At 37.5% G+C, this 259,257-nt stretch overlaps 2 protein-coding genes across 2 annotated transcripts; one reads left to right on the top strand and one right to left on the bottom strand.

Moving 5' to 3' along the window:
* Positions 1–8,207: 8,207 nt before the first annotated feature.
* Positions 8,208–40,599, bottom strand: LOC587329 (solute carrier family 28 member 3). The gene is made up of 13 exons (XM_030987735.1): positions 40,166–40,599; positions 20,856–20,969; positions 20,118–20,231; positions 18,158–18,283; positions 16,752–17,035; positions 15,669–15,810; positions 14,234–14,425; positions 13,656–13,817; positions 12,883–13,139; positions 11,548–11,716; positions 10,270–10,446; positions 8,981–9,161; positions 8,208–8,308 (listed from the first exon to the last, which is right to left on the bottom strand). The coding sequence occupies exons 1-13, from the start codon at positions 40,205–40,207 to the stop codon at positions 8,232–8,234; spliced, it is 2,037 nt and encodes a 678-aa protein (XP_030843595.1). The 5' UTR covers positions 40,208–40,599; the 3' UTR covers positions 8,208–8,231.
* Positions 40,600–67,040: 26,441 nt separating this feature from the next.
* Positions 67,041–239,733, top strand: LOC100889066. Its single transcript, XM_030988179.1, has 106 exons — positions 67,041–67,209; positions 68,374–68,644; positions 72,865–73,131; positions 74,886–75,158; positions 76,965–77,216; positions 78,476–78,736; positions 80,940–81,044; positions 81,937–82,104; positions 84,200–84,412; positions 86,848–87,111; positions 88,240–88,488; positions 89,970–90,221; positions 92,305–92,607; positions 96,694–96,936; positions 99,517–99,786; positions 101,048–101,290; positions 102,140–102,439; positions 108,472–108,705; positions 109,677–109,973; positions 112,151–112,408; positions 112,768–113,061; positions 114,459–114,683; positions 116,366–116,653; positions 117,376–117,621; positions 119,600–119,896; positions 121,116–121,367; positions 122,874–123,125; positions 124,592–124,843; positions 126,116–126,409; positions 127,398–127,664; positions 128,263–128,535; positions 129,235–129,519; positions 130,266–130,547; positions 131,520–131,759; positions 134,948–135,217; positions 136,404–136,661; positions 138,553–138,643; positions 140,014–140,195; positions 141,701–141,964; positions 143,500–143,751; positions 146,604–146,849; positions 148,691–148,942; positions 156,746–157,000; positions 158,395–158,673; positions 159,482–159,721; positions 161,066–161,359; positions 161,807–162,067; positions 162,462–162,752; positions 163,221–163,445; positions 164,069–164,398; positions 166,228–166,476; positions 167,439–167,732; positions 168,461–168,736; positions 170,595–170,888; positions 172,281–172,538; positions 172,991–173,272; positions 174,416–174,529; positions 175,513–175,602; positions 177,435–177,710; positions 178,970–179,224; positions 179,787–180,059; positions 180,680–180,934; positions 183,490–183,759; positions 184,375–184,656; positions 185,804–186,079; positions 186,553–186,828; positions 187,264–187,542; positions 189,118–189,363; positions 190,001–190,276; positions 190,899–191,177; positions 194,181–194,459; positions 195,982–196,230; positions 197,559–197,643; positions 198,302–198,510; positions 199,739–200,008; positions 200,819–201,088; positions 201,689–201,967; positions 203,410–203,721; positions 205,587–205,674; positions 207,809–207,999; positions 208,621–208,905; positions 212,472–212,556; positions 213,876–214,039; positions 214,921–215,184; positions 217,083–217,373; positions 218,471–218,767; positions 219,333–219,473; positions 219,964–220,113; positions 221,162–221,446; positions 223,251–223,390; positions 224,076–224,208; positions 224,967–225,115; positions 226,062–226,227; positions 226,609–226,752; positions 227,855–228,077; positions 228,991–229,061; positions 229,869–229,962; positions 232,301–232,561; positions 233,242–233,323; positions 234,174–234,264; positions 235,145–235,212; positions 235,886–236,020; positions 237,059–237,181; positions 237,446–237,603; positions 238,557–238,701; positions 239,384–239,733. Exons 2-106 carry the CDS (start codon positions 68,515–68,517, stop codon positions 239,435–239,437), a joined length of 23,850 nt encoding a protein of 7,949 aa, XP_030844039.1. The 5' UTR covers positions 67,041–67,209; positions 68,374–68,514; the 3' UTR covers positions 239,438–239,733.
* The last annotated feature ends 19,524 nt before the right edge of the window (positions 239,734–259,257 follow it).

Here is a 259,257-nt window from a genome sequence, read left to right as displayed (position 1 = left end):
AAATCCTGCCATCAAGATGATGTCACTGCAGGGGCGTACGTAGGGGGGGGGGGGGTGTTTTGGGGGTTAAACCCCAGTGGCGGATCCAGGGGGCGGGGGCCCGCCCCCCCCCCCCCATGAGAAAAAAAAATCATGTAAAATCACGTGATTTTTACCTTTTTTTGGGGGGGGGGGTTGGGCCCCCCCCCCTGGCGCTCAAGGGGGGGTGCAAATTGAAAAATTTCGAGGACCAAAAAAAAAAAAATGTGCTCATTATACATTATAATGAAAAAGGAAGACTGTCGGGTTGGATAATATGAAGTTGTTGATTCTTTTGGAATGTCGACGTGATGGCATGAGGAAGTTCGTTAGAATTTAATCGAAACATAAAACAGCCTAAAAAGAAATTATACAGGTCATGAACTTTGAATATAATCAAAGCCAAGGTAACATTTGAATGCAGGAAGATTTGAGACACAGTAGCTATAGGTTGTTTGTCGATGTTACTGGTCATAGATACCTTTTTTTTGGGGGGGGGGGGGGTGGGCCCCCCCCCCCTGGCGCTCAAGGGGGGGGTGCAAATTGAAAAATTTTCGAGGACCAAAAAAAAAAAAATGTGCTCATTATACATTATAAATGAAAAAGGAAGACTGTCGGGTTGGATAATTATGAAGTTGTTGATTCTTTTGGAATGTCGACGTGATGGCATGAGGAAGTTCGTTAGAATTTAATCGAAACATAAAACAGCCTAAAAAGAAATTATACAGGTCATGAACTTTGAATATAATCAAAGCCAAGGTAACATTTGAATGCAGGAAGATTTGAGACACAGTAGCTATAGGTTGTTTGTCGATGTTACTGGTCATAGATATAGCAGTGGCGGATCCAGGGGGGGCCGAAACGGCCGCGGCTCCCCTATTGGCGGCGCAAAAAAAAGGAAGAAAAAAAAGAGGAAGAAAAGAAGAGAAAAAAAGAAAGGAGAAGAGGAGAAAAAAAGGAGAAGAGAAAAGAAAGGAGAAGAGAAAGGAAAAAAGAAGAGAAAAGAAAATAGAAGAGAAAAGATAAATAAAAAGCCCCCTCCCTCCAACTCCGGGGTCGGAGGGACCGAATTTGTGTTACCTAAATTTCCGATAAAGAGTTTCACGAAACAAAGTCCGGCCCGCAATACACAAAAATCCGCCCGTACTGACTTTACACACGGAGAGACAGAGGGGTGCTTTCAAAGAGAGGGAACATACATGTGCGTACCCTAGATAACACTGAGAGGGTGAGGGGGGTGGGGAAAAGAAAAGTCGGTGAGAAAGGGGTAAAGGCAAGGAAATGGCGCTAAGTGACAGTAACGACAAATATGGGAAAACTGTAATCGGGAGATTAGGGGACATTCCAGAAGGCTCATTGGCAAATGTTATTGAATAGAGGGGGGCCGGGCCGGCCGCATAAAATCTCGAGCCGCGGATTCAAAGTTAAACGTTAAGAACAGCCCCTGCGGTCATCAGTGGGGTGGGGGGGGGGGGCGGGGGCGGGAACTCGATTCAGACAAGGATTAAGAGTCGAGAATGGTACAAAGAATCGTCTCCTTTTCCATATAATTTAATTAAACGTCAAAGCTTTAGCGCTACGCGCTGGAGGGGGGGGGGGACGGGAACTTAATTTAGACAAGGATTAAGAGTCGAGAATGGTACAAAGAATCGTCTCCTTTTCCTTATAATTAATTAAACGTCAAAGCTTCAGCGCTACGCGTGGGAGGGGGGGGGGGGACGGGAACTTAATTCAGACAAGGATTAAGAGTCGATGACGGTACAACGAATCATCTTCTTTCTCTAATATTTCATTAAACTATGAAAGGCCAAAGCTTCCGTGCTTCGCGCGGGAGGGGGGGGGGGGGTGGGGGTGAATTCAGTCAAGTAATAAGAGTCGAGAATGGGTGCAACAAATCTTCTTTCTATAATAATTAAAGAAAGGGCAAAGCTTCCGCGCTTTGCGCGGGCAGGAGGAAACTGAATTCACCCAAGGATTAAGAGTCGAGAATGGTACAACGAATCGTCTTCTTTTTCTAATAATTTAATGAAACGTCTAAGATTCCGCGCTTCGCGCGGGAGGGGGGGGGGAGGGGAACTGAATTCAGACAAGGATTAAGAGTCGAGAATGGAACAACGAATCATCTCCTTTCTCTAATAATTTCATTAAACTATGAAAGGCCAAAGCTTCCGTGCTTCGCGCGGGAGGGGGGGGGGGGGGGAATGAATTCAGTCAAGTAATAAGAGTCGAGAATGGTGCAACAAATCGTCTTCTTTCTCTAATAATTTAATGAAACGTTAAGCTTTTGCGCTTTGCGCGGGAGGGCGTAAACTGAATTCAGAAAAGGATTAAGAGTCGAGAATGGAACAACGAATCATCTTTTTCTGTAATAATTTCATTTAACTATAAAATGTCAAAGCTTCCGCGCTTTGCGCGGGAGGGGGGAAACTGAATTCAGAGAAGGATTAAGAGTCGAGAATGGTACAACAAATCGTCTTCTTTCTCTAATAATTAATGAAAGGTCAAAGCTTCCGCGCTTCGCGCGTCATGGGGGGGGGGGGGGGGGAGGGGGGGGGGGGGTTAGCGAGCTACCCGCATATGATTTTTTGATATCTTTTCTCGTTTATTTTGGTTATAAATAACACTTTCACAAAATACATATTTTGCTCAAATTGTTGCTCGCTCGCTTCGCTCACTAGCCGAATTGTGAAACCAGAAAGTTACTTTTTTGGATAAGAGGCTATAGCCCCCCCCCCCCGATGAAAATGTCAAACATTGTAATGGTATGGTGCTCCTAATATGACCTTGAAAAAAACGGTCGGCGCAATTTTCAAACTTCCGGCCCCCCCCCCCCCCCCCCCCCCCCCCCCCCCTTCCCTTCCCCCCCCCCCCCCCCCCCCCCCCCCCCCCCATTGGAAAATCCTGGATCCGCGCCTGGATATAGTATAATTCAACCATTACTATACTTACAGTATTTGTGAATAAGCAACATGTTAACACTCCCAGCATCCAAAAGACCCGGAAGTCTCCATCAGTGCGAACAGCCATGGTGTTTTTGTATCCGCCCAAGTTACGACGACAATCCGAACGAGCTAACGTACAAAACGCCGTTCTCCACCACGCAAGAACGACCCTAAACAGCGCGTGGTTATCCCGTTATGGAAATGTATCAAAATCGGTGGATTTGTTCCCAAAACTTCCTTCTATGAATCGTGTTAAAATTGCCCTGAAGGACAGGAGAATCGAGTCCATTTGAAGAATAAACCATCAACAAGGGGAGAAGAAAGTACCCCTAATCGTGGAGTAGAGTAGAGTACCGGTGGTGATTTTCTTCCGTGGCGTCACAAAGTTTTCAAGAATGTGTGAAAGCAAAATAGATCCAGGTGTTGGCACGCCAGCCTTGGAGAATGGTACTGCAGTATATGCCAGCGGTCTTGCGAAAGGAACTCAAAATGATTATGCAGTAGGCCTATACCAGTCGGTATCATGTCATAATTAATACCTGTATCGAATACATGGTGCCTATCCAAGCATAGGAGGTACTATTATGTTCCGTTTGTATAAGCTTATCATTTGGACGTGAACATTTTTGTCTGGGATTTGGATGAATTGGTGGAAAGAATTGGGCAATTCCATTTCCGAATGATAGAGAGAGGGAAGAAGTTGAAAAGAAAGAAGAGAAAAATAGATATAGAATAGAAAGAGAAAATAGGTGATAGTTAAAGAGACGGGGGAAGAGGGAGAGAGAGAGAGAGAGAGAGAGAGGGGGGGGGGGGGGGTATGTTGACAGTCTTGGAGAAGAGCATTTATAGCCATGGTAAAGCATAGACGGTGAATGAGAAACAATGAGACATCGAATAAGATTTGGGGGATAATTTAAGTGTGTATAGAAAGAGAGGGGATATAGAGGAATCACAGAAGGGACAGAATAGAATGGATGAAATCGAGAGCGACAGAGGGAGGAAGAAAGATAGAGGGGTAGATAGAGAGAGAAAGATAGACGGGGTAGATAGAGAGAGAGAGAGAGAGAGAGAGAGAGAGAGAGAGAGAGAGAGAGAGAGAAAGAGAGAGGGAAGACAAGAACCATGAAAACTTAATAAGTTCAGAGTAATTGAGGAATACTGATTTAATCGAAGGAATAAACATGTGCAGGATACTGAGAAACACTTAAGATCATGAATGAAAGAAAGAGAGCAAGAAGAAATAGAGAAACGAACAGCATGAGAAAAGAAAGGGAGACAAGGGGATATAAAATATGGAAATATAATAAAGAAAAGAAGCGAAAGGAGAGAAAAGATCGAATTATTAAAAATGGAGAAAATAAAACTAGAGAGAATGGGATACATAGAGAGGAGGAGAATGAAGAGAGAGAGAGAGAGAGAGAGAGAGGGGGAGAGAGAGAGAGAGAAAGAGAGAGAGAGAGAAGAAAGACAGAGAAATAAGAATTAGAACTGTAGGGAATGAGGAGATACAGGTGTTTTTTAATCACCAGTTTTCATTACAGTTACGTGAGGGATAGTCCTACTATGGGTACCTGCTGATCCCCACTACTTTCTAATCCTGGGTAATACTCCTCACCGTTGAAAGTTTTCAAACTATAGGAAGCGAGATGTACCTGCGCCTATTTACATTACCGGGACTGTGGCTAAACTTTCAGGTCCAAGTCGCAGGTCTCTCGTCTAGTGATTATACGATTGCGTTTCCTTGTTTCTTTACGGATTTCACGCTAGGTAGACGTTTTTTCTAAACCGCAAATCCTTTTAATTTTTATCCATTCTGCATGACTGCCTCGGCATACCCCTCTCATTCATATTCATAATGATAATTTCGCGATGATTCTCTCTCTCTCTGTCTCTCTATCCCTCTCTCTGTGTCTCTCTTTGTCTCTCTCTGTTCCTTTCTCTTCCTCCCTCTTTCTTTCTTTGTTCTCTCTCTTTCACCACTCCTGTGCTACTAGGGACTTTTAGATTCGCACGAACACAATGGAGATTGCTACGGTCGACGTCCTTTTAATGCACTGCCTTCAATGGACGTCACACGTATCAGCCCACGCAAATCTAAAAGTCCCTATTACCATCATTCTCCCTCACATCCACTCCTACTTTACATGATTTCTAATCGTTTGGGAAGCTAAGAACTTCGTAGTAAGACTGCTCAAAGAAGTCCCTGATTAAAAAGGAAATGGCCCATACTTCATATCGGTGATGTCATGCACTTTGGTAACTGTTGGGCCTCATGGACCTACTGAAAGTACCATGGTCCCATCCCCTCCATTTATTTCCCAATATCCCGTGACAACTGAAACAGATACCAGACCGACACCAGGGCCTCGTTGCACAAAACTTACTATTGATGGTAACTTTGCCCTCAATGGTAACTACGGGAAACCTTGATTTCGGTTGGATGTTGAGCCCTGTTGCCATGATAGTTGCCATTGATGGCAAAGTCACCATCAATGGTAAGTTTTGTGCAACGGGGCCCAGACCAAGCACAACATTACATTACCATGAATTGCTAAGAATCGGTCGGTTCGAAATCAGTTAGAGGTCGGGTGACGCCCTCTTCAAAATATTGGTTAAGCATTTGCCCAGCAAGAGGTTCATTATCCACCTCACCAAATTTGGGCATTTAATTTTTACCCAATCTGAGTAATATATTGTCCAATTAGGGACATGATATAGAATAACTACTTTAAAACGGGCCAAATATCAACCAAGTTGGGTGGACACGTAATTACCTTCATGGCACATTTTTTAAACCCAATAATTTTTCGAGTGAGGCATTACTGGTTTCACAAAATTGTACCCTGCAGGGCTCCAATTTAATCCATCTAAACACTCACTCTCACCCACAACTTGTCACTGCAATTAAGACTTTGGTCGTAGTATAAGTATATAAGTATAACTTTATTAACAATTGAAATTGATATATTCTTTGCATTCATAGCTCTTTTGCCTGTTTCATGTTGGACAAATATAATCATTTATATATTGTGGACATTCATTGCGATATGAAAAGAAATATACACGTATTTAAACAAAAATGGAATATGAGAACAACAAAATGAAAGAGAAAGAAATGAGGTGTAGAACCTCTCTAAAAGCTTTTTTTTTCATGACCACACGACCCCTTGAAATATAATCATGAAATGGTCACACTTCAATGGACATATCGTTGAACAATAAAGGAATATGCAGGATATAAGTGCACCAAAAACCAATACAAAATGATGCAGTTGGCAGTTGTTTGCATGGCGTTTTGCATAAAACACATCGCGTTGCATAACTGATGAAAGAAACTATAGAGAAGTAATAGACATAATGACATTTTTCCCAATTTAACCACTTGACAATGACTGTAATTCTATATTCCCTGTAGTAGCATGGGAGAGTAAAAGACTGTTGATTCTTACACCCTCAAACAAGTTGGGTAAAATCTTACCAAATATTGTGGGGAAAATAAAGTTTTGATAGATGGTATTCTATTATGCACGCTAGTCGGATAAAAAGTGTACCTCATGGTATGTTCCATTTTACCTATCAAAACAAACGTGCGTGTTTTCTTTTCATCAAACATATTGTATACAATCTTCGTCCAACTGGATTTGTTGGGGAAAAACCGTTATGGTAACGCTTTAACCATGCCTTTTTGCAAATGAAACATCTTAAAATAGCATGCGTATACGTATCAATCTGTCTGTACAGTCTGGGCAGTGTCGTGCTGGTTGGATCTCCAAATGTTTGGGAATACATACATCTCAGTTTTATTTATACATCATTTTACAGTGACAGTGTTTGACTTGCAAAAGTTGTTGCAATATAAGGAAAGTCTCTGTGGTATATGGTGTATTGTTGCAGCGCAACACGAAGAAAATTATCTAAACATGGCTGAATACAATGGTAGGCCTAACTAATGTTCAGACAATTGTGCATTTCGCGGGGAACATGTACATGTAACCATCGAAGGAGACATAGTCCCATAGACATTGTGATATGTGACATGTAATGGAATTGAAGTCCACTTTTATCGAGATTAGGATTCTAAAATAATTAATGTGAAGAACATAACAATATGACAAGTTAAACGTTGCATTTGCGAGACTATTTTGAGGGTAAAAGAACACAGAAAAATTTACCTTTTAGGTAAATATTAGGCAGTAGAATCATCTGGATAGATACTGGTAGTATTATACAACAATATACAACTTCAAATAATAAGACCGCATATTATAATTTCTCGAGATTTCCTTAAGGGATAACAAGCTTGATAAAAATTTAATCATTTCCTCTTGATTTACATTTTCTCATGTCCTACAGTAAAAACACACTTTTAATAAAGAAATTTCCGTCTCTTATTTACATATAAAACTTTCTATCAAGAACATGTTCTGTCAACTGCAAGTGTGATGAATTCTATACATAATAATTCTAGATTTAATCTAAGTAATGGTTTGGAGGAGTTTATTTGTCATATTTAGAGTAGATTCCAGTGTATGTATACATAACTCTGTAAACCCCTTGAAATATATGATATAAATTCATCCTAATGCAGCCCACATTAATAATGATGATAATAGTCGGTTCGTACGTATATGGCGCTCCACGAATATTACCCTGGCTTTAGCATGGCTTCCATTATGGCGCTTTAATATGTCAAGGAATTAATTCCTTCCAGAAACCTCACTTGGTTGGAGTGTGGCAAATGTAGATCAATGTCTTGCCAAAGGACATTACAGCCACGGCGGGACTCGAACGACGGCCCATGCGATCCACAGTCCGGCGTTGTACCCAATATACCACGTCATCTCCAGCTCAAGCATCAACTAGTCTTTACTGGCTCCCTTTTCACCAGAAATATTATATTCTTAGATGCGCAGGTCATGGATTCGGTCACCTGCACCGCATGTCTGCCCTTAAGCAAGACATTTTTGTAAATCTACATTGCTTTTGTCCAGGTGTTGAATGGGTCAGTATCCGGCAGAATGCGAACGTTAATGTGGTTAGATTGGCATATGAGCGCCTATAAAATCGCACCTGGCTGGAATGCTCCCCAGGAAGAGAAGCATGTGCAATATTTATGAACGAAATAGTATACGTTGGATCAAATGACCGTGATAAAAAAAAAATCATTGTAAGGCGTTTTAAAGAAACGCAGTTTTTAGCGCTATACAAACCGGACTATTATTACTGTTGCTAGTATTAGAATTTCAACAATTATCTACAGCCTTATTAGGATTAATACACTGTCGTCATTGGAGGGATGCTTGTTGTGGAGTTGTTAAAGGGAATGTCTTCTGGTACATAGAGGATACCTAGAGAGAAATATACAATGAATTATAAATTAGGTATATTAAATACTTATTGATTAATATTTAATTTCACCACTGTGAATTCTTTCTAAAAAAAGATAGATAAATAAATAAATAAATAAATAAATGGTAAATGAATACAATATATATATATATATATATATATATATATATATATATATATATATATGTATGTGTGTGTGTGTGTACGTTTGTGTATGAGTATTATATTTATCAAAATAATGAAAAAATAATTAGTACCAGAAGGACGTTCAGGCGTACCGGTCTTTATAATCTTGTAAAACAATTTATAAAGAGTATCCTTTTTTAGTAATGCAGGGGGGTGTTTCCAAAGATCCTCAGTTGAACTTAACTCTAAGTTGGACTTAACAATTATGGAAAGCCGTTGGCATCAATGAAAATATTTTATAAAAATTATTTTAAAAGGCAATAAAATTTTGATTCAAATCATTCATATTTTCTACTATCAAGGAGATTTCATGTTCTTGATTTGGAATTTATAAAAAGTCTAAAATACTTGAATTTTCGCTTTTGAAATTATTTTATTTTAAGGCTACAAAATCATGGCTCTCCATAATTTGTAAGTCCAACTTAGAGTTAAGTTCGACTTAGGATCTCTGTGAAACACCCCCAGTGATTTAAAGCATACATTACCTGCGATGCATGCAGTCATGAAGCAAGCGACCGTCCCAGCGATTAGGGCTCGAATTGCCACTGCTGCTAAGTCACCTTTCCTGGAGGGCGCCATAGGTCCTAAAGCACCTAGTACAATGCCTACAGAACCTATGTTGGCAAAGCCACAGAGGGCGTAGGTAGCAATAACTTCCGATCGAACCTGTAAAAAAGATCCGGGGGTTGAAATGTTAATTATTGTCAATTGTCGCCTTTAAATATTGATTATGGCTAACGTCACAATTGCTCATGGCTACCGGTGAAGAGAGCAACACCAGCAAAACCAGTAGTGTCACCCCTAGACCTACAGACCTTTCTGACTTTTCTGAAGGTTTTTCAGGAGATTGAGGGTCCAAGAGACCGCCAGTAACAGCAATGTATTGTTCTCATATCTTTCTCAAAGCTTGTCCGAGTTCTCATAATATCGAAGTTGTCGGTCTTGTTGGTTCTCGGTCCAGCAAACGAACAAAGCACCAGGATCCCAGTTTACCCAGACGTTTGGTTTTGAGAAGATTGTTTTTGTTTTGTTTGAGAGACCCATCTTGAAATGCTCGTTCAAATATGACTCAGAAAAACAACGGCGTTTTTTTGTTTGGTGATGACATGAATTGTAATATAGGCTTTACATTTCTTTAACTTATCTCGTAACACAAAGCTCCCTGAATATGCACAAGTTTTTTTGTTGCACGCAGTTGCCATGGTCATTAATTTCACACATGACACAAAAAGGGGCGTTTTTTTTTTCTTCATTGTAGCGGCTTACCGCACCATATGTGAACAAGCCGTACTGATGTATAAAGGACTAACAAAGAAACAATGGTCTGTTTTGCCATTCAGCAATCTCAAAAGTGTAACTACAAGTCTTTTTAGATGTCATTTATAGTTGTATGGGGAAATAATCACGAAAACATGAAGACAAAAATAGACTTCCAAAAAAAATAAAAAATTCAAGGACAAAGTCAACAACACTTTGTATTTCATAGGTCAAAAAGCGTAAATTATTGACGCTTTTTGTAATAATGCTCGCACATTCAAGTGGGTGGCATGATGAACAAGGCTAAAATTGAGTAAGGTGTATTTTTCGAAAGTCTTGCGATAGTAGTAATTGAACTTTAAAGAGTTTATCAAAGGCAGTGGGGTTTGGTACTGAGGACATTTTAGAGGGGATGGATGTGTGTTCTTGTTTTATTTCGTTTATATCATTGAATACCGTTTCTATATCCCATACATTTTGGTTCTTGATGTCTCAGAAACATGATGAATGCACTTACCGAGAGCGTAGGTCCTGCGCCAGTAGTCCTGTTCTCAATATACTTCCCAAGGACCTCATAGGCGTAGAATTCATTGACGAATGTTTTCAATCCGATGAGTTCAGCTACAACCCTGCAGTCTGCCCACTCCACGCCCATGATGAAGGCAATGGGTACAAACACGTATGAGCATATAAACTGGAAATAGGAAAATGTAAAAATAACATGGTGTTAATAATAATAATATCAGGCATTTATATAGCGCCGTCTATCTAGAAATTCTATCCCGAGGCGCATTTATTATTACCCGGGCCGGCTTTAACCTAGCTACCATTACAGCGCTCCTGCATTTCAAGGAATTAATTCTTGCCAGGTACCCATTTACTTCACCTGGGTTGAGTGTGACAAATGTAGATCAATGTCTTGCCGAATGACATTAGTGCCGGGGCGGGACTCGAACCGCGGACCTTGTGATCGACAGTCCGGCGACGTATCCACTCGACCATGACACCTCTACGTTACAAACAATGCATGCCGCAAAAATTAAACAAGTAGTCCAATATATATATATAAATGAAGATGTCGTGTGTCTTTAAAATCCCAGTTCTGTTCTGGTGAGATCGACAGCAGACCAATAGAAGTTTATGATTTGATTTGATTTGGTTTGATTTGATTTATTGGTTCTGCATCTTTCTTTTTTCATCATTCATTTTCATGAACATAATATAGTTTGATACAATATTTCACATGTATATTATTTTATACAGATAACATACGAAATTAAACAAATATATTGAATGCATAATTAACACTAGAAACATGATATACACCGAATGGCCCAAAGGCAGTCAGTTGGGAGTTTGTTGGTAAATGTGATTGGTTTGGCGGTGTGACGGTGAGTAATCAAACTTTATGGGCCCCCCCTTCAGTAGCTCGAGATTGCCAAATATCCCGCTATTTGAACTATACCGATCACAAATTATCCAGTTAATTTGCGTCTTCTTCAGCCCGAAGTTGCAATTAGCGAGATATTTGGTCGAGATAATCATCTCAAGATATCTTGGTCTAGTTTGCAAAGTATCCCGCTAATTGTCCGGTGCGTCCTCACCAGCCAGAAGACTCGCACTACGCGCGAACGCTGAGCAAAATATCTGGAGCTAATTTCTCGAGCTCGAGTTTCAAGTTTCGAGGTCAAGTCTCGAGCTGATGAAAACGCGATTTGTAACTTCGAGATTATTTCCCAAATCAGAAATAGCGGGCTATTTGGCAGGTGTGACCGTAATCGAACTTCATTGTTACCTCGAAAGTGAGTTGTGGGTAACCGACGAGTCCTCCGAAGTATCCAAGCAAAGCGTTCACGAGGGCCAGGAGAGAAAGAAAAGCTATGAGGTTTGCAGCGACGTTCAGGACCAGTGGAATGGCTTGCGATGCTCCGTTAGCAGCTGCTTCAATGACGTTTAGCTCCTCCCTAAAACAATGAAGGTATTAAGTTTTTATCTTTAAACATCCTTAAAAAGGGGGTTCGACTTCTGAAAAGGGCGAAAATGTAGAAGAATATCACTATAGTACTGCCACAGTTGGATGCTTTCTTTTAAAATGTCTTCATAGTCCAACTAAAATGCGTTAAACAGTTTTAAAGGAATCTAACAAAAAAAAAATTAAAAAATTATATGATTTTAATGACGCAATAACTATACGGATGGGCACTTCAAATCGGCTGCATCTGTAATGACCCTGTGAGGTAGTGCAAAACAACTCTCCCATTTGTTTTATCATACAAAATGACTAAAATGTAAATTTGTCTCAATTTATAACTCAGGAAGGCATTTCCTATTTAGCGGACCTATATTATGCTATTCATAATATATTTTGAGTAGTGCTCTAATGGAAAAGGCATTTAGGAAATAATAAACAAATGTAATGATACTTTTTTACAAAACGAGCAGGGGATTTGTCCGTGGCAACTTTACAATCCACTGACAAAACTGGCAATTTATGATTGTCATAGATGTAGTGATCTCATATGCCAAACATTCATAACTCTCTTATTCTACACTCCTGACGACCGATAGTCAACCTGTTCGAAACGTCGAGCCACTCATCCTCTCCAATAGCTATAGTTCTCCTTTGAACTATAAGCTAAGAAAGATAACAAACAGTCCTTTTAAGGACTACACACCCACAAGAAAGATTACCGAGTCAGAGTCCTTTTCAGGACTCATCAACCCTCTCTCTCTCTCATGGTGCACCCGCAAGCCTACTGTATCTCTTATTCTTGGAGTCCAATTTATTTCAAGCTTTCACTATTCTGTTTCTTTTATTTTTCTGCTTTCATACAAATGAACCTAGTACATAGGTTTGATTGTCCTTTAAAGCTTTAGACCAAATTTAGTTTCATGTGCGTATAGTCCCACGAACCCATATATATATTTGCAGTGCTGTTCAGTCAACTTGAGTCATCTTTAGAAAAAGAAAAAAGGGAATGATTCCAAAATACTATACTAAGATGCAATACTCAATTATTCTTGCAATAGTAGGACTGGAGGCAATAAAATTATTATTGTTTTACAAACATTTAATCCTGATATCCAGCTCAAGGCCATCCAATATTAAATCATTATAATTCCTCCCTACCCTTTAGCCAACACCATGTCCTCCTCGGTAAGGTGCTTCGATTTCTCGGTCTCGGGGTAGAAGAGCTTCGACATCGCCAGAGCTGCAGGGGCAGACATCACCGAGGCGGTTATGAGATGGGTCGCATCGATACCGTAGAGAATGTATGCTCCAAGAGTGCTTCCTGCGACGGTCGCGAAGCCACCCGTCATGACGGCGTGGATCTCAGAGCGCGTCATGTCCTTCAGGTACGGCTTGATCAATAAAGGCGCCTCAGTCTATAGAGAAAATGTATTATTTTTGTTAACTGAAATGATGACTCATGGATTTAGGTGGTTAAAATCTCCCAAAATAGTTTACAAATAATACACAGCAGTGAGGGCATTATTATCAATTACCCACACAAGGTAGCTTCGGAACAGTCTAACACGCCCGAGGCGATAGCCGAGGGTGTTTGGACTGTTTCGAAGGAACCGAGTGTCGGTAATTTTACTAATGCCCGAACAAAATGATGCTTACTATTTGTTTTATAAGATGATGTTTTATTTGTTTTATAAAATGATGTGTTATAACTGTTATAACATGATTTTACTAATGACTGGTCATTAATAAAATTACTAATGCCCTCACTGCAGTGTATTATTTGAATATTCATTAGAAAGAAAGTTTCTCTGAGATTAACTTTTGAATGGAATGATCATTGAGTAGTCATATCTTTGAAAACACTAGTTCCCTCCCGGTATAAAATATCATTTCTTTTCCGTGATGATGATGATGATGGTGATTCTCGTTACCATGCCAACGAAGATGTTGCCTGCAGCATTGAGGGATTCCGAAGCCGATGTCCTCATAGTACGTTGCATCAACCAGGCTACTTTCTGGATGACAGTCTGCATCACTCCCCAGTAGTAAAGCACCGAGATGACAGCGCTAAAATAGATGATGATGGGAAGGACCTGAATAACATTTTAAAGTGGAAGAGAAGAGATATCACAACGGCTACATAATTATGAGGGGGAAAGAAAATCGTCTTCAGATATTGATACCGTCACAGATTATCCTAACACAAAGATTGAATTTAATGCAAGGTTCTGGAATCATCAAAATGATAAGAAATTTGGCCCAGTCTTGGTAAAGTTACAAGCACTGTACACAGAAAGATGTATATGGGACTACGCACACGTGCGTTATATCTATCAGGTCCAAATAAATATACTAATTTACCAAATATATCAATATGTAGGCGGCTTCTCGGCAAAAATTTGTACCATCACATATTAGTCAAAACATATTCTTTCACATGATTGGTAATAAGAGCATAAAATGAGAGGCGTTTCCAAAACTGGTCTTTAAATTTAATAAAAGCACTTACCGCAAATGCAAAGTAATGTTCCTGGTAATTTTCACCGAATAGGAAGATGGCGCCGGCGGCAGAGAAATTGAGGAACGCGTAAACTACATCACTGAGCCACTCGAATAGAACAAAGCCTGGATATGTCCTGAGGATAAATAACCCCAACAACATCTGCAAGGCAAGTCCCCAAATGACCGGCCTCCACTTGACCTAGAATGTTTGAGGAGAATAATAGCTATATTTCTATGTTACACCAGGCGCAGATCCACAAAAAGATGGTAACCACAAAGTTACTCTGTTTTGGGGGCTCAAGGGGGAGAGGTGTTGATTAACACCCCTCCCCCCCCCAGAATACATGTTTGGGAATAACACAAGACTGCGTTGCTTTTTAACACACCCAACTCATTATATCACATAATTTACCAAGGAATTCAGGAAATCTAAACCAAGGTTGTGTCGATACATGGACGTATCAAAACAAGTGCAATTTGACTTTTATTATTCTATATTCCCATGATTAAAAATGTATTAATGCTACTGTTAGTATTAGATAGAGTGTTGGGTGCAGGGATGAATTTTAGAATCTGGTTAGTGTACGATATTGACTTCAGGGGGGTGTTTCACAAAGATCCTAAGTTGTACTTATCTCTAAGTTGGACTTAAAACTTATGGAAAGCCATGAGCATCCTTGGAAATATTTTATAAAAGTTAGTTTAAAAGGCATAAAATGTTGATTCAAATCATTTATATTTTTTTATTATCATAGGAAATTTCATGTTCTTAATGTGGAATTTATGATAACTCTAAAATAGTTGAATTTGTTCTTTTGAATATATTTCAAAATAAGGCTACAAATGGCTCTCCATAATATTGAAGTCCAACTTAGAGTTAATGTCGACTTCGAATCTTTGTGAAAAGTCTAAAATGCTTGAATTTGTGCTTTTGAATATATTTCAAAATAAGGCTACAAATGGCTCTCTATTATATTGAAGTCCAACTTAGAGTTAAGTTCGCCTTCGAATCTTTGTGAAACACCCTCCCCCCCCCCCCTTCCCCCCCCCCCTCCCCACCCCCGAGCTATTATCGCCGGATAATGTGTCGTACAACCAACGGAACTGCGTTGTGAGGGAAACTGGCAGAATCGTACAGTTTACAATGAGGCCGCCATCCTTGTCAAGCTTTGCTTATGATTGCGGTCTTCTGCACTTTTCCAACAGAACAGTTCGGATAATACTTTGAATTTATGATTATATGTTATGAAAATATTAAGTTTCATTATTATATGTACATATATTACGTAAACAAAAAATGTTGGTATGAAGAAATTATTGTTTTTTTTTATGTTGTATTATACCTTACATTTGTATGTTCTTTGTTATTCAGTTATATTTTATATGGAAACAAATGCAGAAATCAAATCAAATCAAAAAACAAAAAAAAATCCCACACTGACCTGGGCTGGATATTTAGAAAAGACGTAACTGAAGAGTAAGAAGAAGACCAATCCTGCCAGAGAAATGAGGTTTTCAGGAGTGTCTCGGGTAAGGAAGTAGAGAGCAACGCCTATACCGGCAATTACAGCCAGGATGCACGGCCTAGTGACAGATAAAATATAATCGTTGTAAACTAAACCTTTATCATGTGCAGTAGCGGTTCTAGAGCTGTTTTGGTGGGGTTCAAGTTGCCCAATGATAATAATGATTATTATAATGATAATACCATTAATATTACTAATTATGATGATAATGATAATAAAAATATATGATAACAATAATGATAATAATATAACAATTATAATAAAAGTAATAATAATAATAATAACAAAGATAATAACACTAAATTCGATAACAATATCAATTATAACGATCATAGTAATAATAATATAATAATAATAATAACAATAATAATGATACTAACAACAATGGGGCTAATAACAATAATAACATGATGATTATAATAACAACAACAGTTGTTAACTAATAATACTAATTATTTCACTTCAAGCACCCCCCCCCCCCTTAATAACACCACAGACTCACATGAAGAAAATGGATGTATGAAGCCCAAGCATAACCGCCCCATGTCCCCGTAAAACTATTCTGCCAGAATTACTCCTCATTTTTTGTCATATTCATTACCCATTGCACCGTTTAAGATACCATACTTGTATAAGATTGTGAATGTTATATACACTGTTTTCGTTTGTCTGTTACGCTCTCTCGGAAATATGAACAATATTTTCTCTTTTGGAGTTATGAATCCCTTGGTATAAAAAGTTAGTATGCTTGGAATTAACCTTGGAAATTTCGAATGTAAGGAAAAACGGACATTCCAAAATACGAGTGCCCAACCCCGCCCCTCGTTTTAATATCCCTTATTCGATACTGTGCATTAAATGATCAGGCGACAATTGCGCTGGTGTTTATTTTGTCAAAGATCCTGGGGAAGGTTAGGGAGTGGGCGTAGTACATGGTACGGGGTTGAAAGCTCAAGTCGAGTAGGATAAGAAACTGACGCAAAGAACCGCATCACATACCATTTGATGTAAACCCAGGACTTGTCGATCTTCTCTCCAATCGGGATCATGATCTTTTTATAGATCTTCTCTCCTTGAGTATCTCTGATCAGGATGTAGCCGTAGACAAAGACGACGAGGCCCGTGATGATAAGAATGACGAACGCCTCGTCGAAGTCGTAGATGCAGGCGTATATGAGGAAGGCCGCGTATCCCATTAGGAGGATGATCAGCACCATGTACCTGATCATCGTTTTGTTCTCGCTGAGTGTCTTGGTGATACTGTCTGTGTATACGTAGATACCCTTTTATTGGACGGGGGTTGAAAAGAAAAATGAAAATACTTCAACTAAGGTAATACAAAGTTTTGGTTTGGGGTCACGAATTTGGTTCAAATGAACATATTGGAAGCATATGCGATTGTACAATGTTCAATGACCGAGTCTAAAGTGATGAAATTATAAATAATAAACTATTTATGTTATATAGCGCCCTCTCAAGACTGATATTACTTTAGCTTTCAAACCGGCAATGTTTCTTGACTACCGTACAATCGACCAATTTGCTATTCCCGTTTGGAAATTGTATATTAAAACTGTATATTCTGAGATTTTCATGGTCGCAGCTACCATGGAATGCCTTAGGAGCTATTTATAATATTTTAAATGTACCAGGAGCACCGGTAAATTTTTGATTATTCAATATCTCGAAAGCAGAAGTGTTTTAGGGGCTACATTTTTTAGTGCTTATAATACATCCAAATGTATCAACATTTTAAAGAATTACTATCCATCCGATTTTCCCAAAACTTTGCATTACCTTTAATCTATAAACTGAAGCAGAAAGAAACAAATCAAAATCACTAAGGCTTTTGTCAATTCTAGCCTCGTATAACTACTTTAGAAATGCGCTACTATTATAATTTGTACATGATTTTTCTTTGTTGGATATTCAACAGTGAACATGATATTGAAACTGGCCTTGACAGTCTGAGCGATGGCGTTTTTTAAAACTTGAAAAACGATATTTCAATAACATTGCTAATTTTGGGTTGCTCCACCCATGAATCATAATGTGATTTTATCTGGCTGTGTTTTATTCATCACACAATCAGAAAAGTAAATCCTTAAAAGTCCACATTGAAGAACGGTTAGTATTTTTTTCAAGGGTTGAATTCAACACAGGACTATTATTAGGTCGAAATTCAAGACTAGGGTAATTTGTGAAGAAATCCAGAGGGTATAAAAACAATATAAGTAATGATGATGAAAATAATTACAATAATAATGGTTATGATAATAATAACAATAATAATGGTTATGATAATAATGGTCCTTTTTTCTCAGATAAGCCTCATCAGGTGTAACATTCTTCTCGCGGACCCTGCAATCATATATTACTGCCAAATCTGGTTGCTTGCTACAAACCTTCCACAATCTGGCCTGTAAATCATCATCATCATCATCATCATCATCATCGTCATTGTCCGGGTCGATCACCGTGGCATCGCCATTGCTCTTTTTAGGCGGGTCTATAATCTTTGCATAGGTATCCTGTAAAAGAGTATTAAAATTAAAGTATAAATCCTTTTAGAATTGAACTCAGTCTGTTGGAAAGCCTGGGTCCTGCCGGGGTGGGGGAGGGGGGGGGGGGGTAAAGCATCATTAGTCAATCTTATATTAATTAACATGTACCCTGAAAATACCCTCGTAATACCCTTTGGTGAGGCATAACTCCTCATTACAAAGTCCCTTCGTTGCTTACTTGCAAGTTGCAAGCATACACATGCTTTCTTAGGAGTCAAGTAAAACAAAAACAAAAAAAGGAAATCAGATCAAATCATAGTCTTGAGATGCCACTTATAACGGTCACGCCTTATCCAGTCTAATCTCTTTCATAATGTGTTTGTATTGTAGATTGACAAAGTAAAGGTGAGGGACCTGAACAGTTAATGACTCTTTATCAGCTTGGAGTATGTGATCTTTGGTCTCGAGCTTTACTTTATTTCAAAACCAATTGAACAATTGTATTTACTCTATCGAGAAGTCCATTGTTATGTGAGGTTTACAGTAGTCAAACCTAAGTGGTCATTTGCTATTGTTGTTACTTGAATTCATCTATTGGACATACATCTCAAGAAAACTAATTAATGGGGTAAGCAAAATTTTGAATCACCATGATCACGTGATGATTTTATTTTCACATTACCTGAAACGATTCGATTCAAAGGTCAAACGAAAGTTTTTTTTAATTTCCTACAACATCCCAATACAGCAGAAAACATCTGAATAACGAGACTACACGGGCGAATCGATATGATCATGATGATGAACATATACCTATGATCAAGAAAATTGGATTTGTGCGAGACAACTGTTTGTTCGCGATAACAATGAAGGGTAAACTATGTTTAATTTGTCCTATTTATGAGGGCGGAACTGAGGGACAAGGTCCTACTCAGAGGTGATTACGAGACCTGTCTTTTAAGAGAAAACCACTCTCAAAAGATAAATCTACCCACAACTTCCACAATAATTTTAAGCGGATTCAACTCCAAAAAACAAGTAATTCCCTAAAGGCCTCCTTTAATATCTGACACAGTTGTTCTGACCACGGATGACCATCGGCCATGCCTCCTCTCTGAATCAAGTATATTCAAGTTTATTTTGGACTGGATTCAAGTAGAGGACAAATGATCCCGATATGACTCCTGAAAAGATTGATTTCCTTTCTTCCTCCTGAAGAGGGTATGACCAGGGGGGTGTTTTACAAAAAAGATCCTTAGTTGAACTTAACTCTAAATTGGACTTAAAAATTACGGAGAGCCATTTGTAGCCTTAAAATAGAATATATTTTTTTTTTAAATCAGGTATTTTAGACTTTTCTTAAATTACACATCAAGAACATGAAATCTCTTTGATAATAGAAAATATGAATGATTTGAATTAACATGTTATGCCTTTTAAAATAACTATCATTTTCAAAGATGCTAACGGCTTTCCATAATTCTAAAGTCCAACTTGGAGATAAGTTCAACTTACGATCTTTGTGAAACACCCCCTTCGACCATGATTTCCCGAGTCTATCCACGCCGGGACAATGGCATGTTTCTCGATACAAGTTCTTGCTACGAATGTTGTTATACTTGTGGAATGACCCTAACCCTAAAATAAAAAAAAACAATCGCAACCCTAACCGTTAACTCAACCCTATATCTTTCACGAAATAAAGCCAGGAGAAAACGTTGCAATGGCAAATATCGGAAGATCAAGTAGCCCATACAAGCATGATATATAGAAAGTCGATTACATTATCGATGCCTCACACCGGAAATGACATGATTATTATATTCTCAGTTACTGTTACATTTTTTTATATGGAACTTACATCATCCATGGTTTTTGCTGTTCCATTCTTTTTAGTCGAGTCCTCATCCAAATCTGTCTCTATGTCGTTTACAAAAGCTGCATTTTCGTAGCTACTCGTCCCTGTGTCATGCTTCTGTAAATATATAATGGGAGAATAATTGTACGTGAAATAATTGTGTGCGTGTGTGTGTGTGTGTTTGTATGTAAATTAAAGATCGAGAGAGAGAGAGAGAGAGAGAGAGACTGTGTGTGCGATAAATAGAAACTCGAAAGAAGAAGCAGAAAGAAAGGAATGGGAGAAAAAGGAGCAAGTGACGATGGATGACAAAGAGAAGATAGAAATAAACATAATTCCAATCACCCAACAACAAGACATGCCGTATATATATATATATATATACGTGTATATATATATATATATATATAAATATATATATATATATATATATATATATATATATATAAGTCAAACCTGTCTATAGCGACCACCCAAGGGAAACACAAAAAGTGATCGCTGTAGACAGGTGGTCTTTGTAGACAAGTTCCTTTAGTACATGTCTCAATAGGAAACCATTTTCAAGGGAAAAACAAATGTGGTCTTTGTAGACAGGTGGTCACTAAAGTAGGTTTGACTGTATACATATATATATATATATATATATATATATATATAAACATTCATGCAGCATATACAAAAATGTAACAAGGCTAACAATAACAGTTACGGTTTCCCTTGTTAATCTTTTCAGAAACTTACTTCATCTATTGTTTTTGCAATTCCATTCTTCTTTATATTCGAGTCCTCATTCAACTTTGTGTCGATTTCTGTTGAAACGTCATTTTCGTCTGTACTCGTTCCTGTGTCATGCTTCTGTAAATATCCATGAGGAAAAAAAAAATCATTATATATATATATATATATATTGTCCCAGTATGTATGTATATATATGTTTGATCTATTTAACTTACGCAGCCATTATTCACTCATTTCCTTTCGCTATGTATTTTTTTCCAAGAGATTTGCCCAAGCTTGATTTATACATAATCTTGAGATCAAGTGGGAAACAAAATTCAACCAGCAGTAAACATAGTAAAGAGTTTGTACCTTCATAAACTGGGTTCCAACAGTTTGGAATATTTTGAATGACTTAACACTTTTCATTATCAAAATATTTCATAATGGGTCACTTTGCAAATGTGATAATTGGTTTCACATTTTCAAGGGGAAATGTAAGAATGAATGTGAACCCCGTGAAGGGTGATGCTAGTCACTCAAGAAGTTACACCATTCTAAATGGGGCTTTGTAGGTCCAAACCTACGGGCAGTTTGATTGCTGAAAATTTTCTTTCGAGGCATAACAAAAATGTAGAAACTCGTTCTTTCAAATTTTCAAATTTGCTATCGAGGGTAAAATCTGGTTGTTAACCCTTCTGTCAATTTGCCAGCAGTACGATTTTTCACCATGCAAAACAGAGGTAGAAAAATATTCAAAAGCAGCTGTTATATAAGACGAGGAATGATTGAAATATAGGACACCGGTCTCTTGGCACATTGTTATTATATTTATGTGAACAAATATTACTGTAAAAACTGCTAAAATAAATGAATGAAATAACTGATGTATATCATACACTTTTGATACGTAATGATTTAAGAAATTATGATTCCAAGCGTTTAGTCTCTTGAATAAGATCCACTCAAAATGCGTTAAAAGGCAAATTGGTTTGCGAATCAAATATGAAAGAGTGTTCAAGTAGTGTCTAAAAGTATTTATTTTCCGAAGCAGGAACTATTGGGCAGTCAATTCACAGGCGAAGCTTTTGATTTTATGCTCTATTCGGCATCAATGTTAGGCGTAGACGCTCCTGCCTGAGTTTGGAGTGTGCGTGTGCGTGTCTCGGGCGGGTGTGTATGTCATGTGGGGTGTGTGCGTGTGTATGTGTGTGTGTATTTCCCGTATGCCTTCTACGTTTATACGGGCCAGTCACACAATCAAACTTTATCATCTTGTATTTGTTTATACTAGAATATATATTTGAACAGGCAGGTTGTTATCAAAAATAAAATAAAGTCTCTTTTTAGAGCACTTTGTACCCATACAATCATTTCATTTCATAATCACGTACTACATGGACTAAGGACACTAAAAAAAGTTAGATTAAAAAAGTTTACTTTATATGATATGCGTTCCTAACAGAACGAACATTGGCCTTGTTCAGCAATCAAATAAAAATGTCAGATAGATTTTGCCAATTAAACAACAAATCTATCAATGCAAATTAGGCTTTGACTTTAATAGAAAATATCAATGTAGGTTATTAATTGTTATGTTTTTCAATATTTTTGTCTTCTCCTCGTCGTCTTACTTCCTCTTTTGGTAAATAAAAGCAATCCAAATTCATGGGTATAGCTTTTACCGTAGGCTCATCCACATTTTATTCGCCTTGTAGTACACTCTTCTTTTATATTTTTGATTTTATTGCAATTATTTTGGCCTTGTGTTCACATTGTTTTGAAATGGAAAATAAATAAATTGAATAGAATAAATTTATTTAAATATTCCAATGATTACTGCATGCAAACAAATATATGTGAAGTGCTCACCTTCTATTCAAGTCTCTGACAATAACATTTCTGTTTGGACTGTTTATTTTGTGAAATCAATTACAAATTTGAACTATGAAATATGAAACAATAAACTGAACATTAAACTAATTCGTCTAATAACATTGTTTTATCTCAAGAGGAATCAGGCTGTTTCATCTAACACAATAATTATATCCTACTTGTTATAGACTTCTAGGAACTACACTGTAAACGAGATATAGGCGTAAACATTCATGTTTAGACAAGTTTAAACATGACTTATGGCGCATTAAGTAATACCATTAACCTGATTATGTGGTTTGTATATTGTTCATATAACTGTGTGATGTTTTTTATATTTGTCATAATGAGTCAAATATATAGGCCTAGATGCAGCCTCGGCTCAATTGTTACGGCCATTTTAAGGTAATACAGCATTATTATAAATTCATAATGCAGGACTCGGCCTGTTCATGTTTTGCAGCGGGATGTGAAACATTTTCTCTCCGGGACTACTGTAAGTTAATATTGGTTTGTTGTTAAAATTTTCTTCATGAATTGTGCCACTGCCACAACGTCTTTCATTGCATAAAACTACTTTAATCATACAACAAAATACTTAAGTGCCTTATATAGAATGATCGTAAATTGATATTGTTTCGTTAAAATTAATTTATGTACATCGTAAAGTTGTTTTCGATGGTGGTTGTGTAACCACTTCAACTATATTACATGCAACCATTAAAAGAGAAATCTAATCTGCTAACAAGTCAATTGAAAACAGAAAATAAGTTTTAAAAAACGTTTTCGAAGTAAGAGTTAATCGGATAAAAGAAAAGAAATTGTGTTCATTGACTATATTAGCTGTTATCCATGAAACATGAAATTGGCTACACTTTCTTTTTCTTTTTTTTTTGTGTGGCAAAAATGATCTTCTCATACGATATTGACGGAGGGAGGTGTGCAAAGACATGTGTCATGATATAAATATTAGAAAATGGAAAGCTTTAATTTTTACACTAAAATCAAATGAGCTGCATGCCTGTATACAAATGTTGCATTTCTAGTTTGATAGATCACGGCTTGTAAACTTTCTTATTACTTTTCAGATTTCCTTAAGCATTCGCTGATCCGTTTATCACGGTTTATTTTTATTTGTTGCTTTGTTAGTTTAACGCGATCGCAAAGATTACAAAAAAATAACATGATGCATCTTTATAGCTTTATGTGTCATCTATTAAAATGTGCAAAAATGACAATAACAATAAAGATTATAATATTTATTACAACGATAATAATGATAATGATTATAGTAACAACATTAATGATAATGATAATAATAATAGTAGTAGTTGTAGCGCACATGGATGTCAACCTGACACTCTTGGCGTTCCACAGTATACGCCAGCTTTGGGATGACTGTTAAAATGGCGCTCTAGCATTTCAAGGAATAAATTTCCCGCCAAGTACCCATCCACCTCACTTGGGTCGAGGCGTGGCAAATTAATGTAAATTAATGTCTCGCCAAAGGACATCAGTGGCGTGGCGGGACTCGAACCGCGCACCACATCATCAGGTGACGTATCAACCAATCCACATCACCTAATCATCAACTATTTACATTTGATATTCATTCTTTACATTATAGACATTTCGTCCTTTACATTTGATTCAAATCTCTCAATATGTGATATAAACATGATGCATACTAAATATCACCTTTCCTGAAATCGATAATACAAAAAAACTCAACATTTGAGAATGCTCTGTACGTGTCATTTCACCTTAGCAAATATTGAAATATTCTATTCACCTTATTTGCCCCATTCCTCACAAAAAGGACAGAATAAAAGACGGGTTGAATCCCAAATACAATGTGTTTGCATTATAAATGAAGAATTGTGTATATACTTTCCTTACATGTAGGCCTATGTGATTCATCTTAAAGAGAATAAAATAGGATAACTACAAATATGTTCTTTTGTTTTGTTTGGAGACTGATTGATTCCAAAAAGCAATGCGTTTGCATTATAAATGAAGAATAGTCTAAGAGTTGTTCACTTACTTTCATTACATGTAGTCCTATAGTATAAGTGGCGTTTGACAGTGTTTTTCCTTTTTAGGAGGGGGGGGGGCACGACGTGTGTACTGTGCAAAGGAGGTTTTGGACTGGGAGCCCAGTGGGTATTAAGTACCATTGAATTCTGACTGTGTCCCCTGTTCGCACTCCTCCTCCCCTCCACCCCCACGTACTCGAAAATTTAAAAAATACGTTTCACTGTGAAAGAAAGGCCAAAGTAATTCACTCTCAGACGCTTTGCATTGTAGTTTGGTTGTTTTATTTTGAAGGCTACAAAACAGCCCCGCCCACACTATATAAAAAAGGCTTGACTTCAAGGTACGCCCTTGTACATGCATGCAATACAGTCTTTGTGGTCATGTAACTCAATTGCCCACTATGCACGTGCACCACTTGTGATTTCTCTGCAGTAATGTCTTCTCCAGTAATGTGAAAGCTGTCACCTCCTGCCACCGAACCCAAGCCCAGGTCATTGTCCAGCGTGCACTCAAGCCATTGCAAGATAGGCATGAGTGCACACTAAACAATAGCCTGCACCAAACCCAGGTCCAGCCACAGGAGGCAACAAATCTCACAATACTACAATTTCCCCCCAATTAATGACATTACCTGGTAATACATTAATTTAGCAATAAAATCAAAATTGCAAAACACACTAAAAAATACATTAAAGACATTTTCTCTGTTCCCCCCTTATGGAGGCAACAATCTCACATTACTACACATGCATAATGTTAAAATAAAATTACGTCTATATACCAGCAACCTAGCAACAACCTTACAAGATCATATTGTGATAAAATACAAACATACATGCATAATGTTAAAATACAAGTTGGTCTATATACCAGCAACCTAGCATCAATCTGAAAGTATTTTATGATAAAATAAGTTCTCGATTACTAATATATCTCTCCTACATAACACCAGTATATACATTAAAGACATTTTCTCTGTTCCCCCCTTATGGGGTTAACTTCGTCTTTCTGCTACCTTAACACAGAACGAGGAAGACGTGCTGGGTTACTATGAAACCCCTTATTCGTTCTGGTAGAACGCCGACGTCCATCGTATTCATCTTGGGGTCGTATTACTGGCTGGTCATCTGGGTTGGTTGAGCCCCATACAAAGATGAAAGGGAGTTCTTCCTCACTGTCACAATGTTCAGCTAGGACCGTTACAGGGTCTTGCAAGTCTTCATGCCGATGTAAGGAGTCCTCGACCTCCACAGGCAATCCATCGTCCCTGGGGTCCTGGATGAGAAGCTTACGGTGCACTTTCGACAGGCGACCACCCAACAATGGACGGATTTCATATACATCCTCTGACTGATTTACATGGGTAACTACATAGGGTTTGTTATGAAATTTATCTGCCAGTTTATGCCTACCAGTGAAGGCACATCTCTTAAGGAGGACTCTAGTCCCTATCGTGAAGGGGCAACTCTTGGGCAGGGCATCATTCTTCCCAGTCAGATGAGTTGCCGAGATATTTTCCTTTGCAAATTTGTGTGCAAAACCAAGTGACTTGGCTTGCTCCTCTACGAAATTTTCATCCCAGTCACCTTCGATGTTTCCCAGTAGTTGATCTAGAGGTGTATATGGCTCTCTGCCATACAGAAGACGGAAGGGCGAAATACGTGTCACCTTGTGCGGAGTACAGTTGTACAGGAACACCAGGTGACCGATAACATCGGGCCACTTTAGTCGTTCAGACAAAGGAAGTGATCGGATCATAGCACAGAGAGTCCGATTAAATCTTTCTGTTTGACCATTCCCCTCAGGATGATATGGGGTCGTTCTAGATTTGGTGATTCCGTACAACTGACATAGTTCGCGAATAAGACCACTCTCAAAGTTTCTCCCTTGGTCAGAATGGATCCTCAGGGGAACACCGTAGTGTGCAAACCAGTGTGTTCGAAGAGCTTTTGCTACTGTAGTTGCTGTCTGATCCTTACATGGGATGGCCTGTGCATACTTTGTAAAGGCATCTGTGACTACTAGCACATCTTCATATCCATTCTTTCCCTTGTCGAGTTTCAAGAAGTCGATGGCCACTAGCTCCATGGGTTTGAAGGCGATGAGATGACGTCTTGGAGTGCGAACTACAGGAGTTGGCGCTTTTGATTTGACACATATGAAGCACTTTCGTAAATGTTCCTTCACATCCCGATATAGCCCCGGCCAGAAGCATCGTCGGCGCAACACTCCAATAGTTCTATCTACCCCCTGGTGACCCCATTCGTCATGTGCCATCTCCAGCATTCTTCGTCTCAACCTTCTTGGAGTGAGAAGTTGCTTGGTTGGTGCCTCGCTGACATTAGGAGATTGACGATAGAGTATCCCATTCTCCTCTACTATGTTGGAATATTCCTTAAACCAGGATTTAACTCCGGAATTCTCTGTCCTAAGAGGATCTCCAGGCTTCCATCCTGATTGCCAATGCTCGCAAAGAACAGATAATGTGTCATCTTCTTGTTGCATAGTTGCTAACTGCTGCGGTGAGTAAGAGGGGTAAACACATGGGACTGGTTTGGGTAGTAGTTCTTGTTCCTCGTCATTGCTGCCCACAACCTTTTCAGGGAGAATGGTGCTGGCAGTTACCTCGCCTATTACCGCCTTCACCTCTTCCTCATTCTTTCCAGGATAACGACTCAGCGCATCTGCGCAACGGTTAAGCCTCCCTGGTCTGTACTTGATCTCGAGGTTGAAAGGAGCGAGCTGTGCAGCCCATCTCTGCTCTGCAGCTCCAAGTTGTGCCGTCTGTAGGTGAACAAGGGGATTGTTATCAGTTAGAACAATGCATCTAGAACCCATCAGATAACCTTTGAATTTTTCTGCTACTGCCCACTTGAGGGCCAAAAGTTCAATTTTGAAGCTAGAAAAATCTGGATATCTCGCTTCTGCTCCCCGTAGACTGCGACTGGCAAATGCTATTGGATGGAGTTGACCATCCTCTCCTGCCTGTGATAGGCATGCTCCGAGGCCCTTCAAAGAAGCATCTACCTCTAAAGTGAATTCCTCACCAAATCGTGGATAGGCAAGAACAGGTGTAGTAGTTAGGCTGTTCTTCAACACTTGAAATGATTCATCAGCCTCTTCTGTCCATTTGAACTTGGTATCGTCTTGACATGTATTTCTTGGATGTCTCTTCCCCGCTTTTGAGGATGTCTTTCCTCCAATGAGAGAGTGAAGGGGGGCAGCGATTTTAGCAAAATAGGGAACGAACCTCCTATAGTACGACGCAAGTCCTAAGAAAGATTGGAGTTCGGATGACGTCTTGGGAGTCGGCCAATTCGCAACACGTTCCACCTTCCTTGTGTCCACCATTACTCCCTTGTCACTGACGATGTGTCCCAGGTGTGTCAACTCTTTCCGAAGGAACTGACACTTTTCTCCTCTCAATTTAAGGCCATACTTAATGAGTCTGTCGAACACTTCCTCCAATCTAACCAAATGATCCTCAAATGTTTTGGAGAAGACTAGGATGTCGTCAAGGTACAAAATAAGCTGTCTGAAGTTCATGTCTCCAAATATCAGTTCCATGATGCGCTGGAAGGTGCAAGGGCTGTTGCAGAGGCCTTGGGGCATCCTTTCAAAGTCGAATAACCCCCAGGGTACACGAAATGCAGTCAGGGGAACTGAATCAGGATGCATGGCTACTTGGTAGTATCCATGAGTCAGATCAAGTGATGTGAAGTATCTAGCACCTTCCATTACTTCCAAAGACTCATCTATCCGAGGCAGAGGAAATGAATCCTTTATGGTAATGGCATTTAGCTGACGATAATCTATGCAGAGACGGATTGCTCCCGACTTCTTCCTCACTAACACCACAGGACTGGCATAAGGGCTCAATGAACGCTTGATAATCTTCCTATCTAACATGTCTTGCAATAGTTTTCGAACTTCTTCGGCTTCACCAGGAGAAATCCTCCTATAGGGCATGCGTATTGATTTCTCTGAATTCACTCTGATCTCATGAGGGATAAGATCACAATATCCAAGATCGAATTCTCCATCTGAAAACGCATCAATATGGCTAGACAGGAGTGTTGCAATTCGGCTTGCATCCTCGTAAGGCATTCCATCTAAACTAATACCTAGTGGCAGGCGTGCTACACTTCCATCCTTGAATCTAAATCCATTTGTTTCTCGGGGCTGGGTAGTCGATGTCTGCGCCTGCTTCCCATCTTCCTGCTCGACTAAGTCGCTAGCCTCGCCACCTGTTGAAACTAATATCTCATGCACATCCACTTCAATAGAACTCTCCACTAACTTCACACTTACTTCATTGCGTGGTTCCATCATAGTTGCAGATGCCAAGTTCGAATGAGGGGGGATGGCTACTTCAACCTCTCCGGTATTAGCAACAAGAATATCAACTACGCACTCCCCAGAGACGCAACCTTCAATCACTTGAAGGAAAGGAATCGATGTTGAACAGTCACCTTGTTCCACAAGCCACACTCCTGACTCGTCTTCTGTGATCTCGAGCTGGGAGCGATCCAGATGACACTGCACATGTCGCACTGTCCTTGGTGCGATTACCTCTTGTTGTGACCCGGTCGCAACGTTCTGTGCCCTCTTCTGTTTCATCCCACTTGTCAGATCTAGGCAAGCCTTAGCTAACTCAAGGTCACTGATCTCCTCCCCTAGAAGTGGTCTTAGACCATTGCTGCCAATCAGTATTGGAAAGTCTTGTCGTTTACCGTCAGTTGACATCTTCTGCCCAACCAGAAATCCTACCATGGCTTCATGATCACCAATGCACACTCGGGCACGTACATACCCTTCAACCGGCACTTCAGTCCCTGAAATTCCTGTAATTTTGACTAAGAATTCTAGCTGCTCAGGACACCCAAGTAAAGCTGTGAACTGAGAATGAAACAAATCTGATGGGATGATCGAGACTTCTGACCCGGTGTCCAAAATGCATCCAATCTGAACACCAGCAACGTCAGCCATTACTGTGGGGCTAGGTGACACCAAAATGTCCTTAATGTTCAACTTGGTGCTCTTCTCCCTAGTGTCTTTATCCATCCCTCTTCCAGAGCTTTCAGTCTCTGCGTTTGCACACATGAACTGGTCACTTGCTATGGGCCGTTGGTTTCTCAACTCCACTGTTTCACCCTCAACAATGGAGCTAGCTAGTTTCCCGAAGTTTTGGTGAGTGGTCCAGTAGCAGTTTGTTGACAGTCCTTCATATAATGTCCCATTTTATGGCACTTGTAACATTCTACATCTTCAATTGCTTTCCTCCTGCCAGTTGTCAATCGGCGCACTGTCTTACTGAGTGATGTCATGTCAGTCTTCAGTTTCTCGACTTCGGACAAAAGGGTCCTCTGTTGTTCCAATAACTCCTTGAGGACGTTTTGTTCGGGCTTTGCTGTAGCTAATGCTGTCTGGGCAAACTCTGTCTCTACCTCTCTAACTTTAGGTTTAAGGTGGGATATTGGTGCTTCTTGGAACAACCGCAGAGCCTCACTTCGCACTACATTGAAGCCAGACTTCCCATGGTCAAGCTGGATACGTCGAAGTTCACGCCGTACCGAGGCATCCCGTGCTCCATTTACAAATTGGTCACACAACGCATGATCCTTCAATTGTGTAAGGGCAGCTTGATCTTCCTTTCCCGCAGATTTCATCATCCTGCAATAGGTTCGTAGAAGTGCTCTACTAAAATCACAAAGTGATTCTCCCTCTTGTTGCTGGCGATTGTGGAATTTGCTGCTGAGAGTTTGGGTTGTCTCTTGATATCCGAAGCATAGTTTAAGGGTGCTGACAACCTCATCAAAATCATGCCGTTTGTCATCCTGTAGGCACATTACCTCCTCCCGTGCTGCACCTGCTAGATGATCAAGGAGTAATCTGGCCTTCTCTGTACTAGACAGATTGAATTGAGCTGTGAGTTCATCAAATTCCTCAAACCATTCTGGAAGTGAAAGATCATTCCCACTTTCAGGAAGCCCCTTAAACTTGGAGAGGTGGCTCTGCGAAATTCCTTGCAGTCCCATTGATCGCCGGAAGAACTGAGTCATCATGTCCGCATCCAGTGCTTGTCCTGAAGGGGTAGTCATGGTGCAAGGAGGGCACTAATACAAAAATATGTGCACAATTAAATATAACAATACAGATTAACATGAAGTTTTAAATGAAAATTTCAAAAAAACACAAATTGCACATGAGTTCTGTCAATTCGTTAATACTGTTTTTTTGTTTTCCTGCGGGCCGAGGCTGTCTCTTCAGTCTGCAAACTTCCAGCTGACGATTCCACTGTCGCTCCTGATCCTTGCTCGTCGTGGTGTCGCTCAGGTCGTCCGATAAACTTCAAAAGCGCCTATCCCACTTCTGACACCAGTGAAAGAAAGGCCAAAGTAATTCACTCTCAGACGCTTTGCATTGTAGTTTGGTTGTTTTATTTTGAAGGCTACAAAACAGCCCCGCCCACACTATATAAAAAAGGCTTGACTTCAAGGTACGCCCTTGTACATGCATGCAATACAGTCTTTGTGGTCATGTAACTCAATTGCCCACTATGCACGTGCACCACTTGTGATTTCTCTGCAGTAATGTCTTCTCCAGTAATGTGAAAGCTGTCACCTCCTGCCACCGAACCCAAGCCCAGGTCATTGTCCAGCGTGCACTCAAGCCATTGCAAGATAGGCATGAGTGCACACTAAACAATAGCCTGCACCAAACCCAGGTCCAGCCACAGGAGGCAACAAATCTCACAATACTACAACTGCAATAGAGCAGGAATAATCATTTACCTACCAAATTGATTGGAAGTTCAAAAAGAAAATTGTTTGAATTCTGACTATTCTAGTCTCAATTGTTGAAACTTGTTTCATACTTTTCTTTGTGCAAACCTTAAAAGGACTTTCTTTTGTCAAACTAGAAATATGACAACAAATATTTCGTGAAAAGTGGTCTCAGTGATTGTGGGACATGTTTTTTTTTAAAACAGTTTTTGCTAATTTACCACATGTCGATTATTTTCTTCTTCCTGTATACTACAGACCACCGATGACGTATGTTCGTACCTTGCGCTTGTCTTGTGCCGAGAGGACAGTGCAAGTAAAAGGGCTCTACAAGAACTATGTGTGCAACTAAAAACAAGCTAAAGCTAAAATTTTGCACCTTCTGCTTCAAGGGTTCCTGGAGATAAAAATCGATTGCGGCATGTGGTAAGGAGTTCCACAACCGGGTACCATTTTACACTCTTATTTATGAGGATGTAGTCACTCATCTGAATTACTTCATTGTTATATATTTTTTTCTTATTGATATTAAAGGTAAAGACCAGTATTGGAACCGCCCCAATTTCAAAAAATGAAATAGAAGCTCTTTATTACCAATCATGTGAAAGAATATGTTTTGACTAATACATGATGATAAATTTTTTGCCGGGAAACCGCCTACTAATTGATATATTTGGTAAATTAGTTTATCTATTGGTCTGTGAGAGATAAACGCACGTGTCGCGCACGTGTCGCGCACGTGTGCGTAGTCCCATATAAATCTTTCTGTGTACAGTGCTTGTAACTTTACGAAGACTGGGCCAAATTTCTTATCATTTTGATGATTCCAGAACCTTGCAGTACACACCAATACTTATATGCTAGATGATCAACCTTTTCTGATCGATTCCACAACGTTTCTTTCACAATGCAATTGCATGACCATAACTGGTCTTTATCTTTAAGTACGTTGAGTAAAGGGAAATGATTGACATCCTGAAAACAAACAAACCGTGACAGGTTTTGCGTAGTACTGGTCGTTTTCCAATCATTTGGGTCAAAGATACTCGTGACAAGACGTGACAAAGAATGGTATCCCATCCATTTCTATTTTCAGAGGGGACCATTATCAATACTCTGCTTTTACTCTCATATTTTATAAAAAAAAAAAAATTCTGAGCTGAATTTTATTGAAATACACCAGAAAAAAAGTTACATGAAATTCACCATTGTATGAGCATTATTAGTAAAAACAGATTATGCGTAGCTCGAGGGGAACACACGTTAAATATTGAATTTGATTTAACCCCTAGGCTAACATATTTTGTCTCTTGGGATACTTGGTACATGAAGAGATTATAAAAAGGAAAAGTATCACGAACATTCTTGTTGAAAAAATAGGGATTTTTGTTTAGACTTGCGTTTAATTTTTGAGTCGCGTTGTTAACAAATGTTTATGAAGTGTTTACATATGTACATTTATTACTTGGCATATTTTTCTTTTTACTTAGGAAGGGGATGTCAGCTCAAGCTGTGTTTAGTAAAACCCCTTTTTCCCATTAATGATTTTTGTATGTGACCATACACGTTAAAATTTCATATATTTGCGATGATGTATATGGGAAAAGGTATTCAGGAGGTCCTAGCACACTGTGTCTTTACAGGCTTATATTGTTCTGGGAAGCTTGACATTATGGTGATTTACCCCTACGTTGAAAATGGAGAATTTGTATGGGTACGTTTGAAAGGGGGCTTCTTTGAGGGATATTGAAAACTGTCTACAGTCATGGGCGTTCATTGGTACGAAGGGGTACTTACCAGGAGCTAATCAGATTAAAACTAACTTAACCCCAAAACAAGCAATACTCTTCATAGGATTCACCTTTATCATGTTCATGTCAATAGAATTGTTTTATATCTTATTAAGATAACGAGAATAACACGGATGTGGCATCAATTAAAAGAAAATAAACTGTAACAACTTATAGTAGCCCAAATGTTTACATGGATAATCTTAATCGAGATGCAAATTAATCGTAATAGTTTGGAGGTTTCGTGGTAGAGTGGTTATTTCTCTTGAATCTAAATCCGAGGGTTGATGATTGAGGGCACTAACGTCCTTCAGCAAAACACTAATCCACATATGCTACTATCCACTTAGGTGTAAAAAATTCAACTATTCAAAAAAAAAATCTGATAGAAATAGCGAGTTTATCCCTTTTTTAAGACGTCAAAAATAATTTAACTAAGATTATCGGGAAAAAAGGTATAGACCAGTTCTGGTCATGCGATTGCATTGTGAAAGAAACGGTGTGGAACCGATCTGAAAAGGTTGATCATCTAGCATATAAGTAATGGTGTGTACTGCAAGGTTCTGGAATCATCAAAATTATAAAAAATTTGACCCAGTCTTAGTAAAGTTACAAGCACTGTACACAAACAGATGTATATGGGACTACGCGATATGTATTAAGTCCGGATAGAAATAATATTTTACCAAATATATCACTTAGTAGGCGGTTTCTCGGCAAAATTTGTATCATCACGTATTAGATAAAACATATTCTTTCACATGATCGGTAATAAGAGCTTTCATTTCATTTTTGAGAGGGGGACGTTTCCAAAACTGGTCTATACCTTTTAGGAGTGAATATCACATTTGTCATGTCTGTGGTACATGCGTGTCTCGGTTCTTGAGGGACAAATCGAGACCTTACATGTATCATTAACAATTATTTTTCTCACTAAGAATACAGTTCCCCTTTAAAATGAAGCTTATAATACGTTTTAAAATGACATTATATTTGGTCCATTCATCTAGACCTTACTGAGGGGTAGCGTTGTCCCCTGCATCAAATTCCTCTGTTTCCGCCGTCATAATATAATTCTATCAACTTTATCAGCTGTATGACTTCGAAAGATTATCAACCAACAATAGCAAATCAAAGATAACATGATTAATCGTTTACTAGGTCATATTTCCTGTAACTAAATCTTATCAGATATCGAATACGAAGGAATATGGATATTAGAATTATATCTTTTCAAATAAGTAAATACTAGGAACAATCAATATGTTAATACTAGTACTAGCTTATCAAACAATTGAATATGAATGAACTTTGACTCTTCTTTGTAACCATTGTTTAAACTTAGCGATTCAAAATTAATGTTGTAAACAAAATTGTATCGGTATGCATATTTTATTTTGGCTTCAGTCAAATACACCTTTTAGATATACCCTTTATCGAAATGTGTGCGAGGAAGCCTCGTGTAAAATTATAATAAGACCATCTAATTTCGGAGAGAGTCGCGTTGTACTACTAGTGCTATTACTACTACTATTATTACTACTACTACTACTACTACTACTACTACTACTACTACTATTACTACTACTACTACTACTACTACTACTACTACTACTATTTCTACTACTTCTACTACTACTTCTACTACTACTTGTACTATAACTACTACCATGACTACTATGAATAATAATAATAATTATCATTATTATTATTATAATGATGATGAAATATTGGGTTCTTGTATAGCGCTCACATCTGTCATACTTGACACTCCTGGCGCTCCATTACTGCTGCTGCTGCTGCTGCTGCTGCTACTACTACTACTACTACTACTACTAGTAATACTTATAATAATGATAATTCCCAGTTCTTGTACAGCGAGTATGAAATATTTATTAACGTCACTATGCGCTTCCCGTATAGGGCTTTGGCTATTATCCCAGCACAGCCTAGCTGCCCTAATGAAGGTGTTGCAGCTTCATTGGTTGAGTTTCTACTGTCACCCATTAACCTCACCTGGGTCGAGCGAGGCAAATGTAAACTAAGTGGATGTTAGTGCTGTGGTAGGTATTTGAATCTCGTACCTTATTGATTCACAGTCTTGGAATTTATCCACAAGTCCAATGACTCTGCACGGTGTTGAAGGTCATACTATTTCGTGAAATAAACACCTCCTTTTTATTTGCCATAACTCTCTATTCCTTGTATGACTATGTAAATAATGGAACAAGTTTACATTTGCGTCTATTTGTCAAACGGTGACTGTTCAAAACCTGAAAAAATTGGAATGGTACATGACGCAAAGTATACATCTACTGGGTCGGAGATATAAGTGATATACATGTTCACGGTGACCAAATGGTACAAATGGTAGTAATAGTCCACAGAAAACCAACGCCCCCTCTCTCCCCTTTTCTTTTCTTCTCTGCAAGTCACTCTCCTGCTTTTGTTTGTTTGTTGTTATTGTTTATCTAAGTTGAGGGCTTGGGGCACGTCAAGCTACTTTGCTTAATATGTAGCCCTCCTGCATCTAATGTATGTTAATTAGGCATTTAATATATTTGTTTAATTTCGTATATTATCTGTATAAAATGATGTACACTTGAAATATTGTTTCAAACCATAGGCCTATTATGTTCATGAAAATGCATGATGAAAAAGAAAGAAAAAAAGACGCAGAAACCAATAATTCAAATCAAATCAAATCAAATTTAAAAAAAGCAATATTTAGTATTGGTATTAAGACAAACAATTCTACTAATCGGTCAAGATAGGATAAAATAGGGCCTTTTAGATTCTGCACGACGAGAACGCGGACTGCCCTTTTAAGGCAATGGGACGTCACTGCCAGTGCCTTGAAAGGACGTCACATTGCCTTAAAAGGGCAGTACACCTTCTCGTCGTGCAGAATCTAAAAGTCCCTATTGTTTAAAGGAGACGAATCAATGTCAAGTCGACGATGAAAACTACGCGTTTTGCTTATTTTTGACAACCACATTTCGTTCGGTGTAGCCCAAATGTTTACATGGCGTTCTCGTCGTGCAGAATCTAAAAGGCCCTATTTTATCCTATCTTGACCGATTAGTAGAATTGTTTGTCTTAATACCAATACTAAATATTGCTTTTTTTAAATTTGATTTTTTTCCCTTTTTTCCCGATAATCTTAGTTAAATTATTTTTGACGTCTTAAAAAAGGGATAAACTCGCTATTTCTATCAGAATTTTTTTTTGAATAGTTGAATTTTTTACACCTAAGTGGATAGTAGCATATGTGGATTAGTGTTTTGCTGAAGGACGTTAGTGCCCTCAATCATCAACCCTCGGATTTAGATTCAAGAGAAATAACCACTCTACCACGAAACCTCCAAACTATTACGATTAATTTGCATCTCGATTAAGATTGTCCATGTAAACATTTGGGCTACACCGAACGAAATGTGGTTGTCAAAAATAAGCAAAACGCGTAGTTTTCATCGTCGACTTGACATTGATTCGTCTCCTTTAAACAATAGGGACTTTTAGATTCTGCACGACGAGAAGGTGTACCGCGGACTGCCCTTTTAAGGCAATGGGACGTCACTGCCAGTGCCTTGAAAGGACGTCACATTGCCTTAAAAGGGCAGTACACCTTCTCGTCGTGCAGAATCTAAAAGTCCCTATTGTTTAAAGGAGACGAATCAATGTCAAGTCGACGATGAAAACTACGCGTTTTGCTTATTTTTGACAACCACATTTCGTTCGGTGTTTGTTTCGTCTATCTTGACGACTTAACCTAATTAATGTATTTCCATTAATAATCATTCACGTATCAGGGGACTTCCATATTGTCCATTCAGTAGCATAATTTAGGTTATTTCCGACATAGCAGTAGCAGTAGTTATAAACTTAGGTATTTTTCAACAGTATTTTCACCTACTTCCGCAAATAACACCTTTATTACTGATATCCTTCTGGCAGGCTCAAAAATGTGAGGAACGCACGTAATTTTAGTCCCCTATTTATTATGATTCATCTTATCGTCACCCCACCCCCTTGAATTTAATATCAACAGTTACAACAATTATTATCTGATATTCCGACATTGAGCAGGCAACAATTGCTCTTGGCTTTACTACGTTAAAGTATTTGTGTTAGGGCTGCTTCAAGCTTTTAGATTATGTTAAGGGTTAGGTTTAGGTATAGTTATGGGTCTGGGGTCGAAGTTGATAATCTTGTTAGGATTCAGACTTCAGAGGCAAATTACTGCGGAGCAAAAATTGTCTCAGGGGCAAGTGTCGTACAACCCAATCATGCCACTATAGTTCTGTCTCCCACACGTCTCGAACCCACACATGAAGACACACTCCGTTCACACTCTTCCCTCTCTGGCACAAAACCTCAAAATTAGGTTTGATTTATAAACAGTTTTTACCAAAAGAAAAAAAAACACTTGTACACCGACATAACAACTTATACAGAGTGCTACATAATTATGTTTTAACTTTGTATTATGTAGTATCGTTCTTTAATTTGAGTTTTGTACTTCCTTTTGTTTCGGTTTTGATTGATTTTTTTTATAATTGTTTTTTTTTGTTGTTGCTTAGTTAGGTTTTGAAATTCGTACGATAGGGTACACGATCTAAGGTAACTTAGACCATAACTTAGATAGAAAATGCATTCAAAAATTGTCGTTGGTTGTACTATATCCTCTCGTTATAAAGGTTCATATAAATTAATATTCATATTAGTATATCTCAATGGTTGAACTTATTGCTTTACGATGATTTTTTTGTCTGTGTTTACATGTCATTTCGTGTTAAAATATTTTCGTTGTATTTTCCTCGGTGTATTCATCTGTTCCACCCATCTTCACTCCAACTTTACAGGAAGTTGGAGAAATTACAACGTGGTAGACTTAAGAGTATCGTGAAAAAGAAGGTAAATTTATATCAGAAGTAATAAGAAATATGAAAGACGAACCCGAAGAATGGATGAATTTAAACGCCTCTCTAAGCTACATTGTCAGCAATCGCAAGGTACTCATTAACACGTGAATGGAGAGTGGTAATTTGGTATTGACAAGGACACTAGTGCCTCCCGGGGTTCGAACCTACGACCTTCGCATCTAGAGACAAGTGCTTGGTCCACTCGACTACGACACCTTATACAAAAGAATTTGTAAAGGAAGTTAATACATTGAGAGCTAGAATGCGATTGTTGCAGGTATCAATCACCCTTGCAGGAGCCTTACATCCATATCCCACCATCGCATCAGGTATGTTGTATTTCATTTACCTATTTGATCGTGACGCTCAGACGTAACCAAATAATTATTCCCTTAAATCCTTTTAAACCGCTTCTAGTGTGCACAGTGTATCCGCATTTTAATTGAAAGAATCATCAGTGACAAATGACAGTTTTTGTTATAAGCTAATGAAATCCTTGCTTCTGATTGGTAATCAGCAGATTTGTCACTGATTTTTTTCATTTGTCATTGAAAAAGGGCTTCGTGAAACACCATCCAGGTATGTTGTATTTCAGTTACCTATTTAAACGTGATGGTCAGAAGTAACCAAATAATTATGCTTTAAATCATTTTAAACCGCTTCTAGTGTGCACATTATATCCGCATTCTAAATAAAAGAATCATCTGCATTACGATCATGATCAAACCTGCTTTAGTGACCACCTGTCGACAAAGACCGCCTGTCTACAAAAGCACATCTGTTGTTTCCCTTGAAAATGTTTTCTCATTGAATCATGTACTAAAGGAACCTGTCTACAAAGACCCCCTGTCTACAAAGGCCATTTGGAAAACATTGTTACATATACAATAATACACGCTCTTTACATACATCCTTAATTTGGCAGGTTTCAACGAGGAATTGTGTGGATAGGAGCATACCCGTGATCATAATGAGAACTAAAATCGGGCCGGTTTTTGATAGAGACTCATCGATGGGGCGCAGCCCCTGTGGTATAGAGCAATGGTCTCGAAACTGAGAGGTCCAGGGTTCAAAGCCATCCTTCCTTTGATGTATATAGCATTAATAATAAATTTCCAAGTCCTCTCGATGGAACTGAAAGTCGTTTACACCTTAACTACACACATACATTATTATGCTTTTTTACCGGTCGGACAAAGATATAGATTTACAATCAAAATGGCATAAGGGTTTGGCCATAAATATAGAATGGTTGTCCCCTAGACATTCATTATCATATTTTCTTTTATGTTTTTATCAATAGCACACACAAAATTGATTCAGAGGGGTCGAAAAATTGTATCACATATTACTAGAGAAGATCAGTTTTAAACGTGCAGTAATGTAGTTTTCAGGATGGTTTAGATGTTTTCAATAATATTTCGATATATAATTTGTCAAATTTGTACAAGGTTGATTTACGACACGGATCTACCTAAATATCGAGCCGACCTTGCATGGGGAAAACTACTCAGATTCCCTATGACCAGTCTACTGTAAATGCTGAATAAGATTATCTTTAAAAAAAAATTAAAATAGAGAAATTAACAGATGATGACAAACATGTGTCAAAATTTGTTCCCATTTGCTCAATTTTGCGTTTGAAGACAGACATTCATTCATTCGTTCATTTTTGCATTTTCTTATATAAATGTACACGATTCTTTGTCATGATGTAATGTGTTCCCTAATATTTTGAAGCGCCTTGAGCATTTAATTAAACAGGATAATGGCGCTATATAAATCTTAAGTATTATTAAAATAGGGCAATACACGGAAAAGGGTCATTCGTGTCAGAAATGTCGTTTTAATGACATAATGGCTTTTGTTATTACTATCACTATATTGAATCGAATTCTACTTAATTTGCAGATGTAACATACCTCTAATGGGATTTCATAGTCGTTGCCTTTGTTCTTCGCCATCGTGTCCCGGAGTTGCAGCTAGACCTAAGAGAAGTCTTGGGCTGCACCGTTGATTTAATAGCACTACAATTCTCAAAGTAAGTCCAAGACGTTGTTCGGGTTTTTTAACCCTTTCATGTAGATCCGTAATGTCCACCCCAAAAGTATTTTATTTTGCTGGTTACAGATTTATTGGAACCCTTTCAGAAACTTGAAGAGAATGCTGTCCGGCTGTGTTCTTGTTGTTATGCAATTTTCAGCCATTACCGCGGGAAATTGAGTGCCTTCCCTATAAGCTGAACAACTATCTTGATTACAACTACCGAGCTTAATAAACAGAGGTGATGTCTGTTTGGGGTTCGTAATCCTCTTTAAATATTAGATAAAACTGCAGTTCGTATTAAGTGCATATATTCCCTATGCACTGTGCTCTTTGCTGTTTGCGTTCTGTATTGTAAACGCCTGTGAGAAACGCATAAGTACAGAATAAAGCAAACAAAAAAGGTGGGCGTCTTGCATATAGTCCAAAGTACAAGCCCCCTCTTGTCCTTACCTTCAAGACTGGATAAAAAGATAAGCTTTCTAATAGCAGCACCAATCATTTTGGGCAACATTAGTGGCTTCGTAAAGTTGTCAATCTCCAGTCTTGATGAGCTCCACGAAACCCTTTTAACACCTAGAGGATGTTTCACAAAGATCCTAAGTTGAACTTATCTTTCAGTTGGACTTAACAATTATGAAAAGCCGTTAGCATCTTTGAAAATAATTTGTAAAAGATATTTTAAAGGCATACAATGTATGTTGATTTAAATCATTCATAATGTTCTATTATCATGGGAGATATCATGTTCCTGATTTGGAATTTATGAAAAGTCTAAAAATGTTGCTTTTGAATATATTTTATTTTAAGGCTACAAATGGCTCTCCTTAATTTTAAAGTCTAACTAAGAGTTAAGATCGACTTAAAATCTTTGTGAAACACCCACTACTATTGCAAATCGAAACATTAATACAATTTTGAACTGCTGTTTGATCTATTCCAATTGATATACAGTTTGGCACCGGGAAAATAGTTGTGTGGCATAAACAGAGATAAAAAATGATATCCGCCAATGGTGCCCTCACTTTGACCTCTTCTTAAAAACTAGGATTACAATCACTATGGAAACAGCTGCATATGGGCTAAGACATAATTCAATTAATGGAAATTGGTTTTTACCTTTATAGTCGTGCTTCATCCTGATGAATGGGATGTGATTTGGTGCGTCTAATCTATGATTTTTTTAAAAATGAATTACAAGTTTTAAGTGCATGAGACACGCAATTATTATTTCTTCTAGTAAACATATTTGGGCGGCTAATATTTCAACCCATCTTAGACATAAAATCTCTAATATTATGTTATGGAAATGCGTCAGAGAGTTAAAGAACGTTGTAATTATAGAACATAGGATTATGCAATCAATGAACATTCGACTGCATTGGGGGAATATACGTGCTGTTTGAGAACAATGTCTAATTTCAAGCTATAGAGGGAGGTCTCTTCAAGCTTATGTTTAAGACGACCCCTTTTCTATATATATATATATATATACCATATATCCTTATCATACATCCAAAGTTATACACATTTAAATGTCCATAATTATGTTGTATATGGAAAAAACTAAACGTCAAATCAGATCAAAACAATTTATAATCTTGTAATCGGACTGTCAATCAGATAGTTGCGGTTCGAGTCCCGGCCGTGACACAAACGTCGTTTTGGCAAGATCATTACATTGCTAAGCTTCATCGAGGAGATATTGGGTACCTGTGAGGATTTCCGAAGGCCGATGTGACTACTTTTGCCATTGCTCTATAAGCATCCATGTCATAAATCTCTTGATACAAATACAATCTAAGTAGTGGAGATGGTGCACACGTGTGTGTCTGCACAGTCTGCTTGATATCCAGTCACCAGGGGGGGGGGGGGGGGGTGATGAGTGTACAGTGCATTGAAGTATTCACTGCTCTATACATGTATTAGTTTTTATTAAAAGCAGTATTATGATTACTATTATTTTCCGAGGATTTCAGGAACAGCGATGCAAAGCCTAATCATAGTTGTGCTGAGAAAACACCCCCAATGGCTCATTTAATACTGAAATATATTCCAAATTACACTATTTAGGTTTTAGAATGAACGTCTCATTCACGTTTGCGTTCCCCTAAAATTGGTCAAAAGGCCGATTAGAGCTGAATATTCCCCATCAAACCTTTTGTTTGTTTGTTTTTCTTTGCTTTATTTTGTTTCATTTTTTGGTGGGGTGGGCTTCAAAACGTTGTGGAAATATACGCCCTCTGCACTCTCCATAAAAACGCTCACGTATCTGATCTCTTTCTAACTATGCAGCGAGTCGCTGGTTCAACAAAAAAAACAGACTGTGCTCAATAAAACAAATGGATAAACATTTACGACTTAGTTGCATAGCGTCACCCGACCAAATAGTTACTATGATCGTAATATCAAAATATTTAATCGTAACATATTAGTTTAATCTTTCTGACAGGTGTCCCGTTTATTTAAACATGTGCCTCTTTTCCTTTCCAAATAAAGCCACTTCGCCCTTCTCATAAAAGCGTTCTTTTACTTCTAATAAATGCACCTATTAAAATCTGACCAGTGCCCCTTTTCATTTACAAGTGCATATGTTCCTTTTTTATAAGTGCCCTTTTTTCATTTTTACAAGTGCCCATTTTAAGCTCTGATGATTTACATTTTAACAATGATACTTGCCCCTTTTCCTTTCTTATGAGGGACCCAACCCCTTTTTTTCTTCTTATAAATGCCCCCTTTCCCCTCTTATAAATGCCCATATCAAAATGGATAACCCTTTTCCGTCGACCAATGCCTATTTCCCATTCTTATTTTGCTTTTTTCATCCCTGGCGAGTGCCTCTTTTAAGGTGGAAGAAGTGCCCCTTTTTCACCTCTGATAATTACCCTTTGTACTTCGACACGGGACTAAGAGCATTTTCCCCTCAAGCTCGCTCGCTCGCATTTATAGATGATATAATTATGTTAATTGTCAAAGGTCTTTTCAGTATTCCGTTATGAAAATGTGATTATCACCCCATCATGATTGGGTTTTTACATCTTTGTATATAAGATGTGATTTGTCGCACTGCGACCTCAAACACTTTAACATTTTTCGTCGCTAGCTCGCAAACGCATATTCAGACCGTCAAACCAAATTGCAAAGTATAATGCTTAAAATAAACGGGACACTTAACAGAAGGGTAAAGTGAAAAATGATTATGAGAAGGGAAGGGGCACTTATAAGGAGTAAAAAGAGCACTTATACGAAGAAGAAAAACGGGGCACGTGTCAGAATAAAGGGGCAGTTATTAGAGGTGAAAAGGGGTACTCATCAGAAATGAAAAGATCACATTTCAGAAAGAGAAGGGGCACTTGTTACAGTAAAACGAGCATCTATCGAATTTGAATAGGGGCAATTATCATAAGGAAAAGAGGCACTTATTAGAAAGGAAAGCGGGCACATAAAAGGTCCGCCCATCTGAGTTAAAAGCGGGTAGTTATTAAAAAGGAAGGGACACTTTTTACTAAGTAAAAGGGGCACTTGTCAAAGTAAAAAGGGGCACCTCTCAGATTTGAAAAGCGCAATCATTAGAGGCGCTGGGGGCACTTATCGAAAGTGAAAAGGGGAACTTCTCGTACCTTAAAAAGGGGTTTTTACTAGAGATTAAAAAGGGCACTTATGAGAATGAGGAGGCGCGATAGCTCAGTCGGTAGAGCAGTAGTCTCGTTATCCGGTGACCCGGGTTCGAAACCAAGTCGATGCGCTAGTGCCCCTTGGTAAGGCATTAATCCTCATTACCAGGTTCCTCGGAAAGGACCTTAAGCCGTCGGTCTCCTGGTAGCTTACTTCAAGCATTTATTGATTTCTTAGCTGTCAGGTAAAATAACCATCACTATCACTATCACTAACTATAATGGGAATGGACACTTATGGCAAAGGAAAAAAGGAACTTCTCGAAGGAAAAAGGGCACGCGTAAAAAGAATTAGCTCTTATCAGAGTCGAAAAGGGGAAAGGGCATTTTACCAAAATACTAGGGGCACTTGTCAAAGTATTAGAGACACTTCTACTATGTAAAATGGGGCACTTCTTAAACATTAAAAAGTGGCACTTTTTCCTATGTAGAAAGGGGTACTTGGAAAAGTGGGGGTGGGGCATTGTGCCGGTCCCTGCCCCCCCCCCCCCCCCGGAGCGCCGTCTCTGATCTCAAGAGATCAGAAGAAGTGATGGAGTCGCTGGTAGAAGTAGGGTCCGAAGCAAGGCCCGAAACCGGGCCTGAAACTGGGCTTTCTTCAAGAAGGTCATTGAAGATTGCACTATCTATTTGGTCACCCATCTTGAAAAAAACAGAAAATGGCTCAAGAACCCCCGCTCCTTTTGAGTCGTACCAGGGTCGGAATTACTCGTATGAAGATCGTGCAACTCGTATTAACTCGATCTTAATCTTTAAGCACTCAGGATCATTCGAACAATACTCGGCACTTCCCGTGGTTTGCTTGTTGTTATTCGTGCTGTGCTTGTTGCAAATTCGAAAATTTGCCACCCCCCCCCCCCGAGTTGCCGCGAGTTGGAGCTCGCGGAACTAATTGCAGCAATTACTCATACTTCCAACTCGCCTATGTGTGAACGTAGTGTAATTGGCTTGCACTCAATAGCTTATAATCATGTGTTCGATCTTGTTATTGAAAACCAAGTCAGACAAAAACCTTGGAACCGGTGGGGTCTACTGGATGCAATCAAAACATTTCTTGATATCAATTGAACTTCTTCCAGGAAGCCTTACATTAGAAGCTTTTCTTTATCCAAAGAGCATCGTAGAGACGAATAAGAATAATAATACAACGTCGTCATAAAGCGTGAGACCGTTCACTTCTATATCTTCTCGCCTAATAATCTGAACAAAAGAATCAACCGAGGGGAATAAACCGTTAAACGAATTTATCATGAGTCCTGGAAAAAAATGAATTACTACTGCTTGTGAAGCAGCAATGGCGAATGATTGTCGCTAAAATTCAGAATTGAAATATATTTATTCAGGATAACAAGAATCAGATATACATTGTAGATACAAAATCTATTTTACATCATTGCTCGGATTGCTTTCCCTTAAAATTATCATGAGATATCAAGTTACAAAGAACTATGATTGACAAACATGATAGTAGTCTTGTTCAGATGGAGAACAGTTACCCTAGGTTAAAGCCTTTTAAGGTCGCGTTGAGAGCTAGTCTAGGTAAATATGGCGGCGTATATGACCGGCCGCGCATATTTTTTTTTAATCAACTGTTTGGCCGCTTTTGCGAAACAAATTCCTAGAAGTGCTCTGGTAAAAGAGTCTATGTCATCAACGCACACCGCTTACAATCACCAGCAGCATGTGCAAGCACGTACACATAGGGAAGGAATGATAATAATTAAGGGAAAAGATAGAAATACATTAGGAGAGTGGAGAGGATATGGAGAAGGAAAAACAAGGAAATACATAAAGAAAGAGAAGAGGAAAGATCAAAGGAAAAACAAAGAAATACATGACGAAAGAGAAGAGGATTGAAGAAATAAGACATATTTACGAAAGATAAGAGGATAGATTGAAGAAGAAACAAAGACATAACGAAAGAGAAGAGGGTAGATTGAAGGGGCGGAGGTGACGGAAGTGACTACCCCCTATTATAGGGCTCTATGCTACCCCCCCCCCAACAGGTCTGTTATATATAGCACAAAATTATATTCTTTAGCAATATACTTTTTTCACACTTTACTTTTACTTTGCCGGTATCTAGTGTGCAGTCCGAAGGGTTGTTCATATTTATTAGGTAAATTTTAGTAAGTAGGCAGGAATGGACTTTTTAAAAGAGCAAGCTGAATATTCAATTAAGTACCACAGATCTATTTCTATAACTCTTAATATTGTAAACGTACAGTGTAAACTGTGCTTACGTGATAACAACAGAATACCTATTTCTACAATATTTACTCGTATATTTTGAAGGATATTATGCGAAGGAGCGTAGCCACAGTGCGAGAAGTTTTTTTTTGCATTTTTATTAGTCTAAACGCTGCACTCTTGGGCCCTCCAGAGCCTCAAAGTGTGTTGCAGTCTTTAGTCAGTATTTGCTATACATTTTCGGTGTGCACTTTTTCAAATTTTCCGGGGGGGGGGGGGGCGATCCCCGTACAAAAATTGAGGGGGACGTGCCCCCCCCCCCGGGATCGCCGCCCCTGACTCGCACATTTCGCCTTCAATTGCAGAACGCTCTAGCTATGTCCAAGGGAAATCCTCGGAAGGTGGGGCATCTCGCCAAAGACATGAGAAAATGTATGTGTCGTGTGAAAAGCCAGGGAAGGACACAGACACAAAACCTCCATGGGTGCGTTGTGACGTGTGTGGACGTTGGCTCCACGTACTTTGTGTTTTGCTCAAAAAAGTATACACAAAAAAGGACTATGTGTGCCCTTTTTTTGAAGCGATCTATCAGTAAACCTCAATTTTAGGCCATAGTCCATGGGCCAGTACCCAAACTTTCACATATCGGTCCCTTTCTGGTGGGAGTGTCGTGGTCGAGTGGTGGGAGTGTCGTGGTCGAGTGGTTTAAGGCGCTTGACTGGAGATGCGAAGGTCGAGGGTTCGAGTCCCGACACGGCACTAATATCCTTTGGCAAGATATTAACCTGCACCTGCTACTCTCCACCCAGGTGTTAAATGGGTACCCGGTAGGATGCGACCGTCATTGTTGGTCAAACAGTTTTGAGCGTTAATTTACGCCTGGCTGGAATACTCCTCAGGGAGTGGATATTGTGCACACATTGTGTGCGGGCAAGTATTGAATCCAATGACCGGGGTAATAATATACCTGTAAAGCGCTTAGAGACGTCATTGATGTATTAAGCGCTATATAAAAGCGGAGTTATTATTATTATTATTTCTGGATTGCCCCCTCCCCCCCGTCCCCCAAAGACAAAATATTTTCAAATTGTTGCATGTGTGCACAATATATTATATTGATGTGTCAACCTAATACGAAAGTGGTGTTTTCATAATGATTATTGACCTCCTTTAAATTTATATTTACATGGAAGACATTAGAAGACAACTGTTACAGTCCAACTAAAAGTGTAGGGCATGCTTGAAAGCATCTTCTAATCTGTCCTGACTAAAATTGCAACGTTGTTAAATTTCTGAATTCTTTGTTGAAAAACGTGCTTGCTGGCAATAGTGTATACATGTTGATGTTTTATACATTTAAAATGTCTAGTCCGGGTAATAATAGCACGTAATGATTTTATTATTTGACACGTACTTCACATTATCCTATCGATAAGCGTAACAATTTGCTTTAATATCATATAACAAATATAACAAATGACGAGTATGGTTTTCCTGAAAATTGCATTACAATGTTTATTCATCGTTATGGAAAATGTTGTATAATAAAACAGTGGACAAATAATTGTTTCCAGACCAATGATTTAAGTAAGAAGACCTTACATTTAATTTTGAAGCTGTTGCCATTTGTATATACATGAACTTGAAATAATAAGTGAGCTTAAATTTGAATGGTGTAGGTTTGTTTTAGACTAAATAGCCTTTACACTGTTTCATTAATGAGATATATCTTCAATCAAATCAGACTGAGTGATGTTATCCAACAACTTACCAGTATTACATTTCCATTTCCCTAAATAAACCATTACATAGAATGATATTATTAAATGCGGTGCCTGACTGGATGGGGATCGCACTCTGTTTAAAGACCGGTAGTGGTGAAATTGAGGTTTAAGGATTTTGGGTGCAAAATAACCATTCATTATTGTTTAATTATTGCCTTCAGAGGTTTAGATGGAAATACTTCAACTTAAATCCGCATAAATATATGCCCGAATGTACAAAGTTGAAGTGCATTCGCGATATCTATCCAGGCCGGATCGATAATGATAATTTACCAAATATATGAACTAGTAGGCGGTTTCCCGGCAAAATTGGTATCATCACATAATTAGTCAAAACATAATAAGGGCTTCAATTTCATTTGTTGAGAAGGGGTGTTTCCAAAAATGATCTATACCTTTAATGGTGTAGGCCTTCGTACTGAATACACAGTTCGGAGAACAACCTGGGGGGGGGGGGGGTCTGCACATGATTTGCATTTTAAGTGAGGAAAGACAAGAAAATAACAACCATCACACCACGGTATCAATAGGCGATTAAACTTTCCAAACTTCATAACTTGTAGGCCCGGATTAAAGTTTTAATTGCACGACGCACGTCTGTGACGAAAGGAATGATGCATATTCAGATATCCACTAAACCTGGTGCCAATTTATGCTACCTAATCGGTGTAAATATTTTTTTGGTGGAAAGATACTAACCATTGTATAATTTAACGTTGGAAATTCGGAATTGAATTGGGGCGAAATCAGTTTTATAAAAAGACGGTAAGACAATTAATAACAAGCACAATTCAAAACCAATCTAAGACATATTCATAGTGAAAGACGTTCGCCTCAAGTTATGTATGTTGTTGTTGTTGTTCTTTTAGTGTTATTGCTGTTTCATTCACCTTTTTGTCTTTAACTTGTTTCAAAATACATCTGAATAATTGTATGCTCTACATCCAAGGGGGACGATTTCTTTTCATGACCGGGAGGGGGGGGGGGGGGGGTGCGACGGACCAGTGGCGTAATGAGCAAAAACGTGGGGGGGGGGGGGCAGAAGAAAATAATCGGCATCACCACCACTCTTATATGTGACATGCATGCGCCGCAGAACGTTTTTCAAAGTGTGGGGGGGGGGGGGCTAAAGTATTAATGATAAGGTAGAGCGTAGCGAGCGAAGCGAGTGGAGCGAAAATTTGCTTGTGGTCCAGGGGTTAAAGCCCCAGCGGCGGTCAAGGGGTGAACCCCCGGAAGCTCAGGGATTTTAGGCATATAATTACTAACAGATGAGCATATTTTGATACCTTTATTTAAGACACTTGCAGGTCACTAATTAGCATGGGGTCAGGGGCAAACCCCCTTAAAGCTCAGGGGTTTTAGGCATTAAATTACGGTCAAATGAGCGTTCAGGGGACCGCCTTATGGCCCTTGATGTGGTACAAGGGCAGAGCCCCTGGAATCTCGAAGGTTTTAGGTATTTAATTACCGTCAGATGAGAATCCAGTGGCCTGCCTGACGGGCCCCTTGTAGGACCCAAGGGGCGGAGCCCCCGCAAGCTCAGGGATTTTTAGGTATTTAATTACGGTCAGATGAGCATATTTTGATACCTCATATTTTGTGACACTGGCAGGTTTTCTTTAACATACTTTTTTCAAATAAGTGAAGGGGCCGGGGGGGGGGGGGGCTCGAGCCCCCGGATCTGCGGCCTTGACATGTAGGCTTCTCAATACGCATATTTTTAGGCTGACTGTAAATTTCCATAAACGCGTAAAAAAGTGAGAAAAACGTTTGATTATTATTATTATTATTATTATTATTATTATTTTTTTATTTTTTTTATTATTTATTTATTTATTTATTTTATTTATTTTTTTTTTGGGGGGGGGGGTGGGGGGAGGGCAACTGCCCACAAGCCCCCGCCGGTACCCCAGTGCGAGGGACGAGAGAGCAAAGTGAACGAGAGGGGCGAAGGTGACGGCACTGACTACCCCCTCACAGGTTTTTGAAGTTTTGTTGTTCTCTAACTTCTTTTCTCTTTCCTTTCTTTCCTTTCCTTTCCTTTTTTTTCTTCCCTTTCCCTCTCATTTTCCCATGCCCCTTTTCTCATTTTTCCCGACAGCAGTACAATTTTACCGACAATTTCCTGACAGTAGGGAGGGTGTCGCACCCTACACCCCCTTTAGTGACGCTCCTGGTTTGTATCCCATTATTCTTTTAAAAGAAATGCAATTCATCATGCTCTCGCACCTCTCTCTATCGTTGTTTAATTCTCTTTCATTTTTTTCTTCATTTTTCCTTTAACTCACGAAAAATTCTCTCTTCGCCCCCTTTTACCATTTTTTTCCTTCACGCCCGGCAAGAGGAACCCTATATCATACACACTGGGTAAACTTAAAAACATTGATGTATGACATCTTGTCTATTGTCATGATCATAGGATCTAATTTTTTCTTTTTCCTATTTTTTTAATTAAAACAAAGTATTTTAATGTTCCCTCGTATTGATTAGGTTCATTTATTTTCATTATTTTTAATTAAAAATATGTATTCTAATGTTACTTCTTTTCCGGGAGTTTTGGTAGACAATAACAAAACCAAAAATTGACGTTAATTCGTCGTTGAGACGAATTAAGTGATCCGTTATGTATCTCTTTGACAATTAAATGTGATTGGTTTATTAAAAAAAGAGTCTGCATTAAAGCCCGTCTGCACTAGTTTGGCCAGGGGGGGGGGGGGATTTTATATCCCTGCAAGGTCCCTGACAGGTGATTATCTCATCAAATCAGCTCTCAATTAACATAAGAAAAGGGGGATCATGGGGTACCAACAGGCAACAATTAGGCATTGTTTGCTATATAGAGGGCGCAAGTAGATATAAGTAGTGCAGTAGGGCTTTCAAGGAATTTTTTTTCTGAGATGGTTCATGCTGGGACATGGCTTCGAGGCGCGAGTCCAAAGTCCGCACTGCAACGCTTCAGTGCAGCAAAGCTTTTCTGAGACGGTCCATGCAGAGACATGGCTGCGATTTCAAGATATATAAGTGGTATAAGTTTCATGTCAAAATTATATTCAATAACAAAGCTATCAAAGCTCTACATTTTCAAGGTCATTTTCACTTTTAACAATATTGGACATGTGATAACGTATTGAAGATGACGTTACATCGAGTTTACGTCCACATACCGAATGCAGGGCAACCCATGCCCTAACAAACGGTCTTCATAAGAAATCTATACGACATTATGTTTGTACGATATTATAGTCCAAAGACATGCACGAAAAACAACAAAATGGCATCTGGCAGGTGACATTACCATTTCTCGGAAAAATCTCGACGTTATGTTCAGGACATTGACTTGACACATCATGTTATGAAATTTCATTGATTTAGCTCTTTCCACTATCGAGATCTTTGCCGATCAAATTTACGAGAGAGAATAAAAAGAAATGAATAATATTAATAGATAAGATAGAAGAAACTTCAGTGACGAAATTAAGAGGTGATCCGTTGGATCGCTATGCGAAAGATCACCTATAACAATAAATAGTGATAAGATTAATGGTGATGATGATAATAGTAATAATATAGGATTTCCCGGCCAAATTCGCGAGTTTGTCATTCAAATTAATTTGTCTTGCGTTCAAATTCGACGGTTTTAATGCTGTCAGGTATATCTCGGATTATACAAATACAAAAACGGGAAAATTGAATGATAATTGACATGACAAAGCAGATCTGCTTAAATGCAAAGTGAATAAATTCGTATGACAACCTCGCGAATTCCGCCGGGAAATCCTATAATGATAATAATGACCATAATAATGATATCAATAATAACAATACAAATAATATCAATAATACTAACATTAACAATACCACTACTACTACTATTAATACCACTATTATTACTATTATTATTACTACAACTACTACTACTACTACTACTACTACTACTACTACTAGTACTATTACTACTACTACTAGTTCTACTACTACTACTTCTACTACTACTACTACTACTACTACTACTACTACTACTACTACTTACACGACCACCACCACCACTACTACCACTAGTAACACCACCACCATCACTACTACTGCTACTACTACTAATACTACTTCTATATGATAATAATAATAATAATGCTGATGATGATTATGATGATAACTAGAGATGAACAAATACAACTATATGTATGAAATAAGTCGCGTTGAATGTGCGTACAGTGCTGTTAAATTATCAAAATAGTATGAAAACTATCATGTACATTTAAACGCGCCTGTGCTAATAAGCGAGTTCGTAATTAGGATTTGCGCATGTGCAGATAAGGTCATTCGTTCCCAAACTGTAAAACCATTGAGACGAATACTCGTATCGTGCTCATGAAAGTTTTGTAATTTGAATTTATTTATGTACCAACAGTTCATTTATCTGATACACAGGTGGAAGTATTCTTCTCAAGAGGGCAAACAAAAGGTATTTATGAAGCACCTCCATCACTTCGACTTCGACGTATCCATAGTGTAAAAGATCTGTGGATATTTGGGGGTCATGCGTTCAGAAGCTATTTACGAACTGGCATATTATACGACGTATACTACTGTATACATTTGTACCCGCTGCGCTCTACGGGGCAATTTGAGAATTCAATACTATGATAAACCCAACATTACAGAGAGAAGTCAGAATCATGAGGTTACGATTTTTCTTTTCCATGAAGAAATAAGTAAAATCATTATTGTTATATGATGTTCTTTTATGAACAAATTGGCAACCTGGTCATGAGTTTATGTTGATATTCACTCACTATCAATGATAAAATGTCTTTGAATTTGGATTTTCTTTCGTTTATACCATATTAATATTCAAATAGGCCTACAGGTAATGATAGCACGTATTAGAAATCAGAACTAGGCAATTTAGCATTGCTAATATTAGTTAAATAGGCTCAAGTCGCAAAAGCAAAAGTAAACACAGGAAACTACACAAGATTGAATCGACAAAATGAAAGTAGATCTACTGGTAAGCAATTTGGGAAGAATGAGTTCCGAGGGGATAAACCTGAAATATCTTGTGGCAGTTAATTCCATATGTAAGGTCCAGTATGTGCAAATGCTCGATAGCCCACGAGTTCTTTAAATATATAGGAAAAAACAGCAATTTAGAATTTGAGCAATCATACGGTAAAAAGATTGTCCGATATCTAGAATAAAAGTAACCAAATGATTCTAAAACCAGACTTTGTGATTTCAATGTGTTAAGAAATATAAATACAGTTGGGTGGAATTCAAGCTTTTATGCAAGCAATCCATCTAATTATTCCCCATCCTTTGCATTCCACATCATTCTGCAATGTTTGTAAATACTATTTTATATTTTGCAGCCCCCCTCTCTCTCTCTCTCTCTCTCTCTCATTCTCTCTCTCTCTCTTCCGTACACTCTAGCTCTCCCTCTGTCTTTCCCATCTCTCTTTCTCTCTCTCCCTCTCTCTCTTGCTCCCTTCCCTCTTTTTTTTCCTCCCCTAGTTGCCCTATCTTACACCACTCTTTGCCCTATCTCTCCTACCTTATTCGTTTTCTCTCTCTATCTCTCTTCCTCTATCTCCCTCAGTGTCTTCCCCCTCTCTCATTCTCTCTCTCTCTCTCTCTCTCTCTCTCCCTTTCTCTCTCTCTCTCTCTCTCTCTTTTACGCACATTGTTCTCTCCTATCTCTCTCTCTCTCTCCGCTCACATGCCTATGAATTATAGATCTGTTGATGAACCCCCATTCACTTTGCGGTCATGGTAACAATGCTTTCTGTGGATGAGAAACAGCATAGCAAACTCTTTTTCTTTGAATAACCGTGAAAGACTTGATGCAACCAAAAATATGCAAAGAATGTAGAAAATATGCCTTCCGGCTTTTACCCCTTTGTGTATGAATAATTATAGGCCTAATGGATAGCTAGCCATTCAAAATCGTCGATAGTCTGCATTGAATAGATTCGGATGTCCAATTTACGAATTCCATCAAATCCTTATAATCATGTACCAAATTAAAAGAATCTGTTTGAAAAATGATATGCTTTATACCAACACATACAATAGGAAGTTGTTAATTTTGACATGACGAATCATTTCAACAGGCCCAGCTTTTCAGATTGATTCCAAGTAACATTTATGTTCTTCCTGTATTTTCTCGCTATTTTCACATATTTCATCACACGCAGTCCTCCCATGCCGATATCATTGACATTCTTGTCTCATCCCTAATTTGAATCGTGGGATTTGTTTATAAAAATGTAACTTTGACTGCGTTCTTATCTACGTTTATCAATGCCATGCATTTATTCATTCATTCATACTTTCCATGTGGTCATCTTTTTAGTTCTTAAAGAAAAAAAAGTAATACCACGCAGAAATAAAAGATACCATGCAGAAAGTCCTGATTTGTTTGGATAATTTTGGTCAGCGCACCGCGACCGACTGTTTAGAACTTTAGAGAAAGCTCAGGTAGGCAAAAAGTGCAACCGCCAGACTAATTGAACGCGTTATTTGCCCTGTTCATTTTGCATTCACATTTTGCACGAATTTACACTGCGCTTGAAAGAGTTTTCCATTCGCCGACTCAGACCAAGAAGTTACCTTCTTGCTCAGACCAACGTTAGCCAAATTATGTATACAGGTATAATGGGCTTTCCCAGTTAACGCAATGGATTACTCAGAGGGTTGGTTGGGCAGAATGTAATTCCTCGACCGCCATAGTCAAATAAAAAAAAAACATATTACTATTATTGTTACTTGTTTTTTGTTTGTTGCTGTTTCTGCAATCGGGTTGAGAAAATACCCTGAAATACACAAAATCTTGTGCTTTCCAATACAAGTGCGTCACTCTACGCTTTACCTTGTTTGTCCCAACACACACTCGCACACACACGCACACCGCACACGTGCGCCCCATCCCACACACCAATAGGCCATTCTCGTAATGTAACCAAATGTAATGCATAAGTGTTTGTGAAGTGCCTCAATACAAATTATTTCGTTCACCTGTTAGGAATAATAGTATTTCAATAGTCAGAATGAAACTGCATATTGCTAGGTAGGTCAAGCCATCATGTTTGTCCAACCTACCAACAACTTATGTATGCAGTTCGGATTCTGTCTATTGAAATAATATTATTCTTATCAGGTGAATGAAATAATTTGTGTTGAGGCACTTCACAAAGACTTATGCATTACATTTGGTTACATTACGAACATGGCCTATTAGATTAGAACGGGACTGGATTAAAGATCTCTATCTTGCTACTTCATAATCTTTCAATCTTCTCTTTAACTGATATCCTTGTATTGTGAATGCAGTGAGAGTCGGACTTTCATTTCCACAAAGCCATATTGGTTATTCGTAAAATATGATCAACTAATACCAATTTTTAAATAATGGTGACTTCAAATACTTGTGTAAATCACATCTTACCCTAAAAGTATAGTTAACAGGCAACCATCAAAGGTAGTCTTAAGTCTTAACCCTTTGCTTACGGGAACTTGGTGGTCCCTGTGTTAAGCCTATGGGACTTATACAATTCAGTAGTCAACGGGTTAAGTGTTTTTATTTTGGGATGGGGCCAGAACGATTCTTACTTATTTCATAATAAGGCAGCCATATCATCAGGGCGTTTTAATGTTGACTCATAGTCAAATACGTACGCCACCAAATGAATGATCCTTTTCAGTTGTCTGTCATCCTCGCTTTATCGGACACCCATTCTTTCAAACCCATCAAGCTAAAGCTCACAAATCAGAGGTCACACCCATCATTCACGTCATTTAGGGCACGTTTATGCTCAGTTTTGAAGGCAGAATGAGCGATTTGAAACGCTCATCGTAAACGCTCATCGTAATCGCAGTTCCACAGTGTACTGTTTATGCTCACTTATGTGGCTCCTCCAGGCAATTCTGGCTGGGTGGCCAGCCTTGCAGCTGGATTCGCAAACCTGCACTGCGCATGCAACGTAGACCCACTAGAGGTCAGTGCGTTGACCCCATTTAAACGCGTTTACAAATGATTGTGCGTTTATGCTTCCCCAGAATCGCCGATTGTAAACGCACCTTTTTGTGAGTTTACAATCGGCGATTATGATCGCCGTTTTTCGATGATTTTACAAAAACGAGAAAGGACGCAACCGTGTTTTGAACTAAACGCGTAACAGATGCCTCATTCTGGCCAGAAAAAGCTGAGCATAAACGTACCCTTTATTTACACAGATATTCATTTTATCTTGCACTAGTTCGTAAATAAGGCGTTGGTGTGACCTGTGTGGTTGTGTCTCTAAAATGCGAACCATATGACTCCCTTATGAATCATCGAACAAACAACACAGGGCTATGATTGATTGTATAATACCGTTTTCCTAAAAAAAATGGAAGAAAGGCATTTTTCGTCTCAGTTAGCCGATTATCATCAAAAAGAATTTTCGATCTTCGTTCGTGCGTGACAGTGCGTATGAACGTTGAAAATTGAATACATGGCATGCAATAGCACCTTGATATCAAGATAGTTGGTATTGGTCCCACAGTATGTTCCATAAGCTCATAGTTTTTTGAAATTGAGTTTACAGAAACAGTGTGAAATATAATTAACATGATCGAAGTTTTGGTATTTGTTAATGAATGCTCTGGAAACATGGTTGAAGAAAACTTGAAACTTGAAACCTGAAGAAAAGGCATCGCCCAAAATAAGATATTCCCTAAATAAGCCTACACAAGTATGTCGATATGTATGTTTGTGCCTGTGTGTGTGCGCGCGCGTGTGTGATGGGGGTTGGGGGATGTCAGTGCATGGACCACGGATCTATCTTCACTCGTTTGATCCCCCTTTCGAATATATGCCCTTTTATTTCCATTGCCTGCTTTTATAGCCAGGTTTTCATAGATATTCCGAGGCTTCTGAGCATATAGGCATTAACAAAATGTATTTATACAGGGTTTTTTTTCTTCTCGAGGACGTGCCTTTTATTAGACCACTTTGTATCCAACAGTCGAGAGCAAGGTGTGACTCTGCAAATATACTTCGCATGGATTCCCACTTTGACCTTTGGTCATCCGGGAATGACAAAAAACATGCCCTGTGTCTTTATTTTAAAAATTTATTCCACGGTAGCAGCAAAGAAATCGCCCAATGGTTCAAAGGAAAGTTGGCAAACAACACGGGAGCAAAAGGACTAGCCAAAGTTTACATTCGATGGGAGAACGATGTGAAATGGGTATTAACTTTAATAAAATTGTATATTATAATCTTATTCACAGACAGAAAGGTGAAATTTACGCTTAGGTTGAGACTAGTAAACTGTTATTAATGGTATGTCCTATTGTACGGAGCAGAAACATGGACAATAAGCAAGGCCATGGAAATAGAATAACATCTTTTGAAATGTGGATTTACAGAAGAATTATGAAAATATCCTGGAAACGAATGAAAACCAACAAAGAGATATTGCACATGGCAAGGCGTAAATAACCTGCACTAGTAGTTAGTTAAGGAGAGAAAATCAAATACTTTGGTCATGTTATACATACTATGTCCATTTTGCAGCCAACATCACATTCTGTAGAACTTTGCAGGAATTATCAATATGTCATGTATGTCCTATCTGTGAAATTAAAACGTTAGCAGTGTCCTAATATTCGAATTATGCAAGGAAACCCCTTTACTTGCTAGAATTCACTGTCAGACACTATTGAGTGACTGACTGGCTGTTTTCTTCTTCGGTAATAACATACATAAGATGTCAAAAAGCTGTAAAGGGGTACATGAGCATTTGTCTGAATCAATAATCCACTTCTTGTAATGGCCAAAATTAAACTGATTGAATCTTTGTGCAGCACAAAACGTACGACCTTTCGGTACAATGGTCTGAAAATCAGCATATTACTTACTGACTTCGTAGCACTTAAGTCGATTCGACAAATAATAGTCGTTATGTTCCCACTTAAAGACGTTTTAAAGCTCCCCCCTTTTTTAGGGAAGTTCTAAATTAGTATTATCTTTTAAATGCCGGAATTTGGAATTTAACCTTTTCATTTTTGTTGGCCTACAAATGGGACAAAGTTCCTTTAATAGGCCCTAAAGCCTCTTAAAGGATGTATTGGATAGAGGAGCAAGTGGAGGAAACTAGACCAAGAGGGAGACCCGTAATCATCTGGGAAGAGAATATCAAGAACTGGAGTGGACTAAAACTGTAAGAGTGCACCAGAATGGCAGAAGATAAAGTGAACCGGAGAGATGTTGCAATCAACCTCCGAACCGGGAGAAGGTACTTAGAAAGATAGAAATAGATTCTAACCTTAAATTATGGCGTTATAGAGGACGGAATGTATTCGAACTAATTGGGTTAAGAACTAGTCACAAGTCCGGAGCTCTATGTGAGTATAAATTAAGATTTTGTATTCATGTGATACAGGAAGAAAATAGATTGTTTTTAATGTGAAATACCAAGGAAATGGACACAACCGCATTTATGGTAAGTAATACATTGGCACCTACACTTTGTCTTTAAGATTTATTTAATCACAGTCGATAGGTTTATATTAATTCTGAATGTGTGTGAACAATAAACAACATGATTATAAAATAAACGTATTTTTCTGTATTTAAAAAAATTAAAACAACCTCAATAATAAAAACAAAGACAAAGATACTTTTATCCAACTATTTTATCAGGGGAAGTAAACACAAAATGTCCCCCCCCCACTCTCTCCCCCTCTCTCTCTCTCTCTCTCTCTCTCGTTATTATTCTCCTTTTCACGGATCCCAATTTTCTCTATTCTATTTTCACCATGTTTATTAATTCGATCTTTTTTGTTTCAGTTCGCTTTGTTTATTGATTATAGTTTATACCCCATTTTCTCCCATTCTTTTCTCATTCTGTTTGTTTCTCCTCTTGCTCCCTTTCTTCGTTCTAAATCTTAAGTGTTTCTGATTATCGTGTACACGTTTATTTCTCCAATTATATCAGTATTCCTCGATTACTCTGGAGTTCCCATTTCATGCTTATTGTTTTCCCTCTCTAAGTTTTCCTGTCTCTCTCTCTTTCACTTCCTCTCTCTCTCTCTCTCTCTGTCTCCCACTCTGTCTTTCTCTTTCTTTCTCTCTCCCTCTCTCGCTCTCAATTTCTCCCTTTCTCTTCTTTCTATTCTGCCATTCCCCTTTATCCCTGCTATTTCTATCACACACTTAAATTATCCCCCAAATCTTACTCGACGAAATTTGTTTTGTATCTTAGGCTAAAATATTCCTTGTTTCTTAAACTTGTATAGTTATATTCATAATTTTGTATTTTATATGCTCTTAGGTTATGCTTAAGGTTCAAATATGTTAATGTTGTTTAAATATACCCCATGCAGGTACATTACCACCTCTCTCTCTCTCTCTCTCTCTCTCTCTCTCTCTCCCTCCCCTCTATTTCCTCTTTCTATTTTCTCTCTATTTCCCTCTTTCTGTTATTTCCAGCTCCTTCCCTCTACCTATCATTCGCAAATGGAATTGCCCAATTCTTTCCACCGATTCATCCAAATCCCACAAGTTTGCTGGCACACAAAAAGGTTCACGTCCAAATGAAAAGCATATACAAACGGAATATAATAGCACCTCCTATGCTTGGATGGGCACCATGAATTCGATACAGGTATGAATTATGACATGATACCGACTGGTATACTGCATTATAATTTTGCGTTCATTTCGCAAGACCGCTGGCATATACTGCAGTACCATTCTCCAAGGCTGGCGTGCCAACACCTTGGATCTATTTTGCTTTCAAACGTTCTTGCCAACTTTGTGACGCCACGGAATAAAATCACCACCAAAATTCTGCTCCTCGTTTAGGGGTACTTTCTACACAACTTGCTGATGGTTTATTCTTAAACTGGACTCGATTATTTGGTCCTTAAGAACGCTGTTTATGACAGTTTATATAAGGAAGTTTGGAAACAAACCACTGATTTTGGATACATTTTCGTAACGGGATAACCACGCCCTGTTTAGGGTCGTTCTAGCGTGGTGGGGGAACGGCGGCTTGTACGTCAGCTCGTTCGGATTGGCGTTGTAACTTGGGCGGCTACAAAACACCATGGCTGTTCACACTGATGGAAACTTTCGAGTCTTTTGGATGCTGGGAGTGTTAACATGCTGCTTATTCACAAATACCGTAAGTATAGTAATGGTTAAAGAAATATTAAAATTTATGACCCATGTCAGTAACATTGACATCGACGTATAACCTATGGCTACTTTATCTAAAATCTTGATGCATTTAAATCTTACCTTTGATTATAATGCATCTGTAACACAAATTTTACATGATTATCTATTGTAAAGTTGCGATTAATTGAAGGAGATTCGATTGTAGGGATATAGAAGTCTTAATCGTGAATTTAATGTTCATCACGGTGGTGTTATAATCGTGTACGGAAATGTAAGACAAATAAGTCAATTACATCATATTGAAGCCTTTAATTTGTATCTGATATCATACCGGATAATTTCGATTGTCTAATGTTGTATAACACAGAATGAGGGGGGGGGGGTTGTTGGTGCAATGTAGTGCTAAGGAGGTCTCGTGGTATAGCGATTCATTCATTTGACTCTCAATCCAATGGTTGAGGGTTCGAATCCCAGGTGGGTACTCACGTCTTTTGGCAGGACATTAATCCATATTTGCCACTGTCCACCCGGGTGTTGAATGTGTACCTGGCAGGATTTATTCCTTTAAAAAGGCGATGGGCACTGATTACGGATGAATTTCCCCCCGGTCCCCAACAGAAAAGAAAAAAAAAATCTGTGCGCCTATGCCTTGAGCCATTATGCATGGCCGTACAGAGGATTTTTGGGGGACCGGGGTAAAATGCAATGAATTATTGATAATTGATTGCATTTTCTTTGTTTTTTTGTATTTGTGGGAACTGCTCCCTACCCTAGCCCCCGTTGCGTACAGTCATGGTTCAGTGACAAAGCAATGGCCTCGTAACTGTGAGGCCCCAGGATCAAAACTGTGTCGATGTGCTATATTAATGCCCTTCTGTGGGGCATTAATCCTCATTACTGTCATTTATGACTTAAAGGCGTATAGGTCTCCTAGTTGATAAGCATATTAGCATACACATGCTTTAGCAGTCACGCAAAGCAAACACTGGCAAATTATTATTCAATAAAATCTGAGAATGTATACTATTATCTAGATCTATTAGGAATAAATCATTGTCAAAATAATTCCATAAATTGGGGTTAAAAAAAATTAAATCCAACTTTATTAGCCACAGTGTACTAAGTATATTGATAATGTGATACAATCTTCATCATCGCTATCACCATCATCATGATCATCAATTTATAATGCAACATCAATTCATCCCATATATATATATATATATGATTCTACTCTCCTTCACAGATGTTTATAGTCTTCCAGTTATTCAGATTAAATAACAGACCACCTAAATCGTCCTCAGTGACGAATTAAATTTCTCGTTTATTTTGTATATTTGATAAGTTTTTATTAATCCAATAAAATGTTTACATTCAACATAAACATAATACAAATAAACAGACATTTATATCCACGTAACAACAATAAATCAAAGAAGAAATCAAATGAATCTATAGTATAAAGAATAAAAAACATCAACGATCGTCAAAATCCCCCCTCCCTAGAACAAAAAAGGATATCCGTCAGCGTTCTATCATCTGCTAAAATGCTTTAATAGGATTATTCTCTAAAATTCCGGAAATTAAGCGCCATTTTTCATTGTGCCTATCTATTTTAATAAACCTTTTTACCGTATGAAAATATTTAACATAATGTACAAAATGATGAACGTTGGGCATGTTTTCTGTTTTCACCTAAAGATATAGTGCTTTCCTAACAAAAACAGGAAATTAACGGTGGAAACGTTTCTTACTTTGACAAGCTGGGTCAGTCCAAACAGGATATTTTTAGTTGACAAAATCGAGGGGAGAGAAATTTCCAAAAAAAAGCTCTGCTTAGGCGTAACCAAAACTGTTTTATAACTCTGCATGAAACAAGAAGATGTTCAAGATTTTCATCATCATTATTATAAAAGTAGCAAGCTGCATTTTCAATTCTCTTAATATGAACCAACCAGACTTTAGTTGGTATTAGATTATGGATGATTTTCAACTGAAACATTGGTAATTTTGTATCTTTCGTGAGCATAAATGGCAATTTAAAAAGCTCAACAGCGGTGGAATCATGAAGTCTGTACAGATCATTGAGGCAGGCGAAAGTAGACGAAATAGATGGATTGTTAATTTGCATACACATAGAATACATTTGTCCTTTGGACACATCAACAGAAGTTATAACAATACCATATATAGTTTTAGTTGTAATGGGGCTTAAAGAAAGCATAACAGTGTCAGTGTGGAAGTTTTGTTGAAGAAAAAAATGTTTCCATGTAGAGGGAGTTTCTTGTAACAGTCTAACAAAGTAAAATATTATTCAAACGAAACAACCCTTTCTTTTGCATCTTTCCAAATCATAGGTCGCCCGTATTTATCTAAAATGTAGGCCTACGCGATTTCCACAATTCCTTTCTCCAAAATACTGGACTTGAAAATAGTTTTACCATCAAGAAGTATAGACTTATTGTTCCAAATTATTTAGATTTTAGATTGATACATCTTTGTCGACAAAATCATTCCACACCTGTATGATTTCCTTGTACCACTCACTTATATCCATCTTCAAATATTTAACATCATAGTTACAGTGAGATAGTTATCCTGGGGGTAGTTGTCCTAGAGGATGGTTGTCGTCAGGGGTAGTTTTCCGGGGATAGTTGTTCGGGGGGGGGGGGGTAGTTGTCTGGGGAGAAGTTGTCCGGGGGTAGTTGTCCCGGGGGTATTCGTCCTAGAGGGTGGTTGCCCAGGAGGTAGTTGTCCTAGGGGGTAGTTTTCCTAGTGGGTAGTTGACAGGGGGTGGTTATCCAGGGGTGGATGTCCAGGGGATAGGTGTCCTAGAACCTATATTTAAACCCAACATTTTGTTAATTCAATAATGGGATTAATGAGATTGTTTCAACATTATATTAACAAATCTTTAAAGTCGATATTTCTAAATCTGATATTGCCAATTTGCCTACAATTATGAGTAACAATAGTAAACAAATGGGACATTATGAATAATTCTGAAATATACTTTGTGTTGCTGAGATTTCCACAAAAAAAAAAAATCGCTTTTTTTGGGGCTGTTGCTTTAAGAAAAATAAATCACATAAAAGGCAATTAGATCAAATAAAACTACTCACTATTAAGAAGATAACATTTATATTCTTTCCTGAATGCAAGAACAGTGGATATTTCTTTGAATACATTTGGGAACTCATTCCAAAGCTGTGGGCATTTAAAACTTACTGTGGTTCTTGAAAAGTTAAAATTTATAAAGAGGTACATACATTTTATTGGAATTTCTTGTTTTACACTTATTGATGTTGCTATTATATTCAAAATAGTCATGAAAGTTATTGGTTAATATTTGTTTAGAATAAGAAAACATAAACGATGCTAGTTGTAATTTATTTATATCAAACATATTCAATATGAGGTGGACTGAGCATCTTGGAGACATGTTGTAGACATTTAATTAATGATCATTCCCTGGTCAAGCTATCTTTGAATTTAAATCATTGTAGGGTAGGTCGAGGTTACTGGAAATTCAATAATTCATTGTTAAGGGATGATAGTTATGTGGAAAAAATTAAAGATGTCATTCAACAAACGATTGAGACATATTCAGTTCCATATAATAACAATTCAAGTAGAATTGAGGTAGAAGGACAAGATACACAATATGAATTTACTGTAAATGATCAGTTATTTTTGGATACGTTGTTGACCATAATCAGAGGTGAAACAATTTTATACGCAGCCAGAAAGAAAAAAAGATTCGTAAATTTAAAATATGATTTAGAGAAAGAAATTATAGATTTGGAGAAAGCATTGATATAAAAAACGGACCAAAATAGAGCTTTAGTTGTATTAAATGAAAAAAAAAAGGTCAGATAAAATCGTTAAGAAAAGAAAAAAATGGAAGGAATAAAGATGAGGTCTAAAATTATATGGATGGAATATGGCGAGAAACTATCGAAGTATTTTTTGAATTTAGAAAAAGATATGCTGTGAATAAACGTATATGCAAATTGGTCAGTACTGAAAACAAGGAGATAACATCGTAGGTTGATATTATATCAGAAATGGTATTATTCTACTCTAAATTGTATGCAAATAATCATGTTGTTGATTTAGACTTAAATACAATATTAAACAATCCAGATATAATTAAATTAACCACTTCAATGTCACAGAAGCTCGAAGGAGAACTCTCCATTGATGAAGTTCATCAAGCACTTATAAATAGAAGAAAAAAAAAATCACCCGGTCTAGATGGATACACCGTCGAATTTTAAAAAGAAATTTGGAAAGAATTACACATATTTTTAGTGAGATATTGAACTCTGCATATTCATCCGGAATGTCCTATACACACAAGTTAGGAGTCATCTCTTTAAATTGCTCATTTTTTGTATAAAATGTTATTTAATATATTCCTTCTACTAATACTAACCCTCTGACATGCAAAAAAATCCTGAAAAATTCTCAAACCACGAATATATCTATGATTTTCTTTGAAGACGTCGATGTACGACACCCTCTAACAGTGATTAACAGTAATTCTCCCAACCCTTTTTGAATTTTCACAACCGTTTTTACATGAAAAAAATACATAAAACAGGCTACAAAAAATCTGTCAACACTTAACTGTCTGGAATGGAATGTAGAGCCATTTTATTGCTTTGTGACGATTTACATTCACCTAAAATGTAATTCAATTGTAATAATATAGTTGGGAGAATTAAGGAATCGATCAGATCAGTTTTGCCCAATTTGTACCATGAATAATGGTCCGTTTTCACTCAAATTTTCAGATTATCTTTAATTGTACATCTAGCATTGAAGTCACCACCTTGTCATCTGAACAATGTTACCATGTCCCTTTAATTCCCAAAGGAAAAAGAGATAGACATTATTTGAAAAATTGGAAACCCATATCTTTATTGAACGTGCTGTATAAATTAGGTTCCGCTTGTATAGCAAACATATTAAAGAACGTACTTCCTTTTCTTATATGATAATTAGAAAGGCTTTATGTCAGGGCGCTTCATCGGAGAGAAAACCCGTTTGTTATATGATTGTTATTGTATACTGATATAAATGACATTCCTGGTTTATTATGGTTTATTGCTGCTTTTTCTGACTTGTTTTTCAATACAGGTCGATCAAACGATCTTATTTACTGGGTGTAAGCCACAAATATGTCTAAATAATTGAAATTTCTCCCAGGAAGCATTATATATATATATAAAAGTTATTGTCCTTTGGCGGACTAATGAATGTTAATAAGTCAAAATAAATCAGGAGAGCTTGGGTATTTGTTTCTAGTCCATCGTGACTGTGCCATGGACGGTGGACCAGTGATGGCCTGGTGGTAGAGTCGCTGCCCGGCAAGCAGTAGATGCTGATTCCAAGATTTTTTCTGACTTGTTTTTCAATACAGATCGATCAATCGATCTTATTTACTGGGTGTAAGCCACAATTATGTCTAAATAATTGAAATTTCTCCCAGGAAGCATTACATATATAAAAGCAAAATGGTGTTCTTTTGAATAAAAATCTAAATTGGGTATTTGATGATTATTTCAGATATTTAGGTATAGACTTTTGTACGGATTTGCCCAAATTGGTAAATCACAATTATAATGAAAAAAAGAAAGAAAAAAAGAAAGAAAGTCAAATGACATCGTGGTTAAGGCGATACTTAACTGTTTTTGGAAGAATCACTGTCGTCAAATCATTGTTGGTATCCAAGTTAAACTACCTTATTTGTCCCTAGCTCCCTAATCCTGGTGAAAATCTTTTGAAAGATATAAATGCTCACTTTTATAGATTTATATGGGGGGGGGGGGAGAGAAACCTGATAAAATAAGTAGAAATCAAATGTCACAAAGTTATTCAGACGGAGGGGTTAAAGGTAAAGACCAGTTATGGTCAAGCGATTGCATTGTGAAAGAAACGTTGTGGAATCGATCAGAAAAGGTTGATCATCTAGCATCTAGCATCTGCAAGGTTCTGGAATAATCAAAATGATAAGAAATTTGGCCCATTCTTTGTAAAGTTACAAGCACTATACACAGAAAGATGTATATGGGACTACCTTATATCTCTCACAAACCATGAGAGAAACAAATGTACCAAATATATGAATTAGTAGGCGTTTCCGGGCAAATTTGTTATCATCATGTATTAGTCAAAACAAGTTCTTTCACATGATTGGTAATGAGAGCTTCCATTTCATTTTTTGAAATTGGGGCGTTTCCAATACTGGTCTTTACCTTTAAAATGATAGATATATACACACATTGCCATTCATTAAAATGTCCTACTACTACTATACTACTATATAGCTACTACTACTACTACTACTACTAGGCCTACTACTACCGTACTATACTACTACTACTATACTATAGGCCTACTACTACTATACTATACTACTACTACTATAGGCCTACTACTACTATACTACTACTATTTCTACTACTGTAGTAGGCCTACACGTATTTAATACATACTACTATATACTACTATACTTATGACAATAATATCAATAATGATAATTTCATCACAGAGAGTGGGAGAGGGTGGGAGAGGGCAGTTGGAGAGGGTGGGAGTGGGAGAGAGTGGGAGTGGGAGTGGAAGAGAGGTTATTTCTAATTCTTTCTTTAATCTTTGATTTGATTTTGTTTGCCAATTAATCACAATTGACTATTCTATGAATTATTCATATATATATATATATATATATATATATATATATATATATATATATATATATACTAGTACTAGTACTAATTAAGCTGTGACGTTTGGACCAGGGAGCTTCGAGATCCACCTCCCTAGGCCCTGAGCCAGCTGAGTGGACACAAACCTAACAAAGTCAAACAAATTTTGCGGTGCTGCCATCGCGTTGTGACACCGGGTGTGACTAGTGGAGTACGCTGAGCTGCGCAAATTATATGGTAGATTGTGCATTTAAAAGAGCATCTAGCTTTGTGAGTCGATTCATCATTGAGACCAATCTCTGGTGCACGAAATTCTTCCAAAATCCCAGGTGTAAAAGCTAACGTAAAGACAAGGGGGTAAAGAAGTACTCATCTCTCTTGGAAAGTTAGGTAAGAAACGAATTTTACTCGACGAGCACCTAGCTTCTCCCTCCCGCTAGTATCGCGGTGGGGGATGAGGCGAGAGGCGAGAGTTTTCGTATTCCGTAACCAGTAGACCTATATACCACACATAGCTGCGCTGCATGCATGTATTTCTATCCTGGCTGTGTATTAAAGTTAAAACCTGTTCTACACCACTGTACTAAACTCAACTGATTTCACTGAACTTCGGTACTTTAGTGACAATTGATGACACCTAAATAGCAGTAAAATACAATTTTTCAAAGGATAATTCAAAAATTAAAATCATGAGTCGAGCTACTGACACTGTCAAATTTACTTACAGCCACATTGGCATCATTGTGTGTATTTGTGTGTTATTTGTGTGTTGAATATTCATGTGTGCACTTGCTGCCTATTATACTAGCACATAGTGCAGCGCTAGAGGTCAATACGCATTAGCACTGATTCTCTATGCTCTGCTGGAGAGGTCTATATACCTGTCTTTGAGTGAGTGTTGGCTTGTTGGGAGAATTTCAGGAATGTTGTTAAATGCCATTTTTTTTTTTAGGGTCATGAGGTCAAAGGTCAAAGGTCACAGGGCTCATTATGTATGCAAAAATAGCTTGTGATCACATTATCATTTAGAACCAATGGATGGATGACCATCAAACTCAAGATATGTATGTTTCTTGCAGAGCCAATGAACTGAGTAGATGTTGGGGTCATGAGGTCAAAAATCAAAGGGTCATACATGTATATCAGAAATAGCTTGTAATCACAATATTCTGAGAACCTGTCAATGGATTACAATCGAACTTGAATTTGAAAAATTGCTTCTGTTTTTGTTTATAAAATTGCTCTATGACGGAGGCATCATTTTGACTGCGCTTAGTCAAAGTTCCCTCTAGTTTACGTACTGAAACGACTCGGACCTATATATGGCACTAGTATTGTTATGATGTATAGTGCACTTTCGCAGGGGGCATGCATGCTTAGGTCTTTTCGACATATGCATTAGCGTCCACTCTTACATGTATGTCTAGCGTCTATAGAGTTGGTATGAAGAAACCAATAATACAAGTGAGAAATATGAAGAATGTCAGGTGGGGGTACGAACCTGCACTAAGGCCATATATAATACATGTACATGTATTTCATATATATTTCCAGAATGGACAAGGAGTCTCGAACCTCCAGATCGACAGCACCACTTCCTTCGGTTTTGAGATCTCATGGACGGTGGTTGGAACCTGGGACTACTACATCATTACTGCCTCTCTAGAATCTGGTGAGGAAGCCCCTGGATATCCTATGAACACCACCTCAATGTCTGCACAACTGATCCATCTGTACCCTGATACAGCTTACGAAATTGTGGTACTACCTAAACTGAACGATGGAGGAGAAGGCTCACCGGATGCTACAACGGGCACAACTGATGGTAATAACTGTCATAAGAATTTCACTTACACCACGGATACACACTAACTTATTGGGGAAAGGGGTCCGGATTTAACTTTTTTAGAGTCTGTATATGCATGCTACCTTTGTAAGAGTTTTTAAAATTGGGAGTTTTTAAATGGTTGACTTTTTGTTGTACTGAGCGAGGTGGGAAGAATCGCTGGCAATTCGCTCGAAGATGTCGTTGACGAAGCTGTTAATTTTAGGCGCCCGGGGGTAGAATTTGGGCAGCCGGTGTTCCAGGTGCCTGTTAGTATTGAAACCTGCTTATAAATGTGCATTGTTATTGGAGATAACCTTTGACCCCTATATACATGTAGCTTTACGTGTGGAATTGGCTCCTATGGGTCTGGTGTTTATTGGCCCAGATTCGTCCGGGGTATATCATACAGGAGGAGAGGGAAATAATTTTTAGAATTTCATTTTCAACTTTTTTAATAGCAACTCCAAATTTGTAGTAGAGTAATAGTTGAAAAGTCTCCAAATCAGGTCAACTAGCAAATGTAAGTAAATTAAAATTTACTTCAATTGATGTTAGTGTTTATTTTGAAGTAGTCCAGTAATCGATTTGTAACACACTCCCACATAGGTTTGTCCCAAGAGTTTGAATATATATTCTCTAAATTCAGCCTGGAGTTCTTCTACTTTTAGTGAACCAATCATGCAAAATATAATGTGTCATGAGACATAGAATGATAACCTGCCAAACTTTATGTGGGATATTTAAGTTAATTTGAATTTAATTGAAATTCATGGATATTTCCTTCTTATTATTATGGAACATGGTTTGATGAAGAGGTCAGTATGTACAATAAAATGATAGATCAAACAATGAGGGAAGCCAAAAACCTAGAAAGCAAGCCTTGTGTTTGGAATGTCCATTTAATACAAGTAAAATACATCATTAATAATTTTTTCAATATGTTTCTTGTACCTTAATAATAATAAGGGATAGAATGTTGAAAAGAAAATGGAGAATGACGGTTGAACAAAAATTAAAGCATGTAAAATTGAAACATTGAAGGAGTATGGACTTATGGGCTCTCAGGTTCTTAGATGCACTGTGGTAAAATCTGAGTCATAATATTTTGAAGCATTTTCCCCCCCAAAATTGTACTAAAATTTCCTGAATAATTTTGGTTGAGAATGAATATTAACCTGCAATTTACCTGTTCCTGAATTTCAAACCTGTACAATCAACATGCATATCTGTGGATGTTACACGTGAACCACCCGAACAGAGTATAGAGATATTAAAAGGGGAACAGGTGATTTTAGACTAGGGGGGGCGTTTCACAAAGCCTTTTTTCAGTGACAAATAACAAAAATCAGTGACAAATCTGCTGATAATCAATGAGAAACAAGGATTTCAGTTGCTTATAACACAAGTTGTCATTTGTCACTGATGACAAGTTTTGTGAAATGACCCTAGGGCTGCTTAAAGGCCAGACCGCAGGGCATGGCAATCAGGACGGGTCGTTTCATGAAACCAACTCCATAACAGTCAAATCTATGTCCACGACCTATGGAGATGCCCGCCACCCCCCCCCCCACTCCGGGAATAGAGGGACAGCATGCGTGTTCCCAAAATCTCTGGCTCGTAACAAATGAAAAAAAGAAAGGGGGGGGGGAGGCAGTGGCGGATTTCTATACTATCGGCTAAAAAGATATACCGGTAGTTTTTGTCACAATCAATTAGATTTTATCCTGAATTATCAAAAGAGATTATAAGGCTTAATTCATTCAAACTGTTTGTAAAAGTAAAGACAAGTTGAGCAACAGCGTCACAATTTCATTGATCTTGTAATTATGACGGTTTTGAGAAACAATTTTAGACCAGGGGGATGTTTCACAAAGACTAAGAACAACTTTAAGTTGGACTTAACTATGGCAAGCCATTCATGCCACTGGTTGCTCTCACTGTTGGTCTCTCAATTATGATCTTTAGATGCTATTTTTTCCTTCCATAATGATCTATAAAAAAAATGTAAATTCTGTAGATTTGTGACCACGATTTAAACGTCCCTTCAGAGACCAATGCCAGTAAATGGTAAGAGCAAACAACGGCATGAACTGCCTGCCATAGTAAAGGTCAATTTAAAGTCAATCTTAGTCTTTGTGAAACACCCCCCTGACCTGCTTAAAGTCTGGTAATCTAGAACACCATGGAGGCTCTGTTTTTGTATGCCTCCGTTACGAAATAGCCGGAGGCATTATGTTTTCAGGTTGTCCGTCTGTACGTCTGTATGTCCCCTTTTTGTGATCGTGTTATCTCAAGAAGCGATTGATGGATTCCTGCCAAACTTAAGTCGTGTATGTATCTTGCAGAGCTAATGAATTAATTAGATTCTGGGATCCCAAGGTCAAAGGTCAAAAGTCACAGTGCTCATTATGTATGCAAAAATTGCTTGTGATCGCGTTATCTCAATTAGAACCGATTGATGGATTCCTGTCAAACTTAGGTCATGTATGAATGTTGCAGAGCCAATGAATTGATTAGATTTTGGGGTCACAAGGTCAAAGGTCACAGGGCTCATTATTTTGCATAATAGCTCATGATCACATCATTAGAACCGATGGACAGATTACCATCAAACGCAGGTCATGTATGTATCTTGCTGAGCCAATGAACTGATTAAATTTTGGGGTTATGAGGTCAAAGGTAATGGGGCTTATTTATATATGCAAAAATAGCTTGCGATCGCATTAATATTAGAGCCGAGTAACGGATTACTATCAAACTCAAGACATGTAAGTATCTTGCAAAGCCAATGAACTGATTTTAGATTTTAGGGTCATAAGGTCAAAGATAAAAGAGTCATACATGTATATAAAAAATAGACTGTAATCACGATATTCCGAAAACCTGTTCATGGATTACAATTAACCTTGAATTTGAAAAATTGCTTCTGTTGTGGTTTGTGAAAATCGCTGTATGGCGGAGGCATCATTTTGGACTGCACGCAGTCAAAGTTCCATCTAATTTCATTTCATTTCTTAAAAACGGTATTTGACTCCCCCTTGATAATTCTTCACTATTGGCAGGGCTTTACACAAATTCTTTTTAGGAGGGGGTCTGGATTCTGGTGAAATGTGAGGAAGTTGGAGTTGCACGCAGGGCAGAGGCATGGTTGGTGACTGTGAGCAGTCAAATAGCTCTCATTAGGGACTTTTAGATTTGCACGTCAAAAAAGTGGACGTGTGACGCCCACTATGTCGACGCAGAAATCTATAAGTCCCTATTTTTTTTATCTTTAGATCCGATCCAGAATGCTCTGGATGACAAATTAAACATCTGCAGAAAGTGGAAACATTGCTAAAAAACATCTCTATGAGTCCATTTCTGTTGGAGTACTTTGTGCCGTTCATGAATAGAAAATAGAAAATAATCATTGTAAATGTAGTCTCTAAGTTGGCAATGCAGTGTAAACATTTGTAATTGGACTTTTTTCATGTATAAATTGGCAATTTGCTGTTGATGTTTTAGTAATTGTGGTTCATACTGCTTCATTTCATATACGTTTTAAAGGGATAGTTGAGTTCTGTTGCAGAGGGCGCTACCCAAAATAATTTTTTTGTGAGATAATGAAAAACTGAGTTTCAAATTTGAAAGAACATACAATATAAATGACAAAATCATCGTTGTTTGATCAAAATCGGTTCAGAAACGGCTAAAATATCCATAAATATAACCATTTCTAATATTTGTGTCCCACCACAAACATTAGATAATTTGAACCAGCCGTTGAAAAAATGAAATAGCGCATTATACGTTTTATTCCAGCCCATGTCGGTGTTGCTTTTTCTTGTTGGTTATAATACGCACAACCAGCCGGTCCATGTATTGCTATTGTTACCGGTAATTAATTAATCAATTAACGGTCTCCGTTTTTATAAAAGTAGAGCTAAATTGGTATGATCGTATTGGCTAAATTTCACACATTTTGGGGTCTGAAATTGCCTTCATAGAAATGTTAGGTCCTAAAAGGGCACTAGAAATGTCATAAACAAGAATAAAAGCAATAACAATGTACTTTGAAGTTTGAAGGCATTTGCGGTCTGAAACAAGAACTCAATTATCCCTTTCAGTTTTTTAACTATGAAAGGGTGGAATATACAAATAATTGATGCCAATTTGACGCTGAAGAACTGATTTATTTAGTCCTTTACCATGTTTCTACTTACTTTTTCTTCCCAAAGTCTCCCGCATAGAGGTGACGGTAAGGAGCGAAACCTTTATCAGTGTTGCTTACACCTTGCCCGAGGACGAGCCATCTTCCAATCAGCAAATAAGACTTGGTCATTTCGGGAGTACATTGCAGACTTCTGGTAATCAGCCAGTAAATAATATGGGGAGCATCATCTTCAATTCATTTCCCGCTGTCTCACCGGGAGATCTACTGTACGCATCAAATGCTCCATCGAGTGACCTAACCAACTACTTGAATGAGATCCACTTCAGATATCGTAAGTATTTCTTCCAGGAAACTGGGAATGAGATAATCGCAAAGACTTTCGAAAAATGAAGCCAAGGCATTCCAGTAGCCTTGTACATCACCGGTTGTAGTGTGTGTACATTACAGAGATGTATTATATAATCCTAACATGATACAGCATAAGGTGCTGAAATTAGCCTTTCATTAGTTTTCAATAGTCTTTGCGATGTTGAATGATAGTTAAAGATAAACTTTAGTACTGGTAATGCGATTGCATTGTGAAAGAAAAGGTGTGGAAAGGATCAGAAACAGTTCATCATGTAGCATGTAAGTATTGGTGTGCACTGCAAGGTTCTGGAGTCATCAAAATCATAATAAATTTGACCGAGTCTTGGTAAAGTAACAAGCACTCACATAGAAAGCTATATATGGGACAACACACATGGTGTCGGGGCTAGTACTACCTTGATTTCCTTGTCTTTCTATGCTCATTACTTAGCCAGTATACATTTTCTTCCAAAATTTTTCGGCACATGTCATTTATTTGTAATCTTGAACATTCAGTGTAAGTTTCGTTTGATTCTGTGAAAATTTTTTTTTTTTTTTTACCAGTACTGGAGTTTATCTTTAAAATATACAGATAATGAACCGCAAAAGACATTTCAAATAGCTTTGTGCATTGTGAAAACCAAGTGTTTTACCATGAAGTTGCAGATTTTGATCATCACATATTTGTATTCATGTGACTATAATTTTTACTCCTAAAGGCTAGTTCAGATATGGCATTGTAAACTGCTGCTGTTGCCAAAAAAATACAAAAAACACTTTTTTATTACACATGTAAATGAAGGCAAAATGAGATCTGTGTTGCGAAATACAGAAATATGAAGTGTATTTCACTTCGTGTCATGTAGAAAAAAGTTACAGGTTTTCTGCTTCATATCTAAATGAGCCTTATTGGGTAAATACAGCTTTAGACAAATTTTAGATTTGTACTTATAGATTTCACCCTATCAGAAGTTTGATGGCAAGATATAATGCTAAAAATTACAATTTTGGCAAATATACCCCTATTTTGCATTTTTCAGTTCCCACATATAATATGACTCTTTGTTGCATTAAAACATGTCTTTTAATTTTCTCCGTATTTATACCTGCTTATCGAGTATACAAGTACCCCGTTTTCACAAACTTTGTTCTAGCATACAATGTGAAAATGTGAACCTCTTTAATCAAACTTACTCTTTAAAAAAACATACCCTTTATTTCAAATCCAATCCGTCATACTTTTTTTCAAATCTGCAAACGTTGAAATGTTCTTCAGCATTCCTGAACATTCTTTTTTGGAGGCAAAATGTGTCGACCGCACTTTCATGCCACACGTGTGTGTAGTGACATGTACATATTTGGGCTATGTCTACCTTGCATACAACTTTTAGCAAGACTGCGCTAATTTTTTATCATTTTTATAATTCCAAAACCTCACAGTATACACCAGGGTGGTGTTTCTCAAAGCCTTTTCTCAATGACAAATGACAAAAATCAGTGACAGATCTGCTGACAACCAATCAGAAGCAAGGATTTCAGTAGCTTATAACAAAAACTGTCATTTGTCACTGATGAAAAGTTTTGTGAAACACCCCCCTGTACTATGTTTTACAAAACTATCCTGCATATACAAATTAAGTCAATATGAAGTGATACCAGTGGGTGATTGTCTATAATAAAGTTTTGCTTTTGACAGCTGTGTTGATGATGAATATCTCTTTATTCCTTCCATCGTAGCTCCAAATCCCCCCCAGAATGTCATGGTAAATCCATCGCCAGGCAATGCTTTTGCAGTGACCTTCGACCTTCCAGCAACTGGTGGCAACTATGATGGATTTAAGATCCGTGTCAACGACGAAGTGCGGGAGACTCTGATGGGCAGTGCCACGACTTCAGTGATCATCGACGGTTTGGCCCCAAATACGCCGTATACGTTCGATGTGACGTCTTTTGTGGGTATCGGCGGGGATGAAGCAGAAAGCGAAATCTTCAGTGACACCCGAATTCTAGGTATGAGGTTGGGTTTTTTCACATGATTTTATTTTTCAAGTAAACTGTATGTATGGGCATGAAAAGACAGGTTCTTGAGGTCAGATGTTTTAAGTAAGGTTACAGGAACATTGATAAATGTGCACATGAGGCATATCATAGATGCAGTGGCATTCGATCATCTTGTTTCACTTGTTTCATGTTTTCCATACTATATCTACTTTTTCTTATGTAATCTTCTGATCTGTTTCTTTTACAATTGTATGTAGGCCTATGTTGTTAACTCATATCCTGCCATGAGACTGCTAGCGCGCTATTGTTATAGTGCTCTGTGCACGCGAGCGCGCTATTGATTGATTCCTTCGTTCATGCTAGCGAGCTACAGTTTGTCTGCTTTGTGCACGCTAGCGCGCATATGTAATAACAGTTATTGTTCATGCCCATTGCACTGTGCTGAGTGCTTTTGCAGCGCTATTGAAAGTACCATCGCGTGCATCAGATTATCGGCTTTGGATTACGCGTCTTTGTATACAACAGTCAGATTGGAAACATATGGAAATATCATTTTTCCTAATAAGAGATAAAACATTGGTTATTTGGTCTTGTTTAAAGTTTAGGTATTTGTTTTGGGGTCAAATAGTTGAATTGTAGTTAAAAAGGGAAATAAAACAATAAATATAATAAAATAAATAAGTTAAAAAAATCAATGAAATACATGAGAAATTATCAAAACAATAGATAACATAAAGAATACCCTGGCTCTTCCATTTTGTTGTTATTGTATTATTATTATTATACGGGGGGGGGGGGGGGGGGTCAAATTGACCCCCCCCCCCCCCCCCCCGGTAAAAGCCTGGTCTGAAATAGCCCGGTTAAAATAGGGTTACAGGTAAGCATCCCTTGGGATGGATATGCGTATATTAGAAATGTTTCTATTATTATTGTTGATTTTTTTAAAAACCTAATTAATATTATTACTATTATTTTTGTTATTATAATTAGTAGTAGTAGCAGTAGTAGTAGAACTAGTAGTAGAAGTTGAGTTGATTTTATTGACTTTTTCGACCCCCTTTTGGGTATGAGAGTTCCATCAAATACATAAACATATTGAGGTATACGTGTAATGTAAAATGAGAATGAATAATTTGTTCATAAACTATAGTATACAAAAATTATAAAAATAAGAAAGTGATAAAAAACCGTACATGTAAAATATATTCCAAATCAAGCAGTGAAGGTGGCTTAAGCTACTCTATCACTACTTGATATTACTTCCTTTAAAATACATACATGTACATATCTATGTTTGAGTTCTGAGCTCTTTAGTTTAATAATGAGATAAAATGCGGGACAATTATATGGATTAGGTAGCAGTAGTAGTATTTCTACTATTACTCCCCAAGCCTGGAATAATTTTTTTTTCATGGGGGCTCTTTCCCTCAAAATTGCCCCGTGAGCCTTCTCACAGGGACTCTTATAGTAATGCTCTTTTTTAATACAAATTTCCATTGAATTGGTACCCATGATACTCCTAAATTATCAGCTTTTTCATCAGCATTTATTTAAGTCAGCATTTTCCCTCTTACAACTTTACAAGTTACATGGGGTCCGTTACTGACTTTCATCCCGTGATGACATTCTCTCCATTTCTTCCTGTTCTGCATGTTTCGGTCATTGCAATCGCCTCTAGCTCCAGCAGATATGCCGCGGAAGCGTTGACCCCGGTACTACTGGCGCGGTATAGCCGCTGCTGACGGTCGCACTGCACTGCAATGTTTGTATCGGTAAACATTTTTATTGTTGTTTTTATTTGTGTTACTTCCGCAGTGAACTTTAACCTCATCCTGAGAGAGGAGACAGTCCTTGGTCTATCTTGGGGCCAACCTGTAGGCACGGACTATGACAGTCTTCGGCTGGAAGCATCTTTTGGACTGAACAGCAGAAACGTGGACCTGCCAGCTGAATCTCTAGCTTTCAACTTGACCCAACTTACTCCCGGAACCGAGCACACTGTGTCTCTTTACAAGAAGATGGGCGAAGACAGAGGGGATCTCATCACACAGAATACATTTCAGACATGTAAGTTTAAAACTGAAAGGAAAATCTGACCCTTGTATAGGACTCCACGCTACCTTTTTGTGAAGGTGGTCTGGATTGACCTTTAAAGTCTGTATGTATGAGCCCTATTTTAACATGAAAACGTTGGGGAGTCCGGACTTGTATTTTGGGCGCCCGTGAGAATCCGCTCTTTCTGAATCTGATTTAACTCTTTATATGCCATATACAAATAGTCTCCCTCTGCCATATTGCATTATCATAGGATAGATATAACAAAGCATTCAAGATTATTAACTGCTTTCAGTGCAAGATTAATCTATATTGGTGTTAAAAAAGATGTCTTGGAGCAAAACAAGACTGGAAATGGGTAAATTTCCAAAGCCATTGTGTTGCGCAAAGCAATCCTTCAGTCAATTTGCACAAGTGGCAAAACCAGAGTGTCGGCTCAGTCAATAGAGCGTCCGCCTCACAACCGGGAGGTCATGGGTTCGAATCCCGGCCACGTCATACCAAAAGACGTTAAAAGATGGGAGTTGGTGCTACCTTGTTTGGCGTTCAACAATAAAGGGATAGAGCAACGTCGATCTTGCGCTGCTCAGTGGCTGCCGGGCTCACGATCAATTGGGCAAAAAGAATTTTTCTTTCGGTTTAATAAAATTTGGAGTGGACTATTGGGCTATTATTATTATTGTTATTATTATTATTATTATTATTATTATTAGTTCCTGGATTACAGTAGTAAGACACCATAAATGTTATTAGAAATAAATGGTTTTTCCCGACTCAAATCACATTATGTATGTGCAAGAGTAAGCAATATTTGAAAGCTCCTACAGATACGAAGGTGGGATGGGCCCACAGCTCATATCTAGGATCATAATTAGAATTTTTCATCCCGGTCATTTTTTTATGGTTATGTATATTGACCATACCGTAAAATGGGTATATTTTTGCATCGTACAGTATCCAAGCAACTCTGCGCATACCATACCCATTGTTTTCTAATGTGGCCAGGCATACTGCTGGACAGTGTGAAAAAATACAAGGCACGACATCGCAAATCCCCTTTATTTTATAAAACAAAGTAAATAACGGCTATCCAATAAAAGCATAGGAGGGTGTAATTTACATTATTTGGACTGCAAGAGAGTTTATATTTCCCTTATGCTCATAAACCCTTGGGGAAAATATAATTCCTTTCCATGGTCTAAAGAATGTGATGTTACACAACCTGCCAGTCAATATTTGCGTAATACATTTATTCTCCTATTTCTTTCCAGTGCCTGCCACCCTGGATGCAAGCACCATCACCTTCTCTGTGAAGGAGAATGGTGACCTGGTATCGAACTGGAGAGTTCCACTAGGAGTGGTGGATTATTATGAGGTTACTGTCACCCCAGGGGACCTGGTCTTGAACATCACAGCGAACACGTACACATTCACTACTTCTCTGGTCCCGTCGACCACTTACACGTTCAGCATCAAAACTTTTACGGGTGGCTTTGAGTCGACAGGCACAGCTACGGAAAACAGACTTACAGGTAACTTGCAAAGATTGGTTTCTACTGGGCATTGATTGACATAGTGCCCAAGGCATTCATATTGTGAACCCTATCAATGGTGATCTAACAATTTGCTTCACGTTTTATTTATCAAAAGCACAGGATGAGGGTTAGGGTTGCAATTTGGTATCAGGGGGGAGTAGGGGCTTCTAAAAATATTAAAGTGTTCCAATCCCTAAAACATAATGTCTCTATACTATATTTAAAGTTGCTTGTAAGTGTCGGCTTGCATGGTGATGTTGATATACAGTAGGTTTGCGGGTGCACCATGTGAGAGAGAGAGAGAGGGTTGAGGAGTCCTGAAAAGGACTCTGACTCAGTAATCTTTCTTGGGGGTGTGGTAGTCCTGAGAAGGACTGTTTGTTATCTTTCTTAGCATATAGTTCTAAGGAAAACTATAGCGCTTGGAGAGGATGAGTGGCTCGACGTTTCGAACAGGTTGACTATCCGTCGTCAGGACTCAGAACTACCACACCCCCAAGAAAGATTACCGAGTCAAAGTCGTTTTCAGGACTCCTCAACCCTCTCTCTCTCTCTCTCTCTCTCACATGGTGCACCCGCAAACCTACTGTATATATTTAAAGTGTTTAAAGGACTTTACATATTACTTCTGTATAGAGACATTGCAAGTTCAAACACAGTCAGTAAACATAAACACATGTTGTGAGTAGACCCGCACATGCTCCCTTAGAACAGGACCTACACGGAAACTAAGCCTAGTTCCTTGTGTGCAATTTTTCATCAGCTGTTAACCCATAGAATGTCAGGTAAAGTTTTCAATGTTTATTTTTATACATTCTAGCTGTACACAAATTACCAATGCTAACTAATTTCTGCAAAAGTTGACTTACAATATGTATTTTAGTTTTGTATATGTTTATGTCTCTCTATATTTTTAACTTGTTTGTAAATTGAACATTTTCAGCCTGCGAGCTGCTTGTTTGATGTGATTTTTCAATAAACCAAACCAATTCAATTCAAAATTTAGGTGACTGTTACACTTTAACTGTTAAACTGAACAGTATTTTAGCCAAATAAAGAAAAGATGAATCTTAAAAGAATTATTGACATATTGTACAGGGTGTGAGATGCCGTCTTTCTTATGATATCAATCATCATTGTTAAATTCTTTTAATTTTTACCATGATACAAACCTGTCAGTAAAATCATTCCAACAATGATAAAGGCTCGGTCACCATTTCAAACTGCTACGAACGCCATACGATTGATTTTCAGACAATGGAAATTTGGGAAGACAATGGAAAAACGGAGATTCGTACACACCTTTGTGACCGTACCATAAGGCTATATGTCACAATGAGCTAATATCAGGGGGGTGTTTCACAAAACTTGTCATCAGTGACAAATGGCAGTAGATGTTATAAGCTACTGAAATCCTTGCTTCTGATTGGTTATCAGCAGATTTGTCACTGATATTTGTCATTTGTCATTGAAAAAAGGCTTTGTGAAGCGGTTCCCAGGATTCTTTTGTTGTAACCACTTGCCATTTCCTCTGTTTTCTAGCCATTCTCTCACTATTTTCTCAGCCTTTTTTTTTTACTACTATGGCATTCAAATTCAAATTTATTCAACACTCTTCATAATAACATTTAAAACATACAAATACAGAATGAAGGTATTAAAAAAAAAAAAGTGATAACAAATACGATGGCAATTTATAAGAGCATTTGGGATAGGCAGAAAGGAGGGATTCCTTATATAAAAGCCTACCCCTAAAAACACACATACAGGAAAACAAGAACAAAAGAACAGAACAAAAAACAAAGAACATACTTAAACTTACTATCATGCACGATCAGAGTAAAAAAAAGTGTCAAAATTTGCCCATGCTATTAATACTGATTATTATACTTATTTAACAGATATTGTTTATATTTAATTTTAAAAAGATTGACAGTTTTTAATTTCCTGAGGTATACTATTCCATATTAATGGTCCTTTAAAAAATAATGAATAAATAATAATGAAATTCTGTTTTGTTGCTTAGATTCCTCTGCTTTATCGCTGGTTTGTAGCAAATTGAAGGGTGGGTTTATAAGATATCTAAGTTATTAAATAGAAACAGCAACAAAACAGCTAATTCTGTGTTTTCTAGTATTTGTTTCCCTGTGTGTACATGTATACATATTCATATCTTGATTATTTCTAAATGAACTTGCAGGCCCTGCAGCCCCAGGAGGCATCGAGATTACTGCTTACTCAACTGGAGCCGATATCGATTGGACAGATGTTCCCGATGCAGAAATGTATCGTGTTATTCTCAAAAGTAAATTGAAAGCAGTATTTAACAATGCTACAATATTCTAGCATTTTTCAATCATGGGGAATCATATCAACTCAAATTTTCTAGTCCCAGTCCTACAAAAAGTCTATCATTTGATGATGATAATAATAATGACGATGATGATGATGATGATGATATTGATGATAATGATGGTGATGATGATAATAATATTAATGATAGTGATAATAATATTAATGATAGTAATAATAATAATTTTAAAAATGAAGATGATGATAATACAATGAACACCGATATTACTCTTTTCAACAAGGCTATCACATGGTGCTACTGAATGCCTTAATTTGTGAATAACAGTAAATAACAATGATAATGATATTAATAATGAGAGTGATGGTAATGATGATGATGATGATGGACTCTCGTTTTTTTTCTTGCCGTTTTGTGGTGCCCAAAATCATCTTATAACAATAATTACAATAATAAAGAAACTGATAATGATAATAATAATAATAATAACAGTAATATTAATGATAACTAAATGATAAAAATAACATTAGTAATAATAATATGAATATATTTGTAATAGTGGTAATTGTTATAATAATGAGGAATATATTCATAATTAAGAATAAGGATTAGAAATATAATAATATAATGACAATAATTATGATAAAAATAATCCTTGTAATATAATAAAAAAAAATAATAATAAGGGAGAGTTCTCCACCAATAGGATGGAGAATTTATGCTGCTAATGGGTTTTCTTCATAATGTAATAGTTGTAATAACAAAAATAATAATAGCAATATTAATGATTGTACCAACATATATGATGGAAAATACAGCAAAAGCCTATTTAGAAAGGAAGTTCTATAAATTGTTCCCATACTTCTGTCTTCTCTGTACCAACCAGATTCAAGCGGTAGCACTTTGTCTGATGATATGTACGATGGACCTCCATTTGAGCCACAGGACTTGGAAGAAGCAACTGCCTACTCAGTTTCCATCACGTCGATAGACACAAATGGAATTGCTGGAGAACAGCTCACTGGCAGGACCAGCACCATGCCCTTCACGACAAGTAAAGTTTCCTTCACAGGGGTGTTTCACAAAAATCCTAAGTCAAACTTAACTCTAATTTGGACTTAAACATTATGGAGAGCCATTTCTAGACTTTGAATAAAATATATTCAAAAGCAAAAATTCAAGTATTTAAACTTTTCATAAAGTCCACATCCAGAACCTGAAATCTCTTTGATAATAGAAAATTTGAATGATTTGAATCAACACTTTATCCCTTCTAAAATAACTTTTGCAAAATATTTTCAAAGATGCTAACGGCTTTCCCTAATTGCTAAGTCTAACTAGAGATAAGTTCAACTTAGACTCTTTGTGAAACACCCCCCCTGTAGTAACAAAAAATTTATAATAATTGACCCCTTCTGTGATAACAAGATTACATATTTCATGTATATACATATGTATATAGGAAATAAAAGTCATAGTCTGCCTCTGAATAAACCTGGAAAATAGAACAAGTTGAAATAATTGAATAATTCTGTAAAACTTCAAAAACTTGGAATTTTCACCCGTAGGGCTTCAAAATATTATCCAGCTTTTGACTGGCAGGGGGTGTAATATATAACATTCTTAGAACCGTTGAAAGGAGTTATATTTTCCCAAAGCGCACAGCGCTAAGGGAAAAATATGGTCACGAGGGTTTAAAATTTAGGGGGGGGGGGTCAATTTTTTTTGCACGAAATTATTTTCATTTTTACTTGAGAAAACGAAACAAATTTAGAAAAAAAAAGTGAAAGAAAAAAAAAAAATTAAATAATAATTTGACAAAAAAATTTTTGGACAAAATAATACCAAGGAAAAAAACAATTTGAAAAAAATACTGAAAAAAAAAAATTGACCCCTGGTATTGGTGTAATTTGTGTAATTAGTGACACACAGTCCTCAAGAGGGCGACATGCATTGATAAAAAAATGTTCATTTCACCAGCTGGTTAATATAACAATTTTACGATCCTCGCAATCGATATCACGTGACGAGCTCTGGACCGATCACATCTAGGTATCCGTCTAAGCTATCTAATATTTTGAAATACATAATGCCATGAGAGGGTCTGGATAAATTTTATGCTTGCAGCCCTCATTTAGTATTCAAAAATAGCTTGTGATCACATTATCATGAGACCCACTAGACAGATTACAATCAAACTCAAGGCATGTATATGTATCTTGCAGAGCCAATGAACTGATTAGATTTTAGGGTCATGAGGTCAAGGGTCATGGGGCTCATTATGTATGCCTATAAATAGCTTGTGAACGCATTACCATTAGAACAGACAGATGGATTACTAGCAAACTATCCATCTAGTTCTGTGTGATATCGGATGTTGAATAACAGTCAAGGATCATAGTGTAGTCTCTAGTTCATCGAGGAGCTACGGTTTCAACCATGATGTGAAAAATATGCAGGGGGGTGTTTCACAAAGATCTAAAGTTGAACTTATCTCTAAGTTGGACTTAAAAATTATGGAAAGTCATTAGCATCATTGAAAATATTTTGTTAAAGTTATTTCAAAAGGCATTACATGTTTATTCAAATGAGTCATATTTTCTATTATCAAGGAGATTTCATGTTCTTGATGTGGAATTTATGAAAAGTCTAAAGTACTTAAATTTTTGCTTTTGGAAATATTTTATATTTAGGCTAGAAATGGCTCTCCATAATTTTTAAGTCCAACTTAGAGTTAAGTTCGAATTAGGATCCTTGTGAAACACTCCCCAGCTCCTCTTTGTTTTCAGTACTGCATCCCGCATGTAGATTCTTACAGGGGATATTTTGACAAGATATGCCTGTCACAATGTATAGTTATTTGTTAGAAAATTTACCAGTCTAACTAGTGAACGTGTCTTACTGCATGTATCCATTACAAACTTTATGCCCATTTGTTGCATCCTAGCATTGTACATGCAAACTCAAGCAATGCTCAGTCAATAGCCTTTTGTTCATAGTCTCAAACACTAGAATTATATTCTACAATCGGACTAATGTTTTTGTGTATCTCAATCCATACAAGAAGTTAAAAAACTATACACTAGTCTTATTGTTGTGGATAAATCTGCATGGCAAGTTGTAATTCTTTCTTTTTGTCTCTCCCACAGTCACACGCTTTGCAGAGGTGACTTCCAGGACGGGGGACAGTATAACCCTAGGCAGCTTGACTGCGGGTGATGAGGCATCAGCAGAAGGTGGTGGTTCAGTCTTGGCTGATGTGTTGGGGAACGCAGTTATATTCGGATTATCACCGGCCAGGTGCTATAGAATTGAAGTCGCCAGAAGTTTAGCTTTAATTGATTTTTTTGAAGAATGCACCCGTAAGTATGAATTGTCTGTTTCTTTGTTTTACCCGATTGCTAAGAAAGTATTTGTATGCTTGTTCATGTTAATAAGTAACCAGGGGTTAGTTTCTCAAACCGTTGCAAGTCTAAGATAATGGACATCCCAAAGAAGTGTACGTTATTTCTACAAAACGTGTTCTGATGGGATGTCCAAGAAGTTAGACTTAGTTTATAGACGGCTCTGTCCTCTCTGACGGACTTGGTAATGAGGATCAATGTACCTTTACCAAAGAACATTGACCTATTTTTTTAACCTGGGACCTTCCAGTTACGAGACCACTGCTCTACCATGGAGCCGTCATGCTTCCTTCAATTCCTAAGATCTAGACCATCTTGATGATCCTGTTCAACAACCGTTCAGCCAGATTTTTACTTGTAGTGCCTGCTCTCATTGTGCATGTTCCCTTACAGTACCGCCCATGGTAAAATTATCTAGCGGACAAAGTTGTTTCATTGAAAATGATGTGTGTTAGTTGTATAACGCCATCTGTGGCGTCACTGCACATAATGAGCATGCACAAAGAGAGACCTGGATAATACAGCCTTAAAGGTAATACAAAGTTTTGTGAAATTTTGAAAATTGGCTGGAAAAAGATTCTTTACAATTTTGGAATATTTGTATGCCCCTGTGGATGTATTATAAGCACTAAAAAATTTAGCCCCTAAAACACTTCTGCCTCTGTGAAAAATTTAATATCAAAATTTACCGGTGCTCCTGGTAAATTTCGATAATTTTCAAATAGCGCCTACGGCCATACAATGGTAGCTGCGACCATGAAAATCTCAGAATATGTAGTTGGGCTATATAATTTTCGATCGGGAATAGCCAATTGGTCAATTTTAGTCAAGAAACATTGTTTCACAGTGAAATTAATATCTTGACCTTGGGAGGGAGTTATACAACATCAAGAGTTTATTATTTACAATTTTTCTCACTTTAGACTTGATTTCAACCGTGACAACGATCACTGAATATTGTAGGATCGCATATGCTTTCAATATGTTTATTTGAACCAAATTCATGACCCCATACCAAAACTTTGTAATACCTTTAATATAACTTTTGTAAAAGTGAGTCTCGAGTGCAAACAAAAAAAGAAATGAAGATAAACATTCTAAGGAAGGCTTTCTGTGAATTGTTTTGTCTCATGTATTACATGTATAATGATCTAGGATATCAGCATACATTGACGGATTTGTGTTATGTATTTTCGTCTCGCCCTCGAGCAAAAAGCGAGACTAGGCGCTGCTTTTCTGATGACGGCGGTGGCGGCGGCGGTGGAGACGGCGTAAACATCAAAAACTTAACCTGAGGTTAAGTTTTTGAAATTTTAGTATAATTTTGAAAGTATAAGTTTTTCTTCCATGAAACTTGGACCAAAGGGTTATCAAGTATTCTCAATCGTGTGAGTAGATTTTCAGGTCACAAAGTCAAGGTCAAAGGTCATTTCAGGTCAACAGCCTTGGACTATGTTGTGGCATCATCATCGAAAACTTAACCTCAGGTTCAGTTTTTGAATTTTTAATATAATTTTGAAAGTATAAGTTTTTATTCAATGAAACTTAGACTAAAGAGTTATCAAATATCCCCAATCATTTGAGCAGAATTTCAGGTAACTAAGTTAAGGTCAAAGGTCATTTTAGGTCAACAAACTTTGTCTATGTTGTGGCATCAACATCAAAACTTTACAAAAGGTTACGATTTAGAATTCTTATCATACTTTTGAAAGAATACATTCCTATTCCATGAAACTTGAACATAGGGGTTATCAAGGTATCATCAATCATGTGATTTAGTCTTTTAGGTGACAAAGTCAAGGTCAAATGTAATTTAAGTTCTGCAAACTTAGACTTTGTTGTAGTATCAACATCAAGATTTTGAATTTTTAGCATAATTTCAAAAGCGTGTGTTCAAATTCCATGAAACTTGAAGACAAGGGTCATCAAGTATCACAAATCATATGACGCAAATTCCAGATCACAAAGTCCAGGTCAAAGGTCATTTTAGGTCAGTAGACTTGGATTATGTTTTCACAACTTAATATGAGAATTAATAAATCAATATTGTTATTTGTTCATATTCCATTAAAGTTATCAACCTTGGTACAAATTATAGTACATAATTGTTCTGATGATTCTTAGCCAATATTCACTTCAAAATGCTGATTATATTCCGAGGTTTTCATTTTCATTTTCATTTTTTTTTTTTTTTTTGGTGGGGGGGGGGGGGGAGGGCCTGCTAATGGGCCACCTTTTCTATAAATAATGTTCCAACCTCAATTTTTCATCACATCGAATTGCGTAATGCAAGCGAGACGGCCGAGAGCGTTTACCTTGTTTTGTGTATGTATGCAATTTTTGATAACCGTCATGTCAGTTAAACCCTAATCCAAATCTGTATTCCTTTCCAGTGCCTGATCCACCTTCTGTGACCGTACAGAGAGGGAGCCCTACTGATTCACTGCTGTTGTTGAACATCACCGCACCAAGCAGTAGCAGTGAATTGGTGACATACGCTGTAACCGGTGGGGGATCAGATGTGCCTCAGACAGTCACAGACATTTCATCTTCGATCTCTTTCTCTGGCTTGGAACCGTACACAAACTACACCTTCACAGTGGTGTCTGTGTTCATGAATCTGGAAAGTTCAGAGGTCACCGAATCAGAAAGCACAGGTACAATTGAGGGGATAATGAATGAGACCTGACTCGTTTATTGAGAATATCATTTAAGTTTGCCCCTAATTTTCTAGAAATTGTCATCTATTTCTTGTCATAGAGTGGTGAAGTGTGACGTCATCAAAAATGTTTTTTTAGAATTTCTAAATTTTTTCTTCATTTTCCGAAAGAGCATAACAAATAATGTCCAACTGTCGAATGTAAAACTCAGTGTTATTTTGCTCTGGTTCAAAACATTACGAACCAGAGCAAAATAACACTGAGTTCATATAGGAAATCTATTATTCAGATGGTCATATCTCAGCCAATACTTAACATATTCAATTGTTATTTTGTGTTGTTTTGCTCTGGTTCAAAACATTATGAACCATAGCAAAATAACACCGAGTTCCTATAGGAAATCTATTATTCAGATGGTCATATCTCAGCCAATACTTAACATATTCAATTGGTTTTCTACATTTGGACATTATTTTTGATGCTCTTTCAGGTAATGTAGAAATAAATGAGAAATTCTAAAAATAGATTTTTATGATGTCACAGCTTCGGTACTCTATATCATCATTAGTTTGAAATTGACGGAGCTTTAACATTACAGGTAGTCAGCTGCAAACTCAAAATTTTCATTCATTTATTACATGTGCATAGCTTATGAACTTTTTCATTTTGATGATGTCAACTGAAGAATATGCGAAAAGAGAGAAATAAAGAGAAAATATCCTAAAACACTGCATGAAAGGACTGTCCGTCGCTTATGCCCAGAACATATCTGTTTTTGACATGCTTTCCTCTCCTTGATTCCCATTCACCAGGGGGGTGTTTCACAAAGAACCTAAGTTGAAATTATCTCTAAGTTGGACTTAACAATTATGGAAAGCCGTTAGCATTATTGAAAATATTTTGTAAACATTATTTTAAAAGGCATAAAATGTTGATTCAAATCATTCATATTTTCTGTTATCTGTGGAGATTTCATGTTCTTGATGTGGAATTTATGAAAAGTCTAAAACACTTGAATTTTGCTTTTGAATGTATTTCATTATAAGGCTACAAATAGCTCTCCATATTGTTTAAGTCCAACATAGAGTTAAGTTTGACTTAGAATCTTTGTGAAACACCCCCCAGCTCTTAGTAGTCCTTCGAACTTTGAGGCTACATTGACCACCTATACTGAAATCACTTTGGAGTGGACAGCTGTTCCTAATGCTGCAATCTACATTCTAAGACGAACCCCAGGAGATGATCAAGTTATGACTAATCAGCCCAGCCATACCTTCACCGGCTTACGGTCAAGCAGAGTCTACAGCTTTTCTATCATTAGCTCCCGCGCCGGGGACTTTGACAGTGAAGAAGTGACTATCGATGCTTCCGCAGGCAAGTACATGCAGCAAACCGAAGTGCTTGGCCGATTTTGGGGGCTTTCCTTGCAGTCAACAATTATCTATTGATACCTGAACTGGCTGTTGTTCACAATTGCACAATACATATACCCCCCCCCCCCACCCCTTTAAAAAAAATGCTCTTTTGGATTTAGGGAGGAGGTCACAACCAACCCATGCCCCCTTAAAATCCAAGTGGCATCCTTTTAAAAAACAAAACTGATGTGTTAAAGATACAAGAAGAATGTCACCCTTTTTTCTTTTTACTGTGTATCTAAATGAGGCTTAACGTGTCTGAGAATAACTACCGTATACCAATACACCACTCAAGTTGTGAAGTAAAAGACCACACTGCCCTAATTCTACATGGCTTGTTACCTATGTGTACTTCACTCATAGCAGTTCATTGTCTCATTTTAAAGATGTGTTACGATTTTCTTTTTTGATTCAAATTATGAGGAATTACACTTGACACATGAGCAGAATAAGCAAAAAATCACAACAAATATTTGAAGCTCATTTCAATGAAGTACATTCTGGCATTCATGAATAAGATTATAAGAACAGTTGTGGTGTTTAGTAATTTAAGGTATCTTCGCGAAACATAGGGCAAGAAAAGACCCATTGGATCGCTTAGGTTGAAATAGTGATGTTGGTGAATAAACCAGTTTGTAGAAACAATCTGCTCATGAGCATTTGGTTATTTGTACCAAAATGTAAAACCCAACGAGATATATACTGGATACATGCTCATGAAAGTGTTGTAATCATTATTAATTGATGTACTGGTGGTACATTCTATTAAACACAGGTGGAAGTATTACTACATCCATCACTTTGGCAATGATTATTCTAAAATTCACAAAGTGGGAATACTCCATCTGTAAAAAATCTGCCGATATTTGAAGTCATTTGTACTATGTGCTAACTATGAACTGGTCTATTAAGCGTTCTTATCTTACCTATTTGAATGAAAGTAGAGGTAGTATGTTGGCAATCAAGGTAGTCCATGCATTTACAAGCTACATATCCTAAGTGCTTTTACTTCAAAATGTAGATACCATTATATTTTTTCAACAAAAAATAATGATATGATGATAATGATAATGATGATGATAATAATTATAATTATAATAATAATGATAATGATGATAATGATTATCATAACAATAATAATAATAATAATAATAATAATAATAATGATAAATAGTATATAATAATAATAATAAGTAGAAAGCAATGGAGAAGAAGAACACCAACACCAACACAAACACAACAATACTATACTACGGTACTACTAATAATAATATCAATAATGAATAATAGATGATAATAATGAGAAGAAGAAGAACACCAACAACAACACAACAACAATAATAATAATAATAATAATGAAAATACTAATAATCGTTTCCACACATTTTCTTTCACAATTGCCATTGCATGACCTTAACTTCACTTTATCTTTAAACACAGAGGAGATTCCTGCAGGGCTACTCGTGGTTACAGATGTGACCTCTGAAGGGGCCCGCATCCAATGGGGAACATATGACGGTGTTACCTTCTATTCAATAACCTTCGATCCTGTTGACGCAGTTATACCTAATAATGGCGCTCTTGTGCCTGACATTAACATTGAAATCCACACACCCGGCAATATCATTAATGTGACTCTGGGGGATTTACTCAATAGCGTTGATGTATTAGCCTTCACACAACTCAGAAGTGGTATGTACAATTTTATGATAATAATTTTTATTACTGGACAAACTACCTGGTATATAGAATTGTAGTCAAACACATCTAGCAGCACTTAAAGAGAAGATTGAGTTTTGGGAAGAGGTGAACAATATTTTGTGAGCATTATGGAAGCATGGAAGAACATCAGATTAAAAATGTTCCTTGAAAAGTATGGCTCTTCAAATGCCTTAATATTCTAAATATGGCATGTAAAAGCATAAAAATCGAGACAGATTTTTACGCCACATGACTGTGTAGTCCCATATACATCTTTCTGTGTACAGTGTTTGAAACTTTACCAAGACTGGGCCAATTATATTTCTTATCATTTTGATGATTCCAGGACCTTGCAGTACACACCAATACTTATATGCTAGATAATCAACCTTTTCTGATTAATTTCACACTGCAATCGCATGACCAGAACTCAACCGAGAAAGTGTAAATAAGAGAAACAGGCCGGCACACATAACTCGGTAGGCTGAAGTCTTAAACTCAAATGCCTGCAGTGGTCACTCATATGGTCAAGACACATTCCAGTAGGGATGAGTCATAATTGTGGTATTTTTCCTATTTGCCATAAAAAGGCATACAGTGGACTTTCTTTATAAGAGAGTGCAAATAAATATATATATACAAGGAATTTGTATTACCTAACTATTTTATCTCGTACTGAATATGCAGTAGTGAATATACGGGATATTACAATAATGATAACTGTTTTGTATAAAGCTTCTTAGGTTGATGCTATACTATGTTATCCATGATGTTAGCTACCTTCTGCTCTTTTTTTTATTTTCTTGTGTCTTCTGTCTCTTAACCCTAATGAGGCCGGGGTATTTGAGATCTTTTTAGTACCGGGGGGGGGGGGGGGGGGGCATTATGGCCCCAGCCTCCTAAGATCTCGGCCGTCAAACAGCCGTTCATCGCGAAAATTTGCACTCATGTCAAGTGAAGTGTATAAAATACTATGGTAAATCTAATTTTTTATGGTAATTTATGCATACAAGGTCATAAAATTCAAATTTATACCCATAAATCATATGCACCGGTATATATATATTCATTAGACCATTTGGAATAATAGATACGACAACAAAATTTGAAAGAGCCAGGTTGTTTCTTACCGGTATGTTATCCCTTGTTTTGATAATTTTTTGTAGATTTCATTGTTTTTAAACTAATGTATTTTATTATTTTTATTGTTTTATTTCATTTCGAACTACAATTCAACTATTTTGACTCCAAAACAAACACCTAAACTTTTTACAAGACCCAATAACCGATGTTTTATCTCTTTTTTCGGAAAAATGATATTTCCATATGTTTTGTACGCAAATCACGAAAATGAGCGATTTTCAGGCTATTACGCAAATACAAAAGGTCACAGGACTTTGTTAATGTGAGTTCGATTTTCAAAAAAGTTGTTTTAAAAGATGCGCAAGACAAGAAAGAAAAAAATCTGTGAGCGGCGGGGTGCCATCCGTATGCGTTCCCAAACAATCAGAAAAAAACCTCATTAGGGTTAATGTTACATCTAGTATACTTCGTAAGACCTCATTTCTGTCACCTCAAATCCTTCCTTCTTCCTCAGAGGACGCAGGCCAAGTAGCACTGGTCGTATCACTGTGTTGTACAACTTGACCTTTAGTTTCACAGGCATTTGTTTGCCCCTGATGACTCTAGAGATCTCCCTCCACTTGCTTCGAGCAGATTCAACTCTAACCACTTAAACATACGTATTGCGTGCGTTGAAGGGCTGCATGATCGAGCAGCGAAATTGTATTCGCTTTTTTGTACAGATTTACCGCGTATTGCCAGTTGCCTATTCAGGGTAAAAATTCCTAATTCTCATTTTCAAATGTTGGCAGGTATGCTTATATTGTCAGAAAATTGTTTGAATTCAATGTTACAAAATTTTTGCACTCGGCTACTGTTTTTCCTTTCCCTCTTTGTGGCATATTTGTGTACAAGTACAAACGAAAACCCTAAACAAACCAAAAAAGAATGGTGCTTCCTATGTGAACAGACCTTACATATAATTGTTGCTGTTAATCATTGTTTCATTCAGGGCCTGGATCGCCAATAGGTCCGTTAAACATCTCCGGCTCCGTCCTCACGGCCAACATTACATGGATATCCCCAGCAAGCCCTCATGATGGCTTCGAGGTATACATTACAAATTTGGATTTGCCTAGCGGGGAGCGCATTCTCAAAGAGACATTGTCCAACAACCCTGGGTTCTACATTGTGACAGGTCTTATTCCAGGAACAACCTTCGAAATCGAGGTTGGGACATACCTTGATCCTGTGGGAATGTTCCCATTGCAGAGGAGTGAACAGAGTATAAATCTGCGTAATAATATCACGACAGGTAAGGCCTTACCATTCATCTCTTTTCCATTTTTATGTTTGTGCTGTGTCATCCAGTTTGTCCCATTCAATTCACTCCACACATATATGAGATGCCAACTTTGGAAAAATGTAATCAGAAGGATAATCCAAGTGAGCGTAGTGAACGAGCTCGCGAGAACAGGTGGGGTCCAGGGGTCCGCTGTAGGGGCCGTGGTGGGATCAAGGAGCAAAGCCCTGCAGGAGACCAGGGGGCAGCACCCTCTGAAGTCCAGGGTTTCTGCAATTTCATATTAGCTAATTCTACTGATACTTTTCATACCCTTTTAAAATTAAAATAGTAAAAAGAAAGAAACACATGTAGACAGATTTTACCCACCTCTCTGACTGCTATTTATGTTTGCTTCTCCTTTAAAAGCAGACATGTCCAGAGCATTGTATGTTGCTTGCTTTGCTCTTCTCACCATGTCTTTGCAGTAGTTTGGTAACAAGGAGCACTTTGGGACAATTTCTCAATCAAGATGCTCAGGTTGGGTCGAAAGTCTGTCTCGTTTTTACGGACCAGACTGAAAGCCCTGAAAGACCAGACATGAAGCATTTGAGTGAGGGATTACTAAGATCCCCTTCATCACTTTACTCAAAGTAGGAAACCTCTTGCCTCAACTAGCATCTGCAATCTGTGATATTGTGTTCCACTGCTTATCCATGCTAACTGTATCAGTTACAAGTGTATAGACATGGAGCTGTCAGCCTGATACAGTGCAAATTCACTGTACAGCTGATCAACATCACAATCTCCCAACAGACGGAAATTTGTCAAGAAAAAAAGGTCAAAATCTAGTACCTCAGCATGCTTTGCTAATGCATCCTCCAAAGGCCATGTTTTCAAGATGTAATCACAAGCGTTCACATGGAAAGTGCGAACTGCACTGTAGAAACTTTGAATGTTGGATTCACTCAGAGAAAATGTAGACTGCTCTAGAGACTTCTCTGGTGCCTCAAATAGAGCTCAGAATCCTTGCCTATCATGAGTGCTTCATCATACTTCTGAAGTTCTGGGGGGCGTTTCACAAAACCTGTCATCAGTGATAAATAACAGTTTTTGTTATAAGCTACTGAAATCCTTGCTTCTGATTGGTTGTCAGCAGATTTGTCACTGATTTTTGTCATTTGTCATTGAAAAAAGGCTTTGTGAAACGGGCACCTGATGATGTTCTCTTTCTTTGTATTGTATAAGAGCTACTGACGAAACTGATGCTGGTTTTACAAACTTGAGATAGATCTTTTTCAGTTGTCTATTGAGTTCTCTGTTAAGAAGATGGATGCAAGTTTCTTTCCTTTGAAGCAAAAGGTTTCTCTTCTCAAACAACCTTTTTGCATAGCGTAGAAAGAAACTAAGAGTTTTGCATTTACCATCTGTACTAGAGTTAGGATTAGATACCTTCCGCTTGACACAAGCACTTGAAGGTTCCCACTTTTAGGTTGACACTTATGATAATAATCATAATAATACATTTTATATAGCACATTTCAGAACTGTCAAAACTCTCAATGCGCTTTACATCCAAAATAATACCTTATTCTACACTTTAAAAATACAAAAAATATCAATACCTTATTCTACACTTAAGATACAAAACAATATTAAACAACAAAAATAGTTATATGAAATTAATCTACAAAACGTGATCTAATTGAATGCATCATTGAAAAGATATGTTTTTAGTTGTTTCTTGAAGAGTTCAGGGTTATTCTGAGAACGAAGAGCACTTGGTAGAGAGTTCCAAAGGGTTGGGCTGCTATAAGCAAAGGACCTTTCACCGTACGTCTTTGTTATCTGTCGTGGTACTTGCAGAAGTTGTTAGGTGGAGTACCTTAGTGATCTTAAAGGGTTATATGAGGATACCAGTTCAGAAGTGAGGTGAGGAGCGAGACCGTGGACGCCATTGAAGGTGAGAAGTAGGACTTTGAAGTTGATTCGGGGTTTAATGGGCAGCCAGTGAAGTTCTTTGAGGATGGGCGTGGTGTTGTTGCGCTTCTTGGATCTGGAAACAAGTCTTGCTGCTGAATTCTGAATTCTTCGGAGTTTACTTACATCTTTATCTGGGACTCCATGCAGGAGGCTGTTACAGTTATCGAGAATGGAAGACACAAAAGCATGTACGAGGATCTCGTTCACGTTCTTGTTCAAGTAGGGCCGAATCTTCCCAATACGTCTTTGTGCTAGTGAAGCCTTGCGACAAACCATGTTGATGTGCCCATGCATGTTCACATTCTTGTCGAAGATGACACCCAAATCATGAACAGAGGGTGAAGGCAGGATCTGGGGGGTGTTTCACAAAGACCTAAATTTGACCTTATCTTTAAGTTGGACTTAACAATTATAGAAAGCCATTAGCATCCTTGAAAATATTTTGTAAAATTTATTTTAAAAGGCATAAAATGTTCATTCATATTTTCTATTATCATGGGAGATTTCATGTTCTTGATGTGGAATTAAAAAAAAGTCTAAAATACTTAAATTTTTGCTTTTGAATATATTTCACTATAAAGCTACAGATGGCTTTCCATAATATTTAAGTCCAAAATAGAGTTAAGTTCGACTAGAATCTTTGTGAAAGACCCCCCTGGCCAATGAGTGACGTCAAACGGAGAAATTCCCGAGATGGTCTGAAGAGAGAGAAGAGACATGAAGTACTTGATGATGAGCTGTTTCAAATCCTGTAGCAAAAGCTGAACTTATCTTGAATTCTCCTTTGCCTGATGTAGTTGCAGTTCGCCCAGCAGAAAGGAGCTGCTTTCGTTTAACTTGAAATTCATTGAATCAATTCAAACCAAACTTGGCTCAAGTATCATGTATGAGTATGCAAGGATGAAGTGATTTTGGGTGTAAGAGGTCAAAAGTGAAAGATTACAGGGTCATGAAAGTGTTAATAAAACATCTTATTCAACAGATAACTAATACCAAAAATTGAACCTATGTTGACCAAACTGGGCTCAAGTATGTACGAGCATGAACAGATTAAATGAAAAGTTTGAGTTCGTAAAGTCAGCTGTTAAATGTCACAGGATCATTTATCACTGAACATACACTTGCATACAGGGGGAGACAAGCTAGAGATGCAGTTGCATTCATCTTATTACAAAATCAATGACTATTTCAAGCTATTTTTGCTTTGAACTCAACAACCTGTAATCGCTATTCATCACTGTAGGGAGACAAGTGATCAGATTTAGGTAGTATCAGGTCAAAGGTCATAGGTCATACAGAACAATTGACATGCAAGTATAGGTTTTTTGTTCTCATGATATTTCAAGAATAATTCAAGCTATGAATTTAACTAAATTTAGTGGAGGTATATTGGAGACAAAGTCGCACATGTCTTGCATTTTTTTGTTATGAAAATGCGGTGATGTGAAATCGAGGTGCCATGGTATAGTTGTTCATTCACTTGACTAGCAGTCCAAGGGTTGTGAGTTTGAACCAGGGGCCCATTTCATTAAACTGGCCATCTATAACTACTGCCAAATTTCTATGACAAATTTGCTTTCAGCCAATCAGATGCCATGATTTCGGTAGCTTAATATAACAGTAGCTTGTAACTTATTGATTTCAAGTTGTATGAAACAGGGCCCCGGACACTTACGTCTTTTTGACAAGAATTAACCCACATTAGCCACTCCCCACCCAGGTGTTACATGTATTAAATGGGTACCTGATAGAATTTAATCCTTGAAATGCACTGTGCACCTATTACGGCTGCTAGAGCTAAATTAAGCCAGGTTAAGATTATCCAAACTCTTTTAGAAGTGCAAAGGGATATCTTCATTTTTTATATTTTAACGTATTATGTACTATACAGGAACCTTTTATTATTATGATTATTATCATTATTATATGTATTATTATTAATATGCATACTATTATTATAATCATTATTAATATTATTTCAACTTTTTTTATTACTTTAATTATTATGATTAATACTATTACAATTATAACCATTATAATTATTATGAATGTTAAAAAAACAAAAACAAACATTATTATTGTTATTATCATTAATATTATTATTATTATATGTTCCATTACTTGACATTTGATCAGATGCCCCTGAACGTGAGGAGATTCTTCTTGTTGACTGCGGTACAGACTACATCCAGGTGGCGTGGGGAGTGTCATCCTATACCTATGATCATTCGATCGAACCTACTCATGAGGGAACAGAAATGGACCTAGACATGGTCAATGGTCTTGTTACCTATCGTGGTTTGCAGCCAGGCACTCAGTACACTATCTTCATTACGAACAGCTCCGTGGGTGTGTCTTTGAATGTGTCCTCATTCACGGGTATGTGTTCTGCATTCTAGTTCTGTGAAGGTTGTGGTTCTAAAGTACTCATGGGCAGAATTCCTTCTGTTTCCCTACCCCATTTTCACTTTATTTTCTTGTATTTTGGGAGAATTTATTTCTTTTCCCCAACACAGGGATAATCTTTTTTTTCTCGAACCCCTTCTCATTTCTACATTACTTTTACATTGTGCATATGCACCTGCTTTGGCATGTAGGCTTACATGACTGGTATGTTGTTCCAACCAGGGCTTGTAGTCAATTCAGTACTTCAATTAAGTCAGTATTATACTTAGCATTTTACGTAGCTAAGTAATTAGTCTTAACTCTTATTCAGATCATATCTAAGCAGTTTACTTTAGCAAGCCGACTGTAAGGTAAAATATCTACGTCACATTCTCAATCCAAAATATTGCGTAATTAATGTGATGCATTGAATGTGCGCAGCAAGGGATGACTCCATATGAAAACCAAAAGCCTGCCAATCAATGCTTCCAAAATAATTGGCTTAAGTCTGTTTGGGAGCTGTCATAAAACTTATTAGGGTAAAATACTAGCCTAAAATTTCAACTTAAGATCAATGTTGGCTGGGTATTTTATCTGAACTGAAAAACTGAGTTAAATACTCATTTTTCTAACACAAGTATTGACTTAAATACCGGCCCAGTCCATTATGAGATGCATTCCCTGATGTCTGTTATTTAAAGGCCAAGTCCACTCCAAAAATATCTTATTTCCAACCGAAGCAGAAAAATCAGACAAACCAATCAAAAAACGTTTGAGCAAAATCGGATAACTAATATGAAAGTTAAGAATTTTTTAACGACAGGAAAAACTTTGACAATCCCAAGACAAATTGGCAACTCACTCATACGTCTATGACGTCATTGCCTCACTATCTCACTATATTGATAATATAAATTTTCCATTTTCCCCCTAAAAATCTTATTTCCTTACATCAGCATCCAAGTTTTATTGATAGTTATATGTTTTTGTGTGGATACATCATGACAAATGTGTGAATTTTGATAAACTATTTATGTAAAAATCAGTAATTATGAATATACAATATTCAGAAAATAGTATCGATTCTTCAAAGTTCATAAATGATTTTGTGAAATGTCATGCACGCAATACGATACTAATAACATAACCTGGGCAAAGACATGGGGAAATCAAGTTTTGGGGGATAAGTAAGGGAAATTAATTGGGATAAAAATATATAAAGCAATTAATTAATAGTGAGGAAATGACGTCACAAACTGATAACCAAATTGGCAATTTGTGTAGTGATTTCCATTGTTCGATAGTTATCATACTTTTTCAAAAATTCATAACTGCCTTATTTAGTTGTCCAATTTTGTTTGCTCTGTTTTTCTGCATATATTATAAGCAAATTATTTTTGGAGTGGACTTAGCCTTTAAGAAACTGAGGCCTGTTTCTCGAAACCAAGGACAAGACAGTTCAAACTTTATCCGCCAACAATGGAGATGTCTCCGATCTTCCTAAACCATTTCACAAAGAGCTTGCTAGCTAGAAATCTTGTGAAATTGATATTTACGGTTGTAAGAGGAGCGAAGACAAAGCCTTGGTCCTAATTCCACCTAATTACAAAAAAAGTACTTGGTGGTAGGGTCAATTGTTTGAATCCTACACATAGTTTCTCCATGTTCAAAAAATTAATGTTTTTTGTATGGAGTTGCCTGTTAAACATCCAAAGAAAAAAAAATGATTATGTCCTTACCCATGTATTTTGCAAGGGCTGCACGCCAACCTCCGTTGTCTTTTGCTTGTGCTTATTTCAACACGTTCCAAGCTATGAGATATGAAATTTTACTTCATGGTCATCTGGGAACTTCCGCAAACCACTAGATATTAAAAATGTACTGCATGGTAATTTTTACTCTTGCTCAAAGCATTCAAGATGTCCGGAGTTTTTTGCTAGCTCAAAACCTGTTATTCAAAATATAATTAATGATATTGACGGGCTCATTTTTATTCCCCCGCCAACTGAAGGTTGGGCCAGAGGCATTGTGTTTTGGGGTTAATAACTATGAAGAAACTAAAGGATTGATCTCTGACACGGCACCATTGTAACGTCCTTTGGCAATTACATTAGTCTACATTTGCTACTCAATACCTAGGAGAAAAATGGGGACCTGGTAGGATGACAAAAACCTTTGTGATAGAAATTGACATATGCTCTCCAGTACCATATGGTATGAATACTCCCCAGGAAATAGAAATTGTGGACACTCCATGTGCGAATGAATCAATAACTTGGGTAATAATAATAATATCTGTAGAGTTCTTACAGATGGCATTCTGTCCACAATGGACTTTGTGGCAGATTAGCCTTATGCTAAACAAGTTATCTGATACAGTCTATTCCTACTACTACTTCTACCATATTAAGCACATTGTATATCCAGATTCATTAGTATCATTATATCCCCCTCAACGTCTATATTTCATGTTATTATATCCTCTGTATATTTTCCTTTGGGAAAAATTGATGCTTTATGCAACCTCATTTCTTTTGTTCATTTTCCTTTTTATTTCCTGGTTCACCCAAACAGTTCCACTACCACCAAATGGCTTGGCTATGTTGTCCGCCACCTATGACCAGATAGTGTTGTCGTGGGATGAGAGCTCTGGTCAGGGCATAGAGTACGAGATTGTTGCAACGTCTAAAGCATGTGGAGGGATCTCTCTCCCGGTGATGAACACTAGTGATCTTAACATAACGCTGACGGATCTAAGGATTGCTACAAACTTTACGATCAGCGTTGTGGCCGTGGCCAATGAGGAGAAGAAGAGTGACCCTGCTGTTATCACAGTATCTACAGGTAGGTACACGAGTAGGTTCATAGCCGTTTGGTCCACAACTAGTTTGTCTACTACCGAATTGGTCTATTCCCATATAGTATACAAATATACACTGTCTTAAGAGGTTCTGGTTAAAACTATGCGCAAGAGGTGACTCCAATAGTACTTTTGGAGTCACAAGGCCCATAGTTTTAACCAGTACCTCGAATAGAAGGCATGATATATTTGTTTTATATCCTGCATCATAATTTTTTTATTTATTTTTTTTGATTAAAAAAAAAAATCCTATTTTTGCGGGAAAAAAAGAGAATTTAGAATTTGTACAACAACAAATCAATGTTATGAAATTATTTGGGGGCTCCAAAAAGACGCCCCTGTCCCCACACCCTTAAATTGACATTTTTGCCGGGCGCTCCTAGCCTAATATCGTTTAGTAGGTCCTAATGAAGCCCTGTTAACAAAAAATGGTGCTTTTATCCAGCAAGTAACGATAATTGATAGATTTGACGCTAAGCCACCTGACTATTAATTAGCCTAAATGGTCAATTTAGTCAAATGGCAATTCACCCTTAGAGTACAGTACCTCTGACAATACTCTACTTTGGGCTCACACAGATGCATGGCACATATATGTGCCATGTAAGTGACGTGCCTGCCGTTGGGTCGTCTGGTTGGGACCAGAAGGGCGTTTACTCATATTCTTTGATACAGAGTTAACGCCCTCTTGGCTCTGAACAGTTGATATACTTTCCAAGGTTTACACAAATGGATAATTACACAAATTCTTGTGAAGCCTATGTATCCGACTTGGAAGTTATTCTCTCTCTCTCTCCCTCATCATCATCATCATCTTCATCATTTATTAACATCCGTCAGCATTTTCCCTCTTGCGAGGGGTTAATGACTTTTGCACCATGATGACACTCCCTCCCTCCACTTCTCCTTGTCTTCAGCATTTAGACCAACCTTACTGCTGCTTTCTTTTTCACCATATTTTCCATGCAATCGTCAGTCCTCCTTTCCCTCTAACACCATCCAGTTCCAGATCCCATGCTCCTTTCACAAGTTCATCATCTTCCCTTCTCAATTACACATGATCCATTTATCTCAATCGACTTCTCTTTACCACTTCCAACCCAGTTTCTTTCAGACCTATCCTTTCCATGAGCTCCCTTTCTATCAGATAGTTTCACACCACACATCTTCTGTGTCATGTCTCTCTCTGTTCTCCTCAAGATAATTTCTTCTACTGTCTTCACATTCTCTTTGTCTTTTATTCAGATTCCAATGGAGTTGTGGACGGCAGGGTGACCGTAATACCCAGCAGAGATATTGGAGACGACCAGCAAGAAATATTGGCACTTTATTTGTTTGACACTGAGTTTACATTTACATCCCTGTCCATCTCAACAAGTGGATCTTGTGAAGATTCAAGCTTCATAACATGGATCTTAACAAGGGGAATAATTGTAGGCTTTAATGTGACTTCTCCCTTCGGGCATCCATTCACAGAGTACAGGACAGGTACGAAAAACATCAATTTTTTTCTTGCTCAATTTTAAAAAATTCTGTTAGAAGTTGATTGTTAATTTAATTGCTAATTGGCTATTCATGTGCAGTATGAGTGTTTTGTCAATTTATTTTTGAAATGCCAATATCCATGTATCAAACACTGTATATAACGATATGTGGTACATTTTTACAATAATGGTAATGAGTATATAAATCTTATACTAGTCCATGGCAGATTTATTTCTGTCGTATTCTCTTATAATTGTTTAACTGATCTGAAAAGGTTTGAGTAGCTTAGTGAAATGTAGTGTTGCAAACAGACTCATCTTCACTGTTGAAAATCATAATGCAATCACACAGAGGTAGAGAACCACATTGTTAGGATATGAAGCTGGTAAATGTATATACCATCAGGCGTAATGTTAGCTGAACTCTCATCAAATGTGTAAAAAAGAACCTCTAATTAACAAGCTATTAAATGCATGTTGCGTTCCTTGGGCCCGTTTCATAAAAAATTTAATTTACGACTACCGTATAACAAATTTGATATCTATAACAAATCTAATTACGACTATGGCAACCTGTTATAGAAGTGAAAATCTGTTTCATAAAACTAATAACAAGATGATATAGTCAATAACAAAGTCATTGTTAAACAAACAAGCATTACAGTACAGTTTATTTTTTCAAATATCAAATTGCTCTATGTAGGTGAATGAAATCAACACACTTAAAATCAATAATTTGTTCATGGAAGATTTTTTAGAGATTTTCCATTTTTCTTGTTTTTTCAATATCTTTTCTTCAATTATACACAAACCAATCATCAGTTGTATTCTATGTAATTTGCTCCCCGCTCAGATCCTCAGATCCTTAACAGTGTATCCCTTTCGAAAACGATGGAAACGTCAACTCAGTTCAGTTGGACTGACCCGTCCACAGGCAGCTATGATGGTGTTATATTAGTCGTGACTTCCCTTCAAGATCAAGAATACTCTCCTCCAGGACAGCAGTTGAGAACGTTCAATCCATTAGTCCAATACACCTTAGAAGCCCTGAAACCCTCAACCAGTTACAACGTCCGTGTGAAGGCCCTCAGCAATGCCACGGCTAGATTTGAAGAACAATTTGGCCCTGAAGAGAGGATCAGCTTTACTACACGTACGTTATATAAGCTCATGTTCGGTTGGGAAGTAATGATTTTTTTTATTATTTTGTAAATTGGATTTGATTGATTTTACATACTTTATTGATTCAAAAATCTTCTCAGTCATAAAACTGAATTGTGATATCATTATTTTTTTTACAATAACTGACATCCGAAGAAAAAAATACATACCGGTACATACTTATGAGTAGTAAATGTAAATGAATACAGTTAATATTCAACATACTTTTGAACTGATTTAGATTACTTTAACCCTTTGAGAGCGAGCCCGCGCACAGCGATTGTTTCCCCTGTGACGGAGCGATTTCGGTTACATCGCCAGTAATGGAAAATTTGGCGGTGCTTTCTACTTTCGCCTACCATTGCGCCTCATTCAGTCATTTTCGTGATTTTTAGTAAATGTAAACATGAAAGATCAGACTTTTTTCTTTCTAAAAATATAAGTTTTGTTCTTCAATACGAAAAATAAGGTCTGTTATTTTTGAGGGAAATTGCGGTCTTATTTTGCTGAAGCTTCACGTCTTTCCTTTTCAATACACTCACAATACAAAATGCGCAAGCACCTCCGCACGCGCAGATCGGTCGATACCTCCATTCATTCCCCTTTTGTCAATGACAATGATTGTCTTCTGCATCCTCTTCTTTCAAAACAGTAATCTTCCAGAGTCGATACTTCTTTACATTCGTTTGTTCCTCTAAGGGTAGGGTGCTGAGATAAGCTGAGATAAGCGTTTCATAAAAGAGGAGGTCCATACATGAATGATTCGCTAAATTGGTCAAGTTGATGAAATGAAAAGGCACTGGTAATCATAGGGGAGAAGAATTACCAACTCCTTTTATCAAAGCATACTTTTTTTACTTACACAGTTTAGAGTAAGGTCGGTTATTTGTAGCCAAGTGAAACACGGCGAATCGCAAATTTAATTTAAAAGGAATAGGTCTTCATGACTAGGACTACTATAGGCCTAATAATATTATTATATGAATAACTACAATACATCTATCGAAATGTGGGAAAAAACGCCCTCTCATATTGACCAGCAAAAATCATCCAATCACTGATGGAAAATCGCCATGTAATCATCTTCACCAACAAAACCAATAATCCAAAGCCTTGAATCAAGGCAAGAATGTAGAACGGACGCGCACGTACGCGTCCGTCTCCAGCTGTACGGTTATTTCGATCCGAACACTAACTTAGGGTTAAGTTGAAATGATATCACCTTTTTTTCGATTTTTTTCCACGTAACTTTATTATTTTTTTAATAGATGAGATGAATGAATATATCTAAAGAATACTTCAAAGAACTTTAGCACATAATATCTAATAATAAGCTGGAAAGCTTTGTCAATAAATTAGGGATACATCTCGGCTTCTGTAGAAGCCCGTCGTCACAGACTTAACAACTCGCTCGGCTTCTGTAGAAGCCCGTCGTCTCCAAAGTGTTAATACAATATGAGCATCTTTGGATGAAGTATTAAAGTTGATATTCTAAGACAATCCCAAATATTGAGATAATTACATGAATAGAAAGCTTTTAACCCCCAGAATAACACTAAATGGTGTCCAACTGACAAAAACAAGTTTAGAATGGTGAATTTATGCGAGTAAACTCTACCAAAATATCTAAGTCTGAAACCCGGAAATGCATGTAGAGTCGGGCCTCTATCCGTGACGTCACGAACGAGACTCATGGGCTTAGTGAGAGTGGATGGCAGTGATATCCCTACGTAAATGCTATCCTGTCAGAGCTTAGATTTGTTGTTGTTAATGAGTATATTTGATGGATTTTCTGTTTTCATTGGAATGAAGAATAACGAAGCAACATTTTCCAGTCGCTGATTTCTTTTTATATCCTCATATTCACCTATTTGGTAGAGATTTAAGACGAATTTACTGCTTGGGAAACAAAGTTAAATCATGCACGTATGAATAGGCGGATGCATTATCTTGTCATCAAATAAGGTACAGGAGCAGTTTTGTCAAACGAATAGGACTAGAACCATGATAGTACTTATCATAGATGTGTGTGACTGCCTCAAAAAAGGATACAGTACTAGTTAAACATTTTATGTTGTAAAATATCTAACTTGAATGAGATCATGCAAGCGATCTTCCTCTACAGTGTGTCTCTAAAAAAAGTAAACCCAACTTCAACGGCAAATTTTCAGAAAACTATAAAATATTTACACATTATTTTTTCATGGTTAGATAGTCCAATAAGTCCTCTGTCCAATTATATCACTTAGGTTATCTGACGCTCATGCATGACTGAGCATGATTCAACTTAGTGAACTGGTGTCAAATCATCACTGTGGCAAGTTATTTCTTGCTATTGTCATGCATTCAGGGCCTATTTGAAGTTAAATTTTTGTCACATGTTAGGCCTATGATTACATAACAACTTCAGCAAAGGTTGTTCCTAACACAGGCACACTTCACATGCTTTCCAAACATGGTACAGTTGACAATTGAGCAGAGAGTATTCCTGGTAACTCGATACCAGGAAACAAGAAGTTTCGTGGAAGTTCAAGATGCTTTTCGGGTGCAGTTCCCCGAGAGGCAGCCTCCAACAAAAAGAGCCATCTGGTACAATGTGAGAAAGTATGCTGATCACGGAACCAGTTTGAACAGGAATAAAGGACACTCTGGCCACAGACGAACTGGGAGGTCTGCTGAAAACATCCAAGTGGTAAGAGAGGCCATCCAAGCCAACCCACGCATAAGCACCAGGAGAAATGATACTGGAATACCACGCGCAACTTTTAACAAAATAGCAAGACTGGATTTGCATCTCCATCCATATCATGTTCATGTTCAGCACCAACTTCTACCAGCTGATTTTCCCAGACGACTTCAATTTTCACAATGGTTTGTGAACCGGTGCAACCGAGATCGACAGTTCCTCCAGTTTTTTACCATCGGGGATGAAGCAACGTTTTCCATGGATGGAATGGTAAACACCCACAATGAGCACGAGTATGCTGAACTCCATCATCCACCGGGATATGCTTTTAATAAGAACATGAGCAGGGAGAAAGTGAGTGTCTGGATTGGTCTTTGTGGCAATGGTTCATTGGTGGGACCTTACTTTTTTGAAGGCAACATCAATGGCAGGGCGTACCTTGACATGCTGAACAATTTTATTGTGCCTGAGATGGAACAGATCTTCCCCCGACAACGACGTGGAGCATTCCGCAGGGCCTGGTGGGCTCAGGATGGGGCCCCAGCCCACAGACTTATTGCTGTGAGGAATCGTTTGACTGAACTCTTTGGCAATCGCATCATTGCTCTTCATTTCCCAGTTGAGTGGCCTGCACGTTCACCAGATCTGACACCATGCGATTTCTTTCTTTGGGGGTATCTTAAAGGAAAAGTGTTCCAAACCCCACCGGCCACAATTCAGGAGCTGAGGCAACAGATAACAGGTGAAGTGAACCGATTACGACAAGATCAGAGAATGATCAGGCGTGCTGTCAGGGACATGAGGAGGCGTTGCGAGCTTTGCATGGAAAGGAATGGCGGTCATGTCGAGGGTACACATCCCTAAGCTATGCTTGTAAGAAATCAGACATTTCCTATGTCATTTGATTGATGAACTTCCAGTGCAATTCTAACTTGCCACAGTGATGATTTCACACCCATTCACTAAGTTGAATCATGCTCAGTCATGCATGAGAGTTACATAACCTACGTGGTATCATTGGACAGAGGACTTATTGGACTATCTAACCATAAAAAATAATGTGTAAATATTTTATAGTTTTCTGAAAATTTGCCGTTGAAGTTGGGTTTACTTTTTTTAGAGACACACTGTATAATATGTTGACAACGTCTAATTAGTGATCGAACGATATTCATCCACGAGTGCTGCGGCTTTTGCACAAAAGAGCAGAATCAGGATGTAAGACCAGGCCGCTGCTGTAGGCGCGGCTTGCTTGTGGTGGAACGTACATGCGCTAGTTATATGTTTATCAGTAATTGCAAGAGAATGAAAGCGACATTACCAGCTAAAAAAACAACTAACAAAGACCTGCTCCTCAGTGTCTACTGGTGTCAAAATCGGTAGATCGCACAATGCACATCATGGAAGAAGATGAAGGATCTTAATTCAGGACCAAGGAATTAGGCGAAAGACATGGGGAAAGCGGGAAGAAGAAACCATCGGGAGATCGCTGTATGGTAATGAACTGTGGGTCCATTTACCAGACAACTATACTATAACTATGTATTAAACTTTTCAGCCTTTGAAACAAAATAAGCAGAAAATCATATCTCTCTGCACATGGTTTTTATGGAACATCCGGGTACGTGAATATACTCTTTCAAGGACGTGATGTCATATGTAGTAGACCAGCGCCGTGACTGATTTTCTATGCAAAGAGAGGCAGATATTTTCGACAATTCAATCAAGGATTTAGAGTAGCCAGAATTTTTTTGTGATATACTTTGTAATTGAAAAACTTATAAATAACACATGCTTGCCCTAGGTACCAAATTAAGGGACATTTATTTGCTTAGAATATCAGCTTTAATGGCAACATATCATATGACACAGATTCCAGGTCACAAAGACAAGGTCAGAGGTCATGACGATTCATGATGAGTCAATATTCACTTAAAAATGCTGATAATATTCAGAAGATTTCATTTTTGGGGGGCCTGCTAATATGCCACCCTGCCTATAAATAACGTCTCAATCTCAATTTTTATGCCTCCGTTACGAAGTAGCCGGAGGCATTATGTTTTCGGGTTGTCCGTCCGTCCGTATGTTCATACGTCCCGTTCTCGTGATCGCGTTATCTGAAGAACCGATTGATGGATTCCTGCCAAACTTTGGTCATGTATGTATCTTGCAGAGCCGATGAACTGATTAGATTTTGGGGTCACGAGGTCAAAGGTCACAGGGCTCATTATGTATGCAAAAATAGCTCGTGATCGCGTTATCTGAAGAACCGATTGATGGATTCCTGCCAAACTTAGGTCATGTATGTATCTTGCAGAGACGATGAACTGATTAGATTTTGGGGTCACGAGGTCAAAGGTCAAAGGTCACAGGGCTCATTATGTATGCTGAAACAGCTCGTGATCGCGTTATCTCAAGAACCGATTGATGGATTCCTGCCAAACTTAGGTCATGTATGTTACTTGCAGAGCCGATGAACTGATTAAATTTTGGGGTCATGAGGTCAAGGTCAAAGGTCATGCGGCTCATTATGCATGCAAAAATAGCTTGTGATCGCATTATCATTAGAACAGATTGATGGATTCCTCCCAAACTTAGATCATGTATGTATCTTGCAGAGCCAATGAACTGAGTAGATTCTTGGGTCATGAGGTCAAAGGTCAAAGGTCATGGGCTCATTATGTATGCAAAAATAGCTTGTGAACGCATTCTCATTAGAACTGACAGATGGATTACTATTTAACTCGGGACATCTTGCAGAGCCAATGAACTGAGTAGATGTTAGGGTCATGTGGTCAAAGATCAAAGGGTCATATATGTATATGAGAAATTGCTTGTAATCACGATATTCTGAGAACCTGTTAATGGATTACAATTGAACTTGAATTTGAACAATTTCTTCTGTTTTGGTTTGTAAAATTGCTCTATGACGGAGGCATCATTTCGACTGCGCGCAGTCGAAGTTCCATCTAGTTGATCATATCAAATTGCATCATATCAAGTCACATTGATTGGAAAAGAAGACTCTTGGATTATAGTTCTTTTGTTAATCTTTTGCATTTCCCAACACCCATGTGACTCTCTTCAAACTTTAATGTCATTTTGTATTGACTCTTTTCTTTTCTCTTTTCTCTTTTGTCTTTGCTAAATAAATGATAGTAAATATTGATGATGATAGTAATGATAATAATAATAATAAGGATAACGATATTGATGATGATAATAATGAAGATAACAAAAATAATGATAAAAGAAGATACATTGTGATGTAATATTTTTGATTTGGCAATACTATATACATGTTACTTTCAAAATGTTGTTCATTGTTGATTTCTTAGTGTCTCTACCAGCTTCTGAAGTATTCATTTTGGAGATGGGTAACTCTTCAGTGGAATTAATCCATGGGGGCAATGGCAGTTCATTCAACTTTAGCATCAACCCAGACCATGCTGTAATCGTACCAGGCGACAACAACAGGGTAGCCTTCACCAATCTCATGCCAGGAACCGTCTATAACGTTTCAATCTACGTCGTCGATGAAGATCTCGAGAGTTCATTTCTGCTCAGATTGCGTAAGTCACTTCCCCATTCTTGCTGGCTCCTTCCATCCAATAAAGTCACTTGTCAGCATCTGATGTCGCATATCAGATTGGGTTCTTCTTTCTGCTGGCAATGGCGGTACCAGTAAAGGCTCGTTCTGATATGAAATGGCAAAAGCATGGCAGTTTTTTTTTGTGATGACGTCAAATCGTAGACTCTTTACATTTCTATATCTTATAATAATAATCTATGAACACATGTAAAAGACATCAAAATTTGATGTTTGGATATAATTTTAATTGAATATATAATTTGAATATTAGGAGATTGATTTGTATTTTCCCTCATTATATTTGTTTCTATCGCACATCTCAAACTGACCGCTTAGTTTTATTTCCCAAAATCTTTCTGAAGTGCAACATAGTAACTATTATTCAATTGCAATTTCTGCTATTCACTTTTCTTTTTTGCTCCACTTAGACAGACATGCCAGTGACACCTGAGATAACATATTGCAATTTATTGAGCTTAAGTTTATACATTGTCATCAATAAGTTGTTGTTTTTGTCTTTTTAAAGTCTGATTATGTATAATATTTTAGGCATCCCCTGATGCACTCCCTGGAGTTGGAAGAAAAGACTTACGGGTTATAGAAATGTCACATACCTTTTTTTCTTCCGGGCAACTTCGAGAGGTGCAGCAGGGGAAGCCAATTTTATCCTTTCATACTTTGTATCCTATGTGCCATTCTATTGTACCTTCTATTGTATGTTTGAAATGCCAAATTAATAATAATAATAACACAACGCTCTGTGAATACCTGCAAGTGGCTCGCAGTTGCGATTCATTTTACAAAGAAGCAGCGGCTTTTCTGTGTCTGTTTACCGCGCCATATCTGAACAGGAGCCACCCATTTCCTGTAGGCAACGGGTTATTTTTATAATAGCTAGTTCACCTTTATGAATACATGCCAAAGTCATTCTATTCTGATACTCATCTGCAGCTCCATTAACACCTATGGTAGCTGTCAGGGATACCACAGAAACCACAATAACACTGGACATCGTGGCGGGCCCAGGCGATGCCGAAACGTATGCCATTAGAATCGCATCCACCAACCCAGACTTCTGTTCGTATGAAGATATAAGGAACATTGAATTCTTTAAGAGTGGTGACTACGTCATCGACAACCTCCCACCCTCGCTGATGTATAACATAGAGGTCAGGTCTGAAGTTGCAGCAATTGATGACGTTTGGCTAGAGGCATATAGCCCAGGTGTAAACCTCAGTGCATCTACAGGTATTACTGAAGTCTCTTATTCTAATAACCACTAAATTTTTACCAATCTTCAAAATATATTTTCTTTTGTAAATGTTAGTAGTACAGTCAAACCTGTCTATAGCCACCACCCAAGAGAAACACAAAAAAGTGGTCTTTGTAGACAGGTTCCTTGAGGACATGTTTCAATGAGAAACCATTTTCAAGGGAAACAAAAAATGTGGTTGTTGTAGACAGGTGGTCTTTGTGGACAGGTGGTCACTAAAGCAGGTATGACTGTACCATGTTGCAATACTATACATGTACCGGTAGTCAAAATATGAGCTTCAAACATTACTTTTGTAAAGAAATTCTTTAAAATGAAATACACTCGCAAATAAATAATAGCGTCTTGTGAGTAGACCAATCGACTCACCGGAATAGGGTTTTATTTTCGCAGTTTTATGCTATTCTGTATTTTCTCCATACTCCTTATCTTTTTTTTTTTAGATTGATTGTACCATTTCTGGCTGTACACAAATAATTTTTAGGTTATTGGTACACTTAAGAAAAAAACCCACCTGGTTCCCATTTCATAAAGAACATGTTATCAATATTAAAAAGTGCCACATTTCTATAACAAATCTCCTCACAGCCAATCAAATGCAACAGTTTTGGTAGCTTATAACAGTTAGTGCAACTTGGTTGTGCTAAAAGTTTCATAAAACTGGGTCACGTCACTTAGGGAGAGGTGAATGAATAACACTGCATTCAATAGGAACAAAAGTTTGTTTGTTATATGTTTTTCCTGAACAAACAAATGCAAAAGAGACAGCTTTAATTTTCTATGTACAATATAAAGTGTTCAGACATACAACCCCCCCCCCCATCCTTCTCCTGAAAATGGGAGATTATGCAATTCAATTCAATTTAATTCGTCATGGCAATTTCTTACAAGCAATGAAATGCATAAAGAAACAACAAGAAAAGAGATCAAAATATATGAGTGATATTAGATATACATAGACATACAGACCCTGGAGTGAAATCACATGTAGCTTAATAAGAGATATTAAAGGGTTCTAGGCAGGCGCAGAATTTGAAAGCACTATTAAGAGAGAGACAATGTGGTAGGGGAATTAGGAGAGGAGAGGTGGGGAGAGAAAAACGTGTATAAAGGGGTGTTTTTGGAGAAATGACACGGTCCGCGCTGTGCCGCATTAAGGCGTTCCAAAATGTCCATTTTGGGCCATTTTCAAGAATTTTTGTTTATTTTTTAAAATAGTTCAAAACCCTGCTGTACGCGCCGGTATACGTGTTTAGGGGTATTTTTCCAGCCCTCAAGGCCAGACCGGGAAGAAAAAGGTGTAATAATGCCCATTGGTGAAACTACCGGTCGCCGCCTGCCATTCTTTACACATTCAATAGATCGAGATGGATGCCCACAATACCGACCCAGGGGGTGTTGCATCAACTAGAATTGATTTTGATTTTAAATAACAATTTCAAGGCCGAATCTGTTTTAGCTTAAAACTGATACTTGTGAACTGTTTCATCAAATCAACTTTAGGCCCTTAAAATCAATCCGATCGATTTTACGATCAGTTTCAGGGTTTATAGTGTAAAACCCCACTGACTTACCAAGTCTCACACCTATAGCTGGTCCCTTATATTTTCTTTTGCATAGTAGAATAGTAAATGTTTATTGTACATTGTATATTTTTTGTAAACACTACTTGTATTTTACATAAAATAGATCAAATTTGTAATGTAATTCTTTCTTTCAAAGAAAGGACTAATGATGGCCTTAAACCTAATTGCTTCTCTATTGAAATAAATGTTTACATTGTGAATTTCACATCAGAAGCGCAATTTGATTTAGTTTACATTGTCAACAACTTAAATGGTAATCCCTAGCGACTTCAAAATGCTCAAGTGGTTACAATTTTACAATACTTGTTTAGGAGTTAATTTTTTTGAAGCACCCGTTTGAGTGTGAATTTGGGAAAAAAACATGCAAAATCCTCATTTAGGGTGTATTTTGGCTTCAGAAGAAATCCTCATTTAGAGGTGTCTGGAAAACCTGTGGTCACGCATACTTACAGTATTTCTACATGACTGAGTCATGCATTTGTATGACCAGAACTGAACTTTATCTTTGATTGTGTATTAACAGGAGAACCGCCTATTGCCTCTGATGATGTTTGTTTGCCTTTCAGAATTGGTCCCATTAGATGGTTTCACCGTCATCAACAGGGGAGAAGAGAGCGTAAATCTTGCCTGGTTTTCAAACACCACCTCGAATCTCACTCTGACGAGTTGGTCGAGGGATCAGAGTGTGACTGAAACCCTCCTCTCTGAGACGGATTGCTCCTCCCCACGAATAATGGAGATTGACTTGAACCGTACCGGCACTGTATACATCATAGCATACAATCCAGACTCCTCGGAAGGGTTCAATTACACCACCCGAACAGGTAAATAAGCTATCCTTTATCCCTTCCAGGACAAGGTTTTTTATTACTGCTGTATTGATCATGTTTTTCTTCAAATTGGCAATGATTTCTTTTATTGTTTAAAGATAAAAGGAAAGGCAAGAATGTTCATAATACCTTTTATCTCAAAATATGATCTTGTGCTCATTATGTTGATTAGCATTACACATGCTATGTATGAGACTTATAGTATAATGTTTCTGAATCACTGACTGAAATATGTTTTAGGACTCTTAATTCTGTTCAAAGCAGTCTTAAAGAACCCCCAAAGTGTTACGCTGAAATAACCCATGTAGATTCTAGGGCTAATGATGCCAAAATGCATATCTTTGTGATCTTAGACCCAGCGGCTGTTATGGATTTGAATGTCACTTCGGCAAACCAAACATCTATTGAAGTTACCGGGAAACTTCCATCTGTTGGGGATGTGGATCGTGTGGAATTGACATTGACATCACCGGAAGATGGGCGATACACTACTCCGGTTGAAACTGCATCAGTGATAGAAGAGGGCTATCTTTTCACCAATCTCCTGCCTAACACCTTGTATTATATTTCTGTAAGGAGTGTTCTCAATTCGACCGATGAGTTTGAGGAGCAAAAGAGTAGACCGTACAACATTACCAAACGAACAGGTAAGCATCCTTAGAGTGACTCAGTATAAACATTGTCTCAGATTCTGAAACAAAATCCTGGAATTAGCTCATGCTCCAATGATAATTATAAACCTTTAGGTCAGTCAGGAACTCCATGACTTTTACAAGCCGATCACCTGTCTGATTATCAAGATATTTTTGATTGGAAATTGAAACCAAATTTTGCGTTTGCCAAACGGTTTTCATAACACTACAGTCTATTGGGGAAAACGAGTATGGTAAAGCTGGTCACTCAAAGAACTTTACTTTTTTGAGGCACTTCTTGATCATTTTGAAGCACGATTATTTTTAGGGCTTCAATATTACACCATATCACAGACACTGGTAGCACGTATAGGGCTGTGCATCTCAGATTTAACATTGTTAAACGATGCCTTTAAGATTCATGATGTGATGTGGAAGGACATCATACTGTATAGTACCAGTGATATAAGATGATGTTCTCTTGAAACATTCTTTTCTTTCAAGCATAATCTACATGAAGTGGCAAGCTTGGAGCAAGAAAAGCATTGGCTTAGTTTTTTAGTCAAATGAGTATAAAAATGTGTATTATTGAACAGTCAGTCAACAGCAATTTTGGTATGAATCTATGAAATTTTGTTTTCCTCCATTCACAGAATGCAAGATTATCTCTAAGAATATTGTGTATCATCACTTGGCTATCTGTACACATTGGTCCGTATTCATCTACATGTAATTCAGTTAAACCCGACACAGGGTCTTTAACACAGAGACAATTTAGACCACAGACTATTAAACTTCAAATTCAATTTGAGATAAAGGATTAAACTCTGTGAGGGGTTTGCATTTCAGTAGAATATTAGAGATAGTCCAGTTAGCTGCATATTTTATGCATACCTATAAAAACAAAGATTCTCTTGACAACTAGAAAGCTAGCCAGAGGATTGCCGGACATAGCAACGACTATTGTATGCAAAGTGGATTCCATCCATAAAGATGCCATTATTCAAACCTGTGGAATGAAATAACAGTTAACAAGAGGTTATTGAGAGAAGCGAGAGAAACATGCATGCAAGCAGGTGAGTGTTTCACAAAGACTACAATCGACTTTAAATTGGACTATGGCCGTTCATGCCACTGTTTGCTCTCACCATTTACTGGCATTGGTCTCTCAAAGGACATACAAATCATGGTCACAAATCTACAGAATTCACATTTTTTGATAATTCCTTATTGAAGGAACAAATATCATCTAAAGATCATTATGGTGAGAGCAACCAGTGGCATGAATTGCCTGCCATAGTTAAGTTCAACTTAAAGTCTATCTTAGTCCTTGTGAAACATCCCCCCCCCCACGTCTATTTGGATAGAATATTAATTAATGATTAATTTGTTTCGTTATGCTTTTTCTCCAGATGTTCCTGTTTCACCAATGATATTTGAGATTGATCGCAATGAGACGGCCATCGTGTATAGCATAGGAGCTTTCGATGATTCCGATGTGACACTATCCCCTAACGGGGATTGGATGAGTAGTTACGAAACTGATCATACAGTTTTCATCACTAACTTGCTCCCCGGTCAGCTGTACAATGGTACCATTTCAACCGCCGAAATACTCCCTATCCAATTCAGATTACGTAAGTTTACATACTGTTTGCATTTATTGGGATCTATTGTGTTCTGTTAGTGATATATTTAAATATAACTTGATTCAATAACTGGTATAAGCTACTGAAATCGTGGCATTTGATTTGATTTCATTTGTTATGTTGACAAGTTTTATAATGTTATAAATGACTTCCCTGATGCATACAAATACCATATAAATTATGTTCGGTATTATGGTTGTGTTTTAGTTCGTAATGTCTTGTTTACGTCTTGCATTTTGTTATATTGTGAATTTTGATGATTGTATTTTCCACATTTGTCATTTATGTCATGGGTCCACCCACTTCCCTCAAGTCTTCAGCTTTATCGGTGCTAATGATCCAGTACAATTCTCAATGTATATATATCGTATGTGATTGTTTTATCAAATAATAAATTGAATTGAATTGAATCGCTCATTACTATACATGATGTAGATCACATGTATAGGTGTTTTGAGAGTGGTGATAATCGCAAGAAACACTGCTTATGGCTTGTTAAGATATGGCGCAGTAAACCGCGATCGTGTTAATTTAATTAAGCTGTAAAACAATGTTTTTTGACAAAAATCGACCGATTAGCAATTCCCGTTTGGAAATTATATATCACAACTAATTCTGAGATTTTCATGGTCGCAGCTACCATTGTACGGCCATAGGCGCTCTTTGAAATTTATCAAAATTTACCGTGAGCACCGGTAAATTTGTATATTCAATTTTTCTGCTGATGATACATGCACAAGGGCATCCAAAGATATCAAAATTGTAAAGCGTCACTTTCCACCCAGTTTACATGATATGTCACGAGATGCAATTGGAACCAATATACAAAACACACATAAAAAACACTGAAAAACAAAGGTGCAATGCTATTACTACAAAGATATACCGGTACAAGAATTATATTTCATAATGCATAGTTTATAAATGAAGAAAAAGGAAGTTATTTTAATTGTTCGTTTTATAGAATAGCTTTTGATTTCAAACAGATGCCAACTATGGGCGAGGGGGGGGGGGGGGGGTAATGACAACACATAATGGTATGGCATATTATATTAGATTAGAGGAAACGTATCTTCCTAAATATTAATGGTACGAGATCAAAGAATGCAGGAGCTGATGCCACAAAGAACCAGTTTTCCTTGTAAGCATAACCGATAACACTAGGATGAACGGATAGAAGACCTTGTGTTGTTAATGTTGCATATCCCTTTTCTATAGATGTTTGTCCTTACACCATTCTATTATTAAATACATTTCTCAATTGAAGTATACAATGTCTTTATAGGCGATGAACAATTTTCCACAATAGACATGTTGATCCAAGGTCAAACACTGTCGAAAACTTTTGTAAAAGCAGATCACAATTTCTGATACCGTACATGGCCTGTTTAAAAATAAAATGTGTTTACATGCTGTAATACAATAATTATTAATATGATTTTTTTTCTACAGTATAATTTCATTAAATTGTCATGCCTATGCAAAGATTAGGATACATATCCTTAATGCTTTTAAAAATAATTTAGATATTTTAAGAATACAATTAATTTCTTTTAAGATATAAATTGTCATACAGGTGTGTTTATTGCCTTGATCTTGTTCTTGGCGTTGAGTTCAGATTTTAGGATTAGTACATAGTAGTATCATTATTATTATATCTTATTTTATAGGTCCTAGCATGCCTGAAATTACTGTTCTTAACATGACGGAGTCCAGCATCGCATTAGGTCTCCAGCCTGGCAACGGCATTCTAGATGAGTACATCATCACCATTCAATGCATGGATGCTACTCAAGACCACTGTGTTTGCGAAGAGGAACACAGAGTTCCAGGAAATGCAAAGACCTTCGTCATCGATGACCTTCGACCCAGTGTTGAGTACAGAATCAGTGTTGTAGCATGGGCTGGATCGGAACTAGCTGAAACCAGTGTAGAAGTTACTCTGGAAGTGACGACTCGTGAGTTTTATATTTTTTGGTCAAATTCATTCAGCAAGGTACATTTATATTTGTATATGTTTTATTTTTGACAACTATTTTGGTCATTCCCAAAACTCAGACTATCATCAAGAATTATTTTAGCATTCATATATTTCATTCATAGCCTGAGCGGTAAAACACAAATAGAAATGTTTTTTCCTTTATTTTCCCTTGCAATGTATCTTGTATAATATATGAATTTTCACCACATGTTTCATTCAAAAATATGAAATCTCTTGATATTTGGTGATAGAATTAAGTGTAATAATAACATTGTATTACACTGAAAACTGAAGTATTTGCATCATGTGTTACATTGTATATCCTGTATTAAATGTAAAATATTAATATTATTAGGTTTATAGTATTAGTTTGCATTATTATCAATATTATTACTATTATTGTTATCAGTATTATAAATTATTAATATTATTATTAATTATCATTATTACTATTATATTCATTACTTTAAGTATTTGTTTACAATTATTTAAATTATTTTTGTAATTATTATCATTGCTATTATTATTAGTAGTATTATTACTCTTACGACTATTAATATTAAAGATAATAATAGAAGTAATTTATCATTAGTACTATTACTATTATTATTATTATCATTATTATAATTACCATTATTATGATCATTATTTTGTTATCATTATTAATACTATAACATGTACTAAAATATCGTTATGCAGTGGGGATTCCTGATGGTCGCTTCACGGTTTTGGACCAGACACCAGATAGTGTCATCTTGGCCTGGACAGTGAGTGGACCGGCCAATATCACCATGGAACGTTTGATGCCCAGTGGTTATGTCCTCAATGCCACATACGTGTACGACGGCTGCTTCAGCTCTAACGTGCTTGAGGTCAGTGGTCTGGAACCCGTCACAATTTATCGCTTCACCATGCCAGACGATGTATCAATTCTCATCAGAACAGGTAAGCCATTATAAATCGGCGATTCCAAGGAAATTGCTCACTTGCTAAATATCATTAACTTACTGATGACTCCAGAAATAGTTGTGACAAATCTAGCATCAATCAAAAGAGCTCAAGAAGCTCTTTGTTTTGAATGGAACATATTAATAGGACTGAATAGCGTTAAGCCCAAATAGCTTCTAAAGCTTCACTCGCTACATTTATCACAATAATTTTTTTAAGCAAAAAAGGTCTTAAGCTGAAATTTATTACTTTTTTCTTTTGAGTCTTGCGCATCTCTTGAAACAATTTTTTTGGAAAATCAGATGTATCGTTACAAGGTTACGTGACCTTTTTTCTTTGCATGTTAGCCCAAAAATCGCTCATTTTGTGATTTGTGTACAAAACATATGGAAATATCATTTTTCCAAAAAGAGATAAAAAATTTGTTATTTGGTCTCTTTTTATAGTTTAGGTGTTTATTTTAGGGGTCAAAATAGTTGAACTATGATTATAAATGTAATGATACAACAAAAACAATAAAATACATACCAGTAAGTTAAAGAAACAAGGAAATTCACAAAAAGAATTATAGAAACAATAGATAACATAAGGAATAACCTGGCTCTTCCAATTTTGCTTTGGTTGTATTATTCCAAAGGGTCTGAAGAATAAGCGCCCCTCCCCCTCCTCATCCTTGACATGGCCGATCGCTGCAAAAATATGCATACATGTCAAGTGAAGTGTATAGGGTAATTTTAATTTTTTGAAAAATTCACTCATTTATATATTTATGCAATTAAAGATAAAGACCAGACATGGTCATGCGATTGCATTGTGAAAGAAACGTTGTGGAATGGATCAGAAAAGGTTGATCATCTAGCATATAAGTATTGGTGTGAACTGCAAGGTTCTGGAATCATCAAAATGATAAGAAATTTGGCCCAGTCTTTGTAAAGTTACAAGCACTGTACACAGAAAGATGTATATGGGACTATACACACACATGCTTTTATCTCTCACAGACCAATAGATAAAGTAATTTACCAAATATCTCAATTAGTAGGCGGTTTCCCGGCAAATTTGTTATCATCATGTATTAGTCAAAACATATTCTTTCACATGATTGGTAATAAGAGCTTCTATTTCATTTTTTGAAATTGGGGCGTTTCCAATACTGGTCTTTACCTTTGAAATAATACAATTCAAATTTTTACCTATAAATCATATATTCTTCATATTTAAATATTCGTTTTCCATTTGGAATACTAATAAAATCAACAAATTTGGAAGAGCCAGGTTATTCCTTATGTTATCTATTGTTTTGATAATTTCTTATGTATTTCTTTGTTTTTCACCTATGTATTTCATTGTCTTTGATATATTTTTATCAGGCCTGATAATTACCCGATTTAAATTGGTTTCCCTTTTTAAATAGTTTTTTCCTGTTTTTTTTAATATTTTTTTTATACCAATTTTTTTTTCTTCCAGATTTTACCCCTATTTTCCCTTAATTTCCCTATTTTCCCCCAATTTTCTTATTAAAAAGGGGGGGGGGGGAAATTTTGTTAGATGCTATTATTTTTTCCCAAAAAACTTTCTTTTTATTCAAGGGGAAAACAAAACAAACTATAATTCAACTATTTTGACCCCTAAACAAGACTAAATTACCAACATTTGATCTTTTTTTTTTTGTGGAAAAATAATATTTTCATATGTTTTGTACAAAACATGAAAATGAGCGATTTTCGGGCTGACATGCAAAGACAAAATGTCACATTAATTTGTAACGGTAGGTTCAATTTCTTAAGATTTGTTTCTAAAGATACGCAAGACTCGAAAGAAAAGAGTAAAAAAATTTCAGTGCAAGATTTTTGGCATTAACAAATTATCGCAAAAAATGTAGAGGGGATAGGGGGGCGGCTCCTAGGCTATACAGGGTTATGAAAATGGCCACGTATTTACATCGTGTATCTCTAACAAATTTATGTTCGTTCAGATCCTCCTTCAATTGAAAATTGTTCCGTGGAGACCACGTCTTCAGGCTACACTTTTACTTGGTCAGCCTTAGCCCCTGGCAGTAACGATGGCTACCAGGTGACCGTCACCGATTCACAAGGTGACCTTGTGCAAGAAGAGGCAGTTCCTCCCACAGACGACCCAGAAGTGGTTAAGATCAGGGTCCCACCTGAAACCGAACTCACACTGGCAGTCAATTCATGGTTGGCAGCTGATGACACAGACAACTTTCCTCAGCAGTTTGGGGCCGTGCCCTGTATTCAAAACGCTGTCACTAGTGAGTATGGCTAGAGTACCTATGTCTGCCCATACAAGTAACTGTGATTATGATAAAATGAAACATGCAACTAGCACAAAACATCTGTGTCTATGACAGCAATACAAATTCATTAACAAAAACAACTAAAAATATTGAGAAATATTAAAATTTAGTATTTTGTTATTCACAAGCCTTCAAATGCTACCTTTCACAAAAAAAATCCCAAACGTGTGTAATGTGAAACAGTACACAGACAACAAAACCTTTGTTTATGCGATTTCAAAATTCCACCACTGCATTTTGAGGTGAAAACTTCATTGTTCAAGATTATGTCCATGGTGTAAAAAGTTTTCTTGATTTTTGGTATTGAGAGTTACTAAAAAAATTATTTGGCCTTGACAACACATCAGTCTGCATTATCAAAAGACAAACAAATATTCCATCAAAAATGACATCAAATAAGCACTGGTACAGATACAATTATCTTGTGATGTAAATATTTACGTACATGTATGACAGTTAATTGATAATTTTTCATCATCCATCTTTTCAGTCAATGTTTATGTTCATGTTACAATATGAACAATAACATTAAGAATAACACTATTAAGAGTAATAGTAATAATGATAACAATGATAATTATATCAATGATAATAATAGTAATGATAACAATAATAATAGTGATGAAAATTATAATAATAATTTCAATGATAATAGTAATAATAATTTCTAACCTAAGCTCTTGTTTAATCTTTCTATTAAATTCTAAGATAGAGCATGATACTCGTAAAAGTCCTTATGAGCTTTACATAGTAATGTAGAACATTAAGGATTGTATTCTAAGACATATTTGGAATTGCAAATCTAGAAATGTTTTTTAAATTGTAACATTATACAGATAAGTTGGATAGATAGACATTAAATACCAAAACAAGTACCGGTAATTCAAAAAGTAACAAATTGCATTTAGTCGTACACGACTACAAGTTCTTGCATTTATACATCAGCAGGCTTAATGCTTTCCTTTAAAAAAAAATTGTCATCTTCCCATTGTCGTTCGCAATCTTTAATCAATCAGGATTTAACATTATTTGTATGTAACCAGAGAGTATGTAAGAATGAATTATTTTGTCAATTTCAGGCTGAGGATGGAGAATGAAATTCTGACACTTATCCGATTCATGTAAGTCCTACATGTATGCGTTTTCATTTTGAATTTCTCCTTCTCACCGACAGAGTCCCTGGAAGCTGGGGAAGTATCTCCCACGAATGTAACTGTCAATGAGATCCCCTTCGTTGTGGGTAACGCCAGTGCCCTGGAAGGATTCGAGGCTTATGCCTTTGCGGTAGAGCCACCTGGCCCTGTGATCAGCTTCAACGAGGATAGTCTGACGGGAGTCTACAGCAATGTCATCCCTGGACAGCTATACACCATCACCTCCACCATCGAAGGCACGGACGTCACGTTCACCCTCACAGAAAGAGCAAGTAAGTCAGTAGTTCTAGGGCCCTGTTTCCTCCTAATAGGGACTGTAAGATTTACACGACGAGAGCGTGGACCGCCATGTGTGACATCCTTTTAAGGTAATGTGACGTCCTTTTAAGGCACTGCCGGGCACGGCCCAGTGCCTTAACACAATGTCACACGCGGCAGTCCACGCTCTTGTCCCTACTAGTACAACTACTACTACTACTACCACTACTACTACTACAACTACTGCTACTCCCACTACTATTATGACTACTACTACTTCTACTACTTCTACGACTACTATTAAAACTCGTACTCCTGCTACTACTTCTACTACTTCTAGAACTATTATTTTGATTATACTAATTAATGATGATCATAATGATGCTACTACTATTATTCTTTACCTTACTCTTACTACTACTACTACTACTACTACTACTATTATTTGATATAACTACTGATCATAATAATAACAATAACATTAATAAACATACCAGTAGTACACCATGACACCCACCATAGAAGGCATGGATATCAACCTCTAGTGATTTTAGCGCCCTGTTTCATAATAATAATAACTGTGGGTGGTATTCTCGAAAGTGGACGAACCTTAGTCCATGGTTTAATCCACCGACTAAGTATGGACTGCCAACTGTCCATATGAATATATTTTTGAATGAATTGATATGTCTCTAAATTACCATGATAACATAATTATATCATAGTTATATTGTTGTTTATTAATTATGTTATTACATTTTATTTTGATTTAGTGACAGATTAAATTATTCAAAACATATTCATGGACATTTGGCATTCCATACTTAGTGGATTAAACCATGGACTAAAGTTAGTCCACTTTCGAGAATACCACCCTGTATGTTTAATAACACTTGTACAAAACTGATTCGTGGTTGCTCCAAATTCTGATGGATCACCCTTCTGGTGAGAGTTCTACACTGGCTACCATTATTTCACAGAATACTATTCAAGATTCTGTTGATTGTCTATAAGGCGCTAATTGCTCAGGTTCTTAGTTGTAGTGTAGAATTGTTAAAACTTAAGTCTCAGAAATATACAGACCACCTGTATGTGCAGCTCCCAAAATACTATATTCTTTTAATCACAGCTTTTAATTTAAACTGTACATTGAGGTTTAAAGCACAACAGGGGATGCTCAAGGTGCCTACAAATTACTAATGGTATTATTATCCTGGCTTTAGCCCAACTGCCCTAAGCCACTTATGGTATTAGACACTTTTGACACATGTAATTTTTTTTGTTTGTACTGCAATTTTTACAGAACTATTTCTCTTCAATGACGGATCTTAACCAACAGCTGGATGCAATTGTTTTCTTCTCTTTTACCAGTTGCTAAAAAATAGACATGAAATGCTATTTATGGCATACTGTGTACATATTTTCTCTGCAATAAAGTCAAGATCATAGAGTGTGTAGCTATGTGTATGTGTCTTTCTGACACTTTTATAATGTTCTTTTTTGTACTTTAACAATTGCAGAACCGTTGCCCCCTGTCGATGGCAGCTCACCATCTGCTGGTGTCACGTCTGTCCGTCTCCAATGGGAAACACCAAGTGGCATCGTCACCTTCTACAGGGTGACAATAAACCCAACCCTCGACACGGATCAGAACTTCATCGAGGTTACGAACCTCCTGCCAGGCACGGACTACAATGTGTCTATTGTGGCTATCAGTGGCACTGGGCTATATCAGCAAATAAGCGATCCGATTGAGTTCCAGGTCATAACTGGTAAGAATGTCCTTCTTAACCCTAATCAGACCGAGGGACATTATGCCCCCCCCCCTCTGCGATTTTTCTGATTGTTCAGGAACGTACAAGGATGACACCCAGCCACTTGGTGACTATTTTTGTTCGCGTCTTGCGCATCTTTAGAAACAAATTTTTCGAAAATCAGACATACCGTTACAAAGTCACATGAACTTTTGTCTTTGCATGTCAACCCGAAAATTGCTAATTTTAATGATTTGTGTACAAAACATATGGAAATATCATTTTTTCAAAAAAGAGATAAAACATTGGTTATTTGGTCTTGTTTATAGTTTAGGTGTTTGTTTTGGGGGGTCTTCAAATTCTTGTTTTGGTATTATTATTCCAAATGGTCTAAAAAGTATATATAGTGAAAACGAATGTTTAAATATGGAGAATATATGATTAAAGGATACAAATGTGAATTTGATGACCTTATTTGCATAATTTACCATAAATATACAAATGAGTGAATTTTTCAAAAAAAAAATGAAAATACCATAATATTCTATACATTTCCCTAGACTTGCATTCAAATTTTTGTTGCTATCGGCCGTTTCAAGGCCGAGATCTTAGGGAGGGGGCCATAATCCCCCCCCCCCCCCCGCCGCCTCATTAGGGTTAAGGCTCGTCCAGATATGATGCAGCAAAACCGCAGCATTTTTTCATGTTGACGTAAACTGTAATATGCATCATATTTCTGTATCTTGTGACACAGAGCTCAGTAAATACGCAGAGAACCTCTGTTGGGCGCAGTTGCAATTAATTTACACGATAAAGAAAACCTAGGGGTTTAATGTGGGGGTTTACCGCATCATATCTTTAATCATACCCACTTTAACTCTTTTTATGCCACACAGAGAATCCCTCTGTGCCACATCTTTGAGTCGATATACCAAAGACTTCAAGATTATTTATCTGTTTCTGGTGAAAGATTAATCTATGCTAATGGTAATAGGGTTGTCATGGAGCTGATCAAGACAGGAAATGAGTAATGTTCCAAAGCCATTGTGTTCCGAAAAGCATTTTTTAAATAATTTTTTCTCAAATATTGATAATTTCAAGTCATAAAATTCAAATACATGACCTCCTCTAAGATTGTACACGTAGTAATATAAATGTTGCCTTCATGACATACTGCTTGACCTGTCTTTGCAAAAATTATATCATATAAAAATAAAAATTGTTCATCCATAACAGAGTATTGCGTGACTTTAATTTGACTAATTTTGTGTAATTGGTCAAAGGTCACAGAGTTTTTACAGTGTAAAAAATTTCCAGAAAATATCTTGTTACTGCGATAACTTCAATCTAGTATATATAATTATGTAAGGATAAACTTTTTTAGATTTAGGGTGATTATAGAATATACTTTGAACATGTAGGCAGTATCATACTGGAGACAAAGTAGCGTTTATCTTGTATATTAAACTACATTTGATCCATAGATAATTTGACGACCGGGGAGCTCGTCTTTGTAGATGTGACTTCTTCATCTATGACTGCCATTTGGCCGGACAGTGGTTCACCGCCGTATACGCCATTTATCATGATAGGAACTGAGAACACACTTTCTGCCCCGAGTCCCGATGGCAACATGCTCATCATAACAGAAGGTGTGAAGTCATCACAGATTTATGTTTTCACTATCTACGATTCCACTTTTGCATTTGTGGTGGCAAATAATTCTGTTCGAACAAGTAAGTACATGTTTATCCAAGCTTGCTCTTTCACTTTTCTATTATATTTGATGGTTATCATAATACTGATATATTTATTTTTAAGTTACGACATCAAATCCTTTCAATGCATTGCTCGGCGTGCATAGAACAAACTCCCTGCACTTTAAGAAATACTACTTCACTTCACTTCTTAAAACAAAACACTGAATACAAACCTCTACAATTCTTCTTAATTTGTCATTAGATGAAAGGGACAGTGCCTTGTAACTTTGGGTAAAGGTGTTACATAACGGTTGTTTATGATCTACAATATTTTATACATTATTGCATATATTACTTCAGGGTTTCCATAGTCATGGAAAATGAAAATTCTTTCCAGAAAGTTCTGGAAAGTCATGACAAATGAAAATAAAACAACCCGTGTGGGGGCTATGACAGTCTTGGCAATTTGATTCACTGTGTGTACATGTAGGCCATACAGTAATTATATGGAGCTGTAATATAACTTTGATTAGACCTGATATGACCAAAACTTTCATGAAATGTATGAAATAAGAATTTTTAACTCACTGACATTACTGATTATTATCATGCCTTTTTCGTTCTCTATATGTCTTTTCTTGCCACCGTTTTGCTGTTTAGAGCTACGTGAAATAGGATATTCTGTAAAGGCATATCCTATTGAATCACCAATGCTTCCATACGCATATCCGCTGCTTACGTTGTCTTTAATAGCTGTGCGCATTTGACTGAGAAGGCAACTGTTATGTCGTTGCGAAAGATGATTTTAATGAAATACAAAGCATGTACATATAGCAAATACTGCCTTTAAAATAATGTTTACATTTTTGCTTGCATATAATTCTTCTTTGTGACACACATTCACCTCCAAATTCCTGTCTCCAGATCATTTGCAAAATTCACAAATTTAATAAAAAGGATATTTGTTTTTGAAGTCCTTCACCAGTGCTCCATTAGAACCTGCTGTAAAGCAATTTTTTTTGGCATGCATGAAATATTGGAAAGTTTTGCAGAGCGCTTAGATTTATTGAAAGTTTCATACCTCAAAGGGGCTTGGTAATTGAAGATCGCTGCCTTACCAGATGGAATAGTACTCTGATGATAGTGATGTCTAATCTCGTCTTGCTCTAGTGAAGCACTCTTAAAGATAAGTCACCAGGTGACCTACAGTTTAATACATCCTGTCAGAGGGACTTGGTATTTGGAAATTCCTGCCTAACCAAAAATTACATGATAGTGACGATTCTTATCATTTTTTTAAATTTACAGATCCTGAAACCCCACAGCCACCAATCCTGACCAGCGTAGGACCTTTCAGCCTGTCCTTTGAGTGGGCCCCTACCAACACAACCTTCTCATCCTACAGGATGTACTATGCCCCTTTCTCTTTCAGAAGAGAACTTATATCCACGATTCCGAATAACAGCTCGGACCTGACGTACAGCCAGGGGTGTCTGAGACCCAACACGGAGTATGTTTTCGAGGTAGAGACTGTTTTGGATGCAGCTGATGGGTTTGGTGAACAGACAAGTGATTCTGCACAGTCAATCTCGATTACAACACGTAAGCCAGGGGTTACATTTTTTCCTTGTGCAAGAATAAGTTAAGCCCCCCGCACACTATGTTATCTTCGTGCAATTTAGATTTTCGTAGAGATGGCAATTATATTAGATATAGATATCTATTTTTAGCATATCAGGACCAAAAGGCTTACATGTACACTTGTATTCCTACATCTACTATCTGGGTTATTTTTTTAAGTTCAAATTCAAGTTAGTTTTTTTATTTCATTTTCATAAAAAACACAGCAAGTGCAAATAAACATACAAGTATATATACATGTACATACAAGGAATGGTCAGTTAACACAATAGCTCAAATGAAATTGGAGAACAAAGGAAAAGCCCATGGTGGCTTTGTATAAAAAGTTCCCTGAATATTATAATTTATGTTATTTATATTGTTGAGCATTTATGAGTTAAAGATATCACAAAATACAGCGATAAACACAATATAAAGACAAAAAATGTATGAAATAATTTAAAATTGGAGGGGGGCATAAAGGTTTGGAAGGTAAATTTAACGATACTCAGAATAAAAGGTCAGTTTCATTTTTTTTTAAACATTGAACTGTTTTTTATATAAGCGGAGGACTGGAGGTAGAGAGGTCTATAAATTAAGTCAGCATTTTCCCACTTACTGACTTTTGTGTGGTGATGACACTCCCTCTCTTCACTTCTTCTTGTCTCAATCGTCCTCCTCATTTAGACCAACCTTACTGCTTTATCTTCCTATCTCTCTTATGCAATCCACCTCCAGATTCCACACGTTCATCATCTTCCCTTCTCAACACATGACCCATCCATCTCAATTTACTTCTCATTACCACTTCCTCCACAGTTTCTCAGTTTTTAAACCATTAATTTGCATATGTCTATGTTGTACAGTGTATGTAACCCTATGGACGTCATGTTTCTATTAACTACATGTATATATTGACAATAAAACTTACTTCTTGAATCTGGATCTTGAATGCTAAACCTTCCAACAGGTCAATACGACAACAACGAACCCCACGTCTCCAGCACCAACAACACCAACCTTCAGGTCATCTGGCTGGATGCTGCCACCAACGGTCAACAAGTGTGTCTGAAGGAACTCTGCAGCACCCTACGAGGTGACACGCCCATGTGTCTCCCAACCAACCAGACGTGCCCGCTGTTCTACACCTTCGAGGGGCTGGTACCCGGCAGGAGATATGTGGTCTACGTAGAATACAACGACGGGACAATGGAGGATGTCATTTTCACGCAAACAAGTAAAGCTTTGTTCAGATATGACCTTCAATACTGTAGTAACACAGAGCTCAGTGAATATGCGCAGGATCTTTGTTGCACTCAGTTGCCATTCATTTACATGCAAAAAAGACCCTGGCATTGTTTTTATGCGGCAGTTTACCATGCTAAAAATTCCTAATTCTTATTTTCAAATGTTAGCAGCTATGGGAAAAGTTGATTATGTTGTATATAAGAATTGGTGTATACTAACTATGGGGCTTTGGAATTAGCAAAATGATATGAAGTTGATTCATATTTGCTGAAATTCATATACACTCAACATTGGAATGTGTGGGACTACACAAACATGTGGCGTGAAAGATGAGTCAAATCACTTCTGAATCAGCTATATCTTGTTATATTTTCAGGAGACATTTTTTCTATGTTATTCTTCCACACTTACGTAAAAAGAATCAAAGCTCACATTTGCATGTACAATATTCTCTGTACAATTTGGTGGTCTTGGGGTTCATGTCCATAACGGGTAAAGAGTAAATTGCAGGTTTTTGGTATTATGACAAGAGAAATTAGCATTAAATGTGGGTTGATAATCATTTTTGATATGTTATTACTTCCCAGAACCGAACCCTCCAGAGTCCCTCAACGCTACTGCTCTTGGTTCCGATGAGATTAGAGTCCTCCTCTCCCCACCCCAGGGAGAGTTTGACGGTTACGAGCTCTCCTTCTCTCCTAATTCCGCCGGCGGTCCCATCTTGCTTGAACCAGACACGCGGGAGCATCTCCTGTACAATCTCCAAAGTTATACTACTTACAACATCCAGGTGTTTGCTTATAGTGGAAGCAGTGGACAACGGCTAGAGGGTGATGCGATCTCAACAACAGCCACCACTGGTGAGAATAAAATTCAGACCTGTGTTTGAAATTTAACTCTTTGATATTGATCAATCACAAAAAAACACAGATATTTATATGTATATCATCAGGATACATCAAGCTATTCCCTAATAAATGTGCATGTACATGTATTAGGTATTTGAAAACAGGGCGTATAATAGATTCCCCCCCCCCCCTTTTTCATCATAGCTTAAAAGTATGATGATAAAGCTTTAAAATATAATGATATAGATATTTTGTCATATCCAACGATAAACAGAAACAGATTAACAAAACTGGTACTGGTGGTCATCTTATATTCTGAGTACCGTAGCACAGTACTAATCAGGCATAAGGTCAGGTTTGCAATAAAAGATGTGGTCCATTCGATAAGTCTCTGCACCACAAGGTACACGGTTCAAATCCCTCTCGCGGCACCAAAGATGTCCTGTGGCAAGTCTTTCATTTACATTTGCCACACTCCACACATGTGAGGTGAATGAATACCTGTAAGGAATTAATTCCCAAGAATGCTCGAGTGCTGTAATGGCAGCCGTGCTAAAGCGAGGGTCATAACAACGGAGCGCCAGGTGTGGCAATGTGCCCGACATGGGCTCTTATATAAGACTCCTCTGTTAATGTTATTTGGGTGAAATGGTACAATATACAGGGTACTCTAATACGTATCATCCATTGATCTCACCGTATATTTTCTAGATGAGGAAATTCTTGTTGCTACAAACATTGAGACCAATCAGATCTTCGTTTTGTGGTCAACGGAAACAGAGATGCTCGATGTCGACTCCTTCCAGACGTTCAGACTCTCGTACTTCTCGATGGTGTCTGATTCAATCCCCATCCCCAAAAACGCCATGTCTACCAGCATTGATTACGGCCATTCAGTCACAGACCTAGTACCAGGAGATCTTGTCACGTTCAACCTTGAGACTGTCACGTTAAGTGGCCAGGCTACTTTAGTAGACACTATCATCCGCCGAACAAGTGAGTTTAACACAAAAAACACACACACCAAAATACAGATCTTTTTGATAAGTCTTTGAAATTATTTTGAACAAAAACTATCACATTTTTGTGAGTTTATGAAAGAAATATACTTCCATTGTATTGATCGATACATAAAATAACATTGTGTCCTAAATACTACTTGGGCAAAGCCACAAACAAATCAGGTTCATGGGGGAAAATGAGAAATGTAGGATATTAAAATCTTATGTCACAATTTATAAAATAGGGAGCCTATGACATCCCAGCCTCATCACAGTGTTGCCAATTTGTCTCCATAAATTGTGATCTTTATATTGTCCGATTTTCCTCAAACTCAATTTTATCAGAGTCTCTGTTTTTTTTTCTTCTTCTAAAGCAATTTATTTGCTGATGACTGTTTTCCTTGAATATTTTTTCTACCATCAAAATTGAATTCATGATGTTTATTATTATCTGAGGGGTACACAATTTACAAGCTCTGCTTTTCAGTGGACCTCTCCATTTCCTCAAAATATAAATGCAGTTAAATTAAAAAATTCAATATTTGTCTTCCTCAAATGTATAGATTTCTATTAAGATTTATTTTTTTCAAATGTAACTATGTTTTGTATGCATTTTACATTGAATTCGTTATTATGTATTGTATTTTGTTGGAAGTGAAAAAATCAAAATGAAATGAAAAAATTGACTCCCAACTGCTGGCATCTTATCTGATGAAATACATGTATTCTCATCATGTGCAGAGCCTGAAATGGTTGCAATGTACCAAGTACAGACAGATTCATCAACTAGCATCCGGCTGCTGTGGAGAGCACCATCTGTTGGCCTGTACCGGGGATATCTCGTATCGTACTCACCAGCCGACGGAGACCAGAGCTCGCCCATAGAATTAGGGCCGGATGAAGAAGAATTGACCATCACTGGACTTCAGTTTAACCAGATGTATAATGTCAGTATTAGGTCGATCATGGGGAAAGAAGGCACCTACATTGAGAGTGACCCAGAATCTGCCAATGTTACAACAGGTACATGTTCTGTACATTTAGCTCTTTTTTTAATTAACAGTGAAGCCTCATTCAGATAAGATGCAGTAAACCGCAAAAAAGAAGCCCCTAACCTGTACATTTTTTTTAATAGACTTTCCATCAAGTCTAAAAATTTGTTGAATATTCCAATGATTTTGTAGTCCCAATTTGCTATTATCTGGAGGGCAATGAGCAGAATTCCAGCTAGGAAACAGAAAAACAGTACTTAGATGAATTTCAAACTTGTTCTCTCCAAAACAGAGCTCCTCTAAATAACAATTAAAAAAAACAGGTCCTCTCTGAGCTTCGCTTTTTGGCAAGCCTCTCTGCTACCAAGGTTTTAGTAACAGTGAAGGATATGATGCAGTAAAACCGCCCAAAACAAGCCCCCAAAGACTTTTTTCTTCCTGTAAATGCATGGCAAATGTGCAACGAAGGTCCTACTTGTTACCTCTGCTACTGGTATGTGTTATAAAATATGGAAATGTGAAGCATAATATACTTTAAATAAACAAAAATTCCACTGCGTTATACTACTACGTCCATGTATCTTGAATACACATAGCACTATGGTTGCCGTAGCCAAAGCCAGGGTAATAATATCCAATGTCCTTTGGAAGTGCATAGAGAAGTTATATCATAATGTGATATGCTGATTACAAGAAAAGTATTTTATTATTATTATAAAGATTTAAACCTGATTCATGATGTACTTTATTCATGTACATACAGCTAAATTACTAAATTATTTATACCTGTTGTAAATTTGATATTTTTTTTCGTTTTTGGTATCTCAAGAATGAAAGGTGAACTGGTTGAATTAGGGCCTTTTTTGAATACTTTTAGATGTAAGCATTGATATCTCACATTCTCAAGAAACATGAATTGGGAAAAATCAATTTTTCAATGACAAAGCTTTGTAAGGATTGACTAATTTAGTTCTTAACTGTATATTCTTTCTATGTCCACAAGGCGAGGGCGAAGAAAACGAGGTCAATATCCGCGACCTTACTTCAACGTCTGTATCCTTCACCTGGTGGGGGACTGGATCGGTTGAATCCCCCATCGGACTCATGCCCATCGGAAGCTGCATGGCGGAAGAACCACCTGAACAGGAAGTGACTTCTAGAGCGGCGACATTTGATGACCTTATGCCTGGTGCCAGATATGCTATTTCCGGCATTGGTGGAGATAATGCAGAGTTTATAGCAGGTGCGTTTAACTTCATAATAATGATAGTAGTAGTAAATAGTAGTAGAAGTAGTACTAGTAATGATAATAATAATAATGAAAATATTATAATAATAATTATATTACAATAGTGATAATATTACAATAATAATAATATTATCTATAATAATAATACGCTAAGGCTCCGCGGGGGGCATGACGTCTCCGCCGGCCTTTGTATTCTATTGTTTTTTAATGAGATCGCCGACCCAAGTTGGTGCGGCTATCTCCTCCTGAACCCTGCCCTCGGGATCCGGTGACCGGTGCCATCGTCCGCGGGAGAGTCTACTCTGTGGAATTGGCTATACTCCGCCCCAGGTCCTCCTCCGTGTCGACGTCCAGGGCGAAAACAGACGCGATATGCATAATGCAAGATATGCGTGACGACAGAGATACCTCATGGATATTCAACATGACATCCGTAGACACACGACCGATGACTATCCATATAAAATTGTATACACAAAAATTGGTCGTAAAAAAACTCGAACCATATTCCATACCTTACCTGACTTACCATGTCGCACGCAAGTACGCCAAAACACGTACATTTTCGCAGTTGCGAGATCGAGACGGAGCGTAGGGCTCGAGTTTTTGGCGGTCGATTTTGTTTTGGTAGAAGCTGAATCTAGACCATGAACCACTAAACATCGCGAAACTGCAATCAATTTCCATCACGAATTCACGATTGCTGCAATATTATAAAGTTTCCATAAATAGAGGTATGAAATTAAAGCCTATTTTGTGATGTTCTCGCCATGTTTACGTAATTTTGATAATCATTTCTTCAAATTAATAAAGAAAATCAGACAAAATCACCGCAACTGACACGCATATGCATTGCCACTGTGTAGTGTGTGTGAGATGAGCTGAGTTACGCTGCAGTTATGCACCAGTGTGTGAGTTGAATTCGAGTTGAAGAGATTTGACACTTTGAAATTGTTATCTGTTGGTTTTTGCATCATTATTGCCGCGATTTCAATATAGTTTCGTGAATAGATTTACGAAACCTGAGCTTAGAATTAGTAGTCTATTACTAATGTCTACGTTTTTAAACGACTGTACATCTGATTTTCTTGTGAAAATTTTACTTTAAAAAAAAATTATCGAAATTCATGGTCAGAAATAATCACAATCTAGGGTCTATTATGTTACAGTTCTTGCATCAAATCAATGCATGAAAACTTAGTTATTGAACTAGAAAAATGTTTTTTTATTAAGGCAATTATGAAGTAGGAAGCCTGAAACATTAGCCTACTAAACAAATCTCAACAAAGTGTAGATCTAGGCCTATCCCTTAATGAATTAATGAAAAAGTAGCCCAGAAAAAAGAGCCCCCGAAAGTTGAAAAAGTAGCCCCCGAAAATTTCTCGAAAATTTGAAATAGAGCCCCCGAGATGAAAAACTTAATTTTTTGCCTGCGCCCCCCTCTAGAATCTTGCGGATTTCCGTGGGTCCTGAGTTGAGTGTATATATTAATATAGGCGAGGGGTCCACAGGTTTCAAGGGGCCATAAACCCCCAAAAGCTCGGGGGTTACGTTCTTCAAAGTTGGGGGGGGGGGGGGGGGGGGAGAGATCAGATCGCAGCGAGTTGAGTGTATATATAATATAGGTGTGGGGTCCACGGGTTTCAAGGGGCCATAAACCCCGAAAGCTCAGGGGGTTTAGGCGTTTAATTAGGGTCAGATGAGCATATTTTTAATACTTTATTTGTGACACTTGCGGGTCACTAATTGGCGTGGGGTCAATACGTAGAGTTGCGTAGTGTTGCGTACCAACTACGCTGGCCTACGTTACTATATGCTGAGGGACGAAAAGGGGTACGCAAGATGAACGAAAACAATTCAACATGTTTATTTTTTTTGCGTACTTTCGGCGTAGAAACTTGACGCAGAAAGTACGCCTTTTTACGCAACACTACGCTACATGCCTACGCAACAGTACGCTACCCTACGCCAGATCGACAAAGCAGTAAAAGCTTTCCACACAGTAAGCAACCATAAGCAAACCTGTACGCCATCCTACACATAACCTACGCAGGGACTATTTTCCCATTAATACGCAGCCTAATTTCTGCGTAGTCGGTACGCCACACTACGGAACTCTACGCAGTTCCAGTGGCTTAAAGAATAACTACCGGTACAGTTGGATCGTTTTTTTAAATTTTTTTTATATATGGCCAAATTAAAAAACAAAACATGTTTAGCGTCCTGTTTTTTCGAAAAATGGGAAGGAGGAGGCCTTTTTCTTTTTTTTTTCTTTCAAAATGGCCGCTCCGTACATTTTTCCTGCTATCGGGCTATTTTTCAAGATGGTGGCCGACAATTTTTTTTTTCCTATTTAAAATCAGAAATACATTTTAGCAGTGCTTTTCATGTTTTTTTTTCTTTCTTTAAAAAAAAACAAAAAACAAAAAAAAAGAATAGGAGGCGGCCCCAAAAAAGGAAGCGGGCGGGGACGCTGTTTTTTTTCTTTCAAAAAAAAATTAAAAAATAAAAAATTTCAAAAAAATTTCAAAAAAAAAAAATAGGAGGCGGCCCCCAAAAAGGAAGCGGGCGGGGACGCTAAACATGTATATTTTTTCAATGGCCTGAATGGCAAATAAAGTTCTAAGTGGTTTTAATTTAGACAGTCTCTATATATCTATTTACACCTCCCGCCCCCCTCTAGAATCCCGCGGATTTCCGCGGGTCCTGCTAGTAATAATAATAATATTATAATAATAATGATATTATACTACTAACAATGATAATATTAATAATGATGATAATGATAATAATACTAGTAATAAAGTTGATGATGATAAAACAGTAGTCATAGTATTAATAATGATAATAATTGAAATATAATATTGATGGTAATAATAGATTGATTCCATTCTTTTCAGTTTGATTCCATCCAATTAAAAGAGGCTTCATTAATTTCATTTTGAGTCAATTCAGTTTCAATTTAATTTGAGTCAATTCAGTTTCAATTTAATTTCATTCAATTCACTTTGATTGAATTCTATCCATTTTCATTCCACTCATTTAAATTTGATTACTTCCCAATGTATTTGATTCCATTCAATTCAGAGACTAACAAGCAGACACCATTAGGTGTTGCTACAGGTAGACAATCGCAGATAATTTATTGCAAAGTTTGTGTTTTTGTCCAAAATTTCAAACAGTGCCTGACCAAGTAAGCAACATCGTCGTGAAATTCATCAACTCTAGTGCGGTCACCTTTAGCTGGACGGCGCCCTCTGGCTGCTACGACCGGATAGAGATCAGTTACGCCCCAGACACCTGCACCAACCCGTCACCAATTGTGCTCAATCATGATGAAGGCAATGAGTACACTCTGACTCTTCTACAAGCCAACGAGGAATATCAGTTATCCTTTGTTACTCTTCAAATGACAGCCAGGAGCGAGCCCTATGTAGCCAGCGTACGCACAAGTGAGTACAGCAGGATATTTCACATCTGTTTAGAATGTTGAGTTGAAAGAATTTGAAGGAATTGTTATCAGACGATTTTATAAGATGGGTTCTCGAATGTAAGCAATCCGATTGGTCAATTGACATCACGTGGGCGTGTATTAGTTCTTCTCATCGTGCAAAACATCTCCCATCAAAAATTGATAACACACGCTCGATACCTGCTGATATTGCTTTCGCGCAATTCAGCCAAATTTATTTTTTGCATGATTTTCAATATCTAGATCTAGATCTAGAATATTAGAGACCTAGATCTAGTTAGATATAACCTAGATCTTTATCTAATTATACTCTAGGTCTAGACTATATTGTATGAAAGTATAAACAAATAATGCACTGTTTCGCTCGTGTGTTAGCGCAGTTCTAGTGCACTCAGTTTAGTCAGTGCGATATCGATAACGCACTTGCCCTGCGGGCGCATGCATTGATTATCACCTATGTACACTGACTAAACTTTGTGCACTGGCCTTGCGCTAACACACTGAAAACAGTGCATTATTTGTATAATATCTTGGTTGATTGGTTTTTCCTGACTGCTAAGAAAGCATAGACTGATGCCTTTAAGTCCTCTCTGGGAGATTTGGTAATGAGGATTAATGCCTTACCCAAAGGGCGCTTGTACATGTAGACGTGGTATCGAACACAAGAATTCCTGATTTTAAGACCACTGAGCTATCGAGCTATCAGTGGGCAATGTGAAAACCCTTCTTCTGTATTTCAAAATGAAAAAAATACACTGTTGTAATTAGAAATTCAGGAAGTATAATTTCCATCTTTGTACCTACATTGCTTTTTTCCACTCGGGTGTTTTAACTGGTACCTAGTAGGATGTAAGCATTGGTAAAATAGGACCTGGCAGGAATGCCTCCCAGGGAGTGAAGAATGTGCATACATTGTGTGTCGGCAAGCCTGAATCCTATACCGGGGTAATCATATATCCGTGAAGCACTAGAGACATCATGGATGTAGTAAGTCTTGTATAACCTCAGACTATTATTGTATCCCCCGGCAACATGCCGGTGGGGTACTTTGGATTCAGCAGCGTTACGCCACGTCCACCGCCGCGTGCATTGCAATACAAATTGCGATATTTCTAATTACTATTATTATTATTATTATTATTATCTATTCTCTTTGTTCATTTTAGCATGCCCTGAAAAGGAGAAACTCAATGTGGGCTCTGTACAGGCAGACAGCATTTCCCTCACCTGGGGAAACACTACCCAGGCCACTGCAACCGGTTTCACACTTGTGGCCACGCCCGAATCTTCCACCCCCATCATCAGGGAGCTGGATCTGTCTGTGTTAGAATACACATTCGATGGATTGATGAGTGGAGTGGAGTACACTGTAGTGCTCTATGTGAACGGCACCGCAATCACTGATAGTGTTACACAGACTACGTGTGAGTAAATGCATTTTTCAATTTTTAGAATCGCACAAAAGAGTTTATGTAGTAATGTCGATACCACTGTTTACCACTGTGATTGCAAACATTTATCCTCAATAATGGCTTGTTCAGTTTTGGCGCGGCAAACTGTCGCAAAAAATGCTGCTTTTTTTTTTAACGTGTAAATGACTGGCAATCGTGTGCAACAAAGGATTTGTACATATTCACTGAGCTCTGTGTTGTAAGACACAGAAATGTGAAGTGTATTACACTTCATGTCGTCATGAAAATACTGCTGTGATTTCGCTGCGTCATATCTGAACGAGCCTGAATTATCGTAGAGGTGTTGTAGTTGAGTGGTTTAATCACTTGACTGGAAATGCAAGGTTGGACCCATATCTACATTGTTCCTCTCCACTCATGTGTTATTTGGGTACCCAGGAGGATGTGCAGGCCATTATTTGGCCTGTCTTCATTATCTCGAGATCCAGCTGTTTGAACTATCCCGATCGCAAACTATCCAGCTAATTTGCCTCTTCAATAGACCGAAGTAGCAATAAGTGAGATATTTGGTCGAGATTGTCATCCCAAGATATCTTGGGATAGTTTGCAAAATATCCCACTATTTGGCAAAATATCCAGCTATTTGTGCCGTGCGTCTTCACCAGAACGAGTTTCAAGTTTTGAGGTCGAATCTCAAGCTGATGAAGACGCAATTTGTAACTTCGGGATTATTTCCCAAATCAGAAATAGCGGGCTATTTGGTAATCTCGAGATGATGAAGACGCGCCTATTGTGGTTAGATTGGCATATTATGCGTGCCCGTAAAAAGGCGACTAGCTGGAGTGCCCTCCAAGGGAGTGGAGAATGTGTACTGTAATGTATAGAAAAGTAATTGATTCCACTGACCAGGATAATAATACTGTAAGCACTTTGGTCAGTTAAATGGCAGTCCAACATTTGTAATAACTCCATATCTATGAAAGCTTAAATGTAAGAGAAACAGATTGACAAAAGTTTGAAATAAATCTGACTAATAATGAGGGTGCTATGAATGTTTGAACAATTTGTGATCACTAAATCTATGCAAATCCCAAATTGGCTATTTGGTCATTTGATTGGGATACAGTCAGGAACAACTCCTCCATTTGTCATGTACAAAAATATCATTACATTTCTATTCACTTGGAGCACTACTCAAAATTTATTATGAGTAGAATGTTTGTTTAGGTCCTTTAAAAAGAAAATAACTCTCATATATTTTGAAAAATTCACATTGTAGTAATTGTGTTGAAACGAATAAGAAAGTTTTCTGACACTCCATCACAGTGATTGATTCAGCCAATTTAAAGTGCCCATACATAATGATTACAACTTTCTAAAACTTATTACTTTTTAATTATTTGTCTGATTTCCTTTACCCGTATGCTTCTCTTCTAATCCTGGTTTCTCTCTGGGTAGACGTCTATTAAGGTTGGATTTTTCTTTAAAGGCTAAAGTGCTTTATAACTAGGCCTAATTTTGCCCTTTGCGACCAACCCTAAAATCTTGAATTCTACGGTTGGCTTTTAATTTTTTTATATTTTTTTTTACCGTGTTTTAGAGAGAAAAGAATATTAAAGCATTCAAAACTGAGAAATATCAGCCCGAAGAGGGAGAGGAAAAAAAAAGGTTAAAAAAAAAGAAGAAAGTTTCTGACCGACCAACCCACGTTTTGGCACCTAAAGGGTAATACAAATTTGTTTTTTAGGCCTTAGAGAAGGAGAGAAAGAGTGAAAGTAACAAAGTAATAAACAGATTGCCGGAAATAGAAATACAAATGTAATGGGTAATACATGTAGGGCTGTAAAGAACAAATGTGGTATGGAGATAAGTTTTGACAAATCATGAACTCCATTTTTTCCAGGTCCAAGTGAAGCCCAGAATGTGACTGTAATCTTCTCTACCCAAACTTGCCTGACCTTCGCTTGGCTTCCACCAGAGGGGAACTTTCACAGGTGTGTTAAAAAAAAAAGGTTGACAATCTTTATTGTTACAAAAATGTTCACATAAAAACATCAATAAAATATGATAAATATATAGCGAATGAAAGCAAAATTAAATCCCTACCAACAATATTAAGATGAAGTTTTTAATTGTCATGCTTGGATGGACACATTCATTTAACCGTTATAAGGTCTGAAGCACATTGCAAAAAGAGAGCATGTAGCCGTTCAAATGTTAATCGACATGTCATCTGTAAGACTTTCTTGTTCAACAATGAAAACAAAGATTGAGAAATAATAAGGAGAATTGAGCTCTGGATGTCAGCTGTAGTGTCAGGACTGCATGGTTTAATAAGCATGGTCAGGATGCCACTCCTTTCCTGTTTCTTGTGATTGTTTTTTTTTATTTTTCATCGTTTTAGCTTGACTTAGCTAGATGGAAATGCTCATCAGTTTTGGTATTTTTTCAGAGACTCATTGTTAAATTGCAATATTTATTTGAAAATCTGAATAATGAAAAGTGCCAACTTTCTTTTGTTGCTGAGTGTAGTATACATCTATATATGTGATCCAGCTCCACAGAAGTTATGGATCAAAATGATTATGAGACCAGTAGCTAAGGTCATAAAGAATGTACTACAATAACCTCAAGATCAGACAAACATAAGTGTACAAAACTCAAAAAAATTCATCTTGTAGATTATTGGGTGCTTTCAAAATTTGATATAGGAATGAATAATCTTTAAGAAAATGTTAAAAAGTGAAATTTTACAGTGCTCACCTAATGCACCTGTATTGAGCTCTAATTGAAAATCACACCATTTGACTGTTTGGTGGTTGTATGGTGCTTGGTCAAATTTTGACCACCGAAGGGAGTTATATTTTTACAAGGGGCTAGTCATGTAATTTGATAACGAGGGAAAACTAACTCCCTTGCAGTCCAAAGCATGTATATAACACTCCCTTTGAGTTACTATCTGTTATATTACTTACAGATAGAAGGGTGCGATTGGTCAACATGTCACATAATATCAGTTGCGATGATCATAATTAACATATTTTTCCCCTTCCAATTTCGATATTTATATTGATTATTTAGGCAAAGGAATATAATTGTACATTTTACTATATCCAAGCTCCAAGCAACTCTTCGCGTTTAGGTCAGTATTAGGTATTCACCACTTCAGTATTAACTTCAACACTATACCTAACACTAATCCTCACCCTAAACCTATAAACCTAAAACCCAATTGCAATCCTAACCCTAACCCCATACTTGTAAAGGTATCAAACCAGGAGCAATTGTTGCCTTTGCAATTGTGGACACCGTCCTTGTATGTGTATAATAATTATCGTTTTTTTCAAATTCTGATTGAACGCAGCTATGAGGTTTTTGTCAGACATGGCAATCCTCCAGTGTTTGTCTTAGAGCGGACTGTTTATCCAGATGATGATCTGAATGTGTTGGTAGAGAACCTCGATGCCAGCACACTCTACACCATCGGTGTGGTCACCGTTGTTGACGGATTTAAGGGGATGCCCGCCCTCGCCATTCAGCGAACAAGTAATCATTTTAATCTTCTTATTCCAAAGATCTGGGGAGCCCTTTTAAGGCTCGTTCAAAATATGATGGGGTAAACTACAGTGTTTTTTATGACATAAATGTATTAAAGTGTAATGCTCTTTACATTTCTGTTTCTCATAAAATGCAAACAAATGAGTACATGGACATGTAGGATATTTGTTGCACGCAGCCACTTTATTCCCCTCCCTACATGCTATTCTTTTGCATGTAAAAAACAAACAAAAAGACTTGTGTATCTTGTGTGAATTAATCAAGTTCTGTTTTTATTCATGCTTCAGTTTAAAAGACATGCAACATTTATATTATATATGGGCTTGAGTGGTACATCAGACATATTGACAAAGCTTAAATCATGTTGCCCCAAGTCGAAGACGAGGGCAATGTGGTCTTACCCCGAAAGAAGCCCTGTCAATATAATCATTGTTACCTATACAAGGCATTTTTTTACAAATGATAAACAACTTTGGTAATAAGCATGATACATGTATGTTCTCACCTTGTATGCATGTATTTCCCTTACTCATGTCCAGAGATGAAAATGTATATGAAAATGTCATTGTGACTTAAATTGTTACCGCGAGTGCACTTTAACGTGTACACGATACTGCACATATGCACTTTAATAAAAGCGCATTGACAAGAAAGAGTGGAATGTTGCCATCTGATTTAGTACAGTGGTCTACGGGGAAAACCTGGAAGAGGGCAATATGGCAAATATTGCCTGCTCCGGTTTCGTATTTGGAGTAGCGTGCAAACTATGACTTTTTATTCTACAGCTAAAATGCCTTGTATGGGTAACAGTACAATATATACAAAGCATAAATAAGAATAAAAGGACCATCATTAAGGCACTGCATGGCAGTGCCTGAAAAGGACGTCACACGTATCAGCCCCCTATGTCGACGTTCAAATCTAAAAAAAGTCCCTATTGAAAGCTTATTGAGGTTTTACAGGCTGATGGGCCCAAGAATGGGCAAGTTTTAAACCTTAATATTTTGGAAGAAGAGAAAATGTCAGGTAAAACAAAGTTGTTGGGGTATTGAATAATAACAATTAATACAAAATTAAAAATTAGTCCTACACCTTTCAGGACAGGAATTTGTATAGGCTAAATTGATCACATGTTGATCTGTATCTGAAAACGTATTGCCAATGAAAGGATTTAAAAGCATATTTTCCTTTTTTAAATTCCTGGTGTGGAAGGCAGTGTGGTCATACAACAAAAATAGATAGTGTACGCAGAATCTTGTGCCTTTTGTACTCCTAAATCTGGTAAATTATTTAGGGCTCTGAATCAAAAGTTTTTGAGCAAAACCACATTCAAACACTTTTGTATAGACCACATTTTGTTATATAAAACATGGTTTATGAGTACAGGCATTTGAAGCAGAATCTCTTGGGTGTTTTGGTAAAATCTTGAAACAAGAAAACCCCTTGGCACATTAAGAATTAATGTAATCTTCTTCTATACTATTTCCTTTCAGCTGATAATCTTGTGATGACCTCAACCGTGGCTGGTGATAGCCAGGCTGTGACAGTCTCTTGGCAGAGACCTGATGGCGCTGACTACTTCAACCTGGTGTACATTCCAGATAACGGCGACATGGCCAATAGTGATTTGACCAACCTCACTGACCTCTCGGTGACCATCGGTAGCCTGACACCTGGCAAGAGATATGTCTTTATTCTGTCTGTTCACGACATGGATGGACAAAGCGCTTTGCTGGCGCAGACTTCATATACTCTCAGTAAGTCGGTAGCTTCAGTGGTGGGTCCAGGATTATTTTCCAGGGAGTATATAGGGAGGGGCAGCAACAGTTAGTTTATAAAGGGCAGATTTATAGCATGACAAAGTAAAAAGGATTGTCAGAGTTTCTTGTGTCAAAACATCTGACAAGACTGACAATGTTATTTTTTAAGGGATAGGAAAGGACAGCACCAATTTTTTTACCATGGCCAGAAACACGTAATCCAATCCAAAAGATATTTTATATGGCGCCTATTCCTTGCGGTTATAAAGTGCTGCACACACCGCTCTACAATGTTTGGGCCACTTATAAACAAAAGTTAGTCACTTCTCAAAGAAGATAAGTGAGAAAGAAAACAATCATCGAAGTTTCCCGTAGGCTTTAAAAACATGTACACAGCACAAACTTTGGCAGAGTATTTTGAATGGCTCATTGAATCAAATATTTCAAAGGCCAAAGGTTACTTGGTCAAAAAATGTTATAAAGAAACAGAAAATATCTTGTTACCATAATCATTTGAAAAACGTTAAAGCAATCCAAACCTAACTTGGATGAATTATGAATGAACATACGAGGATGAAATGATTAGATTTTGGGCAGAAAAGTTCAATGGTCATAGGGTCAGAAAAGTGTTGAAAAATCCCAGAAAATATCTTGTTGTTGCGATAACTTGAAAAGTATTAAGATAGGGCCAGCATGGAGCCCAAGCCCGACTTTGGTTCCATGTGCACAGTTTTTAGGTTATTCTTTATTTTCTTCATACTTCTTATCCATTAGCCCATAGAGTGCAGTTGAAAGCTTTTTTGAAATGTTGATTTTATACTTTCTATCTGTACACAATGGTGCTCACGATGTTGGTCTCCTGCGTTCTAAATTACCTCTCTAGTTTATTGAAATATATTTTGTACTTCTTTTCTTACTTGTATGCTTCGTACATGTTTATCGTATGATATAATTGTACATGATTTTCTATTTAATTTCTTTTATAAACATTTTATTCATTGTATTTGTTATTGTTCAAATTGTTATGAATTGTTGTATATTTTGAATGCAGAAACAAAATCAATCAAACAAAAAAAAAATAATATTATTTAGGAAATTGGTACACTTTAACCCATAGCAGAACAGTGTCTCCTTTTAGTGACGTTTTTGCATCATGATTTGATCCAAAATGCCCTGAATTATACATTATACTTGAGCTGAAAATCACTACAAATTTTGAGTGTCTTTCCAATGCAGTACACTATGCCAATCTCGATTAAGAGCAATTCAACTGTAACTAGTCAATAAAGTCTCTTTATTTGCAACATAGTGTTAAATATAAAATAACTATTTTTGTGTACAAATTGGCAATTTTTGTTTCACTTTGGTTCGTGTAATAAACATTTCATTTTTCTTCTTTTTAAACTAAGAATGAGTGGAGAATAAGTTTAATTGTGGCCAATTGGATGAGGGAAAACTATTTATTTTAGAAAATAAGAAGAATCTGAACTATTTTGGTAAATGCAAACAAACATATTTTCTTGTACCCACAGGACCAGAGAGGCCATTAATCCTTGGCGTAATGTCTTCTGTAACTATTGCTGCAATGGCCGTAACAGCACAGGAAGGAGTGTATGAAACGTACAAGATTAGTATAAGTCCATCAGGCAGAACTCTCCAGGGTGACCGGGCAGCATTGATCTTTCAGTACATATCAGGGCTTGAACCCGACACAGACTACATAGCCACTGTTACTTTCAAGACCGGTGATGAAGAAGCAGAAGCGGACTATGAATTTGAAACAAGTATGCATCTTGCTAAGAACTTTTTCTTCTAATATAGTTAAAGGGGAAGGCCACCCTGATAAAAAGTTGGTTACAATAGCAGCAGAAAACCCAGAGGAACACTTCCCCTTTAAAGATGATTTCTTTAATTTTAGATGATAAATAGGAAGATAATAGCTTTAATAAGCTGCTGTGAAGTTTTTCCTCATCAAGTGAAATATTAAACAAATGAGCGGTAGAAGATAACATCCTAGGATGTAATTTCTAACAACAGCGTCCTGCACTACATGTGTGTAAAACCTGTGTAAATATCTTACAGTCTACCCACATTCCGTCTCTAAGCGAAGCGCTGAAATGAATGTACCAGGAGCCGTCGGGTTGGGAGGGTCATAGCAAACACCAGCTTATTTTTTATGCCTCCGTTACGAAGTAGCCGGAGGTAATTATGTTTTTGGGTTGTCCGTCCGTACGTCTGAACGTACATGTACGTACGTACGTCCCGTTCTCGTGATTGCGTTATCTGAAGAACCAATTGATGGATTCCTGCTAAACTTTGGTCATGTATGTTACTTGCAGAGCCGATGAACTGATTAGATTTTGGGGTCACGAGGTCAAAGGTCACAGGGATCATTATGTATGCAAGAATAGCTTGTGATCGTATTATCATTAGAACAGATTGATGGATTCCTGTCAAACTTAGATCATTTATGTATCTTGCAGAGCCAATGAACTGATTAGATTCTTGGTTCATAAGGTTAAAGGTCAAAGGTCATGGGCTCATTATGTATGCAAAAATAGCTTGTCAACGAATTCTCATTAGAACTGACAGATGGATTACTATTTAACTCAGGACATCTTGCAGAGCCAATGAACTGAGTAGATTTTAGGGTCATGAGGTCAAAGATAAAAGGGTCATATATGTATATGAGAAATTGCTTGTAATCACGATATTCTGAGAACCTGTTAATGGATTACAATTGAACTTGAATTTGAAAAATTTCTTCTGTTTTGGTTTGTAAAATTGCTCTATGACGGAGGCATCATTTTCGACTGCGCGCAGTCGAAGTTCCATCTAGTTTACTCTTGAAGTATAGTCCCAAAATGAATATTGCATCATGAAAATTTGGCAAAGAATTATACAAAACTATGATAGTTTCTACATTTGTACTCCGATTGCTAGAAGCATTGATTGACACTTAAGCGTATAAAAACAACTATGTCTCTCATAGCAGTCATTATTACTAGACTATCATATTTTTCATATTTTCTGCTTTCATCTTCTCAGTCTTGTTACAGAGACCTGCAAAAAGAACATTGAACAAACAAAATTGATGCAGGAAAACCAATTTTCTGAAAAAGAAATGCTCCGATCTAGAGACTGCATTTCACCCCACTTTGTCTTTCAAACAGAGATTTTGAAACTGCATCTGATCCTAGTTTTACGTGTCTCTGTGGGGATTATCATACATTATTACTCTATAGCATTTGAAAAGATGAACTAAAACAAGAAAAATGTCTCTTTCTACTTTTCATCTGTTTGTTTGGAAAAATAAAGAAATTATTTAAAGTTTGTCAAGCAGAACTTGTTACAAGGTCTGAAAACAAGGTTTGAATTGGCCGCTGCCTCTTAATCCCTGTTCTCATCAGGATCTTCTGGAATGTAAGCTGGGTATTTGAGGTCTTTCTACGACCGAAGGGGGGGGGGGGCATTATGCCCCCACTTCAAGATCTAAGGCTGATCGCCGCCAAAGTTTGCATGCATGTCAAGTGAAGTGTGTAGAATACTATGGTAATTTCAATTTTTTGACAAATTCAATCATTTGTATATATTTATGGTTATTTATGCAAATAAGGTCATAATTTCTTTTTTTTACCCCAAAATCAATATTCTTCATAATCGGAAATTTGTTTGCACTACATATATCCATTTGGAATAATAATACAACAAAAAAGATTGGGAAGAGCCAGGTTATTCATTATGTTATGTATTTTGATAATTTCTTATGTATTTCTTTGTTTTTTAATCTTAGATATTTTATGGTTTCTGTTTTATTATCCACTCAGCAACGAAGTCGGAGGGTATATAGTAACGCTGCCGTCTGTCCTTCTGTCCGTCCGTCCTTCCGTAACAAATCTGGTTTCTGTTCGATAACTTTAGTAATGTTTGACAGATTTTAATCAAATTTGATATGAAGGTACATGGTATCACAACACAGCCTAAGTTCGATTTCGGAGTATGTTTTTGATAACTTAAATTTAGTGATGTTTGAAGGATTTTAAAAAACACCAAATAACCAATGTTTTACTTGTATCTCTTTTGGGGAAAAATGATATGTTTGGTACACAGATCACGAAAATGAGCAATTTTCGGGCTGACATACAAAGACAAAAGGGTCATGTGACTTTGTAACAGTAGGTCCGATTTTCAGGCCTGATTAGGGTTAACATAAGGCCTATTTATACAGCAAATATTGTTCAAGTTTTATATGAATTCATATCACAGGTGGGTTTTGGGGGTTGCTCATGGGTAGTTGCCTGGCAATTTCTGAGAAAACACTGGTATGTGAGAAAAACCAAAGGTCTTTAGCTTGCAGCATAACTGCATCTATAATTGAGCCCTCATGTAGTGAGAAGTGATTGACATGCTGTTTCATTGAAACTGACAATTTTCCTAATGTCGTAGAATATGCCTTTATATCTTCCTCAAGGTTTCAGCATTATATTGCACTGGTTTTGAAAATATTTCACTCATCTCGCAGACTCGTAAAATATGCTTGTCAGCTAATGCGATATGTCTCTGTATCCTCCCCAAAGCCATTCAACATTATTTGAATATTGATCAGTTCTCAATCATCTCATCAATATTCCTACAGATCCTCTTATAAACGGCCGACTTTATTCAGATGAGGAGACAACCGATTCTATTCGACTTGTCTGGGAAGAGATTCCTGACACAGACACATATGCCATTCAACTCGACGACAGGTTATTCTTCACTCTTGAGACTTCATATGTACTGACTGGTTTAAAGGCTGGTACCGAGTATTCCCCTACTCTTTTGGTCAGGAAGACGGGGATGACTGAATTAGATAATGTAGATACTGCCGCTATTTATACATGTGAGTAAATAGTGAAATTAAATCTTGGCTCTTGATGTAGAGTCATTTTTTTTAATTACCATGAGTAGCGCATCAAGGAATTTAAGATGGCATTATGATTTTAGGTCATCTGTCTGTTTTTCCTTTCATCCTGCTTTCTGTTACCACCATAATTTGAGAACCATTGCACCTATTTTAACCTGAAATAATCAGAATAATATTTGTTTTTTTAATTGAAAAGATTTTTTAGTTGCTGAAGTCAGATGTAAAAGTTCTTAGGAGAATTGGTCAATGACCATGCTGTACTTGTAGACTGAGATATTTGAGAGCATAGTCACATCCATCTTCTTTAATTTGATATGGAACCAAGAAAAGAAAAAAGACCTAATACTTTTGATTGAATGGGCTTACAATAGTGACTTAACCCTATTTTAACTGGGCTATTTCAGATCAGGTTTTTACTGGGGGAGGGGGGTCAATTTGACCCCCCCCCCTAAGATCTCTGCCGTTTCACAGCCGATTGCCGCGAGAATTTGCATGCATGTCAAGTAAAGTGTATAAAATACAGTTCAGTTCTGGTCAGAATATGGTGCGCTTAGAGACACCAGTATTAAGCGCCTTATAAATATTGTTTATTATTATTATTGTGAAAGAAACGGTGTGGAATCGATCAGAAAAGGTTGACCATCTAGCATATAAGTATTTGTGTGTATTGCAAGGTTCTGGAATCATCAAAATGATAAGAAATTTGGCCGAGTCTTGGTAAAGTTCGAGCACTGTGCACAGAAGGATGTATATGGGACTACACGAACACGTGACGTAAAAATCCGTCCCGATTTCTTCGCTTTTACATGCCATATTTAGAATATGAAGGCATTTGAAGAGCCTTACTTTTCAGGGAACATGTTTTATCTGATGTTCTTCCGCCCTTGCATAAAAACAATCATGATAACTCTCACAAATTATTTTTCATCTCTTCCCAGAACTCAACCTTCTCTTTAAGCTTTCTTTTTCACTTCATATATTCATTAGACCATTTAGAATAATACTACGACAAAATTAAAGTAAGAGCCAGATTATTCTTTATGTTATCTCTTGTTTTGATAATTTCTTATGTATTTCATTGTTTTGTTAACTTATGTATTTTATTGTTTTTGTTATTTTATTTCATTTCTAACTACAATTCAATTATTTGACCCCAAAACAAACACCTAAACTTTAAACGAGACCAAATATCCAATGTTTTATCTCTTTTTAGGAAAAATGCTATTTCCATATGTTTTGTACACAAATCACAAAAATGAGCGATTTTTGGGCTGACATGCAAAAACAAAAGGTCACATGACTTTGTAACTATACGTCTGATTTTCAAAAGAATTGTTTTAAAAGATGTGTAAGACTCGGAAGAAAAAAGTCATGAAAGGAAAACTTTATATCTGCCGTGGTTCCGGAGTAGTCGCTAAATAACTACAGGGGGGGGGGGAGGGGTCAAACTTACCCCCCCCCCCATAACATAGGGTTAATTATTATGAGATATTATTAATTTATTGGAATATTACTGTACCAGAACTAGGAAAAGTAATCTTCAGTGTGATTATTATAGCAACAGCTCTATTGATTTATTGGCATAGAAATGCAGTACAGTTTCTTGGAAAGCAGCTAAAAAATCACCTCCAAGTGAAAATGGGCTTGAGCTCAAATTGTGCTTTATATTGCCTAACGATTGTCATTGTGACAGCATTGTTATAGCTAGCAATCCCAAGTCTTCACAGCATCCTTGTCTGCACATATGCGTAATTGTGGGACTCTAAAACAAAGCATTTTCATTTCTATAAAGTAAATTTCAAATTCTTTACCTGCAGTACCAGAACCAGTCTTGTTCTTTGAAGTGAAGGAAATTATTGACAACAACGTCACTTTTGTTTGGAGTGGCCCATCCTCAGACTTTGATAGATATGGTCTGGCTATCGCACCACCAATCGTCGATTACAGGATATCTCTCGATGAGAAGGAGATTACCATACAGGTCAACACAAATAAAGAGTTCCTAGCCTCAATCTACACCTATGCCGGACCTTGGTCTAGTGAGCCTTCAACACTGAATGTCATCATAGGTGAGTTTGTGGCCCAGCGCCACGTTCAAACTACCAAAAAATTGTGTGGTCAGGCAGACACAACTTTGGAAAACCAAGAATAGGTAAACTCTTCAAAAACAGTGAATAGTGTGCAGGAAGGTAGAGCCCTCATCGCTCAATATGAGACATCATGTTCGAAAGGCAAGGGGGAAATCTGGTAAAGTGAACCTCTTCTTGATACTTGTATTTATTTTTGGGAAACAATGCTGTGGATACAATCAATTATTTCAAATAGTTGCCATTTAAATGTTATCTTGATAATGATAACAATAGCTGCATTTGTATATTGTGCAGGTATCCATCCAAGAGGACGAACAAGGCACCTATTAAGTACTATCATTACAGTAGATTTATCCCAGCTGACCTAAGGCGCCTTAAACATTCAAGGAGTAAATTAAATCCTACCAGGTACCCATTTTATACTTCACCTGGTTGTAGAGTGGCAATGTTCATGTAGATCTTGCTTTCCCACTATTACACTATTATCGGAGTGGGACTCAAACTCCAAACCTTGTTATCTACAGTCCAACTAACCATTCAAGGATTTTGAAGTTAATTGAGCCACACTATTTTTCTTAAAAAAATATCCTATTAACAACAGGGTGACATAATTTGCCAGACTTTCCCAATGCCGCGCGTTTTCGCGCGTAACACCTTTACAAAACATAGAATCGCAATTTTTATGCCTCCGCCACCGAAGATGGTGCCGGAGGCATCATGTTTTCGGGTTGTCCGTCCGTACGTCCGTCCGTCCGTACGTCCGTCCCGTTTGACCGTTATCACAATATCTCAAGAACCATTTAAGATTTAAACTTAAGACTCGGGAATAGTATTTATCACCATAGGAAGACGATCTGATTAGATTTTGGAGTACGTAGGTCAAAGGTCACAGGTCACAGAGGTCAACTTATGAAATTCCTTGTATTGAGTTTGTTAGCGCGATATCTCAAGAACCATTTGAGATTTAAACTTCAAACTTAAGGATAGTATGTATCACCATAGGAAGACGATCTGATTAGATTTTGGAGCACGTATGTCAAAGGTCAAGGGTCACAGAGGTCAACTTATGAAATTCCATACATTGAGATTGTTATCATGATATCTCAAGAACCATTGGAGATTTAAACTTCAAACTTAGTGATAGTGTGTATCACTATAGGAAAACAATCTGATTACATTTTGGAGCACGTAGGTCAAAGGTCAAGGGTCATAGAGGTCAACTTATGAAATTCCATACATTGAGATTGTTATCATGATATCTCAAGAACCACTGGAGATGTAAAAACTTTAAACTTAAGGATAGTATGTATCACCATAGGAAGACGATCTGATTAGATTTTGGAGCACGTAGGTCAAAGGTCAAGGGTCACAGAGGTCAACTTATGAAATTCCATACATTGAGATTGTTATCATAATATCTCAAGAACCACTGGAGATTTAAACTTCAAACTTAATGATAGCGTGTATCACCATAGGAAGACAATCTGATTAGATTTTGGAGCACGTAGGTCAAAGGTCAAGGGTCACAGAGGTCAACTTATGAAATTCCATACATTGAGATCGTTATCGCGATATCTCAAGAACCACTGGAGAATTTTCACTTCAAACTTAATGATAGTATGTATAACCATATCATAATATCTCAAGAACCACTGGAGATTTAAACTTCAAACTTAATGATAGTGTGTATCACCATAGGAAGACAATCTGATTAGATTTTGGAGCACGTAGGTCAAAGGTCAAGGGTCACAGAGGTCAACTTATGAAATTCCATACATTGAGATTGTTATCATGATATCTCAAGAACCACTGGAGATTTAAACTCCAAACTTGTTTAAATTGCTCTATGGCGGAGGCATCATTTTCGACTGCGCGCAGTCAAAATTCCATCTAGTTTTTTCTTTTATGATATTTCTCGTATTTTTTTCGAGAAATTGATACCATGTTTATCTCTTTATGACCATTAATAACAAGATGAGGGTCAATTCAAGATAAATGTCCGTGTGCGCGAGCTCTTTTAATACATAGCATATATGGGCAAAATCATGCCTATACAAAATCCATTATAGCTCTTTGGAATGAACCGTGACCTTCAATTTGTTTTCATATTCAGATAAAGTATGAGTCATAGATATGATTCCATGTCTCATTTGGCCATTAAGTGTATCGTGACATCATCATAATGGCCTTGGAACTCAAAATACGAATTTGCATATTATTAAGTCAGCATATTTATGTAAAATTGATTGTATCTCTGTGTATATTCATCGATTTTCTTCAAAATATTGATATGTTGTAGCTAAGATAATTCTCTACAAGTTCAATAACAATCATTTTTCATTTTGATCACTTCATCATAGTGAAAATTACGATTAAAGGGCACATATCACGAATTTCTTACGTTGCGTGTTATGCCTATGGAAGGTAAATTTCGTTTACATCATTACATCAAAGACATTGTTTTTTTTTAACAGTATCTCGCTTATTTTTGCTCTATTTGGTCTCAAATTTTAGTTGACCAGCCCACCTATACTTGTTCTAAACAAGTATTATGTCAAGTTTATTTATTATTATTTATCAGGTGGGCTGTATCTAATACAGACCACCTTATATTTTTGTTAAAATTGCCTTTATTTTTATTTATTTATTATTTATTTATTTATTTTTCTTATTTCGACCCACTTTTTTGTTAGCAAAATTACTTTGAAATGGTTCAATGAAATGCTTTGATATTTGGCACACATATGTATAGGCATATGGACAAAACACAGTAAGGTTTTCAACCTTGACCTTGACTGATGACGTCATCTAGGCGCCATTTTGTGAAATTTTCTGAAAATAAACTCATGATCATATCTTCATAACCAAAAGGTATTTCTCATTCATATTTATTATGATCAAGGTCAATATCAGTCCAGTCAATTTCAGGTCAAAAAACGCGCGCGTGCGCGTACGTCCGCGCGTCAGTGCGCGCGCAAAATTTTTAAATGCTCAAAATCGTCTCAAATTTATTTTGCATACGTTTTAGGTCATTTTAAGCATTTTATAAAAAATCGCGCGTACGAGCATGCGCGCGCGTTTTCGCGCGTAACACCATTACAAAACATAGAATCGCCATTTTTTTTTCTTTCATGATATTTCTAATATTTTTTCAAGGAATTTGATACCATGTTTATCTCTTTATGACCATTATTAACAAGATGAGCGTAAATTCAAGATAAATGTCAGTGCGCGCGAGCTCTTTTAATACATAGCATATATGGGCAAAAACATGCCTATACAAAATCCGTTATAGCTCTTTGGAATGCACCGGGATCCTCAATTTTTTTTCATATTTAGATAGAGTATGAGTCGTAAATATGATTCCATGTCTCATTTGGCCATTAAGTGTATCGTGACATCATCACAATGGCCTTGGAACTCAAAATACGAATTTGCATATTATGACGTCAGCATATTTATGTAAAATTGATTGTATCTCTGTAAATATTGATCAATTTTCTTCAAAATTTCGATATGTTGTAGCTAAGACAATTCTCTACAAGCGCAGTAGTAACCATTTTTCATTTCGATGACGTCATCATAGTGAAAATTTTGATTAAAGGCCTCATGTCAAAAATTTCATAATTTGCGTGTTATGCCTATAGAAGGTGAATTTAGTTCACGTTATGAATCTACATGATATTGTTTTTTAAGAATTTGTAAGCAGTATGTCGCTTATTTTTGCTCTATTTTGTCTCAAATTTTGGTTGACCAGCCCACCTATACTTGTTCCAAACAAGTATTACATGTCTAGTTTATTTTTCTTATTTTGACCCACTTTTTTGTTAGCAAGATAACTTTGAAATGGTTCAATCAAATGCTTTGATATTTGGCACACATATGTATAGGCATATGGACAAGACACGGTAAGGTTTTCAACCTTGACCTTGACTGATGACGTCATCTAGGCGCAAATTTGTGAAATTTTCTAAAAATCATCTCATGATCATATCCTCATAACTAAAAGGTATTTCTCATTCATATTTATCATGACCAAGGTCAATATCAGTGCGGTTAATTTCAGGTCAAAAAACGCGCGCGTGCGCGCGTAAAAAATTTAAATGCTCAAAATCGTCTCAAATTTATTTTGCATACGTTTCAGGTCATTTTAAGCATTTTATAAAAAATCGCGCACATGCGCATGCGCCCGCGTTTTCGCGCGTAACACCATTACACAACATAGAATCGTCATTTTTTTTTCTTTCATGATAATTCTCATATTTTTTCGAGGAATTGGATACCATGTTTATCTCTTTATGACCATTAATAACAAGATGAGCGTCAATTCAAGATAAATGACCGTGCGCGCAAGCTCTTTTATTACATAGCATATATGGGCAAAAACATGCCTATACAAAATCCATTATAGCTCTTTGGAATGAACCGTGACCTTCAATGTTTTTTCATATCTAGATAGAGTATGAGTCGGAGATATGATTCCATGTCTCATTAGGCCATTAAGTGTATCGCGACATCATCATAATGGCCTTGGAACTCAAAATACGAATTTGCATATTATGAAGTCAGCATATTTATGTAAAATTGATTGTATCTCTGAAAAATATTGATCGATTTTCTTTCAAATTTCGATAAGTTGTAGCTAAGACAATTTTCTACGAGCTCAGTAGTCATTCTTTTTCATTTGGATGACGTCATTATAGTGAAAATTTAGATTAAAGGCCTCGTCAGAAATTTCATAATTTGCGTGTTATGCCTATAGAAGGTGAATTTCGTTCACGTCATGTATCTACATAATATTGTTTTTTAAGAATTTTTAAGCAGTATCTCGCTTATTTTTGCTCCATTTTGTGTCAAATTTAAGCTTACCAGCCCACCTATACTTGTTCCAAACAAGTATTATGTCTAGTTTATTTTTCTTATTTTGACCCACTTTTTTGTTAGCAAGATAACTTTGTAATGGTTCAATCAAATGCTTTGATATTTGGCACACATATGTATAGGCATATGGACAAAACACGGTAAGGTTTTCAACCTTGACCTTGACTGATGACGTCATCTAGGCGCCATTTTGTGAAATTTTCTGAAAATCAACTCATGATCATATCTTCATAACCAAAATTCATTTCTCATTCATATTTATCATGATCAAGGTCATTATCAGTCCGGTCAATTTCCGGTCAAAAAACACGCGCGTGCGCGTACGTCCGCGCATTAGTGCGCGCGCAAAAATTTTAAATGCTCAAAATCGTCTCAAATTTATTTTGCATACGTTTCAGGTCATTTTAAGCATTTTATAAAAAATCGCGCACACGCGCATGCGCGCGCGTTTTCGCGCGTAACACCATTACACAACATAGAATCACCATTTTTTTTTCTTTCATGATATTTCTCATATTTTTTCGAGGAATTTGATACCATGTTTATCTCTTTATGACCATTAATAACAAGAAGAGCGTCAATTCAAGATAAATGTCCGTGCGCGCGAGCTCTTTTATTACATAGCATATATGGGCAAAAACATGCCTTTACAAAATCCATTATAGCTCTTTGGAATGAACCGTGACCTTCAATGTTTTTTCATATTTAGATAGAGTATGAGTCGGAAATATGATTCCATGTCTCATTTGGCCATTAAGTGTATCGTGACATCATCATAATGGCCTTGGAACTCAAAATACGAATTTGCATATTATGAAGTCAGCATATTTATGTAAAATTGATTGTATCTCTGTATATATTGATTGATTTTCTTCAAAATTTCGATATATTGTAGCTAAGATAATTCTCTACAAGTTCAATACTAATAATTTTTCATTTTGATGACGTCATCAGAGTAAAAATTTCAATTAAAGGGCACATATCAGAAATTTCTGAAGTTGCGTGTTATGCCTATGGAAGGTGAATTTCGTTTACATCATTACATCAATGACATTGTTTTTTAGCAGTATCTCGCTTATTTTTGCTCTATTTTGTCTTAAATTTTAGTTGACCAGCCCACCTATACTTGTTCCAAACAAGTATTATGTCTAGTTTATTTATTTATTATTTATTTATTTTTCTTATTTTGACCCACTTTTTTGTTAGCAAGATAACTTTGAAATGGTTCAATCAAATGCTTTGATATTTGGCACACATATGTATAGGCATATGGACAAGACACGGTAAGGTTTTCAACCTTGACCTTGGCCGATGACGTCATCTAGGCACCATTTTGTAAAATTTTCTGAAGATAAACTCATGATCATATCTTCATAACCAAAAAGTATTTCTCATTCATATTTATCATGATCAAGGTCAATATCAGGTAAAAAAACATGCGCGTGCGCGTACGTCCGCGCGCCAGTGCGCGCGCAAAATTTGAAAATGCTCAGAATCGTCTCAAATTTTTTTTGCATACGTTTCAGGTCATTTTAAGCATTTTATAAAAAAATCGCGCGCGCGCAACACCATTACACAACATGGGATCGCCATTTTTTTTTCTTTCATGATATTTCTCATATTTTTTCGAGGAATTTGATACCATGTTTATCTCTTTATGACCATTAATAACAAGATGAGCGTCAATTCAAGATATATGTCCGTGCGCGCGAGCTCTTTTATTACATAGCATATATGGGCAAAAACATGCCTATGCAAAATCCATTATAGCTCTTTGGAATGAACCGTGACCTTCAATGTTTTTTCATATTTAGATAGTATGAGTCGGAGATATGATTCCATGTCTCATTTGGCCATTAAGTGTATCCTGACATCATCATAATGGCCTTGGAACTCAAAATACGAATTTGCATATAATGACGTCAGCATATTTATGTAACATTGATTGTATCTCTGTAAATATTGATCGATTTTCTTCCAAATTTCGATATGATGTAGCTAAGACAATTCTCTACAAGCGCAGTCATCACCATTTTTCATTTTGATCACTTCATCATAGTGAAAATTACGATTAAAGGGCACATATCAGAAATTTCTTACGTTGCGTGTTATGCCTATGGAAGGTGAATTTCGTTTACATCATTACATCAATGACATTGTTTTTTAGCAGTATCTCGCTTATTTTTGCTAAATTTTGTCTCAAATTTTAGTTGACCAGCCCACCTATACTTGTTCCAAACAAGTATTATGTCTAGTTTTTCTTAATTCTCGCCACTGTTTTGTTAGCAAGATAACTTGAAATTGTCTTAATCAAATAACTTGAAATTTGGCACACATATGTATAGGCATATAGAGAAATCACAATAACGTTTTCAACCTTGACCTTGACTGATGACGTCATCTAGGTGCCATTTTGTGAAATTTTCTGAAAATCAACTCATGATCATATCTTCATAACCAAAAATAATTTCTCATTCATATTTATCATGATCAAGGTCAATATCAGTTTGGTCAATTTCAGGTCAAAAAACGCGCGCATGCGCGTACGTCCGCGCGTCAGTGCGCGCGCAAAAAATTTAAATGCTCAAAATCGTCTCAAATTTATTGTGCATTCGTTTCAGGTCATTTTGTTATTTTGCATGTGTTATTGAGTGTAGTATCAAGCTTCTTCACATGGGCTGATCTGTTCCAAACTGGGCAAGCATATTCTGCGGATGACATGCAGAGGGGATCTAGCTGCAGATTGTACAGTTTTGGGGTCAGCACCATTATATTTAAACCTCGGTCTGCGGCCTAATGAAATCTTCCAGGAAATTCTGAATTTGTTGGTTCATATATTTTGTTATATTGAATGCCTGAGCATGCATATTTATATCATGTGTTCCATCCATGCACCCACAGACCCAAGGGAACCTGGGACTATTGACGTGGAAGAGTTGACCTCGACATCCATCTCAATCACGTGGACCGAGATTGCAGGAATCACCGACTATATTGTCAACCTCACCCTGGCCAGCAACAACACTGAGCTGTTCTCGGGAGTCATCAGAAGTTCCCTCAAGGCCAGCTTCTCAGGACTGATGCCGGGAGAGGAGTACATCATCAAAATTGGGTTACAGTGCGCCGGAGAAGTTCTCTCTCTTCGACAGTATACATGTAAGTCGGTAGTCGAAGCTCATGTACAATGAGCATGCATGTTTGGTATCAAAATAGAAACTGGATCAATTTTGTTTTAATTTGATGACTGTCTCATGTAATTCTCCTTGTATCAAAGCATACATGTGTATATACAAGATGATTTGGTATTCTATCTATGATATCAGGTGAATTGTAGTGGAATATCTACAAGGAATGGATAGATAATAGCTATATACACACCCTTACGATAGGACCCTTCCTCCCAAAGGTTCCTGGCATATCAATCCGAGCACTTCACTTAGAGACAGTGTGTGTGTTGACTGTAGCATATATACACACAATCCTCATAGGCTTTGCATGCGAGTAGTGCAGGATAATGTTGTGAGAATTTACATTCAAAGATGTTATTATTATTTTTTATTTTTCTATTTCACTTGAGGTGGAAACAAATTCACAGCAGCTTAGCTAGTATCTTGCTATTTATCATCTAAAATCAAAGAAATTTGACAATAGTTTTACGAGGGCTTTAATACCAAAATTAATTAACCCTTTTACCATATCAATGCACACAGGGCGTTGTTCCCTGTCTGCCAATTATGCCACACACAGAGATATAAATGTGTGTTGCATGGTATTATGACACGAATGACATTTGTACGAGGATTCCTTATAGTTCACTATTCTAGTTAAAGCATTAAACATTACATGTGTACCTTTGATACTCTGTACATGTACACCTTCATCTGTAAGACGAAAGTGACATCTATCACTCCTATTATTGTCGGTTCTTGTATACCATTCATGTCTGTCAGACTTGACATTCTTGGTGCTCCAATTATCTTCCATGTCTAGAGAGGTATTGTGGTCTAGTGGATAAGTCTCTGTACTGTGAACCACCAGGTCCAAGGTTCGAATCCCTGCCGCTGCACTATATCATCCTTTGGCAAGATATTATTCCACATTTGCCACACTTGACCAAGATGTAGAAAGTGGATACCTGGTAGGATTTGATCCATGAATAGAATGAGCACCGCGGGTGCTGGAGCTAAGCCAGGGTAATGATATCAAAGTCCTTTGGAAGCACGTAATATCATGTGACACAAGAATAATAGTTGTTGTTATTATCATTATCATTAGTATTTTCATCGTTAGTGTAGGCCTCGGGAACTCCCTCCCTCCTGTTCTTCGCGACACCAACAAGCTAGAAAGATTTGAAGTCAGGCCTCAAAACCAATTTTTTTTTTTTTTTAATTTTTTTATTCAAGCAAATGCGTAGTCCATGACTATTGGAAGAGCGGGTGCCTTTGAATGTTTGAAACAGATAAATGGCACCATACAAGTGCTGTAGATCATCATCATCAATATTATTATTATTATTATTGTTTTTATTATTATTATATTATCTTTTACAGTACCTCTTGAGCCGGTGTGCGCCGTCTTTACTTGGGTCACCGAAGACTCTGTCACCCTGCAGTGGTCTCGTCCTGAAAGCCAGCTCTTCGGTTACGAGATCATGTATGACGACGGCAGTGGTCCATACAGTCCTATCAATGTGTTCGACAGGAACTCTTTGCAGTTGGAGAGAACAATCATGGGTTTGATGGACGGACCAGGTGTTGAGGTGAACATCACCACGCTCGCTGGTGCAGGAATGACCCAGACCAGAAGCAACCCCGTCAAGATCAGTCCAAGTGAGTAACTACTATGTTAGCTTTAATTAGCCTAACCACAATACATCTCTTCTCTTATCAACCTTCACAAGCCCAAACTAAACGATAACGGGGGAGTGATAATCTCTGCAGCTCCCTGTTGGGGAACAGACTTCCAAAATCAGTGAAAAAATTGTAAAACTGTAGATCACTTTCAGAGAAAAACACATCTAATAATAATGATTATATTTTGGGTTTTTGTATAGCGCATATCACATTTTAAGGTCTCTATGTACTCCCAAAGAGCTATGGAAATTATTACCTAGGGTTTAGCATGGCTGCCATTAAGGTGCTCTAGCATTTCATTAGAATTAATTCCTGCCAGGGACCCATGTAACCCACCTGGGACAAGTGTGGCAAATGTGGATTAATGTTCTGGTAAAGGGCACTAGTGCCGCGGCAGGACTTGTGATCCACAGTCCGGTAACATATCCACTCGATCATGACACCTCTACAGAATGACAAGTGTTTTCCCCTAAGTAACTTTTGTTCTGTTCTATTATAAGGGCCATGAGCACCATCTGGACGGATTTGTTGGGCATTGTAAGTGTCTGCATTACTATTATTATTATGCAGCCTTGAAGCATAGATGGGAACAAAAAAAGATAATCAATTAAAATATTTATCACAAACCGCAGACCTTGCAAAACTTGCTGAAGATCGGAAAACTTGGAGAAGGGCAATAAGGGAAATAAATCATCCAAGCAAACGTGTCATGGCCCTTTTTGTTCTCCTCAAGATTACTTCTTCTACTGTCTTCACATTCCAATATATTTCTGAAATATACTAGGTTCCCTTGGCAGTGCCTTCAACATTACAACGGTGACATCAACCAGCATCGCGTTTGGATGGTATGACCTTCCAGACGCATCCGAGTATGATGTCTGCATTCAGCAGATTATGGGGAATGCCACTTGCCGTAACGTGACTGAGAAGACGACGGAATTTAGTGACCTTTTCCCTGGTGCAGCCTACACATTTTCACTAGGGTGGGAGTCTGCGTGTGGAGTAACCCTCACCTTCAACACTGGTAATTGTAATGGTCTTGTTTCTGTTATCACAGTGCTGTCTCTCTTGTGCAAGATAAGAAAATTAGGAACCTTTACCCCTTTCATAGTGGCCTGATTTCCATTGGATGCATCGGGACGCATCCGAGGAAACGGCCACTGTGAAAGGGGTAGAGGAGAAATATCCGGGCAATTTAGCTTATAAATTTCTCCTGCACAAGAGCAGGAGAAATTCTCTTTCTATCAGTGCGACTTCGATGAAACGCATTCGATGGAGAAAAAACACAGGGGAATAGGTCGAACGTCATTATCTTGTTCCGGGTACTGTAGTGTACGCTCGCTTTTTTTGGAACCCAGCTGTGTTGGTTACATTTTGCTGCAATTATTTGCGGTGCTGAATAGCCACAACGTCCATGCTCGAGATCGGCAAAACTGCTGCCTCCTGCGTAATTTAGCTTCATACTCATTTGGCAGCCAGATGAATTGCATTAAAAAAATGCTTGTTTGGACTGTAATGTCCGAAATAAAGGAAATAGAAGCAGCCACCGTAGATCAATGGTTGTGTTCCACCAGCGCAAGATGATCTAGCTCTTGTAAATGTAATTGATGGCCGAAATCGCTGAGCTGCATTGAGCTATAGCGCTAGCTAGCTGCCCTGCCAATCAAATCCAAAGTCAAAGCGCATGCCCAGCTACCAAGCGATTGCGCAATTATTCTTCACTTCAGGTCGAGGTTCGTCCAAGCGAGTCAATTCTTCGGCAGTATGAATGGCATAAGCATGCAGGCGTCGGTTTCACCTTTGTTTACATAAGGCAAATTATATCAGTGTTTTTCATCTGTTTTATAGAGTCAGTATTAAAAGAATATTAGAGAGAGAAAAAGATGATTCAACAAAATCCTGAAATACTTGACCAAGAAGAATGTTTACCCAACAATGTAGTTTATAAATCTTAACGTATATGTTTATTGTTTCATTATTTATTTTAACAAATATATCTGTTTAATAAAGTGTATTTATTTGTTGAGTGCAAGGAGATAATACCTGTCTATCAGTATTACGCATGTCTCACTGCACGTAACCATTGTTAACTTCATGCGCGATCATTGTTTGTTTACATTGTACGCACAAGTACAGCTATGCCAGGTCAATATTATTTGGCTGTATACTGTCCAGTAGTCAGTAGCGTATTTCATGCCTGCAGTTTGATCATATAGAGACTAGAACCTTCATACATGGTAGATAATAACATTTACATAGTGCTTAAAATTAATGTTTTTAAGTGCTATACTAATATTACCCCTATGCCTATTTTATATAAGCAAACAGAAAAGGAACATGTATTCTCTCTCTTCTCGTACCCATCTAGTACCCATAAGTCCTGCCAATCTGTCTTTGGGCAGCATCTCCTCTTGCGCAGGTCAAGTGACGTGGGATATCCCTGAAAGTGAGTACGATTTCTTTGAAGTGACCTACAGTCCAGACCATGGCTTCACCAACTCTCCAGCTCCCATCTACCGCATGGACATCAATGAGAACCAAACAAGGGTTGAATTTTCTTTCATCGGCATTCTGCCGGACACCAATTACAACGTCACAGTGGTCACGGTCGTGGGGGCCCTCGATGTGAGGAGTGAGCCCTCGTACATCTCTTTCAGAACAGGTTAGTGAATTGTCCCTCAGAGAAGACCTAAAGGAAGCCTCACTCTACAAAACAAGTAGAGGTATTCTGAAAAATGAGATGTATTCTTACCCTTAGATGTAAAAAATTCCTTACAAAAGTATACAAGAGATATATAATAAAGATATTCTTGGTATGATGTTATGCCTTTTAGCATGACATGGGCGCAGCCATCTTCTTGAAAATGTGACGCACCATTTGTCTCTCAGAGAAGACTGAAATCTGTTGGTACCCTGATTGCTAACATATAATCATACTCCTGCTTTCTTATCAGTCAGGTAAAACAAACCATCTACCCACCTGTCAGTGCAACATCTAGATCTAACCTTTAGATCTTTATACCCGAGTAGTAAATGCAGTTTGTTTGGAATGCTGTTAATACATGATTTTCCATTATCTTACCTTGTCCTTCTTTTATAAATGTTCTAGAGTCTCCTGCAAATGGCAGTGTAGCAGTTACTGCGCTGTCTGCGGATTCCATTCAGGTCGGATGGGGCAACAACACTCAGGATTATGTTAACATACGATTCAACCTGGACGGCGAGAACCAGACTGTGTGCGAGAACGAATTTATCTGTGCTGTTGGCAACGGCAGCGAGTTTTTTAACATCAATGACCTCCAATCTGGTCGGAAATACCACGTCTTCATTGATCAGGATGGTGTGTGTGGAACCCTTCAGCAGTACACACGTAAGAGATTAGATTAAGACCTGAAATTTTAGTGCATATAAAATGTCAGCGAATTTCTTGAGTTGTTCAGATTTGCAAAAGTTTTGTTTTATTCCCCAAATATTTGAATAAAAACTGGCATAACACAAAATTTTGGAGAGGAATTCTCTAAATTTGCTTGATGATGATAATGATTAGCTGAATTAATATGGCCTCATATTTCTGCTTGCTATGAAAATATCTTATGTTTACAACATGTGAAAGTTACATGTCACAAAAACTATGCATCTATAGAACTTCCTATTCACTTTGTAATTTTGTTTTTAATTCTGCAAGAAACATGTGTCAGTATGATTTGGCAGTGAAGACAGTGCAATGAATGTAACCATGTGTGAACGATATGATTATCCTTCAGGTCCGTTACCACCAGTCAACATAGAGACTGCCGACAGCCAACTTACCTCGCTCTTAATCGCCTGGTCCGACCCAGGCAACGAGACCATGTTTGACCGGTACTACGTCGCCTACGAGAGAGCGGATGAGCTTGGTAACTTCACAGAGGTGGGTTACCTCTATCCCAATGTGACCTCTATCTTCCTGGAAGGACTAACGCCACGCACAGAATACCTATTCAATGTGTCTACGGTCGTGGGCGAGGGAAAAGCCCAGGCTTTCAGCGACGGGGAATTGTATTCTGCATACACTGGTAAGCTGTTGTTCGTTTAATCATGAGAAATTTCTATTAAAGCAATCATGCACCTGTAAACAAAAATTCTGTCACAGATGGGAGATTGTATTCTACATTCATACATGTACAGTTGTACACTGATATATATTTCCATATAATGGTAATTATGAGAAACTACTAAAACATACATGCATCTGTAAATAAACGGCAAGGGAATTTCCCAGGCTTTCAATGATTGGGAATTGTTTTCTGCATACATTAGAATATAATTTGCTACGTTGTTCATTAACATACGTGTCAATCCTTCCTTTTTTTGAGGAATAATTCCTCTTTTCGGGGGATTTCACATTAATGTTATGAGCCATTTCCACGCTATCGGGCGGATATGAGAAATATAAAGATATGAATTATCAAACACGTTGTTATTGTTGCTGAATTAATTCAATAAATCTATGAATCATTAACATCTCATTTAATTTTATCCAGCTGAGGCCAATGGGACAGTTACAGTCTTTGAATATGACACGACCAGCATCATGTTTACCTGGCCGAACATGACCTCTGACCTCAACGTTAGCATCTCCATCATACCCAACGATGGCGCCCTTGACTTGAACATCGGTAACAGAAGCGCTCAGGTTACTGGCCTTGTTCCTGGGAGACTCTATAATATCAGCGTCCTACCATTTGAAACCATCTTTCAAAGAACAAGTAAGGAAGCTCTCTGCTACAATCCAATTTCAATTTGCAACAGCATTTTATATGAACATGCAAAGAATCGTAGTGAGGTCAGTACAAATCGTTGTCGCAAATCTACAGAATTTACCTTTCTTAATAGTTCATCAATGAAGGAAAAAGTATTATCTAAAGATCATGATTGAGAGACCAATGGTGAGAGCAACCAGTGGCATGAATGGCCTGCCATAGTTCAGTCCAACTTAAAGTCGATCTTAGTCTTTGTGAAACACTCCCCAGGACAGGCAATACAGCATTTTTGCAGTGATGCCTTACATATACATATACATGTCTATTCAGGATAGAATTATTTAACTTTCTTTCTGCCACACAAATAATCTCCCTGTGCCACAATGTATTCATCATTCGATATATATACCAAAAGCTTCAAAATTGTTTGACTGTTTTCAGGCAAGCTTATTGGTATTAATAGGGTTGTCATGGAGCTAGTCAAGACCTGAATTGGATAATTTTGCATAGCTGATGTGTTGCACAATATAAGTTCATAATCGGGGCAGCGCCAGGAGCGTCACAATGTGACAGACATGTGCGCTATATAAGAAGCCACCATCATTATATCATTGTATCTTTGTTCGCAGAGCCTCTTCCTCCATACAACGTCTCGATCTGTCCAGATGTCGGCGAGACCTTCTTCTCGTTCTGCGTGAGGCTCACTCCACCAACAGGCGACTACAATGCCTTCTACGTACTCACCATGGACGACTTCCAGGCAGTACAGGAGCGAAGAAAGAGGTCCCTGCAAGAATTTGGCTTTGATTTGGCGAAAAGATTGGGAGGAAACGAACTTGAGACTGTCCTTGATGATTTGGTGCCAGACACAGGTTACACTGTGCAGGCTGTGACCGTTAGCGGTGCAGGAAGTATGAATGAGGAATGTAGCGCACCGGTTGAAACTATCGGCAGAACTTGTAAGTAAAATTTTGGTTTGGTTTGGTAAAGAATGCATATACATAATTTGGCACATGTACACTGTTGCACATAAAGTTGTAATGATCTTTTCTTACCTCTCTTCATAGAATAACTGTGACAATATGATTGATCTTGATAGATATATACAGTATTCTCATAACTTTATTGATCTTTCTAAAAGAGTCACAGGGATTGATCAATAAAGTTTCGAGAAGACATAAACTTGATCTATTAACAAGAATGTTTACGTGAAAAAGAGGTGAGCAAAAACATGTTCCAACCTCATTAGGAACAGTGTACATGTGTGTCTATGAATTGGCTATGGGCTATATACAGAAAAATTTATGCAAAAAATAGGGAAAATGATGTTAAGTGTCACAATAAATTGTATGAAATCAACATTAAAAAAACTTCACCCTGCATTCTATGGGCGACAAGATAATGAGTACCGGTATGAAGAAAATAAAGAATAACAGAAAACATCAGGCAAGGAACCCAAATCGCATTAATATGCAAGCGTGTAAGGTTCAGTCGATTAGCGATCTCACTAGTTGCTCTTATATGCTTTGAAAGTCTATTTAAACTAGCAATATCCCTTTATGAGAATAGTAATATTTGACATTCATATTTTTTAATGAAGTCCAGCCACAGGGACCCAGAACATACAGAACAAAATAGCGATTATTACACTCGGTAAGAAATATGATGTACATAAAATGTGAGCTGTGACCTATTTTTCTTGACTTTCCTTGTGGTGATGGGAGCGACTGAACTCCTCTTCATTAGGGACAACATTTAGAGTATTGGGGGAACTGTGTTAGGAATGAGATGAAATGTATGTTTTGAGTTTGAGTTTGAGTGTGAAGTTTTATTGCCCAAACAAAAAGTAGATCAATATAACAATCAAAAGTGATTTTTTAACATTGAAAGGAATAATGGGGCCAGGAAATACCATTATATGCTATTAAATCTGCTACCACTAACACACAACAGTATCACAACAATGAATGAGAATGTAATGAATAAATATGAATAACTTTTGAATACATACTTAAGCTACAAACTATTTTTCATCTAGGCTAAAATATGTCCTGTGATTAAATACACAGCTTTGATTTTCTACACTAAATAACAAGATAAAGAATTATATAACATAATATTTACAAAAAGGCAACTTATGTATTCCTGTTGCCGCTTGGGCTAAGCAGCAAGCTTTAGGATTGCTTATAACAACTGAAGTGGAGGTGTTGAGGGAGAGGGATTCATTCACTTAACTCAATCCCAGGGTTGAGGGTTCAAATCCCAACCTGGCACTAATTAAACATTCTTTGGCAAAACATTAATTGACCTCTACCACTCTCCACCTACCTGTAGCTGTAAATGGGAACCTGTCAATTAATAGGGTATTAGTTATTTCAGGCCCCTCTGTAAGAACAGGGCCCTGTTTCATAATTTTTTTAATGAAATATATTTTTACTGAAATCCTTGCTTTTGATTGACTCTGGGCAAATTTGTCATAGATCTGTGGCAGTGGTTATTGATAACAAGTTTTATGAAACAGAACCCAGCATTGACGCTGATGAGCCTTCCCTGGGTTAAAAAAAGTTTATTGTAATTATTATTACTACAGGGATGGCGAGTTATTTTCAGGCCATAGTTTAGGCTTTTTTGTGTACAACATAGCTCACGCTAGGTGATTTTCAGGCCCTAGCTCTGACCAATTCTAACTGGCATCCCTGTTACTACTATTTATTATTAGGAAGTACCATTAACAATGTACATGTGTGTATTAGATATGAACAGTAGCCTATTTTCTTGACTTTCCTAGTGATGATAGGAGAGACTGAACTTGTCTTCACGATGGTCAACTCAACAGCGTTTAGAGTATGGTGGAACCGCGATCGCAATTTCACCGGGAATTACAACATCACGGCCCCGCCCAGTGACCAGCAAATGCTGATGTCACATGACTCGATACCATTCGCTGACTTTGAGGGCGTGCTTTCCTCGACAGTTTACAATGTCTTGGTTGAGACCGGCCCGTCTGGTCCTGTAGCAGCGGGAAGTGTGAGAACTGGTAAGTTTACACATTTACAACTTATGGTGATTCCACATTTGCTCCGGCAACAATTGTTCCAGGGTATATTCTGTCAAAAGTATAGGGTCAGGGTTAGATTGCAATTGGCTTTTAGGTTAGGATTAGGGTTCAGATTACGTGTATATAGTTTTGGATCCGGGGAATCAAGTAAGGAATTCATTTAGTGTACAAAACTACCACAGAGCAATTATCGCAGGAGCATGTGTTGCACAATCACAGCTTACTTCTGAGATCATCAGGACATACATGTACATGTACGTTGTATGGCTAAAGTGCCATGTCTGCGCAGAAATACATGTAGTGCTCCCCTTCATATGCTTCTAATCGGCAGTAGCATACTGGGAAAGATGTCATTTAATAAAAGTACTCTGTTGCGTCTACCATTTATTTCTAGGAGACGAAATTGTTCAGTCGGTAAAGCATCAACCAAGGTGGATGACTGAAGTTTGTGTTGTGTGTTAATGTGCCCCTCCCCTATATCATAAATGCAGGCTATGACTTGGAAACACTCTCTCCCGTGGAGAGGATGTTGAATGGAGACCCTGTAGAAGAGAGTCACTACCTCTGCATGTTAAGAACCCACTGCACTATTCGTCTAAGAGTTTTTGCACTGTCTAAATGACTCGGCCCCCTTTTCTTATGAAATGAACGTCATTTTTGCTTGAAATGTTATGGGATATTTGGTAAGCGTACTGACTAGCATGCAAGGAATAATAGGATATCCAGCATACGAAGAATACATGTGTCATAGAAAATTATTGTCAGTTTCAAGTGAAATTTGTTGCCGTTCATTCCAGTCTCCTTAGATCAAGATAGTTATGTAAAGTTCCTCAATTAAAATTAAATAAATTAAATTAAATGAAGTGCAGACGTATTGTATAGCTGCCCTTTGCATGTTCGTCTGTGCAATTTTTTGATTAACTTTTCATATTCTTTCGCAGATCCTGATTTGGTCAGTAATGTCTTCCTGACATCTCTCGACGAGATCACACTCATTGCATCTTGGGACCCACCCGACGTTGTCACAAGCTCCAATGAGATTCTGCTTACACTCTCAACAAACAGCACGGAGGTGCGATCTGTCAATGTTTCAGGAAATGTCACTGAATTTGTTTTCAAGTGTCTTGAGCCAGAAACGGAATACACAGTAGAACTCGTCTCCCTGCTGCAGGAGAGCGGATCGTTTGAAAAACAATACGCAACCGAAACACCACCAACTGCCACAAATTCAACAGGTACATGTATATTCTTGAAAGAAATCATTCAGGTTTTGCCATGTGTTTAGGAATGAGTTTTCACCCTATATATGCATAATAATAATAATAATATTCTGTGTTAATATAGCGCTCAATACATCGATCAACGAAGTGCCCAACACACAAGCATATGTATACATGTATGGAAATGCGCTGCAATTTTGATAACTGTATTATTCACAGAGCATGCATAGTGGAATAGCAAAGATTACAATTTGGTTACAGTCAGCCATGATGCAGGATGCAAGTCAAGAGATCTGCAAACCAAAAGATGTTGTAGTGGCCCAGGCACTGCAATGACATGTATGCTTAAGCAAGGTATTTTATCCAAGTTGCTCCTCTCCACCCAGGTGTTAAATGGGTACCTGGTAGGATGGGAATGTCAATGTGATTGGAATAGCATGTGCGCACCCGTAAAAAGGCAAGTAGCTGGAATGCTTCCCTGGGAGTGAAGAATGTGCACTGTAATATGCAGAATAGTAATTAAATCCAGTCACCAGGGTAATGATAATACTGTACCCGCTTTTGTCAGGTAATATTGAATCCTATATGAAATCAAAATAGGACCTGTCTATAACTTGTCCAACATTATGGCATATCTTGTCCGATAATTCCTTGTATTGACCGTAAGGCCTTTTAATATTTGTATAAATGTTATGTCTTGATTGATGAACGGTGATGCTACTTTTCTTGTGATTGATTTTCAGTGGGCCTGCGTCCAGCTAACGAGTCTACACCGGTTGTTGACTCTTTAACTTCCACCAGCATTGCTGTTCGTTGGGGGCGCCTGGGCCAAGCCGGCTACAGCGTCTGCCTGGTCGAGTACTGCCGCCAGCGCCTGGATGACCCTGTGTGCCTCACTAATAACTCTGACTTGTGCAGCATTGAGGGAGAGTTTGATTCTCTAGACCCAGGGCAGCTCTATATTGTCTCCTACATGGACCCCTATGGAGTGTCTATGGAACTGGAGAAAGTGAGAACAAGTGAGTGACAGTAGCATGCACTTTTTTCACCTTATACATGTACAGTCAACCTGCATGTGTATAGAAAGACCACATTTTTCATTTCCCTTGAAAATCGGTTCCAATTGAAACCCATACTTAAGGAACCTGTACATATAAAACCACCTGACTATAATTAGGACCACTTTTCTTGTCTCCTTTTAGCAGCCTTTGTTATGCGGTTTCACTTTACAAGTTTATATAAGATTGAACAAGTGAGTGGCAGTAGCTTGCACTTTTTGTCACCTTATACAGTACAGTCAAACCTGCTGTAGTGACCACCTGTATAGAAAGACCACACTTTTCATTTCCCTTGAAAATCGGTTCCCATTGAAACCTGTAGTAAAGGAACATATAAAAACCACCTGCCTATAAGGACCACTTTTCTTGTCTCCATTGAGCAGCCTTTGTTATGCGGTTTCACTTTACAAGGTTAAATAGATTGGACACACCAATTAGATTTTAGATTCAGACACTGACATATCAAAGAAAAGAGGAATTCGGTACTTTCTGAATTCTCGAATGGTGCAATAGGTTACATTCTAGATTGCATATCAGTTTAGTTTCTGTTATGTCACATGAAAAAACAAAAACAATACATTAACAAAACATAGCATATTTACAATATTGATATTCGTGAACAATAAAGACATCTACATGTATATAGCATAAGTTTGTATGGCATTTACACTAAATAATTTCGAAATTACATGTGAAAAAAGGAACTTACTAAAAAGGATATAGCTTGTAGAATTGCTCCACTTCACTTTCCTGCATATAGTAATAATGAAATAGTCTTCATCATTATATTTCTGGGAGTATTAACGTCTGTGTACCTATGTCTGAGACAGTTTTTTTTAGCTGTAACAATGTGAACGGATAGATCTAATAACCGAATTCTTAATTTTGATCCTGGACCCTTACATGTATAGTCAGGCCTGAAAGACTACATACACCTGGTAGAAAGAAAAAAAAACACTATCACAACTCAATCATTCCTTCCTACTTTGTACCTCGGGAAGACAGGCAAGTTTGGCCTCCTTTTAATGTGTATAGTCACCTGTAATTGCTCCGAGACATTTATATAATGTGACTCCTGATAGGAATAAATGTAATGAGTAAAACATTTTTCTTCCAGTTGCATGCATGTGAACTGTTCAGGCCCGACTGTATACGTAACGTGAGCCCTATCCTTTATCCTAGAACCTAAACCTAAAACCCTGCTGCAACTAGCAACCTAACCTTATACCTTTGACAGAATGAAGTTTGGAGCAATTGTCGCAGGAGCAAGTCTCGGTTCACCCTAAAGTAACCTTGTACTTCTCCACAGGTTTTCCTATGAGACTTTCTTCAATAGGTGTTGTGTGGATTACCTGAGAGAGTACCAGGGTAGATTATACATGACAATTAGGGAGAAGAGAAATTTTTGGAATATTTCATTTTCATCTTAGAAACCAAAGAATCGTAGTAGCATATTTTTAACACCCTCTAAGTGTAGTCTTCTAGCAAATGTAAGTAAATTCCTGCTTACAGTGATTTCAGTGTTCCTTTTTAATTCACTATTGCAGCAGTGGGTGAATGTTCCGCAGTCTCTACTGCACCTAATGTACATGTATATGTAGTACATTTGCGTGTGTCGTGCATGTGCATGTATATGTACTAACTTGTGTGTAAAGAAGTTTTTTGTGTTGATGATATTTATTTCAATTTCTATTTTGCCGTCTCCACGATTGCCTTCGTAAGCTCGATCCTTCCTCTGTAGGTGCTGTGTTTTATTGTGTGTTAACCTGTGTTTTCGTCACAAATGTGAATGTGTACATGTGAATTTGTCTCCACTCAGGGCCTTCACCCCCATCCTCCGTAACCATCACAGCGGTCAGCTCTCGCCTGATCGAGATTCGCTGGACTCCACCGCCAAACATCGCTGAGATGGTCCTTGAGTACTTTGAGACTGAATCTCCCTCCAATACCTGGGAGGCGAGGATAGACAATGATGGAATGTACGACATCCATGGTCTGGATGCGGATACAAGCTATACTGTACGGCTGAGCAGCGTGGGACGAACAGGAGCTGGCGATGGCAGCGATGGCAAGCGTTTGTCAGGAGAGCCCCTGGAGGAAGTCGTCAGGACAAGTAAGTCACAAAAGGCTCGATCAGATACAAAGATGTAACATCAGCAGTTGTTAAAGATAAAGACCAGTAATGGTCATGCGATGGCATTGTGAAAGAAACGTTGTGGAATCGATCAGAAAAGGTTAATCATCTAGCATATAAGTATTGGTGTGTACTGGAATCATCAATATGATAAGAGATTTGGCCCAGTCTTCGTAAAGTTACAAGCACTGTACACAGAAAGATGTACATGGGACTACGCACACGTGCGCGACACGTGCGTTTATCTCTCACACACCAATTGATAAACAAATTTACCAAATATATCAATTAGTAGGCGGTTTCCCGGCAAAATTTGTATCATCATGTATTAGTCAAAACATACTCTTTCACATGATTGGTAATAAGAGCTTCCATTTCATTTTTTGAAATTGGGGCGTTTCCAATACTGGTCTTTACCTTTAATGTGTAAATGAATGGCAAACTTCTTGCAGTCTTACATGTACTCACTGAGCTCTTTGTTATAGGATACAGTAATGTGAAGCTTAGTAGACTTACTTTGATCATCATTGAAAAAGACCATTGCACTTTACAACATCATATTTCAACATCATATGTACAACAATCATAGGTTCATGTATGTATTACATTGGTTTTCACATAGTCATATCCTAATGTATATCATTCGATCTTTGGAATCTAAAATATGAAATTCAAATCCCAGTAAATAAGTTATTGGTGAGTTTTGGCTAGTGCTTCATGTTTTGAGTTCATGAAGCCTTCAGCAGGTAGTTCATACAAGGGCATACTGTGGGTGTTACCAACTTGAAAATTAATGATAATGATATGTCTTATTTACCCAGGGTAGCCTCATCAGGATTACAACTGTCCTCCCTGATGGCCCTGCAATCATATTGGCATTGATCTATATTTGCCACACTCAACCCAGGTGATGTAAATGGGAACCTGGCAGGAATTAATTCCTTGAAATGCTAGAGCTCCGTAATGGCAGCACAGCTAAAGCTGGGGTAATAATATCCAAGTTTGGAAGCGCTTAGAGACTTCATCGTAACTCGCGCTATATCAAAGCTGAGTAATATTATTATTATTATATAATTAGCCTGGCTTTAGCCAAGATACCATGATAAGGCACTCAAGCATTCAAGCAATTTCTTCCTACAGGATACCTGTTGACTACACCTGGGTAAAGAGTGTCAAATGTTGATTATTATCTTGCCAAAGGATATTAGTGCCGCAGCAGGACTTGAACCTCAAACAATGTGATTAACATTCCTGCAATATATCCACTAGACCATGAAACCGCTGGGGTTATTCCTTCAACACTTCCGTAAAAATCCCTAATTGTGATGGTTGTTCTTTTAATACCCCATTTGCCACTTGTATGGATTGCAGGTGCCAGAATCCTGTCAGTCGTCAACACAGCAAATGCTCTTACTTTCTTGTGGGACGAGCAGCCGAACCCTGAGACATTCACAGGCTACTTGATCACATCCGCCAGTATCAATGAGGTCATACCGAAGCAGAGCGAGGAGACTTCGTACCAAAAATCCATATCGAACTTGACTCCCGGGCAACTCTACGAGGTCTCACTTTTCCTCCAGCCCATCACTACTTTCCCAGCGCCTTTGGATCAACTGCAGGTTCGAACAGGTAAAACCAGAGCTTTCCAACACTGTAGATTTATTCGTCCATCTTTATATGCACCCGTATGCATACTATAGTATGTCATTACTTCTGCTGCATTCTATTAACACTTAGCTTGCTTTCTTCGTCTTTCTGCATGGTTACTTCTATACCACATGTGCAACCTTGCACAAGACAATAAGCACCAATTGACGGAAGGCTTCCTTTGTGCAACAGAATGGCTTTGTAAAATCACCCACTTCCAATCTTGATTAGCTCCATGACAACTCATTTAACACTGGTAATGAATTCATCTTGCACAGGAAACGGTCAAAATAATCTTGAAGCCTTTGGCATATGTTAAATACGATATGGCACAGGAAGCTAAGTTGTGTATCATATGAAGAGTTTAAAAAAAAAAAAAAAAAAAAAAAGTGGCAATAATGTGTCCTACTATTTCTTCTTTCTTTACCCTTCAGCTCCAAGTCCTCCAGAGTCTCTTCGTGTTGTAGATGAAACTATCACCACGCTGCGCATTGAATGGGACTCACCTGCAAGCGGTCTATACCGGGGCTTTGAAGTCGACATTTCACCACCAACCGCCCTGCAGGAGCTGCCCAGGATAGTGGGTAGCGACATACGCGGATTTACCTTCGTGGGGCTGATGCATAATTCAGAGTATACTGTTTCTGTCACAACTATCATGGGCGAAGAAGGATTGGAAGAGAGGAGTACAACAGCAGAAAAGACTGTCATGACAGGTAATTTGAGTCCAAGTGCCCGTCTTTTAAAGAGTTGCGATTGATTTGAATCAATCGCAAATCCTTTTATAAATGCAAGCTTGCAGTCTCTTATCTCTTATTTATATAGATGCAATTGATCTCAATTGCTTATAAGTTGTGATTAATTGCAACTCTTTATAAGACAGAGCCTAGATGTCAATAACAAATTCAAGATCAGGGCCCTGTTTCATTAAAATTCTTATCAGTAACTAATTGCTGAAATTCCATGACATCTTTCCTCTCAGCCAATCAAATGCAAGGATTCCAGTAGCTTATAACAGTTATTGTAACTTGTTATTTATAACAAGTTTAATGAAACCTGCTCTTGGGCTCTGTTTCATAAAATTTATTATCAATAACATGTGTAACATTCTGCTTGTAAGTGTCGGCTTGCATGGCGATGTAGATATACAGTATAGGCTTGCTGGTGCACCATGTGAGAGAGAGAGAGAGGATTGAGATCTTTCTTGAGGATGTGTAGTCCTGAAAAGGACTGTTTGTGTAGTCTTGAAAAAGACTGTTGGTTATCTTTCTTAGCTTATATTTCTAAGTAAAATTATAGTGCTTGGAGAGGATGAGTGGCGGGAGTGGCTTGACTTTTCGAACAGGTTGACTATCCGTCGTCAGGAGTGGAGAATATCTGGCGTGCGTGAGCTTAAGTCACCGGGGTGCGGACGTCGGGGAAAAATACATGACCGTGTGGGCTTGAGTCATCAGGGAGTGGACATGGATGGTAGGCTCGTCCGTCTGACTGTCCGTCTGGGCTGGAGTCTCTGGGTTGTGGACTTAGGAGAGTTTCGAATCCATGAGTGGGGTGTGCTGTCGGCGAGACGCTGTGTGTGTCCCCGACGTAGGCGACGTTGTAGTCTGCTACAATGCACAGCAGAAAGATAACCAACATGGTGCACCCGCAAGCCTACTGTATGTGTAACATTACTGCAAAAAATATGCTATCAATCAATCAAATGCAGGGATTTCAGTGCCTTCTTTATACCAGTTATTGTAACTATTTATTTTATAAACAGGGCCCAGTCCTGGTATAGATGTTTTATGTCTTGGTCTTGGTCTTGGTCTTGATCCCAACATGTACATGTATTTTAAAGATTTTGTCCTCATTTTCAGCCCGTGGAGATGGAGATGAAGTGTACCTCCTGTCTGTTTCATCAACTGATGCAGAAATTGGTTGGACCAGCCCACCTCTTACAATGGGATACTTGGATGGTTCACAGATTACAGGTATGGCTAATAAACCAGTTCGTAGAAAGTAGATGGCCCCAAATATCCACAGACAGAGATTGCTCTTTTTGTGGTTTGGCTCAATAACTTTTTATTCAGATCCCTAATAAATGTACAAGATGCATGAAAAGAAAGGGCAAACGTTTTTACACACAATATTTCCACATTTTTGCATGACCGCATAGCATTTGAGGCCAAGAAGTATTTAAAAGAACATGAGCCTTAAAATCCATAAACTGGCAGCACATTGAAAGGCTAAAAATATAAGTGTTTTTTTATAAAATTGCCAATTTAAAACTTTTTAACATAGCTCATAACCATGCATATTGTTTTCTGAGACATGGTATTTTATTTGGACAATGAAGCAATAAAAGCAAAATGAAAATGTTTTGCAAATTTGTTGAAGGAAATGTGATCTATTTAGCCTCATGAAAATCTTTGTCCTGAAAGCTTAAACATTATAAGAGAGGTCACGCTTTCTCCATTTAGAAGATCAACTGCCGTGTTGATAACAAATGATAAGAGGTCCTTCAGAAATACCTCTTGTATGCTTTCTTGACAAAAATACCACCAGCTGTTTATGATTCCTGTAGAATGAAATCGTGCTTGCATAATTGAATAATGATTACCGGAACATATTTTTCATGAACACTTATCCAGTATTTATCTTGATGGGTTTTTACAGTTTTGTACGAATGACTTTTATTAGTCAGTGCACAGATGGTTGCAAAAATGAATAATGATGGCATAACTTTCATGAACGCATATCCATTATTCATCTCGATGGGTTTTACAGTTTTTGTACTAATGACTTTTATTATAAGTCCATGCACAGAAAGTTGCATGAATGAATAATGATGGCATAACTTTTATGAACGCATATCCAGTTCCAGTTCTAGTTCTACCTACTAGTCCTCGCACGTGTACCCAGTGTTCGTCTTGATGGGTTAAACAGTTTTGTATTAATGACCTTATCTGTTCAGTTTCGGGGCAACGTACCAGGATTCCAGATCTCACCCCGGGCAGGCAGTATACTTTCACAGTTAATGACGTTGACCTCACGTTCACAACAGGTAAGTAAACACAAAAGGATTTACCTTTCCTGCTATTACTGTAATCATAGGTATTATTAATCTCATTGTATAATGGTAATTGTTATGAACTTTATTTTAATCATTATTGTCAGTTTTATTATTTTGAAATTGTATTTATTATTTATTATTATTTATTTATTATTAATTATTGTTATTATTTATTGTTATTATCATTATTATTATAGTTATTATTATTTTTATTATAATTATTAGTATTACTATTATTATTTTATTATAATTAAAAGTATTTATATTAATTATCTTTATTATTATTGTTAATATTGTTATTATTCTTTTAGAGTTGTTCATTGTGTTTATGAATTAGAGTCACAAGTAAGGATATTATATTATATAGATTTATGTAACAAATTTAGTAATTGCCAAGTACATGATCCGTCTTTAAAAAACAGATTAAATTTCCAAAGGTCAAAGAGGAAGAAAGCTTAAAACAGAAACAGCTTGCATCATGTTTTGTTTCTATCTTTAATACTTACATGCTATATATGTTGTACACTACGCAGACAAAGGCAACTGGTACAAATAAACTCATATTATCACATGAACATGCACCCAACCACACACACACACACAAACACGCACACGCATACTCCCAAACATTCATGTCTAAACTCAAAATTCATCTTTACAAATTAGCATATCATGATGGATATTAAAGTAATGTAATTTTTCTCTTCGTAAGATCTTCGTTTTTTTCTTTATATGCTTCTGTTTACTCATCTTCCTTTCATGATCTTGTTATATTTTATATATATATGTATATTGTAAAGGGCATTGAATTGTCAACAGACATGGAATGCGCCATAAAAGAACAAAGTATTATAATATTAATATTTAGCTTTTACATAGCGCTTAATACAATGTCTCTAAGCGCTTTACAAATATACTATTAACCCGGTCATTGGGTTCAGTGTTTGCCCGCACACACTGTGTTCACAATCTCCACTCCCTGGGGAGCATTCTAGCCAGACGTTACTTGATGCTCAAAAACTGTTTGACCAACAATGACGGTCGCATCCTACCGGGTACCAATTTAACACCTGGGTGGAGAGTAGCAAGTGCAGGTTAATATCTTGCCAAAGGATATTATTATTATGATACACACACATGTATAATTGTGAGAAGTAAAAATGAGAGAATAATGCTCAATAGCAAACACTGACACAAGACAGAAGAAAGAATGCTGTTGACAAGTTAATGAAACAAAACTTGTCAGCAGAGTTCTTTATTCTGTATTACGTCTATTTTACGTGACCACAGTTGGAGATGACACAGCCCAGTAAGGTACAAGAAACAAAATATGTTCATGTAACAGACAGCTAAAGATAGAAAGAAAGACATAATAGTGAATGAGCGCAGAGAAACACAGAATAACGTAAAGGTCTGAAGAGAAAGTTGGAGTAAAAATTAAATAGGGTAGAGATAGAAGTGGAAATACATTGGAAAAGGGCTAGAAATAGATAAAGAAGAATGATGGGCATAGTGTACAAAAGGAGAGAGAGAAAGAGTGTCATGGTCTAGTGGACATGTGTATGTCACCGGACTGTGGATCACTTGATAAGACATTAATCTACGTTTGCTACACTCAACCCAGGTGAGATAATTAAATGGGTACCTGGCAGGACCTGAGTCCTTGAAATGCTAGAGCGCCATATGATAGCAGTCGTGCAAACGCAGGGGTAATAATTGTGGAGGGCTAGGAGTGTTAAATGTGATGGACATGAGCGCTAAACAAGAACCCACTATTATTATTATTAATCTCTATCCTTGTTCTTGTTTGAAATTCTTTACAGTTCCTGAAAGGCCAGATGGTCTGGAGCTAGAGAGTGTAGGACCTTACTCCTTGGATTGGAAGGTAGATACGTCTCTCAATGACCTCAACTACGAGCGCCTTGAGGTCAGCTACAGCCCCGAGTCCAGTCAGACGGACTCTCCCTTCGACATCAATCGCTGCACCGATGGCACCTTCACCCTTGAGGGGCTTCAGCCGGACACGGAATATTCTGTCTCGGTCACTGCGATTTCTGGTGACACCAGAAGTGACGTACTAACCAGATATGGATTTACAAGTAAGAGAGACAGCTCAATTTTGAAAGGGACGGTGCATCCTGATATTAAATGGGTTCTGATAGAAGTAGAGGAATAGGTCAGTGAGAGTTTCAGTAAAATCTTGCAGGATACATGTATGTCAAAGTGTTGCCGATATGTGATTGATTGATTATATTAAACTTCTAAGTTTCATAACTTTATTATCTTTAGTCAGATTTTGCTCAAACTTTCACTGATCAGCTTATATAATTGTTCCGTCTTTTATTCAAGCCAACTAAATATCAGGGTGGACTTCAACTTTACGTCCTTTTTCTCTATAGCTTGCATCATCAAAACTAAGAAATTAACCCAAGGGCGATTCTAATACCCTATTGCACATGTATAGGTAAACATAGTAATAACATTGATTAAAACAGCTAATATATGAATATACTCAACTGCGCTGTGGTAAACAAAAATACTTTTTATAGAGCTACTTTACGGGCACACAACCAAAATCTATTAAAAAGGCTTCTGAGATCAAGTACGTCTTCAACAAAATTGAAAACGGCACCAGATGTTGCTTTTCTTATCCCATAGGAACATATTTGGATGATGCACTTGTCGTTGGAAATGTTCACAACTTTCAAAACGTGATCGATAAGGATATTGAAATTACTTTAGATTGATATTTCGAAGTATTGGATTCTTTGCGAGAAGCTATTTCCAACTGCAGGTACCTATAAGTCTACATATCATTCTGTACCCCCGGTAAGCATTTGTTTTTTGACAGTTATGTCATCATTATGTATGTTTTATGCCAAAGAAACTCCAATATACACCTACATGTACAGGCACAGGTATAGTATATTTACATAAACATCAGTTTCACCTCATGTAGTGATATATATATACTACACCCTGTACAAGTACGTTTTTGAAACTGTACCCTCTACTTGAACATATAACCTTATTTTAGTACATCCCTTCTCTCTCCCTCCCCTCCCATTTCTCCTTTTCTACCCCTCCCCTCTCTCCTCCATTCTTCTCCCCCTCTCCTCCATTCTTCTCCCCCTCTCCTCCCCTTTCTCTACCCTCTCTATCACTTTTTCTCGCCCTCCTTCCCCCTCTCTCCTCTCGCCCTCTCCCTCCTCTCCCTCCTTCCCCCTCTCTCCTCTCGCCCTCTCCCTCCTCTCCCTCCTTCCCCCTCTCCCCTCTCGCCCTCTCCCTCCTGTCCCTCCTTCTCCCTCTCCCCTCTCGCCCTCTTCCTCCGCTCTCTCCCCCACTTCCTCTTCTACAGCATGTGCTCTGGAAGGTCAGCTCCATGTGGTATCCCTTAGTAGTGATGAAATTGCTCTAGCATGGGGACCTGTCAACAACATCCAGGGCTATGCTGTCAAGTTATTTAATGCCATTGGTAACAACATGAGGACCTTATCTCTCTCTGCTAATAGTATGAGTGCCACGCTTGACTCCTTGTCGCCAGCATCCAACTACTCTGTGCAACTTATTGTGATGGATACCGATGATGGAAGTGTTCTGCAGTTTGTGACAGGTTAGTTTATTCTTGACGTGATTTAACTAGGGTCCTGTGACATGAAAATAAGACTTTTTTAGGACAGCATTTATTTTTAGGTCAATGTTAATGGCCAAGGTGGGCCTCAAAAAAGGAAGAGAAGTGGTGAACTACAGTAGTACATAATTCAGTGATCAAATCTTTACCATCATTAAAGGTAAAGACCAGTATTGGAAACGCCCCAATTTCAAAAAATGAAACAGGAGCTCTTATCACCAATCATGTGAAAGAATATGTTTTGACTAATACATGATGATAAAAATGTTGCCGGGAAACCGCCTACTAATTGATATATTTTGTAAATTAGTTAATATATTGGTGTGTGAGAGATAAACGCATGTGTCGCGCAAGTGTGCGTAGTCCCATATACATCTTTCTGTTTACAATGTTTGCAAATTTACGGAGATTGGGCCAAATTTCTTATAATTTTGATGATTCCAGAACCTTGCAGTGCACACAAATACTTATATGCTAGATTACATTACGTTTCTTCACAATGCAATCGCATGACCATAACTGGTCTTTATCTTTAAACTATTAGATCCTGCCCCACCCGGCCCAATCACCTTGCAGTCTTCAACCCAGACCCGCCTCTCATTTACGTGGACACCAGCCACCAGTAACTTTGACAGTTACGAATTATCCATCTCCGGGGGTGACATGCCAGAGCCCCGCCCAGTGGGTGTGGTCTATCCCAACGAGGGGAATGAATTTGAAGTGGGTGGTCTTCTTCCAGATACGACCTATAACGTCAGGATCTACTCTGTCTTCTATGAATCGCGTAGCATCGCTTCAGAAGCATCATTCAATACAGGTACACATAGTTTAAATAAAAATAACCTTTCTGTTGATATTATGGTTATACAATACATACTCCTGCAAAAAAATGTTCAATGCCAAGTTCAAAACAAATTCCTAACATTCAATTCTATCCCCAACCCTAAGCCTATATTTTGTTTGCCTCCGCTACACTTAGTGATTACCGGAAAGCATTATGCTTTCGGGTTGTTGTTTCACCTGTCTGACCGTAATTATTCTTGTGAACGCGATAACTTAAGAGCGAATTGAGGTATCATAGTTAAACTGTGTGAGAGTATGTATGACCATGTAAAGATTATCCTATTATTTTGGGTCAAGAGGTCAAAGGTCACAGGTCAATTTAAATGTGTTAAAATATATTCTTTTGAGAACAAATTGTGCTGTCATAGTTAAACTTGGTGAGAGTATGTATGACCATGTAAGATTACCTGATTACATTTTGGGGTCAACGTTTGTGCATGTTATCAGTTATATATTGTAAACATGATTTGGGGGGACTACAATCGTGTATCATATTTAATACATTAAATTGAACTAATGCTGATGATGTTAAGAATCAATTTTAATATAATGTTAACATAAAACGTCCCACTGTCTCCCTTTCATTCAACTCAGATGAACAAATCCTAGAGTTTAATGTTGGTAGCAACCAGAACCTCACCGTTTCGTGGCAGGTACAAGAGGGCGCCGAGTCCTATCGCCTCATCTACACGACCACCAACAGAAATACCAACAGCATTGCTCGTCCAGCCACCTCTACGTCTATCACCATCGACAACCTTCTGTTTGGCGCCATCTACAATTTTAGACTCGCCACCATCGCTGCTGATGGCACTGAAATGGAGGTTGCCAATGCAGATTTTGTTCAGAGTAAGAACCAGACTGATACCTCAGTCACACCTCCAAACCGACTTAAGACCGACTTCAAACAGACTGATTCTTGGCCATAGAATTAATGTAATATCATTGTTTGGTTTCTTGTCGGTCTGATGTCGGTCTCGGTAGTTTGACTAAGCTATTTATTTATTTATTTATTTCTGATATTTTATGCAGGGTGGCACATCATCACCAATTTGGTGGTCTTCCATGACGCCCTGTGTGGTAAGATTAAAATAAATGACGGCAGCAAAAACAAAATAAATAAATACACAAGCATATAAACAGGTAAATTACAAATTAATTGGTATCCTCATGAAATAACTGATCATTCAAGAATCATCCATGATCATTTACAAGAAGTATGTGAATGGAATTTTCAATTTAAAAGATACATTGAAAAAGTGAAGAAGAAAAAATTAGATGATAACAATGTATTCAAAAGAAAGAAAAAAATGATTTAAAACTTACATTTTTTATAATCTGATATACCGGTAGCTTAAAAATAAGGTTGAGTTCTGTGAAAATTAATTTGTATGAGTTATCATTATTATTATGCAAATGGGGAAGAACGTCAGATAAACATGTTTCTTGAAAAGCGTGGCTCTTCAAATACTTTTATATTCTTAATTATGGCATGTAACAGTATAAAAATCAGGACAGATTTTTATGCCACATGTACTTCCATATACAACTTTCTGTGTACAGTGTTTGTAAATTTACCAAGACTGGGCCAAATTCAGTCTTACCATTTTGATGATTCCAGAACCTTGCAGTACACACCAATACTGACATATATAGATGATCAATATTTTCTAATCGATTCCACACCGTTTCTTTCACAATGCAATTGCATGACCAGAACTCAACTTTAGCTTTAACACAAGAGTGACCAAAATTGTTATAAACATATTTACATTCAATTGCTCTTTGAAAATACACTTAGGTTGTTTACAAGATAGCTGAAAATGGATACATTACATGTATGAATAGATGATATAACGCTAACCATGTCAACCAAATTTAATAAATTTGCAAATAGAACCACCCAAAAGTTCACTTACACGTCATCTGCAGATAACAGGGCTTTTAGAGTGTGTTTAAAATTGATCAAAGTAGGTGATGTCTTGATAGAACTTTCAAGTTGTTTCCATACTCTAATTCCAGAAATTAGATGACTGTTTTTATATGTGTTCGTCCTAAATGCAGTGTATCAAAAATTTTGACAAGCACTGGATTCACAGTGCTGGTTTGACAATGTTTTTGCAACTCTTTATGCTAGGAAACCCTGTGCAGTACGTAGGCTACTGTATTTTACATAATTTAAGATTAAGAGTTTCTTGTTTGCTCTAGATGTCTGATGTGGTTAATGATAGTAATATTTACTGCCTTATTCAGGGCAATACGACTTGTCATATATTACCCTCACCTTTGGTTCGGGGGATATATATCGTATTGCCCTGAAGGCAGTCAATATTACTTAAAGATTGAAGCCCTAAAAAAATTGTGCTTCAAAATGATCATGAAGTGCCTCAAAAAAGTAAAAATCTTTGAGTGACCGGTTTTACCATACTCTTTTTCTCCTGTAAACTGTAGTGTTATAAAAACAGTGAGGAAAACAAAAAATAAAATTTCGATTTCCAATCATGAATATCTTGAAAATCAGATAGGTGATCGGCTTGTAAAAGTCATGGGATTCCTGACTGACCTATAACTACATGTACTATTATTGTTATTATTATAATTATTAATATCATTATTGTTATTGTTGTTAATATTGTTACTATTATTATCATTATTATTATTATCATGACGAAAACTCGTCGTTTAAAATTGAAACCCCCATTTGACTTTCACCATTTCTACTTGTACTAGAGCTGAGATTGTGATAAGCCCTAAGTAAACACTAGCGCTGTAATCCACCCCCACCGAGACCTTGATGAGGTGATAGCGAGAGAGAGATAAGCATGATACAAGGGGAAAGGAAGGGAGAAGGGAGAAAGAGACACATGCAGGGGTTCGCTGCCAGAGTTAAAATTGTTGTTATATCGCCAATTATGGGTCATTTTGCTTCGTTCGAACTTTCATTTTGGTCTTCATCTAAATTATTAGTGACTTTAGGACATAAAAATATCTTAAAACAAGTAAAATACTTATTTCCTACTTCTCATTTCCTTTCAGGCAGACCCCAGTAAGAGTTTGTTTACACTAGTATTACGTAAGATGATGTAGAGTCCAGCTGCAATCCAATATCTTAATCTCTCACTCAGAGCCTCAAGGCTCTGTCCAAGTTTTTAACGAGAGAATTGAAAGTGGGGTAGTGAGACCCCATCAGATTCCCATTGGTGCCTGTGTAATAGTAGTAGCTCTCTCAAAGTTTTAACGAGAGAAACGAAACTGGGGTATTGCTACCCCACCAGATTACAAAGTTTTAACGAGAGAAACGAATCTGGGGTAGTGCTACCCCACCAGATTACATTGACTGCTGTGCTATAGTGGTGGGGTATAGTTTTAACGAGAGCTTTTCATAATGTTTTGAATATCAACAGGTCCATTAACTCCATCCACCAACATTTCAGACATCAAAGCAACGACTGCTTTACTCACCTTTTCTCTAAGGGAAGGGATCTTTGACGATTACGTTGTCATGTTATCGTCTCCGACGGATAGCTGCGGTGCGCGTCAGCCGGTCTTCACCCTTTCCCGTGAGGCGTGCCCTGAGCTCCTCCTCTTGGACCTGTACCCTAACACCATGTATACGGCCCAGGTCTTCGCAAGGACCGGGGAGAGGGGACTCAGTCTTCCTAGTGAAACCACCTGTAAGTCTTCAAATTTTCAGGAAGATCATGATTCATTCAGACAAGTTGAAGTTTTTAGCGATATTGTTAATCAGCTACTTTGACTATTGATACAGTGAATCCTTCTTAGCATAAACATGTGTAGGAAGCACTATGAATTTGACGGACAAAGAAAGAGGACAAAATATACAGTTCCTCAGGTAGACAAAGGAACATCCCTTCACTGCTATTATGTAAAAATGTGTAGAACAGGTGTCACATGCATAATCACCTGTTATACACATTTTTACATAATAGCAGTGAAGGGATGTTCCTTTGTCTACCTGAGAAACTGTATATTTTGTCCTCTTTCTTTGTCCGTCATGTTCATAATGAAGACACCCTTTCTATAAAGACCATAAAAGTTGTAGTTGAATTTTTTTTTTCTCAAAAATATTTCCTTCTCCTTGTCAATATATGGTTAACGATAAATAAAACAGAACAGTACAGTGAATAAATTAAACAGGTAGCAGTCGAAATCCGGGGAAGCAAATGCTTGTGTAAGGAAATTATTAGCAATGTAATAAATCGGTTACTGGAAGTACAATGAATCAACTCGACCTTCTCTTTAAAACACTTTACATTGTCTTCTTTCAGTGCAAAATTTCACCACTGCTACTGTAGTCAAAAATGAAGTGGAAATCAGCAAGGTAGGAACTAACTCTTTAGAGATCATCTGGAAAACTGACAATGTCGATGAATATCTCCTGCACTACAGTGGTCCTGATGGCCCTTTGATGTCAGACATTGTCCCCTACATTGAGATTAATTACTACACCTTCGGCGAGCTTACGCCTGGGACGCAGTACAGCATCAGTGTCATCAGTCTGATGAATAGGGAAAGGCAGGGTGATGCATTGGAAGTGATGCAGTACACAAGTGAGTTTGGGAACTGTGGATGAATGATAGGGGGAGCCCTGCCCCCCCCCCCACCCAGTGTTATTTAGGGTACGCATATGCAAGTTCCCAGCACTCCCCCCCCCACCCCCTTTCAGCATAAGTCTGGTGTGTAAAGTCAATACGGGTAGATCTTTTTCTTTGTTATATAAGCCTTTTCAGCAACCACCCCCCCCCTTTTCAGCATAAGTCTGGTGTGTAAAGTCAATGCAGGCAGATCTTTTTCTTTGTTAAAAGCCAGAAATTTTGGTAACATGCATGCGGTCCCTCCGTTCCCGGAGTGGGGGAGGGGGCCGGCAGGGGCAGCTACTAGCTGTCCTGGCTGAATGATTGGAGGGGGGGGGGGGGGGGGCTAGTTTGAGGGGATGATTGCTCGATTGATGAGACCTAGGAAAGTATGAATGATGGAAACTTCTGGTATGAATGAATACATGTAATTAATGGTGTTATTATACAAATGTACTTGAATGTATGAATAAAGGATTGAATGATGAGGACTTTGAATTAATGATGGCCAATGCTGTTAAAAGACGGGAGTTGTTGCTACCTTGTTTGGCGTTCGAAAAATAAGGGATAGAGCACATTGATCTGGCGCTGCTCCGTGGTTGCCGGGCTCACGATCAATTTCGAAAAAAGAATTTCCATTTTCGGTTTAATTTGATAAAATTTGGAGAGGACTTTAAAAAGATAATTAATATTATTATTATTATTAAATGATTGATGGCAACTTCTGGTATGTATGAATAATCAAAAGCAAGTATGAATGAAACTATGATGTAGGATTACTGTAAACATGAATGAATGATTGATGAAAAGTACAGCATGATTGATGGTAACTACTGGTATGAATGGAAAATTAATGGCAAATTTGAAAAATTATGAATGATGAAATAAATTAATGATTAATTGATGACATCTACTAGTACATGTACGAATGAATGATTAATGAAACCTATGAATGAATGATTGACTATTGATACGATGGATTAATTGATGGCAAGTATGAATGAATGATGAATGCATGATGATGATAAATGAATCATTGATGGCAGGTATGAATGAATGACATGTATAATGATTGTATTTTAAATGTCATCATCTATCATTTTAAACATTTCTACCTTCTTAGAGCCTGATCCAATCTCGAACCTGGTGCTAACACCCCAAGAAAACACCATCAACCTCACCTGGACATCACCCAGCACCATGTACGACGGCTTCCTCATCTGCTGGTATTCTGCTACTACTGAAGACAACAAAGCTTGGCTTGATGGAGATGCCACCACCTACCCATGGGTTATCTCTACTCCCAACGAGGAGTATGTTGTTTCTGTTGCTACGTTCGTTGGGGATCGTGAGGGCGATTACGTCCTCAGCAATAAGGTTACTGACTTCATAACCCTGAGTGAGTTTTCTCTAAAAATGATGACACTTATTTGCAGCCAAACTTAGTCAAAGCTGTATATAGTACCTACCTCTACACAATAGCCAAATCACTGTCTTTAGTGAACACTAAATTTTTCTCCCTTGAGGATGTAATACACGATATTCATAAATGGCTATATATCGCCACCTTTACAAGTATATATAGGCATTTTACGTTTCAGCCCACAACAAAATGATTCAACTGCAATTTTGAAAGATATTGCCAATTCCATTGAATATTACTTCATGCAGTCTTTTTGAGTAAGGCTTCATTCTATGGTCATTTAAAGGAGTCCTTTGTATGTTGTCAGCAACGAAATCGGTAGCCTAGCAGAGCCGGGGCAATGTTGGAGCACTTTGAGCACTTTGCATGGTAGATATGTGTTAGAAAAATAACAAATATTGTTGATATTAAAACATGAATTTCAATTCAATCATTTCAATGTAATACAGCTGAGACGTCCCCTCTGATATTAAAGGACATTGCCACAGATACCATCTCTGTGTCATGGGTGACGATCCCGGGTGTCGTGGACTACACTCTCTCGTACAGCCCTCCAGATGGCAATGAGCAAGCCACACAAGACATTGACGAGTCCTCTGCGATTGCGGAAGGCCTCAACAACATTTACTATGTGAACTTCACTGGGCTCACTCCGGGAAGGGAGTATACTTTCACTGTCGTCTGGCCCCTGGCTTTTAACTACTCCACCGATGCCATTCGCACAAGTAAGAGCATCGTTATTATCAGGAATGGTAGTTTTTAGCCAAGGCCTGAATTCAGATCGTAGCAATGTACTTTTTGGCAACAGTTTAGGGTATTTATGTAAAAAAAAACATCCACTTTCTGTCCCATGCATGACTTTGATCTAGTAGCACTACATAATATCTTTGAACCCTTTCATTTTCTTAATTTTTTTTTACATGGGAATTGTAAATTATGTGAAATTATGTGTTATTGACATTTCCTGTGATATTTTCCACAAGTCAACTTCAGAATGTGCAGAATAAAGATAAAGAAGAGAATTTATAATGACACATCTCCACCTTTAAAATAAAACTGCATAGCTTATGGTCCCCCCCCCCCAATATCCTAAATGAAATAATAGGATTGAAATAGTGTATTTAAAAAAAAATGTATTTTTTGTTACTTTCCCCATGCAGATCCTTTACCCATCTACGATCCTTCCGTCACCAATACCACCTCCTGCAACCTGCTCTACCAATGGTGTCTCCCAGATAGTGACTTTGACAACATCAGCATCACCATCGTCCCTGATGTCTCGATGCGAACGTTGAGCCGCGGCAACGGCACCGGTGGAATGTGTGACTATCAAACGGTGTACCTTGATGGATTGGAGCCTGCAACGTCTTACAACGTTTCAGTTGAGGTGATGAGCGGAGACAAAAGCAGTGAGGTCGTCATGGTGTACAGCACAACAGGTATGGCTGAAGAGGTTTATATGATTGGTGTTTTCATTCGAAAATAAGTCCTTTTTTCACAACCAGTGGAACAATAACCTGTTTTGGTAAAGCTTTCACTTGCTGTGCTGCAAGCTCCTTCAGACCTAGCGCTGTTGCTGATGCAATCAGCAGAGATGCCAACCTTCATCAACAACAAAAAAGTATACTTAAGAGCAAAATACAGTATTTTTGAAAATATCTCACCTTAACATATCGCCCAATCGAGCAGCTTTAAAAAAACGGCAGTAACACGTATATGTACCTGGATCAGAGCGCGACATGGATACAGTACAAGTGGGTTGTTCGCATTGTGCGCAGTTTGGGGCCCGTATTACCATCCTGCGTACATCGTTTGAGGACATAGGTGCATAATACACTTATGACACAAAGCCCATGATCAGAAACTAAGAAAAATTTCAATAATTTTTTAATTTTTTAAATATATTTTTAAACAAAACATACTGCCGTATTCATAGCCAAAAAAACAGAACAAATATGGCAAAAATGGAACAGTTGCATCTCCGAATCAGTGACCATGTTGCCACCACCAGTCATTGCTTGAACTGAAATAAGAGCAGCATACGCTCATGAGACAGCTCACCAGATGGATAAAGGAGGCCTTACATAAACATGCTGAACACGACACATTTAGAGACTTGGCACAATATACTCTTTCTTCAACATACGTTCAAATTTTAGCATATCATCAACTGAACCAGCAACAGTGCCAGCCACGACTCTGATTGTGAAGAAAGAACTAATTGAGACCACTGTCTTGTTACCCTGTAGTGGCTTTTACCCTTAATGATGCAGTAGAGGGGTTTGTGCTCTTGACATTTATTCAGGCGATCCTGGGTTTAAAAGTCAGTTAGGTGTTTATTCCTCTAGACAAGTCATTTTACTATTGGTTGTCTCTCAACATACTGTGTAGATGTACTAAATTGTTTGTTTTACATGACTGCTAAGAAGCATGTGAATGCTTGTAAGTAAGCAACCAGGGGACCGACGACTTCAAGTCCTCTCCAAGGGACTTGGTACGGAGGAGTAATGCCTTTCCAAAGGGCACTGGCGCATAAACTTGGTTTAAACCCAGGACATCCTGGTTACAAGACCACTGCTCTACCACTGAGCGATTGCTCCTTATGGCAAAATATAGAATTTTCGGTTGGTCAGGTGCATTTGTTTGTTAAAAATTCCCTGTTCTACTAAATCACTATTCAAAGGTTGTTTTCTACATGATCAACCTTTAGAAGAAAAGCAATTTCATGTGATATGCGCAGTATCCAAGAATGAAAAGTCTCTTGATACGAGCATTTGATAATGTTAGTGCTACCGGAAAGATCTACAAATCAATGGTGATATCAAGATATTTTTATTTATGGATGAAATATAACTAGCCAAATAATAAATTTAAGTGTCATACATGTATGTCGTACAGGTCAAAGAGCGTGAAATTGAACAAAAATGCTTTCAAAGAGTATATTCCAAATAAAAGTCTTCAATCAATACCACAAAGCATCCTCACGCAATAGTTTTTCCACTTTTCTAATGCAGGCGACAGAGGTGGTGCCATCACTGTAACAGACGTGAGCACTACAAGCCTCAACATCACTTGGTCGGAAGTGCCCGGCGAGGACGAATTCACAGTGCAATGGACGGTTGCTTCTGGAGATCCCTTAAATGCAACTGTTTCTGGTGCCCACGAACTTTCAATCGGAAATTTGCAGCCAGGGGACGATGTGCACATCACCGTTGCGTGGGACTTTCTTTGTTTGCTGCCATTTATGAGGCAATACACAAGTAGGTCATGTTGTAATTATTTTAAGCCAGTTACTATAATCGATGTTTTAATACAGTTTGATGTTTCCTCTTAAAGAGCAATGAAATACAGTGAAACCTTTCTTAGGGGCCACCTCTACAAACAAGTCACCTGTGTATAATGGCCCTGTATTTTGTCTCCCTCTAGAAGAAAACGTGTTGAAGGAGCTGTCCAGAAAGGCCACCTGTCTACAGTGGCCACTTTTTATACCCTTGTGGAAAGTTCTGCACAAAATTTTAACACTTTGATGGGTTCCTGATATTTTTCTTTGACTGAGATTGTCCTCCTAAAGTAAATGTTTGTAAAGGCTTCAAATGGTTTATAAAGAAAATTTAACTGAAGAAAGAGAATACCAGGGTGGTACCCCCAATTCAGAGAGCTAAAAACTTGTTCTTTCATGTACATATACATGTATAATGATTCCAAACTTGACTTTTAAAAGAATAATAAATATACACATTTACCGGAAACATATATGTACATGTACAGAATGTTTAGCTGAGTCTAGAATTGTTGTGATTGGTCGATATAATGGTTTCTAAAGGGGCTTTACGAGAATAATAAAAGAACAAGAAGCACCGGTTGTTTATTTTTGACTCCTTGTCCTTCTTTTAACAGAACCACTGCCAGTAAATAACGTGACTCTTGATGATAGCACCATTTTCACTCTTACCATATCCTGGGAGAATCCAATCGATGGTTCTTTTAACATGTTCCTCGTCGAATACGCTCCGGTTCGGAGTCCTGATTCTGTGATGGCCCTAGACCCCATCAACATGGGGACCAACACTGCAATTATACCTAACTTACAACCGGGTACTTTGTATAACATCATGGTATATGCCTTGGCAGGAGAGGAGAGGAGTGATGCAACAGAAATAACTGCAATGACAAGTGAGTTGATTTTCAATCTCTCATCCTCTTTTATAGCCTTTTCAGTCTTAACTAGTCATAAGCAGGCATACCGAGTCATTATCATATATAATCGTTTATAACCATGAATGATCAGGCTTAACCAGTCATAATCATTCATAACTAGTTATAACAACTCATGACCAGCCATTACTAGTCAAAACCATTCATAACCAGTCATAACTATTTATAACCACTTAATCATTCATAACCAGCCATCACATTTTATAACCATCCACAAACCGTCCCCAACCACTTATAACCAACCAACCATCACATTTTGTAATCATCAATAACCACTTATAACCATTCATAACCAGTCATCACATTTATAAACAGTAATAACCACTTATAACCATTCATAACCAGTTAATACATTTTTTAATTTACCACAAACTATCCAAAACCTCTAATAACCAGCCATCACATTTTATAATCATCCATAACCACTTATAACCATTCATAACCAGTCATCACATTTCATAACCGTCCACAACCAGTTATAACCATTCATAACTAGTTATATAATTAACCATCCAGTCATGACAACACAAAACTATCCAACACCATTCAATATCCTTCTCTTGCCTTCATTCTTTCCTAGGACAACAAAACTCAGAGGAACTACGCCTGCAGACAAGGACGTCCACGTCCATCTCTGTCTCCTGGGGCAACACCACCCGACCAGAGGTGACTGGTTTCGTATTGCGTATTACCTTCCAGGAGGGCGACGCGATAGACTCTATAAAGAACGTAAGCCTTGGTGATGTCCTAGGCGTTGAATTCAGCGACCTCATCCCTGGCACTAACTACACCGTTTACCTGCTTGTTGAAGTAGAAGGCCAATTGGATACAGCAGTACATTCCCTTGATGTCACCACATGTAAGTACATGTATACAATTGTGTTTGGGGTTGTTACAGAGGTATCAGGTTTCTCTGTTCAATGTTTTCAAATGTATTTTTTTTCAGGAGGATTGTGTAAATTTCTCATTATGCCACCCACTCCCAGATTCCAATCAAATGATTAGTCGAACGCTGTCACTTATGATTCATTTACTGAGATTATCACACAGTTATTTTCAAGAAAAGCATACACAGAAATTATTTGTCTTTATAATCAACATTTCCTAATATTTAGTAGACTTTCTGTTTACATCCCATTCCAGTAATAAGTTTTATCTTCAAATACAGTAGAGTGTTTTTATAGCCTCTCACATCCATAACTTCTCTTTCTGCATTTGTGCTTTGAAATTTGTTTGCCTCCGGCCACCGAAGGTGGTGCCAGAGGCATTGGCCCTTTTTCTGAAGTCGTGTCTTACTTCTGTCTAACTAAACACTTGTCTAAGTCCTGTCTAAGTCCTGTCTAACTTTAGTCACAAAGTCGTGTCTAACTTTTTTTGTATTCTGAAGTCTTGATTGAATCAAGTCCTGTCTAAGTCCTGTTTAACATTAGACAACTGCGAGGGGTTGTTTAAGTCCTGTTTAAGGGCACGATTCTGCTGCTTTTCAACGTATACGGTACACTCTACTTGGTAACCCAAATTTGCAGGGGAGAATAATGGTACGTGCATCCTCTAAAATTGCAAATACGTTGTGCAGGATTTTTTCTCGATATTATTAACTATTCTGATCTAATGGTGACATCTTGGTAGTTCCATAATCTATAATAAACTAACCATTCTGTTGGGGAGGTTTCTTTTCTGGTTCTTCCGAGCACTGAGGCACTGATAGTGATATTATTAGTGTGTTTGTACTGTGCACCAATCCAGTGTGTACGTACACAGTACATGCAGTCTAGTCATGACGTCATGATCACATTACTAGCACGCGCACAGCTAGCTGTGCGTGTTAATTTATTTATCCAGTGCATGCACACACACAAGCGCATCGGGTCTATCGTCCGAATTAACACCTACTGGGCATACTGGGCATGCGCAGAAGTAGTGACTAAAGTCAGGAGCGACTTCGTAGTTAAACAGGACTTAGACAGGACTTAAACAGTTGTTTAGTTAGACGTGACTTACATGCGACCTCACGTTTAAGTTGTGTCTAACTAAACCGTTGTTTAACTTTAGACATGACTAAGTTAGACACGACTTCAGTATACGGGCCATAATGTTTTAGTGCTGTCCGTCCGTTCCTCTTTCTTGTTAACATGATATCTCAAGAATCACTTCAGTTATGAACTTCAAACTTGATGATAGCATGTATCACCATAGGAGGACAATCTATATAGATTTTAGAGTAACTAGGTCAAAGGTCACATGTCAGAGAGAACAACAAGGTCAAGATCTTAGTCATCAGTTGCAATTTTATTAGAGACTTTTTTTTCCATTGTGATATGTCATGAACATTTTCATCCATTTCTTATACTGAAATTAGGGCAGAGGCATAAAGGAGAGGCAGTAATGTTGCATTTGTCTTGTTATTTTTTCATTTATTACCAAAATTTGAGATACATTGTATTTCAGCATGATACATTTGGTAAATGGAGCCAACAAATAGCAGTGAATCATTGAATCACAAGGTGTATTTTTTTTTTCAATAACAGTGAAACAATTTTTGGTTATCAATTATATACAAAAAATATATACAAAAATAAACTGAAGCATATGTACACCTTATACATTACCGCTCTTTACATAATATGCTACATGTAATAATGTGATTCACATTGTACAATATTTGATAATAAATGTATCAATGATTAAACTTTATTACCGGTAAATTAAATTCTTCAATCCATACCTGCTACGCAAGAAATGCTGATAAATTACATCATTTGAATGTTTTTTCTAATATATCAAACACTCCTCTCTGTTATGTTTGTCCTAAAATTTTTGAATTTCCTAACTGCTTTTTTACAGTCTGTTTGATTTAACAATTTGTTTAAAGTGATTCGGTAACATTGTTGAAATTTGATGAAAAAATTGCTTGATTTTTGTATAAAATGTTACTTACTATATTCCCTCTACTGTACTAACCCTCTGCCATGCGAAAATTCCAACAAAATTCTCAAACCACGAAGATATCTATGGTTTTCTTTGAAGGTGTCTATGCATAACACCCTCTAACAGTGATCAACAGTAAATTCTCCCAACCATTTTTGAATTTTCCCCACCGTTTTTCCATGAAAAAAAGACCTTAAACAGGCTATATTAAATCTGTCAACACTTAAATGTCTGGAATGGAATGTAGAGCCATTTTATTGCTTTGTGACGATTTATATTCACCTAAAATGTAATTAAATTGTAATAACATAGTTGGGAGAATTAAGGAATCGATCAGATCAGTTTTTCCCAATTTGTACCATGAATAATGGTCCGTTTTCACTCAAATTTTCAGGATATCTTTAATTGTACATCTAGCATTGAAGTCACTACCTTAGTACCACTATCTCTAACCTGAACAATGTTACCAAGTCCCTTTAAAAAGACTTTTCAATTAATATCTTTTCTTTATAATAAGTAAAATAAGTAAGAACATGTATAAACATATAAACAAAGTATTTGTTTTGTTTTGCTTTGCTTTTTCGTTCACAAAAACGTTGATGCATAAATATAATATTTTAATTTAACATTATAGCATCGACGGTAATTAGTTTTTATAACCTCAATTCTCATACCAAAATGCAATCCCTTTTTTTTACACCTTATGTTATTATTACTTGTGTACCTTGTACATTCCATTGTCACTCCTTGTTGGCTTTTACGGATGGAACATTTTACATTTGTTCTTTGGTTTATTAAACTTTCAAATTTTCTGTAAACATGTATATTGAATGTTATTATGTCAATTTATATGTAATTTTGATATTGTTATCTGTTTTGATATTCCATCTTTTTGTGATATTACTCAAAATAAATTTCCCTTCAATTTAATTAGTGCCCGGAATGCCAGGAAACATCTCCTGTGACCCCACAAAGACCACACAAAGTCTGCTCGAGATTGAGTGGGGCTCAACGCAGGAGGGTAACTTTGATGGTTATGCTATCAGCACACAGACCGGTGATGGCGAAGAGATCCCTCTGGAATCGGTAGAGAAGGATGAGCAGCTCCAAGCGACGGCTGACTACCTGATGGACAACACGATCTACACCTTCATCGTCAGGAGTACGCTAGGAGACTTAAGAGGAGAACCTACTACCATGACCTGCAGGACACGTAATACAGCCTCTATACATTAACTTTAACCCATAGCAGGTCACAGTGTTTCTAAATGGCCAAATGAAATTAACATTTCCTCTTCAAATTTAGAAATAATCACTTGTGGTTGCCACTAGCTGTTTCCTAATGTGACAACTAATAAAAATTGTAAAATGGAATTAAAATGGTGTATACCAGGCCTGATAATTACCTGATTTAAATTGGTTTGCCGATTTTTTTTTCCTTCTTTTTTCCCCCGATTTTATCCCTATTTCCTGTTTCCTGATTTTTCCCTTATTTTCTTGATTCTTTCCTAATTTTCCCCAATTTTCTTACTCAGAAGGGGTCGGGGGTGGGGGGGGGGGGGGGGTGGGGGAGGGAATGTTGTTAGATGACATTTTTATGCCTCCGTTACGATGTAGCCAGAGGCATTATGTTTTCGGGTTTTCCTCTGTCCGTCCGTACGTCCTGTATGTATCTTGCAGAGCCGATGAATTGATTAGATTTTGGGGTCACGAGGTCAAAGGTCACCGGGCTCATTATGTATGCAAAAACAGCTTGTGATCGCGTTTTCTCAAGAACCGATTGATGGGTTCCTGCTAAACTTTAGTCATGTATGTATCTTGCAGAGCCGATGAATTGATTAGATTTTGTGGTCACAAGGTCAAAGGTCACAGGGCTCATTATGTATGCAAAAACAGCTCGTGATCACGTTTTCTCAAGAACCGATTGATGAGTTCCTGCCAAACTTATATCATGTATGTATTATGCAGAGCTAATGAAGTGAATAGATTTGGGGGTCACAAGGTCAAAGGTCACATGGCTCATTATTTATGCAAAAATAGCTTGTGAACGCATTAACATGAGAACTGACAGATGGATTGCTATGAAACTCAGGACATGTATGTATCTTTCAGATCCAATTAACTGATTAGATTTTAGGGTCATGAGGTCAAAGATAAAAGGGTCATACAGGTATATGAAAAACAGCTTGTAATCACGATATTCTGAGAACCTGTTAATGGATTACAATTTAACTTGAATTTGACAAATTGCTTCTGTTTTGGTTTGTGAAATCGCTCTTTGGCGGAGGCATCTAGTTTCCCCCGAATCCTCTTCTTTTTTTTTTAGTGCTTACTTTCACCCCTGGTATAAGAAAATTTTAACAAATCAATAAGAAATTGGCAATTTGTGTCGCCCCTTGGTATGTTAATACTGTGAGGATGATGAAGATGATGCACATCGATTTAAGATATGCTTTGATAAATGACTAAATGAATGAATAGATAAAAACAAAATAAAAAAGAAATGAAACAAAATTAGTAAAATGAAAAAAAAAGAAAAAAAAGAAGTATAAATAGAATAACATAGAATGAAATAGAGTTAAAAAATATAATAATAATAATGATATGAAGCAGAATAAAACAATATTATTAATGAAATGAAATTTGAAATTTGGAGAATGGATATACTTTACATGTCCAATCATGTTTTAAGAGGGGATATTTTCTACTTGATTTGTTGCCGCTCTTTTCTTCAGATCCCCAAAACCTAATGGTCTCCACCTCCACCTCCCCCTCTGGGGGACAAGAAGTCTTTCTCGACTGGCAGGACTATGGGGCATCTTCGTACAAGGTGGAATATACACCTCAGGAAGGTACACCCAGCTCTCCCATCTTCCTCGACACCAGGCAGCTGATCCTCCGCAACCTGTCCCCAGGCACTGCATACCACTTTACTTTACACTATACAGCTACGGGATCGACAACCGGCGTGACCTTTGTGCTTGGTAATAAGAATGATTTAATTGTGTATTCGTAAACTGATGATGAAAACCATGAAATGTATGGCCAAGGGTCCAACGGCTACACATCCTGAAAATACTTGCAGTTGAATATGCATGTGAAGGATACATTTAAAGGGGAAATCCACCCTAGTATTAAGTTGGTTTTAATAAAAGCAGAGAATATTAGTGAAAGTTTGTGCAAAATCTGATTAGAATTGGAAAGTTAAGATTTTTAAAGTTGTCATCATTGAACCACAAATTGGCAAGGCTGTGATGCACATACAAGCTCCTCTCCAAATTGCTCTGTACAGAAATTTCAAAATTTCCTTGTCTTAGTTATTGATGATGGAATAGATATGTTTTTAATACAGGGGTTGTATAAAAACATATTTGCAATATTTATATTATAGAGATATTGACTGCTTCGAGAGGCATGGCTGTTTTATAGGCTCAAGAGAACGCGCCCGCATCTTGCCATGACCCAGAGGTGTGCCTGAGTGGGCGGCATGCTGAGGGGTCATGGCAAGATGTGCAAGTTCTCGAGAGCCTATAAATCAGCCAGACCTTGAATATTAAAGCAGCCAATATGTCTTTTATATGCCGAATTGAAACAAAAATCTCCCAAGAATTCTTACCTTATCCTTTTATTGAGTAAAGATTGGTTAAAAGATCACAGGAAATCTGAGAAACTGTTTATCTTTGCCAGAAAAATGACTGAAAGTTTTGATCATTTGGGAATCGCAGACAAAAAGCAATGTATGGTGTCCGCATTCGGACAAAGGAAATTTTAACACGTAAACCAATGGATATCGCAGCAAAATTGTACTATTTTCATGGTAACCAGAATTTTGAGGATCTCACTCTTGGACTATTAACCGGTATTGGCATTGTTTGTTTCTTTACGGGAATGGCTAAAATCACGACTCCAATTTCGACCAATCAGATGGCTGGATTTCTTAAGTGAGGTATATAATTAGGGTTAATGTATGATTGAAAAATGTTCTTAAGGGAAAATAGTGCATGAACATGAGTATGCATAATGTAGTATCATTCAAATTAGAAGATACAATGTAAACTGTAGAAGGTTATAGGAATGTTACTACATTACATGTACAGTCGAAGCTGTATACAGGCTGCATGATCGGTACAGGAAAATTGATTGGTATAGACCAATTTTATAGAAATTTTTGTCAAAAAAAAGAAGAAGGGATTGGTAGAACAGGTTTGACTGTATGATAATATATAAAGGCTTTACATGTACACGTCCTTTGCTGTAATCGTGGTTTGTGATGAATGATTTTTTTTTTTTAATTGTAACTCCCCTAATACAGCACCATTGCCTGTAGTGCAGGTCATCATTGTACTCCGACGGCCCACGTCTTTCACCATCCAAATTACTTTGCCACGAAGAGGAAGGTAGGTACTAGCTTGTATAAAATGACCTTATCCAAATATGAAGCGGTAAACCATTGCAGTTTTTGTTCATGATGAAATGAAGTATAATAATTATGCTTTACATTTATGTGTTTTAGTTAACAGAGTTAACTGATTACGCATAGGACCCTTGTTACTAACAGTTACAATTCATTTATGCATGAGAAACCGCTGAAAGGGGGCTAAGGACAACGGCTTTCATATGAACATAACTATGACAGCAATGCCTCAAAGAGGGCAGTATTACACAATGGCACTGCCCCTTTGCAGATGTTGATGGCGAAGCTTCAGTCCAGCTACTGAGGGGGCACTAGAATTTTCTTGTTAGGAGGGGGCGGTTGATGAGATATAAGCAGCCAAGGACATCCATTACCCTGGTCAACAAGTTGTTCTGCTTCTTTCATCAAATAATGTCTCTTCTAAAGGATTACGACATTATGAGATTTAAATGTAATCATGAAAATCATGAGTAGCTGCAATGTTTTGAAATTATTCATATGCCAGTGTTTATGAGAGGATATGTATGTTATGTATCCTTCAACCTAACAATCTGCAGAAAATCTGAGAAGATTAAAACAAAAAAGCTGAATTTATTTTTACAAAAAAGTGATTTAGTTCTGCTACTTTCCTTCTTGAGCAGGTACCGTTTCCTACGCCTGAGGGTCAGACGACGCAGCCAGGGCTTGGACGCTGGACCAGACGGAGACGAATTCTTGATTCCGACGGACGCCTGTCCGGAGTATACCTTCAATAATCTTCTACCAGACACAGACTACGCCGTGGATGTGAACACTGTCGCTGAGGATGGACGCACAGAGAGCAGTCCGAGTACAATGGATGTAACAACACGTACGTCTATGTCTTGTTTCTGAATCATATTTTTGGAGGGGGACAGAGGAGCCTTAATTAATATCTTGGGGGGGGGGGGACTTTATTTTGGCTTGCTTAATTCAAGGTGAGCCTCATGATTTTTATTTTAATGAAAATGTCTCTGATTTGATTAGAACATCTGGTAGCTCTTTTGAAAGGGTGTCTCTTGGATAGGATGTTAAAGGTATAGACCATTTTTGGAAAAGCCCCCCTCTCAAAAAATGAAATGGAAGCCCTTATTACCAATCATGTAGAAGAATATGTCTTGACTAATACGTGATGATACAAATTTTGCTGGGAAACCGCCTACTAATTGATATATTTATATTATATCTATTCGGACCGATACATATCGCGCACGTGTTACATAGTCCCATATACACCTTTCTGTGTACAGTGCTTGTAACTTTACCAAGACTGAGTCAAATTTCTTATCATTTTGATGATTCCAGAACCTTGCAGTACACACCAATACTTATATGCTAGATGATCCATCTTTTCTGATCGATTCCACAACGTTTCTTTCACAATGCAATCGCATGACCAGAACTGGTCTTTACCTTTAAAGGGAGGCCCATGTAGAGAAGAGTCACACCCTTTGCACATTAAGAACCCACTACTGCACTATTTGTGTACTAGTAGGGGGAAACCCTGGTATAGTGGTCCACCTGCACAATCCAATTAGTTATACCGGGAGGAGAGACCAGAGGGTTACAGTGATAAAGTTCGCTTTTCGTCTCCCAGGCGCAGGTGACGGCAAATACATAATAACAATAATAAAGTCAAACTTCCTCCCATGAGGTCACCACCACTTCAATCAGCTTGTCGGAGGGGGGTTGCTACTTCTGAAACTCTTTAAGGGAAGTTTGGTTTTTGGCAGCCTTGTTCTAAGAGAGCCATGTGATTTTCATTACAATCAAAGACTCTCTTATTTGAATTGATTCGATTTGATTCAACATCTGGGAGGTCCTAAAACCTTCTGATTTTCATTACAATTAAAAGTTTGATTTTATTTTCATTTGACATCTGGTAGCACGTATTGAAGAAGGCCAAATTTCTTTCAATGATATCCCAACAAACATCAATTAGGTGATTGGGGAGGGATGTGGGTTGTTGTTTTGGCAGCTTCTAAGAGAGCCTCCTAACTTTCATTAACATTATTTTTTTTTAATTGTTATTCACTTGCATTTAATGTGGCAACTTTCAGCACGTATGGAGGAAGGTGACATTTCTTTCAACGAGGTCACGACCACGTCAATCAGTTTCGCATGGGGTATGGTCTCGGCCGATACCAACGGACCCTTCGACTTCTACCTTCTGAACTTGAAGAACGAGTTGAGCATCGATGTCCAAAACGTCCAGGTGAATACCAGCGAGACTAGAGAGCATACCTTCATTGGTTTGATGCCAGGCGAGCTGTACAGGGTGGAGCTGATTGTCAACAGTAACAGACAGAGAAGTGCACCTATGTACACCCGTAAGTTTATGCCATTACAAAAAGCAGAACGTGTACATGTACCTGTGCGTATGGATAATGAGATTCCTTATGGCATATCAGGGGCAGATACAGGGTTTTGTGAAAGGGAGGTCCAATTTACCCAAATTTTTGACTAGCAAAGCAAAAAAAAAGGAATAAGAAAAAAAAATGTAATCAGATTACTAGTAGGGTTATAAGAAAAACCACTTACCAATTCCTTACCCAATACCTATGATGAAATTAATTCTGAGAAATTGTTGCAGGAGCAAATGTCGGATCACTAGTATCCAATATCAAGTATCATATATTTTCGATTGCAATTAAAAATCTAAAGCATACAAATGTAAATCACAGAAAAAAGACATATAAAAAGTAGGAAGATAGCAATTCATTTACTACAAAACACAGGTCAAGTAAAGTAAAATACTATAGAAAATTGAAATAAATATAACAAACATTAAAAATATTTACAGTTGTGTACACATGAAATCAGACCTTACACTGAAACTGCTATCAATGTTAAAAGGGTTAAGGAATATTACATTAAAAAAAAGTTTTTGTTGAGGCAAATTTACCCCATATGAATTAGAGATATTATTGTTTAACAGCATTGAGATTATATAAATTATCTGAAGTAATGCTACAGTCACAAAGGTTCGTACGAATCTCCCTGTTTTTCCATTGTCTTCCTGAATTTCCATTGTCTGAAAATCGTTCCTACGGCGTTTGTAATGGCATTTGTGACCTAGGCTTAAGGTGAAATAAGGCAATCGGGTTAATTCTGTGTATTTCTCGTTCTCATAATTCCAGGCCCAGACAAACCAACCGACATCATGCTCTCCGACCTCACAACGACAAGTCTCACCATCGACTGGAAAGCACCGCTTACCAGCTATCAAGGATTCAGGCTCTGCTGGGCTTATGGCGAGACCAACTCGCTGGAGCTTGGACCAGCTGTCATGGAACGAACGCTGTCAGACTTGGAAGCAGGAGCGGAGTATTTGGTTTCACTCGCTGCTGTCGTTGGCACGGGGGCTAACCAGATCACTAGCGAGAAGTTCACTACCATTGTCACCTTATGTAAGTATATTGTGAATTGTAAAGAAACCGTCGCAGTCACCCTACCCCTTATACAAAAGACAACAGAAACAACGGGGTGTTGTGGCGTGCGACTGTAATCCAGCTAGCAATGGAAGTTATGAACTGATTCAGCCAAGGACGCAGGTTCGAAACTGCGTCACGTCTTTCGGATGGTGACGTTAAAAGTAGGTCCTCAGACGCAAATAATCATGATTGATTGATACATGTCTGTAGAAACGCAATTACACCCACACAAGGGTACTTGTCATTACAGTCATTTTAGAAATATCTGATTCTCATGTTCTGCTCATGGTGGGACAAGATCATGTAAGAAATCATCTGAGAAAAGATCAACATCATTGTTGCCTTCTGTTAGTAATGAAACGTGCAGTCACCATCACTTCAACCCTTCAAATATCACAACACTTTAAAGAGTACTTGATGTTACAGTCATTGATATATGTATAAATATGTATAAACGTGCAGAAACAGACAGTGACACACACACAAAATGATTATGGAACATGAAAATAACCCCATCATACAACCTAATAACTATGACCTATTTATTTTATTTATGAACTATTTTTTCTCCTGTAGTCCCACCTGCTGAGCTCCACGTCAACATAACCAGCTTCAACACCACCGCAGTCTCCATAGTTTGGGGGACAGACATCCCTCTCTTGGACGTCAGCAGCTACGTGGTCAGCTACTGGGAGACTGCCAACAACGGGTCAGTCCAGGACATCTCGGTGGACGATCCTAGCCAGACTGACTACACCATCGACGGTCTGGTGCCAGGCACTCGGTATAGTTTCATGGTGGATGCCCTGGGAACTGTTCAGGCAGTCACCTCCATCGGAGCCACACAGTACACAAGTATGTCCATGGGTGATCCAACACTCACACTGGCAACATTAATTGGGGCATATAACTCACAGTTTTCACTGTAGGCTCCTTAGCTTTCACTCTTCTTGTAGTTCCGTCTCGTTTAATAAATACCCCAAGACGAAAGTCCAATTGAAACCAATTGAACACCAGTTGAAATTTCAATTGGTTTCAATTGGTTTCAATTGGTCTCAATAGGTCTCAATAGGTTTTAACAGGTTTCAATGGGACCTCAGATGTTTTCAATTGGTCCAGATTGGCCCTATTGGACAAATTGGCCCCATTGACCCCATTGGCCTAGGCCCCATTAGACTTTAATGGGTCCCCAATTGGTTTCAATTGGTCCGGATTGGCCCCATTGGACAAATTGGCCCCATTGGCCCCATTGGCCTAGGCCCCATTAGACTTTAATGGGTCCCCAATTGGTTTCAATTGGTCCGGATTGGCCCCATTGGACAAATTGGCCCCATTGGCTGCATGTACAGAAATTAATATGGGCTGCTCACGTTCTTTTCTTGCCTTTGACAATAGAATTCATTTGTTTTTACTATGTATTCTGAAAACGTGAAATATGAAAAAACAAACAGAGACTGAATTGTCTGTACAGTACATTATTGAATATTAGTCTGGTTCAAAGGAGACGATGTGAGAGCATCAGGTCTCAGTCAGGTGGATGCTGAAGCCTGGAAGGCTGGAAGAAAGGCCATTAAAGGGAACCAAAACCTTCTTTAATACTAAGTTACTTTTATTGTAAAGTTTAAGATATTTCAATAACATCGGTGAAAATTTGAACAAAATCGGGCAAGGAATAAGGAAGTTAAAGCTTTTTGAAATGAATAGTCACAAGAGGGCGATATTCAATTTGATGCATCATTTGTGGACAACTCTCCATGCCTTTTGTACTTCAAATTTCATGTTTTTCCTTCTTTCTTGTGATTGAGATAATCTACTCCCCTGAAAGTAAGTTATAGAATGCTAAATGATATTCTACTTCACATGTTATGAAGTCGGATCAAGAACACAAATAAATACAAAGAAAACGAAAGAATTGTGAAATTTGAGGTACAAAAGGCATGGAGAGGTGGCCACAAATGACGCATCAAATTGAATATCGCCCTCTAGTGACTAGTCATTTTAAAGAGCTTTAACTTCCTTATTCCTTGCCGATTTTGTTCAAATTTCACTGATTTTATTAAAATATCTTAAACTTTACAATTAAAGTAACTTAGTATGGATGTTTTGGTTCCCTTTAAGGAAAATGAATGTCCAACCTTACAGCTATGAAAAAAGAGACGGTCAAAAAACAATGATGGGGATGACGAAGGTGATTTTATGAGGATTGAAAGTAATTGATTCCTACAAAATCACTCACATTTTCCATGAAATTCTTAAATGCACTATTGAAATTCCAATATCCCTGCATTGTTTTCTAGATCCAGAGACTGTTGCAGAGATTCGTGTCATCCCGTCCATAACCTGCTCTGTTCGTTTGGAGTGGGATCGACCCGAAGGAAACCTCGATAGCTACATCTTCCACTACAACGTGACTCGAGGCACCATCGTCGGCGCACCCCTCCAACTCGACGTGGCAATCAACGACACCGCAGAGACCTTGACGTATCTCTTAGAGGGACTTGAGAAAGATTCATCCTCTGACTTCGTCTCGTTAGAAGTCGGTGTCACCACTGTGGCTGGAGCTGGAGAGGATCAAGTCGAAAGCTTGCAGCAGGTGGTGAAAGATCTTGGTTAGTAGATCAGGGGGGGGGGGGTGTTTCATGAAGCTGTTCGTAAAGTTACGCATGACTTTACGAATGACTTACATATGAAAAGCCAAATGGGATGCTCAATCATTTTTAACTGCATCAACTAAAGTTGAACTGTGCAGATGTAGATTAACATTCTAATCCTAACAAACATTTTTAATGCAAAGTATATTTTTTTCCATAATTTAATTAAGGTTATTGAAAGTATAGTTACTCTTTGTTAAAACATCAGGAAAAACTTTGGGCATCCCATCTGGCACTTCATATTCAAGTCGTTCGTAAAGTCATGCGTAACTTTACGAAGAGCTTCATGAAACAGGGCCCAGAATTCATTGTAGTCAGTTTCACACAGTAAAACACTTTTACTTTTAATTTTACTTCTGCAGCCATTATTGATCCACTGTAGGATGAAGGCCTCAGCATGCTGTCTCCAAATGTCTCTGTTCAGTGCCTGTTGGTGCCAATTAACCTTTCCCCCAGTACTGTTGCAGCTCATCTCTCCATCTTTTTCTTTGACGTCCCCTGTTTTGATTTCCCTCATATGGTGTCCAGTGAGTGATTGCTGAACTCCAGCGATTATACACATACAAAGATACCTCTCTATCTAGGTGCCATATCTATCTACTTTTACAGTAATCTCTTTTGTGGTATAGTGGTTCATTCACTAGACTCTAAATCCAAGGGTTTAGGGTGCGCAATCCAGCACGGCACTAATGTCCTTTGGCAAGACACTAATCTACATTTACCACTCTCCACCCAGGTGTTAGATGGGTACCCGGTAGGGTGCAAAAGTTATGTATTTTGCTCAGCATGGTGAGTGTCTGTAAAATGCCGCCCCCCTGGAATATCCCCCAGCAAGTGGAGAATGTGCGTACATTGTGCAGGCAAGTCTGATCTGTAAAGTACTCCAGTAGAGACATTGACAATATATTAAGCACTATATAAACCCAGAATATATAACTCTTATGTACAGTATCTAACTTTCACCATTAGCTTCAGTCCCTGGCCTTTCAAGGCCTTTCAAGCCTCTCAGTGGAGGCGCGATAGCTCAGTCGGTAGACCAGTGGTCTCGTAATCCGGTGACCCGGGTTCAAAACCAAGGCGATGCACTATAGTGCCCTTTGGTAAGGCAGTAATCCTCATTACCAGGTACTTCGGAGAGTACCTAAAGCCGTCGGCTGTCTGGTTGCTTACTTACAAGCATCCATGCTTTCTTAGCAGTCGGGTATTAAATAACAACCAGCACCACCAGTATCTTCAAACCATCTCTGCAAATATATAGACTAACAATATGAAGACTTGTGAGGCCTTCTATTCCTATGTGTACATGTATAACTGTCATTTCTTGTTAAAGCTGTATTTTTTTAATGCAGTTTACCATGTCGTGTATGAAGAAGGGTTTAGGGGGTTTAAATTGTTTTGATTTGATCTACATATACATGTACATGTATTTCATTTGGTAAAATATAGAGATATACCCCCAAAATAGTAGATTTGAGACACATAATTAAATTGAATTAAATTGAATTGGTTTATTAATAAAAAAAACATGACATGCAGCTCAAGGCTGATATTGTATGTTTTACAAAGTAATCAGATACTTACAATATAATAATATATGTTGCGCTATCATCAAATACAATAGCAATATAACAAATAACAATGATAACATCACCCAGCAAAATTACAAAAGATTTAGAAAAAATATATTGATGATGTGGATAAGTGGTCATCAAATTAATTAAGGCAATGTCATTAAATATTGAAGGATAAATTCAATTGAATAAAATCTGGATGTGTTATCCACTTACCTTTGTTTCAAAACTTTTCTTTCCAACTCCTCACAGATGTCAATGTTGTCACCATCACCATTTTGGGCCGTGATCAGAATTCCATACAAGCTGAGGTGAATTCAAGCGTAAGCAATGTAGAAAGGTAAGACTGTATTTTAAAATGTACCAATCACCAGAAAGTAGTTTGCTCTCTGTTTTAGGGATTCCAAGTCGCCGTACTGTACTCACAATATGAGCTTCAAATGTTATTTCTTTAAAGAGATGTTGCAAGTTTAAAGACACTCTCACTTAACATATAAGGGACTTTTAAATTGACTAGTCAACACACCCATACGGTCTCACATAGAAACAGGCCCTCTTAGAACCTAACTCTGACTTTGGGTCTGTGCGTGGAGTATTGTTATTCCTTATTGTTTTCATACTCTGAGAGGGATAGTTGAGTTTTGTTGCAGAGGGCGCTACACAAAAAAAAATTGTGAGATAATGAAAAACTGAGTGTCACATTTGAATATACAAGTTTAATGTCAAAATCTGTTCAGAGACGGCTGAAATATCCATAAATATAACCATTTCTAATATTTGTTGTGCCCTACATATTCAGTAATTTTGAACCAGCTGTTGAAAAATGAGATAGCGCCTTAAACATTTTATTCCAGCCAATTCCAATATTGGCTTTTTGTTGGCTTTTTTGTGTTGGTTATAATACGCACAATCGGCCGGCCCGTGTATTGTTATTTTTTCAATTAATCAATTAACGGTCACCATATTATTTTTGAAAGTGGAGCTGAATTGGTATGATCCTATTCAATCTAAATTCAAACATTTTGGGGTCTAAATGGGCACTTCATATGTCAGAAATAAGAATAAGAGCAACTAGACATAATACTTGTTTGGAACAAGTATAGGTGGGCTGGTCAACTAAAATTTGAGACAAAATAGAGCAAAAATAAGCGAATTACTGCTAAAAAAACAATGTCATTGATGTAATGATGTAAACGAAATTCACCTTCCATAGGCATAACACGCAACGTAAGAAATTTCTGATATGTGCCCTTTAATCGTAATTTTCACTATGATGAAGTGATCAAAATGAAAAATGGTGATAACAGAGCTTGTAGAGAATTGTCTTAGCTACATCATATCGAAATTTGGAAGAAAATCAATCAATATTTACAGAGATACAATCGATTTCCCTTAAATATGCTGATGTCATTATATGCAAATTCGTATTTTGAGTTCCAAGGCCATTATGATGATGTCACGATACACTTAATGGCCAAATGAGACATAGAATCATATTTCCGACTCATACTCTATCTAAATATGAAAAAACATTGAAGGTCACGGTTCATTCCAAAGAACTATAATGGAATTTGTATAGGCATGTTTTTGCCAATATATGCTATGTAATAAAAGAGCTCGCATGCACGGAAATTTATCTTGAATTGATGCTCATCTTGTTATTAATGGTCATAAAGAGATAAACATGGTATCAAATTCCTTGAAAACATATGAGAAATATCATGAAAGAAAAAAAAATGGCGATTCTATGTTGTGTAATGGTGTAACGCGCGAAAACGCGCGCGCATGCTCGTACGCGCGATTTTTTATAAAATGCTTAAAATGACCTGAAACCTATGCAAAATAAATTTGAGACGATTTTAAGCATTTAAAATTTTTGCGCGCGCACTGACGCGCGGACGTACGCGCACACGCGCATTTTTTGACCTGAAATTAACCGGACTGATATTGACCTTGATCATGATAAATATGAATGAGAAATACCTTTTGGTTATGAAGATATGATCATGAGTTTATTTTCAGAAAAATTCACAAAATAGCGCCTAGATGACGTCATCAGTCAAGGTCAAGGTTGAAAACATTACCGTGTCTTGTCCATATGCCTATACATATGTGTGCCAAATATCAAAGCATTTGATTGAACCATTTCAAAGTTATCTTGCTAACAAAAAAGTGGGTGGAAATAAGAAAAATAAATAAATAAATAAATAAATAATAAAGGCAATTTTAACAAAAATATAAGGTGGTCTGTATTAGATACAGCCCACCTGATAACCACGCACTTCGAAGGCATTTGCGTTCTTAAACAAGAACTGAACTATCCCTTTAATGTTAACTCATAAAATGCCAAGTAAAAATTAAATTTGCAAATCACAAAAGTCTATGAGGTGACAGATGGGATTCGACTATTTCACTGCTACATCTACCATACAATTTCAAATGACTAATGACAATTATGAATATTCTCTTTGCAGCATTACAACCGGATTGTACAACGCCGAGATGGTGACTAGCAGCACGACAAGAAACTGTTCGACCATGGATTGCGAATCGTTCACGGTGGACTTTGATACGTTGAATTCCGGCACTCTCTACACTCTCTATGCTGCAGTTGTACAGAGCAGTGGACGTGAAGTTGTTCCCTTACTCGCAAAGGCAGCTACAAGTAAGAATATGGCCAATTTCAACATCAATTTCAATTCATTTCACTTGTAAAAACAACAAAACATATTACATGTATACAGTGATACAGTTGCATGTACATACCAATCATGCCAATAACAACGGAACAAAAAATAAGTTTAAATGTGTGAGCTAGGGGACAGACTGAGCATTTAGAAATCTTGGATATTTTTTGCCCCCTTGCTACTTTGCACTGCTCGCTGTACATGTTTGGGCCACTCGAAACAAAAAATACATGTACGTGTGCATCTATATCACATAGAAAAGACCAGCTGAGCCAATTGCAATCCACTGCTCTCCAGCAATATAAATGTTCAACAGATTATTGAACCTATCTTCACACTAGCAGGTTATTTACATGTACTCAGCCTACCTTTACAGGCTGTGGTATAGTGGTTCAATCACTTGAGTCTCAATTCAAGGCTTTAGGGTTCAAATCGCAGCCCTGCAGCTACATATTTTGGCATGACATTTATTCACATTTGCCACAAATTAATTGCAGGGCCCTCGGGAAGAACAACATTGATGCTGATGAGGCTTCCCTGTGGGAACAAAATTATCGTTATTATCATTATTGTTAAATTCATTGCTTTCACCGACACAGTCCCAGAATCCGCGGTTGATCTCCAATTCACCAGCATCGGCAGGGACTATGTGGTCCTGACGTGGGACAACCCTGCCGGGATGATCGATAGCTACAACATTTCCTACTATCCTGTTAATGACATCACAAAGCTGATGTTCGAGGTCGTTCAGGCTGCTGCTGAAAGCAATGTGCTGAGAGTGGATGACCTTAATGAGGGAATGAATTACTCCTTCACTGTGGTGTCTCTCCTTGAAGTGGAAGCAGATCTCCAGGAGATGGGCGCTCCTGTGGAAGTCTTTGCAGGTAAAGATTATTATTGGTTTTTATTGTATTATTAACGGAGGCATTATGTTTTTGGGTTGTCCGTCCTAACGTCCTGTCCTTGTTTGTTTGTTTGTTTGTTTTATTTATTCACCATGTAAAATAACTGTTTACAGATAATAGAATACAGTGGGTTACATTGATATATAATACATAGTAGGAACAATGCATAAACAAAAAATGTTTGAAGCGCAACGTCCCTTGTGATCGTGTTATCTCGAGAACAGACTGATGGATTCCTACCAAACTTTGGTCATTTATGTAACTTGCAGAGTCATTGAATTGATTAGATTTTAGGGTCACAAGGTCATATGAAATGAAACAAAATCAATCAATCAATCAATCATAAGTCAAAGGTCACAGGGCTCATTATGTATGCAAAAATAGCTTGTGATCACATTATCATTAGAAAAGATGGATGGATTACCATCAAACTCAAGACTTGTACATGTACATGTATGTATCTTGCAGAGCCAGTGAACTGGGTAGATTTTGGGGTCATGAGGTCAAAGATCATAAGGGTCATACACAGGTTGGTCATACATGAATATAAGAAATGGGTAGTAATCACGATATTCTGAGAACCTGTTAATGGATTACAATCGAACTTGAATTTGAAAAATTTCTTCTGTTTTGGTTTGTAAAATTGTTCTATGACGGAGGCATCATTTTCTACTGTGAGCAGTCAAAGTTCCATCTAGTTAATGAATGTGAAAAAACAAAAAACAGCGTAAAAAACCTTCCATCCAGCAGGTGGAAGGCGATGATTTGTCCAAAAAAGAAATGAAAAAACAGGTTAGTGTCACACTCTTCTTCAGTGGCCAGATGTGACAGATGTTTAAAAGTAAATCTGTTTCTGATGCAGACACACATAAGTGGGTCTGCAACTGGCCTAATATTATTATTATCATTATCATAGTTATTATTGTTAGTATTATTATTATTATTTTCATCATTCCTGTTATTGGTATTATATCATTATCATTATTCAAAACATTATTATTGTAGTAGTAGAAGTAGTACTAGTAGTAGTACTGTAGTAAATAGCTGTAGGTGTATTAGTTGTCACAGTCAGATTGTAGTAGTAGTAGTACTGTAGTAATAGCTGTAGGTGTATTAGTCGTCACAGTGGGATTGTAGTAGTAGTAGTACTGTAGTAATAGCTGTAGGTGTATTAGTCGTCACAGTCAGATTGTAGTAGTAGTAGTACTGTAGTAATAGCTGTATTAGTCATCACAGTGGGATTGTAGTAGTAGTAGTACTGTAGTAATAGCTGTAGGTGTATTAGTCGTCACAGTCGGATTGTAGTAGTAGTAGTACTGTAGGAATAGCTGTAGGTGTATGAGTCCTCACAGTCAGATTGTAGTAGAAGTAGTACTGTAGTAATAGCTGTAGGTGTATTAGTCGTCACAGTCAGATTGTAGTAGTAGTAGTACTGTAGTAATAGCTGTAGGTGTATTAGTCCTCACAGTCAGATTGTAGTAGTAGTAGTACTGTAGTAATAGCTGTAGGTGTATTAGTCGTCACAGTCAGATTGTAGTAGTAGTAGTACTGTAGTAATAGCTGTAGGTGTAATAGTCGTCACAGTCGGATTGTAGTAGTAGTAGTACTGTAGTAATAGCTGTAGGTGTATTAGTCGTCACAGTCGGATTGTAGTAGTAGTAGTACTGTAGTAATAGCTGTAGGTGTATTAGTCGTCACAGTGGGATTGTAGAAGTAGTAGTACTGTAGTAATAGCTGTAGGTGTATTAGTCGTCACAGTCGGATTGTAGTAGTATCAGTACTGTAGTAATAGCTGTAGGTGTATTAGTCGTCACAGTCAGATTGTAGTAGAAGTAGTACTGTAGTAAAAGCTGTAGGTGTATTAGTCGTCACAGTGGGATTGTAGTAGTAGTAGTACTGTAGTAATAGCTGTAGGTGTATTAGTCGTCACAGTCAGATTGTAGTAGTAGTAGTACTGTAGTAATAGCTGTATTAGTCATCACAGTGGGATTGTAGTAGTAGTAGTACTGTAGTAATAGCTGTAGGTGTATTAGTCGTCACAGTCGGATTGTAGTAGTAGTAGTACTGTAGGAATAGCTGTAGGTGTATGAGTCCTCACAGTCAGATTGTAGTAGAAGTAGTACTGTAGTAATAGCTGTAGGTGTATTAGTCGTCACAGTCAGATTGTAGTAGTAGTAGTACTGTAGTAATAGCTGTAGGTGTATTAGTCCTCACAGTCAGATTGTAGTAGAAGTAGTACTGTAGTAATAGCTGTAGGTGTATTAGTCATCACAGTCGGATTGTAGTAGTAGTAGTACTGTAGTAATAGCTGTAGGTGTAATAGTCGTCACAGTCGGATTGTAGTAGTAGTAGTACTGTAGTAATAGCTGTAGGTGTATGAGTCCTCACAGTCAGATTGTAGTAGTAGTAGTACTGTAGTAATAGCTGTAGGTGTATTAGTCGTCACAGTGGGATTGTAGTAGTAGTAGTACTGTAGTAAATAGCTGTAGGTGTATTAGTTGTCACAGTCAGATTGTAGTAGTAGTAGTACTGTAGTAATAGCTGTAGGTGTATTAGTCATCACAGTCAGATTGTAGTAGTAGTAGTACTGTAGTAATAGCTGTAGGTGTATTAGTCGTCACAGTGGGATTGTAGTAGTAGTAGTACTGTAGTAATAGCTGTAGGTGTATTAGTCGTCACAGTCAGATTGTAGTAGTAGTAGTACTGTAGTAATAGCTGTATTAGTCATCACAGTGGGATTGTAGTAGTAGTAGTACTGTAGTAATAGCTGTAGGTGTATTAGTCGTCACAGTCGGATTGTAGTAGTAGTAGTACTGTAGGAATAGCTGTAGGTGTATTAGTCCTCACAGTCAGATTGTAGTAGAAGTAGTACTGTAGTAATAGCTGTAGGTGTATTAATAGTCACAGTCAGATTGTAGTAGTAGTAGTACTGTAGTAATAGCTGTAGGTGTATTAGTCCTCACAGTCAGATTGTAGTAGTAGTAGTACTGTAGTAATAGCTGTAGGTGTATTAGTCCTCACAGTCAGATTGTAGTAGTAGTAGTACTGTAGTAATAGCTGTAGGTGTATTAGTCGTCACAGTCGGATTGTAGTAGTAGTAGTACTGTAGTAATAGCTGTAGGTGTATTAGTCGTCACAGTCGGATTGTAGTAGTAGTAGTACTGTAGTAATAGCTGTAGGTGTATTAGTCATCACAGTCGGATTGTAGTAGTAGTAGTACTGTAGGAATAGCTGTAGGTGTATTAGTCGTCACAGTCGGATTGTAGTAGTAGTAGTACTGTAGTAATAGCTGTAGGTGTATTAGTCGTCACAGTCAGATTGTAGTAGTAGTAGTACTAGTAGTAGTACTGTAGTAATAGATGTAGGTGTATTAGTCGTCACAGTCATAGTAATAGTATTTCTATTTATTCAACAACAAAAAAGAAGATATATATACTTTTTATTTTAATTTCATGTATGAATTGTGATGCTCGGTACAATGCACATACAAGTCTACACTGCCTTAAGTTTATAACAGAAATTTACCATTCTATTTCTTCCTGTAGTTGTTGGAGTTCTGGGAAGCTTAAACATCACAGCATTCGATGAGACCACCATTAGCATTGAATGGGAGCAAGTTGACGTAGAAGAGTAAGTTCAAAATATTGTAATAGTAGTATACAAATACACGAAGCTGGGAGAAAGAATAGCCAAAATTATTGATCTGAGGAGGAACTGGCATGGTACTATTTTTTCTGAGGGGCGAAGCCTCGAGGAAAAAATAGTAACAATTGCCGGACCCTCCGAAGATATATAATTTCCACTATCCTTACAAACTAAATGCTTGGTATATTTGTTTTATATCCCTTCTTTACGATCCGAACCGATTTGACACCAATGTGTACGGTCAACGTTTGACTTAAAGATTGGCTGGCATATGATAATTTATTATCATGTATTTGAGAAATTGAATTTTTCAATTTTACCTGCGTACAGTAATATGAATGCACATTTAATAAGACGCTAATTGCGCATTACTTTTGATTGAACGTGTGATGTCACAATGCTTATCTACCTGAAAATCTCAAAGAGAGCATGCGCAGTTCTGCCCATGAAAAAATAGTGAAAATATTCGGAGCTCTGGCAGAGATTTGTCTCTAATAGTGCAATTATATTTTATCACGTGACCACCAAATGACCAATCATGTATTTAGGAAACTCATGAATATTCATAGAAGGGATATAATATTACCTATTCTGTTCTTGCATTGCGTATATCACATTATCATAAAACATCTCGATTTTATGATTTTATTTGCACATTCTGCACGTCAACCAAACGTATATTTTAACAATTAAGGTGCAAGTTTCAGCCAGATCAAAGCGAATGCTTTAAAATTCATAAACATTAAGATAGGATAACTTTTTTCATTGAGGGAAGGATAGAAGAACAAGACCGATGGAAAGGAAAATAATTATGATGTTGGATGCTATCAAACAAATTATGTGTATCCATATACCATGTAATACAACAAATTTCTATTGTTACATGGACAATGAATATGAACCATATGAACCTTATGGATCTCAAGACGAAAAAGCATGCTGTGTTAATTATTGTAATGCTTAAATCCTGCTGTACACAGGCCTGATGATTTCCCAATTATTATTTTTTTTCCTGATTTAAAAAAAATAATTTAATCATGATATTTTTTCTTTAAAAAATGGACAGTCCCTGAGATCGATGTAAATCTGGTTTGAAATTAGGGGGCAGGTTGCTGTTTTTCTGTGACTTGCTTTAAACTCTCACCAAAACTTTTTTTTGTGCGCTCTCTATCACCCCTGTGTTCAGCAGAGCACCAGAGAGAGAGAGAATTATAAACAAGTGTAAGGAAATGAGATATATATATATATACTGCACTTGTCAGTCATTATTATGCAAACTGTTTTGTTTGTTCCATTCCATCTAGGTACATTCTCTCCTACGATGCACTGGAGGGAGGGTCTGGTAACGTGACCGTTCAATCAACTGACCCCAATTCCTACACCTTCACCGGCTTGACCCCTGGTACACAATACACCATTGGTGTCCAGCCAGGTATATACGCTGCACTTGAGAAGACGCAGTCCACAGGTATGTGTAGAAAGCTTCATAAAATTCAATCCCAGTTTGTGTGGGTGTGTGTTTTGGTTTTTACACAGGTGTATCAATAAATGAATTTAATTTAATTGAAGAAAAAAAAAGATTCAATCATTATGGTTATTTATGGTGTGGGGATTGACTTTTAACATCAAAAGACGTGTCTCAATTTAGAACCTAGGCCGGATTAGGGTTATATTTGTAGGCAGAGGCAGCAAGCTTGATGTACTGCTAACATTACTATTAGACCGGCCAACTCACATCTTCATAACCAGAATAGATTCTCTCTCTTTCAAACACTGACAATTTAAAGGATACAATCTAGCTCCTGGTACAGATAACACCATGAGAGTCCAGCTTGATACATGTATATTCTCTGTTCTTTAAAGGAAATCCAGTTTACAAGTATTTGTAGGAAGCTATAGAAAATTTACAACCAGGACAGTTTCAATTCTTTCACTTTCAAACACTTATGTATATATATTGATATTTCAAAGGATAAATGAAATCAGCTACATAAAGTAGGAATATTTTGTATCATTTGAAATAGTATTAAATATGCATTAACTTCTGTTCACAAAATTTTGTTGTAGAAGATTGTGCAGGCATTTGGAAAGTAAGCACTGTTCATGTTTTGGTAATACATGTACATGTATCTCTATCAAGCAAAACCTCATGGCACTGTAAGAGCTAAAAGACCTGGGACCCGTTTCACAAAGCCTTTTTTTAATGACAAATGACAAATATTGATAAATGTGCTGATAACCAATCAGAAGCAAGGATTTCAGTAGCTTATAACAGCACCTGTCATTTTTCACTGATGACAAGTTTGGTGAAACACCCCCTGATGCACTACTGATTATGTTTCACTGCAGTTCCGAATCCGCCAACAAACTTAAGAACCACGATGGTGGCAGCGCAGAGTATAACAGTCAGTTGGGATCCACCTTCAGAGGGTGGGAGCGATACGTATAACATCACCTACAATGTAACCGGAGGGCAGCCGCCATCTCCCCACACTGTATCAACATCGGAAACGTCTGTGACATTTAGCAACCTGACACCTCTGACTGAGTATTTCTTCACGATAGTGAATATTTGGAAATCTCTACCAAGCCGTTCAGAGCTAACCAGGGCGAGTAAGTATCCATTTGACAAAGTCACATAAAAATGGTTTCTTTGAGGCCAAGAAGGATAGACTTGCCTGAGGGTATGTTTATGCTCAGTTTTGAAGGCAGAATGAGCGATTTGAAACGCTCATCGTAATCGCAGTACCACGGTGTACTGTTTATGCTCACTTCCCTGACTCCTCCAGGCATGATTCTGGCTCAGAGCCAGAATCATGCCTGCAGGAGCCAGAGAAGTGCAGTGCAGAGTCTGCAGCTTGATTCGCACACCTGCACTGTGCATGCTACGTTGACCCCATTTAAACGCATTTACAGATTGTGCGTTTATGCTTCCCCAGAATCGCTGATCGTAAACGCACCTTTTTGTGAGTTTACGATCTGCGATTATGATCGCTGTTTTTTGGTGATTCTACAAAAATGAGAAAGGACGCAACCATGTTTTGAACTAAACGCGTAACAGATGCCTCATTTTGGCCAGAAAAAGCTGAGCATAAACGTTTGTTCACACATCATTTAGTTCACTTTTTTACTCCCAGGCACAAATGATTCCAAATATTTCATAATAAAAATTAGAGTAATAGTAATAATACTAAGGAGAAGAAGAATAAAAAGAAGAAGAAGAATAATGATGATGATGATAACATTAATATATGTAGTTATGTTAATTATGATAATAATAATAATAGTAATGATAATAATGATAATAATGATGATAATAAACCATAGCATTTTTTTAAATGACAAACTCATTTTAAGCTCCACTTGTCGGTATATTATAACACACCAAAATTATGTACGCGTTAGGCCTTTATTTTGTGCAGCTACTTTTTTTCATCCCCACTTGCGGTTCATTTTCACATTGAGGATACCCACAGTGATACAGTAAACAGGCAGCAGCTTTTCACGGCATGTTGGAACAGGCCATCACAGTTACGCTTCTCTAAATACAGTTGCAAGAATCAAGGCAACCAATTCAGGGGCAAATGACCCCCTAATTAGGCTTCAGGCAACCCTGCACTGCCTTGAATGGACGTCACAAGTATCAGTCCACGCGAATCTTATTGGTTGCCTGCCAGGCCCTGAGGATCCAGACCTAATCATTAGTAATAATAATGATAATAATAGTAATAACACTAATAGTGAGGATGTTGATAATAATAATAATGGTACTACTTCTACTAATAATATGGATATATTGACTGCTACAAAAGGCATCGCTGTTTCTATAGGCTCAAGGGGACGTTACATCTTGCTATAACCCGAGGGCGGGCAGGGCCGAGGGGTTATAGCAGGATGCAACGTCCCCGAGAGCCATTATAGAAACAGCTATGCTTCAAATATTAAAGCAGTCCATATATCTTTTATATACCGAATTCACAACAAAATCTACCAAGAGTTCTTTCTTACCTTATCCTTTTCTTGAGTAAAGACTAGTTGAAACAACACAGAAAATCTGAGACATTAGCTGTAAATCTTCACTGGAAAGTTGCCTGAAAAAGGTTGAATGTTATGATCATTCAGAACAGAGAAACTTTGTACAAATAAACCAATGGGGATCTCAGCAAAACTTATTTATGCAGCCCGTTACCCGGGGCAACAGGCATCTTTTTAAAAAACTTTTGACCGGTAGGTAGGCATGGCTAAAATCACCAATCCAATTTTTTACCAATCATATGACTAGATATATTCAACATACTAAAGAGAGTTGTAATGATTATAATAATGATAATGATGATGACAGTAAAGATAATGCTACTACATGTACTACTACTGGTACTACTAATAATAATAACGATAAGAAGAAGAAGAAGAAGAACAAGCAGAAAAACAATAAATATAATACTGATGATGATGATAATTATAATGGTAATAAATAGCGACTGCTTTTTCATTTTCATTTCTTATCCCAGCTACATCTGCCCAGACTCTCAGTCTGGCCGTAACCCCTAAATCCACCACCGAATTCACCGTGAGCTGGGAAGACCTGGACACCGAGGCCTTTGACCAGTACTGCGTCAGGTATGAACCGTACGAGGCGAGGGTACTCAGGCAACAGGAGAGTTTTTCTGTATCCAGGGACATCCGATCTGCCCGGTTCTACGGTCTAGATCCGGGCCAGGAGTACACGGTTTTTGTCACAAGCTGCTCCAATTTCTCGGAGGCAACAAGCCATGCAAATGAAAGAATTTCGTTCAGATTAGGTGAGGGACTCTCGTGTCACTTTCATTCATTTTCCCTGCATTGATTTCAATATATCACAGATAAAGCCCCTTTATCAGTTTTAGTGATTCAAAGCATTCTTGGGAAATGATTGCTCTCCAGAATCTGTCCTCCTACATTCAAAATATGACCAGGACCCTGTTGCAATAAACTTAGCATTGATGGTAACTTTGTCATTAATGATAACTTCCATGGCATGACTGATACTCAACTTCAGCTTAAATCATTAAAAAAAGCATTCCACACTTTGATGTTTGGGTCAGCAACTTTGGATGCAGAGCCCTACAAATCGTAATCAGATGAATGAAAAATAGGGTATGACCACATCGCATTTGACACCAGAAATTTTTATAAGAAATTAAGAAGAAACAAAATTCAACATATTTCATAATCATGCATATCGTTTACGGAGACATGACGCTTGATTAGAACGAATTGACCACTCCTGACAACGGATAGTCAACCTGTTCAAAACAACGAGCCACTTCCGCCACCCATCCTCTCCAAACGCTATAGTTCTCCTTAGAAATATAAGCTAAGAAAGATAACCAACAGTCTTTTTCAAGACTACACCAACAATCCTTTTCAGGACTACACACCCTCAAGAAAGATTACAGAGAGTCCTTTTCAGGACTCCTCAATCCTCTCTCTCTCTCACATGGTGCACCCGCAAGCCTACTGTATAGAACAAATTAGCAATGCAATTAAACGAAACACATAAATGTTTTAAGAATAAAATGTGATAAATCCAGTTTTGACTGTCAGGTTTATAGAGTGTGTTTTCACACTCCCATCAGCAGTCAGTCTAGAATATTATGGTGGCTCAGTGGTTAGAGTGCCCGCCTCATGAACAGGAGGTCGTGGGTTCGAACCCCGGCCCAATCAAACCAAAGACTTATAACAATTGGACCTTCTGCCTTCTAGCTAGGCGCTCAGCATATTAGATTGGAGAAGGGTAGTAATAACACATTATGTTATGCAGGGCCCATGGAAGAGCAGTTTCATAACTGAAGTGGCCACCCTGGGTAAAAAAAACGTTATTATTATTATTATTATTATTATTACCTTGCCTCCACAGATCCGGCTGCCATCGCAGAGATCCGCATTATGGACGGCTCCCTCGGTCCTCGCGCTGTGATGCTGGAATGGGACCAACCCGAGGCCGAGGGTATCCGTGGACTCTACGAAGTAACCCTTGACCCCGCAGACGAGGGCAGTGTGGATGTGGATGGGGATGAGCTTCCTGTCAACATCACTGGCGTCATGACCAGTATTAAAATCCTGAACTTGGCAGCCGGCAAGGGCTATACAGTTGGAATAACCGCCATCAGTGGAGACAAAAGAAGCGAAAATACAACCTTCCTGTTTTACACACGTAGGTGTAATGATTATGATAATAATATTGATTATTTAGGAGCGCTAGAAACAGAAAGTTAATGTGGTTAGATTAGTAGGTGTGCGCTTGTAAAAATGACGCCTGGCTGGTATGCTCTCGAGGGAGTGGAGACATAAGCCCCCCCCCCCCCCCAACCGGTGTGAAATTGAAATGAATAATACTTTATGTATATTCCAATAGACCTGTTTATTGGTGTATTTCAATTCATGAATGTCAGAACCCCAGGGGCAATATCAATATTCATAAAACCTTACTAAGCCAAGTTGTCAACTACGTCGTGTTTCTGTGTACTATAGCCTGGTATAGAATGAGTTGACCAGCTGAGTATGGTTTTATGAACTATCTAATTCACCTGCTATGCATAATGGAATCTCTATGGATTGAAGTCACCTGGCAATAATTAGTTGTTGCTATGTCTTGCAAACTTTTTCCTCAAGAAGCATTAATAAAATTAGTATACAGGTCTATGTACAGTGTGGTAGTCTCAGCTTCGATCATTCAGGACTGAAGAATTGATACACGTTTGTTTTTTCATCATATCTAGTACCTGATCCTCCTCAAAACCTTGTCATCTCTGAGATCGGGGAAGACACAGCAACGTTATCCTGGGCAGATCCTGCTGAGATGAACTTCGCTATTGTCGATGTTGTCATGACAACGATGCCAGCAACGAAGACTGTGATCTGTAAGTCATGGGCTATAGGATTATATAGAAATTATTTGAATGCCATTTGTACTTTTTTGTGCCTATTGCTCCATAGGCATATGTTTTAGATGGGCACCTCAGATGCAAAGTCAACCTTAATATAATCCAAGGATCTGACACCAAACAAGCAATGCATGGGAGAACAAATACCGCTATCCTCACTTTGATATACCAAGTATTGCATGCATATGAAATATATTAATCTGTAAATTCAGAATTTTCACTCTGCCAATATAGTTCAACCTCGGCCTGCATTGAGATATAAGATCAAGCACTAACTTCTTATAGCCTGTTGAGACTATAGCAAATTTATATGAAACTCGCATAAAGAATCATCATATCAAAAGGACTATTGTAAAACTATTTTCAAGGGTTCATTTGTCAATTCTTATAATTCATTATATGGGACTCCATAGCGTTCATTTTTGATATAATATAATAAGCTTAATTTCTTTGGTTTTTTTTGTAGTAAAACTGAACACCAACACAGTTGAGCTGACCAACCTGGTCCCAGGGCAAACTTATACTGTCCAACTTGCATCAGTGATACGGCCAGATGATGCACTGAACCAGCCAGAAGTGATTGGAGAGCCTCAGGTGTCATCCCCCTTCCTGATGAGTAAGATTTGCCGAGATTTTATATACATGTATTTTCATCTAGAACAGTCAAACCTGGCTATTGAGCCCACCCAAGCGAACTAAAGAAGTGCCCGGTGTAGACGTTTTATATGTAGTCGAACCTGATTTAGCGACAACCTGTATAGAAAGACCAAATGTCTATAAAAACCATGTTTTCTGTTTCCCTTGAATAGAGTCTGTGATTAAAACTCTTTGAAATGAACTAATAGAACCTGTACAGAAAGATTACCAGCCTACAAATACTGCTTTTCTTGTCTCGTGTTAGTGGTACATTTAGTTTGTACAGTCACACCGTATCTATTGAGGCCACCTAAAGGAATGGTCACTGTGGACAGGTAGCTTTTCTTGACATATTAAACAACACACTAACAATAGCAGACACACAACATGGCCGCTATAGACAGTTGGTCTATATAGAGAGGTGGTCACTATTACAGGTTTGACTATATATTCTGTAGTTTTGAAAAAGCTAGTGATACAACTTTATTACATCTCTCTATCTATGTCTCATAGAGAGAGACACAGGTTCTCTGTAAATTCCTGTCTTCAGCTGTTCTAGTTAGCTGCTCAAATGACATTCCTGTTCATTGCTTAAAGATAAACTTGAGTACTGGTAATGCGATTGCATTAGTGAAAGAAAAGGTGTGGAATGGATCAGAAAAGTTGATCATATCATAATGGTGTGTAATGCAAGGTTCTGGAGTCATCAAAATTATTATAAATTTGGCAGAGTCTTGGTAAAGTAACAATCACTTACACAGAAAGATGTATATGGGACAATGCACATGGTGTCGGGGCTAGTACTACCCTGATTTCCTTACTTTCTATGCTCATTACTCCGCCAGTATACATTTTCTTCCGAAATTGTTTGGCACATGACATTTATTTGTAATCTTGAACATTCAGTGTTAATTTCGTTAGATTTGGACGTGATTGGTACATTTTTATCATGTCATTTTGTTTTGGTAAAGTAGACTTCAGTGGGTATTTTTCCTAATTCTGCCCCTTTACATCCTATATTCATTCAGAACCTGCCTCACCATCTGACATCTCCGTAAGCAACAACGAATTGACACGAGTAACTGTAACATGGCAGCCAAGCGAGGGTGTGGTTGCACGATACAGTTACACCTACGGCCTTCCGGGCTCCACGGTCACGGCCAGCGAAACCACCACAACAACCGACACCTCCATCCAGCTGTCCAATCTCACACCCAGCACGCGTTACGAGTTCCGCCTGTGGGCAGAAAGCGATCAGACGGAAGGAAGCGAAACAAGCTCCAGTGATGTCGTAACAGTTAATATCGTCACAAGTAAGTCCGTGGCTTCCTTAATTGAGGCACATTGCACCTAAATTCAGTAGAAATCTCAAACTGAATTCTCAGTCTACATTTGATCTCAGTTTAGTTAGGAGCCATGCAGATCAACCTCTACATTACAGTATTAGTTATTACTTTGACTGAGCATTCATGGAGTCGTTGTTGAGTTCAACATTTTAATGAGAATTCACATCAAATCTCGACATCTTGACTTTTTATCCCCTCGCCGACGAAGTCAAAGGGGATACAGTAACGCTACCGTCCGTCCTTCCAGGCTTCCATGCTTCTGTGCGTCCGTCCGTAACAAATTTGGTTTCCGATCGATAACTTCAGTAATGTTTGACGGATTTTAGTGAAATTTAATATGAAGGTACATGGTATCAAAATAGATGTTCAGCATCAGTTCGATTTCTGAGTATGTAGGTGAAAGGTCATAGCTCATTAAATATGCAAAAACACCTAATTATATATGTGAAAATGGGGTTCAACTTCCTTGCCTAGTAATATAATAGTATAGTCCAATGGAAGTAACTTGTTCTGACGTATATAGGCCTTTTGTATCTTGCAAGGGGATGCTATTGCTACGCTTTGCGTTGACTTGTTCAGATTTTACTATCCAAGTACAGTAAGGGCTTTTCCATTCCTACAAAGACTTTTTACCTGAAGTTGCTGAATGTCACTTTATGCTTACCGTAATGACTCCCAAGAATGTTACTATAACCCTTAGAGAGCAAGCCAGCGCACGACGATTGTTTCCCCTGTGACAGAGCGATTTTGGTTACATCGCCAGTAATGGAAAATTTGGCGGTGCTTTCTACTTGCATTGCCCATCGCGCCTCATTCTGTCATTTTCGTGATTTTTAGTAAATGTAAAAATGAAAGATCAGACTTTTTTCTTTCAAAAAATATAAGTTTTGTTCATCAATACGAAAAATAAGGTCTGTTATTTTTGAGGGAAATTGCCATCTTATTTTGCTGAAGCTTCACGTCTTTCCTTTTCAATACACTCACAATACAAATTGCGCAAGCATATATATGAATATATCTAAATAATAATTCAAAGAACTTAAGCACATTATAGCTAATAAATAAGCTGGAAAACTTTGTCAAAATATTAGGGATACATCTCGGCTTATGTAGAAGCCCGTCGTCACAGACTTAACAACTCGCTCGGCTTCTGTAGAAGCCCGTCGTCTCAAAAGTGTTAAAACCAGATACTTTTATGCAAATTTCATTGACAGTCCAGATTTACAAAATATCATACTGAAAAATTATAGGATTCCAATCCTAAATTTTTGCAATTCATACAGTCACAAGCTTTTACGATAACAAAATGGCTGCAGATTTGTTAAAGTTTCTGGATTTTAATTCTGTGTTATTAAGTTAAAGACCAGTATAGGAAACGCCCCAATTTCAAAAAATGAAATGGAATCTCTTATTACCAATCATGTTAAAGACTATGTTTTGACTAATACATGATAACAATTTTGCCGGGAAACCGCCAACTAATTGATATATTTGGTAAATCAGTTTATCTATTGGCCTATGAAAGATAAACGCACGTGTCGCACACGTGTGCGTAGTCCCATATACATCTTTCTGTGTGCAGTGCTTGTAACTTTACAAAGAATGGGCCAAATTTCTTATCATTTTGATTATTCCAGAACCTTGCAGTACACACCAATACTTAAATGCTAGATGATCAACCTTTTCTGATCGATTCCACAACGTTTCTTTCACAATGCAATCGCAACTGGTCTTTATCTTTAACATCTCTCTTTGATTACGAATCTTTCAGAGCCATACAGCCCATCTTTTACAGGAAGCGAGGTTATGGCTACATCTATTACATGGACATGGAGCTCGCCATCTACGATTGTTACCAATTTTGTAATCTCAATCAAAGATGACACAGGCGCTAACATCAACACACAAAGTGTAAGATATTTTCATTTTTTAAAAATATTATTTCTGCATTTTTCCAAATACAATATAACTGAATAACAAAGAACATATAAATGTTATGTATAATACAACATATATGTACATATAATAACAAAACTTAATGTTTCCATAACATATTATCATAAATTTAAAGTATTATCCAAACTATTCTGTTGGAAAAGTGCAGGAGACCGCAATCATAAGCAAAGCTTGAGTGTATCTTGGTTGCAAAAACTGTATAAAGGAAGATTATTATTATTATTATTATTATTATTATTGTTGTTATTATTATTATTAATATCATTATCATTGTTGATGTTATATTATATTATTATTATTGTTGTTTGTTATCATTATTAATAACAGTATTTTTTTTATTGCCTTTATTATTTTTATTACAATTATTGTTATTACACCAATTATTATAATCATTATTAAATTTATTATTATCGGTCTTGTTTTTAGGTTATATTATTGTCATTATAATTCAAAGTAGTACGGTACTATTATTATCATAACCATGATTTAGTAGTAGTATTCTTGTTATTATGATTATTATTAGTAGTAATATTGTTATTATTATTATTGCTATTATTTCTATTACTGCCATCATCACCATCATTATCATTTTAATTTTTATATTTAATACATGTATCAATATTATGATATCTTGATAAAGGTACAAGAAGGCTTGATGAGTTATACAGAAGAGAATCTGGCCTCATACACTGTTTATGACGCTGTTCTCCAAGCTGTCTTCTTCAATGTACCTAGCGATCCTGTCGCACTGGCAGTAAGAACACTGCCGTCAAGTAAGTTAGAATTTGGGGGCCAGTTTCTTAGACCAAATGGAAATTAGACCAAGCGACTCTTAGCCTAAATGGTCATTAGACCTAATGATAAGTTGACGAAATGATTATTAGACCACAAGGATAGTAGACGGGCTGGGTGTAGACCATTTGGGAATACCGGTAGACAAACTGACTTGTCTCTTTGTCTGGCTTTCTTTCATCCAAGGTACTGGTTGGTGTATTAAGGGTTAGGATTGCAATTTGATTTTTGGTTATATTTAGAATTGGAGGTTGGATTAAGTATTGTGTTGGGTCCATGGGTAAAGTTAGGAATTGGGTTGGTGTAGGAAATTACTGTGGAGCATTTATTAAAGGGGCAAGAGTCGTACAACCGACCTGACAATTGGCGTTTTTCTAAATATTATCTGCAGGAAAATTGGTAGTAGTAGTACAGTCAAACCTGTTGTAGTGGCCGCCTTTCTGTAAAGGCCATCGGTCTTTAGTAGCCATGCATCTTGAGAAATGTGTGTTGTAAAACCTGTATAGAAAGGCCACTTGTATACAGCGGCCACGTTTTTGTATCCCTTGGGTGACCTTAATAGACAGGTTTGACTGTAGTGTTGTTTAATTATTTAATATTTGTGGAGTGCCAAGAGATGTATATCTGACAGACATGAGCGTTGCACAAGAAATCCACTGTTATTGTTGCCGTTGGTGTTGTTGCTGTAATTATTATTACTATCTTTTACTAATAAATCTTTCCCTTTGAATCTTCCCAGTGCCTAGTGCGGTCGGTGGACTGACCATCACCAAGACTGGTATCGTTGATGCTGAGGTCAGCTGGTCTTCTCCTTTGCTTCCAAATGGCGTCATTGCCAACTACTCCCTGACCATTCACATCTCACATGACAATGGCACCCTCTCTCCAGTAAGTTTATTCAAGCATTCAAGTTTTTAATTGTTTGATTTTGTTTTATACCTGACTGCTAAGAAATCATATTTATCTTCAAGTTTTTACACTGTATGTAAAAGTGGCATGGGTCTAGTGGGTTGTGTGTTAGACTCATCGTGAGAGGGTGTGGGATATAAATCCTAGCCATGGCACTTCTTATGAGGGGTCAAAAAGATGATGTGATGGTTACTTTACCTGACTTAAAATGCTTGAAATAGTTTGTGCATGCGTTAAAATAAGCAACCAGGGGGACTGATGGCTTTAACCCTAAAAAGACTGGGAGGGGGAGGGGCTGATTTAGCTTCCCCTTCCTCTATTTTTGTGATTACTTTGTAATGCTTAAATATATTACAGTGCCACTTCGTGACTTTCTTCTCTCGAGTCTTATGCATCTTTGATACCAAATTTGGGCACACCGGGTCAACGGTCTGGGTGTTCTGTAACATTTTGCGATCCTGTGTCACTTGATTTTAATTTTTGTTTATTCCATATATAACATACAGATCTTTTCACATGAACTGTTAGTATTCCCATTTGACATGGTGAATAAAACTTATTGCATTTGCATTGCATTTAACTATGCAATATGGTAGATCTCATGGACATCTATAACCTTGCCAAATTTGGAGTTGATCAGAGTTTCGGTTGCCGAGATCTTAGGGGGGGGGGGCCCTTTTAGCCCCCCCCCCCCCCACCATTTTTCTTGAAAGGTTCAAAATAGCCCATTTTTTTTTACAATAAAGTCCTTGCCAAGAGACTTATGTGAGGATTAAGTTCCTCACCAAAGTGCACCAGCACATCGACTTGGTTTTGGACCTAGGACCTCCCAATTCCAAGACCACTGCTCTAATGCTGAGCCATCGCGCCTGCAATGACCTTTATTCGTAAAGAGGAAATCCAAATCTTTTATTTTTACACACAGTATGGGGATACTGTCACCATTAGTGCTGTGGCTGAGCCGACAGAATACTCACAGGATGTCATTGGCTTGGCTGCAGGGCAGTACTATGTTTTCTCGGTGTACGCTACCAACCAGGTCGCGTCTAGTAATCAAAGGTCGACCACCAGAACCCTGTTTGCTGAAACAGGTATGTGTAGTAGTAATAACGGTGGTGATGATAATAATTATGATAATGATGAAATTGATGATAAGAAGAAGAAGAGGAAGATGAGGAAGAGTAGAAAATAAAAGAAAAAGAATTGATGCAGCACCACTACTTTATAAATATCAACATTTAATTTTGGTAAAACAAAAATATAATTCAAAGTGCTTGTTCATTACGGGCACACAACCAATCTACAGTGTATGTGTAGTTAAATGCTTGTGGAAACAAGAGGGTCTACAATGAAGGTTTGGAACCCGCTTTTTAAGCGCGTTTTGTTAAGATACATGCAGGGCTCAGATATCATAAAAATAGGGAAAAATCAGTTAAGTTCATTTATCTTCATTATTTTCTTTCTTTATATAGCTCCACCGACTCCACCTCGTGGTGCAACTCCCTCGTTGGTCTCCCGAGGCAGCACTATCACCATCACTTTTTTCAATCTCTTTGATACTGCGTTTGGACGCATCGTGCGCTTTGCAATCATTGTGCAAGAACGTGTTGATGGCGGTAAGTGTCAATGATAATGTCATCTGCTGAGAGCCGAGAAATTAAAAAGAGTATTAAAATCAGATATTTTTGTACACAACAAATGGGAGAGTTGTTTAATCGGACAACGTCACAATCCACTGTCCAAATTGCCATTTTGAGAATCGCTAGGATGTAGTCATCTCACATTTCAAACCTTTCTACCTCCCTTGTTGTTGGCCTGATATATTTCAAACTTCTATGCCTATGAAGCTTTTTTAAGGTTTTGATTGCCCTTGAAGCATGATGTGAAGAAACACGTAAAGTGAGTGTCTTCTGCATGTAGTCAAATTATCCTGTGCTCTATTGAACATAGTACATGCATATGTATTTAGGTCTATCTTGACATTTTGTGCCATGATTTTGCAAACTATCATTGCATTTGTTGGCCATGGCATAAACCCATTAGCAACTAGAGATTTTGTAATAATAGCCTATTACTCACTGGAAGATGTTGCAATATTGCTCTCATTTTGACATTTTTCTGAACAATATGAAACATGGGCTATTTTTCTATGCAGAATTCTACTGTAGACAAAGTAGGATTGCGCACGTATAACATTATAGGTAGACCCTAGAACGGATACTATAGCATGTTAAAAACAGACGAAAACGGAAAACGTTTCAGGCGGTTTAGTTGCTATTGGGTTAAGAGAGCTCAGTGGTAGTCTGTTGTTTGAGAGCAATTCCTGGGGGGTGTTTCACAAAGATCCTAAGTTGAACTTATCTCTAAGTTGTACGTAACAATTATGGAAATCTGTCTAAAACACTAGATTTTTCGCTTGTGAATATGTTTAATTTTAAGCCTACAAATGGCTCTCCATAGTTTTAAGTCCAACTTAGAGTTAAGTTCGACTTAGGTTCTTTATGAAACACCCCCTGGACTATGAATAGCTAGACTTTGTATTTCTGATTTATAATGAGATATATCAAATGCTCAGTTTGACAATAAAACGCTGAATTGAAATGGGAAAGTTGAGTGATAAAAGTACAATTTGATAACTGCTTGTCAACTTAGTGGCATGGTAGGGGTTTAGATATAAGATGTCCCCGAATTCTCATAGTTCATCTTCTTGTTCTGCAGGTACCGTCGTCATCACAGCCAAACGTCAGACCACATCTACACTCACCTGGGCTGAAGCCAGAAGGACACGCCCTGTTCCCTCCTACCAGACCACGCCTGATGACTATAACCCTTTTGCTGATGGGGCAGGTGTAACCACCTTCAGAGTTGGGTCACAGTCCTGTGATCCTGATGATCTTACTGCCTATTGCAATGGGGCTCTCTACCCTGGTACCTCTTACAGGTAGAGTATACATCAGTGGCATATCCAGGATTCTCGGGTGGTGGCACAATCCCTGAATTTTGCGACGACCAAAATTAAAAGATCATCAGGTTTTTGTGTGCTGTTTTGGCTTCATGAAAGTGTAACAAATACTGAGGTCACATTTAGGTGTTCCGTTTTGGCTGACATAAATTCTTGTATAAGCAACAATAAAAAAAAAATCATCAGATACTCGGCCTGCCATGTTAAATTTGAAAGAAGAAAGAAAAGGTCATTGCACTTTGGGTGTCCATTTTGGTCAGAAATCTCTTTTAACAGGCAAAAAAAGAAAAAGCCAAACAAAAGGAACCTTAGACTTCAGACAATATTTTTTTTAGCCTGATAATGATAATGATAAAAATAAAACGTGCTTATAAAGCGCTTTCAACCAAAGTCTTTAATTGCTATAAAAAACAAATTAAAATGACAAACTATTATATATTAAACAAAAAATTACAATACATATAAAACAAACATCAATGTGAACAGAGTCAGTTAGAGGCATCAAAAGCAATTTTGAATAAATGTGTCTTAAAGCCACACTGTCCTACTTGTAGCTACTTGCTCTCTCTATATAGAAAACAATGCCTATAACAGTAACAGGTGCTCTAATCCCTCCTATAAACTAGTACAGATACTCGCTTTAAGACAGGTTTTGAATTGGTTGACAGTTTTTGAAATTTGAACGAAAGCTAAAGTTCAGCGTCTGGGTTTAGATTTCAGTAGAATTCGGGCTTAATGATTTAGGCCTCATGGCACGCATGTATTAACAATGAGACAAACTACTACCAGTGTATGTACGCCTTAGCATTTCAACTGAATTAGGTAAAGGTAATGTGGTATATTCATGACTTTTAAATCAAACAATTTTCTTCACTGTGTTTTTTAAAACCAGATTTGCTATTAGAGCGTATGGTGTGGACGGCAAGTTTGTGGATACTGAATTCAGCTCTCCATTTAGAACAGGTATGTACACCCTTTACATGTTTTGTACACAGTGTTCTAAAATTTGTAGCAATAAAGATATATTTGTCTTTAATTTGATAAGTAGAAAGATATAAATATATATACATGTACATGATACAAGCTACATGTGTTATGTGTTATGTATGGGTGTTATCGTATCAATGTGAGGTGAAAACTGATGTACAACCAGTTGTGTATAACACCATCCCTTACCCATGTAAGTTTTTCTGTGCTTTGTGCATATGCATCGACAGAGTTGATAAATAGCCACGATTTGGAATTCATGTCAGATATTTCATTGGAAATAACGCATACTGTAGGAAATCACTGATGGCGCAATGAATTATCAGGCATAATATGAGACCGTGTCCAACATGTCTCTTTCCATTTTCTACAGCTGTTAAAGTGCCTCGGTGACATTGCCTCATATTCTGAAACAAAATCTTGGATTGAGCTCATGCTGCAATCGTAATCATAAACCTTTAGGTCAGTCAGGAATCTCATGACTTTTACAAGCCGATCGCCTGTCTGATTATCAAGATATTTATGATGGGAAATTTAAATTTAATTTTCCTAATGGTTTGTATAATACTACTGTCTATTGTGAAAAATTACTATGGTAAAACCGGTCACTCAAAGATTTCTACTTTTGTGAGGCACTTCATGATTATTTTGAAGTGCAATTTTTTTAGGGCATCAATATTATACCATATTACAGACACTGATAATACGTAGGGCCATGCATCTTAAAAAATTAACATTGTTAAATGATGCCTTATAGTTATCTCTATCCACTATTGATTTCAGATCCCGACAGAGGAATATTTGTCATCCCGGCAATTGTCCTTGCCATCATGGTAGTCATCATCCTCATCATCTTCATGGCCATGGGATTTGGATGGTGAGTCTCTACTTTCACAGTAGGCCTGCCTTCACTAGCTCGAGATGGCCAAATATCCCGCTATTTGAACAATCCCGATCGCAAACTATCCAGCTAATTTGCGTCTTCATCAGCCCGAAGTAGCAATTATAAGGATATTTGGTCGGGATTGTCATCCCAAGATATCTTGGGATAGTTTGAAAAATATCCAGCTATTTGTCCAGTGCGTCTTCACCAGACCGAAGACTCACACTATGCGCAAACGCAAAATATCTTGAGCTTATTTCTCAAGGTCGAGTTTCAAGTTTCGAGGTCAAATCTCAAGCTGATGAAGACGCAATTTGTAACTTCTGTATTATTTCCCAAATCAGAAATAGCCGGCTATTTGGCAATCTCGAGATGATGAAGACGCGCCTAGTGTGTATGGGGGTACATTTTGGTAGATAATTATAACCATCTTTGCGTCAGGTATGCCTATGTCACACCAATGCGTTCAACCCATGCTTGTCCATTGCGATGTGAAAACTGGACAGACGTTCTAACATCGATCTTGGAATGCATGATTTGAATTGGATCCAAAGTGACGTTGATACATGTATAGCTACACTGCGTTTCCCATGCGTTTTAGGGGGGGGGGGAAAGATTAACAATGCAAAGGCCCAAGAAAATTTTGGCCACAAAATTTCAAATTTCTCACTGTGTTTCTATTACTTTCCTCCACATCGCAGCAGCATCAAGACAGTATCGAGGTGACATTGAAATTAAAATGCATACTTCGAACCAAGAGTGCATTGTAGGGTAGAAGCTTCAATGGGAAATGCATGCATTTGGAAAATCAAGAAACAAACTGACATAAAAATTAAAAAGTTTTCTTGTGACCTAGGCATTTAGCAAGAGAAAAATACATTGACAAACAGACTCATGGAACACATCCATGTAATTTTCTTTAGTTTCAAACTACAATAACTCTCCTTTAAACTTTAACCTTTACTGTACTGGGCTATTTTGAGCACCTCGTGACTGGGGGGGGGGGGGGGGGGGGTGGGAGGCCCCCTCCTATGATCTCGGCCGTCGAAAGTCCGATGAACGTGAAAATTTGCATGTTTGTAGATATTTACGTAAGGAACAAGATGGTATAATTAGTTTTTTCCTAATATGCAAATTTATGTCGTTAAAGCCTAATTAATTATGCAAAATGCTAATTTTATGCATTTTACAGAAAACTCTTCATATTTGTCTGTAGACTTGTGAAGAATGTTGAAAATGTATTGAATAAATGTTTCCTTCATCCCAAATTCATGAGGTTACATTATTTTTATGATATTTGGAAATACATAGGTTAATTTGCATAAATTATGAATACGCATTCAGGAATATCAAATCTAGAAATATACAGGGAACTAGAATCATTACAAAAATTGTCATACTCCCCTTTATGAATGTTAATTGAAACCAATTATCTATATGAAACTTCTTTTCTAACACAAAATAGTTAATCTGAAGTAATTAATAATGATAATTTATGCAAATTTGATGCGATTTTCAAATATTTATTTTCTTTTGTATTTTATTGTTTTTTATTTCTTATTATATCTATTGTTTTATTTCTAATGTATTCTTTTGTTCTGGAATACATCAAGTTACTTTGAGAAACATATAAAAGCAATTTGATATCAATTCAGTATTCACATTTCTGCTTGTACATGAATATATGCAATTATAGCATATTTTTGATGACATGCACATACTAATTGTTATGTAACACCTTACAGGTATATCCGATTTCGACGAAAATGGTATCAAAATGTGCGTAAGACTCGAAGGGGAAAAGTCATGAAACGACAATTCAAAATTCCAAGCGGTTGCGGCGCAATCTCCAAAAACGTTGAGGGGGGGGGGGGGGCTCCCAGGCCCCCTCCAGTACAGTAAGGGTTAAGGAATGTTGTTTTTTTTAAGGTTTTTTAAATATCCAATTTTCCAATCCATAATTGCCCTAGAATGATTTCATTGAAATATGTCCCCATTTTTCCTAACAGTTGTGGAAAACCAGTGAATGGCATATACTTCAAACACAACAGTGTATAAAAAAAAACAGGCTATAAGAAGTGCGTTCTAATGTCCAATTTTCTGATTCAAAATTATCCTGAGAAAAGATTTCATTTTTGTTTCTGTTGCAGCTGTGGTAAGCCAGATGATGGCGTGTACCATTGGGACAACAATAGATAGTTTAATCGCAATTATATGACTATTTTATTTACCTTTTAGTCAATAGGGCTGAAAAGGGATGTGTCCTAATGCCCAATTTTTTCATTCAGAACTATCCTAAGAACAATTTCGCTTTTGCACCTTACAATAACAGCTGCGGAAAACCGGATGATGGTATGTACTCTGATGACAGTAATGGATATGGCAATGACTACAGCAACGGCAACGGCTACAGCAATGGCAATGGCAATGGCATTATGAAGAGGGCGCTAATCAACGATGGAGTAAATACGTACGCATACCAGCAGCCACAAATAATGGAGCACTCGTTCACGAATATACCCGATTACTCCACGATACCACCTAACAGGGGAACCACAGCCCAAGTTCACCAACCTTCCACCACGCATACCCGGTAAGCTATCACTTAAATTAAGATTCATACAAGCAAGAGAGTAGCAAAACAGTACTGTACAGGTAGATCACTTAACTCAAGTACAGTACCATGCATGGTAAATAAGGAGAGTGTTTTGAGGGGAGTATAGATGGAAGACGAAATATTTTTTTTAAAGAATAAAATCTGAAGAGTGTAACTGAAAAGCAGAACTTGTACACGATCAGGCTCCAGTAAAACCTGCTTAAGCATACATTTACATCTATGGCAGTACAATCCTTTTAAATATATCGGTGTGGGGAGATTTAATTGGATGGGCAGAGGGCTCATCCCATATCTGTATCATCTTTCATCTTTCTCAGATCAGGGACAAAATGTATTGGAAGGGGCAATCGTCGTGTGAGGATGTTTTGTTATCCAAATTGCCATTTATATACACAGTAATTTTTTTCCAGACATTTTACCTTGTCATTTATTTACTCTGTAAACCAGAAGGCACAATAACCTATTGTATTTTTGTAACCTAATTGTTCCACAGACAAAGCGTGTGTGTATGACAGATCATGTCGGCTTCGTATGAGTTATAACTTAAGTTTATTATTGATTGTGTTTATTTATATTTCTACAGATTTGAATAAAATGATTTGACTTGAAAATTCACAATTTTAATTATTTTTGCTACATGCTATGTTCATATCCAGTCCTACCAAGAAGAATATGTTTGCCCAACACGTTGCCAAGATGTCTGCTCGCAACAATGCTGGATTCAGTGATGAATATAATGTAAGTGTTCACAGTTTTGTTTATTTATTTATTCATTTTCTTATTCATTTTCTTAATTATTTATAATTAATTTTAATTTTTTCATGCATTTATATTTGTTTTGTTTAATATTTAATTATTGATTTAAGATAATTACATAGGATGATTCATTTCACCTTTAAAAGATGGGTTTTTCAATGGTTTGAATGACATGTGCCCTGGCAACCTTTGCTCTATGTTCAAAATACTACACTGATTGACCATAACCTACAACCCCTTAAATATAACCCAAAACCCTATATTTAACCTAATACCTGTAATGTAACCTAGAACCCCATATGTAACCTAAAACCTGTAATGAAACCCCAATCCTGTAATGTAACCTAAAACCCTGTATGTAACCTAAAATCCTCCTTGTAACCTATAACCAGTTATGTAACCCAAAACCTTAAATGTAACCCAAAACCCTATATATAAGCGGAATTGTATTATTATGTAACTTATAACCCTATATGTAACCTTAAACCTGTAATGTAACCTAAAACCTGTAATGTTACCTAAAACTCATAAAGAACCCTATAACCCTGCATGTAACCTAGAACCCTCTTGCATCCCTAATACCTCACTCACACCAACAAGACAGACACTAGACCAACTACAAACCGAACAGACAAACACGTTACCACCATTGGCTTAAATAACTTTCCGGTTTGGCAAAGTGAATGAGGTCGTAACCCTGCTGTTCCGTGTGAGTGAATTAGCTGCACATAAATAAAAAAGAATTTTCAAATGAATAAATAAATTCAAAGTATTTTCCTTTCTATTAGATTGTTTAAATAATGAATGTGGATATTTCAATAATTTCATTCAGAATTTGCCAGCGATGGAAAAGACTCGAGCGGTGACTGCGGCTCGACAGGCCAGAAATGATGATAAGAACAGATACAGGAACATCTTGCCTTGTAAGTAATTCAGATTTTAGGTTCTTCTCAGTGTTTTATATTCAAAGTTTCATTTTTCTAAAAATACTTATCTAAAGATATGTTGCAAGCATAAATATTGACATTGTTCCATTAACAAAGGTAAATTTGACAAATGAAGAAAACCAGAGGAGACATGCGTTAAGGTTTGACATACATGCCTTACATGTACAGTTAACTCATATCCTGCCATAAGGCTGCTTGCACGCTACCGTTATAGTGCTTTGTACACACGAGCGTGCTATTGACTGATTGCTTCATTCATGCGAGCGAGCTACCGCTTATCTGCTTTGTGCATGCATGCTCACAATTGTAATGGCAGTTATTGTTAATGTCCATTGCACTGTGCCTAGTGATTCGCAGACGCTATTGATAGTACCATTGTGTTAATCCGATTATCTCAAAATGAACTTTGCACAGGGGGATTTGAGGCTTGGCACAATGGGGATTAGCCCTGTGGCATTAGGCTGTATTTATTATGGCAGGATAAGAGTTAATAACTGAAATTTCATACTTCTAAATTTGATGTTTTTGTGCTTTCCGTTACTCAAGAATGAAAGGTGGACTGACGTAATTAAGTCTTTGTTGATTACTCTTAGATGTAAGCTTATATGTCACATTCTCAAGAAATATAAATCGGGACAGAAAGCAAGTTTTGAAATAGTTCACAAAATTACAAAACATGGTAAGGGTGTGAATGATTTAATTGTTAACTGCAAATTTTAAGAAGCTTTTTTTCTCTTTTCTTTACTTTTACCCATTAAAACATTAATATGTTTATCTTTTGTTGTCTTTAAACTTAATGTAAAACTTTGATCACATCAAAAACATGTATATCTTTAATTTTCTTTCTTTCCTGCAGATGACTACACCAGAGTCCAACTGAAAGGAGTAGCCGGTACCGATTACATCAATGCAAGTTACATTAAGGTAAATCTCTAACCATAGCAAACAATTGTTATTACCATCAAAGAATAGTAACTAATACAGGCATACTTTTCATCTTGTATTCATCACTGTATATTGCACGAATGAACAAAAAAGCAATAATCAGACAATATGAATGGAAGCTAAAGGAACAAAGCGCACAAAAGATAACGTCCTGTGAATCATATATTCACATGAAATCATAAGAATTAACAGAAAGCCAGAATCAGACAATATTAATGAAAGCTAAATGAACAAAGGCTCAAAGCGGAAAAAAGATAACGTGTGTGAATCATAAATTTACCATAAATCGTAAGAATGAACAGAAAGCCAGAATCGGACAATATGAATTGAAGCTAAAAAAATATTATCTAAAGATCATTTTTGCATGCATTGTTTATCGTTTAAGTATCGTGGGATTACATGGGATTACATAACTTTTGTATTGTCATCGCATGAACATGCTATAAGGTTATATAATTTCATCACTGACAAAGACATGCGTCGAATACGAATATTTACTCCCAGCATAATTTCTATGTTTTTTTCCTCTAATTTTACATCTGGTTCAAGACTTTTTAAGGCATAAATCGCCTTCCTTTAGTTCAAATCCAACTTAAGTTGATCTTAGTGTTTGTGAAACACTCCCCTGACCTTGTTTCTTTTTAATGTTCAGGATGATCATGGACAGAAGAAGTACATTGCGACCCAAGGACCCTTGCCAAACACCATTGAACACTTCTGGGAGATGGTTTGGGAAAACCAGACCAGTACCATTGTGATGATGACTGCATTGGTGGAAGGAGGAAAGGTAAGGGGGAAGATGATGTTGGTGATGTTGGTATTGATGATGATGAGGATGATGTTGAGTGATTTACTGTAAGCGCCATGAGTACCATTAGCGTGGATATAGTGTGTATTATAAATGTCTTCGTTATTGTTATTATATTGATCATAGTGATGGTGATGTTGCTTTAGTCAGTGGACGATGTGTAGGATGATATCATTTTTTTTCCCTTTCCACAAGGTTCCTTTATTAAATAATGTCGTTCGTTTAATGTATACAAGAATCGATACATACATGCAGAATTTCGAAATTATATTCTTGGCCATTCAAAATGTGATAGGAACATACATTTATAAATATCAGTTACAAATTGCAGTTTATTTTTGAAATATCATAGATTTACTTGGCAAAATAATTTAGAAGAAATAAACAACCAAACACTTTGTAAAAGGTTTTTCTTTCAGATTTTTTTTACATATATACGTTTTCCAATTCATAATGATATCATGATGATGATGATAATGGTGGTGATAGTGATACTGATGGTAGTGAGGATGATGATGATGATGATGGTAGTAATTGCATTAGTTAGACAAGAAAAGGTTAGGATAATGATGATGATGATAATAATAATAATAATAATAATAATCTTTTAAAGTCCACTCCAAGTTTTATTAAGTTAAACCAAAAATGGAAATTCTTTTTGACCAATTGATCGTGAGCCTGGCAGCCACTGAGCATGCAGCGCCAGATCGACGTTGCTCTATCCCCTTTATTGTTGAACGCCAAACAAGGTAGCAGCAACTCCCGTCTTTTAACGTCTTTTGGTGGAGGTGGTGGTGGTGGTGATGATTATTATGAGGACAATGGTGATGATGATAGTGGTGGTGAAAATAACAAATATGAGGATGATGATGATGTTGGCAACCATAAATTAGCACCATCATTGTTATATTGATTTCATGTTTGGTGATATTGATATCAGCACAATAAATAAGGTAAATCTGCAAACTATTGCTAGAAAATAATACCTAATGAAATGAAATGCTTTCCTTCTTGCAGACCAAATGCGAGCACTACTGGCCAGCTGGAGAAGAGCCTCAACTGCATGGCAACGTGACTGTCACCCTTGTTGGCAGTAACCAGACCGATAACTTCATCGAACGCACACTTCTCCTAGAAAAGGTAAGGGCTTATATGAATATCACATTTCATAGGATTCCCAGCTATCCTGGAAATCAGTGAAAACCCTTTTTTGTTTTCTTGTTAAGAAAGTAAAAAATAATTAAACTGCAGGAAATTCACTCAAATCAGGGAATAATTAGGGAATAGCCACCCAAAAAGTTGTCAGTCTGCAATGTTTTGTCCTATGCCGAAATATCGCAATCATCGTAAAGCTTGACTGTTCATGAAATATACTAAAAATCTATTCTGCTCCCACCCAAACAGGAGGGTACAGAACGCACCGTGACCCACTACCAGTACCTCGCCTGGACCGACCATGGCGTGCCCGAGTCCACTGCCCCTCTAGTGGGGCTACTCCGTCAGGTCAAAGTGACTAACCAGGAAGATGGGGCAGCAACCGGTCCGATCGTCGTCCACTGCAGGTAAGTGACAACAAATGCTGATCCATCATTTCGTCTGTTAGGAGGCAAAAGGGTATTAATTCTGTGTTCAATACTTATGAGTTAACACCCTTCTGGCTCCAATGGATGATTTGCGCTGGACTAGGGTTGAGGTTGTAGTTGGGTTTTATGTGACCTTGTAGGGTTAGGATTACATGTATATAGATAGTGTATTTGGTCCGTGGTTGAGGTCAGGAAATCAATTCCAGACCAGGGGAGTGTTTCACAAAGATCCTAAGTTGAACTTATCCACTAAGCTGGACTTAACAATTATGGAAAGCTGTTAGCATCTTTGAAATATCTTGTACAATTCGTTTTTAATGGCATAATATGTTAGTTCAAATCATTCATATTTTCTATTATCATGGGAGATTTCATGTTCTTGATGTGGAATTTATGAAAAGTCTAAAATAAAATTTTTGCTTGTGAATATATTCGATTTTTTGGGCTACAAATGGCTCTCCATAATTTCAAGTCCAACTTAGAGTTAAGTTCGACTTAGAATCTTTGTGAAACACCCCCCAGTTGCCGTAGGAACATGTGCTTTGCTCCCGATAACAGATAAAAGTTGGGAATTTGGTATAGTGTTAAAACTCAACCACTGAGCAATTATCATGAGAGTATACTTCATACATGTATATTTCCTACCCAAAGCAGATCATATACAGTAGGTATACATGTTTATTTACATTGACCAAGAGTAGCTTCTCGTAGTCCATCGTTTGTTTCATTAGTCCACCATAGGTAGAGATGAGGACTTGATATTGTTGGGTAAGAGGTAGAGAAAGTTCAGAGAGAGATGTATTCACTCATGACTGGAGTCCTGAAAAGGACTTATGAATAATGGGTTATAAGAGAGCGAGCAAGGCTCAACGTATAAAACAAATTGACGGTTCGACTACATTTCTTATATGTCTTCATTGTTTTTGTTGCAGTGCTGGTGTTGGCAGGACAGGAACGTTCATCGCTGCTGATATGTTAATGGATGCCATACAACGATCCACTGCTACCGACTACATTGACGTTGCTGGTACTATAGCGAAGATCAGAGAGCAAAGAGCCCTCTTGGTTCAAACACTGGTAAGGGACAATGAATTTTATCTCTCCTGTCTTAATTTCGCAAACTGAATTCTAATTCGGACACGTAGATGAACATGATGGAATTGAAGACTAGAAAAATAGATTTCTGGTGGTTGAGTGATTTAATCACTTAACTGGATACGCCAAGGTGGTAGGTTCCAGCCTGGCTGGCACTTCAAAGTGCATACATTCCTTTGATCAGACTTTAACCTAGGTTTGCCACATATGGTCATGTGAAGAAAAGTTTTTCCTATTTTCTTTCCCACAGAAAATAAGAAAATAAATTCAATATTTTATTTTGGGCGAGTCCCTACAATTTTAATGTTATCTCATCTTCTGTCCATGTATACAATGTATACTTATGTATGTATGCGGTACATACACATGTAAATAGTCATACATGATTTTTAATCCACATATTAAAGCAAGAGCAATACAGTGGCCCTTATGTGTATATTCTCTCTCTCCCTCTATCTCTGTCTATATCTCTCTCTCTCTCTATCTATCTCTCTCTCTATCTTTTTTTTTCTCTCTCTCTCTCCATCCCTTTCTCTTTTTCTCTTTGAATTTCTCTCTATTTTTCTCTTCCTCTCTTTCTCTTTTTTGTCTCTCTCTCTCTCTCCCTCAGCCTCTCGCTTATATATGACTTAACTTTTATCCTGTTTTGATATTCTCATTGCAGTACCAATACATCTATCTTCATCGTACCGTGCTTTCCTTGATCGAGGAGCAATAAGGATCATACTCCAGAATGGACTTTTACTACACCCAGAGACACTCCATGAGATTCGATTGGGTTAACTCTGCATATCTAGTAAATAAAATAAAAAATGCTCGTTCACATATGACCGGGAATGCCACCGCGCATAAACTGCTGCGGTTTCCTTATGTTTAAACGAATGTAAACTGCACGCAACAATGGTCTTATGCATTAAACTTAGATGTAGCTTTATGCTATCCAATAGGCAATGTGAAGCATATTACACTTTACGTCTTCAGGGGGGTGTTTCACAAAGATTCTAAGTTGAACTTATCTCTAAGTTGGACTTAAAAATTATGGAAAGCCGTTAGCATCTTTGAAAATATTTTGTAAAAGTTATTTTGAAAGGCATAAAATGTTGATTCAAATCATTCATATTTTCTATCATCAAGGAGATTTCATGTTCTGGATTTGGAATTTATAAAAAAAAGTCTAAAATACTTAAATTTCCGCTTTTGAATATATTTCATTTTAAGACTCCAATGGCTGTCCATAATTTTTAAGTCCAACTTAGAGTTAAGTTCTACTTAGGATCTTTGTGAAACACCCCCCAGTTCTTTTTATAAACGACACAGTATACCTGTGCATATCTGAATAAGGCTTTGATTGTCAAAAAAACCCATGTGATTATTTTAATATAGAAACGGGTATGAAACTGTTTAGGTGATTCTGTGACGTGTGAACAAAATGGTTTGTTAAAAAATATTATTCACTGTTTAGAGAATCATGTCAGATTTTTTAATGGAGATTTTATTTCTGGTGAGACTGAATTTATATGAATTTTTATAATGGAAAAAATATATATATACTCAGCAAACTACATATCACAATATGAGATATATCTCATTGTTTAATTTGTGATTATAAATTGGTTTATGTCTTTCATTCTGTGTCTTTCATAAAGAATTAATCTCACAGTTTTATCATGCAAAGAAAAAATTTTGGCTTTTCATTTACGGTAAACATTGTGTATCTATATATTGATTAGTTTTCTACGTTAATTTTGTTGGTACTTTTTAAACCAAATACATTTATTCAAGGGGCTCCCATTTATCGGAGATTATGTTTAGAATAATTTGTTTATATTGGGACTAATGTATTCGTTGAGGGGGTATTGCATCTTTGCATCATTTCATTTTGTTACGAGTACTATCTTTTTGCCAAGTCCTTAATAATTTCTCGTTTTTTACACCTACAAAATGCAATGAAAGTTATTCCTTTGTGAATTTATGATACATACATATATCCTGTATCCAAATATACGTTTTCATATTATGTTTTTTATAAGTCTCTATTTTTCTAATATTCTGTAGGATATTTGTCAGTATTTCAAATTTATAGTATTTCCTGTATTATAAATTGGTGAAGGGTGATACCTGTATTATATGATTTTCTGTAGTGCTAAAAGGTTAGCAGATCAACTTTATTCCTCACTTTTTCTCTTTTTTTTTCTTCTTTTTTTTCTCTTTCTTTTCCTTGCTGATGAACGGACTCTATAAAGAAATGTTGAGATTTAGAAAGTGAATTGTACTCGTTCAATTAGAAACTGTTAGTGCAATTTTTTTCTTCTTCAATATTGAAGTGAATTTAATGTGCCACATGTATGTGTGAAGTTCCAAAGCCATCCATTCGTAGCAAAAATGTTCAATTACATAATATGTACGTTTATTATACATACATGTATGGTTCGTCTTATCAAATAGAATAGCATTTTTTTAAATTAACTGTCTTATTTGTATCCTTTTTGTATCCTTTTTGTATGATGGTTAACATGATGAATTTCAACTCATTTTTTTTCTTATATTGTGCTAAACCATGTCTTAGTTTTAACGCAGTATATCTGTAATGTTAAGTTTGGGTAATGTCTCATAATGCTCTACACATATTTCTGATGACTTTTGTCGCATTTTCAATACGTGTAAAAGGGAACTTGAGATGGGCTTGATGCTTTGATAAAACTAAATGCATGTGTGATACCCGTTTGTCACTTCATTAGGAGACAATATTATGCTCTTAAAGTGCATTAGAAGCTTACTTCTTCTTTTAAAATATATTCTCGAGACCCATTCCATATATATTTATATATATTAGAAGTAGACAATTTATCATTTGAAAGTCATTTATACTCTTTCTTTTTTTTAATAATCTTTTTATATTCATATTTATGGAGAATTCATTTTGATGTAATACAATGATAAGTTACAAGGGTAGATTCAATATAATATTTTTTCAGGAAAGTTGCTTTTATCTGCATTAATTTAATAAATGGTGGGGGAATATCTCACTTCTCATTTGTCATTTTGTATTATCTGTGTCAGATCGTGTGTAACTGAGCTATTTGCTACTTGTAAGTGTCGGCTTGCATGGTGATGTAGATATACAGTAGGCTTGCGGGTGCACTCCTGACGACTGATAGTCAACCTGTTCGAAACGTCGAGCCACTCATCCATCTCCAAGCGCTATAGTTCTCCTTAGAACTATAAGCTAAGAAAGATAATAAACAGTCCTTTTCAGGACTACACACCCCCAAGAAAGATTACCGAGTCAGAGTCCCTTTCAGGACTCCTCAATTCTCTCTCTCTCTCTCTCACATGGTGCACCCGCAAGCCTACTGTATATGAGCTATTTGTATGAGTATGGTGTATTTGCCTGTGTATTAGTTGTAATAGGAGGTGTGATGGCTCAGTGGGAGAGCAGTGGACTTGTAATGTAGACGTCCCAGGTTTGCATATGCGCTCATGCCCTTTGGTAAGGCATTAATCCTCATTACCAAGTCCTCCAGAGAGGATTTTAACTCATAGCCTGCCATGTGGCTGCATGCACGCTATCGTTATGGTGCTTTGTTCATGCGAGCAAACTACTGCTATGGTGCCTTGTGCGTGCGTGTACACTTTTGTAGTAGCAGTTATTGTTCATGCTCATTGTAGTGTGATGTGTGTTTTGCACGCGCTATTCATAGAACCATCGCGTTAATCAGATTATCTCAATATAAACTTGGCACTGAGGGATTTGGGGCTTGGCACAATGGGGATTAGCCCTGTGGCATGATAAGAGTTAAGATATCGGTCCCCTGGTTGCAATACACAGACTTTCTCAGCAGCCACTAAGCTTAAACAAACACATCAAACAAAAATAATTTACAGGTGACATAGGTGAAATATTCATTGTTTATACTATTGTATTTATCTTTCACAATAACAATGATTAATAATAATACATTATATTTCTATAGCGCTTATTACAATGTTTCTAAGCGCTTTACAAAGTTGGCAATACTTAGATAATAATACATTCAATATCATATTTACAAACTAGAATTAATATATACTAATCAACCTACAATTAATTCAAAATACATAAGCACAGATACATCTAGTCCATACATATAAATACAATAGAATTCAATTAATTTTAGGGCAAAACATTACAAATTCAAATTAAGGCAATTATATTCCATCTACCGTGAATAACACATTAAAGCTACAGACTAACAGGGAGGATTAACAGGGAGAAATACAAATGAATGTCTTTAGGGAGGATTTAAAAGAATCTAAGAATCCACTGTGTGCACAATCTCTACTCCCATTCTCTTACATGTAGGCCCCGCTGAACTTTTTTCAAAGTGGGTCGGGGGAGGCTAAAGTATTTACGATCAGGTAGAGCGTAGCGTAAATTGGCATGGGGTCTAAAGGCAAAGCCCCGACGGGGGGCAAGGGGCGGAGCCCCCGGAAGCTCAGGGGTATGGGCATATAATTACGGGCAGATGAGCATATTTTGAATTATTCGATCATGACATTGGCAGGTTATTAATTGGCGTATAACGTAGGGTCAAGGGGGCTGAGCCTCATGAAACTCAGGGATTTGAGTCATTTTATAACGGTCAGATAAGCATTCAGGGGTCTGCCTTAAGCCCCCTGGTAGGGGCCAGGGGGGCAGAGACCCAGAGGCTCAGGGGTTTAAGGCATTTAATTACGGTCAGATGAGCGCGTAGCTAGGATTTTATTTGAGGATGCGATGCATGCGAATCACTTACAGGGCGCGCGTATCGCGTTCCATAGGGGGGAGGGTGCAGGGAGGGGTTAGTTCCCCTTCCCTCATACGCGAAGCGCGGAAGCTTTTACGTTTCATTAAATCATTAGAGAAAGAAGACAATTTATTTTACCGTTGTCGACTCTTCATCCTTGTCTGAATTTCAAAAATGTTCTTTTTCTGCTCCTTTTTCTTCCTATGTCCTCTTTTTCTCTTCTCTTTTTTTTTTTTGGGGGGGAGGGGACCTTATTGTGACACTGGCAGGTCACTAATTGTCGTGGGATTCAGGGGGCGGAGCCCCCGGAAGCTCAGGGGTTTTAGGCATTAAATTAAGGTCAGATGAGTATCAAGGGGCCCGCCTTAGGCCCCTTGGTTGGGTCTAGGGTAGAGCCCCGGAAGCTCATGGGTTTTAGGTGTTTAATTACTGTCAGATAATCATTCGTGGGCCCGCCTTAGGGCCCTTGGTTGGGTCTAGGGTAGAGCCCCAGAAGCTCAGGGGTTTTAGGCGTTTTATTACGGTCAGATGGGCATTTTTTGATACCTTATTATTTTGTGACACTGACAGGACACTATTTGGCTTGGAGTCCAGGGGACGGAGCCCCAAGAATTTCAGGGGTTTTAGGCATTAAATTACCGTCACATGAGCATCTAAGGGCCGAACTTTGGGCCCTAGATGGAATCCAGGGGGAAGAGACCCCTAAAGCTCGGGGGTCTTATGCAGTTAATCACAGTCAGATGAGCATATTTTGATACCTCATTTTTTTATGACACTGGCAGTTCACTGATTTTATTTCTTGCTTTCTTACTTTCTGTTACTCTTTAATATATATATATATTTTTTTTAAGTGAAGGAGGGGGAGGAAGATCGAGGCACCTGATCCCACCGTTCCGCGGGCCCTGACATGTAGGCATCTCAACAAGCATATTTCTTGCCTGACTGTAAGTTTAGGAATTTGTCATTTTCCAACAAACGCATACAAAAAGTATAATTTAATAAAAAAAGTGAGAAAAAATCTTGGAAAATTATGTCATTTTAGCAACATTTTTAAATCACCGTCATGGAATTAGAAATAAACCACGTTTGATTTTTTTTTATTATTCCCCCAAGCCCCCCCCCCCCATATCACTACGCCAGTGCCCACCCCCCCCCCCCCCCCCCGATCTACACCTTCAAGTGTTGGCGGAAAAACCGCAACTGATCTCCCTTACCTTTCTTCTTTCTCCTTTTTTTTGTTGCTTTCCCTTTCTCTCCTCTTTCCCTTTCCCTTCCCTTCCTTCTCTCTCTTTTAGGTTTGCTGGGGGGGGGGGGGCAAGGGCATTTCGCCCCCCCCCCCCGATCCACATGTTGTTGGCGGGATTAACCGCAACTGATCTCCCCCTTTTTCACCCTTTTCTTTTCTTCTTCCTCTTTTTTGGTTAGCTCTCCTCTTTTCCTTTCCCTTCCTTCTCTCTGTTTTTTGCGGCGGTGGGGGGGGGGGGGGGGGGGGCAATGGCCTTTTTCCTCCCCCCCCCCGATCCACAACTTGTTGGCGAGAAAACTGATACCCCCTTCTTTTCTTTTCTTCTTCCTCTTTTTTTCCTTCCCTTTATCTCCTTTTTTCCTTTTTTCTTTCCCTTTCTTCCTTCGCTCTTATTTTTTTGATTAGGGGGGGGGGGAGGCAACAGCCTGGGAGGCAAGGCCCTTCCGGCCCCCGATCGCCTTCTTCCCCCTTTTCTTTTCTTTTCAGTTCCTCTTCTTTCTTTCCCTTTCTCTCCTCTATCCCTTTCCCTTCTTTTCTTTATATCTCTCTCTTTCTCTCTCTCTGTCTCTGTCTCTCTATCTTTTTTTTGCGGGGGGGGGGGCAAGGCCCGCTGCCCCCCCCCCCTGGATCCGCGCCTGCCCCTAGAATGTTTCCCCCAATCCCAAACTGCTTCCGGCATTAACCAGTACTTGCCATGCTACACCCCCTTTATAATACGACCCTATATACCCAAATAAGAGGCTCGAACGAAAGAGACAGAAATTTTCGGTCTACAAAATATGAGGCAGACATACTAACGACTGATTGGTTCGCGCATGCTCAGTCTGGCCTATTGGTCGACCCGTGTTTTCATGGAGCAGAAATCTCTCGTGCTTACTTCTCGAGGCTCACCGTAATAAACGGTCTTGTCGTGAAAATACTAGTTCTGTACTTTATCCAGCAAGCAGTTCCCTGCCTTCGCGATCTTGGACGAGGATTATTTGCGGATTATTTGTAACGTTAACGAACTAACCAAGACATTGGGTGGACTTTAACTCATTCCAGTAGTTAGTGTTAATGTAAGTATACAAAAATAGCTTTATCACTGATAATTATGTCGACATATTTAATTCACTCATAAACCAATATGAAGTTATAATACGGTAAAGAATAGTCATAAACTGAGACGCAATGTTTGCATATGCTAAAGTGCATGTTAATTTATTTTGCCTGTGTGGCTCAACCCCCCCCCCCCCCCCGCGAAAAAAAAAAAAAAAAAAAAAAAACGCCGGCCGAAAAGAGAGAGAGAGAAGAGAAAAAGTAAGAGGACATAGGAAGAAAAAGGAGCAGACAAAGAAACATTCTGAAAATTCAGACAAGGATTAAGAGTCGAGAACGGTACAACGAATCGTCTTCTTTCTCTTATAGTCTAATGAAACGTCAAAGCTTCCGCGCTTCGCGCGAATGGAGGAAGACTGAATCAGGACAAGGATTAAGAGTCGAGAACGGTACAACAAATCGTCTTCTTTCTCTAATAGTTTGCTAAAACGTCAAAGCTTCCTCCCTGCACCACCCCCTTCCCCCCCCCCCCCCCGCGCTCTGTACGTGATTGGACTAATCTAATTAATTTAAGCCCTGAAAATGAAATATTGATTGCCTTTGTTATTGTAAGATACTAATTTCTGTTTTGAAAGGACATTTTCTGTTTCAGTTGACGATCGAGGTATGACGTCAGAAGCGATTTTTTTTTTTTTTTTGGGGGGGGGGGGTTGAATTTTTAGTCTGCCGAGTGGTGGCATATATCAATTTAGCTGCACATGATTCTCTCTTTGGAAAAGTCATCCTTCTGATATGCAATCGATAATTTAGTATAATTCCAGAAAAGCCCAATGTTGTGAGTATAATTTGAACAAACAATGTTGATAATTAATAATTGGCCGTTAGTTTGATTTGGGTGTTGGTTTTATACTGTTATGGGGATAGTCTGTTGTACAGACCGTGTTGTGTTATTTCTAATATCATTTATATATAACAGGCAGTTGTGTAAAGTGACAGAATGGAGATAAATTCTGGTAACTGTAGACATGCATAAGATATAAAGAGGAATTAGGGTGATTGGTATAGAGCCAAAGGGGTTGTTGTTTTATCATGCACACAAATACAATACCAGTAGTGAATAAAGGAAATTCAAGCAGCCATAGTTTCAGGGTATCATAAAAGTTATTATTTATCTATTATGATGCTATAAGGTATTAGAACCTAATATTTAGTGGGCATTGATATTTCATTTTTGGAACAGTATAATATGTAATTTCAGTAAAAATGCATTAATCATAGAACTTATTTGATGCAAGATTATTTTTAATAGTAGTACTAGTAGCTCTTTATAGAGCGAATTTATTTTTCATTTCTTTTCACATAATATAAACAATGACAAACAATAATAAACGTAATGATATAACAGAAATGAGCATTGAAATGTCTTTGACATTGTTTTTGGTCATTCTAATGCAAAATGATTTGGTTACAGGAAATGAAAAAAAAAAAACCTACTTGAAAGCAATGCTTGTTAGGTGTAGGTTCGCACATCAATAATTAAACCTAATACATTTATAACTTAATTTATTTGTAAACACAGTTGAAAATTGACATATTATTTATGATTGTTTAATTCTGATTAAATGTCAGGTTGAACCGCCTTTTGTTAATGGTATCACTACAAGCTTGAAATTGACGCTCTTTATCGATGTGCTATATCAGCCTGATTGGTTAGTTATAAGCTACAGTTATATTTTACAAGATGCCATACAATGCTTTTATAATGTTTTTTTTTTATTACTGCTTTTTAATCATGTTTTTTGTATCAAATAAAATATCATTTGAAAAGAAGGAAAACAAAACAATTATAATTGGTTTCAGTACCTTTTTGAATACCCCTTATGAGAGTGTTTTGTGTGTGGCTGCAGAAGATGACCCACAAAAATGGAAGAATAGCCGCATTTTCACGTCCATTCCATTGTCTATCTTTCAGGTTCTCCTCACCTGTGCAATGAGGCGATTTCAGAACATCAATCAGTTGCATAGGCTAATCCCGATGGTTATCTTGGCAATCTTTCTGCTATACTTCTCAATAAATTACAAAGTAAACAGTGAGTATCAAAATTGTGTTTCCTTGATATTGTGAGCGTAGGATATGATGTAAGATATTTTGTATGTATTTGAAACTTCTGAAGGCTAATGATCAGGCACGTAGCCAGAGTTTGATGTTTGGGGGAGCACATACATGTAATCGATAGAGGAAAAAAAAGGGGGTCTAAAAAGTTCAACCGATCTTGGATTTTTTTTTTTTTTGTTGGGGGGGGGGGGGGGGGGGGCACGTGCCCCCGTGCGCCCCACCCCCCCGTAGCTACGTGCCTGCTAATGATGGCCAGGAGATTGAACATAAATGGAATTCGTTTTGATTGCCCCAGTGTATTTGATTCAGTCCTTTTATTTGTAAACAATGCTGCGTTTTGTGTGCCACAATGGCCTCTTTTATGACCCTAGCTGTTTATGCTTTACATTAATGTCCATGGCAATTAATTACACTTACTATATTTTGTTCTTAATTTGTTTTTGTTCTCTTACCGAGCTGTTTTATTTCACATATTTCACATTTCATATATATTTACATCAGTTTATATTTTAACATAATAAAAAAAAAAGACAAAAGTAATTAAATAAATAGTTATAACCTTAACATTTCTTGAACAATTTCTTTGTGTTTCGCCATTAAAAAACTTTGTTTATTTGCTATGTAATATCGTAGCTTTAATTTGAAATTAATAAACATACTTTTACTATTGTACTCTTTACCATCACACCGAAGTTTAATATACATTATGTATATTATGTATTGTCCTAAAATTAACATGAAGTTTATCACAAACTTTTCCTTTTTTTCAATAAAGTAACCTAGAACTAATGTTTTTTCATTAATATTGATTTGTTCATGAAAATAATTATAATATAAGTTTTCAATAATTTTCCAAAAAAATCGAACCTTGTTACATTTTAACAAGACATGAAAAGTAGTTTCTGTTTCTTTACATATATCACACTGGTCATTTTTCATTATACGACATCTGCATAAATTATGTAAATTTTGTTCTTTATAAGCTGATAAGCAATTTTCACTTTATATCTAAACATATTTCATAATTACAAGCATTTTCTACACCACTAAATTTCTACTGTAACAGTAACTCAACGAAAACCAACGGAACTGCAGTATACTGGTTCTGCCACTGCCCATCCTGACACAGAAGATCATCTCCATGGTAACGAAGACAGTGATGTGGGAAAAGACTTGAATACTGGAGCTGTTAACTTTACGGTAATTCGTTCTTTATTTATTTGTATTTACTTATTTATTTAAATTTATATATATAAGGTGAAAAGCCCAATCAATAAGATTTGGTTTCTACTTGGACCGTGTCAAACATTAAACAATGCATTCATAAACATTGCGAATCTGAATTACATTAAATGACTACGGTATATAAATACACGGAGTTAAAATAACAGAAATGTAAAGTAATAGCATCATTGCAGATTGAAAGACTGTGTCCTTATCCGGTTGATATTATCTCGAAAGTCTTTAACATTTGAACTTACTATTCATAACGATGTTTCACGATTTGCCTCTTTCTTCACCAACCTGCAGAATGCACAAATTGATATTGAACGCTGGATACCTCCTGTTGATGAACTGTACGATAGGCTTAGTATCATAACTGCCATTTCCCAGAACCATTATGGAGAGGTCTTTCCTTGGATTGCTACTATTCAGGAGTTAATGCCAGAGAAAATCATCATCCTCTACAACTTGGGATTAGATACAATCTCTCTACAAAAGGTAATATTGCACGTTTCATGTTTTTATAAATATTATTGAATTGATCATTGGAAGTACGTAATCTAATTTATGATATAATATCAAATGATTTTGAGCTGGCTAGTAAGGCAGTCCAACTTTAATAACAAATTATTAATTGAGGGCAGAGGCTTGGGGGCAAGAGGGCACATGCCCCTACTTTTTCGAGTACTTCAAAGGTACCCCTTTTTACGTACGAAATGTGCCCCTTTTTCTTCCAAATAAGGGCACCTTTCCCCTTCTCATAACTGCCCCTTTTTAGTACCTCTAATAAGTGTGCCTATTTAAGTCTGATAGGTGCACTTTTCATTTCCCTGTTAACCCTTTTAACCTCTGGAGAGTGCCCCTTTCAGACGCTAGAAGTGCCATTTTCCCTTCTGATAAGTTCCCTTTTCAAATATGATAAGTTCCACTTGTTGCTTTTGACAAGTGTTTTAAGTGTCCCTTTTCCTTTCTATGACTACCCTTTAATCGGTGCCTATTTTGGCCTATATTCCCCATTTATATCACCATGATGATAGACAGTAGCACGGGGGGGGGGGGCAGAGGGACACAGTGCCCCACATTTTATAAGAACGAACCTTGCCCCTTTCATAATTATGATCGTGCTCATTTCCAACGCTACCAAACTTGTCCTTCTCTAGATCATTTCAATGTATAAAAAGTGTGCCCCTTTTACTCGCTTTAAACTGAGGCGATATATTCTACTCAACTGCTAAATGAGGCATTCTTCCATTTTTTTAAAAACCCATGCCCTTTTGAATTTCATTGAATACCAAGCTAATCAATTGCCCTATAGCTTTGTTCAAGAATATAAAGGTTCATACAATAAACGATTTTTCTAAATCAACTGCATTTATATTTAATTAAATGTCATGCAAGCCATGGCATAGTATCTCATTAAGTAACATACTATCTTATCATTTCTTTCATTATGAGATTGTGGTCTAAACCCCCTCAGGATTTTCATCTGAATATTTTAAGGTCTAATCTGTCACAATGCCACCTCAAAAACCTTAAATTTTCGCTCGCTCGCAATTGAATCATCAAACAATCATCCAGGTATGCTGCTGCTGTATCTAGGACCAACACGTAAAGAGAAAATGTTGAAAATCGTCCCTGAAAATGTATCAATTATAATGTAGGCGTATATGCCAATGTATAATTTGTTTAAAGCTTGGAGGTAACCCTTTGTAGGTGCTTCCCCCCTCCCTTTCCCCCAGAAAGTGCCCCTTTTTGTTGGTGCGCCCCCACTTTGAAAGATGCTCTGCCGCCCCTGATAGAAAAGCACACAATTATGAAATACATGAAATAAATCTGATTCGCCAGCAAAAGTACCAGTTCCGGAAAGTTTGTAGATCAATGTTTTATCAACAAGACATTCATCATTTACCCCCCCCTGCTTTCTGCAGGTCAAAAACTTGTGTAACGTTCAGGTGCGAGATTTCCCTTTCAGCTCCTATCCGGAACATGTCAAGAATCTGCACACGTACGCCTGGAAACCAATCATAATTGATGTAAGTACAATCATAACTATGTGCAAAATGTATATCTTCGTCTTTTGAATATACTCTCAATAGTGAGGGTTGAATGGGTTCGGTGTGCAAAGGTACGTCCAAATAAGTTCAAATAATATGACTGCGGATGTGTATACCGTTCGTTTTTACTGTAATTCTTTGGATATTAATTTGAAAATAAATCACAGTGACATCGCTCAAGATTACTAGAAGATCTCATTATGAAAACGCATAGGTCGATCTGATCCACATTTATTTCAATTGTTTAGAAGTCCATAATTAATTAAGAGATCAAACCTAATTTGGTGAATAATTACATGTTCACGAAAATTGTAGACTAGCGTGCTAAAATTCTGTATACCAAATAAATGAAGTTCAAATTAGTTGTTGAATTCAAGACATGGGTACGAAAAGTAAAAAAAAATACCGGTCTAAAGGGGCTTTCACACCGGGCCTTGCGTAGAGTTGCGTAGTGTTGCATACCGACTACGCCGAGCGTACGCAACCCTACGCCGGCCTACGTAAATGTACGCTCAGGGACGCAAATGGGTATGCGAGATGGACGCAAAAAATTAAACATGTTAATATTTTTCGCGTACCTTCGGCGTAGACACTATACGCAGAAAGTACGCACTTTGTACGCAATTATACGCAACACTACGCTACTGTACGCCATGCCTACGCAACAGTACGCTACCCGACGCCAGTCCGACCACAGCACACAGGACGGTGCTGATGGTGAATGACTGTGGACTGCATGTGAATCACAACAACTTTTTCATCAGGCTAGGGTGATGAAAGGCTGTTATTGTTCCTGCGATTTTTAATTAACGATAACATGTATCGTGTGATTATGTCCATGTGTAATAACATGTCAAGGTCTTGTTAAATTAATCACTTTAATTTTCAGAGTGTCAGCAGGTGTTTATTCTCAGTTTTTAGTAATCATTACTTCATGATTCGGTTAAAGTAATGTATTTTGTGTTAGCTATTTTCATTTAAACTTCACAGTTTAAATTTCACAGTGTTAGCAGGAGTTTGAATGTCAGAGTTTTTTTTCCGACAGTCGACATTTTTACTGGAATTATAACTTCATGATAAAGGTTATACGGTAGTTATGTTCATGTCTAAAAACATGTACAAGTCTTTTAAATGTCAAAATTTTCAAACTGATATTATTATTTTAGTATTCATTACCTCATGATAAGTTATAGTTGTGTAACCATACACATGTACAAGCTTTTATAGATCCAGAGTGTCAGCAGGAGTGTGCTTGTGTGCTTGTAACTCTTCTTGTTATACAAAACTGTAGATTAGTGCATTAAAGTTGTAGTAGATGCTGCTTGTAAGTATCGGCTTGCATGGTGATGTAGATATACAGTAGGCTTGCGGGTGCACTATGTGTGTGAGAGAGAGAGAGAGAGAGGGTTGAGGAGTCCTGGAAAGGACTCTGACTCGGTAATCTTTCTTGGGGGAGTGTGTAGTCCTGAAAGGCTTGGAGAGGATGAGTGGCTCGACGTTTCGAACAGGTTGACTATCCGTCGTCAGGAGTGGTAGTTGTATTATTAACAAGAATACCATTCAGGGATTTATAATTATTTTTGAACGGAAATTATATTTTTGTTTACATCTGTGTGTTCTCACATTTATTCTTTTCATGAAGAAAAAGAGTTTCTTTGACTTTATTTTGTATTCGTGCTTGTAATTTTGTTTGTATTATATTACAAGGTACTTCAGACTGACATGTTTAGTTTTTTGTATGGTTTATTCAATTTGTGATTTTGACATATCAGGCTGTTGAAATAAAAAAAACGAGCGTCTATTGCATTTATACACGGCGCTTTCGCACACAGTAAGCAACCGTACGCAACTTTAAGCAACTATACGCCAGTCCTACGTAAGCGTATGCAACCCTACGCATGTCATCAGGCGCGTACGCAGGGGGCGGGGGGGGGGGGGGGCTTGAGGGGTTAACCCCCCCTTTGGTATTTTTTATGTGTGTATTTTGGAGGAAAAAATCCACCCCCTTGGGTTTTTTTTTTATTAAATAAATTTTTTTTTTTTTAAATATACCAAGAAGGTACTCTTACCCCCCCCCCCCCCCACCGCTTATTCAGCGGCCGGCTGAGTCGTTGCGATTTTTGGGGGGGGACCAAAACAGGGGTACAGGGTACGTAACCATACGTCATCGTACGCATAACCTACGCAGGGACTACGCCGAAGCATCATTGTTTTCATGAATACGCAACCTTACTTCGGCGTACTCGGTACGCCACTCTACGAACCTCTGCGCGGATCCGATGTGAAAGGGGCTTTATAGGTAAATCCCTTTAAAAGAAATCAAATTCACTTGACTATTTGAGTTCCCCCTTGCTGAATAGGGAAAGGGAATGACATCCCCCTCTCGAAAATAAAAGAACATAATACTAGGTGATTATGGGACTCATCATGAAGTCGGCTTAAAAATGACATAGCGAATTAATCCCACATCCGCGCCATTCAATGTGCCTTACACGAAATAATCAGAATACGAGATCAAAAGTGTCTTGTCTTAATTCTTTCTTTCCATGAATGTCGTCATCTCGATAACTTCTCTTCCACAAGATGACAGCTTGAACCTTAAACCGTGAATTTACTGCAGAATATGCCCTTTAGTCCAAACAGTCGCTGATTTCCAGGAGGTCGCCTTTCGTGTCATTAGAGGGTTTGAATACCTCATGTATGTTCCAGAATAGTATAAACTCCAGGGGCATGGGTTTTACTCGCACGTGATACATCATTTTGTTGTTGTTTTTTTACCATCATTTGATGTTAAAGCACATCATATCCCGGCTCAACTTGGAAAAGCTGCTTCAGGGATTACCTCGTCATGTTCAAGTTTCCAGATAATCCATTTTGTCAGATCCTTGAAGCTATATCCCGGATGGTAAAATGCTGCATCTTGGTGAGAGATACCATAAGCTGAAATAATTTCCTTACGTATACACAATAAGATGCTTCAGCGTAATATAAAATTCCATTTCTTTTTTCAATGTCTAATATACTGATGTACATGTTCTGCTTTCTTGTTTCATTTTTTCATAGATAACCTTACGAGAATTTGGCGCCATTTTCTGGGGAGATGCGTCAATCCGCCTCAAGGCCTCACTGCGGAATCTCATACCAATTTCATTGAAGCACCATGGATACATGACTCACTTTCATGGCTTCGATCCCAAGAAAAAAGAAGAAATTCAACATCAGTACTATTTCACTCATCCCCAACTCTACGCTAACCTAGGTGTTAATAGAACAGAATACTTTCAATCAGAAGACTCGGCGCCGCATGCTGCCGCAAATCGTCAACTCTACCTGAACAGCTCATACATACATGAAACCATCGTGCAACCCATGTTACAATGTGCTCTGCGGTATCGCTGTATCTCACCGCTTGGAGCAGTACTAGGAAAGCACCGTTTCGACGCATCAGTACTTGCTATTTTGATCTATAAGAACCTGAAAGGCGAGTGGACTAGAACGAATAATGACAACCATGCATTTGATGAGGTGGTGTACATTACGAGAGATACGGTGGGTTATGAGAAGGTCCAAACATGTTTGTGATTGTATTGATCGCATAATTATGTCTTTTGAAAGGGCAATTAAATTTTAGGTAGTGTTTAACTTACCGGAGTGTTGGCTCAGTCAGTAGAGCGTCCGCCTCACAACCGGGAGGTCGTGGGTTCGAACCCCGGCCGCGTCATACCAAAAGACGTTAAAAGATGGGAGTTTGTTGCTACCTTGTTTGGCGTTCAACAATAAGGGATAGAGCAACGTCGATCTGGCGCTGCTCAGTGGCTGCCGGGCTCACGATCAATTGGGCAAAAAGAATTTCCGTTTCGGTTTAATAAAATTTGGAGTGGACTATTAGGCTATTATTATTATTATTTTGTTTTAAAGGTATTCGTCGTATTTTTATTCTATTTTAATTTTAATTAATTAAATGCAGGTTTTCTTTTACCATTTGGTCTACTTCACTTCTACAAGAGAAATGTGCTGGAAAGCTAAAAGGAATTAAATTAAAACTTTTGTAAAGACACTAAACGAAATTCCTCTTGTCATTTTATCTTATAGGGAATCGATATGATAGCAAGAGTGGTTGAACATGTATTTAAAAAAAAATCCAATTCAATTTCAGTTTATTAATAGGGTAGGTGCAGGGAATTGGAGACCCTTAAGCACATTTACATAATTTACATAAACATGAAAAATGTTGTATTCTCTTCAGTAACTGATTAATAAGATAACAGTGATTAATGACGTCAGCACCAAAGGTCTCTCATTATCTGCATGTGCAGGTAATAGGGACAGTTACAAATCAAGACATTTTAAATACAATTTGAATGAAAATGGGATTTTTATGGTTAGTTCAAACACTTTTTGAAAGAGATATAATATGTAGCCAATGAACTTACTGTAATTTTGAAACTATTTAAAAAAAACAATGTGACCCAAAATATTGTTGTACATGGACAATTAACCAACCAGCATCGGGTCATTGACACCCCCCCCCCATCTCTCTCCCTCTTCAAACTTCTCTCCTTCTTTTTTTCTTTTAGCCTTCCCTTTTCTCTCTTAAAGCATGTACTTGTATGATGATTATTGTTGTCTCGCCGAAATCTGACTCTCTTAATTTTCATTAATGTATTACATGTAATTAGGGATAATATGTTTATTTAATTATGATCATTCCATTCCCTGCTCTCTCTCTCTCTCTCTCTCTCTCTTCCTTTCTCTCTTTGTACCTCCGTTTTTATCCCATCCACTCTCTCTCTCTCTACTCCATTCGCTTTATCACTCTCACTTTCATGAGCCATATACCTTCCCCTGCTCTTGTATATCTTCTGCTCGTACATCCTTTCACGTAATGTACATAAACGAACGCAATATAATTGTGCTGTATTGTCATTATGTTTACAGATTTATTTACTATGTTTCGTAATACTATTGTACATGTATATAATTTACATCACTGTACCTTGTGCTGCTGGTCGATCATTATATACCAATAAATGAATAATAATAAAAAATAATAATAAATCTTGGACCTGGTGTCCCCCATACATTTCTGATCAGACACCATTCATAATGTGCTGTGCAACACTCATTCACAACATATAATGGCCATTAGTTTTCTTTGATGGTTGGCACACTTCATAAACTTAATTTAAAAACTACTTTTTAAGAGCCACCCCTAAATATCTGCAGACACTACAACATTCAGTGGAAATTGTGTTTTTATATCAGAGTAAAACTTTACGATCAAAATTGGTTACCTTGGTCAATTTTGCCAATTTTCTCGGAGAAAGAGCACATTGTAGTCTTCGAATTGAATTGGATATATGCAGTAGTGTTTTTAAAGGCCACAAATGGCGCTATAGCAATATTGGAGCCAACACGGACAGACAGTGATGGATTCAAGCTTGGTGGTCTCCAATTCCCTGCACCTACCCTATCAACATATACAATGTACAATGTAGTAGCCAAGGACCAATAATGCAATGTTTACATAAAATGTGCATATAAACATGATGATCATATACATGTACAATTAAAATGATACAAAATAAATTATCATAATTGTTCATACCTCAAGCTATAGGCCTATACATATTTTGCTAAATGATAGTAGATGGATGGATTATTGTAAAAGTAACTACAAATGTATCGCAATTAATCATAATCTAAAACAACATAGAGAAGAAATTATTATATTGCAATTGTCAAAATGAGATCCATAAACTGAAAAAATATACAATACAGGTTTGTCTGTTTCGGGACAGATTAGGTCAAATTATATTGAAAGAAATTATTACATTAAAAATATATCATTAAAGCATATCATACAAACTGATGTAATGCCTATGAGCATACACACATTCTTATAATATTTGAGTTTTCACATTACATTGGAAACTGAAGTTGAGTTACAATTAAGTTATTGCAGCATAATTATACACGGTAGTTTAAGAACAACTTTTCAAGAAATAGATCACAGTTAATATCCTTAGAAAAATGAAAACATTCAATAATATGTGCACGCTATTTTGATGTCGGAATCGATCTTGAAAACAATTAAACAAAGTTACAAAACAAAAATTCTAAACATATTTATTAGAAATAAATAAATATAAGATACATTAGAATAGATGATCTACAAATTACTGAGCATTGACCAGTTTTACAAATGTGGGGACACATTTCCTGTATCGTTCAGTTCTTGCATTTAAAAGTGTTCACAGAGCTTGCCACTCTCAAAGATCTGTCCAACTTATTCCATGCTACAATCGAAGATCCGAGGGGGCTATGTTTAAAGCATTCTGTTTTATACTTTGGCACAGAAAGTAAAACTTCAACTGCCTAACTCGTACTATACTGATGAATTTCACTTACTTTATCTTAACTATCTTGTAAATAGGATGGCGCCAATTTATGTGTGCATCATATTAACACGCTGAAATAAAAAAACGTTTTTCAATCGGCATCCATTTCAGATTGCTCATCAATTCACTTGATGGAGTCTCGTAACTTTTGTTTGAAATTATTCTATATAGCCAGGAGCAGCTCGTTTTCATAACTTTCTTGAGTTTATCCGTTTGTTCCTGATACCAATTTGACCACACAGAGGAACAATGACCAGTCTAGAGTGAGGCAATACGAGTGCATTATACATCAACTTTAAAGATGTTATTGGTAAATAGTCCTTAGCTCGTTTTACGGATGGATAGTGAGTGTATGTTATGGCAAGCGATACGATCTGCGTTCTCAATGACACATAGAGATATTTTACAAGAACGGTGCGATGTGTATAGTTATGCTTTTACATAATCTTCAACATGTGTTAGGTAGCGTATCAATACCATTGAGACGTAGTATATGATGTACCCGAAGGTATGTGATAGTGAACTATAAAATAAACGTGATAACGTCAAACAATACCATTGTTTACATCATTAAAACTTTAATAATCATAAGAAGATGACAGAGATTGCTGAAATATGTCGACAACACATGATTTGATTAGTATAAACATGGTACGAGCATGATGATATACATAATAAACGTGATAAAGGTCAAATTTGGTTAGGCTAGTATAAGTTCATGATTGGTTGACCGAGTAGCTAGGTGAAGGGCACTGTGCCTCATGCCCACAGGCGTTCAAGGGCGTTTGGACCTAAAAACGTGCAAAGCAAGTTCAGATGCATTCTTAAAAGACACAGACACAACCCCCTTGATGCAGGTACGCGATGGCCTATATAGCGCAAAGTTTTAGGTTTAATAATCTGTCTAAATGGACCTCTGTTTCATTAAGTATCCATCAACAAAACCTAGAAAGGCACCTTCAAGAATGTCAAGCTGTCGTAATGCGCAAACGCAAACAGCTCTGGTGTTAGACTAACCAGATGGCAAAGGGATCCCAGCGCATTGTATACTTCTAGAGGAAGCTGAATGTCTTCAAAGGTGACCTTCTCGTTCAGTGTGTTACCTAGCAAATTAAACAAGGTCATCTTGAGTGCCTTAGACCCCTGCCTCACCCGGACGATCAATACTTGGTCTTTGGCATCTACAGTGGCATACAGACATTCGTTTTCATCGGCTGCCTTTATGGAGGAACCCAGGGAGCCGTTCTTGCCAAAGACAGTCACGGTGCTTGGTGTGATGTCACAGGTGGAAACGATGATAGCACCACTGCTGGTGACGGCCACCTGTCTAGGATGGATATTACCAGTGCGGATGATACGTTGAGAGTTCACCGTATGCCCCACCTGAAGTACGGCGATGTCTGGCTTCCCGTTCACCACGTAGACACGGTCATTCTGGTCACTACATATCTGACATGCATAGGCAACACTGATGCATCGGTACTTGGAATGCGTCGGTTTGTCTTCGGAGTTGTAGACCGTTACAGTCTGAACTCCGTGGGATACAGCTGACTGTCCGTAGGATAGTTTGGCGATGTCCCACACTTCCCCAATGTCAGGTTTCTTGTACCTGACATCATCGCATTCATAATCATCATCACCATCACCATCGCATTCAAAATCTTCCTCGTCGTCAGCTTCTGTGAACCTAAAT

The sequence above is a fragment of the Strongylocentrotus purpuratus genome, unplaced genomic scaffold (genome assembly GCF_000002235.5).
Source record: "Strongylocentrotus purpuratus isolate Spur 01 unplaced genomic scaffold, Spur_5.0 spur5_scaffold_17, whole genome shotgun sequence".
NCBI lineage: Eukaryota > Metazoa > Echinodermata > Echinoidea > Camarodonta > Strongylocentrotidae > Strongylocentrotus > Strongylocentrotus purpuratus.
This window is presented reverse-complemented; position numbering and strand designations above follow the sequence as displayed.

Bases quoted from the DNA above. Each gene is read 5' to 3' on its own strand.
- LOC587329 (XM_030987735.1), bottom strand. From the start codon at position 40,207: ATGGCGAAGAACAAAGGCAACGACTATGAAATCCCATTAGAG. The intron at 20,970-40,165 runs GTATGTTACATC...GGATATTTACAG, and splicing joins ACTATGAAATCCCATTAGAG to AAGCATGACACAGGAACGAG. The intron at 17,036-18,157 runs GTTTGTAGCAAG...GTCCAATAAAAG, and splicing joins TACAGGCCAGATTGTGGAAG to GGTATCTACGTATACACAGA.
- LOC100889066 (XM_030988179.1), top strand. From the start codon at position 68,515: ATGAACACCACCTCAATGTCTGCACAACTGATCCATCTGTACCCTGAT. The intron at 90,222-92,304 runs GTATGTACAATT...TGTTTCATTCAG, and splicing joins CTTCACACAACTCAGAAGTG to GGCCTGGATCGCCAATAGGT. The intron at 225,116-226,061 runs GTAAGTTTATTC...TTTTACACACAG, and splicing joins ACAATGGCACCCTCTCTCCA to TATGGGGATACTGTCACCAT.